The sequence below is a fragment of the Trachemys scripta genome, chromosome 1 (assembly GCF_013100865.1).
Source record: "Trachemys scripta elegans isolate TJP31775 chromosome 1, CAS_Tse_1.0, whole genome shotgun sequence".
In the NCBI taxonomy this organism is placed as follows: Eukaryota; Metazoa; Chordata; order Testudines; family Emydidae; genus Trachemys; species Trachemys scripta.
In genome coordinates this window covers 81,455,361-81,712,448 of record NC_048298.1, presented here as the reverse complement: position 1 = coordinate 81,712,448, position 257,088 = coordinate 81,455,361, and the positions used below count along the sequence as shown (strand labels likewise).

The 257,088-nt window shown below is 41.2% G+C and overlaps 2 protein-coding genes across 4 annotated transcripts; one reads left to right on the top strand and one right to left on the bottom strand.

Moving 5' to 3' along the window:
• Nucleotides 1–19,095: 19,095 nt before the first annotated feature.
• On the top strand, nucleotides 19,096–183,096 carry CDK17 (cyclin dependent kinase 17). 2 transcript variants are annotated; one of them, XM_034773222.1, is made up of 17 exons: nucleotides 19,096–19,495; nucleotides 88,834–88,982; nucleotides 109,923–110,087; nucleotides 123,752–123,885; nucleotides 149,807–149,932; nucleotides 154,654–154,710; nucleotides 156,029–156,143; nucleotides 156,782–156,876; nucleotides 158,909–158,971; nucleotides 162,301–162,424; nucleotides 170,695–170,815; nucleotides 171,353–171,450; nucleotides 171,797–171,902; nucleotides 179,091–179,133; nucleotides 180,845–180,935; nucleotides 181,486–181,563; nucleotides 182,012–183,096. In XM_034773222.1, exons 2-17 carry the CDS (start codon nucleotides 88,865–88,867, stop codon nucleotides 182,047–182,049), a joined length of 1,572 nt encoding a protein of 523 aa, XP_034629113.1. In that variant the 5' UTR covers nucleotides 19,096–19,495; nucleotides 88,834–88,864; the 3' UTR covers nucleotides 182,050–183,096. The 2 variants fall into 2 exon arrangements, with proteins under 2 accessions (XP_034629113.1, XP_034629123.1); XM_034773232.1 differs by lacking the exon at nucleotides 19,096–19,495 and adding an exon at nucleotides 19,836–19,967.
• A 9,252-nt stretch (nucleotides 183,097–192,348) lies between these two features.
• On the bottom strand, nucleotides 192,349–252,351 carry ELK3 (ETS transcription factor ELK3). Of its 2 annotated transcripts, XM_034773209.1 has the most exons (6): nucleotides 251,923–252,351; nucleotides 236,457–236,666; nucleotides 225,449–225,657; nucleotides 206,675–207,472; nucleotides 198,816–198,938; nucleotides 192,349–194,211 (listed from the first exon to the last, which is right to left on the bottom strand). In XM_034773209.1, the coding sequence occupies exons 3-6, from the start codon at nucleotides 225,653–225,655 to the stop codon at nucleotides 194,113–194,115; spliced, it is 1,227 nt and encodes a 408-aa protein (XP_034629100.1). In that variant the 5' UTR covers nucleotides 225,656–225,657; nucleotides 236,457–236,666; nucleotides 251,923–252,351; the 3' UTR covers nucleotides 192,349–194,112. The 2 variants fall into 2 exon arrangements, with proteins under 2 accessions (XP_034629100.1, XP_034629092.1); XM_034773201.1 differs by lacking the exon at nucleotides 236,457–236,666 and having other exon boundaries at nucleotides 251,923–252,350.
• Nucleotides 252,352–257,088: the final 4,737 nt, after the last annotated feature.

Genomic DNA, 257,088 nt, shown 5'->3' with positions numbered 1-257,088 from the left:
CAGTGTCAGCAAAGAATGTAACAAAGAAACATTTAATTTAACTAATTTTATATATTGTCAGAATGTAAATAGATTCATAGATTCCAAGGCCAGAAGGGACAATTGTGATCATCTAGTCTGACCTCCTGCATAACACAGGCCATAGAACTTCTCCAAAATAATTCCTAGAGCATATCTTTTAGAAAAACATTTCAATTTGATTTAAAAATGGTCAGTGATGGAGAATCCACCACAGCCCTTGGTAAATTATTCTAGTGGTTAATTACTCTATTAAAATTTACTCTGAAAATAAGGTATAAATGTTGTCTCGCTTCAATTTCCAGCCCCTGGATCAAGTTATACCTTTCTCTGCTAGATTGAAGAGCCCATTATTAAATATTTGTTCCACAGGTAGGTATTTATAGACTGTAATCAAATCATCCCTTAACCTTTTCTTTGTTAAGCTAGATAGATTGAGCTCACTGAGTCTATCACTATAAGGGATGTTTTCTTATCCTTTAATTATACTTGTGGCTCTTCTCTGAACCCTCTCCAATTTATCAACATCCTTCTCAAATTGTGGACACCAGAACTGGACAGCGGTTGCACCAGTGCAAAATGTAGAGGTAAAATAACCTCTCTCCTTCTTCTCAAGATTCCCCTGTTTGTGCATCCAATGATCGCATTAGCTCTTTTGGCCACATGGGGAAGTCATGCTCAGCTGATTATTCACCATGACTCCCAAATATTTTAGTCACTACTACCCGGGATAGAGTCCCCCATCATGTAAGTATTGCCTAGATTCTTTGTTCCTAAAATGTTAAATAGTGTAGGGCCAAAAACTGATCCCTGTGGGACCCCTCTAGAAACACACCCATTCAATGATGATTCCCCATTTACAATTACATTTTGAAATCTATCAGCTAGCTAGCTTTTAATCCATTTAATGTGTGCCACGTTAATTTTATATCATTGAAATTTTTTAAATCAAAATGTCATGCAGTACCAAGTCAAATGCCTTGCAGAAGGCCAAGGATATTAGATCAACCCTATTACCTTTATCAACCAAATTTATAATCTCATAAAAAAAAATCAAGTTTGCTTGATATGATCTGTTTTTCCATAAACCCATGTTGATTGGCTTTAATTATATTATCCTTCTATAATTCTTTATTAATCAAGTCCCAAATCAGCTGCTCCATTATCTTGCCCAGGATTGATGTCAGACTGACAAATCTATAATTACCTGGGTCATCCTGTTTACTCTTTTTAAATATTGGCACAACACTAGCTTTCTCAAAGTCTTCTGGAACTTCCCTGGTGTTCCAAGACTTATTGAAAATCAACACTAATGGTCCAGCAAGCTCCCCAGCCAACTCTTTTAAAACACTTGGATGCAAGTTATCCACACTTGCTGATTTAAAAGTGTCTAATTTTAGTAGCTGCTGTTTATCCTTTTTACTGAGATACAAGTGGATTGAAGAGTGTTGTCATATGATATCATCTGTATTTCCCCAAATACAGAATATTCTCTTTTCTGCATTATTCTTCATAATTCTGCCATTTTCATCTAATAATGGACCGTTGTTAGGATTCTGTTTGTTCCTAATATACTTTAAAAACTCCATCTTATTGTCCTTAACTCTGCTGGACATAGATTTCTCCTTGTGTCCCTTTGCTTTCCTTATCAGTTTTCTACATTCCTAGCTTCTGATTTATATTCATTACTATCAACTTCCCTTTTCTTCCATTTGTTATATATTTATTAATTTTTTTTCTACCTTTACTTCTCCTCTAAACCAGATCTTATTTTAACCAATACAGTTTCTTCCTCAACTGGGGGATTATGGCTCTTTGGAAATCTGGTTAGGTCTTCTGAAACAGTTCCCAATTATCTTTCACATTTTTTTGATTAAATTCCTCCTTCCATCTAATTTGGCTCATAATTGTTTTCAGGTTTGTGAAATTGGCCCTTTCAAAGCACCAAGCATATATACCACTGGTCTGTGTTTTATTCTGTTTGCACATTATAAATGTGATCAAATCATGATCACTTGTACCTAAGTTACCATTAATTTCTATTTCTGTAATCAATTCCTCTTGCAAGCTGAGGTCAAATGTGAAATTTCTCTGTGTAGGATGCAACTCTTTTTAAGATAGGAAATTGTCATCTATAACATTTAGAAATTCCAAGGATGTTTTAGTACTGGCAAAATGAGACCTCCAGTATATGTCACTCAAATTGAAGTACCCCATGATCACAGGTTTTTTTCCCTACACATCACAGATAGGTGCATAAGGAGCCAGTTATCTAGTTCCCTAAGGTGACTTGATGGTCTGTAGGGTATTAGTTGGTGTCACCTATCTTGTGCTTTATCCATTAGGACACTGATCTGTAAACATTTAAGAATTTCTTCTGAGTTATCAGTGACTCAGAAACAGGTAATGCCATTTTTGACACACAGTGCCACTCCCCCTCCCCTTTTGCCCACTCGATCTTTCCTAAATAGGTTATAATAATTGAGTTTAACATTCCAGTCATGAAAATCATCCCACCAGGTTTCAGTAATACCAACTACATCAAATTTATGCTCATAAATAAGCAATTCTAGCTCCTCTTGTTTGTTACCCAGGCTCCCAGCATTGGTTTATAGGCAATGAAAGAACTTCTTCTCTTCTTGTCCTTTGATTCATTGATTAATTTTGCTCTCAAATCTTGATTTTGTGCTGAGTGCTCATATCTTCTCTCTTTTTACACTCCCCTTCTGTTATTTGTTTAACACCCTTCTGACTACTATATCCAGCCTGTCCCCAAGTAGATTAGCCCCCGCCTTCGCCTTCTACTGAGGTAGAAGTCATCCAAAGTATACAGCCCCCTACCCCTATAGAAGGTAGACCAATATTCCACAAAACCAAAACCCTCCATGCTACACCTCTTACCTAGCCAGTGGTTCACTTTCAGAACTTCTGCCTTCTGTCTTCCTTTGCTTGAGGGACAGGAAGTATGGTTTAAAGGAGTGGTAATGGGTTATGAAACCTTTCATAAGAATTTAAGAACGGCCATACTGGGGGGGTCAGACCAAAGGTCCATCTAGCCCAATATCCTGTCTTCCGACAGTGGCCAATGTCAGGTGCCCCAGAGGGAATGAACAGAACAGGTAATCATCAAGTGATCCATCCCCTGTCGTCTGTTCCCAGCTTCTGGCAAACAGAGGTTAGGGACACCATCCCTGCCCATCCTGGCTAATAGCCATTGATGGACCTATCCTCCATGAACTTATCTAGTTCTTTTTTAAACCCTGTTATAGTCTTGGCCTTTACAACATCCTCTGGCAAGGAGTTCCACAAGTTGACTGTGCGTTGTGTGAAAAAATGTTTGTTTTAAACCTGCTGCCTATTAATTTCATTTGGTGGCCCCTAGTTCTTGTGTTCTGAGGAGTAAATAACACTTCCTTATTTACTTTCTCCACACCAGTCATGATTTTATAGACCTCTATCATATCCCCCCTTAGTCATCTCTTTTCTAAGCTGAAAAGTCCCAGTTTTATTAATCTCTCCTCATATGGAAGGTGTTCCATACCCCTAATCATTTTTGTTGCCCTTTTCTTGTCCTTTTCCAAGTCCAATATATCTTTTTTGACATGGGGCGACCACATCTGTGTGCAGTATTCAAGATGTGGGCATACCATGGATTTTTATAGTGGTAATATGATATTTTCTGTCTTATCTATTCCTTTCTTAATGATTCCCAACATTCTGTTCATTTTTTTGAATACCACAGCATACTGAATGGGTGGATCTTTTCAGAGAACTATCCACAATGACTCCAAGATCTCTTTCTTGAATGGTAACAGCTAACTTAGACCCCATCATTTCATATGTATAGTTGGGATTATGTTTTCCAGTGGGCATTACTTTGCATTTATCAACATTGAATTTCATCTGCCATTTTGTTGCCTAATCACCCAGTTTTGTGAGATCCTTTTGTAACTCTTCACAGTCTGCCTGGGACTTAACTATCTTGAGTAGTTTTGTATTACCTGCAAATTTTGCCACCCCACTGTTTACTCCTTTTACCATATAATTTATGAATATGTTGAATAGGACTGGTCCCAGTACAGACCCCTGTGGGAGACCACTATTTACCTCTCTCCATTCTGAAAACTGACCATTTATTCCTACCCTTTGTTTCCTATCTTTTAACCAATTACCTATCCATGAGAGAATGTTCCCTCTTATCCCATGACTGCTTAATTTGCTTAAGAGCCTTTGGTGAGGGACCTTGTGAAAGGCTTTCTGAAAATCTAAATAAACTATATCCACTGGATCCCCCTTGTCCACATGCTTGTTGACCCCCGCAAAGAATTCTAGTAGATTGGTGAGGCATGATTTCCCTGTTGACTATTCCCCCAAAATTATGTTCATCTATGTGTCTGACAATTTTGTTCTTTACTATAGTTTCAACCAGTTTGCCTGGTACTGAAGTCAGGTTTACCGGCCTGTAATTGCTGGGGTCACCTCGGGAGCCCTTTTTAAATATTGGCGTCACATTAGCTATCCTCCAGTCATTTGGTACAGAAGCTGATAGGTTACAGACGACAGTTAATAATCCTGCAATTTCACATCTGAGTTCCTTCAGAACTCTTGGGTGAATACCATCTGGTCCTGGTGACTTATTACTGTTTAGTTTATCAATTTGTTCCAAAACCTCCGCTAATGACACCTCAATCTTGGACAGTATCAAAGATCTGTCACCTAAAAAGAATGGCTCAGGTTTGGGAATCTCCCTCACATCCTCAGCTGTGAAGACTGATGCAAAGAATTATTTTAGTTTCTCTGCAATGGCCTTATCATCCTTGAGTGCTCCTTTAGAATCTCAATTGTCTAGTAGCCCCACTGGTTGTTTAGCAGGCTTCCTGCTTCTGATGTACTTAAAAAAAATTTTTGCTATTATTTTTTGAGTCTTTGGCTAGCTGTTCTTCAAATTCTTTTTTGGCCTTCCTAATTATATTTTTACACTTCAATGTCACTTTCATCAATGTCAGTGACATTCTCTTGAAAGAGGCCATGGATTAAATGGGCACAGAAATTATTAGGGCCCTACCAAATTCATGGTCCATTTTGGTACATTTCACAGTTTCAGATATTTAAATCTGAAATGTCACAATGTTGTAACTCTGGGGGTCCCAACCCAAAAGGGGGTTGTGCAGGGTGGTTTCCAGATGACTTCAGTGGGGAATGTGGTATTGTCACTCTTACTTCTGTGCTGCTGCTGGCAGCAGCTGTGCCTTCAGAGCTGGACTCCCAGACAGCAGCCGCAGAGCTTCCTGCAGCCAGAAGAGGTTCCTGGAGGTGGGTCTGACCTGGTCCTGGGAGTGCAAGAAAAGAGGAAGTCCCATCCCTCCCCAGCCCAGCCAGGTTTAGCTGCTGGAGCCTGGTGAAAGGTAGGAGCCCCTGGCTGGGGCACCCTCAGCCAGGCCCCTCCCCAACTCTGAGCCCAACACTTGGGGGCTAAACGGGCTGCCTGTGATCACGGTGTCCCCTGCCCGTCCACTGCACACTGGGCAGTTGCCCACATCACACACCCATAAGGCCGGCTCTGCCTCCCACAAAAAGCGATGATCCCCCTTCCATACCATGCCACCCTCACTTCTGTGTTGCTGTTGGCAGTGGCATTGCCTTCAGAGCTGGGCACCCTGTCAGCAGCTGCCACTCTACACTCTTCAGCCACCCAGCTCTGAACACAGCACAGAAGTAAAGGTGGCAATACCTCGAACCCCCTACAATATCCAGATTTCACGGGGGAGAGCAGATTTCATGGCCCGTGACACATTTTTCACAGCCTTGAATTTGGTAGGGTCCTAGAAATGACCTATATCTCACCCCTAGAGGAAGTTCATTCAGAAAGTGTTTAGGCATGTTGCAAGGCAGCTGCTTACACTGTAGACAGAGAACTATAGTCTATAGGGTTGTCAATCCAGGACCTTTAACAAACACAACAGTTTTTTTTTAAAAGGTAGCATATACAGCTGTACCGTATATCACAGCCCCCTTCACTCTATTCTTGGTATGTTACTAAGATACAGCTGTTTCTATGGAGAATCTGTCTGCAGGCAACCTAAACAGTTCTAATGAAACATGAGAAAAAAGATTTGGAACAAAAACATTGAATTAGAATGCAAGTGATATGAAAGCTTGCTAATATAGAATCTTCAGTAATACTTCCCTTTCTTATCCCTCTTTATTCAATTTATCTGGTTATTTCTATTGTATTCTTCTTCTTTAATTTTTATTGGAATCTTAAATTCTGTATTTTCTATAAATTGTTTTAAATTCGTTTCTATACTGTAAATTACATAAGTAGCTAGGAACAAAACCTTTAATTTGTTACTTTACAAAGTATCAATAGAATGTTTGATTTTAAAAGCTATATATAATTACATGTACAGCATGTGTGTTATGAATATCTCCATGACCATTGAGAATTCCACAGTTGCATAAAATATGAAGTGAACAACAGAGCTTAAAGAGGAGAACAGTAAATGGTAGCGTACAAATAAATACATTAAACAAAACCCTGCGTTTAATTTTATTATACTTTTGTGGCAGCAGCTGGAATCTACAACTGACAAGTAACGGGTATGTAGGGATTGGTGGCATTTCTGCTTCTTTCTTGTTTTTAGGTCTAGTTACCTTATATTGTGCAAAACCAGAATTTGAAAAATACTGTGCTTGATTTAAAAAAACAGATTAGTTGATCAATCAACAATTTGGCAAAGCTAACTAGAAAAAAGTTGTACACAAAAAAGAGATCATGGAAGAATTCTACAGATACCCAGATTGGAATTTATATGGGTGAATGTTTCCTAACATCTGTAACAATGATATGTTCAAGATGTACTTTATTATTTATACTAGGTCAAGTTCATAAGTATTCTGTATATTCCAACTTAGTTTAATCAACTATCTTCTGTTGCTAGTAATATGTAATTACTACACGGTCTCATCAGCTGGCTTTTAGATGTGTTTCACTAACAATAATTTTGGGAAGGGACAGAATATTTTGTTAGAGCTTGACCTTTCCCATTTGAAGTCAATGGAAAACAGGATCTGGCTCTTTTTGAGTAGATCAGACAGTGCAAACAGAGTTGCACACTTCAAATGTTCAAAATAATGAGTCAGACTCCCAAAAATCATGATTAGCTTAAAACACAGGGAATTTTAAAACAGAATAGTGTGGGTGGATGGAGGGGGTTGTTTTAATTTACCTTCTGTTTTTGAGTCTTTAGGGGAAAGCCAACCCACTCCCAAAGAGTGTGTGATCATTTCAGGTTCAAAATTCAACCTCCTTGTTGGCTGCTCAGAGGGGGCCTTCCTTTCCCTTCTCCTAACCCTGCTGAGGGAAGCCGCCATCTGTCTCCTTCCTCTATCACTATCATGTGTGTCTCTCTCTCTTTTTACCCCACCCAGTCTTCTCCCCACTCACATTCTCCTCCATGCCCCCTAAGTCTTCTGTGCTCAGCTCAACCTGAACACTCACCTATCCCCACAATTTCACTTTCTCTTGACAGTATCCTATCCCTCAGATTCTTTCCCACTGCTATTCCCCTTTATTCCCATCTCCTCCTGCACCACTTCTCTCCTTCTGCTCCCCACTTTCCTCTGCAACAAACTTCTCTCCTCCCTATATTTCCATAGCCCCTTAGTTTTCTCCTATCCCAATTGTTGCCCTGAACACTCTGATCCTCCCTTCTGCAACCTACATTCCCCTACACCCACCTCATTCTCTTCCCTGCTCCCTATACTTTTCTGCACTAGCTCATTCTCCCTCCAACAAACCCTGCACACTCTTCCTTCCTTCCTGTACCCATCTTCTTCTGACTCCACCTGTCCCAGCACCCTTTCAATTTCTTCCTGGTTCTCTTCAGCCTCTCTCCTGCTCTCTACATTACCCAATAGCCTTCATCCTTTCTTCTGCTCCCCACATTCCCCTGTCTACTTATAGTTTCCTGTCTAGCCTCATAATCATAAAATGGCAGCCATCTTCCCTCAAGGCAACCGTCTAATTGTGAACAATGGAAGTTAGTGAACAGACTTACTTTCAGATGCAAAGACTGTAGGAAAATGGTAGCCATCTTGACTGAGGGCAGTTTTATTTCAGCCCCATTAAAAGTAATGAAAGATGGTAACCATTTTGAATAAGGGAAAATCTACAAGTTTATTGCCAACAGTTGAGATAATAGGAAACTTGAAAAAAGTCCACAAAATATTGAGAGTTGGCCACTATGCAACTAGTTTTGGAAGCCTAACTTGTAGCATTTCTAATTGATTCAGAAAGTAGACTGTAATTTTGCATGAAATTATTACCTTGTGAAGAAGGAAAAAAGATACAGCTTCTGTGCGAGATACCCAATGTTTGGGTCTCATATTCCTCCCAGGGCACTCATGTCCCACTCTCCTGCATGCGAAAAAAGATAAATGAAGGAGGAACATCAGTCTCTTTCCCCCTTCCATTTAATCTTCCTATTCTATACTATCCCACACAGTTGCTGAAAAGGAAAAGCAGAAACAGGGCAGGATTTCTTAGCTGTAGCCTCAACAGAAAAGAAATAAAGGGAATGTTTTACACAGTTACCTGTTTGCCCAATGTGGCAGAAATAGCTCCTCTTCCCTCCATCTTCCTCACTGATCTCACTCCCACCAAACTCAGTGGAAAGACTATTGATTTAAATGGGGGACTAGATTGGGCTCTACAAAAGATAGGAAAAAATGAAACATCTCGGAGCTGGAACTTGTTTCCTTCAACTGCAAGAGTCCCTCTATTCTCCTTCCCCACCACCATCCCCAAAAAACTTTGAGAAAAAAAAACATGAGTTCAGATCTAGTCGCAAAAACTGGTTATAACAAAAAATTCACTCCCTCTGCTGAAAAGATATAGAATAGCCAATATCTGAGCAAAACAAGTCCAATAACATAACAAATAAGATGATTATGCAGCACATTCTCAATCTTATATTTGTAAAGTGATTTGTAAAGTTACTTAAGTGGGAACTTGAAGAGTAAGTAATGTAAAAAAATAACAAGTACAGAGGAGAGTGAACATAGAAGGAAAAATGGTAAAAAAAAAAAAAAGTGGATAAACTGAGGTGTTGGGGAGAGAGGTGATAGTACATTCATTCCATCTACCAAGGGCTAAGACCTATTGGGAATTTGCCCCAATTCCAGTAATTGATGGGTGGCTAGACAACTGTAGCTGCACTATTGCAAAGCCTTGTAGACAAGGAAAGCTACAATTTGCATTTTTGGAGCTTATTCCCGCATGACATTACAAATAGTTTCCCTTGTCTACATTTGGGCATCAGTGCAAATATACCAGTGGTTAATCATCAGTTGCTGAAGTCTGGGCAAATTACTAGTGGAGATAAGGCCCCTGTCATGACTGGGGCTTAGGCAATCAGAGTTGCTCATCAGAGGAGTGATGCCAGAGGTCAGAGTCAGAGTCAGCTGATAAGACACGGGTCAGAAATCAGGGGCAGGGATCAGGAGCAAGGAAGGAAGGCAAGAACCGGGAAAGCAGGAATCAGGTAAGAAGGCAGAGTCCAATAAAGCAGACACCCAAAAATTCACCTAGCTGCACAGACCATTTCCTGTGCCTCCTTCTAGCTTAAATAGCCCAGCCAGACCAATTGATGGACCTAGTGCTCCTCCAATCAGGACTCCTGTAAGCAGTGCCTCTGATGGAGCTAGGGTTGCATTAGCCATTCAGCCCACCAGTTACTAACCAGCTTCTAGATTGGGGTGGGCAAACTTTTTGGCCCGAGGGCCACATCTGGGTGGGGAAATTGTATGCAGGGCCATGAATGTAGGGCTGGGACAGGAGGTTGGGGGTGTGGGAAGGAGTGCGGGGTGTGGGCGGGGGTGCGCTGTCCAGGAAGGGGCTCAGGGCAAAGGGTTGGGGTTCAGGAGGGGTGCAGGGTGCAGGAGGGAGCTCAGGCAGGGGGTTGGGTGCAGGAGGGGGCTCAGGCCAGGGGGTTGGGGTGCAGGAGGGGTGCAGCATATTGCTATTTCCTGCTATCATTCATTCAAAGAAGAAGATGGTCCTAATTTCTCAATGAGGTAAAAGAATCCTTTAGAAGATTATCCTTTTTACACACGAGATTTGCAAATCAAACTTTGAATTGAGCCCAAGAAACCTAAAAAAAAAAAATACTTTATGTGAATAAAGGCATGCTATGAGAAAGTAAGAAATTAACTACATTTGAGTATTTTAAATTGATTACATTTTTTGCATAGGTGGAAGATTATCATTATAGAAAGGTGTGTTCTACAGAACTGTATATAAATAGCTCTTACTGAGAGCAGAACAATAGCTGTTTTTTCTATCACAAAGCAGAAATACAATTAGTTAGAGGATATTGCATTCTTTAAACATTGTTGGCATCTAGGAAAAAGAACTGAAATTTAAAACACATAATATTGTATTTAGAAATCACTTCCCTTTACTTACCTGCCAAGATTTTCAGTCTTTCCCCTGCAATTGGGCACATCGCTTACACTAAAGAACAATGCTTTCCTACATTGTTAGATGTTTGTGAGGTCATTAGTTCCTGCTGTTGAAACACAGAATCCTGAACTTGACAGGAAAGTAACTGATTTTCATATACTGTATATTGTTTTAAAATATATATGTATTTGTAATGTTTAAATCCACCTAGATATTTATTTTACTGGTTTGAGATCCATATCTGTTATTTTTATTGACAAACACTAATAATATCCTACTGCTGTATAAAGGCAAGGAAGAGCCAAGACATTTATATTCAAAGCAGGAAACATTGGTCCCATGACTGCTCTTGTCCTATTCCTGTATGTATATTATACCTAATGGCTGATGTAGATTTCATCATTTTTTCCAGAGGCAGCATTCTACCAGCATCTATGTACTGCATTCTGTTTGTTTTAGAGAACAGACCTATTGTGTGCACCAGACACTCAGAGAACACAGTGTCTGTAAAACTAGTGTTTTTTTAAATTAATGGTCAACTGTACAGAAATATGATTGATGGCCACATATTCCATTTAATTTAATAATAAAGCAACTCAAGTAATATAGGTACACTAAAAAGAAAACAAATCTCCTGACATGAATTAATCAAAAACTGCTCCCGACTTCTTTCCTTTTTTCAGTGTCTTGCTTTCTTTCCTCTGTCTTTTTCATAAGTGTCGAATGCTTAATAATAACTACTCAGGGATTTTGTGAAGAAGCATTTCTGATTATCTCCTATACTCACAACAGACCAGGGTGCTGGAACAATTTGTATAATGGAGGTGCTGAGAGCCATTGAACCAAATTGTGAACCCTGTATATGATGGAAACCACCTCAAGTCAGGGGTTGGGGCAGCACCCCTAGTTCCAGCAACAGACCGTCAAAAACAATTCACAGGAATAATAAATTTAAATGATTATTCAGAAGCTGTTAAAGTTCTGCTAAAATCATAACTTTAATTCAATGTGAGGAAAGGTTGGAGTGTCAAAGTTAAGACTGCACAATTAGAAAAGGTATCTACTTTAATTATACATATCTTGCCTTTTGACAGTTTGTATTGCTGATTTCAGCCAAACCTACATTTTAATTTAAGAAAGCAAGTGTCCCAGGGTAGCTGCTCCCTGTAACTGAAGTGGGTCCAGCTCTCCTATGCCAGGACAGGTGTGCCCATTTGGCCAATTAAGAAAGTTGGGCAGCACTTGGCAGTCAAAGCACAAGTGTGTTCTAAACAGACTGACTAAAGGTCTTCACACAATTGAGAGGAGAAATTGTCCCTTTTCCAAGGTACTTCTGTGATACCAAAGAAGTAGTTACTCACCTTGTGCAGTAACGATGGTTCTTCGAGATGTGTGTCCCTATGGGTGCTCTACTGTAGGTGTGTCTGCGCCTTTGCGCTGCTGATTGAAGAACTTCGCTAGCAGTGTCAGTTGGGCCTGCATATGCGCTGTCTCTCCACGTTCTGTGCCATGAGGCTAGCCAGCACAAATGGGCTAACCATCTTCAGTTCCTTCTCTACCCTAGAGTCATAAGTGAGAACTCCAAAGTAGAGGGAGGAGGGCAGGTAGTGAAGCATTCATAGGCACACACATCTCAAAAAACCATTGTCACTGCACAAGGTAACTTCTTCTTTGAGTAGTGTCCCTATGGTTGCCCTGGTGTAGATGACTTCCAAGCAGGACTCCTTGAGACTTTGGAATCAGGTTAGTCACAAATTATAGTACTGTGGCGCCAAAGATGGCATCAAAAGCAGAGTCCCCAGTGATCGCATCTTCATGTTCTGTGAAGGTGTTGATGCCCATGTCACCGCTCTGCAGATCTCTGAGAAGGGGACATCCTTAAAGAAGGCGACAGTTGAGAAGATCGAGCTCATGGAATATGTACAGATCGAGTCTGGAGAGGTCATGTTTCAAATTTTATAGCACTGTCTGATGCAAGTCAAGACCCACTTGGAGAGTCTTTGGGCTGATATCGCTGAGCCCTTAGACCTTTTTGCCATAGAGAGGAATAGTCTAGGGGACTTCCTGAAGCTTTTGTCCTATTGAGCTAGAATGCAAGGACTCTTCTAACGTCTAAGGTAGTAGTATGATCTCCCTATTGTCTCGGTGAGGCTTGGAGTAGAAGGTGGGAAGGGGAATAGACTGATTCATGTAAAATGAGGAGGTCACTTTAGGGATGGACCTTGGATGCAGTCTGAGTGTAAACTTATCTGGGAAGAACACAGTGTATGGGGGATGCGCCAACAGAGCTGCTGTTTTCCCTATTTTTCTAGCTGAGGTAATTGCTATCAGAAAACCTGTTTTCATCTACAGGTATGCTAGTGAACAGGTGACCATAGGTTCAAAGGAGGGCCTGGTCAGCCCCTTCAGCACTAGGGAGCAGGAAGCCAAGGTTGAGGGAAGAGGTTTGTTATTCCCATAAGGAACTTTTTAGTGGTTGGGTGCAAGAGTACTGAGTACCCCTCTACAGGTTAGTGAAATGCCATGATAGTTTCTAGGTGGGCCCTGAGAGAGCTCAGGGATAACCCCGATTTGTGCAGTAGAACCTCCTGTCCTTCCTTTGAGCAGGAGCTCTCTAGGTGCTGGAACCATGTAGGATTCATGCTTTGAGGCGGAGGATCCCCAGGCTGGGATGCGTGGTACGCCCTTTGTCCTGAGAGAGACAGTGTGGAGTGGCCAGAATGGAGATCAGTGGGCACATCGTGAGCTGCATCAGGTAAGGATACCAGGTCTGTCTAGGCCACGTAAGAGCAATCAAAATTATATAAGTTCCATCCCTCTTTATCTTTAGTAGGACCTTCAGCAGAAGAAGAAATGGAGGGAAGGCATAAAGAAGGCCTTTGTCCCATGGGAGGAGGAGAGCATTGCCCAGAGAGTGCTGTCCGATCCACACCCTGGGACAGTTTCATGGACACTTCTTGTTCTGGTAAGTGGCGAACAGATCTGTGGACGGTGTTCCCCACCATGTGATCAAGTTGTGAAATACTGATGGGTGCATCTCCCACTCATGGTCATGTGGGAATGTGCGACTGAGCTTGTCCGCAATCGAGTTTTGCGTGCCCAGGGAGTAAGCTGCAAGCAAGGTGAGGTTATGAGAGATGCACCAATTCCATAGTCTCGTCACTTGCATGCATAGGGACGGTGATCTGGCCCTTCCCTTGACAGCTGATATAATACATGCAGGCTCTGTTGTCTGTTAGGATTTTGGTATGTGATCCTGTTATGGGAGGAAATGAGCACAGGCATTCCCGACTGCTCTGAATTCGAGGAAACTGATGTGCAGGGATATCTCTGCGGTTGAACATTTGCCTTAGGAGACTATTTAAATGCATTTAAAGGCATTGCACTACGAGGGATGTGTCGGTGGTAAGGAGTGACGAAGGTGACTCCTGTGAAAGGGGGATCCCTTGCACTGGTTGGGTTCTTCCACCAGTCCAGGGAGTTCTTGATCCTGGTTGGTAGTGTCAGGAGTTTGCCCAGACTCTGTCTGTTCGGTCTGTAAACCGAATTGAATCACGTCTGTAGGCATCACATGTGGAGTCTGGCGTGCAGAATCACCGCCATGCTTGCTGCCATATGTCCCAGGAGTTGGAGGCAGATTCTGGCTGGCACTTGAGGGATGTATTGAGCTGTGTTTATAAGTGAGACCAGGGATAGAAACCTGTCTTGAGGTAGGAAGGCTTTGGCCTGTAGCACATCTAGGTCGACCCCTATGAATTCCAGGCATTGCACTGGTGTGAGGGATGACTTCTGGGAATAGATCTGTAGGCCAAGTTCTGTGAACAAGCATATCGTGGCCTTGGTGGCTTGACGAGCCTCTTGAAGTGATCAGAGTCTGAGGAAACAATTGTCCTTTTAAGTGTAGATCATTATCCCTTATGATCGTAGGTGAGTGGCCACCACTGAGAGAACTTTGGAAAATACTTTTGGGGCCGCTGAAAGTCCGAAGCGGGGGACTCTGTATTGATAGTGGTTGTGCCCCAGAGTGAACCTGAGAAAATGTCTGAGAGTTGGTAGTACTGAAATGTGAAAGTAGGTGTCTTGTAAGTCGAGGGCCAAAAACCTGTCTCCCTGTTCCAATGATGGAATGATCATCGATAAGGTGACTATATTGAGGCATGGGTGCCAGATGATCTTGGTGCCAAGGACACAGAGTGAAATGGTGATCGCTTTCGGTGATCCCTGGGTTCACTGAGGAGACTTTTTGCTCTCTTTTTCAATTAATGAGAGGAGTCTCCGGACCATTTCTTTTGACCCATTATCCTTCGAAGTCAAAGGTTGAGGGGAAGACTCATGCCCGCTAAAGAGCTGGAGTTGGAGAGCTGCATTCATAAAGATGATTTTCTGGTGGCACTCTCTGTTCTTGAGGGATCTTGGTCAGAGCTGCTGGCAGAGGGAACACTTTTGTTGGAAAAACAACAAGGAGTCTGGTGGCACCTTAAAGACTATGGATGCACTGAGGGTACTTGTCCATGACCGGATCACTTCACTGCAAGTGAGACACTTCTTGAGGTCCGGAGAGCCGGGCATACCCTTGTCTGGGTATGCCCACCCCCAACAGGCGTCAACACAAGAACAAAATCTGTCTTTCTGTCTAGGCATGGCCAAATAAACAGTCAGAAGAAAGCAAAAAGATTTCCAAAGAAGCTAAAATTTAACAAATGAAAGAGTTAACAATCCGCTAACAAACAGCTAAAGGCTCTGTCTCTAGCCCAGGGTGGTAGAGAAGGAACTGAGGACGGCTAGCCCATATGCACCGGCTAGCCTTGTGGCGCAGCACAAGGAAAGACAGCGCATGTGTAGGCCCAACGGACACTGCTACCGAAGGTCTCCGATCAGCTGCGCAGGGACGCAGACATAGCTACAGTCCATAGGGACACTACTCAAAGAAGAAACTTGTCTTCAGTTCCTGACAGAGTACCAGCTACACATGGCTCAGCCAGGTGATCTAAATACTTCAGCTGCTAAAAGTCTACCATGGTGAAATCTTAGCCCCACTGAAGTCAAAGGCAAAACTACCATTGGTTCAATGGGATTAATTTCACACTCTGGCTCTAGCACTTGATGGTTCCCAGGCCCCTTCTGCCCAGCTTTCTTCAAATGCCCCACTCCTCTCAGGCCCCCAGATGCCCAGACTCTGTAATCAAGCCCCCTCCCCCCCCCAACTGCCTTAAATGCCACAGAATCTCTCCTTTTGGCCACCTATCACTCTCCAAGGAAGGAGGGAAATAGTACCAGCAGATTCACTTCATTGCCCTCTGCTGACCCATCACACTTGCTCATTTTTCAGCTTCTTCTCTCTCTCTTATACCATCATTTCCCTACTTTTCCAGTCACAATATATTTCAAGGGTAGACAAAAATGTGTATAAAACAAAACAGGACCCTCCTCCCTCAGAATGTTTTAAAATATTTGCAGCCTTTAAATAAATAGCACAATCTTTCTGCTCTCACACACCTCTTTGTGAAACACTGTTTAGTTGAATACTATTTATTCAATTTGTTTATCGTTGGGTAGTCCAACGGAGAAGATTTCTTATAAAACATTTATACAGTGCAAGTACATTTACATGATAATTTACAACTATACTAACATTCCCTGCCCAGAAGAGTTTACAAATTGAATAAGATAAAATAAACACTGGTCACCATGCTACTATTCAGAGGTTAGGAGATCCAGCAAGAACAGCTTTAGGTGGTTCCTGAGTCTTGAAAGAGTCTGATGAAAGAAGTGCCAAGAAGTGTCAAAGCTTCACTGTCTGCCTTCAGAGTTATTAAAAATCCCATTAGTTTTGCAACAGTAAAGGTGTTATCCTGGTGTCTTGGACAAATGTCAAATTGGCAGTCACATTTTGCCTCCATCAATTCCCTCTGCCCTTCCAAATTGGATGATATTCTTCTTTGTGCCCTAAGCTACTGTGCATTATACCTCAGATTACAGTACTGCATTAATGTGCAAAGTGAATCCTATGTGTCCTGTAAGAGGTGATCCAACTCCTGCACTCCTTATTTAGGCAAATGCAACTTATTTCCCTTTGTTGGGGTCCAGATTCTCTACTATGTTCTGGCTCCTTTGTGGTGCCTAAAAGGTGCAAAGAGAATGGAAAGCAGCCAAGTCTGGCCACCTGAGAATTCCCCTGGAGTGGGGGAGCTCTCAATTGGCACATAACCTTGGTACCCAGCTTCTATGCTACCCCACCCCTCATTTGGCCCTTTCAGGTGGAGGGACTGTCCAGAGTATGCTGCATTCTGTGGCTATTCTCAGCTGTCATATGGTCCCTCAGGAACTGCAGCCAGCTAGCGTAAATTAGAACAAATCTTAGGTTACTCCAGTCTATACCCGGGCACAAAGTAGCACACATCCACCATAAGAATCAAGGAACCATAAACAGTTTCCTGGTTTTTCTCCATCCACACCTATACTGAGCAGAAGCTCGATGAAGCAAAGAATCTGGGCCTATGTTTCACCTCAGTAAGGAGTACAGGATTTGGCCTAGTACAGTCATTTACTAAAGTCTGTAAAATGCAAGTGGATCCATTTTGATGAAAGGTGCTGTGTTATTTGCACTGAACTTTGGCCAATAAATAAGGAAAAACAAGCAAACCGACAACAGGAATCAATATTTGTCCAAAAAAAAACCCAACCAAAAAAGGCAATGAGCCCTGAGTTACATCAGTGCAGTGGGTACATGTCCTGGTACTTGCATTTCAAATACTTTTTTATTTGTACTTCACTGATCTTTTCAGACCATCAAGAAATCACTAAAATGAAGTAAGATCTGGTCGTTTCATGATACTTCCCTTCCTGTATGGTAGAAATGTAAAAATATGAATCAGTGGGGAAGAATATAGAGCCTGCAGTGCTACTTCCTGGCCCTTACTAATCTTCAGAGGGTGGTAGGAGCAGAGGGTTACAAAGAAATTCAGGGACAGAATGGACTGACTGGGAGAAGTGGGGAACTGGAAACAGCCATTGAAAAGAAGAAATGGGGTAGAAATTGTGAGAGAAAGGGAAAAGAAGCATTGCAGGTACAAATATGGGAAGGATAGTTTTGTGACAAATGCACAAGAGAAGGGGTCATGATTCACTGTATAATGCTGCAAAAGTCACAGCATTTCCATGTGCTTCAGTTTACCAACCTGTCAAATGGAATTCTCACTACATACAGGCAGGTGAAGGGACCTTACCTTGGGGGAGGGATAGTTCAGTGGTTTGAGCATTGGCCCCCTAAACCTAGGGTTGTGAGTTTAATCCTTGAGGGGCCACTTAGGAATCTGGGGCAAAATCAGTCCTGCTAGTGAAGGCACGGGGCTGGACTCGATGACCTTTCAGGGTCCCTTTCACCTCTATGAGATAGGTATATCCTCAGACAGAAGTATTTCCAGTAGCAAACATTAATTTTTTTTTGATTCAGGTAAACAGGCTGAATCAGAAAATGCTCACACTGTTCACACACTTACATCCTGTTAAAATGTCACTTAAAGAGCTACTTAGACCTTCCGGACTTGTGCATTACTCAGCATGGTGGCCAGCATAGACCGCATTGCCTGTGCAGTCTGTCTGGAGGCAGAACCACGTGGCTGGCCGAACCTTGGGAGCTTGATGCAGCTCCATCTCCTGGGTATAATCTGTGTCTGGGAGGAAGCTCCCTCTTCTAGGAAGGACGTGTGGAGGGACCTTTTGGAGAGGGGGGATGCTCCTTTTTGTAGGAAGAGTGTATGCCCCTTGGGGGGGAGCTCTCTCGGCTGGCATGTGTGTAAAGGGGATGTTCTGAAGGAGGAGGTCAGCATCCTCACCTGGTTGTGTGTGTGTGTGTGTGTGGGGGGAAGATATTTTGGAAAAAAGGTGGGGACTTCTCTTCCATATGTTTTGGGGGAATGTCTTGAAGGGAGCAGCACTTCTCCTGGGTAGGATGGGATAGGGGAAGGGTTGCTTTTTTGGGGACAGCCCTCTCTTCTTCACATTGGGTGGGATGTGTGTAGGGGAGATATTTTGGGGGAGCAGCTCTCTATCTGCTAAAAGATGTGTAGGTTTTTGGAAGCAGGGGTAGACCCTCTCTCCGCTCTGTGTGTGTGAGGGGGATATGGTGTTTAGGAGGGGTGGTGTGTGTGGGAGCTTGGAGCAGGGAAGCACTTTTCTAGGGTGTGCGGGGGGGATGTTTGGAGGGGAAACCCCTTTCCAGGAGGGGTGTACGTGTAGGGAAGGCTCTATCTGTGGGGGATGCGTGCGTGGGGGGATGATGTGGGGGGGAGGAAGCCCCTTTCCAGGGTGTGTATGTGGGGGGGAGTCCCTTTCCGGGGGGATGTGTGCATGTGAGGGGAGGGTTGTGGGGAGACACGGGGGAAGCCCCTTTCCCTGGCGGGGGGGACCTTGTGTCCGGGCTGGGCGGGTTACACTTGCAGGTTTACAGCAGTAGCTGGAGCTGGCGGCTCGGCGCTCCCGGGGCCGGACGGGCTCTGCAGTGGCCGCCGCAGACACTAGGTGTCGCCCTGGCCCCGCTCTCCCTCGGCCCCTCCTGGGCTCCGGCTGCGCTGTCTGCGAGCGAGTCGCTGGAAGAGGCAGAAGCGCCGCGCCGCAGCCGAGTGAGTCCCTGGCAGCCAGCCTCGCCCCGCAGCAGCGCGTCCCCAGCCCGCCCGTCCGTCCGTCCGTCCGCGCCGCGCCCCCGCTCGCAGCTCCCACCGGTGGCGAGCGACTCCCTGCCGAGGGCCGGCCTACGGGGGTGCTCGGGGGCGGCCGCCGGAGCGGGGTCGGGAGCCGCGGAGGCGGCGGCAGCGGCTCGGGGAGCAGCCATGTTGGAGAGGGGAGTAAAGTGACTCTCGGCTGGGAAGGGAAGCCGCCTGGGCGGAGGAAGCGGCTCTCGGGGCGGCGGAGCGAGGGGGCTCGGCTCCTGGAGGCGGCCGCGGCTGCCGCGCTTAGGAGGGGGAGGAACCGCCCCCTGCCCCGCTCCGGACCAGCGGAGACCCGGCACGGCTGGTGAGTTGGGGCTGCCCGTTGTCTCCTCTCCCCGGGGTGGGGGTCCCGCTCCCGGGGCTGAGCCGGGCCCGGCCCGAGGAAGGGGCAGCCTTGGCCCTGGGTGGGGTAAAACTGGGCCCAGAGGGAGGGGAAGGGGGCTGGGCCTGGGACGGGCGAGGGGCTGTCAGAGCAGCGCCGGGGGTGACCAGGTGCCTACGTGGCTCTGCCCCCCGGCCGTGACCCCGTGGGGCGGGGGGGTGTCAGGGCCGCTCTGGGGGCGGGACAGGGTCGGGGTTACCGCCGCGGAGCCCCCGGCCCCTCCTGCGTTTCCGGGATGTGACTGCAGCAGGCAAGCGGCAGCCCCGCGGGGTAACACAAATAGGTCCCGGCGGCGGCCCCGAGGCTCCCTGAAGGCGATGCGAAGACACTGACTAGGGCAGCAAGGACGCGGCGGGATCCTACCCCGTTGTGTGCGGGGCGTGGGGAGGGAAGGGTGAGTCCTGGTGCTGCTGTTAACCATTTTGAAACATTGGAGGCACAAGCAAGTTAGGCCTGAAGGAAAAGTTGATTGTTGCCGTGAATGCCTCGTTCAGTGTCGCTGATGTGAATTTTATGCCTAAGCTCTCTCTCCTTCCCCCCATGAAAGATGTTTCTCACCTTGACAGCTCTTCTCCTCCAGCCCCCACACATATGACACATGCACTTACATTGCAGGGTTTTTTCTCCTCCTCCTCCTCATTTTTTCCTTGACTAAACAGTGTTTTTGCCCTAAGCTTTGGGAAGGGTTTCCAAATGATAGGATATATGAACACTTATTGACCCTGAACGGCTGTGAATTCCCTCTCTTCCTCCCCTTCCTCTTTGGGGTTTGTAATATCGTAGATGCAGCCTGCGCAAAATAGCTCTTCTCCCACAAGAAAGGGGGAAACTACTTGGCATGAATCACATTATATTTTGTGGAAAGTCATCACACTTTATATAATAGAATTCACAGAAATGGATTAGCTGCTTCTCAAACAGTATTTTGCTGGCCTTGATCCTTTTTATCTCTCCTCTCTGCAACAATTTTGGTTGCTGTAGAGAATTTAAAAGTTGCTTTAAATTTGGTACTGTCCTTGGCACTTTGTTTATGACAGTTAACAGTATTGCTAGTGTTGTGAGGAAAATCAGGCAGAGGCATATCATAGCCCAGGCCAAAGAATTCCTTTCAGAAACTCTGCATGCTTTCTCCCCCTGCCCCCACTTTATTCAAGGGTACAAGGTAACCCCCCCCCCCCACCTACCTTGTAGTCACTCAGATTTGGATTATGTGTTGGGGCGATAAATGTTCATGTAACTTTTTAAATTTATTTATTTTTAATTGCATTCATTTGAGTTGGAGAGCTACTTGCCCTGAAATGGGAGGTTAAGAGCTTGGATGCTTTGGGGCAGATTAAAGCATTTATGGAAACTGGGACTTGGTACTAAATTTGGATTTATTTTTATATAAATATAGTTCAGAAAGTAAAGTAGATGATCTGGCATTGTATGCATTTAAGATATTAGATAATTTGAGATGTGCTTTATTGAAGTCCCATGTTCTGACTTTGTGACACATCTGCATACTTTTGTTAATGACTGGAGACAAAACTATGTTTTGCCTAATTAACATTAAAATACCAAATATAATTAGATATTGAACTAAGTCTCTAAAAATAGTTTTGTATTTTTACTTGAAAGGACAATGTAATATATAGAAGTAGTTACCACATTAAGCTGGTAAAAGGTCATTAAACTTTCAGACCCCAAAACATACTTTTTATTTTGGTGTAACTGTTTAAATAGCATTGTTTTTTACAGGACAGACTGTAGATTATGAGATCTTCAATAAGGAGAACATGATATTTAGGTCCCTATCCTGCAAGCTGTTCTTCACACATGAGAACCTATCCCTGCAGAAAGCCCCACAGTAGTCAGTGGGGCTCTACTTGGGTATGGAGACTCCTCCACATGGAGCAGCTTGCAGAACTGGACAAAATCATGAGTAGAAAGTGAAGGGTTGTTTCATCTCTTCTATGGGTGGAGAATGTAGTGTCTTCGCTGACCTTTTATTATGTTAAACACTAGAGATAGTCTCTTTGCTAGTAATAAGCAAATATCTTCAAAATATTCTGGAGAATTCCATTTATAACAGTTGAGAACAAAATTGCTTTGTTTTCTCAACCATCCTTGCTTTAATTTCTCCATAAATCTTATGAGTCTGAATAAACATGATTGCTGGTTAGTCTGATTATTAAGAGTTATATTCTGTGTGATTATATTGATGAACAGTGGCACTTTTAGAGTAGAATTGTGCAGAATTTTTTTAAGTTGATTATCAGAATTTAAATCCTGCTCATTTCTTAAATTACTGTCTGCTGCTGAAAGGAAAAACTAGGCTTTTAGTGTAGTGTTTTATTTTATTCACATCTGTTTCAATTAGTCTTAATAAAACTAGGTTCAGTATAGTGTATTTAAACAGTCCAGTCTGAAAAGTGCACCTTTCTTTTCATGATGGAAAAATAAAGGATTTATTCAGAGAATGGTAACCTGGAGAAGGATTCAATTAATTCACTTTATTAATCTCTGTTACACAAATGCTTTTTTTTTCTTGTTTTCCCTTTTTGGTGAGAACATTGGAAACCAGGGGAATTTCACATACTTTTCAGCTTTTACTCAAGAACAGCTAAACAACTCTTTTAAAAAGCACATAGCTAATATCTTCTGCACTGAATTTTTAGTTCAAATGCAGTTTTAAAAATGCACAATATTAGGTCCCAAACCCAGGATTTATCATGGAAATATTGTTCCTAGCTTAAACATTGTGGTAAACATGGTAAACATTGTGTTTGTGCTATAAATCATTAAAAATGTTTTTTTTCATTTGTTCTAACTATAATTCTCTGTCCTCTTCTCCATGTCAGATAACTTTCTTGACACGTGTTAATGAAGGGTGAGATGACACTTAAGTGTTTCTGTTAAAGCCCCTAGGGTTTATAAATATATTGTAAAAACATTGCTCTACTTAAAAACATGGTATAAAATGCATTTGGCCAAGAAGTTCCAGGAACTTAATGAAATATGTCTGTGCTTCCTAGCTGCTGCTTGCCTGTGGGGTGAGCTTTGATGCCCCATTGGCCAAAACTTCACATTTACACTTGAAACTAAATAATCCTCTGTACTTAAATCAATACACATCTGTCATCTTGACTAAACTGCCTGAATAATAGCTCTAGCAGATGTTAGTTTCCTCCTCTCTTGTGAAGGGAGGTGATAACTTCAAAGCTCAGTTGAAACCACTTAAATAAGAAAACTTCTAGACAATAATCTAAGCCCCAAAACATTCTTTGGTTGTGATATTTAACCATTGATGTTGACTCTTGCAATGTGGGGGGAAAGGCCATAATTAAACTCAGCTTGCCAATTCAGTGCACAAGCATATTTATACTTCCACTTAACTTTATTGGAAAGCGTTACTATTATTGGAGTGAAGTGTGAAGTCATACAAGAATACAGTTGCATTTTTAGAACTAGGACCAGACAGAGTAGTAGATATTTATAGAGTTTACGTCCAGAAGAGTCCACTAGATCATCTAGTCTGACCTGCTGTATGTCACAGGTGATCGACGCCACCCAGCATCCGCACACTAAACCCAACAACCAACATTAGACGAAAGTATTATAGGCCACAGGAGACTAAACTGTTATGTGCCACAGGCAGTGAATAGGACATATCGAGGTGCACTGATGCTCTTAGTCAGTCTGGAAGCATAACTGTGTTGTTCATATGGAATTATGGAAACTAGAGATGGAAAAGACCAATTAAGTCATTTAATCATCCACCTGCCAATGTAGAATTATTTTCCTTGGAGATGATTTAGTACTTAGATCCTGTCAGTATTGGAGAACGAACCATACCAATACAAAATTCTCTGCTATATTTAGGTGTTTGAGTTCTAACACAATTTTTTTAATTGATTAGAAAATTTGGTTCAGTATGGAATAGTATATTAACATAGGTCTTGAAAAGTAACAAAGGAGCTTGGAGGAACTGATCTGAGGAAAGTTTAGAAACTCCGTGGATGGCTTGGTCAGGCAACACCTGGGCATGAGACAGGGAAAGAAAAGGAGAGATAATTGTCTACCTACCATAATCTGAAAAGTAAAAATACCAATTATGAATGGGAGTATAATTGGGCATAATGGAATGAAATTATGCAAGGGAAAACTTGATTAAAATTAGGAAAGTTTCTAAATAAAAATATTTTTGGGGTTTTCTAAAAAACATAACTATGCCTCAGCATGGGTCTTTGTGTTCTAACTTCTTTTCTGCCAACGTGGATAAAAAAAACATTGTACTATAATCATGTTGGGGGGACAGGCTGGTCTTGAAGAAGGTCTTAATCTGTTGTTTTTTAGAAAGATGTTTGGCTTTATCATTTATGAAACAGTTTTTTTGGTTTTTGTTTTACAAGAGAAATACAAAAGCTAATGCAACGAACAGAACAGTTAAATACAATTATGATGATGATGATAAAGGAATGCTAGCATACAAGCCCTATTGCTTTATGCTTTTAGTTTTTCCTTTTTCTACTGTAAGCAGGCCTTAATGGATGTTGCAATTAGGAATTTTTCTTATGTTCTCCCTTCTTTTGTTTTACTTTTAATCCATTGCTTGCAGTTATACTCCTGCACGCACTCCCTGTTGGTGCTTTCAAATACTGGTAGAACAGTTACCATCTCTCATCACCTTACCCTCACACAGCTGATGTATGGTTGTTATAAACACATGTAGGCCCTGATCCTGGATTTACATATGTTCTTAATGTCAATGAGAATAACCACATGCTTAAAGTTAAGTAAGTATGTGCATAACTGTGTTTGCAAGATCATGACCTTTGCTTCTCAGGAGTATTATAGATTAGGGAAATTTGCAGTGTGTCATTACACTGAAGTTGTTACAACACTGCAAATTTCCATGATCTAAATAGCGTTTCTTCAGAAACTAATTTCTTCAAGCATTTTGTTGCTCTTCTCTGAATTCTGTTTGATTTTTCTGATATCGAGGTGCCCTCATCTGTTTGTGTTTTATTTAGCTTTAAACCCCAAACATGTCTATTCAATAATCTTTAGGAACCTTAACAACTAATCATAGACTGGAAGGGACCTCGGGAGGTCCAGTCCCCTGCACTCAAGGCAGGACTAAGTATTATCTAGACCATCCCTGACAGGTGTTTGTCTAACCTGCTCATAAAAATCCCCAGTGATAGAGATTCCACAATCTCCATAGGCAATTTATTCCAATGCTTAACCACTCTGCCAGTTAGGAAGTTTTTCCTAATGTCCAACCCTAACGGCCCTTGCTGCAATTTAAGCCCATTGCTTCTTGTCCTATCCTCAGAGGTTAAGAAGAACAACTTTTCTCCCTCCTCCGTGTAACAACCTTTTATGTACTGGAAAACTGTTATCATGTCCCCTCTCGGTCTTCTCATCTCCAGACTAAACAAACCCAGTTTTTTCAATCTTCCCTCATAAGTCATGTTTTCTAGACCTTTAACCTTTTTTTTTGCTCTTCTCTGGACTTTCTCCAATTTGTCCACATCTTTCCTGTGGCGCCCAGAACTGGACACAATACTTCAGTTGAGGCCTAATCAGCATGGAGTAGAGCAGAAGAATTACTTCTTGTGTCTTGCTTATAATACTCCTGCTAATACATCCCAGAATGAGGTTTGCTTTTTTTGCAACAGCGTTACACTGTTGACTCATATTTAGCTTGTGATCCACTATGACCCCCCAGATCCCTTTCCACAGTACTCCTTCCTAGGCAGTCATTTCCCATTTTGTATGTGTGCAACTGATTGTTCCTTCCTAAGTGGAGTACTTTGCATTTGTCCTTTTGAATTTCATCCTATTTACTTCAGACCATTTCTCCAGTTTGTCCAGATCACTTTAGTTTAATCTTGTCCTCCAAACCACTTGCAACCCCTCCCATCTTGGTATTGTCCGCAAACTTTATAAGTGTACTCTTTATACCTGAATCTAAATCATTGATGAAGATATTGAACAGAACAGAATCCAGAACCGATCCCTGCGGGACCCCACTCGTTATGCCCTTCCAGCATGACTGTGAACCACTGATAAATTACTCTCTGGGACCTATTTTCCAACCAGTTATGCACCCACCTTATAGTAGCTCTATCTAGGTTGTATTTCCCTAGTTTGTTTACGAGAAGGTCGTGCGAGACAGTATCAAAAGCCTTACTAAAGTCAAGCTATACTTCCCCCCATCCACAAGACTTGTTAACCTGATAGCTTTCTTTGACAGGATGGTTTGACATGATTTGTTCTTGACAATTCCATGCTGACTGCTATTTATCACCTTATTATCTTCTAGGTGTTTGAAAATTGCGTAATTATTTGCTCCATTATCTTTCTGGGTATAGAAGTTAAGATGACTGGTCTGTAATTCCCCGGGTTGTCCTTATTTCCCTTTTTATAGATGGGCACTGTATTTGCCCTTTTCCAGTCTTCTAGAATGTCTGCCGTCTTCCATGACTTTTCAAAGATAATTGCTAATGGCTCAGATATCTCCTCAGACAGTTCCTTGAGTATTCCAGGATGCATTTCATCAGGCCCTGGTGATTTGAAAACATCTAGCTTGTCTAAGTAATTTTTGACTTGTTCTTTCCCTATTTTAGACTCTGATCCTACCTCTTTTTCACTGGCGTTCACTATGTTAGACATCCAGTTGCCACCAACCTTCTTCATGAAAATGGAAACAAAGAAGTCATTAAACACCTCTGCCATTTCCACATTTTCTATTATTATCTTTCCCCCCTCATTGAATAACGGGCCTACTCTGCCCTGAAGTACACGGTAATGAAGTGTACGATAATGGGTTGCCAGGTTGGTGTCTGCTACAGAATACCAAATCACACTAAGGAACAGGATGACCAACTCATAACCATCTGTGTGTAACATGTAAGGAAAAAAGTTGCCATATTATGGGGGATTTCAATCTGAATGACATATGTTGACGGTGTCCTCATATTGCCAATACTAAATCATCCTTGGAATTTCTAAGAAGTATAGATGACAGTTTTCTAACTTAAAAAATGTTGTATCCAACACAGGGGAATTGTATGTTAGACCTAATTCTAACTGATAAAGAAGAATTGATCACAGAGCTAAAAGTTAGTGGTTGCTTAGGTGCAAGTGATCATGATTTGATTACATTTGTTATAGTTAGTGGTTGCTTAGGTGCAAGTGATCATGATTTGATTACATTTGTTATAGTTAGTGGTTGCTTAGGTGCAAGTGATCATGATTTGATTACATTTGTTATATATAAACACAATCAAGTCCAAACCAGTCACATATGTACTTAGTGCTTTAAAGATGCTAATATCACAAAGCTGAAAACAACTATGAATAAAATCAAGTGGGAGAAAGAACTTAAACAGAAAAATGTGAATGATAATTGGGCACAGTTTAAGAACATTTTACCAGAGTCCCAAAAAGCCACAATTGAGAGAGAAGGCTACACTAGTTAAAAAAACAGCCTGGTTTAGGGGAGAAATGAAGGCAGCTATATAAAAGCAAATATAAATAAAGGAACGTTGATAGCAGTGAATATTAATTAGAGGATAGGAACTGAAGAAAATGGATTAGGGAAGCAAAAATACACAAGGACCTGGAAGAAAATAAAAACTCATTACTGACCAAATTTACAGATGTCACAGAGATGGGGGTATTGTAAATAATGAAAAGGACAAGTCACTGATCCAGATAAATGATCCAGATTGCTTTGTAAGCTGGGCACAACCAAACAATATGTTTTGCATTATGGCCAAAATGTAAAGTAATACATATAGATCCAGAAATTGGACGCCATACTTAACGGGTATGATCCTTGGATGTATACACAGGAATATGGATTAATAGTAGAGAGGTTAAATTCATATGCATTTGGCAGTGATCTGACCGCTACTGGAATTCTGTAGCTGGTTCTGGAGTCCACAATTCAAAAAGAATGTTGAAAAATTGTAGATACTTCAGAGAATGATTAAAGGATTGGAAAAATGACTGATAATGAACGATCTAATGAACTCAGGCTATTTATTTCATCAAAAAGAAGGTTAAGGAGTGATTTATCTCTGTAAGTACCGAAATGGGGAATAATAATTTGATAATAGAGGGATCTTCAGTCTATCAGAAAAGATATGTTAAGATCCAGTGTCTGGAAGTGGAAGCTAGACAAATTTAAATTAAAAATAAGGTGCAACTTTTTAACAGTGAGGGTAATTAACCATTGGAACAATTTACTAAGGGTTATGGGTGGATTCTCAATCACTGGAAAATTGTTAATGAAGATTGGATTTCTAAAAAAATATATGGTCTAGTTCAAACCGCAATGAAATGAGGGAAATCCTATGGCCTATATTATGCAGAAGGTCAGGTTAGATTGTGGTCCCTTCTGGTCTTTATAATCTGTGGAAAAATAACATTCCTACCAAGAAGCATAAAATACTTGTTTTCTGGCCTCACATCAACTCAGCATCTAGTAAATCAAAGCAACAGTAAAACCCCTTTCACCTTCTCCTTTGGTAACATACCTTCAACATTATCCCCTCCCCCAGCCTGCTTCCCCCCTCAACCCCCACCCCAAACTCTGTTAAGTGGCTTTTATAGCATGCCTGGAAAGTTATCACATTTGTGTTATTTTGGATGAAAGGAGAGAATAAGTTCTAGGGTGGGCTCTTACAAAGAATACCCACCTATCTTAACTGCTGTTTTGCTATGCCTTAGAGAGGCCTATTCTCTCTCTGGTCTGTGATGGGATACTGCTTCTGCGGTCAAAATTGTATTGGCTTTTTTTGTATGGCATCACATTGCAAGATCACATCTAAATTGCTATCCACATTACTATCATTAATTTCCAATTAATTCTCTCCCATGATTCTTTTTTCCCCTCTTACATGTTAAATAGCACTTTTTCATGTTGAATTTTATTTTATTTCCTGCTCAAATTTCTAACCTCTGAAAGTCCTTTTGCATACTTTCTCTGTCCACACTTGAATTAAGAGTTATTGAACACATTATTATGTTAATTTACATCAATGTTTTTGTAAGCAGAGAGGGATTCCAGCCCAGCTTCAAAACAAATGCATATAAGCTAAATAGAGTCAGAATTTACTCACTAAGGAATAACCCCTGATTTTAGTGGGAGAGAGCAGAAAATGACATCCTCCCTTCCTAAGACAGGCACCTGATATGGGCTGGGGACAAACAATCCTTCTACCCAAAAAGGTGCCTGCACTGCTCTTGGGTAGGAATGGAGGTAAGTTAGTGAAGTGGGGACAGAAGGGGATTTCTGCAGCCTGTAGAATCCAAGGGGTAGATCCTCGGTATACATTTGTCATGGTTTCTTTAAAGTCAGTTGAAGATTGCTACAGTTCAGCACAACTGCATCTGTATTTCCCTTCAGTGGTTTAGCAAAGGCACACTCTCTCGTCTTCCAGCTTCCTAGCCATTGCTGAGTGGAGATCTGTGTGTGTCTCCCTTCAGACTGGTATTTCCAGGCCGCACAGTTCTCTGCCTTCCCTGTGTAATCCCAGCACAGAGAGGTTGCTCAGGGACACCTGCTTGCTTTCTCTTCAGAGATGGTTAACAGGTGTAATTGCTACAGTTATAAGGTACCACACACCACTTTCTACACGAGCCTACTTAATCATTACAGAGAAAACAAATAAAAAATAAGAAATAACCTACACACGTTAATAAGTTTACCAGAATTAACCCCAACCCTTACATTAATTGTGTCAGGAGCAGTCTTTCAACTCCCCACCCAAGAGGATTCCTTTGTGGTCACAAGTTCATCACAGCTCTAGCTCAGAACAAGCACTCAGTCCTTCCAGCCCTACCCTAAGGATTGGGGGCCCTCAGTGGACCAGGGATCCTGTTAGTTTGCTGTAGGGTGACCAGATGGGATGAAGAAAATATTGGGACACTTGGAGTGGGGGGGAGGGGAGGAGTCTCACCGGCGGAGGGGAAAAAAAAAGTGGAGTCCTGCCGGCGGAGCAAAAAAAAAAACCCAGTGCGAAATATTGGGACAAACATTGGTCGGGATGCGGGACAAACGCCTAAATATCGGGACAGTCCCGATAAAATCCATCCTAGTTTGCTGGATCAGGAAAAAGGCCATGAGCTAGTTTAAAACCAGGCTATTTAGCCAAAACCCTTTCTTTGTCTTTTGGTCTCGGGAGAATTCAGTTTGATCTAGTATATGCATACCTGTGTGTGTGTGTGTGTATGTGTGTGTGTGTGTCTTCAAAGGATGGATCATTTAGGAAATACGTTAGCATCCCCACTACCTACTAGAGAAGGAACATAAAATGCCACAACTCATACACGATTACTTTTTTAATGCAATGTAACCCAAAGGTGTTAACCCTAAGTCAGTAAGGTTTAACTTAATTCAGTGAAGTTCATTCAGTATATTGCAGGAAATTGTCAGTCTGTTACAAAGACAATTTACACCAGCTGAAGGTAGGCCCCCAACTGTCCATACCGATAATGTTTCTCTGTCCCACAGCCGCTTCTCTCTTCAGCAGCTGTCCTTTCTGCTCCTGCTTTTTACAGGAGTACTATATATGCTATGATGTTTGGGATGGAGTCTTCGGAGGCTCCCTCATAGCAGCTGCAGGGCTCCTGTTGATGCAATATATCCTGCCTCCAAAGTTTTCAAAACATATAACTGAGACTTGTTCCCTTAAAAAAAAACAAAGTGAAAGTATGGGACATAGCAATCTTTCAAGGCTCAGCATGCCTTCAGTAGGTTTTGAACTTGGATAACTGCACTAAAACGAAACTGGGTGAGTGTGCATTTCCTGTGGTTGTGTGTGAATGAGGTTTGCAAAATGAGTTTGGGAAAAACAGTAGTATGAAAATACCTTGCAAGGCCTGTTATTAAAATGAAAGGACAATTTCCTGAATAGTTGTTGATGCAAAATTTAATATATAACTCTAAAGAGTTGAAAGTATTTTAATAACCTAAAATATTATATTAGTACAGTTATAAGTGACGTCATGATATAACATAATTAAAACATTCAAAATATCCAGGAACTAAAAAGTACTTGTTTGTTTTTTCTCAGTTTCATTTAGTAAAGCTCTGGAGTAGAGCTCATATCTAACATACAACACAAATCTTTTAACAAATGTTTTGATCTGCTTTAGTTGTGCAGTCTGGCTATGTCTAGTGACATTACCCAGGGTATAATTTGGACCGTTGAACTGCTGTGTCCCCTCAATTCTCCAACCTGGGGTGTTCTTTTATAGTGCTTTGCAGTGAGAGCTACCACTCCTGGTTTGCTCTTACACAGCTTCCAGCATATAAGTTACTCCCAGATATTGTACAGTAGAACCTCAGAGTTAACGAACACCAGAGTTACGAACTGACCGGTCAATCACACACCTCATTGGAACTGAAAGTAAGCAATCTGGTAGCAGAGAACACCTCCCCACCCAAAAAAAAGCAAGCAAATACTGGAGAGTACAATACTGCATTACATATAAACCACTAAAAAATAAAGGGAAAGTTTAAAAAAAGATTTGACAGGTAAGGGAACTGTTTCTGTGCTTGTTTCGTTTAAATTAAGATGGTTAATGGATCTTAATGGATAAGATGGTTAGATGGTTAAAAGCAGCATTTGTCTTCTGCATAAGAAAGTTTTAAAGCTGTATTAAGTCAATATTCAGTTGTAAACTTTTGAAAGAACAACCATAACGTTTTGTTGAGGGTTAAGAATATTTCAGAGTTACGAACAACCTCCATTCCCAAGGTGTTCGTAACTCTGAGGTTCTACTGTATGAGTGCGATAGCCAGCCACTCTTAAATTATACTGCAGAGCAACACCAGCAAATTCCAACTCCCGAACTTCCCCAGAAATGTACATCTTGTACTTCCCGTCTCTCTCCTGGATAATACAAGCTCATACAAAATTCATCATTTTATTAATAGAAAATGATATGCACAAGTCCTGTTATCCCAAACACTTCAGTCCACACTGGTTTAGATTAAAACAATAAAACAAATGTATTAACTACAGAAAGATAGATTTTAAGTGGCGACAAGTATGAGGCGTAAAAGTCAAAATTGGTTACAAGAAAATAAAAGTAAAATGCAATTAAGGCCTAACTTAACAAGCTAAATGGATTCAAAGCAAAGCTCTCTCTCACCGCGTGTTTCGGTAGTCTTACTGGCTGTGAATTTATTTCAGTCAGCATCGCTTCCCAGTCCAATACTGCTTCCTTTGTTCTTCAGGTGTTGGGGAAGTCATGGGTAGAGGGAAAGGGAGAGGGCATCTGCTCTCCCTTTTTATAGTTCTTTTCTTCGAGAATCATCTCCAGATGAGGTTCAGGAGACAGAGTTTGTGTAGATGGGAACCACAAGCTGTTTCTTTGTCAAGATGTAGATTTTTCATTCACACTCTCTTTCTGCCAAAGAATGGCCACTTAACCAGGTGATGGTCCATTTGATTTTGTTGACTCCTGACTGAGGTGTCAGCCTTTTGTCTCTGGGGAACTGGTGTGTGACTGCTCTCTAGACTGGAAATATGTCTTAGTAATATCATGCAGTAGAATCTTATAACTTTACATACAATGTTGCCACACATATTTTATCGTGACAATAGTGCTCAGCAAATTATGAGTTTTCAAATGATACCTCACAAGGCATACTTTGTACATAATTTATCATAGTCCTAAAAAAGGGATAAACATAGGGGTACAGACTGTTAGTCTACACAGCCCATGGCAGTGAACCTCCCAGCCCAGGTCAACAGACTGGGGTTTGTGGGGCTTATGCTACTGCTCTAAAAATAGCTATGTAGACAGTGCTTTGAAGTTGCAGCTCAGGCTCTGAAGCCAGCCCACCTCCGTAGGTTTGAGAGCCTGAGCTCCAGCCCACACCATGACCTCAAAGCACTGTCTACTCACCTATTTTTAGAGCACTAGCGTGAGCCCTGCAAACCCAAATCTGTCAACCTGGGCTGGGAAGCTTCCTGTTGCGAGCTGCGTAGATGTATCCTGTGACATGACTTTCAGTAATTAATAGAGCTTTCATTGGTTAGTAGTTCCTTGAATATAATTGAATATATATGTATAGTGTGTATAAAGATACGGGAGGCAGAGAATACATTTTGAAATTATAAAGTCCACTTGATTGTTAATGTACCACTATCAGACTCTGAAATTTAATTTTCTTATATACCAAAGTGAAGCTGAATCCTTAATTTAAAATTCAGAAATAAAAATAATAAACATGCTGCCAAGTCATAGTAAAGGTGGTGGTCATACATCTTAAGCTGGAAAAAAATTAACCAACCAAATCCTCCTATGTCCATAAGTTTAAGGCATTGTAAGAATAAATTGGTCATGGCTTCCATCTGTATCAGGTTCTAGTTGCAGCAAACAGTAACCTGGTATTTAAATAATTGAATGGGAGGGAAGTCTCTTTCTCAAACACTATACACAAATTAAAGATTGATCATGAATCTTTAAACAATTATTATCTTAAACTGAAATTATTTTAAATAAAATTTTAGTGTTTTCTGAGTAAATGCACAACGGATCAGCTGGTATAACGTGGCCCTCCCTCCCCCTCCATTTTACTCCAGGAGGTGGGAACCCAAGCACAGGCCTATAGTGCCTATACCCTATTCCATCCCTGACAAGGTTTTAGTTCTGTACCTGTGTGGATGGGACCAAACTATATTATAACTGGGTTTTAAAACAATTAGACTTGTACTAATCTATGTTTAAGCAACCATTCTTAGAAAATGTTTTAAATGTGGTTCCATTACTTGAGTAGAAGCCCAGTGTAGATAGTACTCCAGTCACAGGATTTGGCTCTGGTGTCTGAAGTGAGCCAAGCTAGAAACAAGGTTTTAAGGTACCTGAATTATTCTGACAAACAAGAATTTCCATTCTTGAAATAAATCTTGTATAAATCTATGTTGCACTTGAAAAAAAAAATTGTTTTTTTTTTTTTGCTGTATTTGTAAATAGATAAATTACAATCAGTCTTTCTCTAGTAAAATCAGTGGTGGAGTAAACAACCCACAGTTACATTTGTTTAATGATAAATCTCATGGAAAGGTGGAAGAGGAAGTAGGCTATGTAGTTGTATTAAATATAAAGAACAAAGGTGTTCACTATCTGCTAAATATATTCAGAATACCTTTGTTGTTTTAAAGTCTCTTAAAGATGACCAGTAATATGGCAGTTTAGATTCCTGGTTTGATCCCAAGTGAGAGAGAATATAGAAAGTACTTGTTGAGAATTTGAATTATGATAAGTAAATTGATCCATGTGTAACTTTTTTTTTTTTTTAAACTTTAAATCAGTTTACATGAAGTGAACTGAGATTTAAACACTGCTGGGAAATGACATCATGTAATTATTTAAGTGCATTAATATAGAATGTATGAAAAAATACTAGAGTGACACCTTTAAATTGAAATCCTTTGTCTAAGAACTATTGTATATACACAATAGTAGAGCTAGGCTTGTTTCCCCCATATGTTGTCTATCAAATGTGACTTAACCCGTCCTTCTGCAGCCATCTTCTGGTGGTAGTAGTAATGTTCAACTTGGTTCTTTGGTGTCCTTATTGATATTTCCAGTTGTGGTGATGATTCTTGTGAGGTCAACAGACTCTTTGTCAGCTATGAACTAAAATGAAATATCGGTTTGTTTTTACATTGACCTCTTAGCAGTTGTCAGATGGCAACAGTTTTGGCCACGAGCCTGAAATATTAGCCTCTTATACACCTCTACCTCAATATAACGCTGTCCTCGGGAGCCAAAAAATCTTACCGTGTTATAGGTGAAATCGCGTTATATTGAACTTGCTTTGATCCGCTGGAGTGCGCAGCCCTGCTCCCCCCTGGAGCACTGCTTTACTGCATTATATCAGAATTCGTGTTATATTGGGTTGTGTTATATCGAGGTAGAGGCGTAATACTTTGTTTCCATATTTTAAAAGTAAAACCAGTGTTGTGAATATTTAACTTTTTAGATATACTGCACATTATTTTGTGGTTTACTTGGAGGATTTAGTTGCATTGGCTTTATTGCTGAAACTAATAAATGTCAACATTAAGACCTTAGTATGTAATGGCAGATATTAGCTTTGTCATGTCATCTGTCATTAATCACTCCTCTGCCATGAAATCCTGCAAAAGGTATGGCCAGAATAATTTAGTTATGTAAGAAAGGTGGAAAAATAAATGATAAAATGATTCTAGATAGAAGATAAATCTGTATTACATATGTGTAGATTAAAATGAGAATATTATAGATGCATTTCTCTCATTTAAACCTGATCATATAAAAATTACTATAAAAAGCCATAAGTATCATGCATGTACATGCATGTGAAAACAGAGAAAACTCATTAACTAAGAAACCAGTTTGGCCAATTAGACAGCTTTCAAGAATCTGAATAACTTAAGATGTAGGTCTTGAGATCTGTATTTGGAAGCTTTATTTTTATTTGAGCCTTCTAATTTTTACCAATTTTCTGGTAAGTTAATTATAGATATTGTGATGGTATGGAGGATTTGGCCCATAGTTATTAGGAAAGAGGAGATTAAGGCCCCAATTCTACTAAGATTTATGCACATGCTTAATTTTATGCACAGAGATTAATATTTGTAGTACTGGAGCATAAGAAGGGATATTATTGAGGAGTGTAAAACTCTGTAGGGGACTAAGGAAGCTGAATGTCACAAAGCTTTCTTTGAACATTAATAATATCTAAAAGCTAAAGCACATGAGCTGAAACTGAGAAGACCAGATAGTAAGAGGTCGAAAGAAATTTCTTGATGCAAAACTTTAATAGAATACAATAGAAAGTAAACAACCTTAATTTCCATTGTGACCATATACCAAAGGAGTACCAACAGCTTATACTATGTAATATTCCTTTTTTCTAAATACAAGATCAGACCTAGAGAGGGATGTAGGAAATGTTTCAGTGTTGGATTCATCCAAAGCTCAGATGGGACATAAATTATAATGCTTTAAATTATCCAGTTTCTGAAAATTACCTCCTCTTAGGTCTATGGTCCAATAAACATAATGTACAGTTAAAAGTAAAAGTTCAGTGACACAGTACTAAAAGTTTAGGATTCTTCATGGTATTTTGTTACCTTTGTCTACCAGCTGGATTTGTTATGGCAGTGAAGCCAAGTACCGTATTTTCCGGCGTATAAGACGACTGGGCGTATAAGACGACCCCCAACTTTTCCAGTTAAAATATAGAGTTTGGGATATACTCGCCGTATAAGACTACCCCTCTTCCAACGCACACCAAAAAAAAATTAAAAAAACATCAGATTTGATTTCAATATGGTAATTTTAATTCAAATGCTTATGACATGCAGGTACTTAGCAGGAAAACTGTCACTTATAAACATAAGGCTGTTTGTCATCAAACATGTAAACATAAAACAGTGCAAGTGGATTAAACTTTTCCTAATTCACTCTAAAGCTGAAAGGAAGGATAAGACAATAAACCCATGGGAGCTGCCATGCTGTTTGTTTTCTAAGCTGTCAACCAAACTGGAACTGATGATGATAGGAGGAAGATAACAAACAAGAGAGAGAGAGCAAGTGCCGGGCAAGTCCCTGGCGAGTTAGCAACGCCCATCATAACTGCAAGCTACGGTATTTTTACAGGTTTTGCTGGCGTGACAGTTTCCCTTTAAAAGCCTTCAAAATCCTCCTGTTCGTCATCTGATATCATAAGTACATCAATGACATCTTGTGATACATTTGTAAGGCAGTCATCGTATGGATCGAATTCCGTATCAGATGGTGTGGTCTCAGCTTCGGCTTCCTCTTCATCTTGCCACAAGTAGTCGTCCTCCATACCATCTAATGAATTTGATATGCCACACTTCTTGAAAGACTTGATTACTGTTTCTGCATCAATATCATTCCAGGCTTTTATGACAAACTTGCACAAAACATCCAACTGTGGAGCACGCATGTTTCCTCCTTTTGTGAATGACTTTTCGCCGCTAACCATCCATTCATTCCACTGTTCTTGAATGCGATCTTTAAATGGCTTGTTTAGGCACACATCCAGTGGCTGTACCAACAATGTCAATCCTGCAGGAATAACTGCCGCATCTGTGTTTAGTCTTGCAAGCATTTGCTTGGTGCTGGGAGTTAAATGAGCCCTGAACATATCCCACACCAGTAGACTACATTTTTGAATAAGTCCACCTGGTCGCCTGCTCCATACATTATCAAGCCATAGCTTTACCCCTTCTTCATCCATCCAGCCTTTTTCATTCACATGTACAAAACAACCAACAGGGAACTTGAATTTCGGCATTGTTTTTCTTTTAAAAATAATCATTGGTCTCAGTTTGGCGCCATCAGCTGTGCATCCTAGTACCACTGTAAAACTGGACTTCTCATGTCCTGTTGTTTTAATTAAAATTGTTTTTTCACCTTTTTGATGGACAGTTTTATTTCCAACCATATCAAAAGTCATTGGAGTTTCATCCATATTTCCAATACTACTTAACGCATAGCCATGTTTAGTGCGCTGTTGTATTACGTATCGATGGAAACTATTTACTTTGCTATCAAGATCTGCAGGTAATTTTGGGGCAATTTTCATCTTTTGCCTCAGTACCATATTATGCCTTCCCATGAATCTAGTACACCAGGATACAGTGGCCTTAAATCTGTTGCTGTGATCTGGGTTAGATTTGGCCCACTGAAGTGCAAACAAATGTATTTTATTTCGTGTCACTACATAACCGTTTTGGCGATGCTCATTCACCATGTCTGCTACATGTTTTTCGAGTTCTGGCCAATGTGGAGTGCCTCTTCTTAATGCACACTTACCCCTTGGCATACTCTTTAATGCTTTTTCATTTGCTTTCCAGTCCCGAACCATCTTTTCTGTTATTCCATATTGTCTTGCAGCAGCGCAGTTATTATGTTCCATGGCAAAGTTTACAACTTTAAGTTTGAAACTGGCTTCATATTTCTTTCTTCTTGCTGGTGGAGCCATGATGGGGTTTTGACTGTTGGACATTTGTATACTGTACTGTATGTACTGGTGCTATACTGTATGAACAGGTACAGATACTGGTGCTGTACTGTATGTGGTACCCAGTATACAACAACCAGCCAATCACGGCAAGCGATATACCTTACCGGCGATTGGCTGGTTGTTGTATACAAAGCCTGCTTGGATTGGTCAGCTCTCCCTGCCTGCCCAGCCCTCCCTGTCTCCAAGACTATCAGAGCGGTAGTGCAAACACGCCTCTTTCACCCGTCTGGCCCGCCCTTGTATCCTATTACCTCCTTCTCTGCCTCTCAGATCTCGCACATGCGCGCCTGCGCCGCTTCACTGCAGTCCTCAGGAGCGAGATCTGAGAGGCAGAGAAGGAGGTACGGTAATAGGATACAAGGGCAGGCCAGACGGGTGAAAGAGGCGTGTTTTTCTGGGCACAGCGCCGCTCTCTTTTTTCCATACCCCGGGCGTCCCGGACGCCTGCAGCTTGCTCCGCCCTTCACTTACACCTTCCCGGTGAGGCGCCCCCTCACCTCGTCATCGGGCGGGGATGCGGCCGCGGCCGTTTTTGAGTTCCCCCCACCATATGCGGCGACCGCAGATTCTCCAGTCCGGCTTGGAAGTTTCAGCACCCGCCCTATAAGACGACACCCGGCGTATAAGACGACCCCCGACTTTTGAGAAGATTTTCCTGGGTTAAAAAGTAGTCTTATACGCCAGAAAATACAGTATTTAAAAGCTTATGCTATTTACCTTCAGGATTAAACAAGATAAACAGCTTATAGTGCTCCCATTTGCACTAGTCTTAGTATTTTTGAAACTGCTGCTTGTAATATTGGATTGTTTATCAGGGAATGCAGTTAGTCTTTTTAAGAAAGGGTCTAAATTAAATGCTGTTTGTTTATAGAAAACTTGACACATTGTCTAGAAACTTATCTGAAAGCAAAATGTCTGATACATAAGCCAAAAATAAATATGGATTTAGGTACCGAGAAAGGGCATTGAGTGTGAAACTTTATTTTTCTTCTTTGTGCTAAGCAGGGGCAAAACAGCATAATTATAGATTATTTTGCCCATTAAGATTATGCCTTCCTTTTTAAAGTATGGAGTTAGAATAGCAACAGCAAGTATATGATAGTTTTTATTACACTTTAATCACCACACTTTAATACTTTGAACAGTGTGGTATATTTATTTTTAGTGTGATTGTCTTAAGACCTCTTAAAATTTATGTTCTGATCCTGCTTCTGCTGAAATCAATGGGAGTTTTGCAGTGTGCTTAATTAGTAACAAATTTGGGCCCTCAGTCTATAGGAATATTTGGCTTAATCCAGAAGGTGAATTCACTAGTAAAACGGTTTGTAGTCATAATTTACAGTCATAGATGGTTAAAAGTTCCTATTTTTGGATCTTTTACACCCTTAAAAATAATTAAATTATTCTTAAATTTGACAGGGAGCACATATCTATTGCTTTTTTTCAACTGTAGCAACAAATATTAAAATTTGTATCATTCAAAAATGTGAAATGTCACTCAGCTTTAAAATCCATATTTAATGAGGTAAAACAATAACAAAATATGCATTTCATTTACTGAAGCAGCTAATTAGGCCTGCTCCTGCAAGTGCTTTCTACCATGAATAGTCCCCTTGATTTTAATAGGACTAATCTTGTCAGTAAGCCCTACTATATCTAGTAAATATTGGTAGGATTGGATCCTTAATAATTAAGCAGTAGGGCTTCCATCTTTCTTCTTCATTCCAGTTTATTGGTTTTGCTGGGAGTGAATATTCTAATCAATAGAGTAATATTGTATCAATATTAATGTGAAACTTTTATTAGTTGAGCAGTCTGTCAGTCCATTTTCTAATATGCAGTTTTTAATTAATTTTATTGTTGCACAATAACTTCAAATTAAGGTTGCAGAATCCAACACAAATTATCCATTTTTTTTTAGGAAACCAGTTCTTATATCTTGACTTACTCTCCCTGGTTAGAAACCTTAGAAAATATGGGTCCTATTCCTATGAAAACTTAAGTGTGTGCTTAATTTTAGGTTGATATTTATCACTAACATTTAATTGGACTACTCACTATGCATAGAGTTAAATATGTACATGACTCTTTGCAGCATTGGGGGCCATAGTGTTGACAACTCGACAATTATTTCAAATTTCATGAAACCCCTTTTTTGTAATCTAAATGCAAATAGTTATCTTTTATTTTATTAGGGTGGGTGGTGGAAAGGGACTTGAGAGTTAATTTGCCTTACATGGTCCATATAACTTCTTATTTTAATTACTTAAGTAGTTTTCTTATTATTTTGGGATACAACAAAGTTCTTTCTTTTTATTCATCAGTCAGTTTTCATGTTTAACAATTTTGTCTAAGATATTCAGAAGTAACTAATCATTTTGTGTGCCTCAATTTTTGTGTGCCCAACTTCAAAGTCCTTGAGGGTATCTGATTTTAAGGTGGTGTTGAGTGCTGAGCACTTTCTGAAAATTGGGCCTCTTTACAGGATGTTACCTTTCAAAGTGAAGGTAATAATGAAGGTAACAATCAGTAATTGCTTTTGATAGTCTTGGTGTAAGAGGGTTAAAAAAAGTCAGCTGTACTCTGAGAAATTATTGGAAATGCCATGGTGTGCCATGTTTGTGTCATAATGGCTCAGGATCAAATATGTACAAGTAAAAAGATGTTTTTTCTAAATGCCAATTCTGGAAACTGACTGACTCTGGAGCCCATCTGAGTTCTTATTGTGCATCATTTTCAGTAAGAGAAATTGTGCAATCCAGATTTGGCCCTTAGGTCTTGTCTGCCCCAGAAAGTTGTATAGTTAAAGCGGTATTACCTCCCTAAGGTATATGCAGATACTTTATTCCTGTAGGGATGGGGAATAACTATACTGAACTGTCACCTTTATACTGGCATAATTGTCCATGCTAAGGCTTTTACTGTTGTAACTACTTTAGTTTAAAATAAAAATCACCCCGTAGCCAAAATAGTTAAACTGGTAACACTTTGAAGTGTAGACCAGGCCTAAGTAGTATCTGTGCAACCTTAATGTCATCAAAGTGGTTGCACAGATGTATCTGGCCCTACTTCAAAAAACTTTGAAAAATAAACTTAATAAGTAGTTCTGTTGACAAAGGAATGGAATCAAATGTATTCTCTCTGTGCTATGGTTTTGCAGGGCTGCGGGATACAGGGTTAGAAACCTTTGTCACTAACAAAGCACTTATGGTTGTGACTAGGCACAGGAAGGAAAACTGTTAACTAAGAAAATTCCATTGTTACATAGTCACATTTGTGAGTAGAACCCCACCTTAAGCTGGTGTATGTAGTATAAATTATTTTTTTTCTTCAGAGATTTGAAGTGAATACAAGATTGTGGATTTTTTTTAAGTGTCCTTGAAGTGAATTTATTATAATTGCCAGGTTATCTGCCTTACCAGTTTATTAGGTTTTTTTTAAGTAAAGTATCTCATATTTTAATTTTCTCTCCCTTCCTTTTTCCAGTGTAGAGAGGTCTTTTTAATATTTTTGCCAGGAAACTATGTAAGTGAGTATTTCATTTTGTTTCTGAAGGTGGTGAGGTTTGTGATCCTTCTGATATCTTCATAGCTTCTTAGCTCTGTTCCCTGTATGCACAAGTCTCGCTTCTTGTGGTCAATGCTTGAGTGGAGCATAGCTATCATAGATATTCATGACCACTTAGGTGGAGGTGGTTCCTCAATTAACCCATCCAAATAGATAGAGAGCTTTTATTACTGGGAACAAAAACTTGAATTTGATTTTGTATTTTCTGGGGAGTTAATACAGAGAGAAGAGCGTAGGGGTGAAGTGTTTTTTGGCAGCTTGTTACTGAATAGGTGTGCTGCTGCATTCTGAACCAACTGGGTCTTTTTGAATCTTGGTAGCTTCATTCCCATGCATTATGAATTGAAGTTATCAAATTTAGATTTCACAAATATATGCATTACTGTGACCTAATCACAGTCTGTTAGGGTAGGACGTGGCATTTTAGCCAGCTGTATACGGAACGTGGCACTTTTTAGCTGCTGTATCTTACCTAAGCTCCCAAGTGTGGGATGCAGTACAATGATTATATAGAGCCCAATCCAGTTCCTGTTGAAGTCGGTGGTGGCCTTTACTGTGTTAAGTGAATTTAGGAATGAGCGCGCACCTCACATAGGTCCTGATGCTGTAGTTGATTGTGTGTGGGAGCACCCTTTTTGCAGTCGGTTGCAAGACTGGGGCCAATGTGATTTTTTTCTTACGGTTCTGGTACATATTTTGTATCACTGATTAGGAGTTTGAATATCTAGTCAGTCTTCCTGACAATAATGCAAAATCCGTTTCCTTGTAACTGGGATTTCCCCTCCTCTATTTCAACAAATGCTGTGAAGAGGGTTTACCACCATGCAAAAATTAAATGAAACCTCTGATATTTGTTCTAATATTGTGTTTAAATCTCTCTCTTGTGTGTCTAATTTGGACTTTTATGTTGGGATATTACTCACTGTGAGATGCATTATTGTTTAAATATTTTTTTAGAAGATATCAATCCAACTTTTGCTAGAAGGAATCAAGAATTTGAAATCTAGTCAGTAAAAAATGAGTTTAAAGTAATTTTAGGTACTATACTTGGCCCTTCAATCTATCTGCCATTTTAAAAATGGTTTTATCGTCACATTTTCCTATTTAAAAAAAATTATGCACTTCAAAGAATTTGGTGGTATTGACGTCCAAAGCAGGTATATCTAGGAGGAACATACAGTAGGAAAAAACCACAAGAATATCTGTAATTTTTTTAAACTGATTTTTATAATCTTGTTGGATTTAAAACATTAAAATCCACATTATAAAAGACTTAATGAAACAAACCCTTTGAAATCATTATTTTCTATGGTGTTATCAGTAAAAGTAGAAATACTTACTTTTAGTGTGGATGTAAATAACAATTTAAACCAAAACATAGCAGTGATGGTATTATGTAGATGATTCTGTTTGAATACATTCTCTTAGCACAGTGATATTCAGATTGAGGCTCACGAGCTGCAAGTGGTTCTTGAATGTGTCTCCTGCGGCTCTTTGCAGCACATGATATTAAAACACATTGTGATTTAATGTTGATTGCTTATTTGGCTCCTGAACCACTGAGGTCTGCTCTAGCACTACATTGTGCTGAATCACACACAACTTTTTCCCCCTAAGTAAAAATAGATAGATTTAACAGGATGTTTGTGCCCTGTTAGACTCTGAGGGGATGACATAGCACACTGCCTTATATTTAAACTACATATTTGTATACCAGAATTATGAGGCAGTTGTTGACAATATTTAATCAAATAATCTTATAGAAAAATGATTTCCTTTGTTTTATTCCATTGTATATGACATTTGTAATACTGGAAGGGGATAACTAAAAGCAATGTAGACAGTTTTATGAGTGTAAAGTAAATTAACAGCTGTATCAAGTAATATAACAAAAATGGTATTTAATATAGAGAACCTCAGAAAAAGAAAAGGATAGAATATTGTGTGTAAATCCTGTGACTTTTTTTGATTGAACTCTATGTATTATGATTCTTCCTATCTTTAATACTTAGTGTTGTAACCTTTGACATGTCAAGTCTACTAAAATTAAATTCAGTTGAGAGCCAAGTTAATTGTCCTGCTTTTTTTGTTTCATCAGTGGCTTTTCATAATCAAACATTTATTCATGGTATGTGGCCATAATGCATTTCACAAAGAATGCACAATGTCCTTCAGTTCAGTGGGCCAAAGTGATTATTTCAGTGAAATTTGTCGAAGTTGTGCAATACTATAGGATTCTAAACTTTTAATAAGGTTAGAAACATTTGATACCAGGTGCTGCTATTCAACTTGCTCAGCCCAAATTTTGTATCCTCACAAATAATATAATTACGGAAACTGAATTGAAGCTAAATTGTCCGTTTGTCAAATGGCATACATCTGTGCTGTAGTGTTGTTTTCAAAAGTTGTTGGCTTATTTACTGTTATACATTAAAATTTACTGTTATACATTAATATTTTTTCTCCTGTTCTGACTTTAGCTAGTTTGCTAAAAATTGCAGTGAGGACGTTGTGCCATGGGCTTCAGTGCAGGCTGCACAAGAGAGTGCATACCCAAAGGGCTCGGGTGATATTATGCAGCCCACCCTGAAGCCTACACCATCATGTCCTCACTGCAATTTTTAGTGAGCTAGCTAGAGTACAGCTTGCATGGGTATGTCTGCACAAACTGCAAATCACTGGCTGCAGTGTAGATATACACCCTGGCTGCAGTGTAGATGTACCCTAAGATCCAACCTTTACGGCTCATACTGTGCTGTGTACAGAACACAAGTAGAAGTCTTCAGAATTTGTAATTTACCTGTCGTTTGGGGTTACTTTAGATACACACACTATTTAAATAGTATTTAAGTTTATATCTAACATCCATAAGCTTTCATCCTTTCCTAGAGTACAACTTAAGGTATACACAATAGGTCTGTTTTCTCTTTTGGGGATGACACTTGGAATTCCACCTATGTATGCTTTTAACAGCATTGAAAAATAAGCAATTTAAAAAGGAAACATTTGTCACCTGAACCACATTTTTTAAAATAAAGCACGAAGGTGAACTTTTTATACATTTCCTCCATCTACATCATTTCTCTTGTCACCTGGTGAGATAGTTTGGAAAATGTAGGAAACTTGCCCTCATGGAATAACTGTACTTAAATGTCTCCAGACATACATTTCAGAATGAACTTGTCATTGGGATGACAAACACATTTTTAACCTGTTGTTACAATTGTTTGTTAGCCAGTCTAACCGTAAGTTAGATCAAACATATGAGACTGATCTATATTAAATAGAATGTATTTAGTATTAAATACACAGACAATTAAGTGCCTTTAAAAATACTTAAAATGGATGAATGGATGGATAGATGTTTGACTTTAGGGGAAAATTGGAGGTATTTAGAAAGCATGTTATTTATCAATATAATCGCATATAATCAATATAATCGACTTTAATTTCAATTTTTTCCCACAGCTAAACACAAATACATAAACATTGCTTTTAATAAATGTGCAATCTGTTTTTAAATTATTGACTAAGCTTCTGGAATGCTAGTTTCGGAGTGTGATTTGCACTGAAGATGTATAAAAACTTTCAGATGCTTATTTCCTTAGAGTAATAATCAGATATATTGAATAGCAATTTTATAGCACAGGAAAGCTTATATATAACAAATAAAAGGTAAAGAAATGTAATTTTGCATTTTTTACCACATGCAAGAGCTCATTCTCTAAGCTTTCTGCAATTATTTGTATGGCACACTTCTTTATGCTTAGTTAATGCACATTGAGCATGTTATGAGTGCATGTCCAGAATATCAGCCCGTGATTTATGCTGTGTAAATCATAAATACTTTATTCAGTATTTTCACTGCTCATTACACAGAATCTTCTGGCAGCACTTGAGAGGGGAAGCCAATCCCCTAAAGACCTAACTGCTGTCGTCAGCAGTGTCTCCTCATTAATGCTGTCTGCACCAAAGGCTGCATTTGGATTGCTTGCTTTTTGAAATAATAAATCTGATGTGTGAATAAAGAATCTTCTGATTATAGAAATTTCCAATCCAAAGATTTTGTTAGAATTAAACCAGAAGTGTAATATAAATATTTAAATTGGTGTAGTATTACTTGTGTAATCTAGATATTTAAAATATATTTAACAAATCTAGCCATTTTCTCTCAAAATATTCACAGTATTAATATTCTAGTAGAATTTTTTAAAATGAGTGTATTGCACAATATTTGAAATTTTGCTTTAATTTATGCAGAGAGGAAAATATATTTCCGCTTTTATTTTTTGAATATCAAATTTGCATATTTAAAATTCATCAGGTCTAGTCTGTAACATTTGTTGCAGTGTTTTGAGGCAGTAAGCTTCTAATATCTGGGATGGGTTAGTGAAATAACAAAATAGCTTGGGGCTATTGAAAGTACTTTCATAGATGTAAGTAAATCAGTGTAGGCAGCATGTTTGGATTTAAAAACATCTGTTGGGTTTTCAGAAACAACCTTTATTTTTTGTTAAAAATCTGCAAGTGAGGCAACTAGCTAAGGACTATAAAGTGGAGTAGGTGAAAAAGTAAGAATTGATTTTTTTATTTTGCTAATGTAATATGTTGTGCATCCCTTCTTCATTAACTCCTTTATCTGTCATACATTTAATTCTGCCAATAACTTAATCCAAAAAATGTTAGAAACTCAAAAATGTACTTTTATAATTTTTTCTTTACTGTTATAGAGCATAATTTGATTATTTTTGTTTCATGTGCAAAAATATTTGAGAAATCACTGACCTTCTATATAACAATAGGGGTATAAAATACCTTTTTAGGATATGAGATAAATATTTCCTTAATTAAACGTACATGTCTGCTATTGAAATGAGGCTTAGAAAGCTAAATATTCTCTTGCTGATGAAGACACAGAGAGACAGTGCATGAAAAAAATTAATTTGCTGTCGTATGGTATAGTTTTGGCTTCACTTTGGACATTAAAGATGTGTAGGGTATCCATCTGTGAAATTAAAATAATCACATCTGATCACTTTAATAAATGAGATTGAAATAATTCCTTGTTTCTTTAAAATATCAGTGTTCTTATGGGTCCAGTATAACGATCTGTCCGATTCATATACGTTCTTCTGTAGATGATAGTTTTAATCCAGCAGAGTGTAATATTTTTCAGTTCACTGCTTAGTATGCAGTATGATTTGCAGCATGATTACTGAAAATTGAAAGGGTTGATTTAACTTGTTTAGTCAAGGCTCTCTCTTTTAGAGCAAGTCTGCTAAACAGTGTTCTTGGATTGAAGATTTGTGCCTGGCAGTGTGGTTCCCCTGCCTCCCCGCTCCCTTCCTTTTTCTGCAAGTCAATGGGAAAACTCATTTATAAGCCAGCCCTGGTGGCACTGGCAAATCTTTTTGTACCAAGTCATAATAGATTTGTGTTTCTCAGTCCCGCACTGATTTTTGGAGCTGTATCAACTTCAGAAACGATTAGTTCTTTTGAAGTAAGGAGTACCCAAATTGAACATTTCTTGGCTCTATGGGCAAGAAAATTATATTGGCTATCGTTAGAGGAATGCATTTTGCTCTGTTTTGCCACCCAGTGAAAACTGTCTGAAAGTGGCCATTGTACATGAAATGTACAAGAAATAAAAGGAAAGGTGCAGAGAAGTAAATTAGCAAGTGGCCATACTGTGATGTTCCTCTGGGTGTTACCCGGACCAGTGATCTGCTAGGTCACTCCAATCCTTGATTCTGGGAGCCAGCCTTACCCTGCTCTGCTGTGAGAACCCCCACTCCTGGGCTGTTCATGCATAGCCTCTGGCATGTAAGCTGTTCCTTGGATTGTGCAACTGAATGACACTAGCCAATATCTCTGGTCTCAGACACAACCCTAGGAACCTCCGTCTTGCAGTATCCAGTTATGCCCTCTGGACGCTGCAAGCTTATGTTAGTTTGTCAATTTAACAAAGAAATTGATATGTACCAGGCTTGTTATCTCAAGGGGAATCTCTGACATGCTTCAAACCAAACACAGTGCTTCAGGTAGAATAAACAAACAAATGTATTAACTATGAAAGATAGATTATAAGTCAAAGCACAATAAGTTGGTTGCGGTCAAATGAAATAAAAGTAAAACGCATTCTAAGCTGATCTTAACACTTCCAGTGCCCTTGCAAACTTAGATGCTTCTCACCACAGGCTGGCTGGTTGTCCTTCAGCCAGGCTCTCCCCTTTGATCAGAGCTTCAGTCACTTGGTGGTGGTGTCTGTAGATGAAGGTGGAAGAGAGAGGAAGAGCCTGGCAAATGTCTCTCCCTTGTATCATGTTCTTTCTTCCCTCTTGGCTTTGCCCCCCACCCTTCAGAGTCAGGGGAGCATTACCTCATCGCAGTCCTAAACTGACCAAAGGAAGGGGGGGACTCACTCGAGAGTCCAACAGAACCTTTGTTGCTGCCTAGGCCGGTGTCCTTTGTTCCTGTTAGGTTGGGCTGGGTTTGTCCCATACATGTCCTGATGAGGTGTGAACTGCCCCTCTGCTCTTGGAGAGTTTTTGCCTGGGCTTGCTTTAAGCCATGAGGACATATTCTCAGCCTCATAACTATATACATCAAATTACAACCTATAACATTACTATAACAAAAATGCTCAGTGCATCATGAGCCTTCCGAAGGCACGTGACATGACTAACTGCATCGGATGCCACACTATCATATTATAAGGATAAACATGGGGTGCAGAGTGTTCCCCTGAGGTACAGAACGTCACACATACATAAAGCTGGTTTCCCCCCCATTCCCCAAAACGCTGGTCATAAGAATGGAGTGGAGAAAGAATTATTCCAGGGAGCACCTACCTCATTAAAGGGATTCATGCTGTAGAACTCCAACATGAGAGTAGAATTCCTCTCCCCTTTCTTAGGTTACTTGTCCCTTTCCCAGTTGTAGCTTGTGCAGTGTAATTATTTCAGCACTATGGCTTAGGTAATGTGCACGATAGGCAGGACATGGAAGGCAGAACACTCTTTTAATAAGCTGTCTGGTGGTCTCCTCCCCACTGTTGCCTCTACAGCTCTCTACCATAGGCAGCTAGCTGACATCCCTCCTTAATAGGTTGGCCCGCTGTTCATAGAGCATATGTGCTCCAGAAGGCTCACATTTTCAGCTGGACAGATCCCTTAATAAGTGAAGTGCTCTGAGCAATATTTTGCAAAATCTGTGCCATATTTAGATGGGAGGGGCAGCTCTTATTTTACTTGATGATTAAAATTAGATTATTCACATAAAATAATTTTCCACATGTGGTGAAATAATTTCCCTGGAGACACATTATATTAATATAATCTATTAAATTATCAGATAAATTATGTCAAGAGTCTAATTTATAACAGGCTTTATCTTACATTTTGTCCTTTATTACCTGGATTTGGACTTAGTGAGAATTAGGGCAGTGCAGCATTAAAACATCTTGACTTTTGAAATGACTACTCTAATAATCAAATCATAAAATGAACATCTTATTAATTCTGTAAAAGCTGTGGAACAAATAGTATTGCTGAGTATTTGGAAATATTGGACTATTTTTAAGTAATGCTGTCAAATCATAGTCTGCTTTTCTAAAAATAAATTTCAATAATATTAAAGTTTCATAAATATTGAACTGTTTAGTGCAATTATATAAATACATTATTTAGTTCTTTATTCCTAATGGGGAACATTGGACCACAGGAATTTACAATAGAGTGACCAGGTGTCTGGTTTTTGACCGCAATACCCGGTCAAAAAGGAATCCTGGTGGCTCCATTCAGCACTTCTGACCGAGCTGTTGACTGACTGGTTGGTGGTGCCATGCAGCGGGGCTGGCAGGCTCCCTGCTAGCCTTCGTGCTGCATGGCTCCCAGGAAGCAGCCGACATGTCTCCTCTCTATCTCCTATGCGTAGTGACAGACAGGGGGCTCTGCGCGCTGCCCCTGCCCCAAGCGCTGCCCCCGCAGTTCCCATTGGCCAGGAGCCACGGCCAATGGGAACTGCGGGGGCGGCACCTGCGGATGGGGCAGCGTGCAGAACTGCCTGTCTGCGCCTCTGTGTAGGAATCGGAGGTGGGACATGCTGCTGCTTCTGGGACGTGCTTGAAGTAAGCGCTGCCTGGAGCCTGCACCCCTGAGCCCCCCCTTCTCCTTTGCGCCCCAACCCCTTGCCCCAGCCCTGATCCCCCTCCTGCCCTCCGAACCCCTCGATCCCAGCCCATAGCACCCTCCTGCACCCCAAGCCCCTCATCCCCAGCCTTACCCCAGAGCCCACATCCCCAGCCAGAGCCCTCACCCCCTCTCGCATTCCAACCCACTGCCTCAGTCTGGAGCCCCCTCCTGCACTCTGATCTCCTCTTTTCTGGCCCCACCACAGAACCTGCACCCCCAGCCGGGGCCCTCACCCCCTCCTGCACCCCAGCCCTCTGAGCCAGCCCAGTGAAAATGAGTGAGTGAAGGTGGGAAGAGCGAGTGATGGGGGTGGGAGAGGATGGAGTGAGGAGGGGTGGGGCAAGGGTGTTCGATTTTGTGCGGGTAGAAAGTTGGCAACCCTAATTTACAATCTCATTTGCTGATACTTTGATGATGAAACTAGACAAGAAAAGCTTAAACCTCTCTCAGGAGGAGAGCAATATAATATTTTAAATTTGGACCCCTTCCTTTCTTGACACAGAAAAATTGGTAAAGCTTGGTGATGTGAAACCTAGGATTTCTCTTCCACGCATATTTTTAATTCTCATAATATTCTATTTGCTCTCTCCTGCAGTGAAAATATTTAACCTTATATATCTTGAGTATGTAAATCCAAGCATAGAGGAGGCAGTATTGCCAATCCTAGCAGTTCAAAACCCATGAGTTAGCCTCCCCAAATAATGAGGGGCTTAAAAATCATGAGACTTTTACAAATAAATTTTGGGTGGTTCTTATGTCTTCTGGTTTTTGAGCCTTTGGGACTCAAATTTTCAAACCTTCAGCCCCTCATGAGTTCAGAGAAAATTTACTTTTTTACCCCTCTCCCATAAGCTGCAATTTCCACATAATTATAAGGCTTTAAGAACTGGGGCTTTAAGAAAAGCTTCAAGTATTGCAAGATTGGTAATAAAATTGAGGGAGTTGACAACCCTGTAACCCTCCCTCACCCCTTCCTTGTCAAATTTGTAGAGTTACAGAACCTGTCCCATTATCCTGCGTCCCACAGTGTAAAAAATCTAACCAATAAAAGGGAGAGATGGGACTGCTTACTTGGGAAGGTGTTGCTCCTCCTTGTTGTTTCTTCTCTTTATTGGATTACAGGGATGTGGATGCATTCCTACCTTATTGCTATTGCCCTGTTTGTATTCCTCTTGTTGAATAGGAGAATGGAGGTGGTGATTCTCAAAGAGCAATTTTCTTTGCTCTAACTTCCAGATTGTTAAATTGCTGCTTTTGGAAGCAAGGGCCTGTCTTACTATATCATCACTAATTGCTGCCTTCTGCTACCTCTTCTGTCAGCAGGGGATGGGATTTCCTCCTCCATCTAGCAAGAAAAGAAGTAAATTAGATGGTAGCCCAAAACAAATACATATAATATGTGCCAGGGTTGAACCCTCACTTACTCAACAGGACCCTCACTTGTTTTTCCAAAGTAAAGCCTGATACCAACAGTCTTCAGAGCCATTCTCCAAAGATAGTATCTTAAGGTGACTGGATGATAGAGGTGATTGGTGATGTGGACATATTCCCTGCCTGTAGGTTATTTGCATGAATTTGGACTAAGTTGACAATGACTAGCAATTTTTTTCTCCATTTGATAGCCGGAGTGAAATAAAGCAGTTATAAGTAGGCAAGGGTCTACATTTCAGAAACCACAGCATCAGTTGCCACCTTTTTTCGCAGTCTTATTAGAAAGGTGAAGAATTGATCAAACCTTGAATATAAATTAACCTCTAAAACCTAAGAGAGTTCTTCCTGATCTTTGCAAAGACACATTACTGGGGCACTGTTGGGAAATCTTAAATGTGGTTACCCATGTCTTATCTGTCTTGGGTAACAAGTCGATAACACTTGAATGCAGTGTCTTCTTACATATCTTAGTCATCTTCTCTACCTTCTTCCTCATGTTTGCATGGTGTGATGGTTCTTCACCTACCCGGACTTGTCATCTCACTAACCCTTGCCACCAGTGTGTCAGGGAGTCGTCCTTGTGTTTAGTGGAGTGTCAGCTTCCTCTTACCACCAGCCTGTTTAGATATTTAAGCACTCTCTTCTGGGTTATGCCAGCCCTTACTTTGACTTGTAGGTTAACAATAGATGCAGTTCAGTCCTGAGTCCCTTTGCAGTGTTCCCCTGTGATATGCAGCTGGTGACACTGACTACTCCCCAGAGGAACAGTATACATACCAGCTCAGGTCCAGCACTTTGCTTAATACCACAGCACTGAGATATATTTATAGTGAAATCAAGAATAAGTTTATTATGAAAGTCTTAGAGATTTAGGAGATAATGAGTAAGAATACTAGAAAAAATGGTTATATGTAAACAAAATCATAACATGCTTTCTAGAGACTAAATTTAACTATCAGGTTAACTTCCTATCTAAAGAAGTTTCTCACTCAAAGTCTTTTGCAGTGTTTTCAACTGAGCTTGTCTGAGATCCCATTTTCATTAATGTAAATATGTTGTCCATTTCCTTCCCAGGTGCAGGACATACCTCCTAGATACACTCCTAAGATCATTGTCTGTACTCAGACAGGATAACCACCCAGGGGTTGTTTTTCCTGTGTGATGCTTCCCTGTTGACTTCACATCTCTTTGTTAACATTTGACTTTGTGTATGAATGGGCATTCACTGAGTTACTTTGAAATGCTTTATTTGCATGCCAACAGAGAGATACATTTCTTATCGCCTGTCTGGAGGAAAATCTGTTTTTCTTGTCTGTTGGTGACTAATGCCTTGATATAGACTTTAAATACATATTTTCAGTATATATACGTAACTCCTTACATAGTATCTGTACATACATTTCACAATGATATTGATGACCCCAGCTTTCATTTAAGACCTCACATGACATTCTTTGGTGAGCCCCAAGTATACATACCACTATCGAGATATTCCTGTATCCCTCTTGCTAGTAGGTATTAAAAGGTTCTTGAGTAACATTTGTTAACACAAATATTGCACTGCTTGTTGAAGTTAGTGACAGGTATACTACAAAGCATATATAAAGTTTTATGGAAAAAATAAAGTCCTGCAAAACACAACTTATTTATGTGAAGACATATTCAAAATAATTATTAGCCTTACTATTCAAGGATTACAGTAAATGTCTTGGTCAGGTTAATTACATGAGTTTTATAATCTTGTAGCCTCTTTTTTTTTTTATATAAAGAGTATTCCACGTATAATACTAAGCTCCTCACAGAAAGGCTGCTACCCTAATCATATTAAGTAGAAACACTACACTTGCCACTGTAGTTCAGACTCTTGGCTGGTATGTAGTTTCTTCATGCCACTTTGCTGAGGTCATTTATATTGAAACCATTTGTTCTAAGTATATGTGATACTTGGTTTTGCAGAATTGTTTTCCTTTATCACAATAATATGTTAGGCTTAAGAATTAACATAGACTTCTTTTTTTGAATAATTACAAAGGCAATACATAAACTGTTTTCTTTTTTCTGTTAACCTAGAATATTTGATTGGGAAGAATGTAATGTTTAAAGACCTTTTTGTTCTACCCCATTTCCTACAGCATATTATACTAATAGCTTTATTCCTTGTGTGGGTAGAAGGCCTGTATCTTCCCTGTCAGCTAAGAGAAGAATGTAAACATAGATGGTTAGAATCTCATCAGGGGACTTTTGTTGTAAAACAGACAGTGTGGCATCACTGACAGATGGTTATATACAACTGAACAATCAAATTGTTAAAAACTTTCTTACCTGTAACCTGAGATACCTTTTTCTTTATAAGGGACTTGATGGCCAGGTTACAGGTTTCTAACAAGTCATTTGAGTCTAAACGTTGTTATCTCACTTCTGTTCAGTGGCTGTGTGTTATAAATTGATGCTTTCTGTCCATTTCCTAGAGAAATGGGTGTCCACATCACACAAAAAAAGGCTGTTATAGTTGACACTCATTGACCCTCTGTTGGCAGTCCAAGTTGCAAGACAAAGGATTATTAAATGGTAGTGAAGCTGAAAATTAATATTACCCTTCAAATTGATGCTTCCATGTTCAGGGTCTAATTTGGTGCGAGACAATATGGGGAAATTTGTTCTCCCAATGTTTGTACTGTAATTGAGTAGATAAATAGAAAGTATCCGAATGAAAAACTTTAATCACAAGAAGAATTAGGTGAATACCTTTCAGAGGCATTACATTCACTGGGGAGATTGCATAAAACTGAATTGGTTCTAGTGTGACTTCAGTGTGTGTGTGTGCTGGGGTAGGGTTGAGCATATCCATTAATAAATTGAGGATTGATATAATAGTTCCGATTATTTTTTTGATATTCAAGTAACACAAATTATCAGGAAACTCCAAAGAAAATGAGAACATTACTTGTAAAGGATTTGACTGTAAATATTTTTACTTTGATCCTTATGCAGTTTTGCTTCAAACTGTGACTTGAGTTAAGCCCTGGAACTTCATAAAATTAACAGCTTTCCTATTCACTTTACAATGCAGCTGTTGAAGTTAAAAATAGACTTTCATAAAGATCTGTCCCTTTTTTTGACAGTTCCCCCCCCCCCCCACATTGTAAACTTTTTCTTTTTGAATGTTGGTTTAGTTTCTAAATAAATTCATAGCTGATGTTTCAACAAACCATTAGTATTGTTTACAATGATATTTGAATCAAGGCTAGAAGTGGAGAAAATCAAAAATATGATTGGAATAATCTGGACTCCTAAAATTGTACAGCAAAACCTTTTCATATGCTTTTTAGTGGGATTCAAAATAAATTACTAAGTTTTATTTAAATGTTTTAGATTTAATTTTTAAATGTTTATTGTCGTCCTGCTTATTGTCTTCATAGTATGACGTATATTTTTTACACTTATCCTGGGTGAAGGTAACATGCCTCTAGACAGGTGCCTACACACTTGGGTTATGTGAGTAAAAGTACTTATTTAAATACAATGTGATGTATGTGTACAATAGCCGTATTAAGTACGGTACTATGCTGGATTGAGACTGCTTGATTTGATCTGAAAATCAGCACGTTTATAGTAGCTTAGACTTTTTGATATGAAAATTGTTTTTTCTAAGAATTTGTATCTTGCTGGAAGAAGCAGATGAATTCTAGTTTATAATTTTGTAAAAAAAAAAAAAAAAAAAATCTGGAAAACATCAAATATGTGACACTTGACTTGCGGAAAGTAGATTCTTTCTTTCTGAGAATCTTTTCTGTTTATGGTATCTTTCCATGTTAGTATAATACCATTAAATAACCTCGTCATAAATCATGTGCCCTGAAACCTAAGTGATATGCCATACATAAAGACACTTTTATGGTGCTGTGGACCCAAGCTATTTATCATGCTACATAGAATGGCTGTCATACTGATCTTGCCATGCAGTGGCAGATTAGCTACTGGGCCAATGGAGCCCTTGCCCAGGGACCCCAGGCAATTGGAGGCCCCCAGAAAAATGGGCGCCCCCGCATCCCGACCTGCTCTGCCCGGCGCTCCTGCCAGAGAGCGGGGACTGGGCAAAACCCCCACACCCTGAACCTGCTCCCCAGCAGGAGCAGTGGGCGGAACGGGACAAGCCCCCTTGCTCCAACCTGTTCCCTGACAGGAGCGCCGGGCGGAGCGGGGCAAGCCCCTGCACCCTGACCCCACTCTCTGGCAGGAGCACTGGGGGGGGGAAACTGCAGGTGGAAGGGGTGAGGAAGGGCCCCCACTTGCTCTGGTCCAGGGCCCCCCAAAAGTGTAATCCGCCTCTGTTGCCATGTGCATGAGAGACTCAACTCTTTCCATGATCTCTTAAATAAATAATTAAAATGAAGATAGACTAAATGAGTCTAATGCAGCCACTAATTCTTTATTTTATTTTTAAGCATTTTGGACATTTTTATGTTTCTTTATGGAACCAAGATTCAAATTGTTTGCAAACTGATGAGAGAACTTGCAGATTGTCACTGCCTATACTGCATTGGGCTACTCTAATTCTTTGTATAGAGAGGTGTGGCTTTTCATGGCAGGCTCTAGACCCTGATTCAGCAATACTCTTAAGTACCTGCTTAAATCAATCTCTGTTCAGCAAAGCACTTAAATTCATGCTTCCCTGCATCATGGTTCTTAATCCATGGAAGTCAATTAAAAGATTCCCATTGACTTGAAGTGGGCTTTGGATCAGGCCACATGTTAATTACTTTTAAATGCTTTTCTTAACTTGTCATAACAGCAAGATTGAAACCACCTGGGCATTAGTTTAATCTTCAATAATTTTCTGTTAACTTCTAAAATTGTTAGAAAAATGAATCATAATAGATTTGATCGTGGAAATGGGGTAGGAAAAGGGATGTTGGAAGCAGTTCCCTCTCTTACTGCTTGATACCACTGTTTTTGCTGAAATTAGAGCTAGGCAAACTATACAGAACAAATGATTTATTCAGTTAATACATTTCTCTATTCTTGAATTATTGACACACTCAGATTAAATTTGTTCATTATTTGAAATTATTTGCCAAATAGTTTGTGAACAGATTTATATTTGAATTGTGTGAAAAGTCTTCATCCCAACTATTTATTATTCCTAATGTGTGTACTGTGTGATTGATCACCTAAACCAAATTAATCATTTTATTCCATGATTGGATGGCTCCTAAATTTATAAAGCTTTCAAGATAACCATGCAAATTGGGGAATTGGTAGACATGGTATATCTTGACTTTAGTAAAGCTTTTGATACTGTCTCGCATGACCTTCTCACAAACTAGGAAAATGCAACCTAGATGGAGCTATTATAAGGTGGATGCAAAACTGGTTGGAAAACCATTCCCAGAGAGTAGTTATCAGTGGTTCACAGTCATGCTGGAAGGGCATAACGCGTGGGGTCCCGCAGGGATTAGTTCTGGGTCCGGTTCTGTACATTATCTTCATCAGTGATTTAGATAATGGCATACAGAGGACACTTATAAAGTTTGCGCATGATATCAAGCTGGGAGGGGTCACAAGTGCTTTGGAGGATAGGATTAAAATTCAAAATAATCTGGACAAACTGGAGAAATGGTCTGAAGTAAATAGGATGAAATTCAATAAAGACAAATGCAAAGTACTCCACTTAGGAAGGAACAGTCAGTTGCACACATACGAAAAGGGAAATGACTGTCTAGGAAGGAGTACTGCAGAAAGGGATCTGGGGGTCCTGGTGGACCACAAGCTAAATATGAGTCAACAGTATAACAGTGTTGCAAAAAAAGCGAACATCATTCTGGGATGTATTAGCAGGAGTGTTGTAAGCAAAACACGAGAAGTATTCTTCCACTCTACTCCATGCTGATTAGGCTGAGGAGTATTGTGTCCAGTTCTGGGTGCCATATTTTAGGAAAGATGTGCACAAATTGGAGAAAGTCCAGAGGAGAGCTTCTCCTGCCAACATAGCTACTGCCTCTTATGGAGGTGGATTTATTATGCTAATGGGAGAGCTCTCTCCTATTGGCATAGTCATAGAGTGTCTTCCCCAGAGGCGCTGCAGTGGCATGGCTGCACCGATGTAGCACTTCTAGTGTAGATTAGCCCTGAGATAGCTTTAAGCTTTTTAAAAAGTATAACTGGATTAGAAAAAGAATTAGATAAATTCATGGAGGATAGTTCCATCTATGACTATAAGCCAAGATGGTCAGGGATGCAACCCTATGCTCTGGGTGTTCCTAAGGCTATGACTGCCAGATGCTGGGACTGCATGACAGGGGAGTTCATTCAATAATTGCCTTATTCTGTTCATTGCCTCTGAAGCATTTGGCATTGGCCACTTTCGGAAGACAGTATGCTGGGCTAGAAGGACCATTGGTTTGACCCAGTATGGCTGTTCTTGTGTTCTTATCATGGGTTAAACATTAAGAAAATGACCCAAAGATAAGCTATATAACTTTTAACTGTAAATCACAATGTATACAAAAATCCTTCCTGTTTCCTAAAATTCTACCACCAGTTCGTAAAAGGTTAAGTTCCTATATTGTGCAATCGTTACCATATTTCTGAAGCCTGATAATACTAACATTTTAACAGATTTTTATTAATTTTTAAAAATGTATTTGAACTGTTAGATGCAATTGGTCTGCAAACAAAAATGAGTGTGTGTGATCAGTGCTCTGAATGATGGAAGTCTGACATTTTAACAAATCTTATAAACCTGCCTGAGTCATTTTGTTTTGCTCAACTTTTTCCCCACGAAACTATTCTTAAAGAAACTGTTAGGCAGAATACAAAATAATTGGAAATAATACGGGGCCTGTCTATTTTAGCTTGAATAATGTAAGCTGTATGATTTTTAAATTGGCCATTTCAGACTAAGGGGCTGAAAATAGATGACAGATAATGGCTACCTAATAACCTAAGGGACCACCCACATGTTGTGGATGAAGGAAACAAATAATTAAAAATATATAGACTGTTACATGATTCAGATTTCCCTTAAGTTTTCCTAAGCAGGCAGAACTGAATTGCAAATTTATAAATCATTTGACTTGTCTTTGAGGCTAATTTTAGCTGATAAAATACAGATTGATCGAGTAAAGGAGTATTTTTTCAGTGAAGTGTGGACCAATTTTGGAAATGGTACAATCACATTACATCAGTAAACAGCATGCATGGAATTGACATTCATTCTGTGCAAGTGTTTTTCATTTGTTTTGTGCTAACCACGCACACATGAATCATTGCATTTGGCTTTCTTACAGCTGCTGAAAACTATAGAAATGAAGTTGATGATTTGCCCACTGGGAATGAGCAAATCAGTTAGTTAAAGAGCCACACTAAACTTTAGCTCATCGCTGAATTAAACCAGATTTTTTTTTTCAGGTTCAGATGATTCTAGAAATATCTCTCCCCATCCCCTAGTTCCTTACCATCGGGCCCCAGTGCCTGCCCTGTCCACCTTCTACCTTCTTGAAGATTGGGTAACTAAGCACAGCAGTGTTCCAAGAAGGAGAGCTGGTGGGCCAGGCATGTGTCTGGGAGGAAGCAGATCAGCGCTAAAACCCTCGATGGGCACTATTCCCCCGGACAAATGTCTGGGTTTCAAGGCACACTCTTTGCGGTGTTCTGTGAAATCCTTTTCAGATCACAAGTTATGCTGATTTTTGGCTTCCTTGTAAGTGGTTCACCAAAGGACAACACCAGTCTCTGAGCCATCAAAGTTTTGTGCCTCCTGGAGGTTAGCATTCCAGGGCTTGCTAATTGGGGAGCCAAAGAACAATGCCATATTTAATGATAGAGCAGAGAAGGTACAAAATCTCATGATTCAATTAGTTGCTGCTGTCTGGGGTGAAAAGGAGTGGGGAATTAGGAGGCTCTCATCTCCCTCTGAAGACACTTACTGGGGTTGTATGTCTTCCCAATGAAGATCCTCTTCTCGTTACCTGCATGAGAAAGTTGAGGGGAACAAGTGAACTATAGGCCTTCTGGTGGAAGAAGATCCTGTCTCAGAGAGAGGACAGTGAGACTCCTACTGGTGAAGATCTTGTGGGAATGGTGGTGGAAGACCTTTGTAACTACAAACTAGATCAACTTGTGCTGTTTCCTTTACTCTCACATGCTTGTCTCCTTAGGAATCTTTTCAAGAAGAATAATCTCGTTTGAAGACTGGACACTTTGCAGATATCTCTAATATTGTCAGAAATAACTTATTTAAGAAAGAACATAGTACAGAATGTTGACACTGAAATGAAAGGAGAGAATGGGATCTTAGGTTTTTGCTGACAGGAGGGACAAAGTTGTAACTCAAAAATGGTCCAAGTGGGTAAAAGGCACTATAAAAATACCTTTTGTGGTTGGTGATCTGGAAAGTTTAGGGCTTGGACACTGGAAAATACCGCTTAATTGTTTTACTGCAGAGCTTCTTGAGTTTGGTCTACATTCTAGTGAACTTCACTAGAAAAGAAAGGAGATAAAACATGGTCTTGTAGCTAAAACCACATGCTTCAGAGTCACAACAACTAGATTCTGTTCCCAGTCCAGCCACAAACTTTTGGGTGACTTTGGAAAAGTCATTTAACCTTTTTGTACATCAGTTTCCTCATTTGTAAACGTGGGGTTATAATACTTTATCTTCACAAGATTAAGGTGATGATGTAACATAGTAGGACTCAAAAAAAAAAAAAAAAAAAAAAAAAAAAAAAAGGTAGGTGTTTGCATGGATAATAGAATTTAAAAAAAATTAGAAGGGATACAAAGCATAGGTCAATCCCTACATTATAGTGGTCAGGAAGAAATTTGCCATATAGGCATGATTGTCCACTAATAATAATGTGTATTTTTCCATAAACCATCTGGTATTGGCCACTGTTGGATACTTGAAACCAGTTTAGGTGGACCACTGGTCTGAGCTGGTATGTTGAGTCCTATGATTGTTTGTAATGTGATTTGAGATTCTCAGATGGGATATGTGATAGAAGTGTAAAATATTTTGTATTATTTTTGTGGCAGTGATCTAATAAAAGCATCTATTGCCAAATCACCCTTTCATAGGGAGTCATCAAAGTCAACATTTCAAAGTACAAATATTCCCCGGTTATACGTTTATAATCTGATTAATAATAACAATTTGTTTCTTTCACCACAGTTTGAATATAAAGTATACAGCAATTTACCTGGCCAGATTAGAGTTGGCATGGCCAAACTTTCCTCTGGTTTTTAATTCATTGTTATGATGGTGATTCAGAATCTCAGTAACCAAGCAACATTTAAGATTATGTGGATTTATAAATAGGCTGTTTGTCAAGGAGGATACTAAATTAGGATTTTCATAGCCCTGGTTGCTCTAATGCATGGGTTGTATTTTCCTATGTAATGAAACACTTTTTTATTAATATAATACTGTTTTACCTTTGGCTCATAATGAAGTCTTTTTCCTGTCTAGGAATATAAGATTTCCCATCTCCCACTTTTTGCGTGGATAACTTCTTAAATTTAAATGGAATTGTAATTGAAGAGCTTTTCTCCTTTGTTTAATTTGCTCAGAACTACACCACATGTGCTTTACAGAAATACCATATTTTAGTTGACTCTAACTTCACCAAAATCACTGTACAAAGCAGCAGAAATTCCATCAAAAACATATTTTGCATGTTCAGTGTTAAAGCTGGAGACTGAACAGAAGAGAATTCAGCATAGAAAGATTTTAAAATATTGCTACTTGTATGAACATAACTTGCCTAATTAATTTAATATTAAAAACATTTAAGCTTGTCTATCATTTTTTCCTCAGACAATTCATAAGATAAATCATTTAAAGCAGCAACTCAAGTGTATAAAAATGTATAATTTGTTTTGATCATGCAGTATTTTAATTTTTGTATTTAATTTAATTTAATTTTAATTTGGTAAATGAAGAGTCGCAATGGTGGGATTTCCAAAACTCCTAGTGTTGGCCTAATTCTGCTCCCATTGAAGTCAATTGGAGTTTTATCATTAACTTCAAGGAGTCGATAGGTCAACACTAAGTGCTTTTGAAAATTGCACCTTAAAATATATTTTTATATTTTTTTAATTACTAAAACTAGAAATGGGGAAAGGGACTTCTCTAAACACATTTTTTTTAAGAAAAAGTATTTACCTGTAATTCTGCTTCTTTGAAGATATTCTTTCATTCTTGAGTATTGTGTGCCCGGAGTAAGGTGTTTAGGGGACTGCAGCTTTTAGGCTTTGGCTAGGGAAATGGCAGTTGAGCACCAGTAGTCCTGACCCTCCTCCCATTCCAACTGCCTACAGTACCTCAATCTCTCCCCCCGCATCAATTCCTTTCTGCTTTTCCTTATAGGCAGTTGTGCTGTGATACAAACCATGTCAACAAAAATGAGTATTTCTAAATAGCTATTTCTAATAGAAGCAAGTTGTCATATATTGCTTTTAAAATGTAGTCATGTTAACTACTATAATTATAAACTACTGTGTTTTTATAGGGACTGAAATATTAATAACATACAGATTATTTAATAGCTAATACACTGTTTTTTCTCTAGTTCATTGTTACATCAGAACTGTGCTGATTTGAAATTCCTTAGGACTTATGTGTAAGGCTACATTTTAGTCACGGGTATTTTTAGTAAAAGTCACAGACAGGTCACAGCCTGTGACCTGTCCATGACTTTTTTACTATATACCCCTGAGTAAAACTTGGGGGAGGGGGTTGGGGGAGGGCAGCCCTGGCGCTGGCGGGGAGAGGGCGGGTGGCAGCGCGCAGCTCAGGACACCCGCTGTGGTGGGGCCGTCAGGCTCCCTGCCTGGCTCCGTGCCTCCCCCCGCCCCCCAGCAGCAGAGTTTGGGAGGGGGCAGGGGATTGGGGCATGAGATGGGGTGAGGTGGGCTCTGGGCAGCAGTTATCTGGGGGACTCCCCGGAAGCGGTGACATCCCCCCTTGCCAATGGGAGTTGCGAAGCCAATGCTCTGGGCGAAGGCAGCGTGCAGAGCTGCCTGGCCACGCTTCCACCTAGCAGCTGAGCAAAGGGGATGTTACCGCTACAGGGAGCCCCCCAGGTAAGTGCCGCTCAAAGCACCTGTCCCGTGCCCCAACCCCCTGCCCCTCCCACACCCAAACTCTGCTGCTGGGGTGGGGTGTGGGGGTGCAGTGGCCCGAGTTTGCCCCAACCGCGGACGATGATTTCTGTGACCTCCATGACAAACGTACAGCCTTACTTATGTGTTATGAGCTGCATAATTTATCGGTCTCTCAAATACAATAAAAGTTTGAGATGTTATTGCATGAATTATAACATATATGGATCAATGAGTGCAGATTAGGACAGTTTTTAACTAGTTAAACTGAACTGTAATTGTCAGAATAAAAATGACAGCGTACAATTTGCTCATGAATAATCCGTGCAGTTTTGTTCACTTGAAAACTGCAAGCAACCATTAATTTGCATTGGAATTCCCTAATGTAAATTATCAAGTCTCTTTCATACTTGGTAAGGCTTCAATAACAACTGATCAGGGTACTTTGTGTCGTGACTGGCTCTCTCTGTGGAAATTAAAATGGGTTTAATAATTGCCTGATTAATTTAGAGCATTCATTTATAGTTTGTTATAGTTTATACTGGAGATGTTTTGAGATGTTATAGTGAAAACAACACATTTTTACTCTAATTTTAGTTGGAGAGAAGACACCTTACGCTTATCAGATGCACTAACAGTAATTGAATTTTCATACTTACATGTTTAACAAAGTGGATGAACCAATAAGAGAGAGCTTTTTCTGTTCAAACAATGTTTTGCATCTCATCCTAGTGAACCCCCTAGTTTTACTTCCTGTTCATTGGTTGCACTGATTCATCACTCTCTGTTTCGGGGTCTTGACTCCACCAGTTCAGGATAGACGAATTGCTTCTCTTCAGATAGCCCGCAGTGAGAAGCTTTCATGGTGGTGCTCTTCAATTCTCTGAGCTCTATTACCATTCACTGCCTTTCCTAAGTCTTTCATATGCCTTGCTCGGAGGAAGAATTCTACCCTTTATTTTGGGTAGTAATCTCTTCTTTCTTTCTGTCTTTTGTCTCAGGGGTATTTTTTTGGCCAGAGCTCTCACTTTCAGCATGTGCTCAGAGGACAAAAATAAAGGAAGGGCAGAAAGTGAACTGTTTGTGGTGACATTATTTAATCCCCATGGGCAGGTTTCTATTTCTGTTACTGCAGTGTGGCCTCAGGTCCATTACTTAGGCTGTTCCTGGTGGCATAGCCTGCCAAGTCACTGTCTTTGGAGAGGAAAGTCAGCTTTACGAGTGACTAACTTCTAATAGGCTCCTCCTCTGTAGATATGGAAGACCACCCCAGTACCTAAAGGTGTGCTCCAGTCCCTCATTGCTGCTATGCACGTAGCCTTGGGGTAAGTAGTCCTAGTCCCATGGCATGACTGCTTAGTTGAACAAGGCCTTGTACAGATCACAGGCTATATTTGAGGAGACATCTTTCCACTCCCTTCCAGGAAGCCCTCTGACATGAAACCCTTAAGAGTGGACTCTCTTGCACTGCTTGCCTTCCAAAAGCTTGCTCATTTTCTGTGAGCAGGCGTGACGTTGCACTCCATATGTTTTATGAAAATATGCTTATGAATGTGAATATAATGTAACTGGAATATGCTTTATGCAAAAGGTCTCTAGTAAGGTATCATTACAAATCTTATAATTTATTGAGTGCATTCATCCTATTTGTATGCATGTATCATCCTTGTATCTGAAGCTAGAAATATGAAGTATAACTCTGAGGTCCTATTGTAATTATGCAAAGTGTGGGCCATTAATGTTGGTTTAGAATCTTGATGGCTCCCATTGACTAGGACAATTGGTTGTGGATGGTTTATTTACCTGCAAGCCTTCCTGTGTATTTGTGGGCCAGCCCGTGGGTAATGAAGTGACATGTTACCTAGTAATGAAATCCATCTTAAATCTGGCACTTTTCCATTTAGAAGGCAGACAGTTTGATTTACCCTGTATAAGTTTTACACAGAGTAAAACAGATTTATTTGCGGTTCGGATCCCACTGGGAGCTGGGTGCTGGAGTCAGGTAACCTGCAGAGCTGTTTTCACTTACAGCCTGCAGCTTTGGGGCATGGACCAGACGTGCGTCTGTGTTGCAGCAGGCTAGCGTGTCTGGCTCAACAAGGCAAGGTTCTGGAGTCCCACGCTGGTAGGGAAGGTGGGCTTCAGCATGTCAGGTGACAGTCCCAAGGGGGGGTCTCTGGGACTGAACCCGTCACAGCAGGAACTGGTTTTCCTTCATCTTCAACAAGCCTATGCCTGCTGCTTCCTTCTCCTCACTCTCAGTGTGGGTACAGAGAAGTGGAAGGTGCTGTCCTCTGCTTCTGAGTCTCCAGATTCCTCCAGAATATCTCCAGAGAAATGGAAAATTCTTATTAAACTTGTGACCAAGATGCTTTAGGACCCAGTCTGTGAAAGAAAAGGAAGACGATTCCTTTTTCCTCCTATTTCTGAGTTACTTTAAGAGGGAGACATCTTTGTCTCTGTCCTGTTCAGAATAACAAAGTATCCAGGCTTCTCTGAAGCGCCAGTTGCAAAGGTAATTATGGCTAAATCAGTTAGCAAACAGTATGAACTGGACCAATAAGACTTGGGAGCTCTAGTTGATTCCTCCTTGCGTAGACCTTTTGTATTAGCCCATACTAAATCTTTTGGCTCCTTACAGAGAGACATTACTCCTGTGGATATTTTATATAGATTTAGGGACTCCTTTCATGGTAATTTTAAATTGGCCACAGCACTGTTAGGCATATCTATTTATGGTTCCTTTAGATCCTGTATTGAATGGCTTTCTCAGGGCAGGTCTTCACTACAGGGGGCGGGTCGATTTAAGATACGCAAATTCAGCTACGCGAATAGCGTAGCTGAATTCGACCTATCGGAGCCGACTTACCCCGCTGTGAGGACGGCGGCAAAATCGACCTCCGCGGCTCCCGGTCGACGGCGCTTACTTCCACCTCCACTGGTGGAGTAAGAGCGTCGATTCGGGGATCGATTGTCACGTCCCGACAAGACGCGATAATTTGATCCCCGAGAGATCGCTTTCTACCCGCCAATTCAGGCGGGTAGTGTAGACCTAGCCTCAGATGCAGGCAGACCCAGTGGTCCCCTCACAGCTTCCTAAGGAGCCTATAAATGTGCTTAATAATTCAGCTGTAATGACTCTCTCCATGATAGTTATAGGGATAGTACACCATTGAAGCAAACATTGGATCCTCAATAATCATCCATCAGGCAATCTGTCTTCAGTATAGTAGACGGTATAATTTACTGACAAGGTTAGATTGATGACCATTCCTTTTAAGGGATTCCATTTTTTTGAGAATTAAAGTTCATGCTCCTATGGTGAAAGAACTGATCAAACAGCTTAAAAAAGGAGACTGCTATGGAACCCCACTGGCATTTTAGATGGCTACTGTAGCATCTCAAAGATATGAACACCAAAGTTACAGACTGACCGGTCTACCGCACACCATATGAAACCAGAAGTAACCAATCAGGCCGCAGCGGAGACAAAAAACCCAGCCAATACTGTACTGTACTGTGCCTGTATTGCATCTTAAAGGTAGACACATCTGGGCTGCCTGTCCCACCCCCACACGCGGAGCAACCACTTACAGCTAGGAGTGAAGACGCTGGGGCTGCCAGCCTAAGGTAGCCAGCAGAGCAGGAGCAGTGCTGGGGACTGTGCTGTTTTCACCCTTTCCCCTCCCCCCCATGAGGTGGGGGGATGCTGTTTTCACCTCCTTTCCCCCAGCCGGCAGCGGGACAAGCTTGCAGTCCGACCCAGGAAAAGAAGCTGTCTGCAAGGAAGCTGCCAGTACTGAGGAGGGAGTTCAGCTGCTGTTGGAACCTGGCTTGCAGTGTCAGCTGCTGGAAAGGGAGCTTGAACCGCACTTTGTTCAGAGTTATGAACGTTTCAGAGTTACGGATAACCTTCATTCCTGAGCTGTCCATAACTCTGAAGTTCTACTGTAGGTTCTAGCCTCTTAGGTTGCGGGGGCAGGGACATGGCCAGGAAACTGTTCAGAGAAGCTTGTTGCAGATGAAGAGAACTACATGTGCATCAACTCTTGGACTGTGAGATTGGCTCTGATCATTAGAAATACATTTGTTCATCATGTTTTCCTAATGATGGATAAAACAGCAGTAACATCCAACATAAATTGTCAAAGAGGCATCAAAAGTCATCCCTTTTAGAAGCCATCCTGCTGTACTGTTAAGAAGGAAGTCTAAAATCCATTACATGTCTGTGTGTCTTAGGGAAAAGAGCACACAAGTGGACTATCTAAGCCAGCGAAAGGTTATCCCAATGGAATGGACCCTCAAAGAAAACACTTTTCTATTTCTGGTGACTCAGTGGGGCCTTCCCCAGATAGTGATTGTCATAAAACACAAGAATCTTGCAGCAGGTGTCCAAACTGCTCAGAAATAATTATTTCAATTCCGTGGAAGTTCAGACTGATATGGGCCTTCCTATCTCTACTGGTATGTTGGAGGATGCTAACGGACACAAAGTAGGATTTGACAATTGTCATGTTAATAGCCCTGACTGGCTCTAAGGGCTTGGTATACAGACCACTTTTAAAATATCAAAATCACAAGCTGCTTTTCCCTCTATAGAAGGACTTGCTGGCCCAAGGACCCTTCCTGTATCCTGACCAAAATCTGCTTTTGCTTTTGATCTGACTTTTGAGAGTGTTGCACAGAAGGCCTGGACATCCCCAAGAAAGTTAGGAAGGTCATGTTACTGTTCAGAAAACAGTCCACCTCAGTAGGATCTACATTGTATGGACAGCAGCTTTTCGGTGGTGTGCAGAGGAAAGATTAAGAAATCTGTCATCCTCTCTATATTTTGTGTTCTTCTGGAACATTTTGAAAAAGACTTGTCTTTAAGTTCTCTGTGGGTGCAAGCATGTGCTTTATACTCCTGTGCAAGAAAGAGTGGGATTTAGTTTCCTGTGGTCTCCCATTTGTTTTTCTGATTTCTCTACAGCTGTGGCCCATCTGTAGATCTCTCACTGTATCTCTCCCTTTGAACTTCTCTATTTTGTTGCCCTTTCCCCGTCTACGTAAGGTGTAGTTTTTAGAGTCTGACTTGACTAGGAGGCTGGAGGAGTTAGCTGCCCTTTTAAGTGCACATTCAGCTCTATAAAGTTTTACAGTACAATACGGCAGCCCTGCACCCATTCCTTCCTTTCCAAGGTTTTATCCTTTTTACTTAATTGTTTTACCTAATTTCTGCCCTAATCCTAAATCAAGGAAAGAGGTTATGACACAGTCGAATCTAACACCACTGTGTCCTTCAAAGGGTTTCCTTACTTCCCAGTGTAAATGCCAGATACATTTGCTTTTGTATTTGGGAAGACTGTAGAGTCACTAACTTCCCTTCTGTTGTCCTTCCATTAAGTCTCACTGTGACGTTGCACTCCATATGTTTTATTGAAATATGCTTATGAGTGTGAATATGATGTAATTGGACTATGCTTTATGAAAAAGATCTCTTGTAAGGTATCGTACCAAAGGTTATAACCTACTGAATATATTGCTCCTATGTGTATGCATGTATCTTTCTTGTATCTGAAGCTAGAAATATGAAGTATAACTCTGAGGTCCTATTGTAATTATGCAAAGTGTGGGCCATTAATGGTGGTTTAGAACCTTGATGGCTCCCATTGACTAGGACAATTGGTTGTAAATGGTTTACTTACCTGCAAGCCTTCCTGTGTACATGTGGGCCAACCCAGGAAGAATGGAGACTAGGGGGTCTTACAGTGACATGTGACCATGTCACGTGATACTGGAATCCATCTTAATCCTTGTACTTTTCCATTGATGAGGCAGGGGTGCCAAAGCTATAAAAGGGGGTGGAGCAGGACAAAAGGGGCTGCCAGTCATGAGAAAACCCCTGCTTACCAACTGAGATGTCTGCTGGAACTAACAAGGACTGTACCAGGGAAAAGGATTGGGCCCAGACTAGGAAGGAGTGTAGTCTGTGAAAGAAGCTTATTGGAACATCTCCGAGGGTGAGATATTACCTGTAATCAGTTTCTTAATGTATTAGGTTTAGACTTGTGCGTTTTTGCTTTATTTTGCTTGGTGACTTACTTTGTTCTGTTAGTACTTGAAACCACTTAAATCCTACTTTTTATACTTAATAAAATCACCTTTGTTTATTAATAAACCCAGAGTAAGTGATTAATACCTGGGGGAGCAAACAGCTGTGCCTATCTCTCTATCAGTGATATAGAGGGTGGACAATTTATGAATTTACCCTATATAAGCTTTATACAGAGTAAAATGGATTTATTTGGGGTTTGGATCCCATTGGGAATTGGGTGTCTGAGTGCTGGAGACAGGTAACCTGCTGAGCTGTCTTCAGTTAAGTCTGCAGCTTTGGGGGCGTGGACCAGACCCTGGGTCTGTGTTGTAGCCAGCTAGCGTGTCTGGTTCAACAAGACAGGGTTCTGGAAGTCCCAAGCTGGCAGGGAAAACGGGCTTAGAGGTAATTTTAGCACATCGGGTGACAGTCCCAAGGGGGTCTCTGTGACTGAACCTGTCAGACTCACACTATATGAAGTACTGCATTCTCTTGGACTGAGAGAGGTAACATTACAATAAGGGAATTGTTCAGGGCTGCTACATGACACTTCCTGCACAGGTAGACCAGATATTAGAGTGAAGATTATTTGAAGGAGTCTTTCTTTGACAATCTCATACTTTCGGATTCACGTTCTGTGTGCAGTCATTAGCTTGATATTCCCTAATCCAGCAATCCAAAGTTTGGTTATCTGTTTGGAAATCCAGCAGATTCTCATGATTTGTTAGTTTCCTGTTCAATTTTGATTGGGGAAGTGTTTGCTTTAGGCTATTGGATGATATCTATGGCAACTCTTGTCTTCCCTGATCTGAGGAATGCTAAATAGATGTCATCTATTCTTTGTTGGTGGAATTGAGACCGAGAAAGGAATATTTATTTAGAGCTATTGCCCTTCAGTGGCTACGTTTGCACTCATAGATCCCACTCTGTTGGCTACTTATTTTTCATAGTTGTGCAGGGACGTTTAGGTTTCTTTTTTATATTGGTTAATTGTTGAAGCAAAATTTTTCAACTTGGGAAGTACTCTGAGGCTACAAAATCCTAGTGGAGCTGAGGCACTTTAGTTTTTACTGTGCTGTAGCGAGGCGACTCTAACTACATCTTGTTTTCACTAGGGTTTTGCAGTGAGATAACCAAGGCATGTTAGTTACCTCACTGTAAACAAACAAAAAACACTCCAACCTTTTTTTGGCAGAGAACATGTAATCTGACTGAGGAAAGAGCAGTGGAAGTGGGTGGTGCTTAGGTACATGAGGGACACCAAAATAAGAATTTATAATCCTGCTTAATCTATGTAGGAAGAACAGCTCATCTGGTCGGTGCTAGTAGAAAACTGGGAGGGACCCACAAAGGAATTAACCTTTGGTTCCTGTAATTCTCCTCTTGTTCTGGAATCAGTCTGTCAGGATGAACATGTATGTTGTAAGAGTTAGGTTAGCAGGGCATAAGAATTCAAAATTAGTATGTGAGTTTATCAGCAGTACCCGTCATCTAGCAGCTCATTTTAAAGGGAATGTTCTTTGAGCTGCTTTGTTACCACCTGGAGCTTTGTTTCTTTGCTTCCTATTTCTGAAAATCTTGCTCTGGTATGTTGAATTTCAACCTTGCAGATAAAGAAAAGCGTTACAAAGGCAAATAGATGCTATCTGTAATCTCAAAGGGTAAAGGGTCAGGGCTTGCGGAAGACCACTAAATGGGCTTTTTTCTTAGGAGCTCTAGGATATACTGTTTGTTTTTCAGCACAGCTGTTGTTTCAGTTACTTTTCAAATACTTTTGGCTGTTCCAGAAATAACTAATTCAACATGTAAATGGTGAAAATATTATGGAGAAGTAGTACCCCACCACCAGGATATTTTAAAGCAAGGTTGGTCGGTGGCCTGCCTTTTTGCCTTCTATGAAGCAGTTGGTTTCGTGTATGACTTTAAAAACTTTCTAAAATGATACACTCCCTTATATAGTAATTTATATTTATATAGACAATTCATAACAAAAGGATCACAACATATTTCACAATTGACATATATGTATACCGACATTGAAACATAGCCAAAAGACTGCCAGTAGTGCAGAGCTTGTTGTGCAACACACATACAATAGCACCCTTAACTCAAGGATCTTAAAAATATTCTGTCGTTCCTTGAATCCAAGATGGAATTCAGTTTTCCCATTTAAATGTAGTACACTTGAAACATATTTGAATAAGATGGACAATTGAGTGAAGGAATTAGAATGCAAATTAAAGCAACTGCAGGCTACTGTTCATTTCACATTTCATTTTGTTTTGTCCTTAAACAAAAAGATGAGGTAGGCAGTGTGATGACAGAACTGCTTACTAATTTCCATCTGCGGCACCTTGAGAACTGTGTTCAGACTTTTTGGAGAAATGCCACTGGATGATGGAAAATCATTGCCTCCTTTGGTACCGAAGACCCACAAGCCTGACATTAAACACCAAAAGAAACTTCTACGGAGCAGTTTTCCCATCAGGGATCATATTATACTTTAGATCTTTAAGCATTACTTCTCATTGAAATCAGTGTGAATTTCTGCTTAATAATAGATATTTTATTACTCAGGGAAACTTTGTAAGACACAAGATGGTTATTATAATCAACATCTCTTTGTCAGTTAATCAGGACAGACTTCTCAGGCATTATAGTTAACACTGTTGTAATTTACTCATGGGCAGTTAGGAGACATTTTATGTGCAGCATTTAATAACTGGATCCAGTGCTAAGCTGGATGAAGTAATCTAATGTGCTGGTTTTAGTCTGAATGCTGTGTTGTATTGTTTTTAAAAGCTATCTTTATGGAGTAACTTAGTATTTAAAATTGGAATTCTCAAAATTTTTTCTTATAGGGTTTCCCCATTTCTTCAGTCTAGTGAAAGCAGTAACATAAAAGCAAATCTTCTACATTCTTGCTATAAAGACAATTTCACTAAGTTCCTTCAGGAACAATCCCAATAAGCATATTGCCTGTATTTAATGATCTTGAGAATAGTGAGACATCTCTGCCTGTTTCTTAATTTGAAACTGCTTAATGGTTGCATGGTAAACCAGAATGGGAGTGGATTCAGCTATGAAACTACAAGACTATTAAATACACAAGCAAGTAGTTTACATCCACAATTAGATTTCTTTATATTTCTGTGTACATTGAGGACATACCAGTACTATTTGCTGCTGATTAACTTGCCATCGTTTTAACAAAGAGCTGCTTATTGTGAAAGGAGTTCCCCAACAAACAAATGTAAACATTGGTTATTTCTACCTTATGTTTCCTTCTTGTAATAGGGTGGTCTGGCCCCTTTAAGGAGTAGTGGGGCTCAGAGCCTACCAACCCTGTTCCAGGACATGACCACATTAAAGACATAGGTGTTTAAGGGAGCAGCAGACAAGCTGGGGAATGGGCATGCCAAAAGCAATGCTTACCCTAAGGGAAGCATTGCACAGGTCCAGGAAGGAGTGCTAAGGAATCCCTTAATCAGGAAAGAGGTTTGGGGTCGAAGCCAAGTCGAGTGTATTTTTATAGACTTAATAAATTGGATCCCATGAAGGGGAATATTACTCTAAATACTTCGGCCTGCAAACAAGTACATTTGGGAGAAGCAAGAGGAACTGAAGTCAGTGTGCCTGCTGGGCCATGGTGGACCACAGAGAGGTGTGCCACAGGGGTGTGTACTTCAGGATGGAGCTGTTCAGTGTTGTCGCTCCTGTCTTTATGGTTTGAGTCATGTCAGAGAAAAGCTTCTCTTCTGCAGTCCAGTTACTGTCTTGACTAATAGTATTTTCTAATATTTGGATGGATGCATTGGTCTCTCTCAGGTGGGGATCATTACAACTGCAGATATAAGTAGCAGCTCTCTGGCACAGAAGGTCAATCCCTAAAACAACAGCGTTGCATCCTGCATCAAGTTGAGTCTGTGGGCCATGCTACAGTCATATCCTTTGCTTAATAAATTATAATGTTGAGAGGAAATGGAAGTCTACAATTCTAACTTATTTGATCTGTAAAACTCTCAAATGGAGAAGCTTCTCATTAAGGGAATACTTCTGTCAGAAATCAGTTAATGGGACTGAACTATTACTCTGCTGACTGTGCTGTATAGCAGCATCTTAAAAAGGTTAGTTATCTCAGGCTTGGAAATACTGGCTTTTTCTGCATTTTCCAAGTGTTGGAGGCAGGCAAGAAGTTCCTCTTAATTTTTTTCTTCCTTTCTTCCTGACCGGTATACAAGTCTGCACCCTCTACACATGTTGGGTGAACTGCACCAATGTTACTTCAGTCTTCTGCCTGTGTTCTGAGACAGATTTAATCAGTAGCTCCTTTTCCAATAATTTTTTGCTGTCTTCTACCTCTCCTTCCTACTTGGTCTTTGTCTGATAGGGAGTGGGTGTTCAGGGAAGCACTTTGAAGAAAGCTAGGACTCCCCTTGCCTTTCCAGTAGATCTCAGCAGTTCAGCAGGGTTCAGCTGACCAGGGACGGCTCCAGGCATCAGCGCACCAAGTGCGTGCCTGGGGCGGCCTCAGTCGCTGTGGGGGTGGCAGTCAGGGAGCCTTCGGCGGCATGCCTGTGGGAAGTCCGCCGGTCCCGTGACTTCGGTGGCAATTCGGCGGTGGGTACACTGAAGCCACAGAACCGGCGGACCTCCTGCAGGCACGCTGCCAAAAGCCGCCTGACTGCCGTGCTTGGGGCAGCAAAATACATAGAGCCGCCCCTGCAGCTGACAACATTAAAGTGCTCCCTTACCTGCATTCAGCTCTGTGTGTTGGCAACCCACACCCCTCAGCCTCCACGACATCATTTTAGGGGCTTCTTCTCAGCAGGTATCTGATTGTCGTTTTCCTGTGTTTAAGTTTTGCTGAGTTTGTTCCTTCTGCTCCAGCACTATGGCAGTGGTTTTAAACCTTTTTTCATTTGCAGACTCTTAAAAAATTTCAAATGGAGGTGTGGACCCTTTTGGAAATCTTAGACATTGTAGACCCTCAGAGATCCGCAGCCCACAGTTTGAAAAACCATTGCACTATGCCAATCAGGTAGCCTCAGATTAGTCAGTGGAGGCTGAAATGTGGTTGTGTGGGACTCTGTCGCCCCCCACCCCCTTTCCCCACAGAAAGCTCCTATTGCACACAGTGTCCCATGGAAGGCCTAGCATCAAAGCCTTTTCACTGCCTAGCTCCTCTGCAGTTTGAGCTCTGCTCTGTCCAAGACATCTTTATCTAAAGACTTTTCCAGGATTCAAGCCACAAGTGAGCTACTATTTCAACAGCTTGTTTACATCTGAGGAGGTGTTGCAAGTACTTCTGTAATGAAATATAGTAGTGCTTGGGACAAAAGATTGGAAGGTCCTCAGTCCATAGATTCACGATACTCCTTTTAGTTGTAAACCCACAGTCCGAAGAATTTGGAGCAGGAAAGAGGCAAAAAGGAGTTGTCACGGGTGTGTTTTATAACCTTTTCCATATGCATGGAAATTTACTGTCCCAAACAAAGCCCACAGTCCAGGTGCATGACAAGTTACTGGCCAAAAATGAAGTCCAGGATCACATGCACTTATCATGTGTCCTTACATGCTTTGCTGACTCACAGAGGCAGCCATTGCCATTTTCTGATGAGTCTACAAGAAAGGCTTACTGGGTGGGATGTATTTTTTTTTTTATTGGCCCATTGTGAGAGCTGAGTGTCCTTAATGGGCCATCAACTCCTAGCAGTCTAACCCCAAAGTAAATTTATCAGGGGGAGGAGGGGATTTCACCCAGGAACACAACACATGTTTAAGATTCAAGTACATAGCCAATATTCATAATTTCAGATACAAAGAAGGTACATACATATAAACAGGATAATCCTATTTAGCAATTCATAACTTTTCTAATGATACCTTATATGACATACTTTGTACAAGATTTATGGAAATTGTGTAACAGTGGTAACAACAGTGATGGAAATGGTCACCTTTCTTATGCCCCACACAACCCCATTTTTTTAGATTAAATGAACAGTAAAAATTGAATTTACTTCTGAAGTTAGGAACAATCAACCTCAAAGGTAACTTGAATTAAAATGTACGAGTCACCTAAACATAGATTTTTAAGAATGAAAACTTTACTTCATCCTTAACTGTAGTGATGCTGTAATGCAATAACAATAGATTGCTACCATGTGTGGATTGCATTTGTTTGCTTTGAGTAAGCAGTTAATATTTGTAGAATTGTTTGTAAAATGAAGTGTTCTATTAATTCATAATTTATTTTTAATTACAGAAGCAACCAAAGTTCTTATTCAGGATTAAGATCTTACTGTGCTAGGTGTTCCTTTAATGCACAGTTGGAATAGACTAGATGACTTTGCAGTCTAAGGCCCTGATTCTTCAGTCTATAGTGCACAAGTGAAAAATGGGGTTCCGTGTGGACGCAGCCATCCAGCCACCTGGATTAGCATGCAGGATTGGGGCCTAAGAAGCAAGCAGACTAAGGGTGGGAGAAAGGGATGCAACATAAGTTACCGGACAAACTTCACATTAGATACACTTCGTATAAAACAAAAACAAAACTGACCTAATAACGTTGGACTAGGAATGGCACAGGGAAGGCAAAAGGGGTGAGGTAGTAGCAACTTGGGAGTAGGGTAAGAAAGCAGGACCTAGAGGACAGATGTCAGGGAGTGGCCAAAATTATGGCCCGAGGGTAGGGAGAATGAGGCTAGCACCAGAGAGAATGTGCTGGGGCTGACAAGGGAAGGTTAGAACAAACAGTCAGTAAACAATATGTAAGTATTAAGTAATGTTAATACTTCTGCTGGTGTAGTGAAGATGCACATTTTCCCTTAAACCAATCTGAAACAAGGGGCTTGTCTACATAGTGGGGTATTGAGCCCTATGGGAGTATGATTTCTAAAGCACATTCATGTGTCCATGCATTCATTGAGCTGTATAGAGCCTGCTGGTGTGCACTAAAAGTTCCCTAGTGCACTGTAACATTGTGCTTTTTCAAACAATGCTACGTTAAGGTACGCCAGGGAATCTTTAATATGCACCAGCAAGGTCTACACAGACAAATGAATGTGTAACATATTACTGTGCTTTAGAAATCACTCCTCTGCGGTGATTTGGTTTAATGGCTCTCAGCACCCCCACTATACAAATTGTTCCAGCATCCCTGCCACCTTTTGTTAAAGAACAGTAACAGAATAACTTCACTACAGCCAACTACTGAAGTAATTTTAGCAGGGGAAGAAGCCAACAATAAAAACAAATACAGAACTCTTGTGTTCCTCCTAACTGAAAAATATGCCTGCTTCCTGTTAATTGAGAACTCAAAGATTCCACCAGTCATGGCTATATATTTTAATTGTTTTGTTGTAAGTAATGGTATATGCCACTTATTCAAAATCAATGATGGTCATATCAATGCTATCATTACTTTACAGTTTTTTTCAGGATTAAATATTTAGGTCCATAATAATATTTTACATTATTGTAACACTCAAATTGAAGGATCTTGAGAGATTTAGTGTGAGAGGTGATAGTATTTCCCTATATACAGATTTAGCAGATAAGGCATCAAGATTTTAAGTGACTTGCTCATAACCTTGCAGGGAATTAGTAGGAGAGTTGGAGATTGTGTCTTTTTATTGAAATCAACCACAAAATGCCCATTGACTTCATTAGCACCAGAATTTCACCCCAACAGTTCAACCTGGTCCGGAATACTTACTTCTTTTCTGATAACATTAAACAGGGTTATAGAGTCAAATCTTTGCAAGGCGTATTGATATGAAAGTATATTTGCTTTTTAGATTTGAAAAGTTATTTGCATAATCCATTCAGTATTAGCAATATACCTCACCTGGTTCAGACAAATGTAGTTCAGCAAGGTTTATTTCAATAAATCAAAAATTTTAATTAGTGAATGAAATATAGTTGGTCACAATTCATGGAAACAAATATTCATTATGATTTAAAATGATAGAATTAACCAAAAAATGGTAAATGCACACACAGAGTTCTCAGACTTAAGATTTTTTAAATGAAACTGTAACTTACTTTTTAAAGTTAAATAGTTGTATTTAGTTTCTTGGAAATACAGTAATAAAGATTATTCCCAATTTATTGCATGTAGTTAGAAATTAGAGAGAGAGATGCAATAATCACTGATTTATTGTTCTCCATTACTTTAAAAGAAATCTATCCAGTGTCTTTCAGACAATATGGGTAGGGTTTGTCTGCTAGATTGCCGTAGACCTTTCTTTCCTCTCCAGAGTGATTTAACTGACATATTAAATACTTATTTTTTTATAATGTGAAAAAGAAAATTCGAAGTAATATCCTTGTAAAATCTTAGCAAGCCAGGTCTTAGTTTGGTACTAGTATCTAGGTCACTGACAACAGTAGCAAACTCTGAAATAAATCATGATTCAGAAAGGTAATTATTTTGTAGTGGAAGGTATTGCACTTCCTGCTTGCTCTTGGCAGAATGAGATGGTATAAGGAACAAGTTCTAGTAATATAAGAAAGAGAGCATTATTAATTCAAAAGAAGTAATTTTGCAGACAACGAGCAAATAGAATTTCATTTCTTGACTCTGCTGGGGAAATGGGAGAACACTAGCCCTGCCCGCATTGAACACTGCTCCCCAATGGCTATACACCATGTGAGCCCAACACTGCCGCCTTCATCTCCCTTCCAGAAGTGGCTGATAAAAGTACCCAGCTACCTCAGAAAATTCACTGTTTGCCACCAGGGAAACAGTTCTGGGCTTGCCTCTCTTAGAGCAATTTAGGGACTTTAGGTCCAAGCAGTCTTCTCCACATCCAGGGGCGTCTCTATGTATTTTGTCGCCCCAAGCATGGCAGTCAGATGGCTTTTGGCGGCACGCCTGCGGGAGGTCCACTGGTAATGCGGATTCGGCGGCATGCATGTGGGAGGTCTGCTCGTCCTGCGGCTTCGGCGTACCCGCTGCCGAATTGCTGCTGAAGCCACGGGACCAGCGGACCTCCTGCAGGCGCACTGCCTGACAGCCACCACCACAGCGACCGGCAGGCCGCCCCCCGCAGCTTGCTGCCCCAGGCACATGCTTGCTGCGCTGGTGCCTGGAGCCGCCCCTGTCCACATCCCACTGTACAGTCCCAGAATGGCTGGCTTCCTTTGGCTTTTGACAGTGGCCTGTAAAAAGTATCCCAGAAGATCCATCACTCTCCTTTGTAACTGCTTTGTGTACAGAAGTTCTGGAGCCTATCTACATCATTACTAATCTCTGCCTACTATTAGTCACCATTATCTTACCTGTGTCCTATTACTACTGGTTTTAAGTATTCCTACTAATAAATTTTAGAGACATTTATTGCTTTTCAGTTACTATTTACTAACTACTGATGCCCTGGTTTGTTGCCATTGATTGACACTAATTGCCATTATTTTACTGTTTTTGCAGTCTACCCATTCTGCGTTATTGATCTGAGTGACATTTATTTACTGTCCAATATTTTTCTGCTGCTACCATTTATCTTTTTTATTGATTTTAGCTGACATTTTGTCACTATTTGAATTCTGTATGTTATCCTCCACTGCCTTTATCATGTTCAGGGTGTGAAAACCTTACAAGAAATGTTTGGCTGGAATGCTAAACCTACAAGCAGGAGGTAAATATGAAACATAATTGGTATACTGTGACATGCTTCACTACCTGCCCCATCTCAGTAGATTCCACCTCTTGCAAGACTACTTAGCCAGAGTCTCCCAAGTGTCATATGACTGAGGGCTTGTTCTGAAGCTGTGATGAACTTGTAACCACAGGGCATCATCCTTGGGTGGGAGTTTAAAGAATTGCTCCTCCCAGAATACAGGTTAGGTGGGGTTAACTCTGGTAAGCTGACTAGCACGTACGTTCTTTTATTGTTTTTAATGTTTTCTTTATAATGATTTTTACATTAAGCATAAAGTAGGCTTGCATAGGAAGTGCTTGTGGTACCGTGAAACTGTTGCAATTACACTGTCTCTGAAGAGAAAGCAGTCAGCTGTCCTTGGGTAGTCTGTCTCAGTTGGGAATAACACAGAGAAGGCAGGAAACTGTGCAGCCTGAAAATACACCTGTCAGAAGGGAGTGAGAACATAGGTCACAACCTAAAAAAGATAATGGCTGGGGACCTGGATGCCTGAGACCTCTGGGGGGAAATGCAGGTGCAGTTGCCTTGAACTAACAGATGGTGGTTAGGATTTGTGGTGTTAGCACCAAAAACTAACGAACACTTTTTAAAACCCTTTGTTAACTTTGTAAAGAAAAATGGAAGTGAATATTCTAGTATCCAGTCTTAATAATAGCATTTCTTGGAAATTTTTATTTGTTTGAAAAAATCAGATTTGAACAAGTCATGCCTCAGATAACAAGAGCAGTGTTCGTGGTTGTTTTAGATTAATATTGAGAGCAAATGTATTACACTTGCTAATATGTGCTGCCAGAAGAATAATCAGATGTCTCTTTTTGATCAATGCCCTGTGTTTTGCAACAGTATTGTTGCTGATTTTGTTGACCCCGCCCCTAATTTCAGCCCAGCAGTCTGTGCTGCTTCAAGCCTTGTCTATATGAACATTTAGTTTGAGCAAGATTGGGTGTGACTCTACCCCACTGTGCTCTAACTATTCTTTAGTGTGCTTTGATCTACCCCACTTTGAAACGGTGGGGAGTAGAGGGTAGATCAAAGTGCACTAAGGAACTATTAATGCACATCAGCAGGGTCCATCCAGACAATTAGTGCGCAGCAGGCTAGTGGGTAGACTCACATGCCATTTTGGTGCAAACTAAATGTTCATGTAGAAAACCCCTCAGATTTACCTCCTAACATGTCCCCCTCATGCATGGGGTGGGATTTGAAATTGCTTTGCCATTGAATTCCAATTCCAGTTTTGTTTGACCTGACCTAAAATGTTGTTTTCAGTGTTTGTTGTAGCCGTGTTGGTCCCAGGATATTAGAGAGAGAAGATGGGTGAGATAATATCTTGTATTGGACCAACTGCTGTTGGTGAGAGAGACAAGATTTCAAGCTTACACAGAGCACTTCTTCAGGTCCGAGAACGGTACTCAAGTTTGAGCTACACTACCAACGTATGCCAGTATAACTGCATTGCTCAGGGGTGTGGAATATCCACAGCCCTGAGTGACGTAGTTACACCAACATACCCCCCGGTGTAGACAGCGGTATGTCGATGTGAAGGCTTCTTCCATCAACATAGCTACTGCCTCTTGGGGAAGTGGAGTACCTACGCTGGCAGAAGACGCTCTCCCATTAGAGTAGGTAGTGTTTTCACTACTGGTGCAGCTGCAGTGCTGTAAGTGCAGACAAGTATCATAGAATATCAGGTTGGAAGGGACCTCAGGAGGTCATCTAGTCCAACCCCTGCCCAAAGCAGAACTAATCCCCAGTCAGATTTTTGCTCCAGATCCCTAAACGGCCCCCTCAAGGATTGAACTCACAACCTTGGGTTTAGCAGGCCAATGCTCAAACCACTGAGCTATCCCTCCCCCCATTTTTTGCTTGCCTTCACAGTGTCACAGTTCAATACAATAGTGGAACAGATGGAGTTCACATGTTGCAAGAGAATATTCAAGATGATGTAGGCAGTTAATATATCTAGTCTACAATCATAGGACAAAGGTCGGTTAGTGTCTTACAGCTTGTCGTAATGAGCCATAAACCCAGTGTCTTTGGCTGTGTCTACGCTACACACCTTACAGCAGCACAGCTGTACCGCTGCAACTGCACTGCTGTAAGATCTCCTATGTAGCCGCTCTATGCTGGCCGGAGAGAGTTCTCCTGCTGGCATAATTAAACCACCCCCAATGAGTGATGGTAAGCTATGTTGGCAGGAGAGCATCTTCTGCCGACATAGCGCTGTCCACACCAGTGCTTTTGTCGGTGAAACATGTTTCAGAGTGGTGTTTTTTTCACACCCCTGAGTGACAGAAGTTTTGCCAACAAAAGTGCTAGTGTAGACAAAGCCTCTATAAAATCCATGCTTTTTGGTGTCTAGCAGAGTTATGAATTTTAAGTTCCCAGGCTTGTCTTTTGAAGGTGTTGTGCAGATTTGTTTGAATTCACATGGCCCCGTCTAAGACATTTAGGTTGCATTGAAAGCAAGTCAGACATAGTTATTATTTTTAAATGAAAGGTTATCTTCAGTAATCATGCAAGTACCCTGTAGCTTTTTAAAAGCTTCTAAAATGCACCCCATTGTGATGTATAAAATAAGTTCACCCTATATGCATTGATAATAATTGTATGTACTTTTAGAATAAATTAATTTAAACTTTTGCTAATAGGAAAAACAGTTCTGATTTTCTGTCCCTATTCCCCCATATAGCTTGATCATTATGTTTTAAATACAATATAGGTTATGTGTCTGTATTAATGTCATTCAAAGCACTGTCTACTTGCCATCTTACAGTATGTGACTGTTTTGCTAGTGAAGGGAATGATAGTTTGTGTAGGGGGAAAGCAGCCAATTTTGTATTAATATATGATTGAGCATTCTGAACTGTAGTGCTATTTTTCCCTTTGAGAAAAGTGAATGACACATGTTTTCAGCCATATAGAAATGTAGCTAAATAATTTTTAGTCTGTAGTTAAAAAATTACATTTGATTGTATTTCTACAGAGAAATTCCATAATGAACGTGTGCAGTTAATTTTTGGAAAAAAAAATTAATTCTGCTATAACCTCATTCATTCTATAATATAATTTTAAATGGCTTCCTGTTTAATAGTTCTTTTGATTCTTATGTTATGCTACCAAACAGCAAGCAAACAAAAAAAGCCCCTGAATATTACCTATTACAACAAGTATGACATTGGAGATAATGGGCTAGTTGTCTTGTTAAGTTTGAATCATTGCAGCTATTGAAATAAATAAAATTAGTATAAAAGATGTTCATTAATTCAACCAGATCTTCAGAATATTGACTTAAAAGGAATCTTTAGTTGCCACTATTTTTTAATATCTGCAGCCTTATTGAGAATTCTTTAAAAAAAAATATCTTTGGAACATATATAAAAGAAGATCCCCTAAACAAGTATCTTGTAATCAGACAAAACTTTTCACTCAGTAGTAGCTTTGCTCATCAAATGGTGGAGTATGTAATAGCTGTAATAGTTTTTCAGTTAATTTCTATAACAATTTATAATTGTCAAATTTTCGTAGGAAACACCTAGCAAATGATTAGTCTGTTTAAATGTGTATCTTAATTATCTGTATTTTGGAAAAGTCTCTAGAGGAGTAAACTATTTTTCTTAAATGTCTTGTCTTACCACATTTCAACATGTGTTTTGTAAAATGGCATTTGTTTGTTTAAATCAGTGTCTCATAACTGGATCGTAGTTATGTTCTGGCATGTCATCTTATTGGTAGCAAACATGATGTCATCTTATTGGTAGGAAACATGTAGTTTGGGCTGTCTTCTGTTGTATGTCCACAGGTGGAATGTAATCTTGATGTAACCTACTCTTTTTTTTTTTTTTTTAAACACTCCTATCAGTTGCTTTAACTTGATATAGTGTGCTTCCATCTTCTTTCAAATACCTTCTCTAAATACAGTCAGAATTATTCTTGAAGAGATTTGTTCTAGTTATCATTACCTTTTGATGTGTGTGTCTTGTGTGCCTAATAAAAAATTTATAGGACTAAACATTTCTACTATGCAGCCTGTTTTAATCCACTTCATAGTTTTTAGTATTACTCAAGTATATTTAAATAATTATAATATATGTGGAAGTGTTTGGTCTCTCTCTCTCTAGATTGTAAGTTCAATGCAAGGACCTGTTCTCTTCTATTTTCTGTTACAGCTGTGCTCTGCAGAGCATAAAGTAAATGCTCAAGAATAATAAATAATGATTACTGTGAACGACAGGCAGAACTAACATGTCTGTAAGAAAAGGATATATACATTATAAATTATTCTTACTATGTTATTTGGCCAATGAAAACCCATCTACAATCTCTGACTTTCTTTATCTTGGCTTTGTCTCTCACTCCAATATTTTCAGAGTTGATTATCTGGAATGAACACTGTCTTTTTAGCTCTTGATTGACAATGGAAGATACTTCTTTAATATGGTGAGGTGAAAGGCAGGTCCTACTAAAGCTTCCCCAACAGCTCTTCCAAAGCACCTGAATTCTGACCTAAACAACACCCTTGGTATTCCAGTTGCTTGCTTCTCAGTTCTAATAGAAATGAGGCCAGATTGTGTGCTGTTACATTTGTGATGCAACCAAATTAGGGGAACCATAGTTAACTCTTATGAATTAATAGTGATGATGATGGAAAGTACATTTTTCTGTGTAGAAAAATATTCATAGTCTTACAGCCATTGTGTATTTAAAGCTAAGGTTCAGCAATGTGAGTTGGGGTTTCTCAGGAAGCAATAGTGTTTTATTTCTGAGCAAAATATCAAAGGAGGCTTATATAACAGCAGATTGCAAATATTCATAAAAAGCATCAATCTCTTTAATCTAGTGTTGCTTGCTTCAGTTCACATTGGCGTATGGATGGAACAAATATGTCTCTGCCAGTTTTGCTGTATCTTATCAGATAGTTTGTGTCCTCATTCTGTCTGTCTACAAAAACTAGGATTCCCATTAGTTACATTCAAGTGTGTGTCTTTAATATCTGACATTCCACTGTAGAATAGTTAGGTTGAAGACAATTTGTTTAGTATAGATTTAATATATTCCTTGCATTTTAAAAACTGGAACAGTCATAAATATTATGCTCTGTTATAAAGTTCAAAAAACAAAATGACAGTGCAGATTCTTTCTGCAGTTGGTAAGGGTTCCAGGGAAAAGAATCAGCAGTCTTGTTGCATCTAGTCATAGCTATTGATTCCAAATAGGTAACTGTAAAGTAACTTAGTTTTAGATTTAAATCAGATTTTCTTTGTTTCCTGAATAAAGAAGTGTTTACTTTTTTTAATGAGGGGAAATCAGAAACCAGGGCAGCGGGGCTTGGGTGGGCTCAGGCTTCGGTCCTCCCTTCTGGGTCGTGTAGTAATTTTTGTTGTCCGAAGGGGGGGTGCGGTGCAATGAACTTTGAGAACTGCTGATCTAGCCCATGCATCTGCCAGTACAAGACTGATCTATGTAGTATTTTTTTTTTTTTTTTTTTTACTTTTTTACTTCATCAGTAGAACCACTATATTCTTAAATCTGTGCAGGATCAGAGCTCATTGTGGTATCCTGTTTCCATGTAAAGGCATCTGTTATCCTCAGTTTTTGCCCACATGGAAAATCAGAGAGAACTTGTCTGGCTGTCAGACTGCCTTAGGTAGAGTGTTACCTAGATAGGCTGTTCTTTAGATCCACTCACAGGCTTTTTGTGCTTTTTGAGAAGAGCACAGTTTGGGACATATAGGCTTCAAAGAAGACATTAGTACAGTGAACTAAAATCACACACATCTAGTCTGTCCTTTCCCAGGAGGGAAAAATTTAGGTCCATCATTTTGGAAAGGAAAAAATAAGCACAGATATGCACGTATTTCCAGACCTCTCTTTATGCAGTAAGCAAGTCCTAAACAGGAAGTATAAATGCTCTCAATGGAATGTTCTTTAAATTCATTTTCTTAAAATGAGAATTTCCTGTCCTTGAATGCAAGGTATTAACATCAGTTGAAACAGCGAGTCACTATCCAAGTTTCCCCGTACTGCTCTAACGAAGTTCCTTAGTCGTGGCCTGCAAAACTCCTGCTTTTCTAGTCATGGGTCCTCTTGAGCAGAAATTGTGAAGTGGTCAGATCTGTGATGCGGTTTTGCTTTGTGTACAAATTTAGACTAGGGTAAGAGGCAAAATACTTTTAAAAACTTCTGACGTAACTGGGCTGAGTTTGTACAGTGGTCCAGTATCCTCTTCCCCTCCAACACCTTCCACTGCCGGACTCCTGGCTCTTTCTACCCATACTGATGTCATTCCTGGACAGGATCATCTTTCCTTCCTCTGCTCCCTACCACATTGTCCCTGGACAGGCTCTGTTTGTCGCTGATTCTGTGCTGCATCTGGCCTTCTCAGACTTCTGGGCTCAAGTCCCAAAGATCCTGTCTTAATCCATGTCTGAATGTACTTAGCACAGTGTGCCATCTAGTCTCTCTGTGTTCACTTAAGAACATATGTATGGTTTCCTTTTGTGAATGTGTTCTCCCACCACCACCACCCGCCTCCATCTGATTCTACCCTTTTGTTTAGAACGCTCCATATAAATAGACAAGAAGGAGAGTGATTCAGCTTAAAGGGATACCATCCGTTTAAAAGTCATGTTGTTAATAATGTTACCAAAAACATTATAGATTATTATAGTGACATGATTTTTAAAAGCCTGTTTTACTTTACTTTTTGCATATCCTCAGTTTAGACGATGAGTATCAATTAAATGTTTCGCCTTTTCACTGGATCTTCTTGTTTTGTATATTCTCCTCTGTTGCTGGATGAAAGATCCATACAAGTGAGGATAAATATATGCACAGCAAGGGGAGTAAGGGCCTATTGTACACATATCTGTAAGCAGCTACAGCTAAATAATTGTCCTACTCATAACTGCTGCTGTTGTATCTCTTGCTGCCTCTTTCTGCACAGGAGTTCCCTCCTTCCTTGTTCTCATTTTATCCCTCCCCCGCCCCTAGCAATTGAGGTCCCCTCCCCTCCCAATCCAACTCCACGACCAGCCCATCAGAGCAGTGCGACAAAACAAAATGCCAAAGTGGCTTAGCAGTCCAGCACCCCTGGAAGTTGGTGCTCAGGGGCACCCCTAGAACCAGCCCTGAATATAAGTATCCATCCCACCCACCTGCCCTTGTCCCTTCTCCCTGGCACTGTCTCCTGCTGTTCAGTTCTGTGGAGGGGATTGAGTTTGGGGAGTTCTGCACATGTTGCTCTCCCATCCTTGTTCCTTTCCTGTTTCTGTGAAAGGGACAAGGGATAAAGAAACTCACTGCTTGTTGTCCTAGGTCCTATATTAGGGCTTGATGGGTGGAGTTTCTCCAGGCCCCTGTTGTCCATGCTTCTCACTCTTACGGCTTATTTAGAGGAGGCTGGGGCAACTCCACAGCTTACTTCTACTCCCTGCTCCCATGAGGGAAACTGGAGGCAGAGTCAGGAGGTTGGGAAATGTTTCTTCAGCCTTTACTTCACTTCAGGTAGAGCCTTTACTTTACTTCAGCCTTTACAGACTGGCCTCTGTTTCTTGGTGCTGTTTGCTTTGGCAGAGGTGGATGGTTCCATTCCTCTTCTGATATCAACATTAGTGATTGTGAGAGTTTATTACTTCTTGCTTTGTTGTGGACTGTTCTCCTTACCTTCCTTGCTGAATGTCTTCTGCCTTCTCTCCAAGTCTTGCTGGGGGGGGGGGGGCGCTGTCTGTTGGATGCTTTCTGTCTTATTGCTTCTGAAGAACCAAAGGACTAGGCTGCCTCCAATATTGCAAGGTGCTCTGGGCCTCTGCAAAGATCTTGGGGAGATAAAACGGACTTCCACAAACCACTCACTCTGCCAAGCTCCCAGCACTCCCCAGTACTGTGCAGACCCCAAATGTAGAAGACTAGCAGCAGCTCTACTGTATTGTCACTGTTAGGATGAGAAAGCACATGAGCTCTCCTCAGAGTGGGAACCATGTGTCATACTCATGATTGAGATAGGTGAGTGGCAGACACCACTAATTTGGTCGATGGAATGTACCCTCCCTACTTACATGCACATCATATATCATTTGAAAGCTTATTATGGCTACTTTAAGATGACATATGATGTGGAGCTGTCAGGTGGTACTGTTACCATAGAAATAGGGATAAACAATGACACCATCAACATGTTAAAATAGCCACTTTGTAATATTTGCATTTTTCTCTTTGTTCAATGATTCTACATATTATTTCAAGACATAAAATTTTATTTCTTTGTGACCTCAAAACATCACAACAACAATCTAAAGGGTAAAACAAAATCTAATAATTTTGTACCGGGGAAAAAAATACTAGCCTATGCAACACCAAATCTTTTAATACATTGCCATTTGGTATCTTTGACCAGTAAGCACCACCTTAAGATGTTGAAATTAACTTTAATTATAAACTGTAGTCAGTCATGTTGAGGTGTTTCTGCACAAAAAATGACACTTTCTCATTTTGGGTACCATTGTGTCTCCTCGGCTGTTGGCTTACTGCACCACTTGATAGACCCACAACATACCTCATCTAAATGTACATAAAATAAGCTTTCAGATGATAGATGATGTGGGTGTGTGTAGGGTGGGTACACTAAACTCCAAAAATATGGTCCTTTCTGGAGAATTGTTGCACCTCCAAGATGGGAAATGCTAAACTGACCTTCAACAGAACAGTGATTCTGACTGTGTACTGAGTGTTTCCAAATACACAAAGGAAACATACTGAAAAAGAGAAAAATAACATTTTCTCTATTTTTTTATATTTGTAGCTACTTGTCATTTGTAAATTTAAAAAATAAATTTCATATGGAAATGTGATTAAATTGACATTTTTAAAAATTTCTCATTGGAATTTTAAAAACCAAAAAAAAAATTAATTTATTTTGTGGAAATTGTTTCTAAACGTTTCTAAACTTTGGGCGAAAGTTAAGGCGTGTTCATTTAATAAATATAAATCCAGTGTTTATTCTCTAACTTGTTTTTAATTTTTCACAGTAAATTATAGGCCCTGATCTTATCTTTGGATCTGGAAATGCAGAGTCAATGAAATCAATTTAAAATCTGCCAAAATTAAAAATAAATAAATAAATAAAAAGTTTTAATAAAACCAAAGCCTAAAAGAAATGTCTTCATAAATAATAAAAATGCAAAGATTTTTTTAATCACAATAGTAGTAACACATACAACTATTAAAGTGAAAGAAATTAGAGAAAAAAATTTTATTTTCTCCGATTTTAGCTTGTTCAGTTCTTCATTTGTCTTCCATGTCTCAGCATGGACACAGGATCTGTACTAGTGGATCCTGATGCAGGATCAGGACCCTAGTAAGATACTGGTATAAACACAAATCCAGTGTAGTGTGCAAATTACATAGAAACTAATATGGGATGTTTAAAGGTACAATGTATTTGTGTAAAAATCAAGCTACCTTGTAAAACTATAATCTGCAGCTCTCTTCATCAGTTATTTATTTTGGCATATATAGCTTGCTATATCTATTTCGAAATCGTCTTCAATATTAATTTGGTGCATTATATAGTAAAATAAACAGTGCCTTGTAAAGTTACTAGCTAACAATTTTAGTAGTAATTTTCTGAACATATTTCTAATTCACAAATTCTGGTTAAAAGAGAGGGAACAAAGGGTAGGAATAAATGGTAAATTCTCAGAATGGAGAGGGGTAACTAGTGGTGTTCCCCAAGGGTCAGTCCTCGGACCGATCCTATTCAACTTATTCATAAATGATCTGGAGAAAGGGGTAAACAGTGAGGTGGCAAAGTTTGCAGATGATACTAAACTGCTAAAGATAGTAAGGCCAAAGCAGACTGTGAAGAACTTCAAAAAGATCTCACAAAACTAAGTGATTGGGCAACAAAATGGCAAATGAAATTTAATGTGGATAAATGTAAAGTAATGCACATTGGAAAAAATAACTCCAACTATACATACAATATGATGGGGGCTAATTTAGCTACAACAAGTCAGGAAAAAGATCTTGGAGTCGTCGTGGATAGTTCTCTGAAAATGTCCACGCAGTGTGCAGAGGTGGTCAAAAAAGAAACAGGATGTTAGGAATCATTAAAAAGGGGATAGAGAATAAGACTGAGAATATATTATTGCCCTTATATAAATCAATGGTATGCCCTCATCTCGAATACTGCGTACAGATGTGGTCTCCTCATCTCAAAAAAGATATACTGGCACTAGAAAAGGTTCAGAAAAGGGCAACTAAAATGATTAAGGGTTTGGAACGGGTCCCATATGAGGAGAGATTAAAGAGGCTAGGACTCTTCAGCTTGGAAAAGAGGAGACTAAGGGGGGATATGATAGAGGTATATAAAATCATGAGTGATGTGGAGAAAGTGGATAAGGAAAAGTTATTTACTTATTCCTATAATACAAGGACTAGGGGTCATCAAATGAAATTAATAGGCAGCAGGTTTAAAACAAATATAAGGAAGTTCTTCACGCAGCGTACAGTCAACTTGTGGAACTCCTTACCTGAGAAGGTTGTGAAGGCTAGAACTATAACAGAGTTTAAAAGAGAACTGGATAAATTCATGGTGGTTAAGTCCATTAATGGCTATTCGCCAGGACGGGTAAGGAATGGTGTCCCTAGCCTCTGTCTGTCAGAGGGTGGAGATGGATGGCAGGAGAGAGATCACTTGATCACTTGAGCCTGTTAGGTTCACTCCCTCAGTAGACAGGATACTGGGCTAGATGGACCTTTGGTCTGACCCGGTACGGCCTTTCTTATGTTCTTATGTTATGTTCTTATGTTCTTAAAATGGTGTACAAATTCCTTGATACAATTTTTTTTATATAGGCTATGTAGTAGGAATGGATAAGTGCTAAAATGAGTATTTGCCTTGATTTCAAAACCTAAAATGTGATTTTCTGTATTTTAAATTCCAGTAAAAAAGACTTCATAAAGCCAAAAGATCATGTGTATACAAGTAAACCATCTGCAATATTTCCCGCATTTTATATATTTCATTTATTTATTTTGCAACTTTTTATTTGTTTTTTGGATTGTAGCAGTGTGCGCAGTAACTCAATTCTACTAATATCCTATGTTTTTTATATAATATAATAATGGAATTCCACTCCCTCCTTTTTTTTTTTGTATAGGCTTCCTTAAGCCAGATTGATCATTGATAGAATGAAAAAGTTTAAGAGGAGACTTTCCCTAACCTTGCGTGGAAGCCAGACCATTGATGAGTCACTGTCTGAGCTGGCAGAACAAATGACAATTGAAGAAAACAGCAGCAAAGATAACGGTGAGTATGTTCCTCCCCTCTTCTTTTTAATTAAAAGGATTCTGTCAAACACTAGAGTATTGTTTATAATATTTTAGAAGCTTGATAGATTTTCTTTCCTTTCCATTTTGGCCAACATTAGGACTTTTTACCCTTTTCAGTTTGCACATTGTAAAACTTGCCTAATATAACAGGTGAACTGAAATATTTTATCAAAAATTACATAATTTTTTTAATGTGCTGAATGTCCCAAATAGCAAGTGGTACAGAGACAATTTTCAGTATATATCTAATTTTAAACCATTTAAATGTAATTATTTTTGGTCTCCAGCAATTTTTCAAACTGCTTTAAGTCACTCTGGCTTCTCAGAATAATTATTCAATGATTTGCAGTGTGGTGTTGTAGCCATGTTGGTCCTAGAAGATTAGAGGTGCAAAGTGAATTAAGGGATACCTTTTACTGGACCAGCTTCTGTGGGTGAGAGAGACAAGCTTTTGAGCTCCACAGAGCTCTTCCTCAGGTCTGGGAAAGGTACTCAGAGTGTCACAGCTAAATACAAGGTGGAACAGATTGTTAACATCAGTGGTAAACACATTCAAGGTGAAGTGGCCCATTAACACCCCTGGAGTCATAGGTAAGGCTACAGTCACGGGCATTTTTAGTAAAAGTCATGGACAGGTCACGGGCAGTAAACAATAATTCACAGTACATGACTGTCCATGACTTGTACTATACACCCCTGACTAAATCTTGGATGCTCTGGGGGTGAGGGGGTGGCCTGGGGTTGCTGAGGGTGCTCGGAGAGGTGGGGGGGAGAGAGCGGCCCAGGGGCACCGAGAGTGCTTGGAGGCGGGGGCATGGCAGCATGTGGCCCGGGACCCCTGCTGGTGCTGGGGGGAGTGGGGAGGTTTAGTGGGGCTGGCAGGCTCCCCGCGGCTCCCCAGAAATGGGGACATGTCCTTCAGGTCTTAGGTGGAGTTGTGGCCAGGGGGCTCCGTGTGCTGCCTCTGCCCTGAGCGCCGGCCCCGCAGCTCCCATTGGCTGGGAACCGAGACTGCCCCAGTAGCGGCTGGTGCGGCTGGCCCAGGGGCTGCCCGAGCTGCTCAGGTGGCCCCCGGCCAGCCGCACTGGCTGCTGCAGAAGTCCTGGAAAGTCCCAGAATCCGTGACCTCCGTGACGGACTCACAGCTTTAGTCATAGGACAAAAAAAGGGGGTTAGTGAGTTACAGATTGTTGTAATAAGTTGTCAATCCAGTATCTTTATTAAGACCGTGATTTTTAGTGTCCAGCAAAGTTATGAATTTAAGCTCTCAGGCTCTTCTAGTGAAGGTGTGCAGGATGAAGCTTGAGAGTTCAGATATAGAGTGATCGTTATGTGAAAAAGGGATGTCACAGATACCAGAACTCGAGTGGTGCAATTAAAACTGCTGAGTACCATATCTAATCCTCCGTGGGACTACTCCATTGTGCCCGCAGAGCTCCTAGTTATCTGTATATCTCTGAACAATGCATTCAGGAGCTAGCCAGGTAGGGTTAATGTGATTGAAATGCATGTGCACACCCCCAGGTAGGGAGAAGAATAATTCTCTGATCCTAGAAGCATCTTGGCCACTGTGAGGTCTTCACCGCTGTAGCCTTTCGTCTGCTCCTAGCTGCTTGCAGTAGTGACCAGAAGAGATTCTTCTGCTTTACTCTGCTATCCCAACCTCTGTGGTTCAAGTACTTCTCTCCAGTGATTAGCTCCACTATCTGCCTCTGCTGACACTCAGTTTTCTCAAGCAGCAGCAGAGTAATTGGTATGATTTTTGTTGGTTTCGTGGCAACTCCAAGTTTCTGAACAGTAACTGTGGAAACTTACAAAATTGTGAAATCTTAATAGCAGCAGAGGCTATACAGACTTTTAGGCCTGTGCACATTACAAAGGGCTCCTCTTTAGGAAAGAGAAACTTTCTGTCCCCCACCCTCCATTTAACCTTGCATTGTGAGCCACTATTCTGCCCCCTCCCCAAAGCAGTTCATACCCAACACTTTGGAAAATTCAGATTTAACTGGTTGAGTTTTTATCTGTGTCTACACAGCAACTTTTTTCTAGCACAATTATTTTTGTGTCCAACTTAGCACTTTGCCTAACCTTTTAAGGGAGTGCATTCTGAGAAATCGTGGGCAGTTATCCCACAGTATCTCACCTGCAGCTGTCTCTGTTAATGACTATGTTTTCTCAGAGCTTTGTATTCTTGTGAAATACTCCATATTGTATACATGAACTTTAAAGGAATACTTTCAGGTTTGTTTGGCAGATGCTTGTCTTACCTTTATGTAACGTTTTGAATGTTGTAACTTTGTACTAATGAAAATCAATGGCTTCATGCATGAGAACTCATATGAAAATACATCTCTGTGTATGAGCTTCATTTGCCTGTTGAACCTGTGTGCTCTGCTTCTGTATGAAGGCATTTGTAGAATAGATTAAAACAGGACTCCTGCTCACTGAAGCATGCTTTCAGGAGCAGAATTCTCATGTTAATTTCACTTTACAAGCACTTCCAAATGTGAGTAGAGCCAACATGTCTTGTTGGGAAGAAGAAACAAATTGAAACAGAAGGGAAGAAAGAACACTGTGTATGGTAGACAGTGTGTGGGAAGGAGAAACCATACAGAACAGTTTAAAAAAAAAAAAGTAAGCAATAGCACAGAAGGGATATGTTAGACTATAATAAAACCATCTTGAATATGTTGTAAAGCACAAGGCATGAGTTACAGAGTATTTAGCCCCGATAAACATCATTATTCAAGATAGCCTACATTCTAGAGCAGTGGTTCTCAAATTTTGTACTGGTGACCCCTTTCACATAGCAAGCCTCTGAGTGCGACCCCCCCCCCCTTATAAATTAAAAACACTTTTTTATATATTTAACACCATTATAAATGCTGGAGGCAAAGCGGGGTTTAGGGTGGAGGCTGACAACTCGCGACCCCCCCCCCCATGTAGTAACCTCATGACCCTCTGAGGGGTCCCAACCCCCAGTTTGAGAACCCCTGTTCTAGAGTATGTTTTGTTGATATTTGTTATATTTTAGTTTTATGTTTTTAGCCTTATACTGACATTTTATTTTACATGTGGCAACCATATTAAGACTACAATCAATCTGTGTATAAAAAAGTTATCTTAAAATGAAACAAGACTTTGAAATGTTCATATACCTCTATGTAGGTTCTCCTTGCATACAGAAGGACTCAAAAATAGCAGCTAGGTATTCCCTCTTATACTTAAAATACACCTCTACCCCGATATAACGCAACCCGATATAACACAAATTTGGATATAATGCAGTAAAGCAGCGCTCTGGGGGGGTGGGGCTGCGCACTCTGGCGGATCAAAGCAAGTTCGATATAACGCAGTTTCACCTATAACGCGGTAAGATTTTTTGGCTCCCGAGGACAGCGTTATATCGGGGTAGAGGTGTAATTTGAAATGAAAACAAACTTCTTATAACTTCAAAGGCTGTTGTGGGGATTCTTTTTAGAAGTTAGAAGTCTGAGCTGACTGTTGTCGTGTGAAAAATGCATATAAACATCCATTATTAGTTCCCTCTTAGAGTAGTAATTAGCCATCAAGATCCCGCCTCTGCAAACACTTCTGCATGTACTTAATTTTACAACTGTGAGTAGTAACTGGAGCATTCGGGGTAGTAAAGTTAAACATGCATAAGTATTTGCAGGATCCTGGCCTACGGTCGCACTATTATTGAAAGCAGATAAAATAGTTCAATATGTCAAGCCACTTCCATTAAAAAATTGCTTGTTTTTGTTTAGCATAGGAAATTTTCTGTTATGGAATGACATTCCTCATGAATTGTTACTAAAATATTAGTATTAAGAGATTTGTTGATGTGTTTGTAAGCATGCACTGTGTAGCTGTCTTTAAAAATAAACTAAAAGCCATCTTTGGAGCTTCTGGGATAAAATGTTGGCTACAAAATCCTCTTTCTATCTCTCATTAAAGAGCAGATTGTTATACACTTTAAAAATGTTTGCATTAGTTTTCAAGTTTTAATCATTTTTGTGTGTTTGACTTTTTCAAATTTTTGCCATTTGCATACTAAGTTAATTGAACTGTAAATAGGTATACTTTTGGTTGTTCCTTTCAATAACTAAATTTTCATTTTTGTGTCATTGGCCAGGAAAGAAATTTCAGCAACAAATGATTATCATATGGCAATAATATATGGCAGGTGACATTGTGTTGTAATAGTCTGAATAAAGATACCTGAAATGGAGTACAGAATTAAAAAATAATTCTAAACCTGATTTTTGACTGAGTTTGCATCAGGAGTAGAATTAGGAAAACAAAACAATCAAATGGCTCCATTCTCTGAAGGGTTAAAGAACAGCAAAAAGTTTGCATTAAAACAAAAAAAAAAAGAATACTCAGGACCATGCACTTGAAACAATGTAAAATAATAATCAGAAATAAGCCTGGACCTGGAGTAACTCTCTTGCATTTATACTACATGGCCCCTAATTCAAACAGTTTCAAATCTTTTGGATCAGTGTATTAAGCATATTATCAATCACTTTGTTTTTATGGCTTAATTTGTGATATTTCCAGACCTCAGGCAAATTAAGGTCAGCCTTATCTTTAATCATAATCTAACTGGTAGATTTCATTGTACATGTCATTGTATTTAGATTCCTGGACAATATTTGTGGAAAGAGCTTTAAGAAATGCCAGGGTGTGGCAGAAACTGGCAGCATCATTGTCATTTGGCTTTTCCATAGTGAGTGAAAGAAGCCTTGCTTCAGAACAGTGTGCCTGGATCCTTGTCAGTTTCACTCTGTTAGTGTTGGGCAGGTGTTGTGTGCAAGAAGGGCACTGGTCCCTTGAATCCTAGGTCATCCAGGGTCTGATTACTGTTCATGTAGTGCCAAAAACCAGTAGGACCCCAGAAGTACATGACTGGAGCAAGATTGCTAACTTGAATGAGCTGTATGGCTAGTTATCAAAGGGAAGATTGTCATAACGTGGAACCCTGGAGATGGTTGGGTCAAAAGGGAAAAATTGAGAGGGAACATGAAGACCTCTAGGGGAAATGAAAGGGGAAGTGTGTGTGGGGGGGGAAATGAGAGGAGGAATACAAATGGTTAGGCATAGGAGGAGCTCTCCTCGCTCCTTCTGAAATGAAGATAGGTTAGTTTACTAGTGCAAGTTAATTAAACCAAATTCTCAGTAGAGGTGGAAGGAGGGCATAGAGAATAGTAGATATGTGCTTGTTAGGTAACATCAAAGTAAATAAAAGCCAGTTTGGGACTGTATATGCAAATACACAATGTCACTGACCATATTGGTGGCAGCCCCTCTGAATACAGCGCTGGTAAGACCACATCTATAGTACTGTATGACATTCTAGGCACTGATATATCAAAAATAAGGTAATACTTACTAACTAGTTGAAGCATATGCATTGAAAACAATAGAGCTCCCACTTTTGAAGGAGCAAAAGGAACATGTGCAGAAGGTAATGAGTATGCCCCAACTGGATGGAAAGACAGAAAATGAGATAGTGGGTGAATCACCAGGAAAAACTAGATTACTGCAGTGGGAGGAGGATTCTGAGATAGCTGCTCCAAAACTTAAATTCCATGATAGTGGAATCTAGTACTCCTCAGGGCCTTTGGCTTAATCAATGTCATTATAGACTGAAAAGGAAGTATTTTTAGTTAGATTTTAGTAATTGAGCTCTCTAACATATGCAACCACTTGCAAGCCCTGATCTTGTAACATGACTTTATTAACATTCTATTTAAGAAAAAAAAGTCCTGCTAGTTTTACAGTGTGATGGGTTGGATCACAGAAATCCCTTGGGGCTGCCAACTGATGTGCCAAGATTACTTCTGCCCCTGCTTTCCTTGCCAGCTTGGGGCTCCAGCACCCTGTCTTGCTGAGCCAGGCACGCCAGTCTGCTCCAACTCAGACCCAGGGTCTGAATCACGTGCCCCAAAGCTACAGACTTAACTGAAAGCAGCTTACAGAAGTGTTCCTGTCTTTAACACTCAGATGCCCAACTCCCGATAGGATCTAAACCCCAAATAGATCTGTTTTATCCTGTATAAGCTTTATACAGGGTAAACTCATAAATTGTTTGTCCTCTGTAACACTGATAGAGAGATATGCACAGCTGTTTGCCTCCCCGAGGTATTAATGCATACTCTGGGTTAATTAGTAGGTAAAAAATGATTTTATTAAGAACAGAAAGTAGGATTTAAGTGGTTTCAAGTAGTAACAGACAGAATAAAGTGAATTACCATGTAAAATAAAATAAAACACGCCAATCTAAACCTAATACAGTAATAAAACTGAGTACAGATAAAAACCTCACCAGTTCCAGTAAGCTTCCTTTTACAGACTAGTCTCCTTCTAATCTGGGTCCAGCAATCACTCACACCCCCTGTAGTTACTGTCCTTTGTTCCAGTTTCTTTCAGGTATCCTTGGGGGTCAAGAGGCTATCCCTTTAGCCAGCTGAAGACCAAATGGAGGGATCTCCCGGGAGTTTAAATAGATTTTCTCTTGTGGGTGGAGACCCCCTCCTCTCCTATGCAAAGTTCAGCTCCAAGATGGAGTTTTGGAGTCACATGGGCAAGCCACATGTCCATGCATGACTCAGTTTTTATCAGTCAAGCCACATTCCTGGGAAGGCTCAGATGTGGATTGGCATCTTCAAGTTCATTGTTGGCTTAAGTGGTTTTTGATTGGGCAGTTAATTTGCACTTTTCTTAAGAAGCTGACCAAATGCTCTACTAAGCTAGTTAAAATCAAGCCAATACACAGCCAGTATTCATAACTTCGAATACAAAAATGATACATGCATACAAATAGGAGTAGATCATAACCTTTACATAGATATGTTACATGGCATATGTAGCTTAAAACATATTTCAGTTATGTTACATATACAATCAGAAGCATATTCCATAAAGCCTTATGGGGGGCACCATCACAGTTGTAACCTGACATTATCTGCAAACAATAAGGAACCTCTTAATAAATGCTGGAGTAACTTCTACTTCTGGAGAGTATATTCTGAGAAATTGTATCCCTTTTAGTTCTGTACTTTCATTCTGTATAGTTAGTGTGTATGTATTTATAAAATCTGAATTTTGAATTTGTATTAAGTAATATCTCTCTTAAATAAATACAAATATTTTCTTGATTTAAACTTGTAATCTGAAGCATGCTTTGTGGGAGTTTGGTATTGGGGTTATTGAAAGTGCCTTTTGTTTGAGATGGCTAAGTCAAATTGATGATTGAAGTAATTCTCAGATAATTGGGGCAAGAAGCTCCCCACAGATGCACATCATATATTGCAGTGTTTCTAGGGGTTACTGCTGGATTTTAAAGGGAAAAAATAGTAATTTGGCCATGTGGACTGCAAATGGAAAGGGAGAATAATAAGGTCTCTTTTGTGTTTGAGCATGTACTGTTAGAAAAAATAGTGTCAACTTGAGAATTATGGTTTGTAAACAGTATTTATTACTTAGATGTTTAGACAGATTTTCTACTTGGAATGAGTATTTTCCATGTACTTGAGGTTTGCTTTTGCTATACCAATAAGAAAATATGTTCTGACTGCAAGGTGAAAAATCCCTTGAAACTAGAAACCCACTTTCTACATGTGCTGATTTCTACCTAAAAGTGTCTTTGAAATTTGTTAGACTCCCTAATTAAAAAAAAAAAAAACACTGAACTATGGTTCTGTTTTGTCCCTGCATGGAAGAGATCTCTTGTTTTCGGAGTATAATCAGATAGCTGAAAAAATTCCTATCTTCCCTATCTCCCACAAATTGTTTTTTAAACTGTTTTTGTGGTGCTGCTATAAGAGCCACAGTAAACATCATTATAGTGCCATTTTAATCCTTGAGATACAGGAAGTCATCTGCATCCTTGGCAGAACCCTATGGAGGATTCAATTTCCACATTCCTACAAGCTCCGAAAGCCCCATGTTTCTGAATACTGGGAACTGGATAGGATTTTTTTCTGGACATTACTATTTAATAAACACCAAATGGATTGGTGAGCAATGAGAGGTATTCCCCAAACTCCTGCTTAGTTACTTTTATATTGTAGTTCTCAATAGCTTGGACACTTAATCTTCAGAATTAAATGACTAAGAAAATTTGTAAGTGGTTTAAAACCATTGCTGTAGCTGCAAGAGCAATTTACCACTTTTCTATATGTCATGTTATATTATTTCATACAGTGGTGTCAATGCAGAACTTCCTGTAAAAGATAGTGCCTAAATTACAGTGTTTTATGTAGTGTTCACCTCAGATCTCCATGACAATAAGAAGTTGGCAACTGTATGTCTTTTCTGGTTGTTCTTAGTCTTAAAAATATGTATAAAATATTTTTGAAATATTTCTGCTATAGGGATAAACACCTGGAATAAACAACTGGCTTTTTTAAGGTGACAAAGAGTCTTGGAACAACATAATTCAGCATCATACAAGCAATATAATGCAAGACACTTAGTCTAAAATAGTCGAAAGAAATATTCAGCTATCACAAGCTTAGATTTTTTGTACAAGTTTAGATTTTTTGTACTGGTAAGGCTTCAGAAGATAAGAAATTAAAAGTTTCATAATACCAGGCTCTGCATTTGCCTATTTCAATATTACAGGCAGATTATTCCAAATGCTTGGGGTTATAACTCCAAAAGCCAGAGTCTGTATTAGCTGCAGGTAAATAAAAATTAATAGACTGGGTCGAGCAAAGGGCATGTTTGCAGATTGTGTTTGATAGGTGAGCATAAGCTCTTTGTGCCAAATTATGAATAGATTTTATTCAATGTGCCTTTGCTTGGAGAGATTTTGCCAATTAAATCAATTGTAGGGTCATATTGATGGATCCTAAGTTCACAGTAAATAGTGACCTGCAGAGTTTTATGTAATATTTCTAGCCTCTGGGGTACTACTGTATGTATGCTGATACAACAGCATACCAAAACAGATAATAGGTACTGTTGAACAATCTGCTTCCTTGCAGACTCATTTAGCTCAGTCATAGATAGTTGAAAACAACAGTTGGTAAAATCTCATTTCATATGATAGAAGATTCCAATTTTTTGCTAGCACAGGTTGAAGCGAATACTCTAAAATCCATATAGTAAAATCTGAAAGCCATCTAGTTCTTTTTCATCAGTTGAGCTGCTTGGTGGTTGAGGTTGGGTTCTGAAGTTTTTATAAGCTAGGTTAACGATGCACCATTAAATATTAATAAATATAATGAAAATATTAAAAATTTTCTTCTTCCTCAAATCCACCAGCTGAATTGACATATGTTGACGGGCGAGTTGCTAAGGCCCTGCATAAAAATGCCAAGCGATTTCTGCAGACTCACTGGCAACCAGATTAGGAGAATTTAGTTATCACCAACCCAGAAGAATAAAAGGACTTTGTGTGCTTTACTAAGGATTTGTCTACACTTCTAAAATGCTACAGTAACATAGTTGTGCTGCTGTAGCGCTTCAGTGTAGACTCTGCCTACACCAATGGGAGGGATTCTCTCATTAGCATAGGTTATCAGCCTCCCCAAGAAGTGGAAGCTAGATCAATGGAACAAGTCTTCCATCGACCTGGCTCTATTTACATGGCGGTTTAGGTCGGTTTATCTATGCTGCTTAGGGATACGGATTTTTCACACCCCAGAGCAACATAATTATGGTGACCTAATTTTCTAGTCTACACCAAGTCTAAGGCAGAGGAACTAGGGAAAATAGGGGCAGGAACATAGGGGTTCTACAGGGAGCAACTTTAGTAATTGCCAAGATCAGGAGCAAGCTTTGGCTGAAGTTTGCTGTTACTTAAGCTAACAATAAAGGAAAAACAAGGGAGAGGGGGTAAGTTTGGACCTGCTCAGTTTGGGTGTCTGTGTACTGTGTTAGGAGCAGGGTAGGAATATCACATACTTACCGTTGGTTATTTGCTCTCTGAGTCAGAAAAACACAGCCAGATGGAAAATAAAATGTTGGTGCCATTGTAAACCTCAACTATACCCTCTCCAAAGCTTTCAATGCTCAGTTCAGTGCAACAGCAAGGATGTTGTGGTTTCAGCAACCCCAGACAGAAAAAAATAATCCAAGTAAATTTTAAGACTATGTATTTCATTTCCAAGTGAAGCATTTTTGGACGGGGTCAAAAGTAGATAAGAACATGAGTGGAGGAAGCAGTATTAGCATGTAGCTCTTGCCCCTTGCTCTTCAGAGTGTCTTTATAAAAGTTTGACTGGTAATTTGAGGTTTATAACCTTCAGAGGTTAGGGCCCTTTCAGATTCTAGAAAGCAGTCCTCTCCATTTGTAGATTTTTAAATAATCTTTATACTTAAGCTTTTTAGATATATTATACTTGTACCATATGAAACACACAGAACAATGAGTAAGAATAACTATCTGCTCTAAGATCTTTCTTTTACATTTCTCTATTGATTTTGAAGGCTTATTACACCATAGTCCAGGGAAGGCCAACTGTAGAAAAATTGTTCCAAGAGGACTAGAAACTTGGATGAGTTACACCACTAAGGTTATGACTCTCTAAATAAATGGGATCAAGAAACTGGTAATCAATTGTAAGCTCTTCAAGCTTTTAACTTATCTGCCTTGGTGTTTGTAAAGCACCTAACACAACAGAGCCCCACTCTGATTGGAGTTTTTGGGCACTCTTGTGATATAAGTAATGGGTTTTGCATTCTTTTTTCATCTTTTTGAAGCAGTTATATTCAGGCTTTTTTCAGCATATGACATCGTAGAATATTTAAATAGAACTTAATTTTTAACAAGCTATTTGGTAATTTATTTAGCAGAATAACTAGGTCTAATCCTACTACTCTTTCCAAACCCTCTTTAATGAATGCTACTCTTTTGTGCAAAAGCACTGAACCTTTGGTCCTTACTAGAGTGTGAAATGTGTTTAGTATGGAATGTGCTTACTATTTAGAGTAAATCCTCAAATTGTTACCTCTAAAATATTTGCTTTATCTGTTAATTAACCAACAAATTGGCTAGGTGTCAGTCCTCAGTATTCTTATAGAGCCTGATCCAAAGCTCGTCGAAGTCAATGTCCTTTGAATCAGGCCCATGACTCATGCATGCGTTTGTTGAGGCAGATTGCGGGATCCTCACTGTTGTCCTTTTCTCTCTACCTTTCCTCACTGTCTTTAGTGTTCAATCTCCAAGCCAAAAAAGAAAAAAAGTCTGTTATTTCTTTTAATATTGTGTTGGAAAAAAATGTATTAGAATAATCAGAGTACAAGAGCAATGAAATTCTAACAAATGTAAAACTAAGCACAGCATCGTGAGTGAGGAATAAATGTTTCAGGCGAAAATCAGTTTCAAAAAGCAATGATTGCATGTGAGCTATTGCATTCTTTTTTCATTAGAAAGGTAATTAAAGGTCTCTTCGCTTTTTTTTTTTTTTTTTTTAACTCTTGTTGAGCCACAACAACTAAGCCACAAATGCCAAATTCTGACTCGTGATTTTTCTGTGGTCAAAAACCCTTGTGCCTTTTGCAATCATGCCAAGCTTCATGGTTGTAAGGGTGGTTAGCAACATAGATTAATGTCTGAGAGTTGCTTTCCAATGAGATAAGCAGTGTCAGGTTTTCTTCCCAATATTTAGGGTTTTTGTAAGGTTTCACTCTTCTCATATTTCTTAGGGTATAAGTAGAGCCCTAACAGATTCAAAGCTGAGAAAAACGTGTCACGGACCATGCAATCAGGTTTTTTGTGTACTTTTGCCCTACACTATACAGATTTCTTGGGGGAGACCAGTGTTTCTCAAACTGGGGGTCCAGATTTAAAAGGAGGTCGTGGGGCGGGGTCACAAGGTTATTGTACAGGGGTCACAGTATTGTCACTCTTTCTTCTGCACTGCCTTCAGAGCTGGGTGGCCAGAGAGCGACAGCTGCTCTGGCCAGCCAGCTCACCAGCGGCAGCACAGAAGTAAAGGTGGCAATACTAAACCATGTCATCCTTACTTCTGCGCTACTACAGGTGGTGGCGCTGCTTTCAGAGCTGGGTAGGGTTACCATTTTTTAAAATAACAAAAAGGACACTCCAAGGGGCCCCGCCCCTGCCCCAACTCCGCTCCCTTCCCCACCCCGGCCCCACCCCAACTCCACCCCTTTCCGAAAGTCCCTGCCCCAACTCTGCCTCCAGCTCGGCTTGGGCCCCGGGACATGGGCACCGGCCCCAGCCGGGTGGCTCCGGCCGAGCACGCTGGCCCCGGCCGAGCGGCTCCGGCCCCGGCGACTCCAGCTCGGATCGGGCACTGGCCTGTCCGGCCCCGGCCCTGGTTGAGCGGTGCCGGCCAGTGGCCGAGCACCGCTGGCCCCAGCGGCTCCAGTTCCGGCCCCAGCACGGATCCAAGCCCCACGACCCCTCCCTATTTTCCCGGACATGTCCGGCTTTTTGGAATTTCCCCCCGGATGGGGATTTGACGACCAAAAAGCCGGACATGTCCGGGAAAATCCGGTGGCCGGAGAGCGGCAGCTGCTAGCCGGGAGCCCAGCTCTGAAGGCAGCACTGCCACTAGCAGTAAGGGTGGCAATACCGCGATCTCCCACAGTAACCTTTGGGACTCTCCCACAACTCCCTCTTGGATTAGGCCCCCACATTACAACACCCTGAAATTTCAGATTTAAATATCTGAAATCCTGAAATTTACGATTTTTGAAATCCCATGATCATGAAATTGACCAAAATGGACCATGAATTTGGTAGGGCTCTAGGTATAAGATAAGAATAACAAAAAGACAAGCTAGAAGGATGGGGAGGTACCAAAGTGTATGTTGCTGTAGCTAGGACTAGGAGCATGCTTTGCAGCATGGGTAGACAGATGTGCTAGCTCTGCTGGAGTTAGCATGCTAAAAATAGCAGCATATCCAGCGAAGCACAGGTGGCGGCTCAGGCTAGCCATCTGAGTACATACCCAAGGTCTCTAGGTAAGGCTGTACTCAGGTGGATAGCCTGATCTCCCACCTATGCTACACACAGGCTACGCTGATATTTTTAGTGCTCTAGCGTGAGCAGAATTAGTGCATGTCTGTCTATCTGCTCTCGGAAGCATGCTTCCAGCTGTGGTGTAGACATATCCATAGACAGCATTCTCCCATATTGATCTATTGTGGTTGTTATTTCTCTCTCCTGAAAATCCTCTTTTCCATCAGGCTTAGAACTGGCTGGGATTTTCAGCATTTTTCAAGTGTCAAAGACAGATAATAGTTCCTCCTCCCCCAGTACAGTGTTTGTCTGTGCCCTCTAAAGGGATGCAAAGTGAACTGCACTGACATTATGCCCGTCTGCTTCCGTGCTCAAAGGCAGAGGTTTCTTCAGCAGCTCTCTAAGTTTTTTTGAGGACTTTTGACATCGTTTCCTTCCCCCTCTCCGTCTAGCTTTGTCCCTAAACTATGGGACAAGCTATGTCTCTTTGGAATGAAGATGGGGACTCAGCCTAGCATAGGGTGACCAGACAGCAAATGTGAAAAATCGGGACGAGGGTGGGGGGTAATAGGAGCCTATATAAGAAAAAGACCCAAAAATCGGGACTGGCCCTATAAAATCAGGACATCTGGTCACCCTAGCCTAGCATAAGTTTCTGAGCTGCTTATGCAGCTAAGCAGGGCGCAGCTGGCAACATCAAAGTGTTCCTGTTCCCGCATTTGCTTTCATATGCTCTTGTTTTCCCCAGCCTAGTTCATTCTTTCTCTGCTTCTGCTGCCTCTGCAGCCAGCAAGCCTCAGGTCAGTCAGCAAAGAACTAAATTTGTGCATGTGGCATTCCCACAAAGTGCCATGGTGTCTAGCTCCTACTGCTAAGAATATTCCCGGGAGGGCCTTAGCACTAGTGCCTTTCGCCCTCTTTCGGGCCTCACTCTTTTGTATCTACTCTAAGTAGTTTATTGACCCCCCAAATGGTTAAAAACCAAATTTTTTTTTTGCTATATTATAGTGTAACTACTTCACTTGCACTATGGAGCTTTACTACCCCTTTTGAAGCATCTTGAATTGGCTACTGTTTGAGACAAGATTTGGACTAGATGGGCTGTTGGTCCATTTTGATATGGCAATTGTTATATTTGTATGAGACAACTAAATCAACTAATTATGTACTTCAGGTGGAAATCCTATTAAGATAGGATTTTTGTTATTGAATCCACAGTTGCTGCTATGCATCAGCAACTCAATAGTAATGTTAATAATATACCAACAATTCAGTTTTTAGTTTGATAGGTATAGACTGGCAGAATTCATAGTTTCCTAAGTTGCCAGTGTATGTTTTAAAATTCCATTGAATTTCGATAGTATTGCTTGTAAATTTGGTACTCCCAGTTGATGATTTTCTTAAATATAGGCAGGGGGTAAAGTTGAGACTGTAGATTAATCCTGATTTTTAAACAACGTATGGAGTAGCTTATATACAGTAGTTTGGCATAGGCAGCATGACACATTTGTGGAGACAGTGGAGTGTTAATGCAGCAGTTCTCAACCAGGGGCCTGGGGGGTGGTCATGAGCAGGTTTCAGAGGGTCTGCCAAAATAAATCAGAGAGCAGGGCTGGCATTAGACTCGCTGGAGCCTGGGGCAGAAAGCTGAAGCCTAAGCCCTGCTACCTGGGGCTGAAAGCCGAAGCCTGAGCAATTCAGCTTTGCGGGTCCTTTGTGGGGCCCCGGGGCAGTTGCCCTGCTTGCTACCCCCCTAACGCAGGGCTTGGCTTTTAATCTACTAGATATGCAGAAAAACAGTTGTTGTGGCACAAGTGGGCTGTAGAATTCTTATAGCATGTTGGAGGGGCCTCAGAAAGAAGAAGTTTGAGAATCCCTGTGTTAATAGATATGTAATTACATTGAAAGATATGTATGTTCTGAAGTAGTTCAGCAATACGCTTTAGTGGCTATTTATTCAAGGAACACTTAATAAACAATGTCACCTTTTTTTGAAAGAACCACCAGTGTGTTCATTAGCTGTAAATATTCAGTGCTATGTAAATTGTACAGATTCTATTTCATATTATGTCAATAATAGTTGACATTAGTGAGAATGCAGGAGTGTGAGAACCTCAACAAGATAATCCAAGTAAGATGGGATGGCAGCTATATTTATATCCAAGTTAAGGTTCAAGGTGATGGAATCCTATACTTCTGATATACACGTTAGGGGTCCGAGCTTGAAACAATCTTTGAGGAGAAATAGTGTTAAGTCTGCACCATGTGTATCAGCAGTTAAAAAAGCAAATATGTTTATATTCATTAAAAAGAGAAAAATTTTGTAAATATTATCCTAGGTAATATATTTAGGTGTAATGGCCAATTTCCTTTTAACTCTGAAATTCCTTGTCATATGCAAAAAGCACCAGATACTGTACAACTTACTGTAGTTCTTTTCAGTGTCAAACAGTTCTGCAAAATTCGGCATTCTCCTCCCCAGAGCCCAGCCATGACCACCCCAGCCCAGACACCTATCCCCAGAAGGATAAACAGCCTGCTGCTGGGTCCCAGGCTTGTGTGGAGTTTCCTGGGTGAGCTGCCGTTTCCTCAGGGTGTGCGGGGAACTGCAGCTGCTAGAAACTCTCTACTTCTTCTCTCTCTGGAATTATTAATTTGAACGGGAGAAGAATAAAGGGGATTTGATGAAGTATCCAAAGTAACAGAGAAAATAATGAAAACTGACCAGCTGCAACTAGGAGGGACCCATTGTATCCTCTTGGGATACTGCCCCAAAGTGAATTGTTAAATTTTGGGAGAGTTTATGCAAATTGGAATCATTGATGGGTCCCATCACAAGAGTAATCCCATTAATGTAATTGGGACTAATCAGGTATTTAAAATTAAGTACATGTGTAAGTGCTTTGCTGAATTGGAGCCATAAAAAGTAACAAAAAGCTAGCGGGAGCAATGATCATCCCTCATTATGGAAGTTTTTTTGTTTCTACTGTAAGCTTCCCAGCATGGTGCTGTTTAGAATGTGTCTAAGATAAACCATCAGTCTGACCTAAGTGTGCTAGGTATTTTATTTTACTTCTCTGCATAGCTGTCTTCTTGGATGTTTACAAAGCACTTTTCATTCTTTGTGAGGATAGTGTTGAAATTTCAGTGGCAAACTGTTAAAGGAACAATTGGAAGATAACATCAGTTCAAAGATCAAGAGAGTTGAATTTGATTGAGAGAATTTTAAAGTAAACTGTAACATTAACCCGAGCAGAGATTAGTGACTGGGCCCATGTGCCAGTGCCATAATATATAGCACCAAGAATGAGTACAGTGTCACTTTACTTCTGGAAAGTAGATTTTTTTAAATGGAATTGTAAAATAAAAAAACACCCTTTTATATTAAAACAGTGTAAAAATGCACCATCCAGGGTACACAATAGCAAGAATCAGTGAACAATTTGATATAATAAATGACTTACTTATCAAACACAAATATGATGAACAACAAAAGGGATTAAACGCAGCCTGCAATGCATCACCAACAAAAATGCATTGAGATCACGTCTCTCTTCCACACACCTTGAACTTTATTCAGTCAGAGTTTAAGAATCCTCCAAAAATAACACCCTTAAAGTGAACGGAGATATCACAACCTACAGTATAAAAATGAAGTTTTTATAAGACACGCTATGGGATCCAGGGACAGATGGAATTGAATTTTATCTTGAGAAATTAGTCTCTTTAAACTTCATATTTTATTAACAGTCCTCTTTTTAAATACACCAGCAATTAGAAATATTGTAAGATACCCCAAAATAATAGACAGCATAGAATAACATAAAAAATGTGTATCTTGTACATGCACAGCCCAGCATTATGTAAGCTTGTTTAAATGTAATAAAATTACCTTTTCCCAGTCCCCAAAATAATCAATATATTATTTTATTATGAAGAGGGAAAATGGTAGGGCATTCTCTTTTAGGCAGAAATAAAATGAATACTTATTAGAATTAAAAAAAGAACTTTAATGCACTATTTATATTATTTTATCTTCAATACAGATATGCTAATAAATAAAAGGTAAGTCTTGCAATCTTAATTTCACTAGCTATGAGCACTTAGTAATTTTTATCATGCAGGAGTGCATTAACCTGTTATTGAATTGTAGAATGGACCAAACAACCTAGGGTAATACTCATAACAGTATGCGTCTAACGTTTTTGGTGAATTTATTTTTTTATTTATCCAAGCTGCTCCTTGGCCATTAATGTGTACTGAACCTATTTTTGTCTTTAGATTTTAAGTTTTTTGGCAAGGACCTTTTGTTCTTTTATTTTTATTACTTTATGTATTTTTTCAGTGGTATAATATCATGTAAATCTATCCAAAGGACAGTCGGATATTCTGAAATAACCTTATTCATCTATCATAGAAGTTCATCCCACTAGTGACTATAAAAACACAATCCTTTCTCGTTCGTTTTCATAGTGTTCTTTCTGGTCGTTTTTATGCAATACATGATCCACACACAAAAAAAAATGTACTTCAGCAGTTTATGAAGTTTATGATAAGACAATACATATAGAAGGAAATGGTTTTCAGATGTTCACAAAAATTATTAATTTAGATCTATTAAAAATACCTTTTAAAACTCTACACACCTGTACAACTATAATTCAAACAAAAGTATCATACCCTTAATATGAAGGACTTCACAAATCTACTAACAATATCTAACATTTAAAAACTCACCATAAATAAAACTCATAACCAGTCAGTGTCAGTCTAAATCCCTCAGATCATCTCAGGCAGCAAACTACACCTTTAACCCGATAGAACGCGACCCGATATAACATGAATCCGGATATAACGCGGTAAAGCAGCGGGGAGCCCCGGGGCCTTTAAAGCGCCACCTGAGCCCCGCTGCTTTACCGTGTTATATCCGAATTCGTGTGGAGCCCCGGGCCCTTTAAATCACCGCCTGAGCCTGGCTGCCAGAGCTCCGGTGGTGATTTAAAGGGCCCGGGGCTCCTCGCAGCGGCTGGAGCACCGGGCCCTTTAAATCACTGCTGGGGAAGCCGGTCCAGTCTGGCACGGCGTACCGGCTTTTGCCGGTACACCCTACTGGACTGAACCCGATACAACGCGGTCTCACCTATAAGTCGGTCAGATTTTTTGGCTCCTGAGGACCGCGTTATATCAGGGTAGAGGTGTATTATTAAGCTACCATTTGGATTTTCATAGTTAGCTTTATTATTTGTTAAGCAGTGACACTGAGATCAAATTATACAAGACCCAGATGTCTGGTTCCAGTCTGAGGATTTTACTGTCTAAAAGATGGACAAAGATCAAATAAGAATTTAACAGGAGACTTGGAGGGTGAAGATAACTTAGATCATTTTTTAAAATAAATGAAGGAAGTGATGGCATTATAATCATGTGGGTCAACATTTCTAGGACTTGGAAAAGAAGTAGATTTTCAGGATAAATTTGAATGAAAAGCTGGATTGAGTGCCTGTTGCAGGTCATTCCGGGCATAAGGAATAACAATGGGAGAAGGTACAAAGATATGAATGAGGGAATTTTGAGCTTGGTGAGGCTGGCATCACTTGTGGATCCAAAGGGCTAATGTAGCATCTAATTAGAAACAAGAATAAAGATTTAGTTGGGACAGAGATGTGCAGAACCTTGAAGATGAGGACACAGATTATGTCACAAACACATGTACAGCATATTCTCCGACAAGTATCTATTTATGAAAGATGCTAATTGAGGAAAACTGCAGGAAGGTTTGCAGCAGTGCAGGCCTGTCTTTTCACATTCTGTTCACTGTCTAAATTATTTATTTGGACAGTTTTTTCCTAAAGCAGCTGACTGAAAGTGATTTTGTGCTTCTGTACTATTCCTGTGGAAAGGCAACTACTTCTTAATTTCATTTTTTTTTTAATTTATAAGTACATGCTTGGGCAGTTATGTCCATGTGCTTCTTTCTCACTCCCCTTAAACCTATCATAATCAGATGGCCAAAAGTTTTTACCTCCAAGACATTGATTTAATTTAGTTGCTGGATTTTTGCTGTAATATTATTTTGGTTTGCCTTTGAAACTCTGCTCTCCATAAAATACATACTCGTGGCTAAATCCCTTCAGAGAGAGAGTGTATCTGTGTTTCCCAACAGCAAGGTTCTCAGTTCCCTTCAGAACCAACATAAGAATCAGCTTCTGGCATAATGGAAAATAGCATCGCAGATTGTGCCCTATCCCAGAAGACGTGTGAACCTTTGTGATGGACATATTTGCCATAGGTGCAGGGAAGAAAGATTTCACAAATTGCATTCAAGCTTCAGTTTCCTATTTGGCAGCACAGTTATCTAGTTCCTGAGTGATTATGCTGTGGTAGAGTTCTTTGATCTAATTTGTTCTTGTTAATAACATACGTGTAACTGCAAGAAAAGTACCAGTTAGGGAAAAGGAAAGTTGATAGAATCTATAAAGAGACCAACAGTGTACTTAACTCAAGTACATAGGTGCTATTCATCTCTCCAACATTTAAGTATGCATTGCTGTGTGCAATATGCTATGAAGAAACATCTAATTTTATAAATCTTAGGGTATTTTATATTAGAGGGCAGGAGTGTGCCCTGTGTAGTAAAGATTATATCCATGTATGTTTGTTCCATGATTAATGCATTACTATATTACTGGGGAAAAGTGTTTAAATTGACAATATTTCTCCATTAATTTGGTAAATTAATTGAGTTGTCCGGTGTTGTTGTTATCTGTTGTATGATGATTATTGTAAGACATATACAAGGGAATAGAGTTGAGGTTGCTGAGGGAGCTATAACTCCTCCCTGACTTTTGTCTGATTGCAATATCAAATATAACATTGTTGAAATAATTTTGAACACTTCTTTTCCTTGTATTTTTTAGAGAAAATTAAGGTTGAAAGTATGTGTAAATAATTTAAGGATAACAATACTTACAAGAACAGTCTTTTTACTCTGAGTAAATGCTGTGTTTGGTTCTGATCTCCCCATCTGAAAAGCCAAAATAAGTCTGACATTCCTGTTACATATTCTGATGTTATAATGTAAGTGGTTAATAGACTTAATTGTGGCATTGCTACTGTGGTCTGAGAGTGGTTTGGTAGACTTTCAGCTAAAGCTTACAGTAAATCCTTGATTTCAAATCTACTAAGAGGAGAGGGGCTGATAAGCCTCTGAAGGCTCGCTGGTGAATTTGCAGAAGCGGCTCTATGGTTTTTGCCGCCCCAAGCACGGCAGTCAGGCAGCTTTCGGCGGCGCGGTCCGTTGGTCATGCAGATTCGGCGGCATGCCTGCGGGAGGTCCGCCGGTGCCGCGCCTTCGGCATCCCCGCCACCGAATTGCCACCGAAACCGTAGCACCGGCGGACCTCCCGCAGGCATGCCGCCGAGGGCACCCTGACTTCTGCCCTCATAGCGACCGGCAGGCCGCTTCTCCCCTCTTGCCACCCCAGCACGCGCTTTCTGAAATTTGCCCCTCATGCAGACTAGAAGTTGCAAGGTTCATATAAACATGATGGTGAAGATGAAGCCATTGCTAAGTAAGCTTAAAGGAAATAAATATCTATGCAAACTTTAAATGGGTATCTTCTGGTCTGAAATCTGCTTTTGATGCTTGGGATTTTTGGTTTTATGGTTTTTGTGGCGAGTGTTTTTTATGGAAAACCTACAGTTGTTAAAGAATTGACCCAACTTCAGATGTTGTGGATCTTCATGCAAGTTCTGGAGTGTTTAACATTTTTTTGTTTGTAATAGTTTTCCAGTAAGGGAATTCCAGTAATACTGTGTTCTCCAACTATCTTCAATACTGAAAAAGTAAAACATCCAGTGAGTGGAGATTATCTGCATAGTAACAATTTTCTCTTCTTTTTCTTCTGACATGTTCCTGAATCTCTCACTTGTTCATCGGGATGAACATTTGGGCCTTGTGAATTATAGAGCCTATTGTGAAGAATGGCAGGCCTCCGACGTCTCACAGTATGCACTCATTTCTTCACCAATACACGGGATCTTTCAAGAAGCCCCCTTTACGGAGACCACATAGCGTTATAGGAGGCAGCCTTGGCTCTTTCATGGCAATGCCTAGGAATGGAAGCAGATTAGGTAATTTACTATTTTGGTCATTTATATATTAAGATATCCATATTGTTCTTCACAGCAGATACAGTTCTTATACTTTAATTCTAAAGCTGTTCTGGGAATGCAAAAGTATTGCTAAGGTTGTCATAGAAACAAGACTTTAAATTGTTGAATGTCTCATTTAAGATTTTAAAGAAGACAATTGAAAAAAAGAGCATACAGGGTGTTATTTCACGGAAATCGCCCACATATCCCTTTAATGACATGTGTAACAGTTACAAAACATTATCTATTTTAGTGATGTCTAAGGTACCTATGACCACAGTATTTAAAAACTTACAGAAGGTACATTAATTGAATATGCCAGAAATTATGGGTTCTTTGGCTATTTGGGTTGGGAAAAAATGTGGTATGTGTTTAAATTTTAAGAAATCTAAGCAAAGAACTGTCAGTTAATTCTTTTAATCATAATCACAGTTTGTGTAAATCTTTCTGTTGTGATCTCAGCAGTTTTTGTGTTCTTACTCTTTGGGGCAAATAATGATTTTTTAAAAAATTTGTTCAGTAGTTTGTTATATTGCTGGCCCTAGGCCACAATTAATTTCGCACACTAGCAAAAAAAAGCCAATTGCTATGAGCACTTTGTAATAATTTAAATTATTTTTATTGTGTTCTTAGTTGGTACTAGGGCTGTCGATTAATCGCAGTTAACTCACACGATTAACTAAAAAAACTGTTAATACAATACAATAGAATATTAATTGAAATGTATTAAATATTTTGGATTTTTCTACATTTTCAAATATATTGATTTCTATTACAACACAGAATACAAAGTGTACAGTGCTCACTTTATATTATTATTTTTGATTAAAAATATTTGTGCTGTAAAAATGATAAACAAGAAATAGTATTTTTCAATTTACCTCATACAAGTACTGTAGTACAAGTAATACATACAAGCGATCTCTTTATCGTGAAAGTACAACTTACAAATGTAGATGTTTGTTTGTTACATAACTGCACTCAAAAATAAAACGATGCAAAACTTTAGAGCCTACAAGTCCACTCAGTCCTACTTCTTGTTCAGCCAATCGCTAAGACAAACAAGTTTGTTTACATTTATGAGAGATACTGCTGCCTGCTTCTTATCTGGCATGTAAATACCTTGCGACGCTGGCTACAACGGTGCCGTGTGAATGCCTGTTCTCACTTTCAGGTGACATTGTAAATTAGAAGTGGGCAGCATTATCCCCTGCAAATTGTAACCAAACTTGTTTGTCTGAGCAATTGACTGACCAAGCAATAGGACTGAGTGGACTTGTAGGCTCTAAAGTTGTACATTGTTTTATTTTTGAATGCAGTTATTTTTTGGACATATATTTACATTTATAAGTTCAACTTTCATGATAGAGATTGCACTACAGTACTTGTATTAGGTGAATTGAAAAATACTATTTCTTTTGTTTTTTACAGTGCAAATATTTGTAATCAAAAATAAATATTAAGTGAGCACTGAACACTTTTTTTGTATTCTGTGTTGTAATTGAAATCAATATATTTGAAAATGGAGAAAACATCCAAAATATTTAAATAAATGGTATTCTATTATTAACAGTGCGATTAATTGTGATTAATTTTTTTAATCACACGATTAATTACAATTAATTTTTTTAATCGCTTGACAGCACTGGATGGTACCAGAAAAAAAGGATCAATTGAGAATTAATGCAAATTTTATGAATTTTTTGCGCTTCTCCTTTCACTTCTGATCCTAGTGCCAAATGAAAGTGGTATTCAGGCAGGTTCCTCCAAGGCTAGAACTGTGCATCTTTGAGACTAGAGCAGAACCATCTGTATTTTACTGTGTTCTGTAATATTAACTGTTCCCTTTCAGCCTTACCTTTCTGCCCTCTGCCTCTCCCTCCTAACCACACAGTACAGAGCGTTTCTGCCTCTGACTGTGGAACTGTGCAGCTGGTCCCATCATAGGGAAGAGTAGGATTTCCCTCCTCTGCACAGTCTTCAGGGATCACCTCCTGATGTAGTCTGAGGGCGTCAAATGCCCATACTTTTTGCATAGCTAGGCTTTGCTTGAGCTGAATAAGGAGCAGCCCCATGCATCTCATGGAAAGGCAAAGTGTAAATATTTAATTCTATGTAGATAATTCATTTGTGTGGATAGATGCAAAGAAGTCAACTGATTTGTCAGATGTAACATTTAAATTCTGTACAATAATAGGATTAATGTACATTTTTGGATATTGTACTTTTTTATGAAAAAATACTTATTTCTAAAATTGTAGGTTTTCTCTCTACATGAGTTGAGAGGAAATACCTTATTCTTCAGACTTTCACTACAAATGTTTAACTAAATCATTAGTTGCATAAGAGAAAATACTTCATGAACATTTATCTTAGAACAGCTATTTTCTAGCCGAAAAGTTGTAGTAGTATTATATTTAGTAGTATTGTGGGGGAATGTGTGTCATTGGCTTCATTTTTTAGGTGGCTGTTAACTTTTCTATATTAAAGTGGAATTCAAAATCTGAGAATCTTAAACTCTGGGCATTATTTTTTGCATTGTGTTGAAGTAAAACTTGTCTGTATTTTCATAGCTACAGCATGGTGGATATGACAAGTAGGAGCTAGAAGATGATGCTGGGTACCAAATTTTTTCTCCAAAATAAGAGCTCTTTAGACCTAACCAGCAGCTACATAATTATCTTCTTGAAGTAACGCATGCAAGACAATTTTCAGAGCAGTTATTGCTTCTTTACATGTAAAGTGATGCTGCAAATACATCAGTTAACATGTTAATCTTGCATTCTGTAATTAGCACTTTATGGACCTTTGAGTAACTTATTTTTAGTTATCTCTATCTCCTACATTTTGCTGTCTCCTTTTATCTCTGTCCCTCCATACCTGGGTTCTTTGGAAGTTTTTTTTCTTTCTTTCTGAGATTAACTCCCCCACCCCCATTTCACGAATCAGTGAAAGTTTAAATTAATTACATGCTAGCTGGCAGCATGTCCCAGGATTAGTGTAACTGCGCCTGCTCTTTCTTGTCTTTTCTTTGTCTTTCCATCCTTTTCTGCTGCCATATTGGATGATCATAGTTCAGTGGGATAGTGACATCCTCGTCATTGGGAGTGTGATATCAGAAATGAATCATGCAAACACACGCACCCTTCATCTTTTACTTCTCCTTATCCTTCCCTTTTTTCCACTTCTTCTCTTCATTTGTTCCTCTTTCCCACTAGTGGGATAATAACATTAGGAGGAAAATCATCCGCGGAACAGTCCAGCACAAAACAGAAGCCTTTAAGGAAATGTTGACTTGATTTAAAAAAAAAAAAAAAATGTACTGGAATTCTACATCCACAGGTTGTTTGCTTTTGAATGATACCATTCACATAAAAATTGTTGGAGAAACATTGGCGGGTTTTTTTCCCTTGGAGTACATGAATTCAGACTGCAGTGTTAGGGTTGCAGACATAATAAGATAATTTTTTTGTAAACAGCTTATTCCCTTTTGAAGCTTTTCTGTTGGTCTTAGGTTTTATTAAACCTTATTTTTTTCTGAACCTAAATCTGACTAGGAAGTGTCATTTTATTCATAGTCTCATAGACTTTATCTTCGTAATGTATTAAAATGTTTGTGGCCATTTTGATTTGATGTTTGTCTTTCAAATCATATGAGGTTTATAAATGGTGAAGACTCCTACATCTTTGCCATCTTGCATTGGCATGGATTATGGGAATTCTTCGAGAGCTTGCTCATGTCAATTTCATTCTATATGTGTGCATGCCCACATGCGCGGTCATCAGAGATTTTTGCCTTAGCGCAGGGGTGGCCAACCTGTGGCTCCGGAGCCACATGCGGCTTTTCAGAAGTTAATATGCAGCTCCTTGTATAGGCACCGACTCCAGGGCTGGAGCTACAGGCACCAACTTTCCAATATGCCAGTGGGTGCTCACTGCTCAACCCCTGGCTCTGCCCCTTCCCGTGCCCTCCCCTGAGCCTGCCACGCCCTCGCTCCTTCCCCTCCCCGCAGAGTCTCCTGCACATCACGAAACAGCTGATCAAGAAGTGTGGGGAGGGAGGGGAAAGCGCTGATTAGCGGGGCTGCCAGTGGGCGGGAGGCTCTGGGAGTGGAGGCGGGGGAGCTGATTGGCTGCTGACGTATTACTGTGGCTCTTTGGCAATGTACATTGGTAAATTCTGGCTCCTTCTCAGGCTCAGGTTGACCACCCTTGCCTTAGCGGTATCCGTAGGTTAGGCTGTGGCGCCCCCTTGAGTGCCATGCTCATGCATCGCGATATCAGGCATCACCAGTCCGACGCCCTCTCAGTTCCTTCTTACCGCCCACTGTGGTTAGTCGGAGCACCTTTCCTTGCATAGCATGGGCTAGCGGTTTTGTCCCTTCTGACTTGGTGAGTTAGTGTTAAGTAGTTGTTAAGCATAGTTAGAAGTTAGAGTCCCAGTGGGGACTTTGCCCCAGGTGGGTCTGCCCTGGTCTTTAGGGTTTACGGTCCACGCAGGGCTTAACAGGACTATGCCTGTAAGTGACCCCCACAGCAGCTGCTTCAAGTGTTGGGGGGAATCGCATGTGAAGGACAAGTGTCGTATTTGTAAACATTTTCACCCTTATTGGAGTGTGTGTGGCACCTCTGATTTGCCGCCACCTTGGAGCAACAGTTGATGGCACTGGCGGTCAGGGTAGAGGAGACAATGCCCACCCCAAAAACCACTTCTCCCATGTGGGGAGGTGTGCTCAAGAGCAACGCCCCAGTCAACTCCCTGGATCCACCTTGTTCTTTCCTTGACTGTCTTCATCCCTACCATTTGGCCTGGTTGCCAGTCACCTCAGTCTGCTGGGTGCTGGACATAGTATCTCAGGGCTATACTCTGCAACCCCTTGTTCAAAAGGTCAAGAACCTCCTGCACCTGGGGGTAGTGGAGGAGGTCCCTCGGGACATGAAAGGAAAGGGAGAGGTTCTATTCCTGCTACTTCCTAATCTTGAAAGACCCATTCTGGACCTGCGTTGCCTCAACAGGTCTCTCAGAAAGTTGAAGTTTCGCATGATTTCCCTGGCCTCCATCATCTCTTCCCTGGATCCAGGAGACTGGTATGCCACTCTCGACTTCAAGGATGCTTATTTCCATATTTCAAGGTCACAGGCGTTTCCTCCATTTCATAGAGGGCGGATGCCATTTTCAATTCATGGTGCTGCCCTTTGTGCAGCGGAACCTCGATCTGGTGCATTCCACCTTTCGTGATCTGGGCCTGTTAATTAACGAGAAAAAATCCACCTTAACGCTGGGCCAGCAAATAGATTTCATTGGGGCAGTTCTAGACTCCACGTGAGCCAGAGCCTTCCAAAAGTGCATTTTCAGGCCATGTTGGACCTGTTCTCCCATGTGAAGAACCACCTGCTCACCACGGCTCACGCCTGCTCATATGTACATACATGGTCAGTCATGTCCGGCTCCATCTCCGGCCTCTGCAAGCATGGCTGGTGTCGGTCTACATACCCAACAGGCACGACCTAGACCGGGTAGTCAGGATGCCGGATCACATCCGATCATCCCTGGATTGTTGGTTGGACCCTGGGTCGGTATTGGATGTAGTTCCCGCCCTGGCCCCATCGCTGACCCTGGTCTCCAATCTTCAGACCTGGGCTGGGGAGCCCACCTTGGCAAGTTGAGCAACCAGGGCCGCTGGCTGTAGGACAGTTTGGCCCTCCATATCAAGGTCAGGGAGCTTAGAGCGATTCACCTGGCCTGCCAGGCTTTCTTGCCCACCTGAAGGGCAACGTGGTGCAGATCCTGATGGACAATGTCACCATGATGTATTACATCAACAGGCGGGGCGGAGCCAGGTCGTCAGCCCTTTGCCAAGAAGCTCTCCGCCTTTGGGATTTTTGTGTGTGGCATGCTATTCATCTGGTAACCGCAGACTGCCCGAAACCAGGAATGTCTTAGCAGATCATCTCAGCAGGACCTTCTCGTCTTGCCACAAGTGGTCGCTCCATACAGAGGTGGTCAGCATAATCTTCTAGTGGTGGGGGACTCCCCAGATGGACCAGTTCACATCCAGGCAGGACAGGAAATGCCACGTGTTCTGTTCGATCCGGGAAATGGACAGGGGCTCACTATCAGACGTGTTTCTCATCCTGTGGTCGGAGGCTCTGTTGTATGCCTTCGCATCAATGCCGTTGATTTACAGGGTCCTTGTGAAGATCAAGCAGGACAGGGCAAAGATTATTCTAATAGCCCCGGCATGTTGCTGAGCCTTTCAATAGTCATCCCATTGCAGCTGCCCCTATGGACGGATCTGCTATCCCAGAACCATGGCAGCCTTCTGCACCCGAATCTGGCGGCACTGCACTTGACAGCATGGCTACTGCATGGCTGAGCATGGACGAACGGGCATGCTCTCCCCGTGTTCGACAGGTCTTGCTGGGTAGCAGGAAACCCTCCACCGGAGTGACTTACCTGGCCAAATGGAAAAGGTTTGCGTGCTGGACCTCAGAACGGCATATCTGGGCTGAGCAGGCCTTGCTGCAGGAGATCCTGGACTATCTGTTGCACCTCCAAGGTTTGTCCCTGTCATCGAACAAGGTCCACCGAGCCATTATCTCGGCTTTCCACCCTCCATTCCAAGGCAGGTAGATCTTTGCCCATACATGATGGCCTGGTTTTTGAAAGGTCTGGAGCGTCTCTACCCGTGTGTCCGGGATTCCATGTCTCCATCAGACCTGAATCTTGTGCTGTCGAGCTCATGGGGCCTCCCAGCGATTCTGGCTTCCTGTTCTCTCCTGCTTCTCTCTTGGAAGATTTCATTCCTGGTTGCGATAACATCGGCTCACAGGGTGTCCAAAATCAGGGCACTTACTTCAGAACTGCCCTATACAGTCTTCTACAAGGATAAGATCCAGCTGTGACTGCACCCAGCATTTCTGCCCAAGTCGTTACCCAGGTTTATACCGGCCAGGACATATACTTACCTGTCTTCTTTCCAAAGCCTTATACATCAGATGAGGAGCACATCTGGATGTCAGGAGGGCGCTGGCCTTCTACATAGATAGAACAAACCCCTTTCGTAAGTTAATGAAGTGGCAGACAGAATGAAATGTCGCCCAGTGTCTGCTCAGAGGATTTCGTCCTGGATCATGCCCTGCATCTGCTATTGCTATCAGCTGGCATAGGTGCCTCCACCGGCAATCGTGACAGCACACTCGACTAGGGCACAAGCATTGTCAGCAGCCTTCCTGGCACAGGTACCAATCCAAGAGATCTGTAGGTCCGCTACCTGGTTGTCTGTCCACATGTTGGCGTCTCATTATGCGCTTACTCAGCTAGCTCAAGATGACGCTGGCTTTGGCAGAGCAGTGCTGCAAGCTGCAAGACCCTGAACTCTGAGCCCACCTCCATGGACACTGACTGTGAGTCACCCAGAATGGAATCGATATGAGCAAGCACTGGAAGAAGAAAAAACGATTACCTACCTTTTCATAACTGTTGTTATTCAAGATGTGTTGCTCATGTCCATTACCTATCCTGCCCCTCTGGTGGAGTTGCCGGCAAGAAGGAACTGAGAGGGTGTAGGGCCGGCGGCACCTGATATGCTGACGCATGAACACGGCACTCAGGGGGCGCCACTGTTGACCCTACAGATACTGCTATGGCAAAAATCTCTGACGACCGCGCACGTTGGCCCGCGCAGACCTAGAATGGAATGGACACGAGCCACACATCTCGAAGAACAACAGTTATGAAAAGGTAGGTAACCGTTTTTTATGTATTATGGTAGTGTCTAAAGGCCAACCAAGGATGGGTTCCCATTGTGTAGTGGCACCATGCAAACACAGAATAGTAAATGTAAGCTCTTTGAGTCAGGGACCAATCTAAATAGACAAAGGCTGGGGCAGGGGGTATAAAACAGAAGCAGAGTGAACAATGTGAGGTATCAAATGCTCTGTTAGTTCTGTGGTGTATATGTGTATGGAGGTTTTTTTGGTGAGGGGGAGCTGTGTTAGGAAAGGATCAGCTAAATGGAAAGAAAAGGGGATAGGTCAAGGGAAAAGGGGGCAAGAGCGGCAGGTATGGGGTGAAGAGATGGAGGGTGGGGGAACGGTTGGAGCAAACAGGCAATTGGCACAGGGCAGAGAAAGTCCAGTTAGAACCATAGAAAGCTTTTTGAATATCGCAAGTATCAAAGGTCCCTACCTTGGCTGCTTCTGCTCCTGGCAGCAGGAGTCTCCAGCTGGCTCCATTCTGCAATTTTCTCCTAGGTTCACAAGGGGGAGGCACCCCGTAGTGCCCCCTATGCATGGAGTGGTATCTCCTCCACAGTTCTGAGTCCAAGAGGATGCTGAGGGGATAGGTGGCACTAGCTCAGTCCCATTTCACCCCTTCCCCCCTGGGCAGCAGTCCACGCTTTGGTTTCTTCTGTCTCTACTAGCTGGAGTCTCTGGCTGGTTGCTATCTGCACTTTTGCAGTGTCATGTTTTTCTTGTGCTGTCCCTATTACTGTAGCAGCAGAGAAGTACTGTACATCATGGTAATTGAATAGCAATTACTTTTGTGACCTTTAATTGTCACAATGCTATCACAGAAGAAGCACCATGCAGGAGTTACCCATCATCTGCATGGGACCCCAGTAGGTCCATATACAAGTTTGTCAATCCTTTGTTTGAGTGAGAGTTTCCTCACCATACAGTAGAATTTAATTAATATGAACTAGGTTTCCGTTCCATTTCAGAGAGAGAGGGGAATCCATTAGTTTTGAAACTTTACTAATGGAAAGCACTGCTCACCACTCTTACCAAGTTATCAACTCAATTTGTCATATCCTTGTTATTGTTTAAAAAAATAAACAACTAATTGAAAGGTACGTTGGTTGGTTAGTGTATCTTGGAAGGAATCAAATGTGGAAGTCAGTGACTTTCAGCAGCCGGACGGAGGGTGTAATAATGGAAGCTTGAAAGAGGGTGTCATGACTTACTACTGACTGATAATGGATATTAATTTAGCTCAGTTGGTAGAACTTTCCCAGTTCAAATTTCTTCTGGGATGGATTGCTTGCAAATTAAATGAGGGTATTCCTTCCTTTTAATTGCACTTCCTCAATTCCCATCCTGTATCCTAATTACTAGTCTTTCATGCCAAGATTTGATTATCAATTTAGCTGTTTTAATATTTCATTTGCTTATTTACAATTGAGTATGTACAAAAAATTAACATGAATAGCTAAATAGAGAGTTGCTGCAGATGTCAGTGAGCCCAATCTGATAAAAAAAAAAAATCCTATTTCTATCACAGAAGTCTTGAAGACCATAGATGCTGGTTTTGGGACATACCAACCTATTCAGAGCAAAGGTTAGCCCAAATAGGTTATATAGCCCAATGTTATTTGATCACCTTATGAAACTTGTCAAATGCATGCATACAGAGTGATAGTTAAGGTTAACATTAACATTCCTGGCTTTTCTAGTTTTAAAACCTCAAATGTAAGATTGCAGTAATTTTTTTATTGAACACACAAAAAATCCTCATTTAAGGGTTTTATTGACAAAAGTACGCCTTTATACCATAATATAACAAAGCCAAGGTTTTCAAAAATAGAAGCCTAAAATGTTCATATTTAGGGCATGTCTACACTTACCTCCGGAGCGATCGATCCAGTGGGGGTCGATTTATCGTGTCTAGTGAAGACTTGGTAAATTGACAGCCGAGCACTCTCCCGTCGATTCCGGTACTCCACCGGAGCAAGAAGTGTAAGCGGTGTCGACGGGGGAGTGTCAGCAGTCAACCTACTGCAGTGAAGACACCACGGTAAGTAGCTCTAAGTACGTCGATTTCAGCTACGCTATTTTCGTAGCTGAAATTGTGTGACTTAGACCGATTTAGCTCGCCCCCTCTCCAGTGTAGACCAGGCATTAGGCACCTACTATTTTTATTAATGACATGGAAGAAAACACAGTCATTAGTGATAGTTTGCAGATAACACAAAATTTGGTGGAGTGGTTTGAAAAGAGTAGGTTACGGATACAGAGCGATCTGGATCACTTGCTAACCTAGGCACAAGCAAACAATGTGCCTTTTAACATGGATGAATGTAAATATATACATCTACGATCAAAGAATGTAGTAGGTTATACTTATACAATGGTGGACTCTATCCAGGGAAGCAGTGACTCTGAAAGAGATTTGGGATCATGGTTAATAATCTGCTGAACATAAGCTCCCAGTGTGATGCTGTGGCTAAAAGGGCTAATGCAATCCTTGGATATATAAACAGGAGTAGGAGTAGAGAGGCTGTCTCAACTCTGTATTTGGCACTGGCGCAACTGCTGCTGGAATATTGTGTCCATTTCCGGTGTCCGCAATTCAAGAAGGGTGTTGATAAATTAGAGTGGGTTCAGGGAAGAGCCACAAGAATGATTAAAGGGTTAGAAAACATGCCTTACAGTGAAAAACTCAAGGAGCTCAGTCTATTTAGCTTCACAAAGAGATGTTTAAGGGGTGGCTTGATTACAGTCTAGAAGTACCTATGTGGGTAATAAATATTTAATAATGGGCTCTTCAGTCTAGCAGAGAAAGGTATAACACGATCCAGTGGCTGGAAGTTAAAGCTAGACAAATTTAGACTGGAAATAAGGTGTAAAATTTTAACAGAGTAATTAACCACTGGAACAACTTATCAAGGGTTGTGGTGGATTCTTCATCATTTTTAAATCAAGATTGGACGTTTTTCTGAAAGATCTGCTCTAGGAATTATTTTGGGGAAGTTCTATGTCCTGTGTTATTCAGGAGGTCAGTCTAGATGATCATAGTAGTCCCTTCTTGGAATCTATTGATAATTATGAAAGTTCTGAGACCAACAGTTATACTGCAGATAATATTTTCAATAATGCCTTCACATCCACAAGCAATAATTTTTCACATAATTCATTATGGACTGTTTTAAACAAAAAAGCTACCAACTCACCAGAAGGAGTGATATATAAAGCCCTACAAATCCATTGATAACCGCTTTACATCCACAGACCATTTTTGTGGATCGGTTGTGGATACAGATTTTGTATCCATGCAGGGCTCTAGTGATATATATTCTACGGATATGTCTATACTGCAGTTAGGCCATTGTGGCTGGCCCATGCCAGCTGACTCTGGCTAAGGCACTCGGGATAAGGGGCTGTTTAATTGCAGTGTAGATTGGGCTTGGGCAGCCAGAGCTCTGGGGCGCTCCCACCTTGCAGAGTCATGGAGCCTGAGATCCAGCTCAAGCCCAAACGCCTACACCATAATTAAACAAACCCTTAAACTGAGCTCCACAAGGCCGAATCAGCTGGCACAGGCCAGCCTCAGGTTTTTAATTGCAGTGTAGACATACCTTCACAGACTCATGAAAGGGGATTAACATGGACTGAGATGCTTGCTCACTTCTTTGGAAAATCTAGCTGCTGATTTAGTTGCCTGATTATGTAATTAAGATTCTAACGTTTAGGCATCCATTTCTGAAAGTCCTGAAATATCTTTAGCTCACAACAAGGTGCCTCTAGGTTTTGAACCTGAGGTAAATATTTGTCAAATGTTTCCTGCATGCTGCCTCGTTATGGAAGAAGAGCAGCTCCTTTACTTTCATCCAGTCCAAATCATGAAGGTGAAATATGACTGTGAACATACCATAGTAGCTTGGATTTTATTAGAATCCAACTTATTCATGCATTTCCATATCATTGCTAAATTCATCCCCAGGAGATAGTTCATCTTCATGTCAGTATCATGTTTTTTATGAATCTGTGTGTTTCACTGAAGCACTTTAAGCCTAAATCCACATTCTATTTTGTGTGTGAATCAGCTACTCTTTTTATACCAATTTTCTATCCTGTAAAAGGAACTATAGCAGGGGTTCTCAAACTGGGGGTCAGGACCCCTCAGGGAGTCACGAGGTTATTACATGGAAGGTCGTGAGCTGTCAACCTCTACCCCAAATCCCGCTTTGCCTCCAGCATTTATAATACTGTTAAATATATTAAAAAGTGTTTTTAATTCATAAGGGGCATCACACTCAGAGGCTTGCTATGTAAAAGGGGTTACCGTAAAAAAAAAAAAAAGTTGAGAACCACTGAACTATAGAGTCTCCTGGTCTGAAGAAGAATTTGATCTTTTCAAAACTTCAGTCTTGGCAGGTTCTGGTCACTCACTCACAAATTCTTTTCTAGGATATGTTCTGGGACGCCTTTTATGATAACCTTTACTTCTCCCAGAGAAAGGCCAACTTTCCAGCACACTGATAGATGGAGCATTCTCCCATCCTTTGTCTTCTATATTTTTGTAATAATTTAGAATGAAGATCAACAATATCTTCTAATATTTTGGGGTGAGATTGAACAGAGTTTGCCTGGCTTTTTGAGATAGCAGAATTTTACCTCTAAAATTAAACAATTTCTGGGGGCCCTCCAATTCTCTTTTGTAGTCTGGGGAAAATCTGTTCTCAGGTTATCTTTTTGTGTGTTTTGTTCCTAGATTCAAAGAGGCTGCCTCTCTATCTTTTGAGACACATCCTTTATTGGATTGTTTGTTCCCTAGGATTCATTTGGGCACAGGCATTTTTACTATAGATCTTGGGAGGCAGTGGTGGGCTACTGGATCCTTTTCCAGGTTCAGTGTCCTGTTGGCCTTCAGAAGGAAGCTGCTGCTCTCCTGCCTCCCTTATACCTCTCTCTTCTCTCTGTCAGTAAAAGCACCTTGAACTACTTAGTTCTTTGCCCCATTTCCCTGCTGAAGCTGAGCATTTTTGGCCTGGGAGATATAGCCATTGGTTCATGTCTATTTTTTTTAGTGATTTTTCTGTAGGGGCTTGAGAGACAAATATTTTATGCAGTTTACATAAAAATTGCACACATCATTAAAATAGGCAGCCCATTACATAAATCTTCCCCAAGTGAATCAATTTCAATTTCTCCTTCCCCACCCTCCAAGAAATACGTAATTACATCAAGTTCTCTGCAAAATCCATTTATTCATCCTAAATCTGTATTTAGGCACCTGAACAGAACTGGCCTGATCTTTTCAGAGGTTCTGAGCACCTGAAGTTCCCATGCTTGGCATTTCTGAAAATGAGGCCATCCGTTTTTGTTTTTTTTTCCTCTCTCTTTAAATATGGATTTACATGCCTAATGTTAGGCACACACATTTGAATATTTTTGCCTTAGGCATCACATTTTCTAACTAATGAGGTCTCCGATTTTTCTCTGAACTCTCAGGATTTCCCTAGAAAATGGAATTTTCCTGTTCCAAGAATAGCACAAAAAATAGAAGTGAAACAAGCTCAAGAATTTGAGGACTTAAGGGCTATGGGGTGGGACTGGAACTATGTCCGTCTTTGTGTTTGGAACATGGATAGCACATGGTGGGTGCTACCACAGCTTAAATTAGAATAATAATGGAAAATTAATACACATTTATGTATATATGCATGGTTTATTGGGAAAGTATTTTTAAGACTTTATCTTTTTATGCTATTTCTGAGCCATAAAAAGAGAATAGCAAGAATAGTATTGTGATAGTGAGCCTCTAGATCTGACAGGAAGCAGTACATAATAAAGGTTACAATGCTTCTCCATATATAAGATTTGTTTAGAAGAATAATGATTGACTTTCTTTCATTTAGATATAGTACATGAAAATCTGAAAATGGGATCAGATGGTGAAAGTGACCAAGCTTCTGGAACATCATCTGATGAAGTCCAATCTCCTACAGGTGTTTGCCTCAGGAACCGGATACACAGACGGATCTCTATGGAGGTAATCAGTTTTCCCATAAGGACCCAGTAAATTAGAGCCATGGGAATTGTTTAAATTGCTTTATATAACTGCTTGTTTTCCTGCCAGTTCACTTTAAAGCAGATGTTTGTATTCAGCATATGAGGTTGTATGATAACAGTAGTCATGACATTAATTTTTCTTCCTGTTTGTCAGTCCTGGAACTTGAGTAGATATCCCTCACAATGTTTATAATCTGTTCAGTACAAAAAATTAAATACTGTTTTTTAAAAAGCTTTTGATTTTTTTTTTAGAAAAGCAGAGAATCCATTAGCACACTCTCTTACATACGAAATGCTAGACATTTAGTGTAGGATTGGTCTTTAAAGTGCTGGGAGATCACATGAGAAAGGCTTTGCAATAAGTACAGGCATTCTAGAAGGAATTGAGGTGTTGGGAAACAAATGAAGAAAATGTGACCATTAGATTCTGAGACATTCTCTTTATATGTTCAAGTAGACGACTTCATATATCACTTTTCAGGCTCTTTCATATAATGCTGCTTTCTAATCCATGTGAAACTTCAGAAAGTAAACACAATAGGGATGTTCCTGACTGCGTCAGCCTTTTTCATTCTTCCTGTTTTTAGTGTACGGAACCTTACAGGACAGTAAACAAAAGGAGGAAAAAGTACTTTATGAATAACTGTGCACATAATTTCCTTTATTTATGAGACTCATTATGAATACTAACCACCCTTGCACTTGCTTTGTTGCCCTTTCCCCGGGCAAAAGATAAACAGAACTTTTCACTTTTTTTTTTTAAATAAGTGTAACAGCTTTGATTATAATAATACCATTTTGGCTGGAATATGTAAAGTTATTTGACTGGTTTCATTATAAAAATCTATTCTTGGGGTTTTAAATCCCCATAATTTCTTTGAAGCATTATATAAAATGCAGGAGTTTGGAAAATATTTTTGGATTATCTATCACTGAGTTTGTGTGTCAAAAATAAGTACTGCAAGGCATTTTGTTGTGTTTGTATTATTCTTCATTTGCACTGATTAGTTCATTAATCATCACACACACTTTGTGGAGGGAGTTATTTTGTCTTAAAAATCCTTAATGTATTTGTTGTTAGTGTTGTAACTTTATGAGCCAAGATTAGGCCCGATCCAAAGCCCATTGAAATGAAACAATTAATTTAGGCCTGGTCTGTACTAAAAAATTAAGTTGGCTTAAGTATGTCGCTCATCGGTGTGAACCCCTCCTTGAACAGCGTAGTTTAACCAATCTGACTCCCAGTGTAAACAGCACTAGGGTGATGGAAGAATTCTTCTGTCGACCTAGGTAACAACTCTGAGGCCTGGTCTATACTACCCGCCTGAATCGGCGGGTAGAAATCGACCTCTCGGGGATCGATTTATCGCGTCCCGTCGGGACGCGACAATCGATCCCCGAATCGGCGCTCTAACTCCACCAGCGGAGGTGGTAGTAAGTGCCGCCGACAAAAAGCGGCAGAAGTCGATTTTGCCGCCGTCCTCACAACGGGGTAAGTCGGCTGTAATACGTCGAATTCAGCTACGCTATTCACGTAGCTGAATTTGCGTATCTTAAATCGACTCCCCGCTGTAGTGTAGATGTACCCTGGGGAAGGTGGATTATCTGTGCTGACTAGTGAACCCCTCCTGTTGACATAGGTAGTGTCCACACTGAAGCGCTACATTGGTGCAGCTATGCCACTGTAGCATTTCAAGTATGGACAAATCCTCAGAGGGCTTTGGATCAGATCCATTGTGCTTTGAGTTAAGCAGAACATAAAATAAAAACAGTAGTATAAGACTTTACATGTAGAAGACATTAGAGAGACAAGGTGGGTGAAGTAATATCTTTTATTGGACCAATTTCTGTTGGTCAGAGAGACAAGCTTGCTGACTGTTTCCCAGACCTGAAGAAGAGTTCTATGTAAGCTTGCAAGTTGGTCTCTCTCACCAACAGAAGTCGGTCCAATAAAAGATAATGCCTCATTGTCTCTCTCATATCCTGGGACTGACATAGCTACAACCGCACTCAGGTAAAAGATATGACATGCTGGGGAAATCTGGAGGAGGGAGAGATTTTGTTTAAGGTTTATTAATACTATTGTTCATTCTTTTATTTCCTGTTTTCTCCAAAATATTTTTAAATAGGAATTTCCCATATGTAGAGCCGCACTTCTGCTAAGTTTTCACAACATTCTTTTTGAGTTTTACCTCCTCTCCCCCTCCCCCGCAAACCTTTTAACAAAATAAACGTCCCTGTAATAGCTTTTAGCTTGTACAACAATTGTAATATTACACTGTCTTAGAAGCTTTGAAAATATTTTTTCCTTTCAGATTGTCAGTTCCATCTGACAAGCATTTGTTTCCTTATTTTTCTCCCAATTCCAAATACTTGTTTCTAATGCAGCTGAAACCAACATGATGTGGTTTATTTCTTTGTTGACTGGCACAATCAGAGAGGTCAGCATAGTTCAGGCAACTGTTTCTATGCATCCTGTGAACCAGGCTTTCCTCCTAAAATGTTACAGTAATGACATGGTGGTTTTTAAAGATAAGTTTTTTAGAGTGACCTTTTGTAACTATCTGCTAAAGAACAGCTGCTGAATTTTAACAATGATTTTAGCTCTGAATTTCCTTGATTTTTGTGAGTTAATGTTAGAAACTTATGTTTTAAGTGTACTTGTTAAGTAGTGTTTGGAAGGGGGAAGTTTTTTTACTCCATGTTTATGCAGTGCCTAGCAGAAGGGGAACCCTTTGGGCTGCTATAACAACTGTGGTACAAATTGAAATAAACACTCCCATGCAGGGAAACTTTCTGTTAAAAATTCCAGTGGTGCATTTTTTTGTTTGGTTTTGTTGTTGTTGCTATATGACTCTGACAGGCTTGTAATAAAGATTTGTAATTACAATACCAAATCTTGCTTGCCTTACTTGTGTGAGCATTTCCAGCGAAGGGCTCCTTCATGTCCATAAGCTGAACAGGATTTGACTTATGGAGTTTACTAAAATCGGTAGTATTAATTTGATTCAGTGCCAGGAGAAAGGGAAGAGAAGCTCTCAGTCTGTATTAGCAGTTATATTCATGTAGGTTGACCTGCATCTCTTTACTATGCCTGTAGGTAATAGCAAATTCAATTTTATGCATATTTGATACTCTGTTTGTTCTAGTCTATCGGAGACATTCAGCATAATTGAGATCTATTGCAAATTATATTCATATGGTCACACTATTGTTTACAGGAATATATTTAATAAAATATAAGCTGATATTTCTCTCCCCTCTGCTCTTTCTAATGAAATTTGAGGTTGGTATTCGCAAACTGAGCACACCTTTCTATTTTGTGCGGTTGATACACTGTGTAGTTGTAATATGGTACATAGTCTTTCATAAATATAACCTTGTTTGTTTCTGTGTATCAAATAGACAAATGCAGTTCTAGTTTCTTAAAGTAACTGATCATTTAAGGCTGAGAATCTGGACTGACAGGCAGGCTGGCCCTTTTATTTTTTGTTAAGGCTAGAATGTCAGCTCTTGTTTTTCAGACTTAACTGTGAATTTCCTCTAGTGTTTTGTAGTTGCACTATATATTTATATGCAAATTAGCCATCCATCATGAAAACAAAAGATATATTCTATGCATGTTTACTGGAAAACATGTGCAGTCCAATACTTAGTGCATATTAATAGTGAACATAGCTAACATTTGAGATGTTTTCCTGTGCCGATTATAAATGTTTGCATAAAATATATGTTAACAAATTTAATGTTGCGGATTGCTGGAGATTTCATTGGCTGTACTGTTAAGCAAGCGGACCACCCCACCACTGAAGGAGATAATTAACTGAATACAATAAGTTTTCCTGTAATCATAATAGGATTGGTATAAATATGCTGTGAATATGACAGCAATTAAAATTCAGTAACAAAAATTCACATCTCCCCCTTCATATTAGAATAGTCATTGATCTTGGGTTGAGTCATCACAGCTTGGGATCAGGTGATAAAATTGTTGCTCTAATTTAATTTAATTAAAACTAAAACCATCAATAAGGTTTTGACACATTGGGAGGATAAGAGGGGCAGGCAGATTCTCTTGCCCAGGGTAGTTGAAACACTGAGTTCAGATGTGCAAGGTTGACTTTTATTTTTATTGATTTCCATATGCAAAGATCTGCCTAGAAAGATACAAAAGGGCAGAATATACAGTGCAAATATAACCTGCAAATCCATGTAGAATACTTTATTTTATTCAGCACCTCAATGTATGTAGAGATATGTTTATCTCTAAACTTGGAAAAAATATATGACAACTCTTTGGTGAAAATGATAAAGCAATATAAAGTAAAGAGAGAAATGTGAAGGAAAGGAATGCATATTATTATATTACTATCTTAGATCTGAGAGACCAGAATCTGGTCAAATAAAAGTTCACAGTGGCCACCTTCAAAATTAATATGTCTCCTGCCTCTAAAAGGGACAGGTCATGTGCTAATAGGTTACCAAGGGAGGTTGTAGAATCCCCATCACTGGAGGTTTTTAAAAACAGGTTAGATAAACATCGGTCAGGGGATGGTATAGGTTTACTTGGTCCTGTCTCAGCGGGGTGGACTAGATGACCTCTCAAGGTCCCTTTCATCCATACATATCTGTGATTCCCTTGAAAGCAAGCAACAAAGGGGTTACCGTATTGCATCCAGATAATAGATGACCTTAGGCATTTTTGGTCCTCTGGCAGCTGAAGGACATTCTTCAATTAAGAATGACTTACTAACACCTCCCATTCAAATGAAATGCCTGTAAACTGCATGGAAACTTTTTAAAAAACACCATAACAGAGGCTCAAATTAAATGTATACCCCAAATATAAAAAAATAGAGGACCAAAAAAAATGCTACTATGGCTTAACAGTAGAGTAAGTGAGTTGGTTAGAAACAAGAAGGCATCCTTTAAAAATTGGAAGTCAGGTTCTACTGAGGAAGATAAAAAGGAGCATGAACCCTGGCAAGTCAAATGTAAAAATATAATTAGGCAGGCCAAAAAAAGAATTTGAAGAGCAACTACCAAAAGACACAATTTAACAGCAATATTTTTTAAAAATATATCAGAATCAGGAAACCTGTCAAACAATCAGTGGAGCCACGGGACAATTGGGGTGCTAGAGGAGCACTCAAGGAAGATAAGACTATTGCAGAGAACCTGCAAGAATTCTTTGGAACAGTCTTCACTGCAGAGGGTGTGAGGGAGAGTCCCACTCCTGGGCCATTCTTTTTAGTTGACATCTGAGAAACTGTCTCAGTTTGAGGTATCCACAGAAGATGATTTGGAACAAATTTATAAATTAAACAGTAATAGGTCACCATGACCAGATGGTATTCAGCCAAGAGTTCTGAAGGAACTCAAATGGGAAATTGCAGAACTACTAACTGTGGTATGTAACCTATTGCTTAAATCAGCCTCTGTACCAGATGAGTGGAGGATAAGTAATGTAATGCCTTTTTTAACAAAGGCTCCAGAGGCTATCATAGTAGTTACAGGCTGGTAATCCTAACTTCAGTACCAGGCAAATAGGTTGAAACGATAGTAAAAAACAGAATTATCAGACACATAGGTGAACACGATTTGTTGGGGAAGAATCAACATGCCTCACTAATCTATTAAAATGTTTTGAGGAGATCAGTAAACAAGTGGACAAGTGGGTTCCAGTGGATATAGTGAACTTTGACTTTCAGAAAGCCTTTGACAAGGTCCCTCACCAAAGGCTCTTAAGCTAAGTAAACAGTCATGGGATAAGAGGGGGGTCCTCTCATGGATCGGTAACTGGTTAAAAGACAGGAAACAAAGGATAGACGTAAATGGTCAGTTTTTGGGGTCCCCACAGGATCTATACTGGGACCAGTGCAGTTCAGCATATTCATAAATGAGCTAGAAAAAGAGATAAACAGGGAAGTTACAAAGTATGCAGGTGGTACAAAATTACTCAAGATAGTTAAGTCCAAAGCTGACTGCAGAGAGTTACAAAGGAATCTCACAAAACTGGATGACTGGACAACAAAATGGCAGATGAAATTCAACGCTGATTAAGTAATTCACAGTGAAAAACATAATCCCATCTGTACATACAAAATGATGGGGGTCTAAATTAGCTGTTACCACTTAAGAAAGAGATCTTGGAGTCATTGTGGATAGTTCTCTGAAAACATCAGCTCAGTATGCAGCAGCAATCAAAGAAGCTAACAGAATGTTAGGAGCCATTAGGAAAGGGAATAGATAGTAAGTAAGTAAGTAAATATCATAATGCCACTATATAAATCCAGGGTATGCCAACAGCTTGACTACTGTGTCCAGTTCTGGTCGCCCCAACTCAAAAAAGATATATTAGAATTGGAAAAGGTACAGAGAAGGGCAACAAAAACGATTAGGCGTATGGAACAGCTTTCATATGGAGCAAGGTTAAGACTGGGATAATTCAGCTTGGAAAAGAGATGACTAGGGGATATACGATAGAGGTCTGTGAAGTCATGAATGGTATGGAGAAAGTGACATAACACAAGAACTAGGCGTAACCCAATGAAATTAATACACAGCAGGTGTAAAACAAACAAAAAAGAAAATACTTCTTCACACAATGCAGTCAACCTGTGGAACTCATTGTCAGTTGATGTTGTGAAGGCCAGACGTATAACTGGATTCAAAAAAGAAATAGACTCATAGAGGCTAGGTCCATCAATGGCTATTAGCCAAGATGGTCAGGGATGCAACCCCATGCTGTGGGTATCCCTAAGCCTCTGACTGCCATATACTAACATACAAATGTTTTGAAGATGATGGCAGTCCTTCAGAGACCTGGTATCCCAAAAAGTTAATATGGTTCAAAATGAAATGCAGGGCTCTGTGGTTTGCATAAATAAGCAGGGAAGCACTGTGCTCTGCCTCCTGTGTTGGGATATCCTGCAGGTGTCGGAATGGACTTTGTCTCACAAGGCATTCCAAGTTATCATGTATCTGGCAGGGAAAGAGAATACAATCACTGACAGACGGAATTAATCCTTAATAGAGCCTCACGAGAATTCTGAGTCTGAGAACTGGTGGATCAGACCTTTTTTCCAGTGGGAGACAGCACAGGTGGATTTCTCTGCCACATATGAAAATAATGCTATTGGTCTTTTGCTCACGGCACTAAAACAGACCTTATTGGCAAGGGGAAGGAAACTTCTGTATGCTTTCCTACTATTCCCTCCATGTAGCAGAGGTACTTGCAGTGCTCACTAGGAGCATATGTTTAATGAACCTGTTAGTCCCATACTGGACTAGACAGATATGACTCTCAATGTATTGCTGACTACTAAAGTCTATTCCATTAGATAGAATTTAGCTTCGTATTGTCTCTTAAGACCAGGGCACATCAATCTGTTCCAAATTCTGAGTCTGCTCCCAACAGGATAGAAAATCCATAGGTATGGTATATTTGAACAGGTGGCTCTCAAAAGCCATCTACCAGAAGACTCTGTGATTCCAAGTGGAAAAACTTTGCAGTGTAGTGTAATCAAGCCTACTTTGAGACCCCTTTACTTGATTCTCAGAATCTGCTGATCTACTTGTTTCACCTGGCTGAGTCTAATGTAAGCACTAGCTATATTTGGCAGCTTCTTCAGCCTTTCATGAGCTAGTTGAAGGTAGACCAATATTTATGCAGCCTTCTGCCATCAGGTTCCAGAGGGACTTAATACTTTTGAAACCCTTAATTTAAAAGCTCCCTGTGTCATAGGATATTAATGTGGCCCTGACAAAGTTGATGGAAACTCCTTTTAAACTATTTGGCTTATGAGTTTAAGTTCCTTAGATGAAACATCTTTTTCCTGGTGGCAATGACTTCAGCATGCAAAGTGAGCTAACTCCTGACCCTAGTGACCCATCTTTTACTAGATTTTTGCAAGGGTAAGTGTAATCTCATCCAAGATTCCTCTCCAAGATGATGTTGGAAATCCAATTTAAAGAGTCTTGTCATCCTTTCAACATTTGTCACACCTACATTTCCATCATAGAGAGGTCCTTCTCCATATACTCAATGCCAAAAGGTCCTTGTGTTTCTGTTTGATGATTAGAGCCCGTAGGAAGATCACCAGTTTTTGTTTTTGTTTTTGTTTTGATGCCAACACTGTAGGCAAAATCATTACTATAAGGATCATTGCCTAAATGGGATGTCTTAAAAGCCTGTCACTTTGCTGTGACCTGACTGGCCCGAGACAAGGAAGCTATATGTAAGGCTCATTTGATTCAGGACAAAGTTGCAACCTCAGTCTTCCCTTTCAAACATAAATGTCTGTAAAGAAGCTTCATGATTATCTATCTACACAACATACAAAATTAATATTTGGATGCATCCTGCAGGAGGGGATACTATTGTAGACGTGGTGATCCAGAACTCAGAAGATCACTGATGCCAGACTCTCCCATCCCCAGAAATTTTCTTCTATTTTGAGAAGTTCCATGTTTTCAGTTGGCCAATTTTTGCACAAGATTTTCCTTCTGTTTCTGCCATCTTGAATGTTGTGAATTGGCCTTGTTATTGCTTCTTGTTGCAGTTTACTCTAATTTTTCTTTTGGGACATCTGTTGAGCTTCTTGTTCACTGAGAATGAGAATCTTGCCTAGAAGAGAAGAAAGAGGTATTTACTTTCTAATTCTTTCAGGATTCTCACTTACCCACCCACCTCCCTTCAATGTTTGGACCTTGCCTTTTTTGTGTTGTTTTATTTCTCTAAAATCTTGTTTTAATTTTTTCTCTGAAGCATGTTTTTATCTTATGCTGATCATCTTGCATTGTCTTTTCTTTTTGGGAACTTTGCCTCCCACACAATCACAGGAACTGATAAGAATATTCAGAGTCAAGCGTTTAAACACAGCAAGGGATGGCACATCATGCCTGGATTGTTTTTTACCCTGCTACGACTGCCCTCCTAAAGTCAGAAACCTTAAGAACTTAGGAAGTTCAGCCTGATTTGTGATGAGGAGCTAATACCTGAATTTGAGAGAATCCTGCAATATAATTTAGTAAGAGAAACACAACTACATTTTTTTTTTCATTTTCTTTTCGTTGCATTCATTTGCATGGAGTCTGAGCTCCATGAACTTACTAAACAACAAAATAATAAAAACCAGTCCACAGCATCCATCAAAAACTGGGCACAATTTATAGCAAACGTTTAATGTAATTATGGATTTTTTAACCTTAAACTGACACTTGTAATTGAGCTTTATTGCCTACATTTGATCAGAGTTCTGGTATTTTTATATAGTGTACTATATAACTTTTTCTCTGATTAAAGCCTAGATCATTGAATTAATTGAGGGAGCTTGTACTTATGGAATGCAGCTTCTGAATGACTGATTGATGTAAGCAGTTCCAGTCATATTAATACCAGTTTGTTACACAGTGTAAGCATATATCTATTAATCCAGTGGCTCTCAAACTTTTTTTACTGGTGACCCCTTTCACATAGCAAGCTTCTGAGTGCAACCCCACCTTATAAATTAAAAATACTTTTTTATATATTGAACACTTTATAAATGCTGGAGGCAAAGCGGGATTTAGGGTGGAAGTTGACAGCTCGTGACCCCCCCATGTAATAACCTTGTGACCCCCTGAGGGGTCCTGACCCCCAATTTGAGAACCCCTGTATTAATCCAAAACTGTGAATTAAAAAGAAATGAAAGAATCTCTCTTCCCAGCAGAATGAATATGAAACAGTGAAATCCTTGCTGATCTTAAATACAAAAAAGAAACTTACAAGAAGTGGAAGATTGGACAAATGACCAGGGAGGAGTATAAAAATATTGTTCAGGCATGCAGGAGTGAAATCAGGAAGGCCAAATCACACTTGAAGTTGCAGCTAGCAAGGGATGTTAAGAGTAACAAGAAGGGTTTCTACAGGTATGTTAGGAACAAGAAGGTGGTCAGGGAAAGTGTGGGCCCCTTGCTGAATGGGGGAGGCAAACTAGTGACAGAGGATGTGGAAAAAGCTAATGTACTCAATGCTTTTTTTTTTTGCCTCTGTCTTCATGAACAAGGTCAACTCCCAGACTACTGCACTGGGCAGCACAGTATGGGGAGGAGGTGACCAGCCCTCTGTGAAGAGAGAAGTGGTTCAGGACTATTTAGAAAAGCTGGACGAGCACAAGTCCATGGGGCCAGATGCACTGGATCCAAAGGTGCTAAAGGAGTTGGTGGAAGTGATTGCAGAGCCATTGGCTGTTATCTTTGAAAACTCATGCGATTGGGGGAGGTCCTAGATGACTGGAAAAAGTCTAATGTAGTGCCCATCTTTAAAAAAGGGAAGAAGGAGGATCCGGGAAACTACAGGCCAGTCAACCTCACCCCAGTCCCTGGAAAAATCGTGGAGCAGGTCCTCAAGGAATCAATTTTGAAGCACTTAGAGGAGAGGAAAGTGATTAGGAACAGTCAGCATGGATTCACCAAGGGCAAGTCATGCCTGACTAACCTAATTGCCTTCTATGATGAGATAGCTGGCTCTGTGGATGAGGGGAAAGCAGTGGATGTGTTATTCCTTGACTTTAGCAAAGCTTTTGATACAGTCTCCCACAGTATTCTTGCCAGCAAGTGAAAGAAGTATGGACTGGATGAATGGACTGTAAGGTGGATAGAAAGCTGGCTAGATCATCAGGCTCAATGGGTGGTGATCAATGGCTCCATGTCTAGCTGACAGCCAGTATCAAGTGGAGTGCCCCAAGGGTCGGTCCTGGGGCCGGTTTTGTTCAATATCTTTGTTAATGATCTGGAAGATGCCGTAGATTGCATCCTCAGCAGGTTTGCAGATGACACTAAACTGGGAGGAGTGGTAGATACGCTGGAGGGTAGAGATAGGATACAGAGGAACCCAGACAAATTAGAGGATTGGGCCAAAAGAAATCTGATGAGGTTCAACAAGGAAAAGTGCAGTGTCCTGCACTTAGGACGGAAGAATTCCATGCACTGCTACAGACTAGGGACCAAGTGGCTATGAAGCAGTTCTGCAGAAAAGGATCTACGGGTCACAGTGGACAAGAAGCTGGATATGAGTCAACAGTGTGCCCTTGTTGCCAAGAAGGCTAGCGGCATTTTGGGCTGTATAAGTAGGAGCATTGCCAGCAGATCGAGGGACGTGATCATTCCCCTCTATTTGGCATTGGTGAAGCCTCATCTGGAGTACTGTGTCCAGTTTTGGGCCCCACACTACAAGAAGGATGTGGAAAAATTGGAAAGAGTTCAGCGGAGGGCAACAAAAATGATTAGGGGGCTGGAGCACATGACTTTTATGAGGAGAGGCTGAGGGAACTGGGATTATTTAGTCTGCAGAAGAGAAGAATGAGGGGGGGATTTGATAGCTGCTTTCAACTACCTGAAAGGCGGTTCCAAAGAGGATGGATCTAGACTGTTCTCAGTGATACCAGATGACAGAATAAGGAGTAATAGTCTCAAGTTGCAGTGGGGGAGGTTTAGGTTGGATATTAGGAAAAACTTTTTCACTAGGAGGGTGGTGAAGCACTGAAATGAGTTACCTAGGGAGGTGGTGGAATCTCCTTCCTTAGTGGGATAGCTCAGTGGTTTGAGCATTGGCCTGCTAAACCCAGGGTTCTGAGTTCAATCCTTGAGGGGGCCATTTAGGGAACTGGCGTAAAAATCTGTCTGGGGATTGGTCCTGCTTTGAGCAGGGGGTTGAACTAGATGATCTCCTGAGGTCCCTTCCAACCCTGAGATTCTATGATTCTAGAGGTTTTTAAGGTCAGGATTGACAAAAGCCCTGCCTAGGATGATTTAGTTGGGGATTGGTCCTGTTTTGAGCAGGGGGTTGGACTAGATGACCTCCTGAGGTCCCCTCCAACCCTGATATTCTATGATTCTATAAAAGCATAGTTGATATTGGGTGTTAAGCTGCACATAATTGGACTTAAAAATCTTATTAAATATATTGCTAAGAAGAAACCATTAAAAATACATATTTTTGCCATTCATGTGAAATTTGTTCAGACTTAATGGAGACTAGTTTTGACTTTGAGATTTTTAAATATTATATATAGCTATTATTTGAGGGATATTGGAGTAGTTTTGTTTCAAGATTTTTCCCATGTCCAAGCAAGTAAAACCAAAAGTGTGTGTTTGCATTTTGAGTTTCATTTAATTATACTAAAGTGGCCACAGTTACTTGAGATGTTGAAGGTACCTCCTTAAATTCTTTGCAGCGAGGCCTTTGCTTAATTGACTTTTGCTAGTATATATTCTAACAGGAAAGTCTGATTCTGGTGTTACAATAGAAATTAAAACTTTTGGTTCTTAATACTACAGTAGAACCTCAGAGTTACAAACACCTGGGGAATGGAGGTTGTTCCTAATTCTGAAATGTTCATAACTCTGAACAAAATGTTATGGTTGTTCTTTCAAAAGCTTAAAGTTAAACAAGCACAGAAACAATTTCCTTACCTTGTCAAATCTTTTTTTAAGTAGTTTACATTTAACACAGAATTGTACTGTATTTGCCTTTTTTTTTTTTTTTTGTCTCTGCTGCTGCCTGATTGCATACTTCCAGTTCCAAAATGAAGCGTGTGGTTGATCAATCAGTTCGTAACGCTGTTGTTCGTAACTCTGGGGTTCTACTGTATCAGTACTTTCTGGGAATAGTTTGACAGTCTTCTCCTAAGATCCTCACATCCTGAAGCCAACAAAAAAACGAACCCAGTATATATTGGTTTATAAATTTGCAGGGGAGTGACAGTTTTTATGTTGAGTGGGTCGTTCTTAATCAATTACATTTTCTAAGGAATGGTGTGAACTGTGAGGCTGGGTGACAAAAGGTCTGAAAAATTGGTTCACTAAGCATATAAGTGAAAATCGGAAGTCATAATTTAATTAAAGCATTCAACATCTCTGAGTCTTTAGGACCTAATTCACAAAAGCATCCTTATTCAGGAAGGGCACCTCAGCCCATGCTTAAAGTTACTACTTTCTTGAATTGGGGTCATAGTTTGTTAGGCTGGTTGGAGAATCATCCATACGGACCTGAATTGATTTGCATGGTGATGATAATTTGTAGATGTTTTTTTAAATTTTCTAGTGAGATTAATTCAGAAATTACATAACCGTCTAAGAAAATAACCCAAATATGTGAGGTCCACGACCACATATTTGAATTATTTAATAATTACTGTGTTAAAAAAGAAGTGGGCTTCAGAATATAACTTTCATGTATTTTATTTCATTTAACAGAACATTCAGTAATTGCATTTAATTTAGCTGGTGCTAACAGCAAAGTGAAGTCATATATGAGATCTAAAACAATCAGTTGTAAATCATTCTGTATAGGAGAAAAATTCATTTCCTATATGATGGAAGTGTTAGTCACTACCTTTAGTTGGGAGTGTGCCTGACCTGGGAGGATATTGTAGTGAGCCAATGTAGTGTGATTCATGTTTCACCATTTCCTGAAGCCCATGGTTAGATAAGCATTGTATAGTTACTCATTAGATGCTTTTATTTATTTGGCTTTTTCAAAAATTAGAAAATACTACTCTCTTGTGGATTTATTCATCATTCTGGAGGGGAAGTATTATCTAGATGTTAGCTAGTGTCAGATCACTCTTAATGAGTGTCATATTTTCATTGCCTTCCTCTATACCAGTGACAGATATTTGTTGTGCTTTTAAATTATTATTATTTGTATTACAATAGTGCATAGAAGCCAGGGGCTAATTGTGCTAGGAACTGTATAATGTAATAGAGACTAAATGGATGGATGGATAGATTTAAAAAAAAAATCTTGCAGTTGGTCACAGTAAAAAGATTGGGCATTACCAAAATATAAACATATACCAATAAGATAACAATTTGCATAGACAACCCTCCCAAGATATTAAACCAATCAACTAAAATGCCTATTTAACAAGTTTTTTTTTTTTTTTTTTTTTATAAAAAAACAAAAACACACACAAAAACCTCTGAAGATTGCACATTGTCTGGAATGAATGGTTTTTTTTGTATGTGTAGATTTTGATTTCTCATTTCAAGGCTGCAAAATTTACTAAGTCTAGAGCACTATAACTAAACAATAAAAAATATCTGTAAATCTGTTCTCTGTGGTAGTCTTTTCTGCTAACTTTTGCCTCTAGCAAATTTATTATGTCAGGTTTCTTTAGATAATCCATTTGGCTGTAAGTGTGCCAACTCTGTCATGTTACAAAAATGCAGTGAAATTTGATGAGGCAGCCTTCAAAAACAACTCAATACTGTATAGGATCATAGCAAAGAATAGAAATACAGTATATGTGTGCAGAAGTATGATATAAGAACAGGAGTACTTGTGGCACCTTAGGCTTCTACATTCGTGTCTCGTCTCTCATTTGTACAAATAAATATTTTTCATTTGTTATTTTGCTTCCAGTCTGCATAACATTAAATAGCATATGGTATAGTATGTCCTTTTTTATTTGTAAATTGTTCTGGGTGTGTGTAAATGTATATAATAGAAATAACCAGGCTTTTAGGGTCAGCTTGTTATGAAGTTGAACCGTGTAGAGTAGACAAATTATTATGTGGTTTGTTTAATCTCATTAAGTGTTCTTCAGTGAACAAAAGCATTACTGAGCAGCTTGTGGCTGCAGCTGACATGTTGTCTTGCTGATACTAGCTCTAACTAGTGAGATGGCTGATTCAGGCTGATACTTACGCCCACAAGAGAACAAATCATTTTCGTTTGACCTATTGTTGATTACTTGGGCAATCATACTGACATCTATGGACTTGAAAGTACAATTCTTTTTCTTGGTGGTGATGGTAAAAAGCCTCAGTGATCAAATCCCAAAGTTCATCCTGAAATGTGAACATGGCATTTCATCTATTTGCTTGGTCTGCCAACATGCACTACAATGGTCTGGAAAATAAGTGCCTTATCTGTCTGATTACTGTATGTAGCCTAGAACCCCAAACAGTAAGAATTGGGACTCTAAAGAAATTACCAATCAAAGGCAACATAAATCTCTTTGTGTGATGTCTGAGACTAGATAGTTTTGGATAGTTAGGCATTTTCTTCCATTAACTTCTTCCCTATAACTTGGTCCTGCTTTTATTTTCACCTCCTGTTACGTATATGACAGGAAGAATCTTGAGCATTGTTACTTTAAAACTCCAGTTGTGAGCACACTCATGGGAGGCACAAATGAAAGGAACAGTGCTGAAGAAATACTGTGTCATTCTAGTAATTGAGAAATTGACAGCATTTGCAGCCCAGTGTCTCTCAGAGAAGATTATTCATTATTGCCTTCTACCGCCAGTCTAACAGCAAGCAAAAATTTGCAAGCTGGTACATTGGTGGAAGACAAAAATGAAAGTAGGCTGGCTTTTCGTTTCTCCCCCTTCCTACTTGAGATGCAGCATGTGACATAGTGGGAGTTGGAATCCGGAATTCTGCAACCATGTGGCTCTGTGGTTTCCTTTGTCATTTTGTTAATAATATGTAATATTTCTGATCATCAATAATGTCTTCTGCATTGTATAAAACAGAGAAAAACACTGTCCCCATTCTAAAACAAAGTACACAGGGTGATCAGAAGATACTTTAACATAACAGTGCATCTTTTAAAAATTAAATATTTTACACTTATAGCATATTCTAATCTATAGATTTTAAAGCAGTCCAAGTAGCTCTGTAAGCTTTAGTATTTCTTTTTTTACAGATGGGATAATTGAAGCCCATGACAAGTCTTGCTTAAGGCTACATGGTGAATTGGCATAAGTCAGAAATATAACCCAACTCTTCTAACTGCCAACCCTATGCTTAAAAACAGTTTAGCACTGCATCTTTGGTAGATTAAAGTTGTTAGACTTTATGGAAGTGTGCATATTTGTGGCAGGATTTCAATGACAGGCAGGAAGCCTGATCCATTAGGTGAAAGGGAGAGATTTCCCAGCATAAAGTGCAACGTAGAAGAAGGCTCACAGATCCAATTACGAGGATAGTTGGGAAATTTGTGCTGAGCACAAATTGTCCCCCCTGAGGGACAGGGGGAATGGAGATGAAAGAAGCAGTGAGGAAAGGAGTCGGATTGTATATAGCTGAATGAGAAGTAAAAGTTTGAGTTTGAGAAGGAAGGCAAGAGAGTGCCACTGGTGACGAGACTCTTGAGAAGGGAGTGTCCTGACTGAATGGCCTATGAGGAAGTTGTACAGTATGCAGTGTTGTTGTAGCTGTGTTTGTCCGAGGATATTAGAGAGAAAAGGTGGGAGGCAATCTCTTTTATTGGACCAGTTTCTGTAGGTTAGAGAGACAAGCGTTCAAGCTTACACAGAGCTTCTTTGAAGAGCTCTGAGTAAACTCAAAAGCTTCTCTCTCTCTGAACAGCAGAAGCTGGTCCAATAAAAGATTATTACCTCATCCTTTGTCTCTCTAATATGAGGAAGTTGATATTCAGAGTAGCAGTTTGGAGTGACTGAAGAGAACACAAAATGGGAAAGCCAGAGAGGCCAGGTTTTTTCTTTCTTTTTTTCTAACTTGTTTGAAACTACAGGAGCTGTCATTTTTTTATATTGCCTAACTAGAATGCTGCACTTAAATCATCACTGCAGATATACCAAGTAGGATCAAAAACAAGTTTTTCAGCTTCATACACCCCGAAGCAAGGTATTCTGGAATAACCCGGGCAAATGTATAAGTCTACAGCAACTTGTGAGTTTAACATTATTGAAAGGCAGATCAGAGAAATAGCTTGGTATGAGGAACTCAAGTATTCAGGAGTTTTTATTCCAGACTAGGTACTGCTGGATTAAATGTAATTTTGGTGCCCTACCAAATATTAGAAGTGGTCTGTCACAGTTCAGGGCAACCACACCTGTATTTCCACTAATAGGGAACACACTTTCAGGCATCCAGCTCCTCAGCTGTTGCCTCTCATGGGTGGAGATGCACATCTCTTTCCCTTCTGACTGGAGTATTTCTGGGCTGCACAGTTCTCTGCTTATACTGTGTTGTCTCCAGCAGAGACAGCCTGCCCAAGCAGAACATGGTTATTGTCTCTTTAGAGATGGTTAACAAACGTAAATGCTACAGTTATAAGGTACCACACAGAACTTCCTTTGCAAGCCTACTTTATTTTTAAGGTAAAAAGCATCAGAGAAAACATATTAAAAACAATAAAAGAAACTACCCAACTTAATAGAGTTAACCCCCTACCCTAACATGGATTCTGGCAGGAGCAGTTCTTCAAACCCCAGCCCCGGGGGGATTCCCTGTGGTTACAAGTTCATCACAGCTTCAGCTCAGAATTAGCACCCCCACGACATGTTTGGTCCACCCTTTATAGAGTTCAATGGGGTTTGATCTGGAGTTTCCAGGAGCAGGTAATTAGTAGACAATGGGTATCCTTCCCAGGGTGTAGCTTGACAAGGGAAGTGGGTCACTTGCATTCCTCAGGTACTTCTGGGAAATCCACTTCACAGGTATTGTTCCAAAAAGGCCTTTGAAGTTCCTAATACCTTCCAGCGATTGCTTTAGTCAGTTTCCTAGAGAAGGTACATATCTACAATTCCATAATAACACATACACAACTGCATTTTTAATACAATACACTCCAAAGATGTTAAACTTCATTCAATAAAGTTTAACTTAATTCAGTAAAGTTCATTCTAGGTATTGCAGGATATTGTCGGTCTGTCACAATCTACACTTAATTATTGTTACGATTCTATTCCATTGTTAAAGCATGATTGAGAATACACACAATGCATGAAGAGAGGAAATGCAAGATAAGCAGAGGGAAGGGGGGGAAAGCGCTCCTTCATATTGTTACCTTTAGTGAAACAACTGGCATATAGCATGTTTTGGAGATAAATTCAAAGAAGAATGCATAAAACAGAACACACTGTTGCTCATGAGCGCATAAATACATGCTCTGGTTCGCCAGTATATTGCCATCCAGCAAACTTAAGTGACGTATCTTTTGAGAATCACTCAGATTTTTCTTTTAAAGTACAGTCAATCTGTAGTGAACACATTTTCTTCTCTTTTTGTCCATGATCAGCGATTGCTTCTGAATTTATTATTTGTAAGTATAGCCCCATAATTTTAAAATGTTCCTCAGCCTGATCATTTAAAACAAAATTAGACTAAGCACTACTTGTCTGTAATAATACCATCAGTGGGTCTCATCTTGACACCAGACCAGGCTATATAGATTTGTTTGAGTGCTGCAAGAAAATAGAATTAAACTGAATTTTAAAAAAGGTCAAAAAGTAATTTAACTTTTTAATGTGAACTGTTAAGGCATACAGGGCTGGAAACTGAGAAGAATTGCTGAAACACCGCAACAAGAACATAATTCAGTATTTCTTTATATCAAAAATCCATTGACAAATATAGCAGATCTATTCTTAACAGCTGACCTGTTTCCAAACCAGACTTACTGGCCAGTATGACTTGTTCAGTGATAAAATATCCCTACGGATAGTTATGGAAGAATCATAATTGAGGAACTATCATCTTCAAGCAATAATATCTGGCATACAAATTGAAGTTAGTTAAAGGTGACATGCAAGGAAAATGCCATTACATTAACCTCCTAAGGTGAAGATTTTTCATTTTATATATAGCATTCATAATCTACATCTTGTCTCTGAAGTCTAAAATTTTGAATACTGGGTGTCTGGAAGTTAGGAATTAATTGAGAATATTTCTGTGCTCGCTGTGTAGATGGAGTAATCTATTGCCATCTTTTAAAATACTCTACGATCAGATGAATCTTGCTTTAAAAATAAATACATACATACATAAATTCATTTATCCCCTGGGATAGGATGTCAAATTCTGGTTGCCTTACCTTTGAAATTATAGCAAAAGTTCAAAAGCTGAAGAGAAAGGATGTGAAATAGGTTACAGAGAGAGTGGAACTTGTATGATGGGAGATGACTAAAACTGTTTTAACATTGTGTAATGGAGATAAGTTTAAGGAACATAATTAAGGTACTCAGAATTATAAAGAACATAGGAAAAACCATCAGTCCCCCTGTCATTAACAAAAGAAGGGGGCAGTTAAAATTTAAAAGGTAGAGCAAATATTAAGGCAGTGATTATTTAGCATCTACTAGATAGCTATTGATCTTTCCATACAATATTTAAAACTTGCGAAAGATATATATATATATAATTGCTTTTGGAAGTTTAACATATTGAGTAGAAATTTGCTTTTATTTACTATTGGACAATTTCACATATAAACATCAAAATAATGTATTCTTAACAGATAATAGTGATTTTAAAACAGAAGAAAATGGAAGTATTTTAATTCTCCCTCACCTTAGAATTGTTTGCTTACATATTGGATACATATTTCATTACACAAAATCCATGTACAGATAAAAAGCCACAGTCAAAAATAAAAAAAAAAAGGTTTTGGTCACTTTTGTGTTTTCTTTTAGAAAAATTTGCTGTTTAGGGACTTATGTGTATAAGGGAGGTGGGTTTTTTGTTTGTATTGGTATTTTTCTGTCTGAGTCAGTCGTTAGCCTTCACATGAGTACTTACTTACAAACCCATGCTACCTGTATTAAGTATTGTTGGCACACTGTACACCAGTTTAAAGTTCACAGTTCAATAAAGGTCATTGAGACTAAGAGTCTCGTAGCTCCTGGTTTTAAAAAAAGGGGTGGGGGAGTAGGAGAGCAATTTTTTAAAAGTTCTCTGCAGGTGTGTTCTTGTAACTACTATACTGAATTATTTTGTTTCCAGTTCCATGTTCAGCTCCCTTCTCTGTCAGGTGTGTGTATGGGGGGCGGGGAATTGAATCCTGGTCTTCCCCATCCTGGCTGAATGCCCTAAACCACTAGGCTAAAAGTTACGTACTCCTGGGGGGCATTCTGCGCCACTGTGTGCAAACAGAATTCATGTCCCCTGCAGATTTTTTTTGCTTCCCGGCAGAAAAATGACTTTCTGAAGGGGAAGCAAAGTGATGCCACAAGACTGGTCATGCATCCCTTCCAGCAATGTGGGTGTGTCGCTTCAAGTGCCCGGAGCAGCTGGCGGAGAGGTAAATCACTTGGCGGGGAGGGATGCCCTGACTGGTGGCTTCTACCCAGCACCAGGCTCAGCTGCTAGCTTCCTCTTTCCCTGCAAGGAGGGGCTGGGGCTGGGTCAGATGCATCCCCAGAAACCTCCCCCAGCTGCAGGAAGCTCCGCACCCTCAGCCCCACCCCGCTTCCTTCCCCGCTTGCTCCTCAGCCACAGGGGCAGGTGGTCACTGTATGGAGAGCTGCTGCCCTGTTCATCCAACCCCCCCGCATCTGAACCCCCCCCCCCCCCCCCGCCCCCCCCCCCCCCTGCGCCCCCCCCCCCCCCCCCCGCCTCCGGACCCTCACCCAGACCCCCCCCCCCATGAGCCTGCCATATTCCAACCCCCACCCAGACAAATCCCACCCACCCCCCTGCACCTGGACTACCCTGACGAGCCTGCCAAACCCACCCCAGAGCCCCAACCAGCTGCACTGAGACCCTCAACCCCCTAAGCCCCACTCCTCCAGCACCTGGATCCCCCCCCTCACTGAGCCCCCAACCACCTTCACCTTGACCGCCCTGCAGAGTCCCATTCCCCCTGCACCCACCAGCAAGTCCCTGCGCATCCATATCCCCCACACACACCTGGACCCCAATGAGCCACCCACACCCAGATTGCCCCACACAGAACCCTCTCACCCTACACCTGGATCCCCACACACTATTCCCCTCCACACTTGGATCCTGCCAGGCTGAGCCTGCTTGCCCACACCCGGATCAGTTGTGCATGACTGTCCCTCTCACTTTCTGGGACAGGCCTTGCCCTTGCGCTGTGTCAGGATCGGGTGCAGCTTTACTGCCGAGTCCATGTCCTGGGGCGGGGGCTGTAAGATGATCTCTCACCTCTGTGCAGCCAGTAGCCTCTGCTCCCCATTGCTATGCTGGAGCCTCAACATTTATTTATTGACAAATAAAATATGCAGAATTTTAAAATATTGTGTGCGGGACGAGGGTTGGCGCAGAATTTTTAATTTTTTTGGTGCAGAATTCCCTCAGGAGTAAAGTTATAAGGGAAGGCACCACCACCATCTCCTTGTTTTGTGAATCAAGCCCTTTTAAAAAATATCTGGAAACAAAATATTTTTGGGTCACACTTTATTGATTTACCAAAAATTCTGAAAAATTTCAGATTTGGTTTGAACAGAACTGAATTGGGGGGTGCGGGGGTTGGAACTGCCAGTGAACTAAAACATTAGTTATTCACCCAGCTCTACATGTGAATGCTAATGGGACAATTTCTGGGGATTGGGAGGTGTTGTGAGAGATACTGGAGGTTGGCTATATGGTGGGATGTCTGCTCCCTCTTTCCCACACAAATCTTAGCTCTTGGTTTGGCAGTGCTGCTTCAAGGCTGCATAACTAGCTGTGAAGCACCAGTTTCTGTGCTCCGAAGAAGAGTGCTGTGTAGGAAGGGAAGGAGGGATAAAGGGAGGGCAAGAACTTCTCTGTGTCAGGTGACAGTAGAGCAGCAATAGCAGGCATAAGAGAGCTGCTTCCCTTCCCTGCATAAACTCCAGCTTGGATTTAAGAACTGCAGCAATATTTCTGCTTTTCTTCCCCTCTCAGCTGGTAGAATGTAACTAGCTGAGAATGCCTTCCCAGCACCCACCACTGAGTTGTGGCCCACTACTTGAAATGCCGTGGTCTACAGTTTCTTAAGATATTTGCTGTCCAACAGCATCACTTAATAGGGAATAGGGTGACCAGATGTCCCGATTTTTGTAGGGACAGTCCCAATATTCTGGGCTTTTTCTTATATGGGCACCTATTCCTCTCTTTCCCTCTTCCCCCCCCCCCCCCCCCCGCTTTCATGATTTTTCATATTTGCTGTCTGGTCACTCTAATAGGGAACCAATCATAAAAGAACACTTACTATAGTAATACTCAGCCTTACTTTCATAAAGTCTGTAGGTAATTCAAAATAATCTGACAACCTGCCTCTGTTAACCGGTATGAGATACTATCTATTGAATGATTACTTGACTTTCTGAAAAACCTAAATTCACCAAATATAATGCTTGTGGAAGATGACATTTTAAAAGCATTGGAAAATTAAATTCATGAAAATATTCTGCTTCTGTAGGTAAGATCATTGGTAAATCTTGGCTTGTTTAGAATCCAGTGCCAAGAAGGCATTACGTGAAGTTGAATGCTTCACCCTTCATCCCAGGTGATACACCAACCCATCTTTACAGTGCTATATAGAAAAACTTTGACCCTTATCACCAGAAACTAGCAGGAGATTGTATCATCATTATCAAGATTTCCGTTTATACCAATACAAATGTAGATTAGTAATAAAATTATCCAGCACCTTTTTAAAACCTAGTCATAATATTTAATTTAATGATTCACCGGAGTAGTTCATTACATGGGCTGATCTACACATCATGTAAACCTTATTTTTTCTAAATTTAATTATGTACAAAAAGCTGTAAAAATGTATTTAAATTGTAGTATCATGCACGATCAGCATGGATTGAACTCTGCACCTACAGCATGGACATCTACCACTTAAGCTACAGGACTGTGTTAGCTGGCAGCAGGAGTATGCTGTTATCCCAGAGGGGGAAACGGTGGACTATTAATTCTATGAGCTGGGTCTAGAGGTGTTTGGGGAACCCAGCTGAGCTCTCTTATCCTCTCTATCCTTGAATCTGGGGAGTATTTGCCCTACGTTCTGCTCCTGGAGAAGGGAGAATGAAATACTTTGGCCATATGCTGGATCCTGGATCTCTTGGTCTAGTCCAGTGGTTCTCAACCAGGGGTACACGTTCCCCTAGGGGTACGCAGAAGTCTTCCAGGAAGTACATCAACTCATTTAGATATTTGCCTAGTTTTACAACAGGCAACATAAAAAGCACTAGAGAAGTCAGTACAAACCAGAATTTCATACAGACAATGACTTGTTTATAGTGTTCTATATACTACACACTGAAATGTAAGTACAATATTTATATTCAAAATGATTTATTTTATAATTATGTGGTAAAAATGAGAAAGTCGGCCATTTTTCAGTAATAGCGTATTGTATTTTTAAGTCTGATTTTGTAAGCAAGTAGTTTGGGGGGGGGGGGGGTACACAAGACAAATCACTCTCCTGAAAGGGGTACAGTAGTCTGGAAAAGTTGAGAACCACTGGTCTAGTTCTCTCCCCTGTGTTCCCCAACCCCGGTGAGCCAACAGCTCCCACACATTCCCAGTACAGTATGTAATGCTATGGCTGCAGCTGCTGCTTTGGTGGCAGGGTAAAGCCTTCTCTTTAGAGTGTTGGTGTTTGGTTATTATTTTGGCATGCTGCCAAAGTCTTCCTGTGGAATGCAAACAGCAGTAAGGAAATGGTGATTTTTTTTTTTTAAAAGAGGTTTATAATTGAGGTAAGCCCAAATGGAATTTCATAGGACAATGAAAAGGCACTTCTCTAGCTCAAGGGTTTCATCCTTGCTGATTTTTCAGTGTTCCTCTGCAAACAATGGAAGCATCAGACCTTCTTAAAAAGAGGTCACAAGAATCGCTTATAGTGTCAAGTGTTAGGTTACCTAAGTATAGGGGGTCACTACCAGCTCCCACTATAATTAGTTAATTTCTTTGTTGTAAAGTTCTTTCATGCTCCCAAAAAACCAATAGGCAGTGTTTAAATTGCCAATGATATCAAAATTATTGAATATCAAAGCTGAAAATTATTCAAGAACTGCGAAGCCACAATCTTGATATTTTGTAGAACTGAAGCTTGAAATGCTAGTTGACATTTCAGTCATCTTCCTCATTCAGATGCTCAGCAACACTTCATTTATTACAAATTGTGTGCCTAATTTCATACTTCTGTTCAAAATATTAACACATTCATTTTGAGTTTTCAAACTATGTCATGAAGTGGGTGGTGGGCATAATCCTCACTCACTACACAAGTCTAGATAAAGCACATAGCATTATATCTCATTAAGGGATTTGGGGAGTGAGTGAAAAAGAAAGAGGCCTCCTGGATGTGAGCCAAGTGCCAGAAATTCAGGCCTCAGTGGCATCTCACTGAAAATGTGCAAATCCACTGGCCACAATATATAGCACATGCACAAATGTGAGTCAGTCTCTGGCATGCATTGTGGTGTACCTATCCCTATTGGAAATGCCATGAACTGCTGAGTTTCATGCAGCTTTCTTATATATTTATTTCAGGATAACATTATTCTAGGCATGTAATACAAATACAGTATAAACATTAAATCCTTCCCAAGCCAACTAATTCATCAAAACTTCAGCTTTTAGACAATGTGAGCATATAGGTAGGCTTTGCAGCATGCCCTACTAGTCAACAGACCTTGCCTTTGTTGAACCAAGGGGAAGAGCAAATTCCCAAGTCAAGAATTCTTCACTAAAAACATCCTGCTGCCAGCAGTGTCATTCTTGTTTAAACCTGGAGGCTGTTAGCTTTAGTGTCTCATCTTATCTTCACCGTCTGCTGTGGAAACATGATGAGCAAGGGAGTCTCTGAGATACCTAAGTTAAAAGCATTCAAGGTTTTTGCTCTGCACAGCCAAGAGCACTGGCTCCTTTGCAGGGTGTATCTAGGTAAATGTGCAGCTAGTTACTGAACATAGAGTTGTTTACCCTGGGTAAACCCTATTTATTTGACAACAATGACTTTATTTTAGGAGATACTTATCTGCCCTTGTTGTGTATCTCAGGATCTCCTTCAAATAAATCTCTGTGGTGGCAACTGAGCAACTAAAAAGAATAATTGATGTCTCATTTTCTGATATATTTAAGTTCAAAACCAAACTGAAAACAACCTGTGAAAATCTATATCTCAGAAATATCATGAATTTCTATTTCAAAATTTGCTCGATATAAAGGCGTTTTGACCCATACTAGCATTGGCTGATGATTCGGGGTTCCAAAGAGGATGGATCTAGACTGTTCTCAGTGGTACCAGTTGCAGTGGGGGAGGTTGAGGCTGGATATTAAGAAAAACATTTTCACTAGGAGGGTGGTGAAGGTTACCTAGGGAGGTGGTGGAATCTCCTTCCTTAGAGGTTTTTAAGGTCAGGCTTGACAAAGCCCTGGCTGGGATGATTTAGTTGGGAATTGGTCCTGCTTTGGGCAGGGGGTTGGACTAGATGACCTCCTGAGGTCCCTTCCAACCCTGATATTCTATGATTCTATGATAGCTTTCTAAAAGTTAACAAAGTAAGGAGAGCTTAACACAGTAAACTGGGAAATGTATTTTTGACACTTTAAATTGTAATTGTCATATGATTCAAATAAGGTAGGTGGCCATTTTGCTGAAGTGATTCTATTTGCCACACTGTCAAGGTAGGAGCGGAACGGATGAGATTGAAAACGAATTTCTTAAGTTACTTTAATATTTAACAGAATAAAAACAGAATAGCTAACTCTTCAGTCTACGTAAGGGACACTTTTTGTTTCATTGTTTTTATGAAAAGGGATTTCCTTACTAGTCTTGAGTCTACCTGTTTTTTACATCATAAATTATTGAAACTGAAAATATTTTTAAAAATCTCAATTACTTTTTACCATTTGTATTTGTTTACTTTTTACGTTTCATTCAGCTTTTCCTATGACAGTAAATTAGTCAGTTTCTAGATCAGTTTCTGAATTTTCTGGATCTCCTTTCGTAGCCAGTTGCTGAAGTGTTTGAGTTATAAGTATGACAGGAGAATGTAATTTTTTTAAATTAGTAAACTGTTTCCCTTGATTCTTTTTTTAATTGTAGAAATACCTCAGTTGATAATCTTTGTAAAGACTTGTTTTAACACAGCCTAATTTTGAGCCCTAAATTGACTTGTGTCCTTTTGACAATATTTACTTATTTCTTCAGGATCTGAACAAGCGCTTGTCACTGCCTGCAGACATCAGGATACCTGATGGATATCTAGAAAAGCTGCAGATAAACAGTCCACCATTTGATCAACCGATGAGTCGACGTTCTCGTAGAGCATCACTAGTAAGTTTCTGTTATCTCTGCTTCCCAAACAAACCTGTTCTACTTGAAAAATGTCAGTTCCAGTCATATCTCTGCATACCATGTATTTTCATGTTATATATTGTTTAACTCTATTTGAGACTACAAGGTGCTGAGTGCAGCCAGGAGATGCTGAGCACCCTTTACTCCCTATTGAAATTCATGGGAAAGCTCAGTAACTTACAGGATGAAACTTCTAAATTTTTCTCTTCCAGTTTTCTTTATTTCCATTTTGCAGATTTTTCTCACCATCATTCCTCACTAAGGGCCAGAGCCAGCATTCATTGAAGTCAGTGGTAAAATTCCCACTGACTTCAGTGGTGCATATTTTATCCCTAAGTTAGCGCAGCCTAAGGGGAAAACATTTTTTAATCATAGAGTTTGAGAAGAGCAAAACTCCACTAGGAAGTCCTCTATGAACAGTTGCTATGAAGATCTGTGTTACCTGTTCACCAATTAGATACTAATGACTGCTATACAAACACACATAACGCATGTTCTTTTGGAGTTCGGCAAATATGGTGATAACAAATGTTCTTCTTTTCCCACTGTTATGTTGACATGGTGTTCTAGGTTTTTGTTTTATTTAAAAAAATAGATTCAAGGTTAGTTAACAAATCAATTCAAATAAAGCATGCAAAATTACATTTAGGTAACTTCTTTTTTTTTTTTTTTTAAATGTATTCTTTTTGGGGGGAGAGCTCTGTGTTTATAATTGTGGTATTATTATAGATCCTACAATTTGAATTGGACTTAAGAGTTATAGTTCTGTCTCCTAGGAAATGGACTATTACTTCATTTAACATAGGCCATCAAGTAGCCATCTGAAAAGTAATAATTTTTCAGTCATTACTGATCTAGGTTGGATTCTGACTATTGACCCAGATATGAAAGACTTTCTATCCCATTCCAAACCAGGCCATTATCAGGAGCATTTTTAAGCATAAAAAATAAAGAAAGAAATTGAATAGCTTTATAAATTCTATTTGCTGATTTTATTAATTTTCTTGCGAGAACATTCTGCTTTATTTATTAATTAGATATGTGAAAATATCTAAATGCCTCTGCTGAGTTGATGTAATTAGCTATGTAATACCTTTGTTTCAATACTTGGTAGATCATTAACTATTTATTTAAGTATTTTGGAGTTACTGTTATCACATCTATGAGCAATACCGTCCCCTGGTAACTTTCTCTTTTCTGAGGTAACAGTGTACTGCAGTAAACGTTGAAGGCTTGGATTATAATATTTAGTCTTATTTTTTTCTCTGCATCTAAAATTCATACTTATTATATGTTAGCTCTAAAGCAGTCTGGTCTAGGATGCCCTCTGCATTCTAGAATGAAAATAAGAAAAACAGTGCCCTCTAATGAATATAATATGTATTTGAAATGGTACGTCTGTCACAAGTTGTGGGGATGGATTGTGGAGGTGTTGGGGGTTTTTTTGTCTGTTTTTTTTGTTGCTGTTGTTGAGGTTTTTCTCTGTACTTTAAAGATATTGTCAGGACTTCTAGGTCTAAAATGAAACCTGCCAGCTGCATTTTGGTTTGTGGGCATGCAGGTGCTGCTTTGTCCTTCCACTCTGTCAGTCTGCACTGCTCTCTTGAAATGAAATGAAACCCAGTTCTCTGAGGTTGTGACTGAAAGGTTGCCTGGAGAGTAGTAATTACAATTTACATATGTTGCATCCTTTGTTTTGAAAACCGATATATGTTCAAGGATTAGTAGAAATTTAAAACAAATACGATGAAGATTGGTTGAATTTTAGACCTGGCTGTGCCTCTTCCAAATCGTACCACTGACATTATTGCAAAATTTTAATAGTTTTGTATAATAGTTCATTTACTATACTAATGTGTATTGACAGATACAGTATTGTGAATGGATACCTTCAGTGCATCAACTATTAAAATAAGAGGCTATAAATAGAATTTTGAAACCTGCATATACAAGTCCTGATTTGCAGACTTGTATTACAGCAAAACTTACAATTAGTAAGTAGCCTAGTCACCCTTTGAAGGAAAAATGAAAGCTTACTATGTTTAAATATTCTTTCACTGGAGTTTTTTTCTTTAGTGTTGTTCCGCTAAAATATACCACAACTGGTGCCAAACCATCTAGGCAAGCAAACCTTGGATATTGTTGAATATCTGTCTTGACATATCTACATTACCCACCTTCTCCTCTAGCCAAGTGGTGGATTTTAATTAATGCTAGAGAACATGTGTCTTACTCTGATAGAATGCTGTATAGCATTTGATCTTTATACATGATAGCCTAAAGTCAAACTACTTTCAAAAAAGAGTTTAATGCAACATACATTAAATTGGGTAAGTAATGACATTATGTTAACATGTTTCCACAACTGGTAGAACATCCACACTATCTCCTTAGAGTACTAGTTCCTATATGCTTTACAGGGAATGTAATAATGGGACAAGGTAAATACCATTCCATGATCCCTGACACTGCTTACACTGATCTGCATTGTAGCATCATGAATATTGTAATACAAATGAGTAGGGGGCAGATTAGGTATCCCTGCCTCTGGTGAATGCACTTGTATTGTATTGTTGGCTACTCTAGATTCTATTCTTAATTAAATAATTGGAGAAAAAGATAGAGTAAACATTGTAAAATCTGCCAAAATGTACCCAAACTCATTATGTGAATTACAGTCTCGTAGCCTCCAAACACTCAGGTTATTTCGTGAATTATCCCTTGAAAGTGTTTTTAAATGCTAGAAACTGTCCATAGACCCTAACACCAGCAACTGGGCTTCATTTCTTCTGCAGTATAGGAAGTGGTGACCTGAAGTTCCTCCTCCTTTTTATTTCCTGCAAAACTATATTTCCTGTACAGAGTTATGAGAGGAATGAACATAAGATTTATAATGGAAGCCTGGAAGCCCTGTAATGGAGTGGACAAAAAACACATGCTGGTCTGTTTGGGAAATAGGGGATGAAGCTAGCTCCACCTCACAGCACCTGCTACAAATACCAAAACTGTGGGGAAAGTCCCTCCAGCTGGAAACAATGAAAAAGGAGACTTCAGAGTAGCACTTCCCTGTCAGAGGAATCTTGAATCTGAGACATAGAGCTGCCCTGAATTAGAAAGTGAAGAAGCAGCCAAACTTAGGAAGTAGGCTTGGATCCGATGTTACTACCCTATTGATCATTAGTTTGTTAATGAAGTCAAACCCCAGGAAGAGCTGAGTTTTGACACTGCAGAGGCTAATTTATACGAGCCCATTTTAAATGTCTGCATTCTGGCCCCTTTTGGGCCAGAGCAGTGTAAAGTGGTCTTATTGTAAATAGGAATTACCCTACAATGACCACATTATAGTTACTTGTAGGCATCAAGTAGATGAGTAGAGAAGGGAATTGAAAGAGAAGTTAGTGGGCTTGCAGTCCAACTCGTGGGGGGCATTTGTTGGAGATGTGGACAAACAGTGCATCAAGACTTTGCATTGGCAAAGAGGAGGGGTCAGGGCTGGCAACATGCAAAGAGACAAATGTGGATAAATAGGGCCAGGTAGAATTATGCAGGTCCTAGAAGGCAAAGACAAGAAGTGGGAACTAGATGTGGGAGGATTCAAAGATATGGGGTGACACAGCCAGATTGAAATGTGAGGATCTTACTGGCAGTGTTTGGTACGGACTGAAGTGGGACAAGGTAGGTGTCAGGGAGGTCAGAGAGGACATGGCGGCAGTAAGCAAGCCAAGTGATGGGGGCCTAAGCAAGTGTTTAGCAGGAAAAGACGTGATCTTAAAAATGTTTTTGAGGGAGAAGCACGAGGATTTGGATATGGTGAGCAAGGGAGGTGGTAGAGCAGTCAAAGATGATCCCCATGTTACAGGCCCCACTGATGCTGTCAGCAGTGACAAAATGGGGAGAGTAAAGAGAGTTTGGGAGGGAAGATAGGGTGGTCAGTTTGTACCTTCTTAAATTTAAGTTGATAGCTGACTAGAGGTGATGTTAGGAAGGCATGCTGAGCTTCAGGATTGGTTCTTTGGAGACAAGTCCTTGTAATATGATGTGCTAAAATAATTCTTAAAACCTAACAATTTTATAAAGATTGCTTCACCACTGACCGTTAGAGGGGTGAAATATTGGAACGGCCTTCCAAGGGAAACGGTGGGGGCGATGGACCTGTCTGGTTTTAAGATTAAGTTAGATAAGTTTATGGAGGGAATGGTTTAATGGTAAAACATATTAGCCAAGGAATACCAAGCAATGGTAGATAAATAGTATAATGGCTAACAGGGGTCAGGCTGGAGACTCTTGCCTACATGCTCGGGGTCTTACTGATCGCCATATTTGGGGTCGGGAAGGAATTTTCCTCCAGGGTAGATTGGCTGAGCCTCTGGAGGTTTTTCGCCTTCCTCCGCAGCATGGGGTAGGGATCACTAGCAGGAGGGTCTCTGCCAATTGAAGTCACTAAAACACAGGATTGGGGACTTCAACAGCAGAGTCAAGGGAAGGGGTAGGGACGGTTTTGTGGCCTGCAGCATGCAGGGGGTCAGACCAGGTGATCATAATGGTCCCTTCTGACCTTAAAGTCTATGAGTCACTTTAGGATATTTTATTAAACAAATGTTTTTAGTTTGTTGAATAAGTGATATATATACAGTGAAATACTGCTCCCGATTAATTTTTATGTTTATACTAAATGTACCATCTTTTTGCTTGCATTACAGTCAGAAATTGGATTTGGGAAAATGGAAACTTACATCAAATTGGAAAAGCTTGGAGAGGTTTGTATAATTTTGTTCAGTAGTGATTATCATTTTGACAATAATAAATGCTTTCTTTACTTGGAACTTACTTATATGTTGACTTTGGTTTTAAAGTTGAACTACATTGTATCTACATATTTGATAGAGCTCTTTCGTTAAACTAAACATATATGTTAATACACAAAGCAATGTCACTATCACTCAGCTTGTCAATATACATATGTATATGTGCATACTGTTACCAAAAACGAAACAACAACAAAACACCACCACAACCAAGCCAATTAGTTTCATAGAGCTTGGGAAAAAGCAAAACTCCACTAGAAAATCCTCCACTAGAAAATCCTATGAACAGTTGCTATGAAGGCCTGTGTTGCCTGTTCAGCAGTTAGATACTAATGACTGCTATACAAACACACATGCAAAAGCACACATATATTGTATACTATGTTACTTGACTTTGCAATTATGAATCCTCTGTTTTTGAGATGTAATGTTTCATCCCTCTCCAAATGCCTATCATTTAATTCAACTCCTTTTATTTTGGATAGCTCTATAACATATCTTTGTGAACATGTTAATAAATATATAGGGTGATGGTCTGCATAGATATGGATTTATTGTATTTCATTTTAATTACTCTATAGTGTAATGAACAATACAGGATATGTAACATTTCCCGAGATGATACTGTCCCTTATTTTTGATATTTAATATAAACTGATTGTAGCAATCTTCTGAAATGGAATCTCTCTCCAGTACCCTGTATAATTATGTAACACATTTTCTGGGTGTTTTTTTGAAGCTTATATTGGACTAATGAAGCAAATACCAAAAGATGAGCTTAATAATCCACACTGTCCATTAGGTCAGCAAAAGTGAAAAATTGCATTTGTTTTACCTGTCTTCTCCTGTGAAATTAAATGTATAGTGAACATATTTTTATTCTTTTTGATAGCTTCTTTTCCGTTTCCTTGACATATCTTAAAAGGTTTGGGCCTGACTTTCAGAAGGTTCTAAACTTGCAGCTCCCATTGACTTCATCTAGGTTTGAGAGTGCTCAGACTCTCTGAAAATCAAGGCCTGTGTCTGAAAGTCATTGATGAATTATGCTTGTGTCAAAAAAAAAAAAAAAAAAAAAAAAAAAAAGAAGAAGAAAAAATAAATTGAGTTATTTCCAGAAGCTGCTGCTACCAAAATGAAACTAATTGTAGGACCTGTCATAGATCTTATTTGTTTGGGGTAGGGGTTTTTTGTGTGTGTGTGTGTGTGTGTGTGTGTTGCGCTTTCTATAAAAGAAAAGTTTTAAATGTGTTCCTTTCCCCTTACCACATAGGGTACTTATGCAACAGTATATAAGGGAAGAAGTAAATTGACAGAGAACCTGGTAGCTCTAAAAGAAATCCGACTGGAACATGAAGAGGGGGCACCATGCACAGCCATAAGAGAAGGTGCGGAAAATATTTTTTTCCTTTTATTTAAAATATATCATTAACTGAAATTATACCGTTTGGCCAAAGAATTGATGCTATTCTTGTGTAAACTGGATATTACAATAACTAACACTATTTATCATATGGAGTACTGCAATCAAGTTAATTGAGTTGCAATTTTGAGACACATTTCAAATGCATTTATTTCATGGACTGTAATTGTGTTCTCAAATAAATGAAGCTTTCTAAGTGTTAGAAATTATTGAGGCTTTTATAATTTACTGTTAATTATAACAGAAGCAAACAACTTTCTGGAGTTTAGAGTATATAACATGACATGACTAACTTGTGCCTGAAATACTGTCTGTCCATATAGTGTATGAATTAATTATAATTCTGCAGTTCAGGGTGGTACATGGTCTTGTCTGCTTCACAGTGTGCCCTAGATGAATTTGTGTTTTTAGAATTTTCTTATGTAAATGAATGGGTTAACTTAATGCTTTATGAAATATTAAATTGTCAAAACTAAATTTAAATTACCATAGAAATTAAACAAATAACTAATAAATTTGGATTAATTAGTAATACATTTACTCCTTAGTTTTCCCCTCAAGTCCTATCCTTAAGCTTTAATTTTCTTTTTTTCTCTTTTACAGTGTCATTATTAAAAGACCTAAAGCATGCAAATATTGTTACTTTACATGATATTGTTCACACAGAGAAATCTTTGACTCTCGTCTTCGAGTACCTGGTAAGCATTAAAACAATAATAAAGCTTTACATTTAATGGATCTGTTTAGAAAGTCTTATTTAATTTTCTACCTAGAGAAACACAAACACGATTAACTCTGTGGTGCATTTTAAAAAATAAATAAATAAAGGACTTGATATTATTCTGTCATCATACCATTTTCCTACATATAATCCAGTGGAACATCGAAGCAAGTAGCATATTTCACAGAAAGCTAGTTATGTTGTCAGACATAACATTCACTGTCAAATTGTCATAAATTGCTTGGTATAGGTCTGACTTATGGATAATTATTAAGAACATAAGAACGCCCATACTGGGTCAGACCAAAGGTCCATTTAGCCCAGTATCCTGTCTTCTGACAGTGCCAATGCCAAGTGCCCCAGAGGGAATGAACAGAACAGGTAATCATCAAGTGATCCATTCTTTGGCGCCCATTCCCAGCTTCTGGGAACAGAGGCTAGGGACACCATCTCTGCCCATCTTGGCTAATAGCCATTGAGGGACCTATCCTCCATGAATTTATCTAGTTCAGTTATAGTCTTGGCCTTCACAACATCCTCTGGCAAGGAGTTCCACATGTTGACCATGCATTGTGTGAAAAAATACTTCCTTTTGTTTGTTTTAAACCTACTGCCTATTAATTTCATTTGGTGACCCCTAGTTCTTGTGTTACGAGAAGGAGTAAATAATACTTCCTTATTTACTTTCTTCACACCAGTCTGATATTATAGACCTCTATCATATCCCCCCTTAATCGTCTCTTTGCAAAGATGCAAAGTCCCAGTCTTATTAATCTCTCCTCATATGGCAGTCGTTCCATGACCTTCACCATTTTTGTTGCCCTTTTCTGAATCTTTTCCAATTCCAATATATCTTTTTGTGAGATGTGGCGATCACATCTGCACGCAGTATTCAAGATGTAGGCGTACCATGGATTTATATAGAGGCAGTATGATATTTTCTGTCTTATTATCTATACCTTTCTTAATGATGCCCAACATTCTGTTCGCTTTTTTGGTTGCCGCTGCACATTGAGTGGGTGTTTTCAGAGAACTATCCACAGTGACTCCAAGATCTCTTTCTTGAGTGGTAACAGCTAATTTAGATCCCATCATTTTATATGTATAGTTGGGATTATGTTTTCCAATGTGCATTACTTTGCATTTATCAACATTGAATTTCATCTGCCATTTTGTTGCCCAATCACCCAGTTTTGAGAGATCCTTTTGTACCTCTTTGTAGTCTGCCTGGGACTTACAAAACTACTCAAGATAGTTATCATCTGCAAATTTTGCCACCCCAATTATTATACTTCTGGACCAAAATGCTCACTTAAACCAAGATTATGGATTGTAGAAGAAAGTGGACAGAGAATAAAATAATAGCAGTATTATGTTGAATGATATTGGTACTGTGAGGCACCTAGCATACTTGCAGGTGCTGTAAAACAATAACAGTATAGAAATAACTATTTTACATTTCTTTTGAAACAGAGCTGTTAAATATTATGGCCTACATTTTCAAACTTGAGTACCTACAGTTAGACACCTAAGTCACTTTCCTGCATGATACAGATTGATAAATCATATTTTGTTTTAGTTTTTTTTCACTCCATATTACATATGCATTTGCTGAAGTTATTCTAACCATATGTCTGGTAACTGTGATGGAACATCTAAAGGTGTAGTGCACAGAATTAATCAAAACTTAGTTCTCTTCCAAATAAAGAGAATGAGTAATAATTAAAATTGAATGTAACATATAGCCTTTGGGGGGAAAAATAAAATGTTGTATAATAAGTAGAACTGATCTGAAAATGCTGGGGGAGTTTCTGGCAGAACATTTTTACTTTCTTAATGGGGGAGGGAGTTTTCTCTCTTTGGGTTTTTGATTTTTTTTTTTTATTTGATTAAAAACTCAAAATTCTCCACTGCACACAGATACTTTTTGTGAAAAATTCCATTGAATCAAAAGCTCAATTTTCTGTCAAAAAACTGTTTTATATTAAACTGTGGTGGTTTTTTGACAGGACAAAGACCTAAAGCAGTACATGGATGACTGTGGTAACATCATGAGTATGCACAATGTAAAGGTGAGTGAATGTTTGTTAATGATAATGATTGATTTCAAATATTTTTTGTTCTGATTTTAAAACCACAGGGAACTTACAACTTAGTTGCTCACAACTGCTCTTTCTGATAATAATAGATACAGTCATATTGAAGAGTTTAATGACACAAATTATGGCTTTAGTAAAAGTTGTGTTCTTTTTAAAATATTTTCCTATTGGGAAATAAGATTTTTAACAGAACAGTGTGTCCTCTTTAAGGACTGTTATGTCCTGTTCCAAGACCTAGGCCATGTCTACATTACAAAATTATGTTGACCTAACTTACGCCAGCATACAACCACTACAGTTATTAAATCACTTGTGTTTGTGCACACTTGGCTCATTACGTTGGCGGTGCGCATCCTCACTGAGAGCACTTGTATCGACTGTACTGTCACTGTGGGGCATTGTGGGATGGCTCCTGAAAGCCAGTGCCAATCGACGTAAGCAACACAGTGTCTACACTGCCACTGCATCGACCTAATTACATCGACCGTGATTCTATGCCATTCATGGAGGTAGTGGTACTAAATCAGCATACAGAGAACGTTTGCCGGCTTCTTCACTTCCACAGCTAGATCAACACAAAGCAGCTTACATTGACCTAACCGTGTAGTGTAGACCAGGCCTTAGCCTGTAGATCAGGCATTCTGAGACTTACGCTTTCTCTGGCATGATTGCGGGACCAACATGGGGATAAGTCGTTCTGTGCAATGGGAGGGGCCAACTGACATTCACATGGTGGGGCTATAAGATTTTTTAAAAAAACCTGTAACTCATTCAAGGGAGAGATCTCCAGGGAGCACAAAGACTCTCTTGTAATAAAGTCATAATGATGGTAGGCCAAGATTCAGGGACAGCCCTTGGAAGGAAAGCTGTGGAGAATCTTGTACCAAAAGGAGGAGGACTGTAGTTTCTAGAAAGGAGGGCAGCAGAGAACCATGTTCCAGAGGGCAAAAGACTGCTATCAGAAGGGCTGTGGATGGAGCCCAGGGAATGGCTAGAGGTACTGTGTTCCGCTCAGAAAAGAGCCAAGTAATAGTAGGAGCAGGGATGGAACCTTATTCTGTTGAACCCAATACTGTAAAACCGAAAAGAACTGTGTGTTTAAAGGGACTTGGGACGGAACCACTTGTGCTTGGAAGGGCCAAGGGAACTGTTCATATTATTTTGCACAATAGTTTAGTAAACCAGGCCCCAAGAAGCCAGAACACTATTTTGAAATGCCTTGGAGCGAGAAGGGGAAATGGGGGAAACTGAAGCTGAGGTAACAGTGTTGCCCAGCCATGGTATGGCTTATGCTGGACTATAATCAGCTTAATTATTTAACAATATGTAATTTGTGTAGAGGATGTTAACTATTCATCGAAGGTATGTGGGGAATAGTTCTACTCCTGTTGACATTGAATGGAAGTGTACTTTAAAAAAACAATGAGGAGTGCGGTGGCACCTTAAAGACTAACAGACTTATTTGGGCATAAGCTTTCGTGGGTAAAAAATCACTTCTTCAGATGCAAGAAGTGCATTTTGTTACTTTGTAAGTAGTTGTCCTAAAAAACAAAAACAAAATCATGCATGCACACACATGCAGGGAAAATTGGTTTGATACTTGTACAATAGTTAATGGCACAATTGTGGATGATGACATAATGTACAAGAATAACATTTGTTTACATGTGTTTCGTGCACATTCCAGCAGAATTGTTGTCCTTGTTTTTGCCTTCACGTTATATTGTAAAGTCCTTTCTTTGTTGAAGTACTGTAGGTTTCGATTTGGATATTGGTTACTGTTTGTCGTTTTGTCTTTTTCTGTTTACACATTAGCTTTAATGTCCTTTGGAGGTGAAATCAATCGTCAACCTGCTTTGCTGTCTCTTTTGGGAGAGAGTGAAGGGGAAAATTCTTTAATGTAAATTCCCATACCTCCTTTAAAGAGAGATTGAAAAAGATGAAGAGGACATGTTAAAAAATCTTAGATGAACATGAAATGAAAGATCTTGCAGCATGTTTTTATAGTTTGAAGCTAACCTCTTTATAACTATCTGTGAGTGCCTTAATGGCCATTTATAGCCCTCCAACAATATAGGCATAACTAGGTGAGGCAGGACTTAGTGGCCCAAAGTCTGCATTTTTAACATGCATAGTCGCAATTTTTCTGCCCCAATGGAGATAATCCCATTGTGATATAAGCAAACTGAGGTTAGACAAATATAACCTGGAGCTTGCCTGTTTGTATGGATTTTGTGGAAGACTTGGGGGTGTCATCTGCTACAAAAATAACCCATGTATTGGAAAACTGTGTTATATAAAAACTTTCTAGTATTTCCCCTCAACGGGACTAATCATGATGAATCTGTCATGCTGACTGACCTTCTGCTCTGCATAAGTGTTCACTCTACATTTCCTAATCAGTAATCTTCTATCTGCTCACTCCCCTTCACCAGACTAAGGATTGTTGTGGGACAACTGGTGCTAGAAGTAGCTACCTAGAAGCACCATGCTTACACCCAGGCACTCAATACTTGAAGCAATTGCAAAGCAGTATTTATTTATGCAATACCGCAGGAAACTGACGAGGTTGCTAACTCCTAGACTTGTGTGTGTGGGTGTAGTTGCTCTGTGCAGTAATGTCCTTGAGTGTGGAGCTACTGTTGCTGGCTTGCCAGCCCGAAGGACTAGGAAGAAGCATAGAGGGTGACACACTATATGAAGATGCAAACACCGCAAAGGGAAAATATCAGACACAACTGGTGGAGCATAATTTCCCCAATTATATTTCTTTGATTTGTTAATGTTTAGAGGTGTTGTACCTAATTGCTTCTTCTGGTAGTCACTTTCCCTACCATACAATAAATAAATTGACTTTACATGGTGGAGTACAGGAGTAGAGTTGCATTTGTAAGAGAGAGATCTATAGCAGAAGGGAATATCAGTATGGTAATTGAGAGTGTTACATGGAAAGATGTTTAGAGTGCAGTAGTAAATGCTTATAACGTAAATAGCCACTTGATTCTCTTCTGTTATATAGAGCAAATCACTCTCAAATCTTTGTTGTGCTAAGTGTTTCATAATAATGTTGTAGCTGGCTGGCATAAATAGGTCTTACATCTTTAAACAATAGTTATGATATTCAGAATACATTAGCATGGGAAAGTGACTTGCTTGTGTAAGAAGGTTTTTGTCTTGCTTGCAATATAGCCATGTAATTGCTGCTCTGATGGCTCAAAACCTGCTGTTAAGGGAAGAGTAACATGCCACTTTGCACGTTTGCCCATGAATATTTTTGAAAGTCTAATTTGTTTTTCTTTTAGCTATTTTTATACCAGATTCTGCGTGGTTTGGCCTATTGTCATAGGAGGAAGGTGCTACATCGAGACCTGAAGCCACAAAATCTACTCATTAATGAGAAAGGAGAACTAAAACTAGCAGACTTTGGTATGGACTGAAAAAAATAATTATTTTATTTGAGCAGTGTTTTCTTGACAGAGTTACAATTTTAAGAAAATCTTGGAAATAAACCAAGATTTATAAACCAGTAAACCTTGTTGGACCTAGAAATCATAAGGGGGTAGGAGTGTTTATGTACATAAACCATTTGTAAGCAGCAGGGAAATTAATCACTGGAAATACACATTCACACCATTTCTGTGTATATCTTTATCCATTCCAAAGGCTGTTACTGAAGCCAATATTGTGTAACGCTGATTAGCTTTATATAGCTGGTGAGATCCTGTCTTCATTTTTTTTGCTATTGTGTTCCCGTAAAGGGAAAACAATACATTATTTAATTGAGATCATTAGGCCAGCTCCATGCTGCCAGAGGGTTTCTATGGCAGCTGGGATAGATACCTCCAGTGTGGTGCATACTAAGCTGTCACTTGTAGCATGAGCTGGCCTGAAAAAATAGATTTTTAAGTTCATTGTGTGCTGGATACCCCTATTGGTCAGCTCACTGAGGGAAGTCAGCCCATATGGTTTAAAGCTGCTGGAATTTCAGGTTTACAGCTCATGTCTGACTTTTTGAAAGTCATCCAGATAATTCTTTTTTGTTTGTTAATCTGGTTTGGGTAAGAGTTTGATTGTTTGGCTTCAGCATTGCTGGTTTGTTGTTGGTTTGTTTGTTTTTTTGATTTGTTTCAGCATCCAACCTGAACTATACCTCAGCCTTATAGATCTTTCTGTGCCTTATATATGAGATACAGTGATAAGTGTCATAGTTCTTCCTATATTCATTCTGTCTGCCACTTCAGTTTCACACATGATCTGTTAGTAGTTTTGTTACCACTCGCTTTTATCTGAGAAGGACTCTTATACCTGCTTTATGATCTTTTAGTTGACATTTTAAATTAAGTTAAATCATTTTTTCTCTCCAGTATGTGACTTCACATGTTCACTCCTCATTGGTTTGTTTTATTTTTTTCTCCCACAGGAATTGTACCATGTTTTCAGAATAACATACATTATATTCAGTTACAACTCAGTCCCCCTGCCCCCGACACACTTTCTCTGGCCATGGCAGCAGCCCTTTGGAAGCAGACCTGTGTAGGGCTTTGTCTATACCACTCAGCTTTTAGTGACACGGTTGTGCATCTACAGCCCTGCCACTAAAAGCTGCACAGTGTAGCTGCTGTCCGACAAAAACTTTCACCCCCCCACAAGCGGCAGCAGATTTGTCCGCAGGAGAGCGCTCCTGCTGACAAAGCGCTGTTTACACCAGCACTTTTCATCGGTAAAACTTTTGTTGTTTGGGGGGTTCCTGAACAACAAAAGTTTTGCATATGAAGTTCCAGTGTAGACAAAGCCTAATTGAACTGTAATTAATCTTTTATATCACTAGCTTTCAATTTGGTAGTTAGGACCCCTACCCTATCTTTGTTCTCTTTCTCTGGTTTTCTGATCAAGTCAGTTTTATTAGTAATTTGTGATTTCATCCTTGGACATCAGGAAATATTCCACAAACTGTATATCAGTTCCTGTGGTGTTTCATTTGACGCAGTGGGAACCAACAGAAAGGATTTGGTTCAGAAATGCCTCTGAGGATGACTGATTGCACATAGTTGAATGTGAAGTCATATGCAGGGAAAAGATGAGAACCCACTATCTAGAGCCTATATTTGTGTGCAGGTGGTCTGGTTTCTGTGTATTGAACTGGAAAGCAAAAGTAGGACTTCGCAGTTTATTGGTCATCAATATGGTATATGTGTGAGTTGAAGTGTCAGCTGAGAATGAACTGAGTTGAGATTAAAAGTAACATTAGTGCTTCCTTTGAAACTGGTGATATACAGGCCAAATAATCACCACAGGGCCCAAGAAACTCTGTGAACTTTATCTTGCAGAATTTTCCTACAAATAACTTTGTTAAGATGATGGGGAGGAGCATTCCCCACCTGGTGAATTGCCAGAGGGTTTGGCCCTTCTAACCCATGGATGTTCTACGATACTTTCGGAAATTCAGTGAGCATCTACAATGGATTGGGGCATTCACATGGATTCTATTGCTATTAGCCATTATTCTCCATGTCAGTAAAGCTCCACTAGTAGCCATGTTACCATTGGTTGCTCACCCACACGTGGACAAAAATTCCTCTGAAGGTAGCCGTTGCCAGTAGAGAACAGAGGGTTGCCTAAGACAGTGCTGACATGGTCTGGCATTATTACTCTGGGAAGTCCCTTTGGACATGGAGGGAGAGAGCAGTTTTCCTGTGGCTCCACCACCTCATTGCCCAACCATCCCCCTCACTCCCAATGTCACAGAGCTCCAGATGAGATAAAGCTTAGGGGATTCCATAGACTCAAGTGCAAGATGATGTCACATTGAGTCAATGTGCCCTGCTGCTGATTAAATGTGGATTAATCTCAGCATGTTTTGCTCCTTTTTCCTGCCTCAGTGCTTGAAAGAACAGTGGGCATTATCTAGTCCTATATATTTAAAGGTGAATCACAGTTTTATCAGAAAAATATTGAGCCCTATAAATATATAATTAATTATCCAGATCGGGAGGATAAGAAGTGCATTTATCAAGTATGTTATGCTAAACTTGCCTTTTCATAATTCTTCAATTCTATTAAAAAAATTTCTTAAGCAGTACAGTACTTAACACTGCCACTACCCTATGCCGTTATTGTACAGGAGTTTCTGATAGCTATGATAGCCCAAAATTTTAGTCTGACTTTATTTTTTTTATTTTTTTGAGGGTGACTCCCCCTTACCACCCCATCACTATAAGAAGGGAAGGGGGCAGCCTTTGTACTGATACTGTAGATCTGTGATTTCTCCCTGGTTGAGGTCCTTAACTGAGCCATTATCCAGGGAGAAATGCTTTGGGGACAGCCAGCCATTTTAAAAATTCTTAATTTACATGCTGATTTGATGTGTTCCTGCCAGATTGGGGTGTCAGTCAGTCTCAAGGGCTAGATTGCTCTGTTGATTTATACCCCCAAAAGACAAAAATATATTTACATTCATAGATTCATAGATTCATAGATTATAGGACTGGAAGGGACCTCGAGAGGTCATCGAGTCCAGTCCCCTGCCCGCATGGCAGGACCAAATACTGTCTAGACCATCCCTGATAGACATTTATCTAACCTACTCTTAAATATCTCCAGAGATGGAGATTCCACAACCTCCCTAGGCAATTTGTTCCAGTGTTTAACCACCCTGACAGTTAGGAACTTTTTCCTAATGTCCAACCTAGACCTCCCTTGCTGCAGTTTAAACCCATTGTTTCTGGTTCTATCCTTAGAGGCTAAGGTGAACAAGTTCTCTCCCTCCTCCTTATGACACCCTTTTAGATACCTGAAAACTGCTATCATGTCCCCTCTCAGTCTTCTCTTTTCCAAACTAAACAAACCCAGTTCTTTCAGCCTTCCTTCATAGGTCATGTTCTCAAGACCTTTAATCATTCTTGTTGCTCTTCTCTGGACCCTTTCCAATTTCTCCACATCTTTTTTGAAATGCGGTGCCCAGAACTGGACACAATACTCCAGGTCAGGCCTAACCAGAGCAGAGTAGAGCGGAAGAATGACTTCTCGTGTCTTGCTCACAACACAGCTGTTAATACATCCCAGAATCAGGTTTGCTTTTTTTGCAACAGCATCACATTGTTGACTCATATTTAGCTTGTGGTCCACTATAACCCCTAGATCCCTTTCTGCCGTACTCCTTCCTAGACAGTCTTTTCCCATTCTGTATGTGTGAAATTGATTTTTCCTTCCTAAGTGGAGCACTTTGCATTTGTCTTTGTTAAACTTCATCCTGTTTACCTCAGCCCATTTCTCCAATTTGTCCAGATCATTTTGAATTATGACCCTGTCCTCCAAAGTAGTTGCAATCCCTCCCAGTTTGGTATCATCCGCAAACTTAATAAGCGTACTTTCTATGCCAATATCTAAGTCGTTGATGAAGATATTGAACAGAGCCGGTCCCAAAACAGACCCCTGCGGAACCCCACTCGTTACGCCTTTCCAGCAGGATTGGGAACCATTAATAACAACTCTCTGAGTACGGTTATCCAGCCAGTTATGCACCCACCTTATAGTAGCCCCATCTAATTTGTATTTGCCTAGTCTATCGATAAGAATATCATGCGAGACCGTATCAAATGCCTTACTAAAGTCTAGGTATACCACATCCACCGCTTCACCCTTATCCACAAGGCTCGTTATCCTATCAAAGAAAGCTATCAGATTGGTTTGACATGATTTGTTCTTCACAAATCCATGCTGGCTGTTCCCTATCACCTTACCACCTTCCAAGTGTTTGCAGATGATTTCCTTAATTACTTGCTCCATTATCTTCCCTGGCACAGAAGTTAAACTAACTGGTCTGTAGTTACCTGGGTTGTTTTTATTTCCCTTTTTATAGATGGGCACTATATTTGCCCTTTTCCAGTCTTCTGGAATCTCTCCCGTCTCCCATGACTTTCCAAAGATAATAGTTAGAGGCTCAGATACCTCCTCTATTAGCTCCTTGAGTATTCTAGGATGCATTTCATCAGGCCCGGGTGACTTGCAGGCATCTAACTTTTCTAAGTGATTTTTAACTTGTTCTTTTTTTATTTTATCCGCTAAACCTACCCCCTTCCCATTAGCATTCACTATGTTAGGCATTCCTTCAGACTTCTCGGTGAAGACCGAAACAAAGAAGTCATTAAGCATCTCTGCCATTTCCAAGTTTCCTGTTACTGTTTCTCCCTCTTCACTAAGCAGTGGACCTACCCTGTCTTTGGTCTTCCTCTTGCTTCTAATGTATTGATAAAAAGTCTTCTTGTTTCCTTTTATTCCCGTAGCTAGTTTGAGCTCATTTTGTGCCTTTGCCTTTCTAATCTTGCCCCTGCATTCCTGTGTTGTTTGCCTATATTCATCCTTTGTAATCTGTCCTAGTTTCCATTTTTTATACGACTCCTTTTTATTTTTTAGATCGTGCAAGATCTCGTGGTTAAGCCAAGGTGGTCTTTTGCCACATTTTCTATCTTTGCTAACCAGTGGAATAGCTTGCTTTTGGGCCCTTAATAGTGTCCCTTTGAAAAACTGCCAACTCTCCTCAGTTGTTTTTCCCCTCAGTCTTGATTCCCATGGGACTTTACCCATCAGCTCTCTGAGCTTCCCAAAATCTGCCTTCCTGAAATCTATTGTCTCTATTTTGCTGTTCTCCCTTCTACCCTTCTTTAGAATTGCAAACTCTATGATTTCATGATCACTTTCACCCAGGCTGCCTTCTACTTTCACATTCTCAACGAGTTCCTCCCTATTTGTTAAAATCAAGTCTAGAACAGCTTCCCCCCTAGTAGCTTTTTCAACCTTCTGAAATAAAAAGTTGTCCCCAATGCAGTCCAAGAATTTGTTGGATAGTCTGTGCCCCGCTGTGTTATTCTCCCAACATATATCCGGATAGTTGAAGTCCCCCATCACCACCAAATCTTGGGCTTTGGATGATTTTGTTAGTTGCTTGAAAAAAGCCTCATCCACTTCTTCCACCTGGTTAGGTGGCCTGTAGTAGACTCCTAGCAGGACATCTCCCTTGTTTTTTGCCCCTTTAAGCCTAACCCAGAGACTCTCAACACTTCCGTCTCCTATGTCCATCTCTACCTCAGTCCAAGTGTGTACATTTTTAATATATAAGGCAACACCTCCTCCCTTTTTCCCCTGTCTATCCTTCCTGAGCAAGCTGTACCCATCCACACCAACATTCCAATCATGTGTATTATCCCACCAAGTTTCAGTGATGCCAACAATGTCATAGTTGTATTTATTTATTAGCACTTCCAGTTCTTCCTGCTTATTCCCCATACTTCTCGCATTTGTATATACGCATCTAAGATACTGGTTTGATCTTTCCTCCCGGTTTTGTCCTGACTCTCCTTTCTCTCTGCCAATATGGCCCACACTCCCTCTCGTTTCCGACCCATCTCCCCGGTCTCCATGTTCCCCACTTACCTGTGGGCTTTGCTCACCTGTCCCCGTCGAACCTAGTTTAAAGCCCTCCTCACTAGGTTAGCCAGTCTGTGTCCGAATAGGGTCTTTCCTCTCCTCGAAAGGTGAACGCCATCTCTGCCTAGCAGTCCTTCCTCGAATAGCATCCCGTGGTCTAGGAAGCCAAAGCCCTCCTGGCGACACCATCTTCGCAGCCAGGCATTCACCTCCATGATGCATCTGTCTCTGCCCGGGCCCCTACCTTTGACAGGAAGAATTGAAGAGAATACCACCTGCGCTCCAAACTCCTTCACCCGTACTCCCAGAGCCCTGTAGTCACTCTTGATCCGCTCAGTGTCACACCGCGCAGTATCATTTGTGCCCACATGGATGAGTAGCATGGGGTAGTAGTCAGAGGGCTGGATAATCCTCGACAATGCCTCCGTAACGTCTCGGATACGGGCCCCCGGCAGGCAGCATACCTCCCGAGATGAGATGTCAGGGCGACAGATGGGCGCCTCCGTCCCCCTCAGCAGAGAGTCTCCAACCACCACTACCCTACGTTTCCTATTTGCAGTGGTGGCAGCAGACTTTCCAGCCTTAGGGGTACGAGGCTTCTCCTCTTTTACTGTAGGGAGTGATTCCTTCTTTCCTGTGTCAAGAAGAGCATAACGGTTACCTATAACCACGGCAGGAGGGTTCGGAGCAAGGGTGGAGCACTGCCTGCTGCCAGAAGTAACCAGCTGCCAGTGTCCACCCTGAGCCATCTCCTCCTCCACCAGTGGTGTATCAGCAGTCCTGTGTACTGGGACAGCTACCTCAGCTGTCTCCACATGGACACTGTCGAGGAATTGCTCATGGATACGGATGCTCCTCAACCTAGCCACCTCCTCCTGTAGCTCTCCCACCTGCTGCCTGAGAGATTCCACCAGCAGGCACCTCTCACATTGGATGGTCCCCCCAGCCTGGATATCAGTAAGTGGAAATTGCAAGTTACAGTCTCTGCAAAACCACACCAGGATCTGGGTAGAGGCATCCATGCTTAGGCACTCTGTCTGGCTACAGGCACAGGTGGAGGAGACAGCAGCAGTGCTGGCACAGGTGTTGCGGGTCTTCCTAACCATCGTAAGCCTCCCTCTGTCAAACTCCCGTCTGCAGCCCCCTGTCAGCTGAAAGGGTTGTTTAAGCGAAAAGTTATGAATGTAGTTGCTTTATAGGTATTAAGGGGAATCAAGAGAAAACAGATGGAACCGGCAAGGGACCCTCACCCCCTTCCTGCTCCCCTTCCAAACTCCCTTGCGAAACTCCCTGTTAGCAGCCCCTGGTCGCTTGTGCTCTGCTTTATAAAGCCCTGGCCTGTATGAATGCCCCGCCCACTGATAAAGGCTCAGCCACTTACCAGAGACTTCTAGCTTTCAAACCTTCCAACTGCCAGCCACAGCACACGGTCCTTCAAACAACCAAAACAAACAAACAGACTGACAAACACAAGCTCATTGATGATAACTGAAATTTATGAAAGCAAGAAAAATGCTGTTTGAAAAGTTATTAGGGTTTGATTTAAGGATATTTACTTTGTATTTTTTGTTATATGATATTGACAGTTTGTGTTTTAACAGTTATAAAGCTTTAACTTTTTGAATCTCAATGTCTGGTGTCATTAAATAATTGTCTAACCCCTCCAATGGGTGAGTCCCTTCATTTCCTGCAACAGTGAAAAGTTAAATCCATAAAAACAAAAATAAAAAAGCATAACAATAACCATCAATATTGTCCATCAAAATGATTTTTAAAAAATTAAATTTTGCTAAGCCTAATTGTAGCAATATTTTACATTTATTTCAAAAGTGAAACACTTTAAAAAAAAATTTGGGTTGCTGAATGATAATATCCTGATCTATCACGTCACTTACAAAACACAAGCACTTAAAAGTAAGGAAATGAATAATTAAGACCATTGTAAATCTTACACTGCCCACATGATAAGCAAATGATTCTCACGTATAAAGTAATGCATATTTCATCACAACACAACAACCGTCACTCTGAAAGAATGCTATTCCTTTTGGATAAGAGATAATGGATGTTGTGAATGGTCAGTATGATTTCATTCATTTTTAAGATGCTTGCAATAATGTCACTGCTTTGCACCACTTAGCACTGCTTCAGACTAAAAATGAGGAAGCCAAGAAAGCACAAACAAAAGCAAATAGATGTATACAATATTTTAATTGAGGGAAATGGTAGATACCATTACAGAAAAAACACATTACATTTTTATTTTTATGAAGGTTTGGCTAGAGCGAAGTCTGTTCCTACAAAGACCTACTCCAATGAAGTTGTCACATTATGGTACAGGCCACCTGATGTTCTCCTTGGATCTTCAGAATATTCAACTCAAATTGACATGTGGTAGGTTTCTTTTGGTCAGATTTTAATTTTGTTCATACTCAAGTTGATGTGTTATAACTGTCTGTTAATTCTTATAACGGAGTATAACGGCTCCCTCAGAATTTCAGACAACTTCTACAGGGTTACATTTAAGATATGATAAATAAAATTGTTAATAAAGAAAGTTGCTAACAATGCATCAATAGTGCGATTCAATATTTAAATCCAGTTTGACATGATGGCATTATGATATTATATTGATTAAATATTTATTTTAAATGTTTAGTTTATCGTAGTTCCCTTTGCTTTGTGTGTGTGTGTTTTGGAAGGAAAATATATAATCTATGTATTGCAGAGGTTTTGTTTAGCACTTGTGAACTGTTTGGCTGTTATTTTCCTCATTTACATCAATATTTCCAATAGAGGCATATAGTTAATGGCAAATATTGTTAATCCACAAAGATATTGAGGAGCTGAATGTTTTAAAAGATAAGTTTTTTTTAGTTTATTTTTTTCTTTCTTACTTATTCATCTTTCTTTTTCTTTGTCTTTATAAAGGGGTGTTGGATGCATATTTTTCGAAATGGCATCTGGAAGACCTCTCTTTCCTGGTTCAACTGTTGAAGATGAACTGCACTTAATTTTCAGACTTTTGGGTAAATTGAATATTGTTACCAATAATATTACACTTGTAGATTTACTTCACCCTTCTAAGAGAGGATTTTTTAAAAAGAATTTGTAACTACAAGGTACAGAGCAGATCCTTTTTCTATAAAGAGGGAATAAACTTTGATGTTGCATTTAGGTGAAGATGAATACAACGTTACTCATTTTGTATAAGGTTGAATTGGTACATTTTAAACAAAATGACTGAAGTTGGAAAACAGTCGTCCCTTTTTGATGGTGATACGTTACAGGGCTAAATGCTTAAAATTTATTTCTAAGTCTTGCCTATGATTAATATAACTTATATAGATTTAATTTGTTTTGATTTAAACACAGGAACTCCTTCTCAAGAAACATGGCCGGGCATTTCTTCCAATGATGAATTTAGGAACTACAACTTTCCCAAATACAAACCACAGCCTCTAATCAACCATGCACCAAGGTATTTTATGTTTCATTACTAGAATTTCTACTTGTACAGTGGCTGCTATATTTTTGTGTCTGTGCACCTATTTTTACACAAGAATAAGTTCTTCTTCGAGTGCTTGCTCATATCCATTCCATTAGGTGTGTGCGCGCCGCGTGCACGATCGTCGGAAGATTTTCTACCCTAGCAACACCGGCGGGTCGGCTGTGGAGCCCCCTAGAGTGGCGCCTTCATGGCGCTGAATATATACCCCAGCCGACCCGGCGCCCCCTCAGTTCCTTCTTACCGCCCCTGACGGTCGTTGGAACTGTGGAGCGCGGCATAGCTGTTCTCCACTCTCCCTAGCTTAGTTAGTTATTCGCATTTGTAGTTATAGTTATAGTTCTAGTGTTTGTAGTTTAATAGTTAAGTAGCTTTAAAGTTGTCAGATTTGTTATTATAGTCCAGGGGACTAAGGGGGTCGTCTCCCCCTTTCTCCCCCGGCCGCGGGCCCGGGCTCATGCCCAGAGCTCCCGGCTTCAAGCAGTGCACCTCCTGCGCTAAACCTATGCCCACGAGCGACCCGCACGACTCCTGTCTGAAGTGCCTGGGAGAGTCCCACCAAACAGATAAGTGCAAGATCTGTAAGGCCTTCAGACCAAGGACCAAGAAAGAGCGGGACTTTCGGCTCCGGCAACTCCTGATGGAGGCGGCACTTAGCCCGGACACTCCCTCTACGAGCCAGGCCCCGGCGCCTAGCGCCTCGGTGCGCAGTGCCCCAGCAGCACCGGCAATGCCGACAGCGCGGGTGGTGTCGGAAAAACCTCCCCGGCACCGGACCTCATCGGCACCGCAGCAGGTACCTCGACGCCGGTCATTATCCCCGGGGCATAAAAAAGCCCATAAGACGGGGACCTCTGTGCCGAAGACGCCGGCTCCCCCAGTGCCGGGGGTAGAGCCGAGTGCGCCGGTGGAGCACCGGAAACAGGTGCCTCCAGCACTGTCGACTCCGGCACCGAGGCCGTTGAGTCCGGTGCAGATAGCGTCTCCACCGAGACGGCGGTAATACAACTCCCGTCGACTCCGGAGACCTTCGTGGCGGCGAGAGACTTGATAGCTCTCACGGAGCCGGCACCGCCTCAACCACTGGCACCGACGGCACCGTTGACTCGCCCGGTCCAGTCAAGGGGGAAACCTGCCTTGATGCGCCCTCCATCACAAGGGCTGGAACCTCGGCACCGGTCCAGGTCCAGAAGCAGGTCCCCACGCCGCTCGCAGTCCCAGCACCGAATATCACCTCGGCACCGGTCGTACTCGCGGCCAAGATCTTCGTCGCGGCACCGTTCTACGTCTCGGCACCGCTATGATCGTCGGCACCGATCAACGTCGAGACGTAGTTCTCGGCACCGCTACAGTCGACGCTCGACGTCGAGAGGCCGCTCCCGGCACCGGGCATACTCCAGGTCCTCGTCAAGGTCCAGATCCGACTCCCGGCACCGACGAGGTCATCGGCACCGATCGCGGTCCCGGCACCGTTCGCCGGCACCGCGCAGAGATAGATCATCTCCGGACCGGTACCGTGCGGCACCGCAGCCCACGGGGATCGTTTCGTCTCTTTCGGCACCGCCATGGCCGTCAAGATCAGTGTCTCGCTCCTCGGAGGACCTGTCGAGATCGGCATACCCCCCTCAAGGGCAAGCCGAGGAACGGAACTTGGGCCATTGGCAGGAGATGGCAGAGGACCACTCTCATGGACCATCTCACTGGTCGTTTTGGACCCCGTGGGCGTACCACCAGGAGCAAGGGGCTCCAATACCATCGACCTCTCGCTCGGGTCACTCGGTTAGAAGGGCCCCAGAATCCACCATCTCTCGGCCTCCGCCAGGGGGCATGGAGGCTTCCGTGTCCACGCTACCTGACACCATAGACCCAAGTACAGGTGATGCTCCGGCCCAAGAGCAGGGGGATCAGGACCCCCCCTTGGATCCAGTACCACCGGAGGCATCTTCCTCCTCCTCTCCGGATGAGGCAGTGGCGGGCACTTCATGTACAGGTCCCCCTCCGATAGATCTTCGGGCTCACCAGGATCTCCTGCGTAGGATGGCCCGTAATATGGACCTGCAGGTGGAGGAGATAGTGGAAGTGCAGGACCCTATCGTGAACATCCTCGGAGCGGATGCCCCATCGAGGGTGGCGTTACCCCTGATCCGCACGATTCAAACCAATGCGGATACGATATGGCAAACTCCTGCCTCTATCCCACCCACAGCGAGAGGGGTGGAAAGGAAATACTTTGTCCCGTCTAAGGACTACGGGTACTTGTATACCCACCCCCAACCGTGTTCACTGGTGGTGGCATCAGTGAACGCACGAGAGCGCCACGGCCAGCAGGCGGCAGCGCCTAAATCAAAAGAGGCTAAGCGGCTCGATTTGTTTGGCCGTAAGGTTTACTCAGCCGGAGGGCTGCAACTTAGAGCGGCGAACCAACAGGCGCTACTGAGCCGCTACAATTTTAACTCCTGGAACTCTATGGGGAAGTTTAAGGAGTTGATCCCCCAAGAGTCCAGGGAAGAGTTTGGAGCCATGGTAGAGGAGGGTAAGAAGGTGGCTCGGACCTCCTTGCAGGCCTCCTTGGACATAGCGGACTCGGCTGCGAGGACCCTGGCTTCGGGTATCGCTATGCGGAGGATCTCCTGGCTTCAAGTTTCGGGTTTGCCTCCGGAGCTGCAGCAAACCCTACAGGATCTGCCCTTTGAGGGACATGGATTGTTCTCGGACAAGACGGACTCTCGCCTGCAGAGCCTCAAGGACTCGAGAACAAACATGCGCTCCCTGGGGATGCATGTTGTGGGACCTCAGCGCAGACCGTTTAGGCCGCAGCCTCAGCGCTTCTACCCCCCCCCCCCCGCCTCGTCAGAGACAAGACTCGGCCCGGAGGCGAGGGCGAGGTGGTAGGAGAAGGTGGACCGGCCCTCAACCCGGCCAGAACCAGGGGCCACCTAGACCACCTTCAGGCCCCAGGCAGAACTTTTGAAGGTGCGGTCGAGGACGGCGCCCCAGTCATCCCCCAGGATCCAGCCCCCTCCTTTCGGGATCGTCTCTCCCACTTCCACCGTGCTTGGTCCCTTATAACTTCGGACCGTTGGGTCCTCCGCACGGTGGAGAGGGGATACGCTATCCAGTTTTCTTCTATCCCCCCCTCCCACCCCCCTTCCCCGTCCCTCTTCAGGGACCCTTCTCACGAGCAACTTCTTATACAGGAGGTTTCTACGCCCCTGGCCATGGGAGCCATAGAGGAGGTTCCGATAGAGTTAAGGGGCAGGGGATTTTATTCCCGTTACTTCCTGATCCCCAAGTCCAAAGGAGGTCTGCGGCCCATCTTGGACTTGCGCGGACTCAACAAATTCGTAGTAAAGTTGAAGTTCCGCATGGTCTCTTTGGGGGCCATTATCCCTTCCCTCGATCCTGGAGACTGGTTCGCCGCCCTCGACATGAAAGACGCATACTTTCACATCTCAATCTACCCACCTCACAGACGCTTCCTGCGATTCGTGGTAAACACGGTGCACTACCAATTTGCAGTCCTTCCCTTCGGCCTATCCTCGGCCCCAAGAGTGTTCACGAAATGTATGGCTGTCGTGGCAGCGTACCTTCGTCGGCAAGGGATACAGGTGTTCCCGTACCTAGACGACTGGCTGGTACGCGGTCGCACCAAAGAGCAAGTTCAAGCTCACGTCCACAGAATAGTGCACACATTCAACGAGTTGGGCATCCTACTCAACAAGGACAAATCCACTCTAGAACCTACCCAGAGAATAGAATTCATCGGCGCAGTTCTAGACTCCAGACGTGCACAAGCCATCCTGCCAGACAACCGCTTTGGCACCATCATGAACCTCATTCAAGGGCTCAAGGCCTTCCCAACTACCACGGTGAGGTCGTGCCTTACCCTGCTGGGTCACATGGCTTCCTGCACGTACGTAACCAGGCATGCCAGACTTCGGCTTCGCCCACTCCAGACCTGGGTGTCATCAATATACCGTCCACATCGGGACAGCCTGAACATGGTGGTCACGGTCCCGAACTCGGTCCTGGCCTCCCTCACCTGGTGGCTAGATCACAATGTGGTCTGCGAGGGGATGCCATTTCACGCCCCACAACCCTCTCTGCACCTGGTCACAGACGCTTCATCTCTGGGTTGGGGCGCCCATCTCAACGAACACCATACCCAGGGCCTGTGGACTGCACCCCAGTTAGCCCTGCACATCAATGTTCGGGAACTGATGGCGGTGCGCCTGGCGTGCCAGGCATTTCTCAATCTCCTACGTGGCCGCTGTGTGTTAGTTCTCATCGACAACACCACGGCCATGTTTTACATCAACAAGCAAGGAGGAGCACGTTCATCAATTCTATGCGAAGAGGCCATTCGCCTGTGGGACTTCTGCATCGCCCACTCAATTCATCTCACGGCATCGTTCCTCCCTGGAGTCCAGAACACTCTGGCGGACCGACTCAGCAGATCCTTCCAGACGCACGAGTGGTCTATCCGTCCGGACATCATACATTCCATCTTCCAGAAGTGGGGGTTTCCCCAGATAGACCTGTTTGCATCTCGAGACAACAGGAAGTGCCACGTATTCTGCTCCCTACAAGGTCGAGCTCCGGGCTCCCTCTCGGATGCGTTTCTCCTTCCCTGGAAAGACCACCTGTTTTATGCATTCCCTCCGTTTCCTCTGGTCCACAAGGTACTGCTCAAATTGCGCAGAGACCAGGCACAGGTAATTCTGATCGCTCCAGCGTGGCCGAGACAACATTGGTACACCACGCTGTTGGAACTCTCGGTTCAGACACCGATCCCGCTTCCATTATGTCCGGATCTCATTTCCCAGGACCACGGTCGGCTGTGTCACCCCGACCTGCAATCACTCCACCTCACAGCGTGGCTGCTCCATGGTTCACCCAGGCAGAGCGGCAATGCTCGCACTCTGTCCAACAGATTCTGCTAAGCAGTAGGAAGCCCTCAACACGGACCACGTACCTGGCCAAGTGGAAACGGTTCTCCTGTTGGTGCGAACAACGAGCCACGCCCCCGTTGCAGGCACCTATTCCTCTCATCTTGGAATATCTCCTCTCCCTAAAACAGCAAGGGTTGGCGATATCTTCAATCAGAGTTCACCTGGCTGCTATATCAGCCTTTCACCCAGGGGAACTCGCGTCCTCGGTATTCTCTAACCCGATGGTCGTTAGATTCCTCAAGGGCTTAGACCGGACGTACCCACAACAGCGTCAGCCCGTCCCGACGTGGGACCTTAATCTGGTTCTCTCCAAACTCACAGGTCCTCCATTCGAACCACTAGCCACCTGTTCACTTTTGTACCTATCCTGGAAGACAGCCTTCCTCGTAGCCATCACCTCAGCAAGGCGCGTTTCTGAACTCAGGGCGCTTACATCCGAGCCCCCTTATACAGTTTTCCATAAGGATAAAGTGCAGCTTCGTCCACATCCTGCCTTTCTCCCTAAGGTGGTTTCTCCATTTCATATCAACCAGGACATATTTCTCCCGGTCTTTTATCCCAAACCACATGCCACTCGCCAGGATCAACGTTTGCATTCCCTGGACGTACGAAGGGCCCTGGCCTTCTATATTGACCACACAAAGCACTTTAGAAAGACGACGCAACTCTTCGTTGCAGTGGCCGACCGAATGAAAGGCTCACCGGTCTCCTCACAACGACTATCCTCCTGGATTACGTCTTGCATCCGGACTTGCTATGACCTGGCAGGTGTCTCAGCACCGCACCTCACCGCTCACTCCACGAGGGCCCAAGCCTCTTTGACTGCTTTCCTGGCACATGTTCCGATCCAGGACATTTGTAGAGCGGCGGTTTGGTCATCAGTCCACACGTTTACAGCTCACTATGCACTAGTGCAGCAGTCCAGGGACGATGCTGCATTCGGGTCAGCAGTTTTGCACACAGCAATGTCTCACTCCGACCCCACCACCTAAGTTGGGCTTGGGAGTCACCTAATGGAATGGATATGAGCAAGCACTCGAAGAAGAAAAGACTGTTACTCACCGTTGTAACTGTTGTTCTTCGAGATGTGTTGCTCATATCCATTCCAAACCCGCCCCCCGTCCCCACTGTCGGAGTAGCCGGCAAGAAGGAACTGAGGGGGCGCCGGGTCGGCTGGGGTATATATTCAGCGCCATGAAGGCACCACTCTAGGGGGCTCCACAGCCGACCCGCCGGTGTTGCTAGGGTAGAAAATCTTCCGACGATCGTGCACGCGGCGCGCACACACCTAATGGAATGGATATGAGCAACACATCTTGAAGAACAACAGTTACAACGGTGAGTAACCGTCTTTTTCCATGTGTACTGTGCTGTTACATGTTAACTATATGTCCCTTAAAAGACCACATGTCAAACTATCTTGCTATAGGCTGAAGTTAATGGTATCTAGCAGAGTTCATTAATTTGAGATTTAGCACTGCTGAGTTCCTGATTACTCAGAGCACTGTAAATCCAAACACTGAGACTCAATAGTGGCATATATAACTATAAGTGTTATTTATAATGTCTACATAGTAGGACTATTCACATTGCACCTACTGAATTCCCAAAGTCCTGTCCCATCATGTGGTAGGATTATTGTAAAATCTGGGAAGAATTCTTTGATGCAGTCTCTTCTGTGGTGGTTCTAAAGCCCTGGTTAGGAATCTGAAGAGTCTGTATCTAGTACATTTCAAGTATTATTGCCATAACTGAACTTTTCAGCAAAGCCAAACACATGATGGAGCACGTTTCTTTTGATTGTAAAGAAACATAGGTTTGCACTCTTGCTCTCCTATCCAATCAGTGGGTTTAGGTTTTAAAAACTATTGGGAAACAATAAAATTGCTAATGTCAGGTGACCTTGTCAGACTATTGAGTCACAATCCAAGGGTCAGGGTCCTTCTCTATCTCCCCACTGATTTATCATCAGTAAATTCTACAACTCGTGTTCACAGTCAGTCTTTTGAGATGTTGGGATATCTTTATGTACGTACATATACATATACACAAACACACAGAAGATGTTCAGGTGTAAGTATTACTTTAATTTTTAATTAAATTAATTTTGTTTTGAAGTGGGATATAATCTTATGAAATCCACTCCATTCTAACTCTGCACTTATGAATATTGCTCACTAAACTATTTGGTGTTTTTTGTTATTTCTAGGCTAGACTCCGAAGGAATTGAATTGATAGCAAAGTTTCTTCAGGTAAGATGCTTTCCATGTCTTTTAAAATGTATTTTTGGATTCCTTTTTAAAGGCTCAAATCCACAAAATCAGTTATATCATATATGCAGTTGAAGTTTGACTAGGGCATTAAGTATAGTTGATGACAGGTTCACTGTGTGTTGGCTAAGGCTAAGATTTTTTCAGTTACTTTAGTAAAAGTCATGAACAGGGAATAAACAAAAATTCACAGAGCCTGTGAACTGTCAGTTACGTTACTAAAAATAACCAGAGGCAGGGCTAGGTATGGGGGAGGAATGGAGTTCCATTGTGGGGTGGAGCTGACAGGCTGAGCCCTCCCGCCATGGCAGAGGGCACAGCCCCGACTCCAGTGGCTGCAGTGGGGGGCGCAGCCATCGGTGTTACAGACCTTGCTCCAGAGCTGGCCCAGCTGCCAGGCAGGGATGTGCAGCCCTACTGCAGCCCCAGCCAAGTCCCGGCCGCAGTGGCGGGGGCACACAGTCCCAGCTGCAGCCTCCGGGGCTGGGGCGCACGGCCCTGGCTGCAGCCCCACCAAGCCCGGGATGCCGCGAGGCTGGGGTGCGCAGCCCCGCCAAGCCCGGGAGGCTGCAGGGCTAGGGCACGCAGCCCCCATCAAGCTTGGAATGCAGTGGGGCTGCAGCTCACAGCCCCAGTTGCAGACCCCACCAAGTCTTGGACAACGCCGGGCAGGGGCACACGGCCTCAGCTGCAGCTCCCGGAGGAAGCCGTGGGGCTAGGGCTGCAGGGTCCTTGTTCCAGCCAGCACCTGTTGCAGGGGAGAGATACACAGTCCCGCCTCCTTCTGAATCCCTAGAGGCCACGGAGGTCCAGCAAAGTCATGGAATCCGTCACTGCCGTGACCTATGTGACTAAATCATAGCCTTAGTGGTGGCTAACTGAGTGGGTTGTAGTCCACTTACTCCCCAAGAGTTCAGGGATTGTTCTCTAATTTTACATGGCCACATTTTTCTTTTCCTGGCTTTTATAAAATAAAAAGTAATCCATATAGCTGAATTCTCACTACATTGGTTAATAATTAAAGCTGAATTCAGCAAACCTAGGCTTGTAGCACATAGTGAACAGCAAAATGTGCCAAGGAGAGAAGAAGGTTAAGATACCCAAGAATCAGACTAAAATCTTAAAAAAATAGAATGTAAAAAGAGAGCATTTAGGTACAGTAATTTTATTATACATATGAATTTAATAAATATGGTTCTGGCTAACAAGTGCACCTCATGGTTAGGCTTTGCCTTTCTGCGTTCAGGCAGCAAGTTGGACTGTATGTGCTTCCTTTCCACATTGGAAGTCATTTTAGATGTAAGCTGAGTCCTAGGGATTAGGCTGAGGAATCTGCCCCAAATCATTGGCTGTATGGTGGGAGCCCTGTAACTGAACTATGGACCCAGTTAAATGTGTGGTATGTGAGATGAGTTGAAGATATTCTGCCTGTACTTAGTATAATATTAAGAAAGTTGCACCCTGCTGCTGTATCTGTCTTTTATTCAAACACTGCCTGCAGCTCGTGCCTGAAATTGGTTCTTGCATGCTCAACAAGTTTTCTTAGTAAAAAGAGTGAGAGAGACACCTTATTTCATTTCAGCTCAATATGAGCATATACAAATAACCCAATTTCAATCTTTTAATTAATTGTCCTAGAAAAACTGAAAGGAAAGCGAAATTATATTTTTGATTAAATCTTTTGTGTTAACAGTATGAATCTAAGAAAAGAGTTTCGGCAGAAGAGGCCATGAAACACGCATACTTCAGAAGTCTAGGATCAAGGATACATGCTTTGCCTGAAAGTAAGAGAAATAAAAAAGTAGTAATGTGCCATTGACCTTGGTTGATAATATCTTTATTTTATTAATAGTAGCACAAAGCATTATCTAAATTAAATTCTAAAAATACCAAAGATCTTTTGACATGGTTTGTCGGTATTTAAACAGATAAAAGTATGTTACATGGGTAACTTTCTTAGGCAAAACTCTGAAAGACAAATCAACAGCATAAATTCAAAATATAATGGATTTTCTATTTACATGAGTTGTTAAAGAAATTTTTGTTGCTTTGCATAGAAGAAAAATATAGTTTATAATGAGTAGATTTGTGAGTGAGACTTTTGTGTGTCTTGTTTTTACTTGCAGGGTGCCCACTTCATGAAGAAAACTCATGAGATATCAAGGCACATTAGTGGGCTCAGATATTTATCAGCATTTTAGGGGAGGTAGTTTTATCTATTCCAGATGAGGATGCGCTTTTTCCAGATTTATACTGGTGTAACTGAGAATAGAATTTCGTCATTAAAATTTAATCACATTTGAGTGCAAACTTAATTTTCTTTTATTGTTACAGGTGTCTCAATATTCAGTCTGAAAGAGATTCAGTTGCAGAAAGACCCTGGCTTTCGAAATTCCTCTTACCCCGAGACAGGTATGGAAACATTCATCATGGTATTTCTCATGTTTTCAATCTAGAGTGCTGTGCTAGATGCGCTATAAACTGAAAATAATGTGTAAAAAATTATTTTTGTGAATATATGGAAATTATTTATTCAGATTCATAAAATACATATACAGTTAAGCATACAAAAACAAATGAGTTTTACTTGAGATGGGAAGGGACAAGTAGCATAAAAACTGCACTTAAAAACAGTCACTGACTGACTGCTGAATAACTTACCTGATGCACAATGGAAGGAGCACCAAATATATTGCGGCAAAGGACAGAGAATACACTGGACTGCATTAGCAAGAGATTTAATATAGGATCAGATATTACAGCAAAGGACACTTATAGAAACACATCTCAGGAGAGTGGTGTAACAGTGTGTGTTGTAAGAATGCTTCAGTTTTTTAACAGAATTCATGTTCTGTTTTAGCACATGGGAAGAACAGAAGGCAGAGCATGCTTTTTTAAAGGTGGTAATGCAGTTTCAAGCCCAAGAGTATCTCATCAATCAAGGACTCAGAACTGAAGTTTCTTTCGGTGGACTTGGAATCTCAGTTTGTCTACACTGTCCTCTTCGCAGTGGAGTCTTTTTATTTCCAACATGCAGATTATGTTTTTATATTTGTTGTCACAGTGTGACAATTTTTTGTACAGTTGGTTTTAAGGTCTCCTCTGCCATTAGAGCCAGTAGGTTACAGCTATTGATGTAACTGTAGCTGCAATTTTTGTGCAGAACTGAGAAACACAGTGCATTATTTATTGCGGAATCATTGCTGCTAAATAACTACTGTCTGTATAGTTAACACAACAGTTGAATGCCTGAAAAAGTTGCAATGGCTTTAGAATATGTGAATGCATCTGTTTCTCTTCATAAACTGTTTTACTGCTGCAGTTTTGTATTTTTTAAACTGCAGTGTTTCCTGGAATGTAAACATAGCTTTGCTTGACTATAGGTGAATCATCTTTAACACTCTAAGTTCATAGCACTTAATTCCTTATTTAACATTGGCAATACAGTAGATGAAATATTATAAAGCACATTTTGTTTTAAGAGAGTTGATTCAAACAAGTGAATGGTTATCTATTATTTGCTCTCAGATCTTATATCAGTTACAGGTAAAGGAGATGGGATGATAAATTTTGTCAGGATTTACTCTGATTGAAGATATTTGCACATTATTGTGCATATGGTTCCTCCTGATGCAATGACTTTTTTACCTGATTTTTAACCTAGTTAGAAATATAAATAGTAAAAAGATCATTCATGTACATTATGCCCTGTTTTTCTTTTGAAACTATTTTTGTCTTTACAAGAGAACAGGATGACTAATTACAAGAGCATGGGAATAATGTCCCATTTCCCACCCTCTTGTTGCTCCCTCATTACGACATTACACCTCTACCCCGATATAACGCAGTCCTCGGGGGCCAAAAAATCTCACTTCCTTATAGGTGAGACCGCGTTATATCGGGTTCGGTCCAGTACAACGTACTGGCAAGAGCTGGTACACCGTGCCGGACTGGACCGGCTTCCTCGGAGGTGATTTAAAGGGCCTGGTGCTCCAGCCACTGCAGGGAGCCCCGGGCCCTTTAAATCACCGCCGGAGCTCCGGCAGCGGGGATTTAAAGGGCCTGGGGCTCCCCGCAGTGGCCGGAGCCTCTGGCCCTTTAAATAACCGCCCAAGCCCGGGCTCTGGCAGCTGGGCTTGGGGGGTGATTTAAAGGGCCTGGGGCTCCATACGAATTTGGATATAACACGGTAAAACAGCGGGGCTCGGGTGGCGCTTTAAACGGCCCGGGGCTCCCTGCTGCTTTACCATGTTATATCCGAATTCGTGTTATATCGGGTCGCGTTCTATCGGGGTAGAGGTGTATTCACTTGAAATCAACTGGAAAGATGCAAGTACATACTTGATAAGAACTCACTATATACTACAGACATTTGAAAACATGGGAACTTAGAGGGTTTTTAAGATCTTAGATGTTATCTGTTTACCAGAGATAGTAAACATGTTACTACTATGCTTATGCATCTCAGTGAGTATCATAAGTACACCCTTGGTAATGGTAACTATTTTTAAGCATTTGTGTTACCTTTATGAACTTATTTGTTTAGTGCATCTTAAAGAGACTGTAAATCTTTATTGGTATATTTTGAAATGGTCATGTAAATCTTTGGCTGGTATATCATGAATATAGTCATAGATAACTTAATTTTTTCCTGACATTCACTGTAAAACATTCAGGGGTCCTACCATTTCGGATCAGGAAATCTTGTAGTTTATTGTTATTTAACAGTATTAAGTGAATTTTTGTATATTTCATTTTAACTTTATTTGTGAATAGTGATTGTGGCATGTTTGGGAGCGTTTTATTAATATTTCTTGATACTGGTAAATTTAATTGGGATTTTTTTTTATTTTCTGGAAGAGACAAACTCATGTGTAATGGTGAATATTGGACCACTACTGCTTTTCAGCATTTGTAAACTGGTTTTATGTTAAAGAAACCCTGTAGGCCTAACAAACTGCTGTTATTTCTAACTGACAGACCTGTATTAATATTGTACTTTTGAAAGTATAAATATTATATGGAATTCCTTGGTTTTGTTTTGAAGTTTATAATTACAAGGCTCTGTGTTGTTAAAATATGGATTTGGTGAACTGCAGTTTTTTGGGGAGTTGTTAGTACATTTTTAGCCAGCTCCATAAATAGCAGGGCAGATTGATTCTAAACTTAGCTTATCACTAACTCTCATAACATTGAAGCAGTAGCAGTGGCATCAGCCAGACTCTTCAGTAACTGCTCCTAGAAGGGATTTTACCAGGCAAAATGGCTTCATTGTAATTACTGAGAGTTCAGTTCTTCAGTTAAAGGAAACATCCCACGGATGTCAGGTAGGCGTTTTGCCTAAGACTCAGGGTCCAATGCATATATGTGCCTCCCATTGATATCAGTGGGAGAGCTCTAAGTACATCGAAGGGCAGAATTTTCCTGCGAGGAAGAACTGAAAAGATTGTCCCTAGATAACTTATATTTTTGTACGTTCAGTATTGAAATCTGATATAGACTGCAGTGTATTAGTAAACTTTGCAGAAAAAAAGACTGAAGTGTCTTGTATCTCCTAAGATAGATATCAGAAGAAACTGTCTAGTTGTGGACATACGAATTAAACAAGATTTGGAATAAAATGCTCTATGTGGAGACAGTAGGAATTAACATTAATAAGACTCCATTTTAAATTATGCCTAGATGACAGTCATAAGACTAATAAATCAAAATTTGGCATTCTTTACTGATTCAAGGGTAAGAACTTTTTATCAGTAAAACGTTTAAGTTTGGAAGCTTCTTGTGGAGTCACAACTGGCACCTCCCTAATAAAGGATGAGTCATTTTGCACTCAAAGCAGGAATTCATTCTCTTGCTTATATATGAAAAATACAGTGTATCCTCCATAAAATCACTACAGTTACTTTGAGTATAGAACAATTTTTCTGAGAATTTACAAGTGAATCCATTAACTGTTTTAGGAGTAAAAAATAGGTTCTTTACGAAATTTAGTATTTGGTGTCAGGCTTTTTTTATTTTTTGGCCCAAATGATATTAATAACAAAATTATTCAGTTTCCTTAAATTGTCCGTATAGTTTAAACTCACTGACATATTATGCATAGGCTAGATTTGAAGGGTTTTATTTAGAGTTAATAGACATTTTTTCCTGTTCTTCGTTATTAAAATTTCTCCTTAAGCAGGAGCTGAAGAATGTTGTAGTACAGAGAATTCCATGGTAGAACTGCCTGTTTTTCAGAATAGCTGCCATCTCCAATTGTGCTTGATGGGATTGAAGCCAGAGGCTCCCTCAGGTGGACATTTTGAAAAGGGCATTTCTCTTTCATTGTTCTCAGTGGGACTTTTGTTCCTCTTTGCCCTCTAGCCACATAGGGCACCACCATCTTCATAAGAGCATCTTGGCTTCATGTGCTTTAAGAACTATGGGAGAAGGAGGCCATTTTGAAAGAGGGCAGTTTTTCATGAGTTTCTCTGAAGATTTTATACACCAGCCTCTGCTGCAAGCTGAATTTGCAGTTATGAAAAAATTACCATTAAATTATATTTATTTTCAAAAGCAATCTGTTGCAACAAGTCTGCTCAACAGAAAAGGTGTGCATGTTTGTGGGCACGTGCAGGGATAGGTGAGATTTATGACATAGGGGGAAATGTACATGTGTGTACGCACGGACGTGAGAATGTAGGGAGATCTGAAGAAGGCAGGAGATAGGAGGAGGAGGAGGAGAATTAGGATGTATGAGCTGGGAAATACAAGGAGGTGCAGAAAGGGAATTTGCAAGACAGAAAGGGTACAGTTCAACTACTTTGCACTACTCTAGTGAAACAATGCATGTTTAAATCCAACTTTGGCTGCTTTGTTCTGCTCCATAGTGGCATAAAGCTAGGGTTACCATATTTTGAGTGTCCAAAAGGAGGACACTCCACGGGGCCCCGCCCCAGCCCCGCCCACGCCCCAACTCCACCCCTTCCCCAAAGTCCCCACCCCAACTCCGCCCCCTCCCCTGCTTCCCGCGAACATTTGATTCGCGGGAAGCCTGAAGCAGGTAAGGTGGGGGTGGGGGAAGGAGGCGCGGCCCAGTCTGGCCCCCCCGGCGTCTCCAGCCTGGGTCGGCTCGGGCCCTGGGGTGTCGAGCACCCCCAGCCCGCCCAGCACTGCCGGTCCCCAGCCCGGCCCCCGGCTCGGCACCGCCGGCCCGGCCCGGCACCGCTGGCTCCGCATGTCCCGATTTTCCCGGACATGTCCGGCTTTTTGGGATTTCCCCCCGGACGGGGATTTGGAGCCCAAAAAGCCGGACATGTCTGGGAAAATCCGGACGTATGGTGACCCTACATAAAGCAGCCAGGGTTTCTTTTTGAATTCTTTTAGAAGTTAAAAGGAGCCTATAGAAGTTAAAATTTAAAAATGTATTGACATACTCCACATCTACAGATCATTAGACACATGATAGCATCCTTTTAGAGTTTCTTGTTTAGAATTTATGTATGAAAGTTGTAATTAAAAAAAAAAACAAGAAAATTCCTAGACCAACAAAAAAATGTTAAGATAGAGTTAAGAGTGAGTACATTATCAGTAATTTAGGGCAAAGTGTATTACAGGGATGTTGTAATCATTCTAAAATCAAGTATTATAAATCCAGGAAATTCAGAGTTAGGCTTAAAAGAAATCCAAAACAGTTAAGGTATGGAAATACAGATAGGCCATGTAAACTACCTTAAGTTTGCTCTGTAGTGATACCATGGGGGAGAAAAAAAAAATCTAATGTGTCTTAAAAAAACAATTTAGCCTAATCGGAGACCACAAAGTAAAATAGTTTAATCATATGGTTATTGAATGGTGTCATTACAGAGCAGAGTTAAGGTTGTTTGGGTGCCCTGTCTCTTTATTTCAGTACCATAGTTCTTTTAAGTTTAACTCTGAATTTCCTGGATTTGTAATACTTGATTTGGGATTACAACATCTCTGTAACATGTATTACCTTAAATTAGTGATATGTGTTCTCATCCTTAATTCAATTTTTACATAATTTTTGCCTGGAAAATTTTTTATATTTTTCAGTGCAGTGACCGACTTGGTTTTATGTTTAATACTAACAATACCTGGCAGTTACAATTTTTTACTTTCTTCAAAGCATTGTACTTTTAACTGATGGATCCTCACAGCACAGATATGTAAATGATGATGGGGGAGATTTTCCAAATGGTAGATAGGAATCTGTGTCTTTTGAAAATCTCACCCAACAGCTTTCTTATCTCGTGAGTTAGAGAGAACTAGCGATTTGTCCAAAGCCACAGAGGGAGCTGGTGTTGGAAGAACCAGGATTAGAGTTTGGCTGTTGTAGATTCATAATCCATTGTTCTGTCACTAGAACACACTGCCCCTCTGATGCCTTCATTGGCAGATATAAAAGAGTTTCTTGGATGTGGAAAACGCTTAATTTAAGATTTTCCACACATTCTGATATATTCTCTAGAATCCCAGGTCCACAGTATATGACTACAGTCCCCTTCAGAATTCTTAAACTTCGTTCTTTCTTTCCTTCTGTCATTCTTTCTTTCTTTCAACAGCTCTCTCAGGGGCACACCACTGTAGGGCAATAAATGTCCAAGAAGGGCTTGTCTATACTTACCGCGCTGGTTCAGCGGCAGGCAATCGAACTTCTGGGTTCGATTTATCGCGTCTTGTCTGGACGCGATAAATCGAACTCAGAAGTGCTCCCTGTCAACTCCGGTAATCCTGCTCGCCGCGAGGAGTACGCGGAGTCGACGGGGGAGCCTGCCTGCCGGGTCTGGGCGGCGGTAAGTTCGAACTAAGGTACGTCGACTTCAGCTACGTTATTCACGTAGCTGAAGTTGCGTACCTTAGTTCGATTTGGGGGTTTAGTGTAGACCAAGCCTTTGCTGCATCCTCTAGAATCTAAGCTTTCATTTAAGAAATAAACATCTAATCCTCCTCATGTCGATAGCATTCACAGTGCAACTAATCAAATGTTGGCCTTGTTCAGTCTGCCTGCCACATACTGAAACAAATTATCTGCAAGAGAGCTGTGAACTCCCTTTATTCATTGTAATGGGGTATTACTGCTGAATCTTAAATACCAAAACTGTTAACTGGAAGAGTTCTCTTCTTATTGCTTTTTCCTCCATTGCCTTGCAGACCAAAGCGGTGCCAGCTTGCTTCTCTGTCTTCAGGCTGTAAACAAACCAATGACTTGAATATGTCCATCCTACTGCATGTTTTAATGGCATTAGTTTGTTTTCAGAGAGAGTTGCTCTTTGTTTTGGTTTATTCTCTTCCTCTTCCCTGTGCTGCTCCTTAGTCTGCAGGTAAAGAGGAACCTGTTCCGGACACCTCTTTTAGGGGTAGTTGAGGTGTGTTTTATCTCTCTAAGCAGTCATGGGATAAGAGGGAACGTTCTCTCATGGATTGGTAACTGGTTAAAAGATAGGAAACAAAGGGTAGGAATAAATGGTCAGTTTTCAGAATGGAGAGAGGTAAATAGTGGTGTCTCCCAGGGACCTGTACTGGGCCCAGTCCTATTCAACATATTCATAAACGATCTGAAAAAAGGGGTAAACAGTGAGGTGGCAAAATTTGCAGATGATACAAAACTACTCAAGATAGTTAAGTCCCAGGCAGACGGCGAAGAGCTACAAAAGGATCTCACAAAACTGGGTAACAAAATGGCAGATGAAATTTAATGTTGATAAATGCAAAGTAGTGCACATTGGAAAACATAATCCTAACTATAGGGGTCTACAATGAAGGGGTCTAAATTAGCTGTTACAACTCAAAAAAGAGATATTGGAGTCATTGTGGATAGTTCTCTGAAATCATCCACTCAATGTGCAGTGACAGTCAAAAAAGCGAACAGAATGTTGGGAATCATCAAAAAAGGGATAGATAAGACAGAAAATATCATATTGCCTCTATATAAATCCATGGTACGCCCACACCTTGAATACTGCATGCAGATGTGGTCGCCCCATCTCAAAAAAGATATATTGGAATTGGAAAAGGTTCAGAAAAGGGCAACAAAAATTATTAGGGGTATAGAACGGCTTCCATATGAGGAGAGATTAATAAGACTGGGACTTTTCAGCTTGGAAAAGAGGTGACTAAGGGGGGATATGATAGAGATCTATAAAATCATGAGTGATATAGAGAAAGTAAATAAGGAAGTGTTATTTACTCCTTCTCATAATACAAGAACAAGGCGCCACCAAATGAAATTAGTAGGTAGCAGGCTTAAAACAAACACAAGAAAGTATTTTTCCACGCAATGCCCTGTCAACCTCTGGAACTCCTTGCCAGAGGGTGTTGTGAAGGCCAATACTATAATGGGGTTCAAAAGGGAGCTAGATAGATTTATGGAAGATAAGTCCATCAATGGCTATTAGCCAGGATGGGCAGGAATGGTGTCCCTAGCCTCTGTTTGCCAGAAGCTGGGATTGGGTGACAAGGGATGGATCACTTCATGATAACCTGTCTGTTCATTCCCTTTGGGGCACCTGCCATTGGCCACGGTCAGAGGACAGGATACTGGGCTTGATGGACCTTTAGTATGACCCAGTATGGCTGTTCTTATGTATAATTCTTATGGAATGGGCATGAGACAATCTGAAAGCAGCTACTGGGAAAAAGCAATAATATTCCTGGGAGTTGGGAGCCCTTTCCTATAAGAAGCCATCTCTCAAAGCCCTCCCAAAGAAGGCTGTATTACTGACTGCTCTGGAACGCACAACCAAGGTTTGTTCTTCTTTTCATTTTAAGCAATAAATTGTCCTTCGCTGTGCTCCACCCCTTTTCACCCCATAGCAGTGGGCCTGCACTTCCATCACAGGGGTTACTGCTCTCAAGGACTACGTAGCCAGGAGAGCGTTGTTCAGTAAGTCACTTTGTTTGGGACTTAGCATTCTAATGAGAGAGAACAACATGTTTAAAGCTGCAATCTCCAGATAGATTAAGGGTAGGTATCATGATACATTTAGAATGTCCTATCTCATAGATTCATGTTCATTCCACAAGACACACAGCAACCTATCCATAAAATACTACCTGGGCCTTGTTTGTTCTTTTGCTAAACAAATGCTTCTTTCAGTCACAAGGTCCTGCAATTTTTTCTGTATAACTGAAGGCACCTACTTGTCTCTAAGGGCTGGGAGTCAGGAGGGAAAAAATGCATAATTCTGTCTTCAGGATAGTTGTTGCCACACTTGTGAAAATTCAGTGGAATATCAGCTAACAGGAATAACAAAAATTTCCTAATTCCAGATCATAATAGTCTATATAAAGTAAATAAAAGCACCTCTAAAATAAAAAACAGTTTGGCCCCAAAATAAGTTTGAATACATGTATAAACTTGCCTTAAAAAATCATGCTCTAAGCCCATTGACTTACCTAATAAAAACAAGGGGAGAAATAAGTCAACCTATTTCTGTTTTGATGAAAACATAGCTGCCTCACCAAGTAATCTCAGAGCCATCCACTGTCATAGAAATGTTGACTATTCCACGCATATTTATTTATTAAAATTTCTGTGATTTGAATCTACATTTTAAGAGATACTCGTTAATAAAATTCAGTAGAAAAGCATCAGCGTTTTCCTTGAACCATCGCATACCGAAAGAAGGCTAGTCTATTTAGTAAGCATAAAAAGTCCATCTTCTGGTTTGGGAAGGTGGACAATAAATCCATGTGAAAAAATGGCAATATGATTCTGTGTATTATCCTTCATGTGCATCTTTCTGATATAACACAAACAGTAATCAGAATTCTTATTCAGTCGACATTTTGACCAATTTGCAGGCCAGACAGTACAGCACACTTTCATTCTGCTAAGCTATTTTTGATCAAACTTAAACTAAATCTGCTAAGCAATAACAAATGTGCTGTACCATTATCACTATGTTTACTTGTTACTCTTTGCCATTAAGATATAGGAGGAAATACAAGCACCTTATGCCTCCAAGCCTCTCCTCTTCAAAGTTGCCTACATCATGTTTCACTTGGATCTTTCACAATAATTTCACTGCTGAGTTTTTGTCCAAAAATAGGTATTTCCTGGCATCAAAAAACCCCTAACCCTGCAGTTTGGAAAGTGTACAAGACTTCACAATTTCTTTCAAAAATGGTTGGTTACTTTCCAAGATATCAGATCCAGCAACAAGGAAAGAGATACAAACTAATGAGAATCTGGATTTTCCTCTTGTAGGAGTCTGTTCTAGCCTTTGACATCAGAGAGTCAATAAAAATATACTCCCTCCCACAATTTTACTCTCAACTTTTGCAGAGTGGAGTTTGACAGCACTTTTAATATATATTGTATTTTAATTGATTGAGTTCTAATACTCCAGGAAATATCTTTATTTTGTGAGCTAAAGAAGATGTGCATCCTCATCTTCTTTGACATCTGATTCTTCCCTCCGCTATCCCAGTGTAAATCAGTAGTAACTCATTGAAGTAGTTACAGTGGTACACAATGAGAAGAGAATCGGTTCCAGGATTCCCAGCACATGGACATTGTACATATGTGACTTAATTACTGAAAAGTTCCAAGCATCTGAGAGGACACATATATTAAAAAAGAAAAGGTTTGATACAATAATTTAATCTGTAAACTCCTGTAGTTTAATCTCTGATGCCTCCACTTAATTTTTCATGCGTTTGACCCAACCGTTCAGCTTGGTTTGTTTGTGGCCACCTTTGTTTTCAGTCTGTTTTCAATTTAGCTAGCCTAAAACTTGCAGGACATTTTGTGTAAGATTCTCATTGCTGTGGTCTGTCATTGGAGTCCTTCCTTTCTAGATGTACATAATGGTGCCTATTGGGGTTCCCAAATGCTGAAATGCACAATGAGATTTTTTTTTGTGTGCCCCTTGGGTATATATTGTTTTGTTTATAATCACTGCTACTTTACTTAGATATGGCCATTTCTATTTCATTTCACTAAGACTGGTCTACACTACATAGTTAGGTTGTTTTAACTACATCATTCAGGGCTGTGAAAAATATCATGCCCTGTGGTCATTGTGTCAACCTAGCTACTGCCTCTTAGAGAAAGGTGGATTTACTCCAGCAATGGAAAAACCCATTCAGTCACTGTAGAAAGTGCCTATGCGATAGCAGGGCAGTTGTGCCACTGTAGTGTTTTTAGTGTAGATGTACCCTTAGACCATGTGATATGCAGGAGAGACAAAGGTGGGTGAGGTAATATTTTTTTATTGGACCAACTTCTGTTGGTGCAAGCCACACAGAGCTCTTCAGGTCAATAAAATGCAGGAGTCATGTTGGGTTGCAAGACCATGGAGCCTCAGGAAGAAGCCTGCTCTCATCACACTCCCTCGCCCCCCAAAATGGCCTTTAAATATCAGAACTTTACTAATAAAATGTTTATTTAGCACCTTTCATCTTGAAGGATTGCAAACCATTTTACAACTAAACACATGCATCACCACTGAAATGCATCCAGGCAGACAACTGGCACACAGTTCACTTCATAAAATGAAAGAAAGAGGCCAGTTACAAGGACAAAACCCACTATTCACGCAAAAAGTGCTGTGGGATCTTTATTGACCAGCTGTAACAGAGAGGATCCTCGTTTGGGTGTTTTGTTTTGTTGTGTTTTAAAGATCTCATCTGAGAGATCCACACAAGATACTGCACACAACCCAATTTATCTACCTTAAAAGACAAGGTTTGTGTCAGCCCTGCCAAGTTTGGAATCTGTGGTGCGATGGAGTCTAGGTATTTCTAACCTGACACTTTGAGATGACTAAGCCGCCACCACCTCAAGCTAGAGTGCATGCTTAATACATGAATCTTTAGGTTGTATACAGATAGTGATGCAGCATTACTTATGAATCCACAATTCTCAAATACTTGATGTTTCCACATGTACAATCCCATGAATACGGTAGGTCTCTTTACAAGCACAAGGTGTTAATTTAAAGTTCTACAAATTCCACAGCTTTGGGGAAAGCCTCATATTCTGACAGCTAAGTAGCTGAAATATTCTTCCAAGGGAAGCAGTGAAGCATTTGGAACAACTGGACAAAGCACTTGGAAAACCAACAGAGGGAACAATCCTGCATCAGCCAGGAGAATGGAAAGTACATGATGGGTCTTTTCAGCTGTTACTCCAACAATTCATAAGCAATTTATGAAAATAATAGGTATTGAGTGAGTCCTCTTTCTCTGCAGACACATTTACAAAATACCATTAAAACATTTTATTAATGTTCAGGGCCCAATCCCTCCCTGGTGTAACTCTGTGAAAGTCAATGGAGTTACACCAGAGAGGAAAGTGGGCTTCAGCATCTGTCTAGCTATGGCTTCGTTATTCTTAAATGCATTTCCTGGACATAACATTTATTATGTTCTTTCAGTTTAGCAAAGAAAAATCATACGGCTATTTTTTATACAATTTGGAAGCACTTAATACAAAGTTACATGAATACACTGCATCATTATGGCCTATCTGTGAAAAAATACTGAAATACTACCATAGGGCTGTTCAATACTAGTTTTGTCTTTCAACCTTTATCTTAATACTAGAAAATATATAAATCATTTGCATAACATTATGCAAAAGAAGGCACAGCCGGTTATACTTTACACAAGCACAATGCATAATATGCAGAAAAAAAGGATAAAAAAAGCTTCACATCCTTATTAGATACATTGTTGAAATCCATTAAGAAAAGTACTTCATCAACAACAGTGTTCAACACTTGAGAGCTATGATAAACAAAATTATAATTCACTTAATGCAAAACAGATTTTTATATATATAAAAACACTGTTTAAAAATGCTAACATAATGAAAGTAGATCCATGTAATGAAAAGTGCAAACCAAAGAAATGGAGGGTTTCACAATGTCCTTCTCATGACACAGGAAAAACTAACCCATGGGAATGAATGTATTAAATCAGTTAATGAGTCCTTAACGTGATGAGACGTCATCAGGATTTCTGAGCATTTGGAGAAAGCAGTACTGGAGAAGAGGCCCCATCCAAACTGGGGATTGGTACTGGTATGTGACCATTTAGCAGAGTTGGAAACTGCAAGAGGACAAAAGGTAAAATTCATTCATTATCTCAAAGGATTACTGCATATGCACTCAGCCCCAGCAACTGAACCCAGATGATTTTCCTTTCAAAGGTTGTGGTTCCTAAATGACAAGCTTTGATTCAAATAATAATGAGTAACATTTATTAATGAAAGGATGATATTCTTTTTCTTAAATGTACAAGAAAATATAGCTAGTTAATGCTACAAGACAACTGTCATCAGCTCGCAAAATTGAGCAGTATGAAGAAAGATTTGTTGATCGTTATGCATAAAGGAAGAATGTTCTGTAATCTTACAAGACATTAACACCTCTGCATTTTTAAGGTGTCTGAAAGAGATACGCAATGAAGATTCTTGCAAAATGAAACTGTAACCTCAAGATACAGTTTCATCTGTGGGGGGGAGGGAAATATATAAGCCTTCAAAAATATTTTGAAAAACGTATGTGTGTATTCAGTAGAATCTGTCAGCTATCTACAAGGGACCCTTTGTCATGTGGCTAAGGGATATAAGTATTAAGCATGTCACATTTTCAAAGTGCTGTGCAAAGAATATTAACTAAGTTAATACACCAGTATATTCTTTGTACACCCTTGCACCCTGATTGCAGCTTATTTGCACTTAATGTATATTGACTGGTATTTAAGATTAAGACTAGCGAGGGAGCTAGGTAGGAAAGTAGGATAAGCCTGCTACATTAGACACTCAGAATTAGTTTTTAAAAATGTGTTAAAGATTATATTGGCCTATTTTATGGCCAGAGTTAGGTCCTGATTCTATGAGGCGTTACTTAAATGGGAGTGCTGAACACCCTCAACACTCAATTGATTTCAACAGGCATTGAGGTCACTGCACCTTAAAGGATTAGGCCCTAAATACTGAATGACCCAATCCAAAACTGCCACTTTGTTAAAACTGAACAGCTACATCAAACGGGGTGAGTGGGTGTGTAAAAAATATCTACTATATACTGCCCCCCACAGGACAGAGAGCGAGCAATCCTAATTGCCGCCGTGCTCTACTATGAGCTCCAGGTTTTAGCTAAAGATTGTTCTTTTTATCATTCAGTTTGAAATTTGAAAAGCATCGATCCATGTGATCAGCATTGGGCAGCAAGGGTCAGTGCACCATGCTGAAGGCTGTATCAAAAGTCAGTACTGGTTTGTTTCCTGCAGGCTTTCTTTTTATATCAGCCAGCCAGAACAAGAGTCACCACCATGCCCCTGGAAAATCTTTTACCTATTTGATTTCAACTAATTACGGGGGGGAGGGGGCAGTTTCTTGTTTTTATACTGTAGGTTCTTCAAGAGGGATATGTAACCTAAAATGTCCTTCATGTGGTTTCTAAGACTACAAACCATCCCTCTTTTGTTATAATAATTGGCTGTCTCACTAGGCAGGTGAGGTGCTGAAACTACTGATTATTATGCAAAATGTGCTGATTTTACTTTAACCTCATTCTCCTACCCTTTTGTCCAATTCTTCCACCTGTTGTGTTTTGTGGATGAGATGGGAGACTTAGATGGAGAGATCTCTGGGGCAAGGACTGTCTTTTTTCCCCCACTTATTTGTACAGTGTCTTGCCCTGATCCTTGATTGAGTTCTCAGTGCTACTGTAATACAGATAATAAATAATCAAAACCAAGAGAATAAAATAGTTTAACTGGGATCACTGGGGCAGCTGAGATTTCAATGAAGTTTGATTGCATTCCCTTGGGGCTTTATTTTCGGATAAAACACAGTTGTACAAATCTCTCATTGCCCCAGTTATGCGGTAACTTTCAAACTAATGATGAAAATCTAAAGTGAGTTTAATTACATTCTAGTATTATTGCCACAGGAAGATCTTCCAATTAGGCCAAATTATGGCGATAAACTGAATGAGGCAGAATTAACTGCAGATTTCAGTGGCACTTTTCATTTTCTCCGAGGCTGAATGGGCACAATTCTCTCCCCACACACTGGGATGTGGGAGTTGCTTTAGCTGTGTATGTATTCCAGTGCTGTACTAGTGAGGCACTTCATGGCCGCTCACTTTCAGAACGAAATATAAAGAGCCCTTCATCCAGGAAGAGGCGTGTGCTTCACATTCCTAGAAGTGATTGCTCTCGCTCAACATGGGATGCCACTGTCTGCCTCAGTATCCAACAGCCTTCTGCTATGACGATGGTCATGTCCCAAAGGCACGGTACGTAACACTGGAAGAAGCAGGGGTCTAACTAGAATGCTAAGACCCTTCTCTTTTCTCCACTTTCACCCAACATAGTGTAGTCAGCACTCCATCCTGTTACCACCTAATCCAGTCTAGCTATTAAGGGGTACGTCTACACAGCCTACAGCAGCATGCCTCCCAACCTGGGTCTGTAGAAGCCCTTTAAAGTCCACTCTCCCCCCTCAGCTTCAGAGCTCAAGCTCCAGTCGCTACACAGCTGTTTTTAGGATGCTACTGAAAGCCCCACAAGCCCAAGTTTGTCAACCCATGCTGGGAGGCTTGCTGCCGCGGGCGTGAGATGACCCAGTATGGGCTGTTAACGAGAACTACCAGATCCATCTGTGTACAGTAGCCTCAGTAACAAAAAATCCCTTTAGCTCTTTAGGGCAGAGACTTTTTTCTTGTGTGTTTGTACAACACACAGTACATCTGGGTCCCATCCTGATTGAGGCCTCTGGGTGCTATGGCAATATTAATATTAAATAATTAATTCTAGCCAAGTCCTGCCTGTTCTCGACTATGGAAGATGCTACACACCTGGAAAAAAGAAATTGGGGCCTGGTCCTGCTTCTGTTTAAGTCAAGGGCCCCGAAAGAGAGAGTCAATCAGCTTTAGGAAGTATTACTCTCAGACCCCCACTACTTTCAGGGTTTCCGCTTCCTGTTTAAGCAAGCAATGAACCCTCAATGGGCACAGAAATGTGTTGGTCTGAGACCACCTTTTCCTTAGGGCATGCAGCCAGCTCTTTTTTTCTTGACTCCTAGATTTGCTAGCTAGAATTCTGAAAGGTGGGTTTGCCCTTGCAGATACACAAGTAGCATCCCTAGTCTGGGGAGAGTTTTACATGAGCAGGTGCGTGAGACAGGAAATAGCCACGACAGGATCACCTGGGGAAGTCTGTTTTTGTAGTGAAAAAAAAACTCAGACTCGGTGGGTTAGTTCCATTTCAGCTGCTGTTGCCACTTCCTATTTGGTTTGTAAATTAAAACTTTATGCACTACAGATTTGTCACCTTGGCCTTTTTTCTGAACCATGCGTTATTCAGATAAGGCCCTTTGGGTCCGTCAGATGCGACAGATCCAAATCCACTTTCACTTCCAGTTGTCACTGTAGGTTACTAGATGCACTTGCAGTCTCATTACAGGACAAGTCTTGGATGCTTCCGTCTCAAATTAAATGTCTGGATGTTTCCAATCGTGTGCAGAATGATAGCACAATACAAATAAATGAGTTTATATGAGGTGAAACAAAGAGCCCTAGGACTGCTGTACATAAAGTCACATTATAACTGAAAGGAATGCCTATAACCCCAGTGTGGCGCTGGAGTATTTGTGGTCAAATCACTCCCAGGCCTTGTGATTCTGCTGTATATATGGCCAGTCTCTGGGAGTTCAGGGGCTGGGTCGTCTTTGTTTCCCATCTTCCATATATTGTGTCAGTGCTGGTCTGCCTCAGCACTTGTGGGATTTCATTCCAGGGCTTTTCCTTGCATTCTTTAGCTCCTCTATGGATCACCAGCTTTCTTCCTGCCAATTAACTGATAAGTATTTTTTTCCTGTGCCCTGTTGAATCAGCTGATTGGCAATGGCTCCAGTTGGCTGGAGTGTGGAGGAGCTGATAGCCCCACCCTCTTTCCAATTTCTGGATGGACACTGGGGCTTTGAACAGCTTGTATTCCACAGTGATTTATTCATGTCCTTATTGGGTTTTGTGTGGTGCTCTTCACTGTGCAATCCAAATTGCTCTCGAACATTTATTCTCCCAACATCCTATGCTGCAGAGAAGTGCTGTTAATCCCATTTTACAGATGAGAAACTCTGGCAAAGAGGGATTAAGTGACTTGTCCAAGGACACACATGAAACCTGTGGCAGAGCTGGGAACTGAGCCCAGATCTCCTGAGTACAAGGCCCGTGCGTTACCCACAAATCCTCAGTGACAGGCACCTTCACATGACAAAAGGATCAATTACTGCCTTCTGTACAAGGCTAGACCTTGGTTTGCATGATTTTTCCAAAGCCTTTTCCATTGCTTTCCCTCCCACCTTCAACAGCTACAAGACAGTCTCTTTGCTCTACAGTCTCCTTCAGAGGCTCTGAGGGCTCAACTGTTCTCAGCTAGGGCCTTCAGCTTTTCTTTTTCCCATAAAATATCTGCTATGTTCACGTTCCATGAGGGATGTTGCCCAGGAGATTCTGACAGTGTTACAGTGAATCTAACTCTGCGTGTCCCTTTTAAAGAATGCCTGCTAATGTCAATATTTAGTTAAACTACTTGGAAAATTCAAAACCAACATGTGCAGGATGTTACCCTGATGTCTTTTCAGTATGTGCGCCAAAGAAAGCCACCTTTAGAAATGAAATGTGTCCACAAGAAAAACCTACCTGGAACAAGGTGTTTGGTCCTTGTAGCCTGGCAGGACTCAAAGGAGCTACAGGACTAAGGCTGCTCCAAAAGTGAATGCTAGACAGCAGTGGACTTGGGGTCAACAGTAATCCATTTGGGGTCTGCAAGACAAAAATACCAAATGTGTGCCTTGAGGCAGAAGACAATATGGGTTGGACCGTTACAGCTCCATCGACATTTTGCAACATTATGAGGTTTTCCTCCCACTAATCTACTGACCCTGTCAGAACAGTAATTTAATATCCCATGCTATAAAATGATCTCCTTTTCAGAGTGATTTTATTGCCATTCAGGTTTGTTTAAGAAAATTCAAAACAGACCCACATGATTTGATGCATATCTGTATCACAGTGTTACAATACCATGCATACCTCATTTTAGATACTGCCTATCAATGTAAAAATCTAATCTCTTTCAGAATAATGTTTGTTTTTTGTAGACTAGCAATTACTCGCACTGGCTAGATCTTTTGGACAATTAACCCAGTAGTGTTTGGAGTCAAAAGCTAGGCTTTGAAGCTCACTCTCCTAGCTGGTGCTTCTCTTTCACTCTGTTTGAAAGAAGGCTTGACAAAGTGGCATTGTATTGGTTTCTGCAGTGAAGGGTGGGTTTACAACCAGAGTGACAGCTAAGGCTCCAGAGAATGCAACTAATTCTATGCTAAGAGTCTAAATCCATAGAACTAACAATCCATGCATTTTCTGTGCTCACAGATTGCTATTTGCAGGGTCATGACTCGGATACAGAGCTGTGAGTCTTCTCATAGTGTTTTCAAAGTGGAATTGCAGGCTGGACACAGTAAAAATGCAACTGGCAAGCAGATTTCTGCGTTTAAAGAAAACGAGTCTAAAATCATACGTGCCGTTCTGTATCCAAAATAACGTCTATAATTCCAAATAAGAAAGTGACACAAGTGCTGTGCTAAGCTTTGAACACAAGGTTTGAAATACCACAGCTAATCTTTCTCACACCCAGGCCCCAAATTAGCAAATCACGCCTTTTCAGGAAAGGATTTAAGCACGTGCTTAATCTCATTGACTTTAATGGAACATGAGCACATGCTTAAAATTGAGCCTGCGCTTTGCTGAACAGGGAAATGTTTTGCTGAAGGGGGCGGGGGGGAGAGCAGGCTGTATTTACAACATTTAAAACCTTTGGGGGAAGGAGAAGAATCTCATGACTCCTTGCAGGGAATTAATGTCCCCCACTCAGTCAATTTACATAATCCTACGTGTCTCATACAGTTGTGGCTGTGGCCAAGGGTATAAACTTTGCCCCCCTAAAGGGTCTCATTTGAGTTTGTTCAAACTGTTTACTGTCACATCTGTCTTTGCATGCGCGCGTGCACACATTGTTGCTCAGACACCACAGTTAATGGCACAGTAAAAGACCCTAGACAGAGAGAGACCAGAAGTCAAGGGATTTTAAAATCTGAATGATGTATTGTTCGTATTGTGGTGATGCCTAAGGGGTCTGTGAGGATTAGAGTTCCATTGCACCGGGTGCTATACAAATCCACAGGAAGACTCACACCTGCCCTGACATACCTGCAATCTAATTCGAAACAAGAGCCTAAAGGTTAGTTTAGCAAACAGTAGCTGGGAAGGGAAGAGTGGGGCAGGAGATAACCGTAATAAGCTCACACAGCGACCTAGGCTAGCAATGCATACAACCTGAGAGCCCCAACCTATTGGAAAGGTGGGTCTTTAAAAAACAAAAGTCTAATCTCTATTCAATTTCTCACATGAAGTGGAGCTTGTGGAAAGACTTTGAAGGAGCAGGTAGTGGCCTTACGGCTCACGCAGAGCAGGTGCTCCATGCATAAGGGTTAGCCTGGAGGAACGCACAGAGATGTTTGTGGGAGAAATGGACAAATGGAAGTTGAAGGCCAGCATCGTTGGCAGAGCAAGGGCGTTGCATCAGAGAGAAAAGCGGATGAGATGGGAGTGGCGAACTTGTGAAGGGGCTTGAAAGGAGATGGATGGCAAGACGCCTGACACTGGATGCAATGTAAAACTGGGAATCAAACAGAGGTGAGCTTAGCAGCTGTGTGCGTCTGAATTGGAGAGGGGTGTTGGGAAGGCCAAAGCGGGAGGAGAGTATAGTGCTCGTGTCATGAAGTAAAGAGGTTTCAGAGTAGCAGCCGTGTTAGTCTGTATCCACAAAAAGAAGAACATGAGTACTTGTGGCACCTTAGAGACTAACAAATTTATTAGAGCATAAGCTTTCGTGGACTACAGCCCACTTCTTCGGATGCATATAGAATGGAACATATANTAGCCAGCCACACAGAGCAACTGAGCATGCTCCCTCCAGCCTAGGGCTACAGAGGCAATGCCTGGCTATTCCTGTCATGGCTATTCCAGGCCAGCGTGCCGACATGCACTAGAAATGAAGAGCAAGGAACCTGTCAGTAGTAGTAATTAAGAAAGTACTAGACTAAGAAGTGGGCTGTAGTCCACGAAAGCTTATGCTCTAATAAATTTGTTAGTCTCTAAGGTGCCACAAGTACTCCTGTTCTTCTTTTTGTGGATACAGACTAACAAATTTATTAGAGCATAAGCTTTCGTGGACCACGAAAGCTTATGCTCTAATAAATTTGTTAGTCTCTAAGGTGCCACAAGTACTCATGTTCTTCTTTTTTGAAGTAAAGAGGGGGGCCTGAGTAAGAACTGTAACAGTGTGAACAAAGGAGAGGTCAGGTTTTGGAAATGTTATGGAGGAAGCAGCAGCAGGATTTGGACACAGCCTGGATGGGCCAGGCCAGGAAAGGGAAAGAGCAAAGATGACCCCCAATTATGGTGCCTGCATGTCAGTGAGAATCTCAACAGTGATGTCAAGAAGGACAAAGCAGATGAGGGAGTGGGAAGACGATGAAGGATGGAGACAGACATTCAATTTTGGCCATGTTAAGTTTAAGCTTATGTCAAGACATTCAGGAGGAGATGTCAGAGAGGGAGGCTTATGTGCAGGATTGGTGGGAGGGAGGCAGATAGGCGGGTAAGGAGTTGGAAGGTAGAGCTACCAGTCATTGTAGATGTAAAAATGGTAGCTTATGAGCTTATGAGACCACCAAAGGGAACGGGTGTAAAGCAAGAAGAGATGGGGCAAAGGATGGAGCCCTGCAGAATCCATAAACAGTGGGTGTAGGGAGGACATTGACCCACTAAAAGAGATGATAAAGGAATGGCCAGAAATGCAGGTGGAGAACCATGTGAGAACTTCATGATGAAAGCAAGGGTGGGCAAGTTTTAGAGGAGAGTCTGATCGATGGCCTCCAATGCAGCAGGGAAGTCAAGGAGCAGGAATATGCAGTAGAGAGAAGGAGATCTGGCTCTGGGAAGCGTAGTTTCAGTGGAGCAAAGCAGAGGAACATGGAGCACAGGATTGTGTGACCAATACATTTAGGGGTGAAGAGAAGAAGGGAGTTGAGGGTGGCCACTGGATAAACAAGTGGGGACAATGTTCTTTTTTTGAAGATGGGGATACCAGAGCAATCATGTCCTATGAGGGAGGGAGCAGATGAGAGTGAAATATTGAGAACAGTGTGGGAGAAGAAGAGAGGATGGAATGATTAGATGGAAAGGTGCTAGAGGAAAAGAGCAGGCAAGAAACCCCAGGGTTGGTAATAGGAGATCATGTTAAAGAAATGGAATAAGCCACCCTGGATCTTACTAATAGCAGGTTGCTAGGTGCTGTTGCTATTAGCACAGATCCAACAGTGTTGACAAGGCCAAAATGTATATGGACGCGTCCTCTCTCAAGGATGCAGTAGCCTCCAAAGCCACTATAGTCTCCCTCATAGCCACATATTTGCCAACTCCCTCCCCTCCCCCATGCCAATTTCCTCCCCTCATCCCAGGTAGCACGCGGAAAGCCCTTGTGGAAGTAGGCTGTGCAGAATGTAAGGGGTCTGGGCTCACCAAGCGTGTTCCCCAAATCCTGCACTCCCATCTCCCCATGCAACACCACACCAGCCCCACCATGCCCATGGCCCTTTATGTCTATGGGGAAGGGGGTAGCAGGGTTTGCCCTTTTAAAAGTAACTCTGTCCACTCACAAACTAAACATTTCTCCCTTTTTAAGAACAGCTAATAATCATGTACACGTTGGGTTGTTTCAGACGCCGGCATGAGTGGTGCTGTTCCCAGGCTGTGTTACTAACTGATAGCCATCCTCCTGGAGTGTATCCATGGGGATTCAGGAGATATGGCAAACGATGTGACTGAACTAGATCAGGATAAATGGTCAGAGATCTATGTTCTTAGGGTTCTGTAAGTTAAAGGCCATTGACTTGAAACCAGGTATCTCTGCAGCCAGAACCAATATAGTTCAGCGAAGTACACAGTATTACGCAGGCTGAGCTAGCCGTGAGGTCTTGGGACACTGTTCTGAATAAACCCCACATCTGCTTTTACTTCTTCCCAGAGAACCTTCTTAAAAGAGTATATTAGCAGCTGTCATGATCCAGATGACGATGAATACCCAATAACCCAACACCTTTTTAAAAAGGTTCTTTGGGAAGAAATAAAGAGCAAAAGGCAGGAGGATGAGCTTATTCAGAATTGCGTCCCGAGGTCTGATCCCTAATAATGGATGCAGAGAGACCCCATTTCTCTGAAGTACAGTCCCTAAAGAAGGGCTAGTACTTAAAGAGAGATTTGAAACTGAGTTGTAACCCAGTCCGGTCAATCAATACCTTAAGGTGCCTGACAATAGTACTAAGGTAAAGTCCACACCCTGTGAAGATCAGAGCACTAGAGTTGTCACTTTCAGCTGGAGCCAGGAGCTAGCCACAGTAAGGCTCGAATTTGGTTAATATTTAATACAAGAAGTGCAGGCTGCATTCCAGTCTTCATATGACCGAGGCCATCAGACAGCAGCAAAACCACAGGAGGAATTTAAGGTGTAAACAACAGAACAGAATCACCTGTCCTTAAATTACATGTGGAAACTGATATACCATCTCATGTTATGCCCCCGCTGGCAATATAATCAGTATTGTATTTTAATCCTGCTGGGATGCTATTATCCCAAAGCCAGTAATAACCACACTATCTATCTCAGTCGTAGGAGCACTGCTTTAAAAAAAGATTTCAAATTAATGTTATTTATTGTACAAACAGCACTATAGTGAGGAAGAGCAGAGCTCCCACCTTCGCCCCAAAAGGAGCAAAGTTGGTGTAACCCTTACTAGCACAGTGCATGTCACATCATGATAGATGACCCCTACAGAAGTTACCCCTTTAGCTAACGTGCTATAAGGTTTGTAACTGTTGTGCTAAAGGGCTCCGGCCCTGCAGATGATGAATGCAAAGGGAAGGGCTGTTGTGTACACCCTCATTTCATATGTTAGGAATCAGTATATTGTAGAAGTTACGAACTCTGAAGCAGATGCCTCAAGAAAACAAACCTAAATCAGCTTTCCCCATTTTCCAGAAAAAGGCAACAGTGCTAGCAAAACCAAAAAGATAAATAATCTGCAGAACAAGCGATGGAACTGGGCAAAATACTCAAATTTTGTTGTTGTTTAAGCATTCCTGTTTTCATGTTCATTAAATGAAATTCCAAAAAAAACCTCTATGAAAAAATTGTACCAATTCCTTTTTGCCTTTAAAAGCAAATTTTCCCAATATCTTCATGTCGCTTTTTTCTTTTTGAAGTTGAGTTGGTCCTGTTTGGTTACAAAAGTCATAAGGTCTTCGTTATGGTTCTCTGATTGGCTGAGCTTTTTATTTATGTGCTCAAGAATAGTTGTTGGAAGCCATTTTGAATCATTTTCTCAGAGGAAGTGGCTGCATTTTGTGAGCTCTTGCTGAACCGTTCAAATGCCCTGTCTGACTTCTAGAGTTGGGAACAGAGTGCATATGTCCTTGACTGCGTCTAGTCCCTATGTGTCTCTGAGATCAGAATCTGGTAAATAAAATATAGTCGGATGTGTAGCACTTGCCATTCCCAAGTAAAATGAGACGAATTGCAGCGTGCCAACCTAAACTCTAGATCTCGTTACTTTCTATTATAACTTTACTGTTACCTAAATATGGTTGATGTATTTTGTATTTTATTATGTGCTCAATTATGTCAAACTTCTTAAAGATAGAGGATGCTTTTTAAACAAGCCTAAAATCGATTGTTAATACACAGGAAACAGCTACCGTGCTCCAATGATGCTGCCAAATGTCTGGAGAGCAAATGGCCCCATAGAGCACACCACGTCTCTCACAGATGCATTCAGTCTCTTATAGAGACTGTTAAGAAAGATGTGCTGAACTGTGGAATAAACAGATGGAGAACTGAATCACTGATGTGTTTGGTAATGGACTACAGTCAGTATCAATCAAGAAGAGGCCCATAGTCAACTACAAAACAAACCAGGCTCTTTCTAATTTTTCCTTTTTGAAAATCTTGGGCGTAATAGACTATTTTATAGATAACAAGGAAGCGAAGTATCCAAAGAAATGGTGAATGAATGGACCAACAAGGAAACAAATCAAAATGGCTCTACTGATTCTGGGTATGGTATTAGATTAAAGTAGACTTGCAATGGACCTTGCTTTCAATCTGTCCCATTCTGGGCCTGATATGGTTTATTTGTCCATTTTTGTGCCCTGAAAGTAAAACATTTACCGTGGTTATTACCACAGCTAGATACTCTGCATGCTAGTCAATGCATCTCAGTTCTGGCTTGCCACACTCCAATTCTTCCTGCTAACTGTATTTTACACTTGGAGTTTTTATGATGTGCACAACTGACAGGTAGAGACAAACAAGCTAATTTTCATTGGAGACCCAACTTTAAATCATTCCCTTGTGCCCAAGTACTGCAGGGCTCTAATAAAAGGAAGGCATAATATCTGGTGAATTCAGGATAAGGCTTAAATCATATCCCTAGATTTCCTTGCTTTTGTGAGTGAGTTAGCCACCCTACCATTTATTGTTTTATTTTTTGTTATATATTCAATAAATTTCACTTAATATTGATTGCGTGAACTTTTATTCCTATAATCCTTCTTTGTGCATATTTTTACAAATGAATTTCCTCTCTAATTTTACTGTGGTGCAGTCAGACGCAAATAACCTAGCATGATGCAAGCACTAAATCATCTGCTTCTTGCTGAATTTCCTCTTGTCCTTTGAATTTCTAGGTCTGTCCAGTGACATTATTTTTAGTGAACTCCACCTTCAGGACAACTATTGTTCAACACTGACACTCCTACAATTGTGTAATTAGTTAACATCCACTTTACAGTGAACAGAAACAAATGGGTATTTCTTAGGCTCATGCAGAAAGGAGACTGCAGCAAATGCTTTATGAACCTGTAGGGCCTTTTGAAACTGAAATTGGCTTAAGAGCCCTTTCTTAGAAACCAATTAATTTGATCTGCTTTGAAAGCTAATGAAAATGTCACACTTTATGAATGGGTGCAGCAAGTGGTACTAAAAAAATCAGCCAAGCATCCCATGACATACACATCCACGTTTTGACGGAGTAACTACGTGTATTTGTTTCTTGGCCTTTTCCTCCTTGTTCTGCATACCTTGAAACTGGTTTTAAACGATAGCTGATTGATGTTAACAGCTGCCCCAAGTGAATGTGTCATTATCCTTCCACCCACTCTGTGAACTGTAATAACTTTTCTCCACATTACCGCTGGGCATGTGTGCAAGAAAGGACTGTACTTTCCACATTTTATATAGGCATCTCCTACACCTTTTTTCCTTCCCCCCCTTTTCAATGTGAAAGTCACATGAACATAAAACTGATCCTTCATTTAGTCTTGACCAAATTAGAACCTATTTGTCCAAAACAAGAGTATATTAGACAGACATATCTTACCTGTGCAGTAAAGAAAGCTGGAGTCAGGGATCCCGAAGGAAGTGCTGGGCTGTTGAGGGCGATGGAACCGATATCGGTGCTGGAAAGAACCATGGGCGGCGCTGAGATTTCCAAGCCTTTGGGTTTTTTGGCCTTTGGGGGAAGAGATGGAAATTTCGTCTTGGAACCTGAAGAGAGGTTCAGAGGCTCAAGAGAATCTGAGTCATGGCAACTGGACTCAAGAAAGAGGCTCCTGTGATCTGAAGGGAGGGGTGAGTGAGGAGACAGAGACGGAGACCGTGATGAAGACGGCGAAGTAGTAGATGAAATGCTGGCTGTGGTAGGCAACATTAAAGAAGATATTTTAGCTGACACTGAAGAGGTGAGAAAAGCAGAGCCAGCTGCTGCTTCGGACGTCGATGGCAACGACACAATGGGCTTCATCACTTGCTTGTCTGTTTTGTTTGTCACAAATCTTATAACAGTCCTGACTTCTTCCACCGGTGTGTTTCCTTCCGACTTCTCCTCCAGTTTTTCTGTTTTGATTGGCTTGTGAGTGTCTGGCTGGTTCTGCAGGGAGTTGATGGTGAAAGAAGAGTACAGACCAGAATGGATATATTCGTTACGGCTTGTGCTTTTCAGAGCTGACACATTGTGCTTGTGCTGGTCTCTGCCCTCGGAAAGCATCTTACACTCGCTGTCCTGCAGCAAGAGGCTTTCTCTACTGATTTCCACAGCATGGGGATCCATTTTCAAAATCTCAGGAAAGGAGACAAACTTGTACACAAACTTCTGTCCAATCACTTTCTTGATGATGTTCTGTGAATACAAAACCACAGGCTAACAAGGTTAGTGATCTGGATACATGGAGTGCATTATTATTGTTTTCTATTTGTATTATAATGCCATGGGGCCATAGTTATGAACCACAACCCCATTGTGCTAGTGTAACGCCGACAAACCCCGGTTGTGGGCGGGCGGGGATCAAACCAACAACTTGCTGTTAGCTAAGGCTGTAGAGCAGACTCATAATCTCTCTCTAAGTGGTCTCAGTGCCACTAGATGGGACAGAACACCACACCCAGGACATGTGTGGGCTACACTAGGCGCTGTACAAGCACAGAACAAAATACAGTCCCTCCCCAAAGAGCTTACGGTCTCAGTATAAGACGAGAGGAAACGGATGGATCTAGATAGACAGGGGGTACAAATAAACAATGAAACAATCGTTTACATGGTTTCACATATATAGGCTGACATTGCTCTTGGCTCAAAGTCAGACAGGCATTTCAGTGAGTATTCAAACTCTTCCTTTCCTTGGGCCTGATTCCATCCACCTACCTAAACATTTGTTACACGCCTCCTCATCACATCTAACAAAATTGCCATCTCTACAATATACACGCCGCAACATGGATTAATCACCTCTCTCTTCCCCTAAAGCAGCTCAGAAATATTTTCTTTCCAATGGAAAAAGAGCATTCTCAGCACCTTGGAGGTTTGACCTCCTCCGCCTTTTGATGGGCTGTCGCACTGTAGAAAACTCAGCTGTAGCTCTTGCAATCCCTAGATCCATGATCTCTAAGGGTTAAGCTTTCCTTTCAGATATTTGCAAATTATAAAACAAATGTAAGCAGAGTCTGGATGAGCTCTCCCCGACATCTAGTGGTGAGCTGTGGGGAAAAAACTTCAGAAGCTGATCTCGTTTGCATGGAAACACACACCCTGCCTAGGTGCTCAGCATGATGGGATTGCTTGCCCAAATGATCACTTCTGGCTGGTGTTGGATCCCCCGTCTCCTTGTTATTAGGGAAGGAGTAATAAAGGCTTGTTGTGTGAACCAAGGGCAGCAGAACTGTACCTGGCATATCCCGATGGAGGGACTCACCCTCAACTGAACGGCACTCGCTAGACAGGGGACATGGGTTCCAAAGCCCCATGAGTTGAGAGTGGTGTGGGCCCTGTTTAAGGGTTGTTGATGCCACTTGACCATTCCTCTCTCCCATTTAGACTCAACTGAGAGTCTTGTTACAGGTTGCAGAGCTGATCACTGATACCTAGATCTAAGTATTAGACCTACTTTGGAACAGTGCCTCTATTGGAAGAGACTGCACAATGTGCACCAGCAGTTAGGTTCCCCCACTAACAGCTGAAATCACTGAGAGCTGTGTTAAGTGTGTGGGGGGCCTAAAGACATCTTGGTGAGTGGCCAGCCAGGCAGCTGGCAAAGAGGCATGGCCAGCAGGGAGGCTGCTGGAGAGGGCCAGAGCACAGCCCCGCAGAGGCGTGGCAATCGAACATTGGGGTGACAAGCAAGTGCTCGAGCAGTGCAGCGTGTAAGTTGCCTCCTTACCCTCCCCCCTTCACACAAGGTGGGAGGTGAACTCTGTGGATGAACCTCTGAACTCGGGGGCTGCACTGGCCAAGGACAGCAACTGTGAGTGAGGTACAGAGAAGGGACAGGCACATTAAAGGGACTTTTGGGTTGCTGGACTTAAGACCCTGAGGAGAAAAGGACACTGCCCAACTTACTTGGTGGTGGGTCTTTTGCTCATGGTTTGTGTTTATGAACCCTAGTTGCGGTGTTTTCCCAAATTAATGCTGAGTTACTTCCCTCCTTTTATTAAAAGGTTTTGCTACACTCAGACTCTGTGCTTGCAACAGGGGAAGTATTGCCTCTTAGAGATACCAGGGGGTGGAGTGTAATTGTCCCAGGTCACTGGGTGGGGCCTCAAGCCGGTTTTGTGTTGTATTGTTGAAAAGGAACCCCTAGATACTGAACCCGGCCCTTGTTGCTGCTGGCTCCACCTGGCAGAAGAGTTACCCATACAAAAACCCATGTTCAAATTAGGCATAGCCCATTAAACCTCTATGCCTGCATATATGTGCTAGTGTGCAGGTTTAGACTCTATAGTCTTGTGCCACCAATTGACAATGATCACACGCTCGTCAGCAGTCATGAAACATGAGCTAAATTTGTGACAAATGCAAATGTTTGCACAGTCTTTGATGTCACAAACAAGTAAAATTACTATCTCAGCTCAGAGGTGAGTACAGGGAAATCTTTTACTCAGACACAAAACAGAATAGAAACACAGAAAAAAATCCCAGCTATGTAAATTGTTGTTAGTACAACTGTTTGCTTTTCTTCATATTTGCCCTAATGAAATAATTTACTGGCCCAATCACTTTAATGTTTCTGGGGGTTTGACTTTAATGAGGTTTGGATCAAGCCCTAAATCTACTGATGTGCTTTATATCACAGGGGTAGCCGTGTTAGTCTGTGCATCTGAAGAAGTGGGTTTTTTACCCACGAAAGCTTATGCCCAAAAAATCTCTTAGTCTTTAAAGTGCCACCAGACTCCTCATTGGTTTTGATGTGCTTTTGCCCAATTATACAACATTTTAGACCTACAAGGTCCTTGTATGAGCTCATATGCAGTTACATTATGGTACCAGATAACATGGGCCCATGAAAAGGAAGAGAGCAATGTGGGGGGGGAAGGGGAGGCAAAAAAACCTAACTGGCTTCAAAACTAAGCTTGGTATGTTTCTGGAGGGGATGTATGAGGAGACTGGCTACATGCCATTGTAGGCAATCTGTGACTGCTAGTAGTAAATATCTCCAAATATCTCCAGAGGCTGGTGATAGGACACTAGATGGAGAGGGCTCTGAGTTACTACAGAGAATTCTTTCCCAGGTGTCTGGCTGGTGGGTCTTGCCCACATGCTCAGGGTCTAACTGACTGCCATATTTGGGGATCAGGACGGGCTTTTCCCCCAGGTCAGCTTGACAGAGACACTGGGGGTTTTTCACCTTTCTCTAATACAGGAGTGGGTGGGTGAGGTTCTGTGGCCTGCAATGTGCAGGTGGTCAGACTAGATGATCATGGTGATCCCTTCTGACCTTAAAGTCGATTGAGTCTGAGACCTCCATATACCTCCAGTTTATGAGATCTCCATATCGAGGAAGAAGAGAGGGCAGGGGCACTTTTTCAGATATTTCAGAAGTGAGTTTTTGTTTTCTTGGGGTCCATGTTCTTTGACAAAGGATTCTCTCCTTTAAAAGCCTTTTTGGGGAATACCCCTCACTCGGGTGCACAGCTGTTTCTTATAAGATAAAACTGCTCTGTGGTAAGTAAAGTTGAATGTGAACTTACATTATTCCTGTAAACTTAATTTCTTTTTCAGTCAACCATAAATATCTATTCCAAGACTTGGCAAACAAAGTCTCAGACCACTGTTCTCTTTCATTAACTATTTGTTTTGTTGGTTTAAAAAAGAAATTCAGCCTTAATTCCTATTTATGTATCTAGATTCTTACATGGCTTCCATCACTGTAGGCTCTGAAAGCCTCATATACATTAGCAGATTTATCCTCACCAAATCCCAGTGAGATAGGGAACTGTTATTATCCCTGTTTTACAAATGGGGAGCTAGACACACAGAGCAAAAGAGACTTGGCCAAGTTCACAGAAGGAATCTCCAGAGCTGGAAATTAAATCCAAATTTCCCAATCTACTCCTTTAACCGCAAGCCCATGCTTCCTCCAGTCTGAGTTGTACGTGAATCTGTCTACATAGATGAAGATGATTACACAAAGAAGTTCAGAAGATATTTGGAATCTAAATGCATGTGTGTGTTGATTCTCCTGGCTTCATTTTAGGACTTGGTTTATGTTTTTGTCTGCTCTGGTGTAGCTGAAACATCGTTCTCAGTTTTACTTCACTCTGACTCAGTTTTACACCTCATACTAAATTTTTGAATTACTTAAAAAAATATATAAAACTCAAGACTATTCCCAGAATATAACTACTTTTCCCCCCAACATTTTAATTTAAAAACATCTACTTTTGGCTCCTAAGGGTTTGTTGCATTTAGAATTGGCAATGGATGTTGTGCTTGGAAACGGACTCCCAGCACAAAAAGATTAAATAAAGTTGAGAGGCACTTTACAGTGGAGCAAGCTTGAAACAGGGAAACATTTCTATAAACAGCCATTGAAGGGGCTGGTGATTTTTATGCTTCTTTTGCTATTATTCAAGATAGAATTGTTTTAATACAGGGCCCTTTCAGTGCAGCTTTCTAATCTGCATGAGCCTGCAACGAAGTCCTAATAATTAATGATGGGCAGAGCTTAAAAGGTTGAGTTCACATACTCCTCAAACATTTTGGATGCTGCTTTGAAATGCTCAGCCTAAAAACCCACTATCATAGTGTCAGGGAAAATAAGAATGCAAATTAATTAGCCATTTCTGAAACACCATTGTCATATCTGTAGCCAGAAATGCGCAGATTAACCTTAGCTTTTCTTCACCTTCAGGTTTCCTTGTTTGTTTGTCACTGGCTGCGTCCCTTCCAGAAATATGAAAGGTATATCAGACCAGACTCTGAAAGATGGGCGGCAAGGAGATTATCAGCCTTGGCTACAAGCGCTAGCCAAATGGTTTTCTTTCAATATCAGATGGCAAAGGCGGCTGCCTTTGTGCTAATGTCTGCTTCTGCTGAGTTAGGCATGTTCACCTATGATATCAGAAGAGCAATCACATGCACTTGCCTCACCTTCTGTTTAAATTTCGGATAAATTACCTCAGAGAGAAAACTTGCTTTTATTCACATCTGCTGACCTAGCCATCAGGGTGGGTTAGTGCTAGAGAGGGTGCAGTATGAATAGGAGTAACTGTTGTGTTAGTGTAGTTGGAGGAGTAGAAAACAGGTCCAATGACAGCTTCAGTGCCTCCACTTCCTCAATTTATGAACTGTCTATTGGCCTTATCAGGAGACAGCAATCTCTCTAGTGTTCAGAGCATGGTCTGGGAGCTGGGACACCGGAGTTCTAGTGGCAGGTCTGCAACTGGCTTCTTGAGTGGCTTCCATCAAATCACTCGGCCTCTTGGTGCTCCTCTTTCCTCAGCTGCAAATTAGGGATTATATAATGGTTACCCAGCTTTGTAAAGTGGGTTGAGATTTTTGGATGACTAGAGCTAAGAGGATCTATGTCTGTCCATGACTTTGTGCTAGAATTCCAACCACGTTAGGGAACTCTGTTAAAACATGACTGCACCCTCACCATGTTATAACATGGTTTGAGTTTTCCTGTGCATACCAGACAAAATCGTATACTAAGCAAGAGAAGGGAACCTTGTTAGCATAGTTCTTTTAATGTGGTCATAATTTGATTTGGTTTAGTCTATGCAGGCAAAACTAAACCACTTTATGATATGGTTAGGACACAACCAAGTTGTGGGTTCCCTAATGTAGCTGGGATTCTACTGTAGAAAGACCTAAAGTGATCGATGAGAGCTGTCTGTCCATCCTGATAGCTGCTAGTATCTGGAGTTTACCCCTATAGATAGCAGGTTTTTTTCCCCTGGGAGCAAATGTACAAACCGTTTTGATGTGAATATTGGTTTGATTGACGTCTGGATTTGTCCCTCATTTTGTTTGTTTTCATTCTAACGGATGAGTACAGAGAATTGTTCAGCAGTAACTTCTGTAATTTGAAACCTTAAATGATAAGAAGTGTTCCAGCACCATCCTTTGATCAGAATGAAGAACACTGCTATTGTAAATTATGATTCACTGACTACTGCTTTCTGCACCAGAATATTATTAGAGTGTGCGTATGCTGGGTATGCAGCTAGGTGTGTGAGTATGTTTGTCACATTGTATTTTATTACTTTTTTTTTTAATGTTGAATTCTTTAGCAGATAAAATTCGTTCTGATTGTATCTTTGGAATGAGCTGACGAAGTGGAAGATTTTTACTTAGCTGGATTTAGACAAAACTTGGAAGCAAATGTGTGTCATGCGTAACACTGACCTCATTCAACTTTTCACTGTCAAGAAATCTTGCATGAATAATTTAAGACAATGGTTGCAGTCATGGATGTGAGTGAGATTGGAATCTGGGGTATTTGCTTTATTGCTTCTATTACCTCCAGCTAACGAGCCACCCTGTGCGGCAATCCAAACATTCAGCAGCTATTCCATTTGATGATGAAGATACTTAACTGAGTTTTGACAAAAAGAGCTGCTTGCTGATTCTAGCAGAGTCCCAACTTAGCATTAGCAGCAGAAGTGCCCGTGCCAGCCCCAGAAACAGTAGTAGTAAGAAGGTACCTCCCCACAACATTCTTTGCACAACACTAACCTTCCTCTCTGTGCCCTCCCCTCAGAACTACGGACTATCAGAGGAAGATACATAACTGTGCAGTTGGTTGTCCTAAAATCAATGGTAAAATGTATTATGTTACACAAGGCCTGTCTGTGCACATGTAGTGATCATTAGTTGTTTTAAATATGAGGTAAAGCAATGCTGGGAAAGAATTTTCTGCTTTGGAAAGATATCCTGGTTCCAGTTATTTACTTTTTCCACTTTGTGTTATCACGGGACCTGGGACCGCACACAGCCCCTGCCCAAAAGAACTCACTATCTTAGTATAAAGCAATCGATTGCAGATGGCTATAGGCACACTAGGTATGTGTATGGGTATCTGTTCATATATTTAATCCTGCCTAAGCATGGGGGGGGAGGGACTGGATGATCTCTTGAGCTACCTCCTCCCATATATTTCTGTGATTCTATCAGCCCCCTTCCTTCCTCCCCCCTTCTCTTGCTGTGTCTGGAAGACCCACTCCCATTTCTTAAAAAAAAAAAAAAAAAAAAAAAAAATCACAGCCATCCACAGCCTCTTCCTACCTCGCTCCCTTCAGCTCCTGGCTCTCACAGAGACCTGGATTCCTTCATCTGACACTGCCTCTACAGCTGCCCTCTCTTAGGGAGGCCTCTCCTTCTCTCTCACTCCCCACCCTGGATCAGACCATGGGGAGGGTGTTGGGTTTCTCCTCTCCCATTCCTGCCACTGTCTCTCTCTCCCACCTCCCCCTTCCCAATCTTTCTCTTCTTCTGAACAGCACTGCACCCGACTCTTCTCTCCTTTCCCACTCCATGCTGCTATGATCTACTCTCCACCTAACTCCTCCCATCAGCCTTCCTCTCTGATCTCAACTACTGGATCTCTCTCTCTTCCTCTCCTCACAATCTCCCACACTCATTCTTGGTGACTTCAACCCCCATCTGAACCCTAGCTGAATGTTTTCCATGTCATCACCTCTTCATTCCACCTGCAGCCCTAGTCCTCATTGGGGGAGGGATAGCTCAGTGGTTTGAGGATTGGCCTGCTAAACCCAGGGTTGTGAGTTCAATCCTTGAGGGGGCCATTTAGGGCATTTTGCCCACTGGGGCAAAAATCTGTCTGGGGATTGGTCCTGCTTTGAGCAGGGGGTTGGACTAGATGACCTCCTGAGTCCCTTCCAACCCTGATATTTCTATGATTCTGTGATTCAACTCTCCCACACACCAACAGAGCCATTCGCTTGACTTGCTCTTCACCCCGCACTGTTCTTTTTCTGAGCTCTCTCCTGCTGAGTTCCCCCTCTTTGACCATCATCTGGCCTCTTTCTACATACCCCATGAGCCCCTGCTCTCACACCTTGTCACTCACCCTTTCTGTGACTTGCAGTCCATCAATGTCTATGACATCTTGTCTGCTCTGAGCTCAGCCCTCTCTTCCATTGATACAGTTGTTGATTCTCTCCATACATCCCTCTCCTAGACTCTTTTGCTGCTCTCCCATAGCCAGATAGGCCCTGCCAACCTCCAGCCCTGGCTCCCCACCCCAAATATCCGCTTCCTCCGCTTCTGCTCTCATGATGTAGTGCAACTCCGGTGGAACTCCTGTAACCTGGCTGACTTCCTTCACTACAAATTGGTTCTCTCCTCCTTCAGTTCTAGCATCTTCCTAGCTAACCAATTATAATTCTACAACTTAATTGACTCCCACATCCACCATCACAGTCCCCTTTCACTACCTCTGACTCACTCCTCAAGCCCTCCCCTTCTGCCTCCACTGCTTTCTCTGCACAGGTTCTTGCTAATTTCTTCCAAGAGAAATTCCAAGTGACCTTCCCCCCTCTCCTGCTACAACCCTCTTCCTCCCTTGTCACAGATGCAGAAGTTTCTCACCTGCTTTCCTCCACTAACTCCTCCACTTGCACCGATGGCCCCATCCCATCTACTGATCTCCCTTGCGCCCCCTCGCATCCCCTACTTTACTCTTCTCCGTAACCTCTCGCTCTCCTCTGGCTCTTTCTCCTCACAATACAAGCATGTTTTAGTCTCTCGTATTTTTAAAAAAAGCCATCCTTGAGCCAATTGGCCTTTCCAACTATTGCCTCTCTCCTGTATCCCTTTTACCTCTAAGCTCACTGAACGCAATCCCTGTCAGGCATTTCCCTCCTTCAATTCAATCCCTCTTTTTGTTCTGTTTGCACAGCCTCTAGCACAATGGGGCCCTGGTCCACGAAGTGAGCTCCCAAGCACTACGGTAATACAAATCATCATCATCATCATCCTAGACCCACTCCTATTCTGCTTCCACCCCCTGCACTCAACTGAAATCAAAATCGCTCATGACCTCTTCCTAACCAGGACTCCATCCTCATCCTTCTTAACCTGTCAGCTGCCTTCAATACAATCAACCATTCTCCTCTTCTTGAAATCTTGTCCTCCCTTGGCTTCCATGGAACTCTGTCCTCTCCTGGTTCTCTTCCTGCTTCTCCTACCTCACTCCTTCATAGTGTCCTTCAAAGGATCCTCCTCATCCACCCCTCTTCAGTTTTCTGTAGGGATTTGTCAAGGACCTGCTCCTAACACAGCACCCTCTTGGAGTGTTGCTGGGGCTGTGCACTCTCTCAGGTCCAGTTACTCCAGTGGGATGCTCTGTAGCACTCTGGCAGTGATGGGTTCTCAGGCCGTAGGCTGAGCCCTTCTGGATACTTCTCTCCCTTTCAGAGTTCTGGGGAATACACAAACAGCTCAGTAGCCGCAAAAGAAAAGAGAGAAAGAAAAAGAAACACACAGGCTGTCCTAGCCAAGACATTGGCCTCTCTTCCTTCAGCGGGGCCCCGGGTGGGCCACAGTCCAACTCAAAGCAAAAATTATAGGAGACAGCCTCCCCTCTTCAGCCACATTCCTTTTAGGCCAGGGTGTGGGCTCTGCTTGCTACCAGGCCTCTTCCTGGGAGTTGGGAAGCTCAGCAATCAGCTCCCCTCTCACAGCTGCTTTTACTGAGCTGAGTGTCACGCTTGTAAACCCCTCCTCCATTCCTGGCATGACTTGCAGGTGCAGCAGGTTGGAGCTACTCCAGCCCAGAGCAGCTCCTTAACCCCTTCTAGGCTGGTATAGGGTTTATAGACTCTCTCATTGGGTCCCTTATCTTCTCCATCTTATCTGTGGCTAATCTCGCCTGCAAACAGAAATTCAGCTACCATATCTATGCTGACTCACAGAGCTACCTCTCTTCTCCAGACCTGTCTCCTTCTGTCCAGGCTAAAATCTGAGCCTGTCTCTCTGACATCGCCTCACGGATGTCTAGTTGTTAGGTCAAGCTCAACACGACTAAAACAGCACTCTGAATATCCTCCCCCAAGCCCTCCCCGCTACAGTCTTTCTCAATCACTGTGGACAAACCCACCATCCTGCCTGTTACTCAGGCCCATAACCAGGGTGTCATCTTCAAATCAGACCTCTCTCTAGGTCCTCATCTCCAGGCTGTGTCTAAATATTGCCAATTCTTTCTACACAGCATCTGTAAGATACAGCCTTTCCTATGCATCCACGCAGCTAAAACTCTTGTCCAGGATCTCCTCATCTTGATTACTGCAACATCCTTTTCTCTGGCCTGGACCAATGTAATCTTGTCCCAGATATCCATTCAGAATGCTGCTGCAAAGATCATTTTCCTAGCCTGCCGCTTTGACCATGTCACCCTCCTGGCATCCCTCCGCTGGCTCTCCTTCTCTTTCGCATCATACATAAACTACTTGTCTTCACTCTTCACGTGCTTTCACTGCCTGTCCCCACATTATCATATTCATTCACTTCAAAACCTCAGCTTCTGTCTTTGATCAGCCTGTGATACCAGTCTCCATTGCTTGCTTTTAAATGTTCAAACAAGCTTTCTCCCAAGCTGCCCCTCACATTTGGGAGGAACTTTTTGGTAAACATCTGCGGAGCTACCTCAGTATCCTCCTTCAAATCTTTCCTTAATACTCTCCTTTTCTGAAGGGAGCATGCTCAGTTTCTCTATGGGGATGTTGCGTGTATAGTTGAGTCACTTGTAGAAACTGGGAAGGGATGGAGCATGCTTAGTGAGGATGGAAACTTCAGAGATTTTAGTTGCTAAAAGACATAAGGCTGGTCTATACTGGGAACTTACATGGTATAGCTCTGTCGCTCACCGAGGTGAAATATCCTGAGAGACATAGTTATACTGACCTGACCCACAGCGTGGGCAGTGCTAGTGGGTTACCTACACCAATGGGAGTGTAGGTATTATCTACATTGAAGTGCAGCAGCTATGCCACTGGAAGGGTTTAGGTGTAGACATACCCACAGATCTCTACTGAGCAAGTGTGAACTGCAATTTTTCAGAGGCTTACAACTTGTCCAAATTTGGGGAGATTTTCACAGAGGTGGCAAAAGGCAGATCCCTGCCACAAAGGCCAATCCCTTACCACATTTCATGTCCCTGCTCCAAAGTACAGGGGCCCAACCACTGTTCAAAGTCACCTGAATTTTTTAACATGGTTAGAAAAACAGAATTTTCCCTGGTGTGATGGGGTATTCACTGCACACAGGACCGATGGGGGTTAAGATGGCCAGGTAGGCCAATTAATCCTCAGGCTGCACTTAGAGGAGGAACCAAGGAGCAGGGAGCTAATTGAAAGCAGGCTCAGATAAGCAGGAACGGGCGGGGCCTATAAAGCCAGGAAGCTGGCAACAGAAGGAGGCTGCTGCTGGGAAAGGGCAGTAACTCCCTGAAAAAAGGAACCAGTGTTTGGAGGCTGCAGAACGTGCAGGCTGCAGTCACTCCCTGGAAAGAGGGAGGAGGGTTTGGAACTGGTACACCCAGAGAGAGAAGGGGAACCAGAGAGCAGGATGCCATCCAGGGAAGGAGCAGTGTGGACAGAGAGAGGAAAGCCCACAACTGCTGGGCTGAAGGTCCCTGAACTGGAGTAGTGGGTGGGCCGAGGTTCCCCTACAAGCCACCTAGGACATGGCATAGACTGGCAGGGCAGTGAGCTGGAAGATTGTAGAGAGAGACTTTGGTACCCCAAAAGGGGGAACACTAAGTGACCTAGCTGGAGGGCTAAGTCACAAAGGAGATGCTGTGGGTCCTGGAGCATGAAAGGAGCCGCAGACCAGAGAGAGTCGGAGCAATGCTGTGCAAACTGCAGAAGGGAACGTCGGCCTCAAGAGCTAATCCAAAATGCCAAGGGGAAAAGGATTTAAATTTGCCAATACATGGAGGTTTTCACATGCATAAAAGTAATAGCTGATGTTTCTGACAGGCAAAAATGTGTAAAAGCAGGAACATCCTGTCAGATCTGCATGAAGGGTGAGTACACAGTGCCCTTCTTTAGCAGTTCCTTTTCTGCTGGTGTTTTGTTTGGATGATAGGAGACAAGACTTTAATTTGAAACTCCAAAATTTAAAAAGAAATCCAGTGAACCTGCTCCCACAAGTTCTAAAGAGGAACCAGGAAGTCAATAGATTATCAATGCATATTTAGCAACTATAACTGGGAAATCAAATGACAAACAATACAATCCACAACACACTTCTCCTGCACTGTTCTGTATGTGGATTTTTATACAATTCCAGCTGCAGCCCTTAACAGCACATCATGGTTACTCTCAAAGTCATGGCTGATGAAATTGCTGTCAATTGTATTTTTTTCTCTCAAATACTGGAATTAATTCACATTTAAACTCAGATGAATCATTTGATGAATTTTAAGACACCAGTGTTGTTCCCCCCCTCCCTCCCCCCAAGCAAAATGACTGAGCCAATAAAACTGCCTTCATTAGTGAGTGGTCTTCACTTCCTTGTGACGACCAATTTTAAAAATACACCATGTAGCACTAGCTTGGTTAATGCTGTTAACATTAGCTGTGTGGGGGTGGAAGCTGCCCAAAGACAGAAAAATCCATCGTCACGTGCTAGCCTCCTATCTAAATGGCTGGTGGCTTTTGTCACAAGTTGCGGAGCACTTGCATTCTCTCCCCACCCTAGTTTGCAGGACCAGCAGGGTTGACAGTGGGCAGATACTGAAAAGCCCCTCCAGATAAAGGGATGCCAGCCTCAAGCCCTGCAGATTATGCCCAGCAGCTCCCACTCTGAACCTTCCTGCAGCCACTCCCCAGCCATGGCACCACAGCAGATCCAGTGCTCGAGCTGGTATTGGGTATGAGTACGGAGCAGAGTCACAGAGCACACAGCAGCCGCTAAGACACCAACAAAAGCACTAACTTCCACCAATTTATCCAACAAATCAGCCCCAGTCGGGGGGAGAAGTGCAATGTGTTTAGTATGGCTCCCTCCCAGCCAGAGTAAATATGGGGAGAAAAGGTGTTTGGTACTTGGCCCTCCCCTGGTTCGTTAACATTTAATCCATTACTTACTGACCTTTCATTGTCCCCTGAAAAACCGAAATTGCTTATCCAGAATTACTGGTTCTTCAAACTCTGCAGCAGGCTACCCTGCCTCTTCTGCTCCCTGCCAGCAATCTACCTTTCCCCATTGCTTCTGAATGAGCGTAACAAAACACGGACATATCACCTGCTAACCTCTGGCTAGCCCACAGAGAGAAGTCTCTCTGCTGCTACCAGCCAGTAGAGTCACTCCTTTAATTTAAATAGCAGTAGCCCATGGTTTTGGTCTGGGGTTCAAACCCTGCTGCTGACACATGGGGAGGAGGCATCACTATATCAGCATCTTGGAAGAGGCACATAGGAGGTACACACAGTCCTCCTGGAGGTGCTGAGTTAAAGCGTTTGGAAAGAGAAAATATATAGCAGACAGCAAGCAACAAAGGGAGGATGGATTGACTGAAAAGATGACAACTTCAAATGTCATGAAGAAAGACGCACGAGGGGAAGGGACGCAAGTGAAGGGGCACTGTCACATAAAGGGGCATTATATTTCACTCACTTGGAGAAAAAAGGATTTGGAGAGAGAGCATTACCAAGAAGAAATGATTTGTCTCTTATATTCAAACAGCATAAATTCAGCCACTTACTGTATTAAACTAATGGCTTTATTCGGCAGAAGCCAGGCTCAAATGGTTCACTCACCAGCAGGCACTCTGTGTGCATTGATCCTAGTCAAGTTTATAAACTGAGAGGCTGGAGTCAGATAATGATGTGAATTTCCCCATGCTGAGCAGGAGCCTTTAGTACTTAGTGAGGGAGAATTCACCATGCTGAGTGGTTAGAAAATCATATCCGTCTACAATAGAATATCCTTCTGTTAATCCTTTTGTGCTTTCCAAGCCGCCTTCAAAAGGTCTTAAGGAGAGAAAACTTAAATGGGCCTGACTTCTTCTCATTGAAATCCTAACATCTTTTTATCATAGTAGTTATGGCTTTAGAATCCTACACTGAAGATGTTTCACAGCCTGTTAGAAGGAGAACTCCTTCAGAGTTCTTGTTTAAGCAACAACAAAAATATCAATCTACCAAATCCTGTTCAATACATAGAAAAAAATTTGATTTCACGTCCAGTGACTGGATTTTTGGATGTTTTGTTAACTCTGCTTGCACAGCACCTAACACAAGGGGGAATCCCTGGGGGTTAAGGTAACACAAATAATAAAGGACAACATACTTTGAGCTCAATTCGGCAATAAATTAGTCTGATTTACCCTGCCACGTGTAACAGGCAAACCTGCCATAATCATGCTAAATTTTAGTGTTAGTCACTGCAAGGTATAATCTCATCTCATTTAGCTCCTGAAAATCAAGATGAGAACAGACCAATAAGCATAACTATACTTGTTTTAAAAAAAAAAATTAAAATTAGCATTAACCCTGTGTAGTGAGCCGGTGTGGCACCTCTCCGTCTCCGATAGGGCCGAGCTTCCTCCAACCCCAGCGTGGGCGGAGCCACCGGGTCCGGGGCCCGCCCCTCCGAGGTCACGGCCCCGACCCGGAAGTATAAAAGCCCGCCGGCAGAGCTCAGTGAGGCCCAGACCGCCAGAGAGAGCAGATGTCCCGGGCCGAGCTCCCGCTTGGGAGACAGCCGCAGGCTGCCTGCTACTCCCCCCCCCCTGCGCCGGTCGAGCCTACCTCTCGCCAGGTACCCCGAGGAGGACTGGCCAAGCCTGCCCTGGACCCGCTACCCCGAGGAGGACTGGCCAAGCCTGCCCCGTGCCAGCTACCCTGGGGGAGAGCTGCCCGCCCGGCCCCCAAGTCCCGCACCAGAGGAACCGATGCTGCTGGACTGGCCCGAACCCGGCATCGCCAACGAGGTAGGCCCCGAGGGGGAACACGGAAGTAGCCCGGGGGTAGCCGACCCCGGTCAGGCTGCAGAGGCCTGTGAGCCGATGTCAGTGTGTTTCGGTCAGGATACCCCACTGACCAGCAGCGGCAGTAACCGCTGCTAGGGCCCCGGGCTGGGACGCAGTGGAGTGGGTGGGCCTGCGTCCCCCCCTGCCACCCCCGCTCACGGGTGGCAGGCTTCCCCCTCACCCAACACTCAGGTGTAGGACCCTGGGCTTACCCCAGCTGGTTGTCTGCTCAGCCCCTGCACCAGAGGGCCTGAGCTCCTTAACTGCTTGTTTGCTCAGCCCCTGCATCCAAGGGCCTGAGCTGTGACTGTTTGTGCCCCACCCTGATCCAGGGCCGGGGCCTGCTTAAACTGCTGATTAGCGCTCAGCCCCTGCCTAAGGGCCTGAGCTCCCTGAACTGCGGGCTGCTCAACCCCTGCATAAAGGGACCTGAGCTTTGACTGTCTGCGCTATAGTGAGCCTGTGTGGCACCCCTCCGTCTCGGAGGGTAGAGCCCCGGCGCGACCCTACTACACCCTGGTTTTGCAAACATTGTAGGAAACAATAAGAATAATAAATATGAGCCCACTGTAAAAAATGAGCCCACTGTAAAAAAATCAAGAATTTAGTCATATAAAGAATAGTGATCCTGAAATAATACAATTAATAGTAATCCAAGAGTAGCTGGAAAAACAGTAGTCTAACTTCCAGATAGGGGAATTGTACTAGATATTTTAATGCCTCCAGCATTGTGCTGTGCAATAAGTCCTCCGGTAATTTGTCTTTCTAGTATCTCGTCACATAGGAGAGTTCCCCTCAAGCATTCATCCCTCTGCTATACTCAGTTTATCAAATACAAATTCTGTTACCCTCTGTTCTCTTCATCTCCGCATACTTTATTCTACTGCTGCCACATCTTACTTAGCCCAGGAAAGTGGATGACTAGACTGGACACCAACTGAAAGGCCAATAAAGTACTTGCTGTAGCACTGTTTACCCCAATGGTGACCTTATGACCTTCCCAATATACTCATGTGGCCTGGTTTTCAGAGGTACTGAACATCTTTATCTCCTGTTGACCTTATCTGAGTTGGTGAGTGCTCAGAACTCCTTAAAATCAGGCTAAAAATGTGCCTATCTGATTTAAAAGCTCTAAATAACTCCAAGTAACAATATCCAAGATGTTTCTATTTAGGATTTCATTTTGACAGAGTGGTTGAACAACATCTTTACCCAGCTACTCAGCAGGTATTTTGGCACATTATCAGCAGTGAGAACACTGGGCCAAATCTATGCCTACATTCTCTGTGTGAAGCTGACCTCTGGGGATGTTGACATACAATACAGAATAGCATAAATACATACCAGCTGTCAACTGGAAGGTATTATACTCAATAAGATCACTGAATTTCCAGCACAGATACAAGGGTCAAAATCTAAGTCGTATGTAAGTGGATGCCACATCCATAGAAATCTTTGGCTCAAATTCAGCAGGGAGGTAAATGACGTAAGTTGGTAAGTACACACATATGAGTGAGTGCATGGAGTAAATGTCATAACTTGGATCAATTTGCCATTTAGATGGTGCATAATTTCATATGTGATGGGGGAACAGCAGGAAAAGCATGATAGGTAAAGCTAGAAAAGCTATAGTGATACTAGAATGACAGGTTCTGAGATTCTGCAAATGGATGCAAAGCTCTTCTGTTCACAGGCTCCACCCCAAGCCCTGCCCCTGCTCTGCCCCCGCCCCACCTCTTTCTGCCCCATTTTGCCCCCGCCCTTGCTCTGCCCCCTCCCCTCCCCAGCGCCTCCTGCCCGCTGCTGAACAACTGATCCACAGCAGGCGCTGGGAGGGAGGGAGGGGGAAGAGCTCATCAGCGGGGCCACCAATGGGTGCTGAGCCTCCACTATTTTTTTCTCGTGGGTGCTCCAGCCCCAGATCACCCAGGGAATTGACCCCTATGCTTCTGTTAACCCACCCTGTTATCAGTTCAGTGTAAATTCTGCTGACTTATTTTATATGGTTACTTCTACCAGAATATAAGAGAGGTGGATATGACCCTCTGGTCAGAGTGAATGAGAGGCAGAGATAGCGAGAACGTGCAAGAAACCCTAGGAACAGCTAGATTTTGAGCAGGAAGCTTGGGCTGAGGTTCATGCTCTGTCATTATGATGTGGGAGATCAATAAAGGTAACACTGGGAATGGGAGTAAGTTTCACAGTCTGCAGCTTGTGCAGGCTTTACCTGGAATGGGGTGAGACCACCACCTGCTCACACACGTTTTATCTTAGACAAGGCTCTGTCTTTTTGTTCTGTGTTTGTACAGTGCATAGCACAATGGGCTCCTGGTCCATGACTGGGGCTCCCAGGTGTTACACAATACAAATAATAACAACAATAATAATGCACCTTGCTGTTAGTTGCTTTTCTTGTTGTAAGTTACACTTGTTCTGCACATCCGTAAAAATGTCAGCTTGGTGCATGTTGCAGTACTTTACCACTTATGTCTGTTTTCTAACCAAATTACACTCAACATGTAATCTAGCCTATTACTTAAATCAACACAGAGTTTCACAAGATGATTTTACATAAAATTTAAATACTACTTAAGAAAAAGTGGGCATTAACTAGTGATCAATTACAATGAAACTCCTGTGCAGTACTGTTGCATAGCCACAGGCATTCTAAACGTGTTTCAAGAGATTAATGTTCACTGCATTGCAAACCAAAGGAATTAGGGCCCAATCTATTAAATGAATTGAAAGACGCCCTCCCCTCATTGATTTCAATGGTCATTATATCATGCCCTTAATGACTTGCCATTTATTGCACACTGTCACTGACATTTCTTAAACTCAAAACGTTTTGTAGAAATGATAAGGTAAGACTACCAAATTATTGGCCAAAAACCTCCTGTGTGTCCCTTAGTTGGCTTTGAAAATCTGAACCTCAATGTTTAAAGTGTGTGTGTGTGTGTTCATTCACCATTTTTAAAGTTAGCCTGGCAGTGAAGCCACTATTATAACTGTCATAATTACAGCATTGCTGTACAAGATCTACAACTGATCTTCCCTGGAGAAAATCCTAAATATGCTGTGATAACCAGTCTCTATAATAAAACAGCCATTTTATTGTCGTCAACAGTTATAGAGGGTGTTGGCCAAAATTTCTCCTCCCCCCTCACTCCAGTATTGTGCAGTGGTTTACTGAGTGCCAATTAGTTGTCACTCCACCCAGAGGTGGCTGCCTGCAATGGTGCTCTTTTTATAAAGTTTGTTTTAGGATCTTTAAGAATGAAAGCATCTACATAAAGGTAAAATATTATTTGCATCTCTCAATTTAGTCTATACCGTTTTGCTTCTATTTACTTAATCTGCTTCAGAATAACAACCGTTACCTTGTCATAATAGTATCGGAGAGCTCTGCTTAGCTTGTCATAATTCATATTAGTTTTGTTTTTTCTGAGTCCCCACAGCTTGGCCACCTCTTCTGCTTTGAGTAGCTTGAATTCCCCATCGTTGGATGTCCAACAGATCAGGTGCTCGTGTTTCTGATCCAGCAGCAATTGCAATAGGAACTGCCACAGTGTGATTGCACTCTCCATACCTACAATGGACAAAAGACAACACCGTGTGAAAGGCATTCAGTAGCACAGATTTAGGCTCCAGGTTTATCTCAACCCTAATCTTCATGTAGGATTCATTCTACATAGCTAAAAAACAGTTTGGCAAAGGAAGGTGCAAGGCACTAAAAAATAACTCTAAGCACAAAACTACAGAAGCCTGGGACTCCCATGTCGTAGTTCTAGTTGTAACATTCTAAAAATAACTCTAAGCACAAAACTACAGAAGCCTGGGACTCCCATGTCGTAGTTCTAGTTGTAACATTCTTTTTCGCTAAAACATACACACCAGAGTAAAGGGAAAGTCAAACACTCTGCATGTGCTTCACATAAACACAGTGTCATTTCCAGGCCCTTAGCACTTCCCATTTCAATTCCTGCATCAGCCACCACCCTCTGGCCTCCTTGTTCCCACATTGCTCCTTTATAGTCCATACGAAACATGGCCCATATCCACTGCATCATGTTTAAACTTAGCCTCATTTACAATGCCCTCCATAACTGCCTCTGCCTACATAATCTCACTGAATCACTGTAACCTCTCCTCCACTAATGACTCCAGTCTTGATACTACATCAACCTGCTTTTCCATCTCTATGCTGGTTCCTGCTCTCAGAATTCACTCCCAGGGTATTACCCTCTCTTCAGGAAAACCTCCTGATACTGCAAGGACCACAAGAAGGGAGTCAGAAATTAAATTCATTTTTCTATTAATTTAACTAAACATACATGCCGCTGTGAGGTGACCTGCCTTACCATAGTGACTGTGTAATCATATTGCTGTAATCCCTCTCCTTCCTCACCAATCCTCTTTCTCTGCTGCTTTGTCACCTCCTTTGTTGCATCATGTCTGCCCTTGGACTGTCAGCTCTTTGGAGCAGGGACCATTTTATCGGCAATGTAAGGAGCCTAGCACACTTGGGAAGTGTAAAATAATTCCCCCAAGTGATTCACCTTAAACATTCCATCAGTTACGTTAGAAGTATTTTGTCCTTCAGTATCGCAGATGGAGCTGGCAGCTAGGAGAAAAATTTCAAAAGTGCCCTAAGTCAGTTGGAAGAGTAAATCCCATTTAAAAAGTGATTTAGGCATAGGGTAAAATTTTCAAAAGGGGCTGAGGGCTTGTCTATGCAGGAACATCCAGAAAAAATAATCCAAATTAACTAAAAATGCAAATTTGAAGTGGATTAATTAAACCACATTAAACTTCTGTCTGAATACCCTCATTCATAGAATCACAGGACTGGAAGGGACCTCGAGAGGTTATCTAGTCCAGGCCCCTGCATTCATGGTAGGACTAAGTATTATCTAGACCAGTGGTTCTCAAGCAGGTTTCAGGGGGTCCATCAAGCATGGCTGGCATTAGACTCACAGCCCGTGGCCTTGAGCCCCAACACCCGGGGTTGAAGCCGAAGCCTGAGCAATTTAGCTTCGCAGTTTCACCTGTGGCGTAGGGCCCCAGGCATTGCCCTGCTTCCTACCCCTTAATGATGGCCCTGGCTTTTATATGGAGAAAAACAGTTGTTGTGGCACAGGTGGGCCGTGGAGTTCTTATAGCATGGGCGGGGGGGGGGGAGGCTCAGAAAGAGCTTGAGAAACCCTGATCTAGACCATTCCTGACAAGTGTTTGTCTAACCTGCTCATAAAAATCTCCAATGATGGAGATTCCACAACCTCCCTAGGCAATTTATTCCAGTGTTTAACCACTCTGACAGTTAGGAAGTTTTTCCTAATGTCCAACCTAACCCTCCCTTGCTGTAATTTAAGCCCATTGCTTCTTGTCCTATCCTCAGAGGTTAAGAACGATTCTTCTCCCTCCTCCTTGTAACAACCTTTTATGTACTTGAAAACAGTACTCAATTTTTTCAATCTTCCCTCACAGGTCATGTTTTCTAGACCTTTAATCATTTTTGTTGCTCTTCTCTGGACTTTCTCCAATTTGTCCACATCTTTCCTGAAATGTAGCACCCAGAACTGGACACAATACTAATCAGCACGAAGTAGAGCAGAAAAATTACATCTACTGTCTTACTTACAACACACCTGCTATTACATCCCAGAATTAAAGTGGCCTTAAATCACTTTCAAAGTGAGTTAAAGTAAATTGAATTATGCCACTTTAATTTTGAATAAAAGCATCATGCAGGGATTAAATACAGTTTAACTAATCCACTTCAAATTCACACCTTCAATTAATACATATTAATTTTCGTGGGTGTCCTTGTGTAGACAGTCACTTCCTCTTATAAGACCCTGTCTTCTATTGCTTATATCAGGGGTAGGCAACCTATGGCACACATGCCAAAGGCACGTGAGCTGATTTTCAGTGGCACTCACATTGCCCGGGTCCTGGCCACCGGACCAAGGGGCTCTGCATTTTAATTTAATTTTAAATGAAGCTTCTTAAACATTTTAAAAATCTTATTTACTTTACATACAACAATAGTTTAGTTATATATTATAGACTTATAGAAAGAGACCTTCTAAAAATGTTAAAATGTATTACTGGCATGCAAAACCTTAAATTAGAGTGAATAAATGAAGAGTCGGCACACCGCTTCTGAAAGGTTGCCGACCCCTGACTTACATAGTAACAGAAGAACTAGGGCATTTCAGAGAGTCCATATTCTGATTTGCCATATGTGTGCACACATTTAAATCAAGATTCAGGATTGTTAACATTGAAGGTCAGGCTATTTTTACAATCAAAAATTCATTTTCAATTGACCTTTAAACTAGAAAATGAATAAGCAAGATTTTTCTCATTTTCAGTAATTTTGAAATTTGTCAGCATGTAAATATTATCTCTAACCATTGGTATAAGTATCAGGGCTAGTCATTCAGGCTTTTGTGACTGCTGCTCTAGGTATCCAAATAGGATAATTAATTGATATCCCTAAATCAGGGGGAAACAGGAGTGGGAAAGCCACTAATTCAATATTTTTTCTTAGCACTTGCTTAATTGCTTGTTTAATTCTGACCTTGTTTCACATATCTGATACAGATATAAGAATCTCAGTATTATCAGGTTAATTGGATTTTTAGGAGTATCCATTATCTACATCTAAGTCCAGCAAATGAAATTATCTCCAAAACAAAATTAGTAGGGTTTAGATCACTAAGGTTCGAATATTATTCTACGGTGCGGCCAGTGTGTTTATCAGGCTTACGGCTCTACAGTTCTGTTTGGTGACTGCCACAAGGTGGCACAAGGCTTCTAGCTATTCAACCATGTCAGACTCTATGTACCCGTATAAGCAGTTCACTGATCTTTAGGGTTTTCCTCTTCACTCATATACATCAGGGTGTTAATTAATGTTTGTTGCTTTTCACTCACTAGAAAAGCAATCCACTAGGTCCTATGATAAACAAAATGAAACTCTGCACGTAGAATATTTAATGACAAAAATAAAAAATTTATTCTTCACCAAAGTTAATTTACTGAGTCAGCTAAAGATACTGGAGAATTTAGTGAATAGCTTTAGGGGGGAGGCAAAATAGAATTGGGAACTTGCTTTGGTCTAAATCATTTCAAAGCACACACACCAAAAGGGGTTTTCCAAATTTATCCATGTTCTTATGACTGCAAAGGCCTCATTTATCCATTACATTTGGAAATTCAATTTGAACACAAAAGGCAACTCCCAGATGTGCAATGTAACAATAATATAGTCTACGACAGAGGACAGTGGTCCACAGGGAGCCATTCCACTCTCTTCAACAAACCAGTATTTAAGTTAAATGTAAAAGATATATTTTGAATTAAAGGCACAGTATTTATTCGGTTACATACATTTTTATGCAAATGGTATGTATTTTTATATCAATCCTTTTTTATCCCATGTAGGGTAAGAAAAAGGGTATAAACACATACAGATATTTAAAGTTACATCATGTGCCTTTAAATCAGATATAGTCTATTGGATAAAAAAGTATTTAGCCTTCCATAGTGGATTTATCCAAGACATTCTGGTTAATCATGTAACTCTATTCATCTGACTCTCACATGTATACATTAGCCACTGGAGTTAAAAAATGTGTTTATTTTATTACACAGGGAGCTGGCTCATAATCATATTGTTACAAATACATTTTTATTTGAGTTTCTCCCTTATAACTAATAATATACAATATAAAGAAATATCCTGCACAATTTTAGTTTACATCTGGTGCCTCTTTGGAATGACAAAAAGCATCTGAAATCATCAACTTCTTTTACTCTGGGAAATTAAAAATAGCTTAAACTGTGTTAGACTTTTGTAAAACAAATCTCCTGGGCTAAGACCTTGAAGACAGAATTTCAGTTGAAGAAATTAAAAAGGGCAAGGGGTTCTGAAAACACCAACACAACCTTCACAATCATGATGACATAAGTCATATTACTAGAATAGTTCAGACATACAATGTGCCTTTCTTTGCTTTTAGAGCTGGACTACATCCTCTTCTCTATATCAGAGGAAAGTTTAATTGGACCTTAACTGGTTTAGAAGTGTGTTTTGTTGCAGCACCTTCCTGACCCTTCAGCCCTGACCAAGAGCATGTATTATACGTGGTGCAGATAGTGACAATTATAGCTAAGGTTGCCCAACAGTTTCCATTATAAAACCCTGTTTCCAGTTGCTTGTAACTTTCACAAACAAACTGTACAGGCTGAAATTTTCCATGCCGGGTGTCTGCCTCAGCTGATTTTTTTTTTTTTTTAAGTTTTAAATAAAATGGGTCAGCTGTTTCCAAGGACGTAGTTAAGGGAGAATATATGGAGCTGTGGAAGAGGAGGAAAGGAGCAGGGGGTAGCAGCAGGGGAGGGGATAGGGCAGGGAAAGGCTGGGGGAGACAGAGTCCGAAGGGTCTGTAATCCCTAGAGAACATTCCCCTGCAGAACCTGGAATAGTCTCATCTTTCCTTTGCTGTCTAGCAAATAATTGTGAAATCTACTGGCAAAGCATAGGTGTCCATCTCCTCTAGTCCCAGGGTTCACATAAAAGATAACTGCGTTCTACTGCTACCTGTTACTCCATTAGCTCAAGTAATACAGAACTGTGCTGTGATCTATAGATCCCAACCCTGCTGTTCACCCATATGCGGGAGAGAGGGATTCAATATGGTTCTACGATACATTTTTTTTTTCAATTTGTTTTTTTTAATCTTAGGAAATTACATCCAAAAATGCTACATTAAAAGAATCAGAGGGGTAGCCGTGTTAGTCTGAATCTGTAAAAAGCAACAGAGGGTCCTGTGGCACCTTTGAGACTAACAGAAGTACTGGGAGCATAAGCTTTCGTGGGTAAGAACCTCACTTCTTCAGATGCAAGAAGTGACTTGCATCTGAAGAAGTGAGGTTCTGACCCACGAAAGCTTATGCTCCCAGTACTTCTGTTAGTCTCAAAGGTGCCACAGGACCCTCTGTTGCTTTTTACATTAAAAGAATGTTAATGTTGCAAAGCCAAGCACCAAAATGTTAGGTTAGTTAGGTGCAACCTTAATTCAGTCCCCTTGTGCATACACATTATGGTACAGTTTTTAATTATATGATCACATACTATTTTTTCCACAGGATCCCTGCCTCTTTCAGTGCATAGGGTGGACTGAAGCTGTTGTCTGTAGGACCCTGCTTCATTTGTTGCAGAAGCTGGAAGGTGTGTAGTGAATGAGGCAGGGAATGGCAGGAAGAGAACGGACAGTCTCATGGTTAAGGCAGTTGAATGGTGCCCAGGAGAAATGGATTCTATCCTTGCCTCTGCCACAAAGTTGCTATGTGATGCTAGGCAAGTCACATATGCCAATATATTCACAGGTGGCCATTCAGTGTCTATTCCTTATTTTCTGGGTACCCAATTTAAGACACCTGGTGTCTGATTTGCAGAAGTACTAAGCGCTCACAACTGCAACTGAAGTCAACGGGATCTCTGCGCTGAACATATAAAACGCTATAAAAAAAGGCCAAATGTTCAGATTGGTCACACAAAATTAGTTAACACTGTTACAATTTTGGCTTCCGTCTCTGTCCCGCAGTGGCCATGTGTAAAATTAGCATAATAGCACTTCACCTCTCAGGGGTGCTGCAAAGATGATTTCATTAATGTTCATAAAGAACTAAGATACAGTACAGTAGATTCCAAATATCAGCAACCCTCCCCCCCATACATTAAAAACACTTTTTTTTTTATATATTTAGCACCTCCGGCCCCAGCAGCTCCGGCCTCCGGACGAGCACCTCCAGCCCCAGCAGCTCCGGCTTCCGGCCGAGCACCGCCAGCCCCAATGGCTCCGGCCCTCGGCCGAGCAGCTCCGGCCCCCCGCCCCAGCGGCTCCAGCCCCTGGCTTAGCACCACCGGCCCCAGCGGCTCCGGCTCGGACTCAAGCCCCACGATCCCTCCCTCCCTATTTTCCCGGACATGTCCGGCTTTTTGGGATTTCCTCACGGACAGGGATTTGAGGCCCAAAAAGCCGGACATGTCCAGGAAAATCCGGACGTATGGTAACCCTAGCAGAATCTATTTTGCTACAATGAGAGCCCCACAGAAAAAGTGGAGGAAATGAATAGAGCTGGTTGGGAATTCTCTGTCAGAATCATTTTCCAACTGAAAATGCAGTTTCTCCAAAATCAAAATTTTTGCTGAAAATTTTCAATTTTCTGTCAGGAAAATCTAAATGAAATATTTCATTTTAGGTGGGTTTGACCCAAATTGGAATGTTTTGGTTTTTTAACTAAGCCGAAACATTTTGTTTCAAATCATTATTTGCCCCCCCTCCTTCTTTCCTATGGGCTGGACTCCCTGGAGAACTACACCTTCCAATAATGCAATGTGTATTTCCCCCTGATTGACCAGCATGGTGCATCATGATCAGATGGCTCTAGGTGCATTACGGGAGATGAAATCAAGCCAGGAAGCCTAGCCCAGATAGGAAAATGGTGGCATTGAGCTCCCAAATTACAGCTCCTATGAGGCAATGAGCCAGTATGGGACAATGTAGTTTAATATTGAACTAACTTGAAACAAAGCATTTTGATACATTTTGATTCTGGCAATGTCAATGTTTAGTTTCAATTCAAAATGTCAAAACAAATTTCTGAATCAAAATTCCACAAAAAAATTCAACTTTTTGTCCCAATTTGGCGAAAAAACAAATGCAGAACTGTCAGAATTTCCCATGGGAATTCCTAATTTTTCTCAGCAAACCTAGAAATTAATAATTTTTTACCCAGTGCAAGGTTTGAATGGTGTGCAAGAAATAATGCCTGGGCCACACACTGAATGATGAGTATAAAAAGAAATACTGCCATTTCAATGAACAACATCTGACCTGGGCACTGAATGAGTCAGAGGCTCTGTGGAAAATATTGTATGTGATCAAATAATTAAAGAATGTATTATAATGCACAAGGGGGCTGAATTAAGGTTGTACTGGCAACCTTAATTCTGGCATTCCTAACTTTTGAGTTTTTAACTTTGCAACCTTAATGTTCTTTACATGTAGGGGTTTTTGATGTAGTATATTTGTGGAAGGGACATATCCACCCAGTGATGTCAGAAGTATTAGGTTGAGCTGAATAGTCTAATAAATTTTCCCCCAATGAACACAATCTCCATTGATATAAATAATTATTGGTATAACAACTGATTGCCAAAAAATTATACTTGGAAATAGAATATTTTATGGCAAAGGAATAAACTGTATAAAAGAGGGATCCACAAACTTCTCAAACAACTATCACAGTTTACTAGACTAACTGAATGAGAAATGAATAAGTGCACGGCCCAAGGCCCAAACTTGAGGTTTACCACTAAGATAGGAAGAGGAGCCTAGAATACCAATGCTGACACTATGTGCCAGTGATTGGGAACCTGCTTTAGAGTACACAGACAGAACTTTGATAAATATTATGAAAGATGCCCATCAAAATGCTTATTCCCAGAAATGCTCAGGACATACAACAGCATTTATTATATATGTATACATATACACACACATAAAACCCACATCTTACAAGAATGTTGTTGTCGTCAAAAAACAACCATTAGAAACACAGGAAATTCAGAATTAAGGTTAAATTGAGCAGTCAACTTATCTTTGTTTAAATGTTAATGACATGAACTGGGAGGTAGAAAGTAGGATACTTTGTGGTGATATTAAGATCTGTGGGCCCTGTGATAGGGGGAGCTAGAAACTCTACAGAGTAATTAGGAGGCAGAAAGCAGGAAACCCTGTGATGTTCAGGAGCTCTCAATATTCCCTGGCTTCACAGCTGATTTACCTAAATCTGGCCCCTAATCCCAGGTTCTCCTGTTTCTTCTAGGTTCCATGCCTTCATTTTTTTCTTCCACTCCCAGGTTTGCCTCTCTGTCGACTTTCTAGGGCAGTAGGAACTGCTACAGATCTTAGTAAGTCCCTAGGAACTCATGTAAACTTTAAAGTCCATGGACATGATTCTGCATATCCACTAAGGTCAAAAGCAGCTCCTACTGACTTTAGAAAGTCTATTGAGGCCTGGGACCGGAAGCAAAAATCAAGGTAGGGAACCTGGGTGAACAGATTAGTCAGGGAGGTTGACTGGAAAACCACAGGAGCTGCACAGTCTGTCACAGGCCAGTTAAATCTGCAAAGCTTGGAATGGCTCACAGGGGTCAAATATGTACATGAAAAAGATTAAAACACAGGCCTAGCCAGAGCAGGGAAATTAATTTCACTAAATACATTAAGAAATGACCAAATCCTTTTGCAACCAGAGCAGCTGCAAAACATACAACTACTACACACACACCCAGCCACCTCTCACCCTCCCATGCACACACGTGCATTTATGTCTCATACAGGAAAGTACTTGTTTTGCAGGCACACGCATTTCTCTTTAAACAGATGTCTTTCTTCTTTTCAACTGGTCTGGAAAATGAGTGTGTATTTTTTGTGTGTTTATTGCCTTTGTATCCTAATTCTGGCTAAGAGCACGTTTCTCTGAGCAGAGTGACGCTGTGCATTGTTAGGTCTCTCATTCACGTTAGCATTCAGCTTCCTCTATTTCTACAGGTTACAGGCAGGAAACTGGAAAATGGGCCACAGGAAACCTGGCCTCCTACATCTGTCCCAGTTTGTAATCGCAGCTCTGGTTTTATTTTGCTCAGTGTCTCAGGTTTGTTTTAACCCTTGAGATGATGACTGCATTAGCTTGCAAAAGAACATGGCTAATTTGCTGTTAAATTACATTATTTTGGTAAGAAGTTTTTTTTTTTTTTAATGTAATTACTGGATACAAGAAATGATGAGAGTTGCATAAATTTTTTAAACAGGACAATGTCTAGCAGGGAAAAAAAATCATTATGCAAGTTTAAAGAGAATTCATTTTTCACTGAAATGACCAAAATCTTTTTATTGTAACTAACATTCAGCGCTTAAAATAAATGAATATTTTTAGAGAAAAATACAGAAAAATGTAATTTCTAGCTCATTTATCTTATCTATATATTTTCAGTGTATAAACCTAGTGCTATGGTGAACATCTATATTGAAAGTTAACAACTTTCAGATGCTTTGCTTATGCCAATTTTTTTTTAGTTTAATTGCAAACGTAAGAAACATGCTGGTTGTGAAAGAGAAAATTAATTTTAATATTATCAAGAACAATATTTTTCAGGTATATTTGTTTTACATATGACTCCAGATGCAAATTTGAGCTGATGTTGATTTTGAGACAGGTTGTATTTCTAGAATAATTAGCAAAATCATTACATTTTCCCCTTGATATTGGTTTGTGTAACAACCAATAGATCATGAGAGGTTAAAGAAAGTGGCGAATACTATCCAAACGGCTGCACAGGAACATTGTAAAAGAAAAAGGCAAAGTCTGAGTCAATCTTCAAATTATATTTCTCAACAGTTATGTTTCAAGGATGACAAATAGGATGTGGTTCGTGAAAAGTTAGCATTACTGCCAAAATGAAGAAAAAACAAATATCAGTTTGTTTACTTAGAAATTCTGTCAAATATTCAACAAAGAATATCTTACTACTAATTTAACTGACCTTGAAAAAGTAAGCTTGCAAGTAAATGTATAAATATACGTGTATTAACTTGATGAAGAACTTTCTCTGGTAAATGTCAATAGAACTAACTTGTGCTGCCGTACTCACCAACAGCACTTTAGGGAACTCTTTGTACACAATATAGTGGGTTGGTAATTTTTCCATATCCAGCAACTGGAAGGTTTCCTGCTAGAGCATCCTCAGAATTTTTCTATTGTGTTGAAACTGCAAAAACTTTCTAAATCAGGACTTCCTCCTATTATATTTTAGAGGTGTCTTTCTGGGAAATGCAGATTCAAGTCAAAAGGTAGGAATTCCTGCAGCACCACCCAGTGGAAACATTAGAAAAAGTTAAAGATTGACCCAACACAGAAGTTCTGAGATGGCTTCAGAAGAGCAGTAATACTGCCACACAATTAAGGTGTTTTAAGGGTGTGTCAAAAGACACATAGGGCTTTGTTGCCTGCAGTGCTTAGCAGTATTACATGAGATAAGCATGCTTCACCACTCATGTATAAGCAACTAAATAGTTTTTCCTTAACTTTTATTTTTGTAGGATCTTTTAATAAGAAATTAATTTAATTTAATAATTTACAGAGCGTCTTTCTCCCCCCCCCCCCCCCAAAAAAAATCATCACCAGTCACTTTGGGCTCTGTACAGTTTATCAGACAACAACAATTAAAACAGCACAAAATAGACAACAGCAACTCCAAATACATTATTAAATGACAAATCTACATAATTAAAAAGGAAGGATACATACATGGGGACTATATCAGTTGCAGAAGAAAGCACTTCTGATAAAGCAACATCTTCAATAGATCTTTAAAAGTAGAGAGGGATGGACTGAGGCAGATGTCTATGAGTTCCACAGGCTTGGTCCCTTGCCACACTGAGGTGTGATGATAGAACCCCTACGATGTGACCGTCTTCAGAGTAGAGACACCCAAAAGGGTAAGCCTCAAGTAGCCGCCTTAACAAGAATGGAATATAAAATCCTTAACATGAGGGAATGTCGCCTTTTCCTCCCTGTTAAGGGCTTTAATAAACAATGTGTTTAACTATTTCTAAGGCTAACCCATACACAGAAGTGCATAAATCTATAATGGTTCCAAACATTCACCTTGGGATAAATGTAAAATGAATACAGACTCCTTATGTTTCCTTCATCTGCTCATATGGTGTACATCTGTGGCATGTTGGCAATGCACTAGGTTGCAATCTAAGGAACTTCCAGGTTCAAAGGCAGCCCTGTATCTTTATCCTCCCTGTATGAATTTTTTTGTTACATTTTTGCCTGTGTCAGTGGGGCTTAGTTATAATTATTTTGTTCCGTTATATAAAATCTTTGAAAGTCTCCATTTTAAATGTTGAAAAAATATATGTGCTAGTGGGAAAACAGCTAGATAAAGGCAGTGTAAACTGCCATGTATTTAGATATTTGTTTGCAGGTGCAGATGCTACTTCTGAGGAGTTTACTCAACATATCCAGTGACGATTCCTCCTAAAAGTAAATATGACTTCTTTACCGGTGAGCCTGTACTTTAACTAGTGTTTAAAAGCTTCAAATTTTGTGACAAGGTACAGAAACAGAAGCGTTTATAATCGATATTGATGACTACAATGAGGAGATGCATTTTTAATAAGTTTATCAGTAGAATCATAGAATAATGTAAATGTTCCCTGTATATCTACTGCTATTTTTATACAATATTTATTTTTATTTTTAAACCAATCCTCCACTCTTAACTGACTTGTCTTTTACTAGAAACTCAGGAAAACGAACAGGTCTCTTAATACTGTGGATAGAAAAGGATCTGGTCAAAAGGAAAGGGAATGCAATTCTAGTAATTTAGGTTTGGCTTAGTTTGAAGGTGAGACTGAGACTTGAACCATAGTGAGGTGATGGGCAACATATGTTGGCAGACTTAGCTAACCCTCTTCTGTAAATTGAATTTTCAGAATGTGTTGGCTTAGGAAAGATGAATCATAACCTGCTTGTGCTATTTTATAATTTTATCTGTGTACTTACTCGTTACACTGGGATTTAGTTGTATGATTAGACTAAAAATTGCATGGCTTGATTTAGTAAAAGGCAATCTGTGTACATATATAGACATTTGCATACACAGAGTGTCCTGAAAAATAGCTAATGTTCCTTTGATAGCTATTATAGACTAATCCAAAATCATGACTCCCTTATTCACATTGGTGAACAGTTACTCACAGGAGTAGTCAAGACCCACAGTTGCTGGCTTCCATAGGATTAGTCCTGTGACTAACTGTTCACCAGAATGAGTAATGGGTTCAAAAACTATCCCTAAATTAAGAATCACTGGTATGTACTCTCATGTATCTCAAATTCCAAGAATATTAGTTTCCTTCTCCCTTTCTCAGATACAAAATTGATCCATGAAAGTTCTGTAATGTCAAAAGCTATCCAGGTTCTGGTTTGCTCTAGTGCAGGGTGGTGTGCACTTTCAGAAGTGGTGTGCCGAGTCTTCATTTATTCACTCTAATTTAAGGTTTCGCGTGCCACTAATACATTTTAATGTTTTTAGAAGGTCTCTTTCTATAAGTCTATAATATATAACTAAACTATTGTTGTATGTAAAGTAAATAAGATTTTTAAAATGTTTAAGAAGCTTCATTTAAAATTAAATTAAAATGCAGAGCCCCCCGGACCGGTGGCCAGGATCTGGGCAGTGTGAATGCCACTGAAAATCAGCTTGCATGCCGCAGGTTGCCTACCCCAATCTAGTGCTAATGCTGAAGCCTAATGAAATAACTAACTTATCTTTTAGTCTGTACCATTTTTCACATACCTAGTACGCTGATAAGACCTACAGGTATCACCCAGCATCTTGTCTCACTTCATTCATTAATGTAAACACTAAAATAGCTAGTGGGCTATAAGTTACAGTTTAAGGTGAATGTTATTTAAACAAACAAAAAAATCTGGTCATTGTCCTCCAGGGTTGGTAATATCTTGTATACTTAAATCAATTCCCATGGTTACTGCAAACTATGAAGAAGAGAGGGAAGGAGTATCACTTACATTTTTGCCACAAACATCACTGTAGAAAAAGTGCCTAAATCACAAAGCTTTAGAAATGACATTTGTTCACCAACTAATCTGTTAACATCTCTGCAGCTTCCCAGGACACACAGCCATCATCCTTTTTGTTCTGTCTATTGCATCAGGTCACTCTCGTCAAATAAGATCTAAAGACTATAGCCACTATCCTCAGGCCTCACCATGCTGCATAGCAAAAGGCGATGGATGCCACCTTTTTACTCCCCCAGTCAGCTCCAAGATTGGGGATCAGTTGAGCCACTGTTGTATATTAGAGCAGTCTGGGGCTGCTCTAATTTGCAAACAGCTTTAACTTCCATGGCACCTGCAGTAAACAGAGATCGCTGGAATGAAGCGGTGCTATAATTAGGCTCCCTATACCAGCCCTACTCCACTGAAGGATTCTCCTCAACTGACCATTTAGACCAGCTTTAAATCTGCTCTGAGACACCAAAATAGGATAAAGTAGTCTTCATAGAGGCCAAGATCTGACCCCTATATCTAGAAGCTAAACTCAGATTCTGATCTCAGTTAAGCTAGTGTAACCTGAAACTACTCCTCTGAAGTCAGTGGAGTTTTTCCAGACTCCACTAATGTAACTGAGATCAGAATTTGTCTCTCCCTTCTATATACCTTCTAATATTATTCATTCTTCTATGGCATTACTGTATGCTTTGCTCGGAAAAGCTGATTGAAGTACTTAGATTTTAAACTTTTGGAATCTGTTTGTACTAGCACAAAGGGGGCCGCTGAACACCACTGCAATATAAATTGTTTAATAGTTGTAATACATACCAGGACCTTTCTCTGAAAGCTCAGGCTGAAAGATACTCAATTAACTCTATTTGTAAAGAACAGACTTACGATAAAGGGATATGTGGAGATATTACAGTGAAATGCTGCCACCAGAGAAATGTATATTGTAATAGAAGTCTGTTCTGCAGATGTATTAGCATGTCAGTTGTTTCACAAAACTAGCAGGGTGAAACTTTTACAATACCATAGTTATATAATTTTAACAAATATCCTAAGTAGATGATTGTACAAATGTAAAAATACTAGGTTTTAAACAAATTCCTATTTATGTTTTGTTTTTGCCAGTACCCCTCTACCCCGATAGAACACAACCCGATATAACATGGGTTCGCATATAGTGCGGTAACCCCAGGGCTCCGGCAGCGGGGCTCGGGCGGCACTTTAAAGGGTCCAAGGCTCCGGCTGCTGCAGGGAGCCCCGGGCCCATTAAATCACCGCTGGGGCCCTATAAATCACCGTTGGAGCCCTGCCGCCACTACCCCGGAGCGGTGGCAGTGGGGCTCGGGTAGCAATTTAAAGGGCCCTGGGCTCCCCGCGGCCGGAGCCCCAGGCTCTTTAAATCACCGCTGGAGCCCTGCTGGCGCTGTCCCGATATAACGGGGTTTCACCTGTAACGCGGTAGGGATTTTTGGCTCCTGAGGACCGCGTTATATCAGGGTAGAGGTTTATTTTCAAGAAAACTTCATCTTGCAAGATGGCATTTTGCACAGAGCTAATACTTAGCACATCTTTTATGTTAACACTTAGAGAGCCTGTTATACATTTTAAAATTATTTTAAAGATTGAAAATCATGTGCTTGGGGAGACTGTGACAATGATTCATTACGTAACTTAACAGAATTTTTGTTAGCAGCTAACACTGTTGTATGTTTAAAAATAAATGAAGAAAACATTTTAAAGGACCATGCATACTGGTAGGAACATTGTGAAGGGTGAGAGAGACAGGAATTTCTCTGTTATTACTCTTGCAGTTAGGATGTTAATACACCTGAGGTACGACATTAAGATAGTACACATTTCAAAAACCCCAGAAAATGACTCAGGGTTGCTGCTCTGTATTTGGAACCCTCTGATATGGAATAATACATTGGCATAGACAGCCCAAGACAAGGTGGAAATGGTTCTGTTCCGTGAAACAGGATTTAGGGAGCTCATGCAGGGACCAACATCCTCTGCACACCGTGAAGCTGCTCCGCATATCCTGACACAAGCTTTTGAACAGGACTATGACACACCAGGAAGCAGGGCCGGTGTTACCATTAAGGCAAACTAGGCGGTTGCCTAGGGCGCCAAGATTTGGGGGCGCCAAAAAGTGGTGCCCCCCAATTTTTTTTTTTTTTTGCAGCGTTTCTGGGCTGGGCTGCCGGTGGCGTGCTGACACCTGCAGCTCAGACTCCCTCTCCCAGCGCAGCGTCCACTCCATGCAATTATTGTCATTGCCGGCGGGGGTGGTGTGCTCAGGGAGGGGGCATAGCAGAGGTGAGCTGGGGTGGGGAGCCCTGCGGCAGCTCCTCCCACCCGCGGCAGCTCCCCACCCCCCCCCGGCTCGGGGAGTCAAGCGGCAGCTCCCTACCCCAGCTCACCTCTGCTACGCCCCCTCCTCAAGCGCACAGTCACCGCTCCACTTCTCCCACCTCCCAGGCTTGTGGTGCCAATCAACTGTTTGGCGCCACAAGCCTTGGAGGGGAGGAGAATTAGAGCGGGGGCGGCGTGCTCGGGGAGAAGGCGGAGCAGAGGTGAGCTTGGGTGGGGAGCTGCCGCACGGCTCCCCGGGGGGGGGGGCTGCCACGGGGGGGGGAGCACCTCAGGGCGGGAGGAGAGCTGCCACAGGGCTGGGGGCGGGGGGGGGCGCAAGGTGGAAGTTTCGCCTAGGGCGTGAAACTTCCTTGCACCGGCCCTGCCAGGAAGACTTTTGGCCTCTGTAGGGTAGGGGCAGGCATAGGAGTGTCAGGATCTACTCCAGTCCCACTAAGGGCTGCACTAGCAAACACTTTATCATGTGCTTAACTTAAAGCATGCAAGTAGTCCCATGACTTTAATAGGAGTACTCACATACTCAGAATTAAGTACGTGTTCAAATACAGTTGCAAAGCAATTTGTGGCCTCCAGAAGGATTCCTTCTCCCTCATCTCAAGAAGAGAGTTAGCCGTATCTCTGGGGCATCTCTTACTTACTGCTGTTGATTAAATTTGGGGGGCAAAAGAGGAGCACTTTCTGTGCTGGGAGTTTGCCATCGAGTTTGATAGGACTCCGAGCTGGTTGCTGTGTTTTGAAATCTAGACTTGGTTGTTGACTGTCCTGCTAAATTGCCCTGCAGTTAGGTAAATTAGTGCCTCCTTTCTAGCAGGGGCTCTTAGAAGTGAGAGCAGTGCAGTTTTTAACTGGATAGGGCAGTGATAAGAGGTGACTGAGAGAGAGGGGTTGAGTAACCCATTCCAGCTGTGTTTGGGGCCCAGTCTTTAAAAAGCATGCAGGCTCCAGTGGCTGGTGAGTTGAAGGCAGCTTCAAGACTAAGGGAGTTCACCAGTGGAGGAAGGCAGGGCTGCATCGTTATTTTATTTTCCCCTTTCCTTAACTTGCAGGTACTCTACAACAGTGGTTCTCAACTGGGGGTATGTGTACCCCTGGGGTACACAGATCTTCTAGGGGATACATCAACTCATCTAGATCTTTGCCTAGTTTTACAACAGGCTACATAAAAAGCACTAGCGAAGTCAGTACAATCTAAAATTTCATACAGACAAAATGAGAAAGTAAGCAATTTTTCAGTAATAGTGTGCTATGAGACGTCTATATTTTTATGTCTGATTTTGTAAGCACATAGTTTTTAAGTGAGGTGAAACTTGATGTGTGCAAGACAAATCAGATTCCTGAAAGGGGTACAGTAGTCTGGAAAGGTTGAGAACGACTGCTCTACAAGGAAGAACCTGCCATGGGATGGAAAATGGCATGTCACCAACACCACCACTTGCTCTTTCTCTCTCCCTGCATCTGTGGGGTCCCCCATCAGACAGGCATCCTAATCCTGGAAGTGTCCACCCAGGCCCTGGCTTTGACCTACTGGGACTGAGGCCTGCATGTCCCTATTGACGAAAGTCTGACAGGGGAATGACTGTGTGCGAGAGGTGTCTGTTGGTGGAGTCCCTCGGGAAGCAGGTAAGAAGAGCTGCAGGAGGGGGTGCCTCATCAGTGTAGCATCCAGGAGTGTGAGGACTTCATCGATAGGACACACTTGGAAACATCTAGGATGGAGGATGTTAGCCAACTACAGATGACTACACCAGCACCAGAGGAAGAAGGAAAACTGGGGCTGTATAGGGAGGAGACTGGCTACTGGCCACCTTGAGTAACAGACAGTGCTTCACCCCCACCCAGGTCCATTGAGGTGAAGGAACTGTACATCGTACTGGCAACAGGACACAAGGAGCAGACTTCAATGCCTGAGGAGGAGGAGTCACCTGCCCCCAAAGCTGGGAGACTCACAGTCACCCCACCCAGGAGGAGTAGGTCTAGGGTGCTGGTGGCTGGGGATTCCCTTTTGAAGGAGACGAAGGCATCCATCTGCTGACCTTACATGATTTCTGCGAAGGTGTGCTGCCTGCCTGTAACCCACATCTGAGACGTTACGGAAAGGTTGCTGAGGCTCATCCGTCCCTCTGACCACTATCCAGTGTTACTCGTCCATATGAGCACTAATGATACTGCTAAGTATGACCCTGAGCACAGGACTCCAGAAGCAAGAGTGAAGGCATGCAGATTGTGTTCTCATCCATTCTCCCGATGGAGAGTAAGGGCCCAGGCAGGGACACATGCATCCTACAGATGAATTCATGGCTATGCAGATGTTATTGATAAGAGGGCTTTGGCTTCCTCGACCATGGGATGCTGCTCTGGGAAGAGGGTCTGCTGGGATGGGATGGGGTCCACCTGACCAAGAAGGGGAAGAGCATCTTTGTGCACAGATTCACCAACCTAGTGAGGAAGTTTTAAACTAGGTTCAAAGGGGGCAGGGGACAAAAGCCCACAGGTAAACATAAAAAAAGGCGACCTTAATGGAGAGTTAGATGTTGGGGGGAGAGGGAGCATGGAAAATTAAAATAGGGTCATAGAAGAAACAAGAGGGACATCAGCAGAGGAATTTCCTCAACATCTTAGATGTACAAATGTAAAGAAAATAAACAGGAAGAACTGAAAATATTAGTATATAAGCTAAATTATGTCTTAATTGGTGTCACAGAGACTTGGTGGGATAAGTTCCATGACTAGAATATTGTTATAGAGGAGTATAGCTTGTACAGCAGGGGTCAGCAACGTTCGGCACGCGGCTCGCCAGGGTAAGCACCCTGGTGGGCCGGGCCAGTTTTATTTACCTGCTGACGCGGCAGGTTCGGCCAATTGCGGCCCCCACTGGCCGCGGTTCGCCGTCCCGGGCCAATGGGGGCGGCGAGAAGCGATGTGGGCCGAGGGATGTGCTGGCCGCGGCTTCTTGACACCCCCATTGGCCTGGGACGGTGAACCGCGGCCAGTGGGGGCCGCGATCGGCCAAACCTGCCCCATCAGCAGGTAAATAAAACTGGCCCGGCCCGCCCGGGGGCTTACCCTGGCGAGCCGCATGCCGAACGTTGCCGACCTGTGTTGTACAGGAAGGACAGGCAGGATAAAAAGAGAGAAGATGTTGCATGATACATCAAGAATATGAGCTTGTTCAGAAATTCAGAAGGAGGTCAGAGCAGACCAATTGATGTCTCTGGGTAAAGACGAAAAAGGTAAAAAGTAGGGGTGACATCATCGCAGAGAGTCTGCTAAAGACCACCAAATAACAGAAATATCCCAAACACAAGATCCAGTAATAATGGGGGACTTTAACTACCCAGGCATCTGTTGGAAAAGTAATATGGCAAAACACGGAACATCCAATAAGTTCAGGAAATGTATTGGGGACAACTTTTTGTTTCAGAAAGTGGAAGTAGTAACCTGGGGGTCAGCCATTTTATACATGATTCTGACCAACAGGAAGGAATTGGTAGCAATTTGGAGTGAAAGTGCCCATGAAATGATGGATTTCATGATTATAAGAAAAGGAAGGAGTAAGAGCAGCAAAATAAGGACAACAGACTTTTAAAAAAGCAGACTTTAACAGAGAACTGGTAGGTAAGGTCCCATGGAAAGAAAATCTAAGAGCAAACAGAGTTGAGGAAAGCTGGCAGTTGCTCACTGAAATAATATTAAAGGCACAACCGCAAACTATCCAGATGCAAAGGAAAGATAGGAAGAATTTTAAGAGGCACACATGGCTGTAACGAGCCCTTTAACGACATAAAAATCAAAAAAGAATCCTACAAAAAGTGGAAACATGGACAAATGGTGTAAAAAACAAATAGCACAAGCACATAGAGACAAAATCAGAAAGCCTAAGGCACAAAATGAGTTACATTTAGCAAGGAACAAAAAAGGCAATAAAAAGAGGTTCTTTAAATACATTAGGAGCAAGAGAAAGACAAAGGAAAGTGTAGGTCCTCTACTTAGCAGGAAAGAGAGCTCATAACTGATGACATCAAGATGGCTGAAGTGTTTAATGCCAATTTTGTTTCAGTCTTCACTAACCAGGTTAATGGTGACCAGATACACAACACAATTAATATTAAAAACAAGGGGAAAGGAACGCAAGCCAAAATAGGGAAAGAATAGGTTACAAAATATTTAGGTAAGTTAGAAGTATTCAAGTCATCAAGGCCTGATTAAATTCATCCTAGGCTACTTAAGGAACTAAGTGAAGCAATCTCAAAACCATTAGCAATTATCTTTGAGAACTCATGAAGGATGGGTGAGGTCCCAGAGGACTGGAGAAGGGTAAACATAAAAAGGGAGAACAAAGAGGACCGAAAGGAAATAGGTCAGTCTGACTTCAATACCTGGAAAGATACTGGAACAAATTATTAAACAATTTGTAAGCAAGCATGGCTACGCAGGCTTAGCCTGGGGCACAGAATCTAGTCCCTAGTTAACTTTTTTCACACAGTTTATGGCTATATCTCCTTGAAGTATGTAAGCATCAGTCTATGATAAAGCAGACTGCAAAAGCATCGGTAATGCTAGTGGGTCAAAATCAGATATGGTATTAACAGGTGTAACTCCACTGCAATTGATAAAAATGACTTCAGTGAAGTTCTACCTGCTTACACCAGGGTTATACTTGGGCCATTTTGTTCTTAAGTACATCATTTAAGTTAAAGCTGCTACTGAAGTACATAGTTTTAGAATAGACTGGGAGATACTGGCCATCTCGATTACAGAAGCTGAATAGACCAACAATTTCAGGATAGATTTCTCAAAAACAACAAGGAGTCCAGTAGCACCTTAAAGACTAACAGATTTATTTGGGCATAAGCTTTCGTGGATAAAAAACCTCACTTCTTCAGATGCATGGAGTGAAAGTTACAGATGCAGGCATTATATAATGACACACGAAGAGAAAGGAGTACGTCACAAGTGGAGAACCAGTGTTGACAGGGCCAATTCGATCAGGATGGATGTAGATGAGGAGGTGTCAATTCCAGGAGAGGCAAAACTGCTTTTGTAATGAGCCAGCCACTCCCAGTCCCTATTCAAGCCCAAATTAATGGTGTTAAATTTGCAAATGAATTTTAGTTCTGCTGTTTCTCTTTGAAGTCTGTTTCTGAAGTTTTTTTGTTCAACAAGAGTTGCTTTTAAATCTGTTATAGAATGTCCACGGAGGGTGAAATGTTCACCTACTGGCTTTTGTATGTTGCCATTCCTGATGTCCGATTTGTGTCCATTTATTCTTTTACGTAGGGACTGTCCGGTTTGGCCAATGTACATGGCAGAGGGGCATTGCTGGCACATGATGGCATATATAACATTAGTAGATGTGCAGGTGAATGAGCCCTTGATAGTGTGACTGATAGATTTCTGAATTGCATGTCCCACTATAATAATTTTAAAAATCAGAACTTCACTAGAACACATGGGGTACATATACTGGCATTCTATGATACTGAAATAATCAGTAGTCAGTGGGACAGTGATGTTATTGAATGTAGTGCTTGTTACAGGATTTTTTTTTTTTTTTGTTATATTGCTTAGAAAAAACAACAAAAGTATTTTCCAAAAATGGATCCAAGTAAAATCTATTTTTAAAGATAAACCATTTAAAAACTTTAATTATGGAGAAGTTACCATTAGATATAAAAATGTAAACATAACCATTTAAGTAAATGCTGAACAAAGACCAATATGCATATTGTTTTAGGAAAGTACACACACAAGGTATATACTGTGTGTCTCATCTGGTTTGTTTCCATACATTTACCATTTTATTTTTGTGTGTAGTGAGCTGGACTTTGTGTTCCTACTTCCCAACATTCGGCTACAAATCATGACTAATTCTTAAATCATACATAATTCAACAAAATACTTCAACATGAGAACAGATATGTTCAGTCTTTCAAGAGCTCTCAACAGTCTCAAGAATATTAACTGATTCATTAAACAAGCTACAGACCAAGAAAACATCTGCCTAATGATTCAGGGTTATATGATTCCTTACTGTGGAAAACAGTGAGGAAAAACTCCATAGAAGATTACGACTACACATCAGTAGTGGGACCTACAGAACAGTGTTTTCAAAAGTATATTAGCAGCAGCCTGTTGTAATTGCCATTGGGTGTGGTCACAAAAGACATGTAGCAGTTGAAAACCAGCAGAAATCTTGTTGGAACTGGCACATAATAGACCTATGTCCTGGACTCAATCTGGTGGCTCTAACAGAAATTCAGAAGTCAATATTCAGACGCAAAGTAGATTGGAATAAAACCACCATAGGAAGGCTATGTGGATTGATAATCAGTCCAGATTTCAAACACATCCAATAAGTCATGCCTTTATGTGATGGACTGGTTGATCAAACAAGTCTTTTCCCATCTCTACTTTATCTTATTCTGTGACACAGGACTCTTTGGCCCACAAATGGATATTCAAACTTCTTAATGATTTATCACTAACATGTATTGCCAACTGATTAAGGCAGGCTTAGCTTAGGGTCCCTTTTTCTTAGGAAATTACACTTTCTACAGATAACATGCATCATAAATAACTGTGTACTAGGCTTCCTCCTCTGTTAGCAAATGCCACAATCCCCTTTTTCATCAGTAGCCAAATCCTGAGTTACTTGAAAGTCTACTGCTTTTCATTCTCCTGAAACTGGCTGACATCATGTAACTGCATTTCCCACATCTAAGAATCTGCACCCATATTTTTCATGCATCTTTGTTACTTAGCTTCCCTACACATGATGCATTGTATGGGAGCATATGGCCCTTAGCTACTGCCTGGGGCTCAATGCATCTGTGTGAACCAACAAATTAATGTATCATTTTCATTGTATAATAATTCTCTCATAACAAAAAACATTTAAATTCTGTTGTACCTCAATATCAGGTTTATAAAATCACTTGATTGCTATTACCCTCCTATAACACTCCTCCATCCTACATACACTCCCTGAGTTGGCATCCATTCCAAAAATGGGATTACAAGGTGACTGTACAGCTGACACAATCAAATTTACTGTATAAAGAAAGACAAAACTTCAGCCTTTGGAGTAAAATACTTACTTTGTAATCATGACTTAAGTTAAATGAAATACCATCAACTGACTAGAGTAAAGCACCCTATGAATCAGTGAGTAGTAAGTCTCTCTAATGATTGAAAGTAAAACTGATTGTATCTCTAGAAGTAAAGAATGGGTAGGTGTGTGTGTGTGTAGTGTTTTGTAAACTTATTTATAAGGAGGATTATTTATTTTATTTATTTGAGATTGTCCTATTTTGTCTTGGTCTACTACATGTAAGTGATAATGTGACATAATAAGGGTGCATGGATTCCCAGGGTGTAAACTTTTTTTTTTACATGGTACGGCTCTTGGAAATGTTTCAGTTTATAAATACTCTGAGAAAAACCAAATGTATGCAACTCTGATAGTAGAAATATTAGGTAAATATAAAATGAATAATCATTGTAGGTAATGATCTATACTTTTTTCTTAATCACTTTTTTATTTTACAATCAAAATATTTAAGGAATGAGATAATATTTATAATATATACATATACAAAGCATTTTTATAATTTAAGGGGAATTGCATTATTCATGAGTGGAAGAAAATAAAATTTGGACTTTTTCTCCCCACACTTGAGTCAATGTATTTTATTTATAAAACACTTATGGATTGTGCTTTACTGTTTAATTCAAATATGTAGTACATACAACTGATATATTATTATTTTCATGTACATCATTATGAAGGCATCAAGATGTTTTTACTTCTGAATTAAATGAAATTAATATAATTAACATATACTCTACATATGTGTAGTCTATATAGATGCAACAGATGGGATTTTGAAATTCCAACAATGTTTACATAACCCTGCTAATTAAACTAGAGTGTAAATTTAACAAACAGAGTTCATGTTTAATGTTAGGGACAGTCTAATAGGACTTTTGTTGTCACAGAATATTCACTGGATTATAACTTGAATTTTTTGGTTCCTACCCAACAGACTTTGAAATATTAAATGTTCCCAGTAATATGATTATCTCTTGAAAACTCAGATTTTCACTGAAAGATGAACTCTCTGAAAAGAGAAATAACACTTACTGTCTGAAGATCATCTTTGATAGCTGACCAGGAATTAGGCATTTTCTATGTTTAATATATCTCATCTCTAAAGTTCTTGTATGACCGCGTATGAAATGAATGTGTGTCTCACTCTGGCTGTAGTGGGCAGTAATCCACCAATGAAATTGCTTTGCAATGTGGCATTGGTCAAAAAGCTCTTCTATACAGAAAAACTTAGCACAGGATGAACACAGAAAGTAAAGGAAATGCTGAGGATCATCTCAGGTAAAGACGTGTTATTATTTCTTCATTCAATCATCATATTTTTGCACAGTATTTAGTAGCTAAAAGGTGTCAAATGAAGTCTTTCATGGCATTACCATGTTTATCATATATATCTTTCTTTTACACGCTTTTTGGATATTTCTTATGTCAGAAAACGCATCTAAAACTTCATTTTTTTTGGTATATTCTTTGTTTGCTCCATGCTCCCTTTTGTACAACTTCTTACTTTAAATTAGACAGTAAGCATTTTTGGGGGCAGGGAGAATATCTTTCTGTGTGTGCAATAGGGCACCAATTTTGAATAGAGCCTTTGTGCCCTACTGCAGAAGACATAAATAATAATAAAGCCACTTTACAAACCACATAAGTTAAAAGGCATAAGCATGAATTAGATGTCAATTTAAAATTAACGAAATAAAGTGACAATACAAAAAGAGTCTGTCCTTTTGTTCACTCACCACAGTTCTAATGTACCCATCACCATAGTATCCTAGCACCTACCAGCAAGAGTATAGTTTTTATCTGAAAAAAATCTATGCAAATCCATAAGATCATCATAGATGTCTGGACCATGTTTAGCTAAGTACAACTTCCAAAATATCCCTTTTTTCATACAAACCCTCCCACAACTATCAAATATTTGTAAATTAAATTTATGCTTCAAGTTCTGAAACTAACCAAGATTTTGCAAAGGCAAAATATTAGATGAGTAATGCCTTTTTGTTAGAAATTAAAATGACACCACTGCCTTTTTTTAAAAGTTGAAGACCCCATGATTGAAAAGATGCTGCATTGAATAAACTGGTCTGAGTCCTATACCCCTAAGTAAATAAAGATGTAACTTGTCTCCCTTTCAACTGCAGTGGTAGAAAAGCTGACAGGGCTTCACAAAACCCTCCTGTGTTAGGGAACGGAAACTCCTAATGAGATTAGTTGGTGTGTGTGCAGACATTACTTAGCCATGACTAAATGGGCTCTCTTCCTGCAGCCAGTGGAAAATTCAGGGAACTTTTTCCCCCTGCAGCATCAGAGTCCCTCTAACCTTCAGCAAAGCCAGATCCAAAAACAACTCTCCACTTTCTTTCTTTCTCTCCCCCCCACCCCCAGCCCCGGTGAAATGTATCAAAATGGGCCAGAAGGGCTTTTGGGGAGGGGGGACCTAAGAGAGAGGGGGAGGGCAGCGAGGGGAACTCTGAAGACTACAAAGGAAACTGTAAAAAGAGCAAACACATAAACCTGAGAAGGAGAAAACCACAGAGTTTCTTTGTGAGCTGCAGTGACTCATTTTCAAGATGTTGTCTGCTGCCAGTTTCAAACCGGAAGCGCATGGCAATTAGTCTTGCTGTTTCCAGACAAGCCTGAAACTCTCCCGACACTTTTTTTTTAAATCCCCCCTTTCCAGTTTCTGCAAGAACCCTCCTCCCCACCCAGCCCCCTTCATCCCTTGCAGGGGCGGCGGGGATCGGCACACACTGCCCCAGCGCCTGGGCGTGTTGACAAACACCCAGACCCCTCCCCCAGTCACTATTATGATTATTTTAATTTTAAAAATGGCCCACGTGGCCCTGCAGTTGGGACGCCCTGGGCAGCGAGTGAATGCAAAGCGCACCCCAAAGGGCTTCCTGGACAGTCAGTTATTTCTGTCTCTGATTTATGCTCCCTCCCCAGAGAGCCCTGGCAGATGGTGGCCCCCTGCCTCTCGTCCCAGGCAGACCCTGACCCCTTCCTCCCCCCCCTCCACTTCTCTTTCCCCTTGTAGAGCACTCGCCCCTCATCTCCTTCCCCTTTTAGACAGGCAACTATTCCTCGTCTCCTCTCTCCCTTCCCCAGCCGGGGCAGGCAGTGCCCCCCTGAACCCCGAGTCAGACCGTCACTCCTCTGTCCCCAGACAAGCCAGTGACTCCCCCTTGTTCCCCCCAGACAAGCAGTGACACCCCCCTTGCTCCTCCCAGGCAAGGCAGTGACCCCCATTGACCCCCTCAGGCAAGGCAGTGACACCCCCCTTGCTCCCCTCAGGCAGGCCCCAGCCGTGCTGCCAGGTCTCCCCCGCGGGGCTCCGGGCCCTGCCCCCCGAGTTACCAGCAGGCATTTAGAGAAAATAGTTTGCTCTGGGTTCCTGCCACTCGTTCCCTTGCACGGACTGCCCGAGAAGCTGATGTCTCCGCACCCAGCCCGGGCCCCTTCCAGCCACATTGTCCTTTATCAGCACATTAAAGGCCAGAAGGGAAACACACTGTGTGGTGCCTATGGGAAGAGCAGCCCCTTGGGCCCCGCAGCGCAGCTGCATCCATTCTCCTATTTGCCCGTCTCTTAAAGCCTGTCTGTCTCCCCTTTGCTCTCATTCCCTGCCACCTTCCCAAGCCCCCAAAACTTTGCAATACTTAGCCCGAGCTCAGAAGCACTTGTACATACCCAGAGCCTGGTGGACTTTTCCAATCTCTCCTTGTAGTTTAAAGGGAGCTAGGTAAAATCCCCTGGTTTTCCATGCTGACAGTCTTCTGCAAGCGCTCTGTTGCTCTTGTAATGAGATCCTGGTTTTTTTCTTTCTTTCTTTTTTTTTTTTTTTTTTTTTTTCTTGGTTGGTGTGTATGTGTGTGTGAGAGCAGGAAGTTGGAGCAGTCAGACAGAGAGCCGGCTCACTTCCTTTCCTGCATTATTCCCCAGGCGGTTTGCAGTCTGTGTAAACAGGCTTTTCCTCCCCTCTCCCCTCTCTCTGGCCGCTGATGTGCAGCATTGCTGTAATATAAGACACACACATAGTAAAATGGTAACGGTAACTACACACACACACACACACACAAGGAGCTCCAGCAGCTCCCTCTGACCTCCACCTCTTCCTGTTCTACACCCCAGGGGAGGAGCTTCAAACAAGCTCAACAAACTGGCCCGTGAACAGCCTCTACTAAGAGCATAAGGTGGCTTTGCAAAATAATCAGCTTTTCCAAAAACAGTGGCTCAGAGCTGTTAAAGATGAACACGACCATGTTAATATTATTTATTAGTAATTATTACCACTTGTTAAGCATCAATAGTGCATTGAGCACCCTACAAGACACTGAGGAGACATGTCATTTGTCCTAAGGAATGTGCAGTCTCCAGATTTGATCTGCAAAGCACTGAGCACCCTCAACTTCTATTGATTTCAGTGGCAGCGTCAGAGTATTCGGCACCTTGGAAGAGGTGCTGACCACTTCTCAGAACTGGACCTTAAGTAGATAGAGACCTCAAAATACATAAACAACACCAAACATATCTAGTGTTAAAAACAAACTGGAAAAAGACAAACAAACCATATTTAAATTGTGAAAGTGTACTCAAAATCTGGATTGAAAATCCCAAATCGGATTCTATGGTTTTTGGTTTGGCTCATTATAAAGCCAGGCCATTTGTGAAATTCAGATCTGGGTTCAGATTTTGAACCTATTTGAGGATGTTCAGAACTAGGGTTTTGGTTCAGACTCATCTCTATTAAAAATAATAAGCATACATCATTTGGAGTTTAAATAATCTTTCCATGTATTGCATGTGTCTGTCCTGTACAGTCTGTTTCTGATGTTGATCATAAACTTCTTGAGTCAGGCCCCACATCTTCTTCGGTGTCTGTACAGTGTCAAGCACACATCAATGATACTCAGTAAGTAATAATTATATATAAATTAAATAAACACTGCCCTGTAACATCTTTTAAATAGTCAAAAGATTGAGCATTCAAACAGGGTAATTAGATTTCAAAAATGTTCTTAACATAACATTATTTGGATGTTACCTTATTTTTGCTTCCTATTTTTGGGTTTATGGCTGCTATATTAATGGTAGGTAATTGGAGTCAAAGAAACTAACAGGGAATTGTCACAGTTGCCACTGAAAATTAGTCATTAGCATCTTGACATTTGGGCAGATTGTAGGCTTTTCAAGGAAAGTAGGTAGGACTCCACATTCTGGTCCCTTAATGTCACACATACAAGAGCATTGGGTGAGGTGAAATCTTTTCATGCATTAACATGTAAAAGTGTCAACTGTTGAGAAATGCCTTCTGAGATCATATGGAATTTCAGAGTATGAGTTTGGAGGTCCACTGAAATCTCATGAAGTTGATGGGGTGGAAATGATGAAATGTTGGTACAACTTTAAATAATTTACCACTTCCGGAAAAAATATTCATTGGGCATAGCCTTTACTTGTTTTAAGCACTACTGTAAATTTTTAGAACATAGTAGTCAAACTTCATTTGAGAAGCATACATGAAAACATGTATGCAGGTAGATAATGCGGATTAGAGTTGGGTGTGCAAGGGAGAGGCACCAGAGTCAGGAAGATGGCACCAGAGTCATGGCACCAAAGTCAGGAAGATGGTTTGCTGAAATTTGAGGGTGCCAGAATTCCTCTTCTTGAAGTTATGATATGTTTCATTCATTTCTTCTAAGATCTGGGGCATGGACTTTCCAATGCTATCCTGAATTGTTTCTTTTCCATGGTGAAGCAACAGGAGGGAACAAATTGTTTCAAAAAAGGAATTACGTCTCCAAACAAGCAAATGATTTCTTTTCCCTTTCAAAATAATGTTCTGCCATTTAAAATATTGGTTTACAAGTTAAAGTCCTTTGTTCACCCAAATAACAGTCTAGGAAGTCTAGATAAAGACTCCAGGCTGAGAGAAAGATGTGGTTGGACACTGTATGTGGGGTCTTAAAGGTAACGTGAAAAATGAAGACAAAAGTGTGGGACTTTTTTGTTTACTGGAAAAAAGTGATCATGATTTGTTTGAAGCACAGAGATTTGAGGAAGTTCTGTGGGCAGTGGAAAAACTCTGAGGTTTTAGATGGGGTCATTGACACAAATAATACAGGTAGATATTTGTTGGAGAAAAATCTTTTTTTAAATGATTTGTATGCAGGGCCGGTGCAACCACTAGGTGAACTAGGCGGTCGCCTAGGGCGCCAAGCGGTTGGGGGCGCCAAAAAGCAGTGCCTTGGCTCGGCAGGGAGGAGCTGCCTTCCGGAGGACTGGAGAGCCAGAGCATCGGCTTGCGGGGGCAGCGTCCCCGCTCCATCGCTCCAGCCAGAAAGTAGGTCAGGTGCCACTCCACACGGCTCCTGGAAGCAGCGGCATGGCCCCCCTCCAGTTTCGACGCACTCCAATGGCCTCCTCCCGCGCTCCAATGGGGGCTTCAGGGGTGGTGCCTGTGGATGGGGCAGCATGCAGAGTCGCCTGGCCACGCTTTCGCGTAGGAGTCAGAGAAGGGACATGCCGCAGCTTCCAGGAGCCATTTGAGGTAAGCACCACCCTGAGCCTCTCCCCATGCCCCAACCCCCTGCTCCAGCTGTGATCCCCCTCCCATCCTCCGAACCCCTTGATCCCAGCCCAGAGCCCCCTCCTGCACCACAAACCCTTCATCCACAGCCTCACCCCAGAGCCCACCCCCCCAGCTCAGAGCCCCCTCCCACCCTCGCCCAGAGCCCTGTCCACACTCTGAACTCCTCATTTCTGGCCCCACCCCAGAGCCCACACCCCCAAACAGAGCCCTCATCCCCTCCCGCACCCCAACCCCAATTTTGTGAGCATTCATGGCCCACCATACAATTTCTATTCCCAGATGTGGCCCTCAGGCCAAAAAGTTTGCCCACCCCTACCCTAAAACATTGATTCACAAGTCAAATATGGTGAATGAGGGACAATGTTTATTATGCTATAGAAGGCTTTGTCTGGTATAAAAGTAGTTGCCCAGGGAAAGGTGTCCTAATGGCACAGGTTTAAAAATACTAGCGATGTACTAGGGTAACCCACTGTCAGTGTGAGTTGCGTGTCTCCATCTGGTCCACAGGAGCTGTGTCTGTTACACCGCCAACAACAAACCTTGCTCTTTACTTCAAGCTGTAGAGATTAATTCTTTCTTCTCTGGAGTTCCTGGTTCAGAGCTCAATGTTGGCCTAAATGGCAGCTGTCAAGCTAGCAAGAGAATAGATTATAACTAGTGACTAGCTCCATTGCAACTGAGTAAGACCTAATACTGCTATTAGTGATCTGCCAGCTGGAATTCCCAAACTGATGGGGTAGAGAGAACCCAGGCAAAATATATGCACCCTTATGTCTCTTAAGTTCCGTTTGTCTAAAGACAATCAAACTTTGCAAGAAGCCAACTGTTTAAAGCAGCCCCCCTATCCCCCAAGTAAGAGTTTCCCCTAATGCAGTCCCAAATGTACAATGTATAATTCTTCTTCATTTTTATTAGACATCCTTAATTAAGTAACCAATTTGTGTCTGTCCCTTAAGACAGATTTCACTGTGTTTTTAAAGTTGACTATAAATCTTGTGCATTCCTGTAAGCACCCAATCCTTTATTTATATACTAAAATACAGCCAGTTTTACTGTGATTCTGTTCTCCATTTAAACTCTTCAAAGATCATGTCGAGATCTGTGTTGGTACAGGACCTAGCACAATTTTGCTCTGATCTCTGGGCACTATAAGCGTGGTTTTTTTTTAAAATCTATCATGATTCTATAAAAATAGCTAATTAGCTAGGTTGCAGGCAGATGAGGATAGTTGTCAATTTATTTATAATAGTTTTATAAATGCAAATATATAAAAAAATCATATATATTGTATCCCTTACCCCTCCCCATTTTTTTGTGTTCATTTGTCTTCTTAGATTGAAAGTTTTGTGGTGCAGGGACTATTATTTTGTACCTGCTTGTATAGCACCTAGGACAATAGGTTCTACAGTGATATAAATATTAAATAATAATACATCTTTTTATGTAATTCTAACCTGAACAAGTACCTTTCTGGTTACTGGGGTGTCTCCAAGAGGTTTTGGAATGTAGGCAAGTAGAATGTAATTACCCAAGTTGGAATGATGATCTAATTTATTTTCGGTTTTGTGCCACACCTGTCACTGTAATATCTGAATGGCTGACAAGTTGCATCAATAGTAATGAATGGTTCACCAATAGACCTGGGTTTTCTCTTCTCTTTGGCCTGGTCTACACTACGGGGTTAGGTCGAATTTAGCCGCATTAGGTCAATTTAAAAATGACTGTGTCCACACAACCAACCCTGTTCCGTCGACCTAAAGGGCTCTTAAAATCGACTTCTGTACTCCTCCCTGACGAGGGGAATAGCACTAAAATCGACCTTGCTGGGTTGAATTTGGGGTAGTGTGGACACAAATCGACAGTATTGGCCTCCGGGAGCTATCCCAGAGTGCTCTGGACAGCACTTTGAACTCCGATAAACTAGCCAGGTACACAGGAAAAGCCCCGGGAACTTTTGAATTTCATTTCCTGTTTGGTCAGCGTGGCGAACTCAGTAGCACTGGTGACCATGCAGTCCCCCCAGAATCGCAAACGAGCTCCAGCATGGCCCGAAAGGGAGACACTGAATCTGATTGCTGTATGGGGGGAAGCATCTGTGCAGGCCAAACTGCGATCAAAAAGAAGAAATGCAAATATATTTGCCAAAATCTCACAGGGCATGTTGGACAGAGGCTAGAACAGGGACACACAGCAATGCTGCATGAAAGTTAGGGAGCTCAGGCAAGCCTACCAAAAGACAAAGGAGGCAAACGGTCACTCCTGGT

Bases quoted from the DNA above. Each gene is read 5' to 3' on its own strand.
- CDK17 (XM_034773222.1), top strand. From the start codon at position 88,865: ATGAAAAAGTTTAAGAGGAGACTTTCCCTAACCTTGCGTGGAAGCCAG. The intron at 156,877-158,908 runs GTAAGCATTAAA...GTTTTTTGACAG, and splicing joins CTCTCGTCTTCGAGTACCTG to GACAAAGACCTAAAGCAGTA. The intron at 162,425-170,694 runs GTATGGACTGAA...ATTTTTATGAAG, and splicing joins ACTAAAACTAGCAGACTTTG to GTTTGGCTAGAGCGAAGTCT.
- ELK3 (XM_034773209.1), bottom strand. From the start codon at position 225,655: ATGGAGAGTGCAATCACACTGTGGCAGTTCCTATTGCAATTGCTGCTG. The intron at 198,939-206,674 runs GTAAGATATGTC...TTTGTCTTGCAG, and splicing joins CAGCTTTCTTTACTGCACAG to ACCCCAAATGGATTACTGTT. The intron at 194,212-198,815 runs GTAGGTTTTTCT...GTCCTCTTGCAG, and splicing joins GACCAAACACCTTGTTCCAG to TTTCCAACTCTGCTAAATGG.